This window comes from Amphibalanus amphitrite, unplaced genomic scaffold (genome assembly GCF_019059575.1).
Source record: "Amphibalanus amphitrite isolate SeventyFive unplaced genomic scaffold, NRLGWU_Aamphi_draft 000025F_arrow, whole genome shotgun sequence".
NCBI lineage: Eukaryota > Metazoa > Arthropoda > Thecostraca > Balanomorpha > Balanidae > Amphibalanus > Amphibalanus amphitrite.
In genome coordinates this window covers 928,321-1,198,342 of record NW_024881521.1, presented here as the reverse complement: position 1 = coordinate 1,198,342, position 270,022 = coordinate 928,321, and the positions used below count along the sequence as shown (strand labels likewise).

At 51.4% G+C, this 270,022-nt stretch overlaps 10 protein-coding genes across 17 annotated transcripts; 4 read left to right on the top strand and 6 right to left on the bottom strand.

The window, feature by feature from the left end:
• Positions 1-11,417: 11,417 nt before the first annotated feature.
• Positions 11,418-62,396, bottom strand: LOC122394627 (tetraspanin-9-like). Its single transcript, XM_043391630.1, has 8 exons — positions 62,293-62,396; positions 61,710-62,000; positions 59,598-59,676; positions 22,339-22,530; positions 20,987-21,160; positions 17,847-17,958; positions 16,354-16,478; positions 11,418-12,948 (listed from the first exon to the last, which is right to left on the bottom strand). The coding sequence occupies exons 1-8, from the start codon at positions 62,394-62,396 to the stop codon at positions 12,853-12,855; spliced, it is 1,173 nt and encodes a 390-aa protein (XP_043247565.1). The 3' UTR covers positions 11,418-12,852.
• LOC122394079 lies at positions 48,702-56,436 on the top strand. Its single transcript, XM_043390664.1, has 2 exons — positions 48,702-53,338; positions 56,025-56,436. The coding sequence occupies exons 1-2, from the start codon at positions 50,803-50,805 to the stop codon at positions 56,099-56,101; spliced, it is 2,613 nt and encodes an 870-aa protein (XP_043246599.1). The 5' UTR covers positions 48,702-50,802; the 3' UTR covers positions 56,102-56,436.
• Positions 62,397-75,510: 13,114 nt separating the features above from the next.
• Positions 75,511-130,468, bottom strand: LOC122394054 (kinesin-like protein KIF21A). Of its 4 annotated transcripts, XM_043390615.1 has the most exons (29): positions 130,351-130,468; positions 129,906-129,956; positions 101,381-101,603; positions 97,373-97,606; positions 96,913-97,137; positions 94,949-95,140; positions 94,529-94,637; positions 93,984-94,186; positions 90,285-90,474; positions 89,709-89,873; positions 89,133-89,423; positions 88,107-88,295; positions 87,567-87,629; positions 86,352-86,546; positions 85,769-85,974; positions 85,380-85,493; positions 84,976-85,099; positions 84,543-84,672; positions 84,059-84,260; positions 83,626-83,790; positions 82,802-83,280; positions 82,298-82,417; positions 81,346-81,454; positions 80,823-80,970; positions 80,017-80,200; positions 79,566-79,727; positions 78,647-78,938; positions 78,118-78,317; positions 75,511-75,939 (listed from the first exon to the last, which is right to left on the bottom strand). In XM_043390615.1, exons 2-29 carry the CDS (start codon positions 129,941-129,943, stop codon positions 75,876-75,878), a joined length of 5,016 nt encoding a protein of 1,671 aa, XP_043246550.1. In that variant the 5' UTR covers positions 129,944-129,956; positions 130,351-130,468; the 3' UTR covers positions 75,511-75,875. The 4 variants fall into 4 exon arrangements, with proteins under 4 accessions (XP_043246550.1, XP_043246554.1, XP_043246563.1 ...); XM_043390619.1 differs by lacking the exon at positions 89,133-89,423; XM_043390628.1 differs by lacking the exons at positions 96,913-97,137; positions 97,373-97,606; positions 101,381-101,603; positions 129,906-129,956; positions 130,351-130,468 and adding an exon at positions 95,693-95,959.
• On the top strand, positions 130,427-145,076 carry LOC122394073 (aldehyde dehydrogenase family 16 member A1-like). Its single transcript, XM_043390652.1, has 12 exons — positions 130,427-130,713; positions 137,678-137,907; positions 138,205-138,383; positions 138,711-138,867; positions 139,222-139,382; positions 139,805-139,902; positions 140,272-140,469; positions 141,260-141,493; positions 141,754-141,975; positions 142,282-142,617; positions 142,859-143,113; positions 143,617-145,076. The coding sequence occupies exons 1-12, from the start codon at positions 130,552-130,554 to the stop codon at positions 143,917-143,919; spliced, it is 2,535 nt and encodes an 844-aa protein (XP_043246587.1). The 5' UTR covers positions 130,427-130,551; the 3' UTR covers positions 143,920-145,076.
• Positions 145,077-146,075: 999 nt separating this feature from the next.
• Positions 146,076-159,409, bottom strand: LOC122394616 (transient receptor potential cation channel subfamily A member 1-like). The gene is made up of 23 exons (XM_043391609.1): positions 159,383-159,409; positions 158,667-158,858; positions 157,657-157,816; positions 157,427-157,517; positions 156,304-156,499; positions 155,826-156,026; positions 155,321-155,446; positions 154,976-155,086; positions 154,262-154,459; positions 153,872-154,047; positions 153,043-153,322; positions 152,595-152,767; positions 151,981-152,122; positions 151,298-151,405; positions 149,753-150,013; positions 149,264-149,390; positions 148,832-148,982; positions 148,449-148,575; positions 148,089-148,186; positions 147,299-147,313; positions 147,022-147,187; positions 146,616-146,817; positions 146,076-146,332 (listed from the first exon to the last, which is right to left on the bottom strand). Exons 1-23 carry the CDS (start codon positions 159,407-159,409, stop codon positions 146,076-146,078), a joined length of 3,585 nt encoding a protein of 1,194 aa, XP_043247544.1.
• A 5,558-nt stretch (positions 159,410-164,967) lies between these two features.
• Positions 164,968-201,784, top strand: LOC122394025 (protein MON2 homolog). 2 transcript variants are annotated; one of them, XM_043390566.1, is made up of 33 exons: positions 164,968-165,009; positions 178,919-179,055; positions 180,894-181,025; positions 181,417-181,599; positions 182,121-182,255; positions 183,859-183,960; positions 184,304-184,429; positions 184,803-185,000; positions 185,352-185,528; positions 185,725-185,800; positions 185,961-186,114; positions 186,469-186,660; positions 186,934-187,182; positions 188,454-188,743; positions 189,034-189,161; positions 189,997-190,281; positions 190,533-190,745; positions 191,945-192,120; positions 192,366-192,528; positions 192,724-192,868; positions 193,197-193,318; positions 194,942-195,073; positions 195,400-195,534; positions 195,801-195,929; positions 196,201-196,340; positions 196,555-196,717; positions 197,048-197,188; positions 197,504-197,635; positions 199,159-199,343; positions 199,584-199,768; positions 200,000-200,216; positions 200,489-200,586; positions 200,747-201,784. In XM_043390566.1, exons 2-33 carry the CDS (start codon positions 178,951-178,953, stop codon positions 200,923-200,925), a joined length of 5,187 nt encoding a protein of 1,728 aa, XP_043246501.1. In that variant the 5' UTR covers positions 164,968-165,009; positions 178,919-178,950; the 3' UTR covers positions 200,926-201,784. The 2 variants fall into 2 exon arrangements, with proteins under 2 accessions (XP_043246501.1, XP_043246510.1); XM_043390575.1 differs by having other exon boundaries at positions 164,972-165,009; positions 200,504-200,586.
• Positions 201,522-208,583, bottom strand: LOC122394035 (protein MCM10 homolog). 3 transcript variants are annotated; one of them, XM_043390606.1, is made up of 14 exons: positions 208,482-208,583; positions 208,121-208,154; positions 206,615-207,515; positions 206,120-206,282; positions 205,583-205,734; positions 205,213-205,311; positions 204,905-205,019; positions 204,402-204,578; positions 204,028-204,140; positions 203,548-203,827; positions 203,139-203,301; positions 202,616-202,827; positions 202,148-202,339; positions 201,522-201,911 (listed from the first exon to the last, which is right to left on the bottom strand). In XM_043390606.1, the coding sequence occupies exons 1-14, from the start codon at positions 208,482-208,484 to the stop codon at positions 201,804-201,806; spliced, it is 2,712 nt and encodes a 903-aa protein (XP_043246541.1). In that variant the 5' UTR covers positions 208,485-208,583; the 3' UTR covers positions 201,522-201,803. The 3 variants fall into 3 exon arrangements, with proteins under 3 accessions (XP_043246541.1, XP_043246522.1, XP_043246529.1); XM_043390587.1 differs by having other exon boundaries at positions 208,487-208,569; XM_043390594.1 differs by having other exon boundaries at positions 208,502-208,569.
• A 355-nt stretch (positions 208,584-208,938) lies between these two features.
• On the bottom strand, positions 208,939-218,798 carry LOC122394017. Its single transcript, XM_043390554.1, has 6 exons — positions 218,477-218,798; positions 214,206-214,484; positions 212,414-213,700; positions 211,060-211,227; positions 210,472-210,657; positions 208,939-210,123 (listed from the first exon to the last, which is right to left on the bottom strand). Exons 2-6 carry the CDS (start codon positions 214,264-214,266, stop codon positions 210,074-210,076), a joined length of 1,752 nt encoding a protein of 583 aa, XP_043246489.1. The 5' UTR covers positions 214,267-214,484; positions 218,477-218,798; the 3' UTR covers positions 208,939-210,073.
• A 79-nt stretch (positions 218,799-218,877) lies between these two features.
• LOC122394003 (endosome/lysosome-associated apoptosis and autophagy regulator family member 2-like) lies at positions 218,878-237,434 on the top strand. 2 transcript variants are annotated; one of them, XM_043390535.1, is made up of 18 exons: positions 218,878-219,282; positions 219,602-219,725; positions 222,784-222,985; positions 224,117-224,264; positions 224,875-225,064; positions 226,343-226,578; positions 228,320-228,455; positions 231,194-231,343; positions 231,675-231,892; positions 233,083-233,334; positions 233,587-233,825; positions 234,040-234,187; positions 234,503-234,711; positions 234,878-235,063; positions 235,171-235,306; positions 235,526-235,647; positions 235,797-235,938; positions 236,215-237,434. In XM_043390535.1, exons 1-18 carry the CDS (start codon positions 219,199-219,201, stop codon positions 236,266-236,268), a joined length of 2,976 nt encoding a protein of 991 aa, XP_043246470.1. In that variant the 5' UTR covers positions 218,878-219,198; the 3' UTR covers positions 236,269-237,434. The 2 variants fall into 2 exon arrangements, with proteins under 2 accessions (XP_043246470.1, XP_043246464.1); XM_043390529.1 differs by having other exon boundaries at positions 218,892-219,282; positions 236,762-237,434.
• Positions 234,979-239,330, bottom strand: LOC122394013. Its single transcript, XM_043390542.1, has 3 exons — positions 239,155-239,330; positions 237,675-238,769; positions 234,979-235,046 (listed from the first exon to the last, which is right to left on the bottom strand). Coding segments are annotated over exons 1-2 (969 nt in total). The 5' UTR covers positions 239,157-239,330; the 3' UTR covers positions 234,979-235,046; positions 237,675-237,802.
• Positions 239,331-270,022: the final 30,692 nt, after the last annotated feature.

Below are 270,022 nucleotides of genomic sequence, written 5' to 3'. Positions count from 1 at the left end.
CTTGACTTATTATTTTCCACAGATCAAGGTGGCAGATCAAGGTGGCAAATCTCACCCCTGCGCTTGACATAAGTTCGCCGATCCGTTCAGAACAGACTAACAAGTAACCCATGCAAGGCCTTCAGGCACACGTGAATAATTAAAGAAGCCGTGGTGACTTCAAAAGTTTTCATTTCCATGTGGGCAGCTTCCGTTAGGATATTCCACCTCTACAGATCGCCAACGCGTGGCGCATTAAGATGATGCAATCGCAAAGACCCTAATTAGGCTGAGATATTATAGAGTATTGGGAGCATTCCGATACTGAAAAAGGCATCGAACTGACATCGAAAATAATTAAACGGAGTAGATTACGATTTTACCATTTGATGGCCTATCTTGAGCTGGCCAATAAGCTCAAAGTTACGGAGGACTGATATCGGAGGACAATGGTTAATCTTTTCTGTAAATTAAAAAAAGGTGCGACCAAATTTAGTGTGTCCTCCCACACACGAGAGGTTGTCTACAATTGATGCTTTACGATCCATACAGATGTAAAGATTATGCGTGTTTTTCTGCCGACACAAAGTTTATCGCTTTAGAACTCCAGGAAATCCACAGACATTTCGCGACAGAGATCGATAGGGACACATGGCTCCCCATCAACATAAGGCCCTCTGATAACGCACGAACAACTCGTGAGGCTAAGTAGACACATGGGCCTCTGGCGATACATAGGCCGTTGGCCTTACTCTGGGTGAGGCGCTTTCGTTCGATTCGACTCTGTATCCCGATCCAGTAGGTACCGGGTGTGCCTCTGTTAGCATCAACTTACAGTGCCCCCTGCGATACGGCACTTACCTCACTACGGTATCACTCACCCGCCGTAAGTGCTCAGCTGTATTGCGGCCGGCCTAACTAACCCGCAGTCGGCAGTACTCAGTTGTATTGCAGCACAGTCTAACTAGCTCGTAGCACTCGGCTGTATCGCGACACAGTCTAACCCGCAGTAATACTCGGCTGTATTGCGACACAGTCTAACTAGCCCGCAGTACTCAACTGCATTGCGGCACAGTATAACCCACAGTACTTAGCTGTATTGCGGCACAGTCTAACCCGCAGTACTCAACTGTATTGCAGCACAGTATAACCCACAGTAGTCAGCAGTATTGCGGCACAGTCTAATTAGCTCACAGTACTCGGCTGTATTGCGGTACAGTCTAACCCGTAGTACTCGGCTGTATTGCGACACAGTCTAACTAGCCCGCAGTACTCGGCTGTATTACGGCACAGTCTAACCCGCAGTACTCGGTTGTATTGCGACACAGTCTAACTAGCCCGCAGTACTCGGCTGCATTGCGGCACAGTATAACCCACAGTACGTACTTAGCTGTATTGCGGCACAGTCTAACCCGCAGTACTCAACTGTATTGCAGCACAGTGTAACCCACAGAAGTCAGCTGTATTGCGGCACAGTGTACCCCGCAGTACTCAGCTATATTGCGGCACAGTCTATCCCACAGCACTTAGCTGTATTGCGGCACAGTCTACCCCGCAGTACTCAGCTGTATTGCAGCATAGTATAACCCACAGTAGTCAGCTGTATTGCGGCACAGTCTACCCCGCAGTACTCAGCTGTATTGCGGCACAGTCTATCCCACAGCACTTAGCTGTATTGCGGCACAGTCTACCCCGCAGTACTCAGCTGTATTACGGCACAGTCTAACCCGCAGTACTCAGCTGTATTACGGCACAGTCTAACCCGCAGTACGTAGTCTACATTGCGGCACAGTCTAACCCGCAGCACTCAGCTTTGCTGTGTTACAGTCTACCCCGCAGTAGTACCGTATCGGAACTTCCTGCACACTGCACAGTTTATCCGCCTACATTCCAAACTATGCATGCCTACATTATCCTACGTTCACGTGACGTCACTCGTGATTCTCTGCGGAGTTAGATAAACTGACGGAGCATGTTTGGCCAGACTAGTTGGCCAGCTGCGCATTCGCTCTAGCGGAAGTATGCAACTATTTTTACAGGCGCGTCTGCTGCCGGAAGGGAGCAGAGATCACTCAGTCCGACACTGCGCCGTGATCCCAGTCTGTCAAACTGTCCGCAAGTTTTATCCCTCCAGTATTCATTTGACTGTGATTAGTTGAAATTCGTAGAACGTCCCCTTCTAGAGTGCAGTTTACTGGTTCACAGCGAATGTTCGTCAGGCCTTCGAACAGAATTTGTATCCTAGGAATCATTCTATATGAACGCAAGCCCTCGGTCCACCAGACGGACGGACAGAGTCTGGTCAGAAGTTCCCAGTGGTAGTGACGCCTCACTGACTTTCAGTGCGAGACAACAAAACTTGTCGAGCTCGGTTGCGGTGGAACCCGGTTGAGGGAAGTTGTGAACCCGGTGTACTGAACCTGAACACTCGATTGCTCCCATTGTTAGCAGAACAAACCCAAACCAGATAAAATGCTAACTACTCTAGGAGATCCGGCCCTTCCGGACTGTTTGGTCGTTTCTGGGTGTAACCTGAGGCGCGTTGATGGTAACTTGATGTTCTCCAGGGCCAAGCACAGAAATAATCAATAGCGAGTCAAAATGTTCAATGACACATGAGCTCAGTTTTGCAACATTCTGTCACTTTTGATTAAATGGCCCAATGGAAGAGGAAATCCAACAAGTATGTAAGAGATGATTATCCTCGCCAAAAACAACCCGAAACTCCCTCCCACAAAGCAACAACCACTGCGCACGACCTCTCGTTCCTTTCCTACCCATGAACAGATCCATCGCGGCGGTAATGGCGGTGACGGAGCCAAATGTCGCCGCCGCGGCCGGCGCCCGTCGTTTGTCGGGTCGCGGTCAGCCGCAGAGGACAGGCCGGCGGGCCCTACCAGCGGCCACAATCTCAGCCTGATAGCGCACCCCCCGGACCGCGCCTGCCGGTGACGGACGCACGACCAGCCGGGTGAGCGATGACCGTCACGGCGGCACGCGCGGGGGAGGCGGCACTGGTCGACAGTCACATGTGTGCATGATACTATTTGATTAGTAATGGAAGACGTTGACAAATGCTTTTCATTGGAGGTTTACTTCACGAGTATGTATGTGCGTGCGTGCCTGTAAGTACGAATGACGTGTCGATCCTCGACTCCAATTCCATGGACATACGACTGAAAGTTACGAAATTCCAAGCCATTAGAATGTACTAACGATTAGCGAACACGAGACACCAGCATCATTTCATTCTGACGTTTGCCTTGACATTCCCCAAAATCGTCAAACTTACACATCAGCAGGTGAATAATTTACTGTGCAGATATTCCAAATTCATGCCATTCAACGGTGCTTCCCTGAATATTTCAGCCTTGATCATTTTCCGTTCCCGGCGACCCCGGTGCAGTGGTGACCGATCCGTCACATCTGCATTAGGGCAGGTCCTGGTCAACAAATCGTCAGATAGCCATCAGCTCGGGTCGGCCCGACAGCCAGCGTAATAGGCCACACCACTATATGGCACAGACCGAATGCGGGGCTGCACCTGTGATATAACTGACGGCGTAAGGCGTTTGCAGCAAAATCAGGTTGGGATGGCTTCGAACAACGAACAAATCTGGTCAGAGTGCTGCTGCACATATCGATAAGCGGAGCTGCAACGATGCAATAAAATGTATTGCTAATGTGTGTATATCTCATTTTGCTCAAATAATCGGATAGTTCAATCGTTCTGCTCTCCTAAATCTACATTCCTCAAAGCAACTGATCGATTTCTTCACAAGACTCTCCTCAGTCCTCTTTAAGTAATTTGTGTCTTAACGTCATTGAGGACATCGGTAACGGCTGTGGCCACCCGCGGCCGCCGAGCCATTCGGCGGTATTGGTCGTCTACCGCGTAACAAACGACCGAACGTGAAGAGCGGCCGGCCACCGAGGAATATTTAACAGCTCGATTAGTGCTGACAATGGGTCACGCCCTTGCACAGCGCCCCGAACAGCCACGGGTAATGGTGTGTTCGATCGTGAGGCGTGTAGGGGCGGTCACCGCGGTCACGGCCGCGCCTCTCAGTCACCAGCGCCACCGGTTGTAAGCAGAGAGGCCAGTGACGCGCCCGAGGTGTAATCAGCGCAGCAACATCGATAGCCATGATCGACGCCGGTTTTATCGCCGACAAAGCTGACGTCACTGACAAGCGGCTGTTGGATAAACGAGCAAAATTAAACGCTCGTCGGTAAACGTCGGGACCGGCAATCTGAGCGTCCCAGAAATGCAGCTGGCTGATAAAAAATGTGTATGGCATCAAACGAGCGGCATCCGTATGTTTTTTGTTTGATTTGTATGATTACATAATTCTTAGAGAAAATGTACTAAAATCGTATTAATAATTATCTTCAACCACATTTAGGAGCCAATCAATCGTAGTGTACTCATTTGTAAATGCTAACAGTTTCGGATCATCTTGATTCATTCTCGAAGCTGCGAGGAACACATAAAAAGAACTATAAAAAACTGTCATTGAAACTGTCATTGACCTTCTTACGCACACATCTTACGCACATCATTTTTTTTTATATTTTTTTCATCATTTTTTATAACTATACAAAATAAATTTTTCTTTAGGTATTTTTCTTACGCACACATCATATAAGCCGCAAAAACACTGCAATATTTTCGTACTTTTTAGCCCCTGTCTTCTGTACCACACCGTGTAAGTGTGGCACATCTAGACAACACTTGACCACATTTGCAGATATTTTGAAAACCAAAATAAGCACCTCCCTGGTTGACGCACGCACTAGGACAAACATGCCCAAGAGGTGTTCTAAACACTACACAACCGCCGTAACCATTTGTCTTGGACTGTTTTCGAAAACATGGACTGTTCTTGTTCTGCTGACGCTCTTCATTGATCTTCTGCTAGTGCTTTCTCTCGGACAAATGAGTGATGCAAAAGAATATAAGAACGTCTATATAATCGTCTAAAGGATTTCTGGGAACTTTCGTTACTGTGGGGTAGACTAGCAAGCGCCTGATATTTTCCCCTTCATACGAGGCTTCGTTATGGCATTATCATATGTATTACACACAGGCATACGTAAACGCCATTACATGCAGCTACCTCAGGACAATTTCACCATCGTCGGTAAATGCACTTCATCTATTGCTGAAATACTTGCAAAAAAAAAAAACGAGAGCATTCTTCGAATGCGCCTTAGATAATCAAAGATGTTTAATGGCATAGCGCAAGAGACTCAAATATGATCCCTTGGAAAAGATGACCGTTCAATACGGGTCAATTTTATGAGCCCTTAAATTGACTGAAATTAAATCGTTTTGCCTAGTTTGGACAGTAACTCTGCATTTCTTTATGAAGAAGTCATACAATTGATGTGAATTCTGCCAATTTTTGAACGCGTTCTACCACGTTAGAATGATATGGGCATGGCCACGCTTCATTACCAGCACTTCCAGAGTTTTCGTTTTAACTCCAAGCAAAGTATTCTTCTTATATACCCAGCCATACATGATCGATCAGCCGATTACTGCGTGGAGAAAATTCTTACGAACTCTGACTGCTGCTAAAAGAATCAACATGCATTCATGTACATTATAATGCACGTTCAGCGTACATATCGCAATGGTAGCACCATTGTACCGGTTAAGGTTGAAATTATTCTTCGATTTTCAGCAAAGTTGAGAAAGTACTTTGAATAAGCTATCGAGAATCTGAGATTTAATTTTTGATGGGTGGGTAGCTGAAATTGTGACGTTTAACCAGATCCTGCATGGCTTTCCGTTAATAAAACATGAAATGTTTTCAATGAACTCTAAAGCAAATGAACTTTTGCTTTATTTAAACACTTGTAACAGGCAACTGCAATGCATGGACCCGAGTGATGGATCTATAAGCTCGGTGGATCTCAAGGCAAACGACGAGCTAGGATCTATGATTCCGTTGGTTCTCACGTTGAAAAAAAGGTATCGCTTGTCCAGAGGCACGTGAGCCAATTAACTATCCTCGCTAGGAACCATACGAATTACCCTAAAAGTGAGTCAAGCCAGATTATGGGCACCACTCAGAAACAATCAGAATCTACGCAATCTACGCAAAGGCAATACACACTTCTTAACAAGTGTACGGCATAGCAAACGTAGGCATTGCTGAAATTTATCTAAGGCATCTGCATTCCATCAACTCACTATATCTGGCACGCCAGAGCACGAAGTCGCCACGCTCCAGCGCCTTGGCTCCAGCAAGCCGAGGAACGGAAATGTCGGGAGGGCCGGAGCGCTCTGCGGTGACCAATCTCTGTATCTGCTGGCGCTGCTCCTCACCATAATCACATCAATCACCTAATTGCTGCATCGTTGCTGCATCGTTGCTGCGTTGAAAAAAGTTAGAGCTAATAACGTGATATTTTTTTTCTCAAATAAATTTATGCAGTCTCTCAGCCCTGCACAAATGCTTAGCACCTACACTTTTTCCTGCGCGGTTGTGTCAGGTCACCGAATAATCGCTACCCGGCTGGCATTGTGCCAACTCTACGGCGTACGTTGGAACAAAAGAAGCTTGGCAACAGGTAAAACTGAGACAAGGAAGGAAATGCGTCGATAAGGAGATGCTGAAGTGTGCCTAAGCATCCATACCACGAACTTATAATATTCACTACATCAATTAATACGCAATTATTACGAATTGAAACGGGAACGCTTCATCCTGATGTAAATTTCGTTACATTTTTTGTTATTTATAACCATAATAATAAACTCATTTGATAAAGTGGTGCATTCACTCTTTTTTATGTCTCGATGACTGCATATGCGTAAAACGGTAGATACCAGACATTTTTAGACCCAATAATACGGCACAGTGGCGTATCCAGGGGGGAGGCCAAGAGGCCATGGCCTCCCCCTTTGGGATCAGACATGCAAGTGGGCCCTTTGGGTCACTTGAGTGCAGTGACGTACCCAAGGGGGCCACGGGTGCCCCTGAGGTCCAAGGATAACTCAGGGGAACCAGCGTGACGAAGGCGTTATGGGTCTCCCTGCCTTAATTCCAGTACTACAGAATGTCTTTTACTCGAAAAAAAAAACAATATCAAAGAGCGATATCTATCACAGTCACAAACACAGAGGGCCCCTAACTACCTGAGAGCCCTGGGTACCTGAGGGGCCCCCTGGTTACCTGAGGAGCCCTGGTTATCTGACGAGCCCCTAGTTACCTGAGGGGCCCCTGATTATCTGAGGGGCCCCTGGTTGTCCGAGAGGTTCCTGGTTGTCTAAGGGACCCCTGGCTACAGGGGCCCCTGGTCACCTGAGGGGTCCCTGGTTATCTGAAGGGCCCTGGTTACCTGAGGGCCCCTGGTCACGGGACCCCTGTTTACCTGAGGGGCCCCTGGTTACCTGAGGGACCCCTGGTTATCTGAAGGACTCCTGGTAAAGGACCCCTGGTTACGATGGCCCCTGGTTACCTGAGGGTCCCCTGGTTACCCGAGGGGCCTCCGGTTACCTGAGGGACCTCTGGTTATCTGAGTGGCCCCTAGTTACCCAAGGGGCCCCTCATCCCCTGGATGGCCCCTGGCCAGTCATCTGAAGAAGCCCTGGTCACCTGAAGGGCCCATGCTTACCCGGGGAGTACCTGGTTATCTGAAGGGATTCTGCAGTCACATGAAGGCCCTTAGTTGCCCGTGGAGTCCCTGGTATAACCGGCCTTTGATTATCAGAGGGTCTCCTGGTCACGGTAACCTGGTGGGCCCCTGATCAATTGAAAAGCCTCTGCAGTCACCTGAGAGGCCCCTGATTGCCTTAACGGCCCCTGATCACTTGGATTCAATGGCATAGCCAGGGGGCGAGGGACACGTGTCCGTTATGTGGTTTAGGGTCCCCTCGGGCCCGAGGGGCCCTACGGTGCCAATTGGCATCAGAGGGTCCGCGCTGGCCACGCTTCAACTGGAAAGGAGTGAAAGGACACCACGGGGCTTTTGAGAACACGTCATGGGCTCTTATGTAGCCACACTTATCTCCAGAAGGGCCCCACCCGAGGTTCTGAAGGACCTTGCCGGTCTCTGAGGGCCCTTGCCGACCAATGAGGGATCAGCTCACAGCTGTAAGGGCCCCACACCTGTTTGTTATTCCCCCACGGCCCACACCAGTATTTCTGAGGGCCCTTACAATGGCGACTGGGAGGGCCCTCACCGGTCACCGCCACCTCTAAGGGTCCCACACCAGCGCCTCTTAACGGCCTACATCGGCGGCTCTGAAGGCCCGCTCACCGGCGCCTCCGAGGGCCCTATACCAGCGCATCTAACGGCCACTTACCAGCGACTCTGAGGGCCTCTTACCGGCATCTCTGAGGTTCCCTTGCCGGCCTATGAAGGGCCACTAGTAACTTTCAGGGTCCCATACATGCCTATGACAGCCCCTACCAACGTCTCTAAGCCCTAACTCCTAAGGCCCCCACAACGCCGCCTGTGTGGACCCCACACCAGCGCATCTGACGGCATTTCATAGACACGTCTGAGGGACCAACACCGGTGACTCTGAGCGGCTCGCTCGCTTCGTTTCTTCAGTGGCAAAGAACCGCACCTGTACGTGGGTTAAGTATGCTACCACTGGGGCCCCTAAGGTCAATCAATCAATCAATCACATGTATTTGAACATCCAGACGCATGTATGAATTAGTACAAAAGCACTTACGTGCTTAAGTCGAGGTACATCATTCACACTGGTCCATGATAATTGACAACAAACACCCCACATCACACATCACTTTCATCAGGTAAGGGTGGGGCCCCCTTGAGCAGGTTTGGCCTCCCCTTTTCAAGATCCTGGATACGCCACTGATACGGCAGCATTGTAAATGTTGTTGTTTTTCTTTTTGCCTTTCATTGTGTGCTGTGCACGGACCACAAGTGTACATTTTGCGGGGCCTTATAACACGCACAATGTGTGGGCGTTCCTCGGCAACTCGCAGACCGTCACCGAGCACTACAGCCGTACCCCGATCGCCGCTCACTAACAAATGGAACGATCAACTCATCTCGATAGTGTCTCACCGAGTAAGACAGGCCGTGTCGGAGGGACACGATTGATGGCCGCAGCTCGGTAATGTCGTTCTCCTACGCGGTGATACCGGCCAGGCTGTGCTGCATTGTAGGTATTACCGGACGAGAAAAGGAGATAGAGAGAGAGAGAGAGAGAGAGAGAGAGAGAGAGAGAGAGAGAGAGAGAGAGAGAGAGAGAGAGAGAGAGAGAGAGAGAGAGAGAGAGAGAGAGAGAGAGAGAGAGAGAGAGAGAAAGAGAGAGAGAGAGAGAGAGGGAAAGAGACGAAGGTGTTAGAACCTGGAGAAGATGTTCATCCAGTTGGTCGGAAATGAACAACGGGTCTCCTCCTGGCTCTCTCTCTCTCTCTCTCTCTCTCTCTCTCTCTCTCTCTCTCTCTCTCTCTCTCTCTCTCTCTCTCTCTCTCTCTTGCCGACCATCAACGATATCCGGCGATGCTGAACCAATCCGTATATCCATCTGCATTGTGTGCAGACACCGGTTTTGGCTGACCGCAGAAGGAGCCATTTCAGCCCACCAGGACGACCATGAGGCCCCGGCCAGATGCCTTCTGATGAGCTCAATGGCGTGTCTGTATCTTCACCTGCGTCTGGTGCAGCTCACTTTATGATATGGCTGATCGATTACCAGGTGGGTTGGTATAAAGTGACTGAAATAGAAACCGGGTGCGCGACGGCTCCTTGGTACTTTCTTCCGCTTACAATAGAATCAAACTTATTGAAACGCATACGAGCAAGCTCAGTATAGTAACGATAAAATTGATTTGCGTCCACATTTAGATCAGGCAAATTAGTGTAAATGTAGTCAGGTACAAATTTATCGAATACGAAGTACGAGTATATCCTTTGCAAATTTGAAAAGTTGAATGTGCTTCTGTCTCATGGATCAGCGCGATGCATTGTCAGAGTAGAGTCGATAAAATATATATTCCCCAAAGCCAGACTGTTAATCTCACCTCTCCGGTATGTGGGAATAAGACATTTTTAGAAAGGACTTTCCTTGCAGGGATCGATAGTTCTTCATCATCAGAACTTGGTGGAACGATCTTTAAAACTTTCCCATAAAGAAAGCCTCTTTGCCATGGCGTAAGTGAAAGGTACTTTTAGCCGTCGACTGGGCGAGCTTTCAGCTCAGGCACATCGACTGTCAGTAATTGCTATTTAGATGACCTGTAGTTACTGTTGTTCTTTCATTACAGGGTGCTGGTCGTTTCGACTCAATGGCGAACGTTTGGCGCTCGCGTACGTCTGGTAATTTGGGTTCAAAGCGAAAGGCTCTGCAGTGGTAGACTCCTTGACTGACCCTTTGTTTGAAATTCTGCCATGCTGGATAAATAATCATAGCTGAAAGAAAGGACATTTTGCCGATATGGGAAGCACACGTTCCAGACTTGCAGTGATTTATGTAACATATGGAAGTAGGTTTCACGAGATGGTGCGTTTAAATATAGCACGAACGCTTCAGGTGCAAGTGCAGAGCCTTTCAGTACCCTCGAGATATTTGTGGCCGGGTGTTTCATTTGACATTCATTTATGATTCCCGTTCTGAAGTTCGTATACGCCTTCGGTGTCATTTAAGAGCATTTTAATCACAATATGTAACCTTTTAGCCATATGCGGTGTATTTCAATGCAAATATCTCGATAGGTCGCGTTACAAATGGCCTCGCCAAAGAACATAAACGCTATCGAGATGCCTTCTCAACGAGCATTTTGGGTCGGCACAGTAAAATCGTAGGGCGGGCCATTCGACAAAGCCACGTCATTGTTCTGCGACCGCTGCGGCGCTGGGGGGGGGGGGAGGGGGGGCGGACGGAGCGACAGCGGACCGGCGGCGTCGGCGGACCGGCGCTTACAGTCGCAGTCCAGTCCAGCCCCGCGGACCCAGCGCCAACAGTCGCAGCCCAGTCCAGCCCCGCGGACCGAGCGCCAACAGTCGCAGTCCAGTCCAGTCCCGCCCCGCGGACTGAGCGCCAACAGTCGCAGTCCAGTCCAGCCCCGCGGACCGAGGGCCAACAGTCGCAGTCCAGTCCAGCCAGCCCCGCGGACCGGCGCCAACAGTCGCAGTCCAGCCCCGCCGAGACCGCACGCCGAGATTCAAACGAGACCATGGCTCGTATGGATGACCGCACTCGAGGCCAACGAGCCACTCGCTCCAACAAAGCAAGATTAATGGCTCGCATTCAGCCAGAGCCATTCACGGCTTGCTTTCCGCGGCACGGTCCTTTCCGCTGGAAAATTAAAAACTTATCATGACGAGAGATAAATCACATCTTTTTGTTCGTGCATGCGTTAACATGCATGAAAGGTTGGGCTATCTTCATAGCTCCGTGAATATTTATTTATTTATTACATCCTTCTTAAAAAGGCAGACAGTAAACGGTGAGTCGAATGCATGTATTCGTTGTGCAGGTGACCGTCTCACACAGACATGCTCAGTTGCTGACTGAACAAACGTTCCTCGGCGGCCGCGTGCGGGAGATTCCATCCAGTCAACATCTTCATACAAACACCACACTGGGCCGGGGTACTACCAGACACACACCCGCGTGCGAGAGACAGACACCAGACACGGGTGTTTTGCAGCTATAATTCTCTCCGCCCCACGCGCACTGCAGGGGAAAGCGCCACTGTGGTTGCGAGAGGCTACATGATTAAGTACACTATGCCGATATTGCATATCGGACAATCTATGAGCCAGCCAAGTAATAACTTATCACAGCTAGGCCGATAATCATGTTGAACATGTTCAGTCAGAGCATTTACAAACAACGAACGATGTCGCGTCACAAGTGAGTTACGATATAGGGCATACGTGGTGCATGTACGGAGAATGGATGGCACTTGGTTTGGCCGCTTCTTTTCGCTTCTTGTGGCCGCTTATTCATCACACGAGGGTATAGCGAGTTTGGATAGATGATAATCAACAACGATTAAACCATACAATAGCTGGAATGTTACCAAACAAAGTTGGTTTTTAGGTCCCAGTTTGCGTTGGCAGTATCGACAAAATAAAACAAAAGAACGGGTTTCACAGTTTGAACGTTTTACTACGGGTTGGACAGAAGGCATTTACAATCGAATTGATTAGACAAGCACACAGGGTTTAGCCCCTTCCAAGAGTACATAACAACGCCAATTGGTGATAAATGCATGTTCAAATACGGGCGTGTTGGCTTCGCTTCGCCAAAGAGCGGAATTAACCCATAATTAGCATAACTACTGTATAAATATGAACAGCGTACATACTGGATTACTCACGGCTGAAGCACTGTCAGAGTTCGATGATTATTGTAATGGCAAAATGTTCATTATACACAGCTGACGTCATATAACTCACAACTGCACATTCCTATATTCAGCCAAAAGCACGATGTTCCGCATATCTCCAGCCAGTGCCTACCCATAATAAGCCAAAGGAGCTCTACACACCAACTTCTTGGCTACTTAACAACTCGTCGATAACATCAAACATTTCCAGCTGCTGACTTGTCCACGGCCTCATCGGAACCGTCACATGCGCTATAAACCGCCGTGGAAGGCGCTGGACAAGTGGACAACCAGTCTCGATCAGCCGTCTAGCGACACACCGCCACTTCCAAGGCAGCGATTTATCCGCTTCTTCAGTTCAAAGCAGGAATGGCTCTCGCATGTCACCTTTGGCCGCTGTGACAGCCTGTCGAGCTCCTTGGACTCGACGCATCCCGTGGTAACATTCGGCGCTGGACCTGACCAGGCAGTGCTACCTAGCGGACGGTTTTTGTACTGCAGTTATCAGCGACGGCCGCTAGAGGGCCGTCTCCAGTGGTCGTCAGGAGGTCGGCTGGTAGGACCGGTACGTGTAGAAGCGTTTCCGCTTGTGACCGAGCGTGCAGTAGAGCATCATCGAAGAGACCATGCCGAAGAGCTGCAAGGAGAGGAGAGATACAGTATGTTACGGTAAAACAACGGGCAGTGGCAGTTGGCACGACTGACGTGCACTGGCGGATCCAGGGGGGGGGGGGGGGGGCCACCGGGGCCATGGCCCCCCCCCCCCAAAAGCCTGAAAGGGGGGCCAACATATCTTTTGGCCCCCCCAAAACGCTTGGAGAAAAATTAATGTGAGAAGGTTGCGTAGTAGATACCTACTAGAATCAGCAGCGTGATTCAATAGCGTAGAGAAAGTCAGGGGCGCGGGAACTACTTTCAGACTGGGGGAGCACACCATAATAGAGATCAACCTAGGGTCCCCCCAAATCTAGTTTTCTCACCGGTTTTAGGCCACTTATTTTTCATCCCTTGGCTTTTTCAACAAAAAAAGAAAAACACTTGCAAAAAAGGACCGGGGCCAGGGGGCCACCGGGGCCATGGGCCCAAAAAGCCTGAAAGAGGGGGCCAACATATCTTTTGGCCCCCCAAAACGCTTGAAGAAAAATTAATGTGAGAAGGTTGTGTAGTAGATACTTACTAGAATCAGCAGCGTGATTCAATAGCGTAGAGAAACCCAGGGGCGCGGGAACTACTTTTAGACGGGGGGGGGGGGGAGGTCACACCATGATAGAGATCAACCTAGGATCCCCCAAATATAGTTTTCTCGCCGGTTTTAGGTCACTTATTTTTCATCCCTTGGCTTTTTCAACAAAAAAAAAGAAAACATTTGCGAAAAGGAGCGGTATTCTGTCTGAAAGTTGTGGGGGCACCGCCCGCACGGCCCCAGAGTTGGGGGGGGGGGGGGGGCAAGCTGCCACCACTGCCCCCTCCCCCGGTTCCCGCGCCTATGGAGAAAATACCGGGTTTACTAGCTTCCTTCATAAAGTGTCGTCATGTCTTATCGTCACCCGAGAAGGTCTTATTGCATAAATATCGATTGAGCTGTCAAGTTAACAAACTTGCTGTGGCAGCCTGACCTGACATGACCCGGCAACTTTTCATTCACGGAATATGCGCAATAAATTTTTTAGGAAAACTCACTGAGTTTTCGTTGAAAAAAAAACTTGTTTTGTTTCGTAATTGTACAAGAAGCATATGAGGGACCTTTTTGTCCCTTCCTGCGAAACGGTAAAAGACTTATTTCGGTCACAGCTCAGGCCAATCTCTAAGGGTCAGTCGGGTCACTTGTTTCTTAAAAGGGTCCTTACGGCATCCAAGGACCAATTCCGGCTTTTGAGTGCGCCACATCAGAATTTGATGCTACGACAGATGTCGAAATCTGAATATATGTTACAGGCCGTATGAAAATTCGGTCCGTTTGCAAACGGCCTGGCCCAGTCAGGCCATATGAAACTACCTGAAAACACCGGCCGTTTGCAAACTATGACCTAAAATATCAGACCGTTTGAAAACGACCTAGTTAGTTTCGGCCTAGCGGATCCAGGGGGCCCACGGGGTCATGCCCCCAAGCCTGAAAGGGGAACAACATATATTTTGTGTCCCCAAAAACACTTAAGAAAAATGAATGTGAGAAGGGCGTAGTAGGTAGAGAGAAAATACCGTATCATTAAAAATCTGTGAGCTTGATAAAAGTGTTGGTCTTGTCTTCACCCAAGAAGTTCTTATTGCACACTTTAACCATGGATGAAAGAACCTTCATCCCCTGGTTCTCCTTCATCCATGCTTTAACTCTCGATCGACGTGTGAAGTTATCGTGTAAGGTATCATGAAGCCGATCGCGACGAAACTTTGGTACCCTCATGGTGACAAAGTCTGAAAATTTCATGACCCTGACCCAAGTGAACTTTGACTTGTGGCCTATTTCTCGAGACTGTTTGGCCATGTTGGAGGCCATGTTTGGCCGGAATAGCGATTCGGCGTATGTCGGCTCACATTATCCGCGCTTTTATAGTCTTTTCGTGGTTTAAAACGCTCAAACATGTGATATGATGTTGCTCCCACACATTAGGGCGGATGCCAATGTCACCTTACGGTCAAGTCAGGTCATTGACCTTTGATGACCTCGGTGCACTTTTCCGAGTTTAACATGTTTCTAGGATAGTTTCGTTTAGCTGATTTTGAATTTAGCATTTTGCAGCCATTTGAACATTTACGAAGTAGTTTTGATGCCTTCGTATCATGTTACGTAGCTGCCAGTGGTAGTGGACACCTGCTATACGGACGCCCATAAGTACTCCTACTGGCTGATCTGACCTGACCTGCCCCGACATGGTCTAAACGCATGAAGACATTATCTATGATCCAAACTAACATGAAATTTGTGATCAGCACAAAAAAAAAACGTATTACAGCCTTACTTTAGGAGGTTCTGACAGGTCCTGATTTTCCCGTCTTTTGGGTCTGTGACCTGACCTGGGCGGTGTTTCACGGCACGCTGCCAGCCGCTGCCAGCGCTGATGGCACTTTTGGTTTCAATGGAGACATCAACAAGCCTATACCCACAACACTACCGAAGGCTGACCTTAGCTCGCGGAATGCGCTGTCAGCGGCTGTCAGCACGACCGTGAAACACCGCCCTGGAAGGTCAACCAATGACCAAGGACCTTAAAATCGGGTATCATCGGCTTCGTCTCGTCACTCACGGGCAACACGCCTGTTTTTTTTTTTCCGCGAGCTCTAGCTTAATCAGGGGCCGAACGGCAGGGGGTCCAACCGACACCTCCCAGCCCGCGAAGGCTGCGCCACGCACCGACCCGGAGCGGGCTAATTGGTCGACAAAAGCAATTTGAAGTGTTTTCAAAGTAATATTTAGGCTCGGGTTGGGTGGGCTACCATTTCTATTTTTTTATTTTTAGTTTAAAAAAATATATCGTTTCAGGGCTGTGACGAAAAAATAAGTGGCCTAAATCCGATGAGAAAACAGGATTTGGGGGTACCCTAGGTTTGGTTACTTGCAGGAGTTGCCCCCCCCCCCAAACGCAAGTCTGGATCCGCCAGTGCTGACGTGAACGGTACCTACATAGATGAGGGAGTTGACTGATAGGTAGGACGTAGGTACACTAGTCCACTTCTGAAATGGTCACTATATGATGAGCATCTATGGGCTGTTAAGTTAACTGTCAAGCTAAACTATAACTTTTTAAGATGATTTTCTGCGCTCGTGTCGTGCCCATTCCATTTGTCTGTCTGAAAGATGATAATGTCCATAAGCTGCTGAGCGACCCCAGCACCACCTACAGACTCCGGGCGGCAGCCCCTAAGCAAAGAGTGGCACTGAGCAAGCACCATTCTGCATGCCCTAACAGAGTTGACTCATTTATAGGGTCACTGCCAAAGAAGCACTTGACAGCTGACCTTGACAATCATGTGGAATTATTATTAGGCATGCAGTCAAGCCCAGCCTTGGCATGGTGCATTCGACCCCGATCAAAACGGCCTTTACCTGTATGAAGGCGAGCACCAGAGCAGCTATGCCTAGCACATGGAGCCGCTCCAGGAACCAGATGTTGATCATTTCGTAGCAGCCGGCTCTGTGCCAGTGACTCGGGAGGCCGCTCCGTCCACAGTCTGAGGGTCAAACAGGTGTGTCACGTGACTTACAGGAGAGCCCCGCACGGTGCATGAGCTGAGGAGTGGTGACATCACGTGACGGCCGTACCGCGAGCACATTGTCATGCAGAATAGATTGTCATGCAGGGCTGATCACGACTTTCAAAGTCACGACACGGTACCGCAGCAAAAGTGGTTTCCAAAGATGCTAAACGATGAAGGTAAACATCACGACAAAGGTGCGGCAGCAAGGGACGCTGGAAGGGCTCTAGGCAAGATTTATAATGTGGTCAATATCGAATAGTTTAAAATCTACTTTGCAGCACTTATGGCTACCGCATTCGTAAAAATAATCGCAAGCTTTGCATTTCGCTCTTACGGAGTTTAATTAAAAATGTCATGGGATTGGTGAGCAATGCTGGTGATTAAAGTTATTCTCACGATCTGTCGCGATTGACGACAAATGACGGCCGAAATCACTATCTTCGGATAAACGTGAACGATCTTAGAAGATTGCTGCTTTTGTAGCACATTATCAGCATGCATGCTGACATTCCTCAGAAAAAAATTACCTTCTCTCAATATTGCAGCTATTCTCACAATGTGTCTGATTGCCAAACAATATAACCGCCCCCAATTCAATAAAGCACTTCAGTCTGCCAGTCAGCCTACAGCCAATGACGTTAACAATAGCTGCACTCTACAGCTACCCGCTGCGTCTGCGCCCTTCTCTCGCCGTCGGAACGTAGCCAGTCCACAGGGAGAGGGCCGCAAAAACCAGCGTGCACGGTCACAAATCGACCGAGGATGACTTGCGAGGGTGGTGAGACGCTCTAGAGGCACTCGGGGTACCTGAAGATGCTCTCAACGGTCGCGGGGCGGCTTCAGCGGTTAAAGAGCGGCTCTGAGAGAGGGGGAGGGGACGGTTGGGTGCTGTGATGGAGCAGCAGCTCACTAGAGCGCGGTGGAGCGGTGGGTATAGGGCAAAAACACGACAATTATACGCAGGTTTGAGACGGACACACGCAGAGGAGACGATCTGTGCGGGACAGCGAGCAGGCGGGGCGGAAAGGAAAAGGTAGTGCGAAGAGACATCACAGGAGCTGCGAGACGGCAAGGAATGCAGTCAGCGGGAGTCTGAGCGGGAAGACGGGCCCCGTCAGGGTGCAGTAGCCTGCACAGTGCACACGGAGCATTGTTTTCATCCAGGCAGCAAACAACATGAGTCGACACTTTGGAAGGCTATCGCGGTCCGTAGAAATGCCACGACGAAAGGTGTGTACGCTCGGTCAGCTGGTGCGTTCCAGGGCTCCGGCATTGTATCTCGGTGTCAGCTATCACTGGCTGCGCACAGGACACACGGCACGTATAGCACGCGCTGCTTACCGGTGGTATTTTTCACCCAGGGCAGGCAGCACGAGTCCGGCACGATGGACTCGTCTGGCCAGGCGCTGATCGAGTACCAGTCCTTGTACGACTGCACGCCGCAGCAGTCGAACTGAAACGCAGCGCACAAATCCTTGTGAGACAATGTATATGAATCGGCAGTCAGACAGAAACACAGGCAGACATATATCCCTGTGAGAGTTGGCAAAACAGCAGTGAAACAAGACTACTGACGTAGATGTTCATACGACACCGAACGGCAGCAGTGGCGCGGAAATAAATCGTACAACATAAATCAAGGCTTAGCAGTAATTCATTTTCGTAGCATACGTTATTCGCTCTCTTCAAGTCTACTATTTAAGCCGCGTGAGCTTTACAGCATACAGATGAAACTTAAAACGACACCTCGGGGTGTTCCGAGCATTTCAGACACACCTAATCCAAACTATAGTGACAAGATTTGTGACGCACGACTGCTAAGCCCGCCTCAGAGACGGCCGGCGGGCAGGAGACACCCACACGGTTCGATCGATTCCCGATATATCGGCCGCCAATATCCGGGGGCGGGGATCTGTTGAACCGGGGCGTGCCCGGCGATGGATGGCTCATTAGCATGGACGCCGAGCGGCCGACCGGCTGGACGGGACCGGTCAGATATAGGCGGAATCCGCCCATCGGTCAGCACAGGCGTGGAACTGGGGGCGACCGGTCGCCGAGTCGAGTCGCGGTCGTGGCTGGCTCGGTACCGTCTAGCCTTATCAAGTTCGACGGCAGCGTCAGGCCAGGGTTTATAAATCAGCGAGCCTTGACCACGAGCTGATCCTGCTTTTAACCTCTGTGACTCAGCCCTATGCAACTATACCAGACAGACAGCAATTTTAATTAAAAATTTTAATGACCAGTTGGCCAGCTAACAGGAATGGAATGCTACTAAACATAGCCATAAAATGTGCCAAGCTGTACCTTGAAGTCCGCCCGTATTTGTCTAATTGTTTGTCTGTTCGTGTGCCTGCATCCGTCAGCGGAATTTTAGCTGAGTGGCAGCGGTCGGTCGGACGAGCGAACAAATAACAACAGTCACGTATAGGACGCTGGTCACAGCAGGCGGAGACCGGCCCCAGAGAGATCACACGATCAGCGGAATAGCACTGATGTCATCCCATTAAATTTACGACCATTTGATGATGAAAATGCCGTCTGGTTGTTGAAACTGTCAGCCAGCTGTCGCAGAGGCTATTCTTGACAATGCAGAATGACAGCCACCTCAGCAGCAAGTTATGCACCCATCGACAGCTGATTGATTAATTCATAGTTTCCACAGCCAGTCATTCGGCGCATTTATAAAACCTGACGTAGGAATCGCTACTGATTTTTTCGCCATCGGCTTGCGTGTGCAGGGAACAAAAAAGATGCATTAGTAAATCCCAACACTTTCCCGGACAACCACAGATGGTCTTCTGACCTCTAGTGGCCCTAAATAGCCTGACCGTACCTGATGACCCCGGGCGGTCCTCTGTGACCTCTCGTAACCTCTGCAAACCAGAACTGTCCCCGATGACCGCAGCTGACCAGCTGTGACGAGCTGTGACCTCTAGTGACCCCTATACACCTAACTGTCCCTGCTGACCCTAGATGACCTACTGTGACCTTTAGTGACCTCTGTATACCATAACTGTCCCTGATGGCCCCAGACGACCAACTGTAACCTCTCGTGACCCCTACCCACCCCAAATGTCCCTGCTGACCCTAGATGACCAACTGTAACCTCTAGTGACCTCTACAAACCTTAACTGTCCCTGATTACCCCAGGTTGTCCCTTATGACCTCTCGTGACCCCTACTGACCCCAACTGTCCCTGCTGACCCCAAGTGGTCCCCCGTGACCTCTAGTGACCCCTACACACCCCAACTGTCCATGAAACTGTCCATGATGACCCCGGGTGGTTCTCCGTGACCGCCGTCGGACAGCGCTAACACATGTTTTCCGAACACGCCGCGCCGCTCCACGCCGCGTTTACGGAAACGACGAACCGACCGCCGCCGGCCTGGCATTTATAAATATTTGATTGGCCGCCGAGGTAGGCTGCCGTTCCGCGGCACCTGCGGGGCACGTGATGAGTTCGTGGCGCCCTCCGCCCTACACCTACGCCCGCCTGGTGACCGTTGGGCCGCCACGCCGCACCGGTCACCGATCAGACACGTTCAGGGCCACACCGACCGGACCTGCAGCCTGATCTCCGGGCCAGGGCTGTTTATTTGGACTGGCAATTGCAGCTGTGACGTCACACATGGATGTCCTTGTGCAGACAGCTGATGACGGCTGGGATTAGTGTGAGAGGGGCGATCGGCTGATTGAGAGGCGGAGTGACTGATGACCAGGAGAGACATCCGGGATGGAGCCGCCCTGCCGCCCAAGGTGAAAAATGTACCCTCCAGTCCCATCATTAATGAACCACTAAATCAATTATTAAACATTCAAGGAATGGCTACGATAAATCTATTAGTTATTGCGATGGCATGTTATATGAATCTTTGTATAGGTTAAGTAATTAACGTATAATAAACACATGCCTATCTGAGACCATAGCACGAAGCCCTCTTATTTTTCTGTAAGAATATCACTTTATAATTTATATTTTTTGTCCCTCTATAAATGACAACGAAATCAGCAATCATATTGGGCGCTGCCGGTCTGCAGTAAAAGAAACCTGCTCCCGCCTACACGTCCACCGTTTGAACCACAGGTGTTGATCATCGTGCTCTGATCAATGTTTCACAGCTCCAGCTGATCACCGGTACACGACTTTCCGTTTAGGACGATTTACGGCGGCGGCTCAGGCGCGGGATTAACGTAGTGCCCGTGATAGTTCAGTGCGCACCTAACTGATGAATGTGGGTCCGCTACGGCCTCGGTATTTATGGGAACTGAACTGACCGAATTCCACATCAGATATAGCGGAGTTGCCGTGTGAAAGGCCATGACGTGCACGCAAATACCCCCATTTCTGCTAGAATGAGGTGAGAAAATGCATAAAGTGCACACTCGACTATGCACATACGTCGGTAGGCATTTGACGGCAGTAAATTATGCGATTTGTATTCACCGTTTGCCATTGGAATACGAATGAAGGTGTCTCTCACCTCCTGCTGGATGTGGTCCCAGGTGACGGCCAGGCTGTTGGAGCGGTTATAGTGCTGCCGGACGCCGGCGTTCAGCTCCGAGACCAGCGTCTCGCCCAGCTCTATTTTGAAGATGAAGCAGAGCACCATCACTATGAGCTCCAGCAGAAACGCGAACGCCACACAGCTGAAATACTGAAACGGAGAGGGGCTTTGGTCAGGACTGCCTACACAGTCGGGACAAGCAAAAACGTGGAATGGTGCAAGCCAGATACAGTGCACAAAACTATCGCAGCGGGTTTATTTGGGGACAGGCAGGTGCAAGCCAGATACAATATAGGTAGGAGCATAGCTGTAGCTGTACGTTTTATTAATTAAGCTCTTGAACTAACTACCCAAACTCCAAGGATGGATAACTGCCTAGCATGACGTCTTCATAATGTACGTTTTAAATGAGATATGCTCATACGAATTGAATATGATTGCCATTTAAAAGACCTGTCGGTCATAACTGGCTAATTTGAATTGAAATGAGAAGCATTGCGGGATATTTAATTATCTGCATGCCTCGCTTGGACAATTACAGCAAGAGTATCCGTACGGTTAAACCGGCATAACTCATCTGAATGTCCAGAAAAATACGCCGCATTAATGAGTTATTTCATAAGAATGTCGCGAGCTGATTGATTTAGACGGCAGCCGGACGGTCCATTAACAGAGATCGCTTTATCTGCCGTCGAAGGCTGTGTAATCTAACAGAGTGCCCTTATCCCGGGCTGGGTTTTATAGTCCCCACCGGCCACAGAAGCTGTTTTATCAGTGCACCATTAAAGGTTCGTCTGATAGGCAGGCACGCGGGTTTTTGTGTCCGTTGGCTTCATTTTTTACTCGAATGCATCATAACCGCCAAACAAAAACTAAAAAGGGAAATACAGAAGAGCAACATTAGATTTGTGCAAAACTTACAAGACTATAGTAATAAAAATGTCCAGCATTTCACTGATCAGTGAACAACGCTAGGATTTTATCTAACACATAGTATACCATTTCTTCAAGTCGGAGAAGTTTAATTTGGATACACATCGTTTAAGTACACAATAAATCTTAATGTTGGGGATTAATGAAAAACAAGCTATTAAATTTAAAACGTTAAGTCTCAGACCTTCGTTCCAACAACAATTGAGACTGTATGTGCCCATACTGCGAATTTACGACTTGGCCTACAATGGGTCGCTGCATTCTGCATGTTACAATTACTACCATAAACAACGAACAATGCACAATTATGCTGCACCCAAATGAAGTTACTACGCTGGCTGGACCACCCCTGTGCCACCCCTGCACAGTGACACCCACTCGGTCCTGGTCCGTACCGTCATCAGCAGGCAGCGGTTCTGGAAGCAGGCGCCGCAGCAGCCGAAGAAGGCGATGACGGCAGCGATGACGCCGGCGGTGATACACAGGCCGTCAACACTCAGGCCCTGGTAGTTGGAGAGCAGAGAGCTGTAGCCGCCGTGGGCGAACCGCAGCCACAGACCCACGCCCAGCAGGCCGCAGCCGCACAGCTGAAAGGAGGAAAAGGTCAGGTCAGGTCAAACTGCGGCCATGGAATAGATAGTTGATAGTCTAATTTATACCGTAGGTTAGCTTGGTCTGGTGAGCTATTACAAAGAGAGCATATTTATTCGTGGATAGGGTTCACTTATATACAGAAGTAGCGTAATTTAGGTAAACCATCAGAGTTAAATAATCACCGCAAAGCGCATTATTTTGCCGAGTTGCCTTGTTTGTTTATCTTACAAATGAGACTATCTGTCAGTCAAGCGCAAATCGCAACGTCCAGGACCACCAAAGGGGTTCTGCGCAAGGGGTAACACTGTTCACGGGACAGTCCCGTGTGAATGATGGTGGCTACATCATGATGATGAACAATGCACCGTCAGTCGGTCCACTGTCCATCGGCTGACGCAATGTAAAGCTGAGCCTTCCAGGGCCCCAATGTTTACAGTCAGCGGGACCTTGTTCCTGGAGCTGATCGTCTGACGAGCACTGGAACACAGTGCATGCACATTGCAGATTACTGCATGCAAGAGTAGTGTGAGAGAGCGCGTGTGTGTGGGACTTCAAACTCCACCGTTATCGCACCAGTTCTACGAGTTGCATGCCGCGGGTCTGTTGGCAATTTAATAATGGTCTCTAGTCTGCGTGACCCAGTGCTCGGCTGAGAAATCCCCACACTGAAAAAAATTTTTACTCACTTTTCTGAGTAATGACTGAGTTGCCATTTTGTCCAATGGTAAAACTCACTCTAAATCCGCGTACTCAGGTAAAACTCAGGGCGGAACGCAGGTAAAACTCGGGCAAAACTCATTGCAAGTGAGTAGCATGTGAGTAACAAAGTGAGTTGCCATTTTGTCCGATGGTAAAACTCAGATAAAACTCAGTAAGTACTCATGCGTAACTCATGTCCTACTCAGACAACTCAGGCCAAACTCAGGTATTAGTAAGTCATTACTCATGAAAAACTAGGAAGTAACTCACATGTAACTCAGCTGGTACTAATGTATAACTCAGGTGGTAGTACGGCCATAACTCAGTTGGAACTCATCGGTTATTCAGTGAAAACTAGGGCTGTACTCAGGACGTACTCACGTCGATAACTCATACGATACTCGGGTGTTACTCAGGCGCCGCCTGAAACGGCTGATCTGATTCGTTTTATATTGGCTCAAGCCAATGTATAGGCTCGCCGCCCATGATAACAGCTGCCGCATCAGCATTATGCAATATGCATGCATGATGCTGATACAACAGCCACTACCAGGCAGCTAGTCTATATATTGGGATTGGCCAATATATAACGAATCATTGCCCAAAACCAGCATACATATCTGTATTATACCATGCCCGACCAACGTCTAGTCTTGCACTATTCGCCCCAGCCCTTACAAGAAATACATGTTTGTAGAAACGGTCGCATTGCGCTGTATTTCAATTCTGACCCACGCCAAACTGCGTCGGGGGGGGGGGGGGATCGACTCCACGTCAGCTCGTCAGCTCAGCTTCACTCTTTTGCCAGCTTCTCGACCTCAGTCTTCGCGGCTACAGGTGGCTGGCGCTCAGCATTGAATGGTGCGTGGAGCACATGGATACACACAAACCACAGCGTGTTTCGCACTTTGTGCGCCGTTTGTTGACTGAGCACAAAGTGCGCCGTCGCCCACAGCAAAAGACTCCCTTCCAAACCATGGATCCCCACAAGACTTCCGTTCGCTCCACGATGAGGCGGCACCGTTCGTTTTCTTCGGACTTGTTATGATAGGGGTGATCCAAATTTTCGTCACCCGTGTACGCCACCACTGACGCCTTCTCCGCCAAGATGCAGAGGAGGCTCAATGGGCCGTTCCCTGAAAACACAATAAAAAAGTCATTTTCTTTTGCCAGTAAGAGAAACGGAAGTTATAGGGCATGCAAGGTGATTGAAATATCAAAAGTTATCAAGTTACTTCAGCTCAAAATTAATGTTAAACCGCGCCGTGCTGGTGCTCTGAGTTTACCGTGATGTACTGGGGGAGGGGGTCGTCTTAACGTCCCCTCTTCTAACTCGGCTGTTGGGGTTGGGCCACGTAGCGACACGCCGTAACCGGCTTTCGAAAAAGCATTAAAGATATTTAAGGAAATACTTGGGTAATTTTAAGGTCAAGTCAAGTGCCAGGTCACCAGAGGTCAGAAAAGGCCAAATTTTGCTTACTTCAATATTTTCGAAAAACTGGTGCTTAACTCGGAACCAAAAGAGCTGCCCGCGGAAAAATGCAGTCAAAAGCCCTTTCGACTTTTTTTTTTGCTGGCGTTTGATCTCAGATTTGACCTCAGGTCAACAATTAAGCCTCCAGAGAGCAAAAACTCTAAAAAAGCCGTTTTTACCAAAATGTTTTCTGTAATACTTTCCACTCAAGAGTCACGACATTTATTTTGCCGTTAGCATAGTGTTCCTCTCGTCGGGACGAATGAACTATAATTAGACCTTGAAAGGCCATATTTAAAACTTGACCTTAGGTTGACCTGACCAGGTCATGTTGCATATCAGTCGATCCAAACCGTCAAGCTGAACACATATGAGGTGTTTTATTGCACTAGCAAATATATTTTATACATGCCGTAGGTTGATACTTGAGACATGGTGATGGGACAGTATCAAAAACGCTATACAATGAAATCCGTTCGATATTTTTTTGACATTTTACCTCAAACTGGTGTGAAATCGAGCGGTGAATTCCCTGAGCGAAAATGACAAAAATATCGAACGGTTTCCATGGCACGTTGCGAACGGTGCGATCGTCAGCGACCATTGAAATTTTTCCGATGTTAAGTCATTTGACGTGACCTGACCTTGAACGACCTGGGTCTAAAATTTCTTCATATGCAGAAACAAATGTATGAGCAGGTGTGCCGAAAATGGTGGCGCTGCACGCCGCCGTTCTTAGATATTCGCGAAAAACCTGAGGGGGCGGGGTGGGGGGCGTAAAACGCCACCCAGCACAGCGCGGGTCAAGGTCGGATGGTCACCTTAACCCGGCACCGCCTGGGCTATTTCCGTACCCACATCAGCCTGGGGGGGGGGGGTCGGATCCGACCCCCCCCCCTGTTATCTCGAGAACCAATGGTCGTATCGAGCCCCGCGAGGCGGCGTTCGAAAGGTCTCTTCGAGACCTTCCCAAAGCGCTCTTAAGATTTTAAGATTGAGGTCAACTTTCGGGTCAAGGTCAGGTCAAAGGTCAAATTCAGGGGGTTTGCATGATTAGGCTTATGGACAGCGGAATCGATAGCTGATGCTCGAAACTCACCACAAATGACCTCAAAGACCTAGTGAAGGTACCATGTGCGTATAGGGGTCATACTAAGTACGGGTCAGGTCAGGTCAGGTCACGAAAGGTCACGGTTTTCACTTTCTGCTACATGGGCGTGCGACACATGTTTTATGGCTTATTTTTCACGCCAAATCCGATGGTAATGGTTATATGTGACCCCAATTCACTGTGCTGGTGATAAGTGTGCATTGAAAGCATAAAAAATCGTTTATACCATACATAACTAAACGAGGGCTAAGAAAAAAAGTCAATTTTTTAACTTTTTATTTTTGACATAAAAATGCACTTTTCTAGACGAGCTTTGTCCCAGGAATCTAGTGGTGCCATTTGTTTTCTCATGCGATGTTCAGAAGTGCCTCTAATTCGCGAAAATGCTTATGACGTCACCATGCCCTATGCATGTTGGAGCTATTTTTTACAATTTGGGGGTCAAAAATCAAGATAGAAAGTTGAAATTTGGGACATCTAATGTTCTAATAGAGCTCTTTAACATATATTCCGGTTTTTTGGAAATTCTCAAAATTTTGGATTTTATTAGCTGTTTTCCAAAAAATATAGTTTTTTGAATTTTTAGGGGTGAAAAACGCATTTTATGGAAAATCCGAGATAGCCATTTTAAAGAACTTGTTGAGCTGCGTCTTTTCATGTCCTTAATTTGCAATTTGCTTAAAACCTCGATTTCTGGCGATTTTTTAAACATTTACCATTTTTTGGCTGAAAACGCCATGTAGTTACATCACTAAAATCGATATATCTCAGAAATTTTTGAATTTTTTTTTTCTTGAAAATTGCACAGGAGACGTCAAATTGATGGGGGAGAAGGTATGCAAAGTTTCAAGTTGATAAAATTATTTCAAGTGTGGTCGCTGAACGTCTTAAGTCTGTTGCGACGTTACTTGTAAGTCCCGACCAGACTGCTTATTTGAAAGGCAGGTTTATTGGGGAAAATACCAGGTTACTGTACGACATTATTCATCACTTTAGTGTCCAAGGACTCGATGGAGCTGTTCTGGCGATTGATTTCGAAGACGCATTTAATTCTCTGAATTGGCAATATACCAGATGTGTGTTAGAATTAATGGGATTTGGAAATAATTTTATGGACCTATTTGAGATGTTGTACACTAATAAAAACAACTATTCAAGGATTATCCTCAATGGATATCTAGGAGAAAAAATCACGCATAGTCGCGGCTTTCGTCAAGGTGACCCTGCATCTGGTTTGATATTTATTTTAGCGGTAGAAATCCTAGCGAATTTCCTCAGAAAGACGCCATTTAGAGGCATTAAGCTACCAAGCGGATGTGAAGCTAAAATTTCACAGTACGCAGATGACACCATTATATTTTTGGAAGGTAGGAACCCCGATATACGTATAGTGATGCAACAACTTGGAGAGTACAGTAAGTTCTCTGGTTTGAAACCTAATATCAACAAATGTAAATGCATGTGGCTGGGGCCACCAAAAAAACCTGTATGCGAGAGTCTCCCCATCACATGGGTGAAGGAACTAAAAGTTTTGGGCATTATTTTTAGTGCGGATCCAGATGAGGTAGAAGAGTTAAACTTCCCGGAGAAAATTAAGAGCATGCAGGCATTATTAGACTATTGGCGAATTCGGAATCTTTCTCTCTTAGGTAGAGTGACAGTAATCAAGACTCTTGCCATATCAAAATTAGTTCATTTATTTTGTTCACTTCCAACCCCACGTGTGGATACCATGAACAAAATAAAGAGCATGTTGTTCAAGTTTTTGTGGAACGGAAAAAATGATAAGATACGAAGGACAAAAATTTGTCAATCATATCAGAATGATGGAATAAAGATGATAGACATTGACATATTTGTAGCCTCACTGAAGTGTTCCTGGATAAAGCGTCTGCAGGACAATAGTGCTGTTGACAGAAGGTGGGCAATAGGAAGCAGAATTAGTTTGAAGCAGCATAGTGATAACTTATCTTGGTATGGTGCATCAATGCTTAAAAGTCTGGCAAACAAAATCGAAAATAAATTTTGGGTTGATGTTTTACAAGCATGGGCGAGATTTGTAGAAAACTATGAACACAAACCGGAGAGTGTAGCAAGTGAAATGATCTGGTGTAATGATATATTAAGGTTTAAGTGCTCAACTAATAGGAACTGGAAGTCAAGAGGACTATTTTTTGTGAGTGATTTGCTTAAAGGCAATAGCCTGCTGTCAAAATCGGAGATTGAGAGAAAGTTTGAGGTCCGCGTAAATTTCATAGAGTATAACTCAATCAGGGTAAAAATGAGGACGGTACTTGACATGATCGAAAATGCTAAAGATGAAAATCCCCTGCCAGCGATACCGCCAAGGACGTAGGGGAGAGAGGTCATATTGCGCCACCTTAAGGATATCGGCCTATTGCGGCTGAAGTTGACCAGCTGTCATGCTTGATGATATCTCAAATTGTACCTCAGTTATTTTGGCATAAAATTACAACTCCTAATTTGTATCACACCCATAAAAATTAACAAGAGAAAAGTTTTCCGACACACCTGCAAAGGGCGCATTTACGGACTACCCCATCAAAAAGCGCCCATGCCTCTCATGTAAAAGCGCCCTATTAAAAACAACGGTTTGCCACCTAACTAAGTAGCCTATTTGAACGTGTCAGCCCATTAACCATTTATGCTGTGAAGGCTAAGGTAATGGTAAGGTGAGCGTTCTAATAATCAAAGTGTTCAATGAAATGTGTCCCAACCACCAGATGCTGTTTCTCTGGGTTGAAGAATAGGGCGCAAATAGGGTGGGCGCAATTACGAATGGAACACATTTTTTCATGAGCTTCAAATATGGCGAGGACAGCGAAGCCACGGTGGTGATAAACTTTCAAAACTACCATTAAACGAGCAATTAACAATGATTATTAGTTGAATCACTATCTCTAAGATAAACCATGACACCAGCAAAGGTCGAAATAGACTGGTTCGCGTAAGAAAATAGAGGAAATCACAAAAAATGGTCTGCGAGAAAGCTGAGACACCTCTCCTGCCCCCGTGGACCGGAATAAGAGCGAGTTATTGGTGGTGAAGTAAATGCACACATTCGAGCATTCATTCGAATCGAAATTTGGACAGGAGGAAGGTGTGGCGCATTTAAGAACATGGCGCAATATGACCTCTCTCCCCTACTTAGTTTTACATTCAGAAAAGCTTAGTCAAGTGGTAAGCCAACGATTATTGGAAAAGTTAAATAGAAAAAATGATGACATCCGGGATAAAATAAAAGAGAAATGGCTGCGTGAAAACCAGCTGTATCGGAGAGGGACATTGATCGCAATCAAGCAGGTTAGTCAGTCCTCTTGGCTACAGTCCTTTTACTATAGGATTGTCAATCGTATTTTGCCAACTAATACTTTCTTGTTGAGAGCTGGTTTGGTAGTGTCGAGTAAGTGCACATTCTGTGACTCTGCTGAGGAAACGTTGGATCATTTGTTCAGGAGTTGCGAGAAGGTGCAGTCGTTTCATTTAGCCGTGCAAGCCCTTCTGAGACAAAACTATTCTTTTTCGGTCTCAACGCAACAAATTAGCAATGTGTTTCTAGACCCGGATGAAAGAAAAATTATAGGCCTCATTGCAATGCTAGCAATGCAGTGCATCTGGTTCGCCAGAATGGACAATACTGAGCCAGAGGCGAGGCGCTTCGAAAACACCCTAAAAAGCCATTACATGATTGAAAAATACGTCGGCATTATGAATGGTTCGCATGAGAAATGGCACTTAAAGTGGGACGGTTTGCATGGGATGGGGGGCGGGGCGGCTCGGACCACATACGCTCTTACGCAATCATAAACATTTACACACATGCACACACACAGCACGCCCACACATAAACGGTCATGCAAGAATACATATATAACATTACAGACACATATACGCACACCCTCGGAAACAAGACATGTGTCGCCATGTGCGGCGAAAGCCCCCGCCCCTAACCCATCCGGGCCAACCCGTGCCTAGCCTCCCATCATATGACGGGAGGCTGGGCCGCCGGCCCGCCGCGCGCCCCGCCAAACCGGCTCGACTGGTGGGCGGGTCGCGTGGCGAGTCGGCGGGCAGGGGCGTCGCCTCGCGAGATGGCAGCATAGGGCGCGAGGCGGCGCGGGCGGGGGCCAGCGGCCCGTTTGGAGCACCGGGGAGGCTTACGGCCTCCCCGGGGCCGGGGCGATAACAGGCATGTGCCGCCCCGGCTTAGCCAGGCGAGCAGAACCGGCACGGTGCCCTTAGTGGGGTGTTGAGGCTGCGGGGTGTGCCCGTGTGGTGTGATAGTTGTGGGGTGCGTGGGGGTGTGGTGAGGTTGATGTAATGATGTGATGATTGGTCTTATGTCTGGATACTGTGTTTTGAATATGCAATAAATTGATTGTGAAAAAAAAGTTTCAAGTTGATAGCTCAAGCGGTTCATGAGTTATTCAAGAAAAACGGAGGGGGGGTCGGATCCGACCCCCCCCCCAGGCGGTCGCGGGTTAACAGTCGGGTTTTAGTCTCGCAAAACACTTCCATGGGCGTCCAATATTAAAATCAGCTTGAAACAATCACATAAAATGTGTTATACTTAACAGTAATGGAAATAAGTATGTCACGTCCAAACGCGTCTCGCCGCGGTATCTAATAATCTAATATGTAAGGAAGGTTGAAAATGCTCGCTGAAATCGAATAGTGTACGAAAATATGTGTGTAGGCATTAAAAAAAACAGTCGGAAAAAATAATAACAGTGGAAAAATAATAAGCACAAACGAGACAAAATAATCTTAAACGGTTCAGCGAGCGGAATTAAGACCATGGGCTCCACCACCGGGGGGGGGGAAGGGTACGGGGGACGTGTCCCCCAATATTTTACATTTTTAACATTGTGCCTATGGATGCTGCATGGAAAGGATCGACTTCAAACAACCTTCGCCCCCCCCCCCCCCCCCCAAAAAAAAAAATCGGGTCGTGACGGAGTTCTTGTTTAAAGAAGTAAAAAGGGTCAAATGAACGTTCTTTTAGGATAAGGACAACATTATCCCACAAACATGTTTTTTTTAACCCTCGCATGTGTAGGGGGGGGGGTCGGATGGACCCCCTTTCCCCATGGTTTTTCGCGAATAACTCGCGTAAAAAGCGGCTGATCGCGACGAAACTTTCAGTACCATCGCATTGATCAATTTTACACCTACCCTGAAACTTTCATGACCCTGACCCAAATGACCTTTGACCTGTGACCTCTTTTCCGAGACCATGTTTGGCCGGAATCGCGATTCGGAGTATGTCGGCTCGCATTAGCCGCGCGTTTGCAAGCTTTTCGTGGTTTCAAACGTTCAAACATGTGATTTGATGTTGCTCCCATGCATTAGGGTGGGTGTCAAGGTCACCTGAAGGTCAGGTCAGGTCATTGACCTTTGGTGACCTCGGGTGACCTCGGTTCACTTTTTCGAGTTTTACATGTTTCTAGGCTAGTTTTTGGAGCTGAATTCGAATTTAACAACCATTTGAACATTTACGAAGTAGTTTTGTTGCCTTCGTAACATGTTACGAAGCTGTCAGAGGCGGTTGACACGTACTACGAATACCCGTCACGACGCCTACTGATTGACCTGACCTGACCTGACCCGACCTGGTCTAAATGCTTAAAGACATCATCTGTGATCAAAACTAACACGATATTCGTGATCAGTACCCCGAAAAACCCCTTAGCAGCCACACTTTACGACTTTCTAATAGGTCCCGATTTTCCCGACTTTGGGTCATTGACCTGACCTGGAAGGTCAACCAATGACCTAGGACCTGAAAATTGGGTATCATCGGCTTCCTCTCGTCACGGGCAACACGCTCGTTTTTTCCGCGAAGCTCTAGCTCGATCAGGGGCCAAACGGCAAGGGGGGGTCCAACCGACCCCCCCCCCCCCCTACACATTAGAAGCTGGAAAACGCCGCACACATGCAAGGGTTAAATTTAAATATAACATAACTCACCTCTTCTTTTTCGAACTATGCCGGGTAGGTATCCCTCAGTTTCTCGATCGATCTGCTCCGCCGTTCACGGTTGGCACCGACCTCCTGACGCCGGCGGGGAATGTCTGCTGGTCCATCAGTTCACCTCCCTGTTCTCCGCGGCGCATGCGATTGATAAAAGCTTCATCGACAATCACCGAGCTCTTCACAGATAACTTACTCGTCCCATCCTTCGCTGCACGCCTTCCCCGCTCCTGCACTCTCCCGCACAATTTCACAATAGCCTCAACAATTCAACGTGAACTACGCGAGTCACCGCGCCACAACGGACTGAAGCGCGCGCCGCGGTTTTCGAACGCAACGGCTATAATACTCATCACGCGAACTCACGCATCACGCAGGAAACTCACCCTGCCGCGCATGCGCGCATCTTCAAGCCGGGGGTACCTCACGCACAACTGCACGTGAATTCGCGAGAACTCATGCATTGCGCAGGAAACTAGATTTGCCCAAGCAAAACTCATTTCCGACTCAGTTCGAATTCACGAAACTAAGCACTCAGAACTCACGCATAACGAAGTCACCCTGGTGATGTGAGTTAGATCAGCCAATAAGTGAGCACCACTATCGTATTCACTGAGTTTCTTCATGAGTTATTACTGAGTAATGCCTGGCCTGAGTAAAAAATTTTTTCAGTGCACGAGTCACACCACTAAAGGAATGATCCAAACATGGCTTGAGCCGCTGGAAATAGGATAGGACTGCTGAGCGTTTTGAAAGCTGGTTAAGCTTGATAGAATGAAGCGACGGCAAAACCGGTTCTTTAGAGCGTACGCAACACTGGCGGTCCCAGGGGGGGGGGGCACGGGGGCCATGGCCCCCCCTTTGGTGCTGAAAGGTGGGGCCATACTATCTTTTGGCCCCACCTTTCAGATCGAACAAAAGTCCTAGAAAAGCTTTTCGTATGTTTCATTTTCTTTCTTGCGCCATCAAAGGACGTAAATTTCACCCATGAGTGGGCTCAGTTTCGCATTCTGTCAATTTGGCGGTCAGCGTCGCTGGCACCGGTTCACGAGTATGGCCGGATCTTATATGGAATATCAGCGTGGGTTTACTTGAGGCTCTCGTAGGCCCAGCAATGGCTGGCATGAGACCCTCTTCGGCAGTGGTGGGTGGGCCCTGCTAAAGGAGATTGGCTCTACGACACTAAAGTAAGACCTCATGGGTTGGTGCTGTGTACCTCAGAAGCCCGGTGGTGACGCCGTATGCCGGCTTGGTTTCTTAAGGATTAGCGTGGGAACTTCGGGGCCTGCATAGAGTTTGCATGAGCTAGTATGTTATCTCAGAGGCATATGTGTGTAATGTGTACACAGTGGCGGTCGCGGGGGGGGGGGGCATCAGGGCCATGCCCCCCAAAGGTCAATAAAGGGGGCCATCATATCATTTGCCGGTTGCCCCCCCCCCCCCCTCAAACAACCAATGGGCCCCATATAGGTGTATGGGGCCCTGGCAATTATTCGATCGTCACGAGGCTAAAAAAAACCACGCCCAGCTATTAATATAGCTCCCACACCGGTCTTTGAGCGTCCTACACTGACCTCTGAGGGAACTTCAGTGGTTGTCAAGCGCCCACGTTGGCCGCTAAGAGCCTACATCAACCTCTGAGACCCCACATCTGGCCTATGAGGGCCCCTGACCGGCCTCAGGGGTCCCAACCGGCGTCTGAGGGTCTCACACCGGTCTCTGGTGGCCTTATTTCTGTCTGTGGTGTCCCAAGACGAACCTTTAGGTGCCAATGAGGGCCCCGCACTGGCTGCTGAAGACCCGACGCCGGCCTCTAAGGGCCTGCATTGGCCTCTGAGGAGGGCCCATCTTGGCCTTTGAGGGCCCTCTGCTGGCCTCTGGGGTCCAACGACGGCTCATGCCGGTCTTTTAGGGCCCCACGCTGACCTCTGAAGGCCCATGTTGGCCTGTAATGACCCACATTAGCCTCTGAGAGCCCAACTCGGTCACTGATTGTCTCAAACTACTGGCCTTTGTAGTTTGCAGGCCCTGTACTGGTCTCTGAGGGCCCTAAACTGGCCTCTACGTGAAAAGATACATGGGTGGGTTTCTGAAGATCAGAGGGCTCACGGCTCACGCAGTCTCCGGCACAGCCTTACGTTGGTCCTGATCGAAATTACTTTACGTCCTGATGGTCCCGCGCAGATTCCCTCATATTTCGACGTCGGGACCCCATGAGCCGGTGTGGGTCCTGGGGCTGGCAGAGACTGATGAAGTCCTTAGGGCTCAGGGCCAGTCTTTTTAGCAGTAAGACTAGGCAGGTTGAGTGAGCCCCAATAGAGCCGTTGCGAAGCCCCGCAGGAGTCGCGCGCGGCCCTCAGATGCCAATTTTGAAAGCTCGGAACCTGTGGGGGGTCTCCAGAGGTCGGTTTACCTACTCTCTCCCGCCGCCACACAACTAGGTATGTTACCTATATGGGTAGGTAAATGTCATAGTCTGAAAATGCTCTCTGGGTTTCACATGCTTGTTCAAAGCAAGAGGTATCTGTACTTTTCCGAATTGTTTTATAGTGGTAAGGTCATGAATCCGCGTGCCTGACCTTCCAGTATAACTTTGCTACACCGATCCGTCGTCATGGTGCAGTGGGCCGACCGGTGGAAGCACCGTGGGACGGGAAATGGAACTGGTGATTTTGCCTTAAATTGAGCTTAAAGATTTCACGCAAGAATCAGATGGATGAAGCATAACTCATAAGTAATGCCAACTGCGCAGTGCGCGGCACCTCGTGACGTAAAAAATTAGCCGATCACCAAAAATCACATCACATCAAAAATCACCCCCCCCCCCTCCCGGTGACGGATAAATGTTATGTCCCGCGAGTGTGACTTTGGCCCCCCCTTTTGCTAGCGGCTGCGACCGCCAGTGGTACGCAAAGACAATTTCGGCCTACAATGCGTAGCACCATACCTGCAACCTTCTTTGTAAGTTGCACCCGTGGACTACCCATGTAGAATCATATGACAACTTGTTAGCAACGGTGCCACTTGTACAAGACGCACGTGAGTAGATGACACGCAAGATTGTCTGCGATCCACCCGTCCACACGCCATAATTCTGCAGCTGAGCCGGTGCAACCAAGGTGCAACGTTTTAGGGCCTTGGGTGCAACAACCCAAAATCTGGCAGCTGCTGCATGTAAAAAAATGTCGCGGCTGATTGGGATTCCTTATTCGGCATTAGTTCTCCATGTAGGCGGACACCCAAATGACATGCATTTCACATTGCATGCGGACTGCAGGCGGTCGCCTAGCCTCGTTTCACAGTGACAGGAACGTACCCCAGCCTTGTCCGTTGAACCCTGCGAATCGTCCCATCATCGGACTGTCTGAGGGCCTCGATGGTGCCACTCCAAATATGCACCGGCGACCATGAAGTGCCGATCTGGCGCCGATTTCATGTCATTCGGCCGCACGGCGGGCGGCTCCAGCTTTCCCAGCAATGGAGATCGTCTGACCGGTGGTCATTGCGGCGGTCAAGTGGTCAGACGGGAGAGGGAAGCGGTGGGTCACCGGCTGTCGGAACCCACCGTTCCACCGTATCCGCCCCTCGCATTCCTCGGCAAGCAGACGGATCAGGTGACGGAGGGAGGCAACACAACGTGTGTCGCGGGGGGCTGGTCGCTGGCCAGTAGCCACCCGACGTACTGCGTGTGTCGGACTGTGATAGACTGTCAACTGGACAGTTGACAGGGGAGGTAACCTGTCACACCAGACGCTGACATCTGTGAGATGGGTCGGCGCGCATGGCACGCGGCAGGGGCATTTGAGGTGAAGGTCCGTCAACAAGACAGGTGCCAAAGCGGAAAGATCTAACGAGACAGTATAGTTACATGTGACATTGCGACAGGTCGCCAATCGGAAAATACTGAAGAATGACAAGCCGTCGAACTATGTTACTTTGCATTCCTACTCCATAGTTGAGCTAACAAGGCCGTAAATGAACAGAGCTTAAAACATTGCACGTTCTACAAATGCATGAAAACGTGATGTGCCATCGTCTGAAGGAGCGTGCGTGAACACTGCAGTCTTCAACTGTGTCAATGGTAGTGGGACAGGTCACCAATATAAGCGCAAGTGATCCGGTGAAATACTCATATCTTTCTAGCAGAGGTTTATTTGCCATTGGGTCTACAGTGCAGGGATGCATCTATCTCGCACTGCGATTCCTCATGGACCACTCGTGGAAGCTCTTGTATCTTCCACTCGGAGCCATGAAGAATCCTCTATAACCCATTCAGACCGATCGGAGCCTCCCCTTACAGTGTGGTGGTGATTGTGGTAACCTGCGGTAGGGGAGGTCTGATACCATTACAGACCAAAGGTAGGGAGGGGCTCCCTGCAAGTGCACACGATCAGCCTGGCGCCACCACCACCGACGGCTCGCAGTTCTGCCATTTGATCCGCCGACCTGGGGAAAGTGATCGCCCCGCGCCGGGTCGAGTTGTAACTAAAGCCGCGGTGTTGAATTCAGTCCCACTGACGCCATCGCCGGCCGACACGGCTGAAATGGCAGTCGGCATTGGTCGTGAGTGTCGTCAGGTAACGGTGTCAGTGATATGTCAAAGTCACGGGATTGAGCTTCGCGGTGCCGTATTGGTGTCGTAAAACTCCCGAGAAAACTATTCGAAGCGGTACGTTGCTGGAAAAGTATATAAGATACTGAAGATACCGTCCAGTGATCGAACCATGCCCTGCAATACTTTTCTCCGTCGTCGAGGAGACGGTGGCTTGCATTTGGACGTTTTACTGGCATTCTTCCAAGGACACAACACGCACAGACTGCAGGTATCGAACAGATCTTGCTGTGATAATGACGCAGCATGACAAAATACATCAAACTTCTGAACTAAGCCATGGCAACTTCAAACGTCCCATGCTATAGAGCAAGCCGCCTCTCGGTGTGCTCTGGAGAACCCCCCCCCCCCCCCCCCCACTGCCTTCTGATAGATGCGATGATGTGTTGTCTGCTGTTCGTGCTGCAGTTAAGTGGTGGGGAGGGGTGCTGTTGAGTGGGGAGCTGACTGCCCTTCTCTCGGCAGTCGGCTCAGACAATGGCGCCGATGACCGGGCAATGATGTGGTGTCTCCAACAGATCCGGGAGGCGCGGTCAGTGGTCGTAGGCAGCGGTCACAGGGGTGGAATAACTGTCCCGTGGCCCGTAGTCATTGGTCAGTGGTTTTAACGGTCAAACATGGTGACAGTTAGTCAGTGGTCCTTGGTCAGTGCTGAGTGTCGGTCAGTGAATCAGTTGCTAGTACCCTGTGGTCAGTGGTCACTGGGAATATCAATCATAGAATTTCATTGCTTACAGCGGTCCCCGACCCCGTCGTAAGCGATCATGCGCCTGCACTCTGCAATTTTTGCAGTGGTCGGTGCCTGGTGGATAATCTGTTACTGATCGGGAACAATTGATCATTGATCACTAATGACGTCCGATATACTCCGAACGTGCTGATCAGATCTAAAACCGAATCTCAACCCTCGAATATCAAACCGACAGCCGATAGCCATGCCTGCACGGCCACCGCCACTGTATGTATACCTGACTAGGCAGACCACTCCGTGACCGGGTCGTATCAACCAATCCATGTCTGTTTCCCCGTCTGCAAGGCCGGCGGAGAGCCCCCGAGACATGGTTCTCCTCACCGCACTGCTGGCACAGAGCCCACAGATCTGATGGAGGGGATATCTGACGGACAGTGACTTATACCCGACCCGCACAGCCCCAGCCGCGGCAGTATATCGTGAATTAATGAATTCATGTGGTGTACCTCCACCGGCGTTGCATGTCTCCTGCAATCTGTAATGACGGGTGTAATAATATCAGCCGACCTCCCGCGGACGATAGCGGTTTTAAATGGAAGCGTTTAAGCCTGCATTTCATATCTCCGCGGACGGCTGTCTCTCAGGATGACACAGCAGTGCTATTTCGGTGTGGCTGCTACCCGGTTCGCAGAGGGCAATCAGCTGTAACGGGGTCAGGGTGGTAAGGGACGCTCAACTTTCGGCGGCCGGGACATCCTTCCTGGTGGCAGAGAGGCAGAGGGCCGGAGGTCGGCCTTGTGGCCGCTCCTTGCTCTGTACGGGGTAGAGCGGTGAGGTCGCGCGCTGCAGGGAGCAGCTTCTCAGCCACCTCTCTCCACCCGTAACCCGTCTGTCATGCAGCGGTGCTGCTGCAGGTGACAGTTGTCACAGCGTACTGTCACCTTCAGGACAGCCGCTGCGGCTCGGCGGCTGTCGCTACACCTTCCCTCAGGTGACAGGTGACAGTCCAGCGCGCTGTCACCTTCAGGACAGTTGCTGCGGCTCGGCGGCTGTCGCTACTCGCAACACCTCCCTCAGGTGACAGGTGAAGGTGACAGGTGATAACCCAACCCAGCCACTGGGTGTGTGCACCAATCACCACGCCGTGCACAGCCGTACCTGCGAACAATCATTTGCAACAAATCGCTGCCACGTCCGCTGACCTCACCGCACCGATCATCGGCCAGTCGACACTCGATGTGCTTCCGAGTGCATATCTGGGTCAGGGGGCGACATACGAGTGGTCTGTCGTACCGCCCCCATGTTCGAGACCGCCAGTAAACAAACTGGTCAGGTGCGGGACAGGCGACCCACCGTCCACGGGCGGGGCGGGGGCGGGGGCGGCAGCGCGTGCCAGGTAGGCCGCCGGGTGTGACACCGACAGGACATGTGCGTCTCCGCTGGGCCGGCACGAGCGCTGCAAAAACGCTGCTCCCGCGCCGCGTCCAAACAAACACGGGGTCGTGCCGATCTACCGTCGTCGCCGGCGACTGGGGGGGGGGGGGGGTCCTGACCCACGGCAGTCGGTGCTACTATAAAGTCGGGGTAGCAACAACACCCTCAATGTAGCGACACAGGGTAGGGCCACAGTATGCAGACGTGCGCTTATAGTCGGTTTTATCATCGGCACTGGAGCTCTGCTAGCCGTCGTCAACCGGCAGCAAGGCTGGTGTGATGTTTGGAGCGGAGCGCTCTGCCTTTTGTAACACGCCCGGTGGTGAAGCGTGCGCCGTGCAGCCATGCCTGCGGTCGGAGCATTGCATGGCGTCTGGTCAGCACCGAAGGTGTAAAATCGACTGTTTTCCGTTTGAGGTACGATTGCTGAATGCTGCCAGGAATACATGCGCCGTGTCGTGACCAGAATTCAAATTTGCACGATTTGCTTGACGAGCTCGGTCAATGCGATGATTTAAATTAGTGAAACAGGCATTGGTATGCAGTATTCATTACATGCAATGCAACGTACTTGACAATGCAAAGTTGCCGCGCCAGGAGGGTTTTCAATAGATATAGCCTGTAGCAAGTTCTCCACCCAGCATTAACCAGGGGCGGCACTTTGCCGGTAACATCAAACGCCATAGACAGGCGCTGTCGATGCGTGCGGACCGTGTTCGCAGCTCATAGAAGCTGCCCCGGTTTCGTGAACGGACCATTTATACGGCACGGCTACACTCGGAACCGCCCACCGTGCGATGACGTGGGATATTTAATAAGTCAACGAACTGGAAGAGCACTCTCATCAGTGGCAAATCATACCAACAGTCGCACTGAACGAACCCCGCTGTGCAGCGCGGGCCCCACAATTTGCATCGGATAGAAAGGCGGCCTCTGTTGCAGTGGGCAACAAGACGGAAGGGTGGTTCTGCACGTCGGGCATGCGCTCCTTGAGTTGGCCCATGGCCCCTCGGTGGGTTTGACGGACCACATGTCATTCACCTGTACCGACCAAGTGTCACGTGTCATATATGTCAGGTGTTGAACGGCGCAGGAGGTGAGGCCTCCCATGGAGGGCCTCAGCCCACCCCGCACCCGCAGGCCACGGTCGCTGTCAATGCTGCAGTGATAAATAGCTTCAGCGTCGAAGGTCGAGAGTTGGCGCCGGGCACCCTGCACCGACCCCGGGCGCTAGACAAGATCCCAGACATCAGACATCGTCCTAGACAGTATTACAAGGTCCCAGACAGCATACAAGGCCCAACGGACAGACTCAACTCAGAGACCCCGACCCAGCCGCTTCGGTCTCATCCATTATCACAGCATGGCAGCAGTCCAAGCAAAACAAATGGATTGCGGCTAATTTTTCACGGTGTTGCGCTAATAGTCTCCCGGTGAGGAGCCGGTCTCTCGTGGCGGCTCAGTCGCTGGGGATCCGTGACCGGTCCGAGGTGGTCGCGGCGGGTGGCGCCCGCTCTGTACGAGGCGTGACAGTGTGAGAACCGATAGAGATCCACCGATCACCATCCGAGTTCTTCTGTCACAGCCGAGCCGATCGGCCCAGTCAATCAGTTATTATCCGCCCAGAACTGGGAACGGCGCGGGGCGGCGATCGGGTCTGCGCCGCGCGACGTGGGTGGCGCGGCCGTGACGATCAGCGGCGCTTTGTTGCCGGCCTTGTCATGCAGATGGGTGTGTGCCGACAGGCTGTGTATGGTGCGCCGATGATTCGGCGGTGTACCATACCGATGTCTTGATTCGGCCGGCCCGTCAGCCGGTCTCTTGGTTCTGATTTATCGCTTTTGTGGTCGGTCGCTGAGCTGGAGGGTGATGTCATAAACTGAGGGAACTTCCAGGCATGTGAGAAGGTGGAATGCCCTTCGTAAAGGAATTAATTCTAACCAAGAAAGGTGCTGCGGCTGCATGGCCGACCTAATATATCAAACAATTTATATTGTAAGCGCACCCATATAGACCTGGCTGGCACTGACATTAGTATAAATCTATGTTTACATTTGCATTAATGAGCGTGCTATCACCGTTTCAGAGCCTGTACATTACAGGGCTACCATGCCTGCATTAGGTACTGCCTCGCACGGCTGTCGGCTCGGATTTAGATCTCGCTGCTAGGAAAACACTGGCCTCCTGGCGCCTGCCTGCTCATTAATGCTCCGACGAGACGCCCCATAAATTCATCTATCAAAGCGGCGTAGCCGACCGGTGCCGAACCGCCGCTGCCTTTGTCCACGGGCAGTGCGCTAACCGGGCTTCTCCGCGGTAATGAATTCACACTGGCCGATCGGCGGGACTGGGGTGGGGCGCATCACCACCGCCCTGTCCGACCCACGCGCGTCAGTCGGCGTCTGGGCGTAAAATCGCAGGTGCGGCGCCTGCTGAGACGTGGGCAGGAGCCGGGGAGGTCGGGGAGTCTTGGGATCGACCGCGTGGGCAGCGCATGGTGACTGGTCCCACAGTCACGTCCGGAATAGCACAGAGGAGATAAAGGTGGTCATTTGTCTCTGCTTAGTTACCAGATGTGTTGAGAGAAATACCACGATCGTAACGGAGCACATGACTTGTGTATTATTTATCTACTCAATCGGACATTGATTTACAAGGCTACCGACTTGCAGGCTTTCAGTAGGTAGCTGTTTGATGCATGTGAGTTGTTTTACGAAATATGAGCTCAGCGTTATCAGTAATTGAGTGTGCCGCTGGTTTTTGCCGACTGTTTTCACCGCTGCTGTGGAACTCGGCGGCTGCGTCGGCCGGCTGCGGCACCTCTGATGGATCGCTGTTTGGTGTTTGGTGTTTGTGGTTCATTACAGTCGCCGCTCACCACGCATCCTCACCCCTCCCCTCCCCTCCCATCCTTCGCACTTCCCCTCCCCACCGTATCCCACGTCCCCGCGGGTCAACAAGCGCGCCTCTCCGACTCCGCCCACCACTCAGACAATGAACTTCTCCCCCGCCTCTCTTCCTCTCTCCTTCTCTCCTCCCCGCTCTCTCATCCGGCAGCAGCACTCTGCGGTATCGCCTGCTCCCGCCCCTACATCTGTATGCAAATATGTGCACTGTTAGCATCAAACGCCGCCGAGACCGCCCCAGAAACATAAGACAAAGAAGGCTTCATCGTCGCCGCAAACAACGCCGCTGATAATACATTCCGCCGCCTCGCCCTCATTGCCTCGTTGGCCATCGCCCATCGCCCATCGGCCAGCGTTACCGTCCACCGCCCTGCCGTTCCTCCCTGCGGCTGCTACCGCCCACAGGGACACCAGAAACAGAACCCCTGTTCACTTCAGCCCTTGTTACCATTACGGTCTGACCCCTGCCCCGTCTGAAGGAACCCAGCCCCAGTAATGACACGACTTCCATTACCGCACAAATGACGCCGAACACAGCTCCGAACCAATATTATCCGGGCATTTTTCCTCGGCGGGGTGTCAGCAGAATGGAAAGAACATAAATCATGTCCGACTAATTGACAGAGGAACCATTAGGAGGTGATCAGAAGATGGGTTTCGGAGTGAGGCAGCCGACGGCCGCATGGTGTCAGCACTAGATGATATTCTCGATACTGTTCCTCTCATAACCTATCGTTGTGCCTTAAAAGTGAGGAAAATGCTCTATGAGACTGCTACCATTGTGTTTCCACAATATTTCATATTCCGCAGCACGCTCTTTTCAGGTCGAAGGCTCTCAGGGTCTTATCAACATATATACGGCACTGGGTACGGGGACAGATGCCGAGGAATGCCTGTCGGTTATCACCTGTTGTCGTCCTCTACCACCCACTGTGAGTGCTGTCGTGGCTACCGTTCATCCAGCTCAGACACTGTATAGATCTCTGCACCTGTCCCCGAGCATTTATCTCTGCACCTCTGGCCTGTCGCAGCCGCGGGTGTCCGTGTGTGTTCGCGTCGGTCCGACCAGAGCCGCCGCTGTGCCGCCCGCACCACGCTGAGGTTCCCACCCTCGGCCCCGGCGCTCTCTGTGTCGCCTTCAGCCGTGCGTGGCGGTTCGTCTGGCCCAGGTGGCGTTATCGGTACGTGATCTCAGCCCCCCGCGGCGGGGGAGGACCCTCATCCCGTCCCGTCCGGCCCGTACTGTCCAGCTCCACTGTTTTACGGCCCGGGTCTGAGTCGGGGCGGTCCCCGTACCGTCCCAGGCAGTTACGGGCGGCGGAATAAAGGGCCGACCTACTCTGCAGAACAGCTCTCCCGGAGACGCCCTCAGTTATCTCCACAGTTTCAACCGGCGGGATTTGTCAGCTCGGAATGGAGAGCCCACTTACACCGGGCACCACGAAACGGTGTTTGCGTACAAAAAAAAAAAAAAACGGTCACATGCTGTCGTACGCAGGCATGTATTTTTTATACCGCCTAAATACAATCACATGTGCGTTATGGGTAAGTGCTTCAAAAAAAAAAAAAACAGAACAAAAAATACATACGCTCATTTACAACACCAACGGTTCTTGCGTGCTGACTTTCCTCCAATGAATGCCTCCGACGTCTTCGGTTCGAGCGGTTAAAATATTCATGAAATCGCTTATTTGTTCCATGGGATGGGTCTATTCAATTTCAGACCCACACGCCCCACGCACTGATAGATGGGTAGGTACAGGTATGAAGTTAATTTGACGCGATAGCAATAGGTTAGGTATATCATCATCCGAGCTGCTGGATCAGCGAAATTATCATCAATTCGTTTGCATCATGCAAACGCCTCATACAAAAGACATACCTACCTATGTGTATCTATAAAGTCTTTCTACCGCTGCTATAATTAATCGCTGAATAATATTTATGTACATACTGTACAAAAATACAGCCCTATCTTTTTTGGCCTCAGCAATACCATTGTGTCCCGTTTAAGGTGACTTAAAACAAGAAATAAAAAAGCATTTATGACTAATCACTGTCCGCAAGAAAATACTTAAAAACATGTGAAATGCTGGTAAGCTATCAAATGATTGTTCAGCAACGTTTTATTGCGGTTCATGTGAAAGTGCTGGTCGATTTGAGTGGTTTTAAACCACAATGCCGTCAGTTTCTTCCAAGGCTGCATTGTTCAACGCAAATAAAAATGTGCACGTGGTTTGCGGTGCACAATGCACACATGCGATGCATAGTTAGTCACCACATTTTACACCGAGTGACATTGAATATATAAACAGAGAGGGAGAGCCGGTAAATTTGAATCGATTAATGTGCGCCATTACCTCCCCGTATCAATGTCAAGCATTTCGGTGTAATGTCCTGTGTAAGGTAGCTACTGTTAATGTATGAGGTAGCATTAAAATTGTAAACTAAACGGACTACCTTGGAGCGAAGCAGCGTCGGGTCAGAGCCTCGCTGACGTGTCGCTCATTAACACATGGTTGTCCTGGCCCCGCGAAACAGGTCCGTCTCATTTACGTGCCCATCTGATTGGGTCGTCTTCTGGTGGATAGATAAAAACGGACAGGTGCTCGGGGAATCCAGGCGAGATGGCCGAACTCCGCCGTCTGGAATGACACAGGGTGACTGATGGGCGTCGACATCGGGCTCTGATGGGCCAGCCCGCGGTATCGGAGAGGGGGAGCGCCTCTCGCTGCGGTCCAGCCACCCTCTCAAAACGACACCCCAACACAAACAAATCACCGTCCGTCGGCGCCCCATCTGCAGTTGATGCCGGTGTATTGACGTCTGAGGAGTGTTGCAGACCGCTCGACAGAGCCGGAAGCGGGGGCGTGCAGGCTGCACCCTCCCCCTCCCCCGCCCTCCGGCTCAGGGCCGTGCCGTGCCGTGCCATATGTCGGTCTGACGTGCCGACAGCACGTGTTGGCACGTGCCGGTGATAGCGGCGCTGACGTACGGCCTACCACCGATGGCACGGACCGGACACGCGTCAGATGCCAGGGGCTGCCGATTGATGGAGGTGGGCGGACTGAGAGACTGCAGGGCCTCAGTAGGTCAAGGCGCCAACGTCAACAGACTAACACACGGCACTAAGCAATAGGAATTACAGATTGGAACTTTGACTCAGCATATACTTTCAGTTCCAGTTTGACATTACGACACGTAAAAAATATTTCTTGATGGCTAGCATGTGTTGGCTCGCTTCCAGTTCTCATGCGTCTGAAGGTCCTTCCAGCGCCAGGCTTTCACTCGAAACAGAAGTGGTAAAATGTTCATTCACGCGATATTGCTAAACATGCTAGATTGCCCTCCTGGTACTAAAGTTGCATGATAGAATGGTGACCGCTCTGACTCAGTCTCTAACAGCTGCACAAACTGCAAAACGGACAGTGTTGCCGGTGCAGTAACAGAAGGCTCAAGGTAGCGACTTTCGAGAGACGTGAGAGGAGCGAATAAAGTCTGGGTCGCTCGGCTACTTACACGGCCAGATGGTATCTCCTGCACCGCACTGCAGCTGGGAGATTAACTGCATGTCCGACCGTTTTCCCGGAAAATTGTGCACCTTTCGTCGGCAGCTTGTGATTACGTCTAGTTTGTTGTTTCTTTCGTGTGATATTTATCAATGTTTCTCGGCACTTTAACTCTCTGATATGGACGAACTTCGTCAACCTGCTTTCCTTTAACGCAGAGTCTTGTTGCGTCCGGTCTGAATTGTTCTCGCGCCACCTTTTCATGCGCGGATAATCATACTTCAGAGCTTGTATACGATATTTTATGGAGTCTAATTGCAGTGAGCGGTCTGCAGATCTCACATCAAAAAGGGAAAGCTCCGATCAGCTCGGGTCACAGCGAGGCTCTCCATCTTCAGTCTAGTTACATGAGGGTTCAGCAATGTGGGCCTTTGGGCCACAGAGCCGGGCTAAGATCTCTCGCTGATTGTAGCTGTGCTAACAGCCCCGTGTGGCGCAATGTGCAGTGAAAGGAGAGTTGAGTTAGGGCAAAATATATAGGGGTGGTGGAGGTCAGGCTGGACCTCCGAGATCGCGGTGCTAAGATTGCATTGGTAACGTACTTAGGTCATAGTTCACAGTTTAAATTGTCATTTGTCAATTTCGTGTCTCATTAAACACGGCATTAGGCGAAATGAAGGCTTGTTACAGAGTAGGACTATTAAAAGCACATATCGCTGTCTTGGCAGCAAAAGTTCCATATGAAATATCCTATATACCATACATAGACGTGCGACAGGTGACTCGTGTCACGGTACCGCCTTGGTATTAAATCCTCCCATCTGCAGCCGGTCCGGTCGGGTCACCGTCGTCCAGTCCCGTGTGAGCTGACGGTGACCCGTGCGAACTCAGACTCGACCCGAGCCATCTTCTCCCGCAATAAATCATCTCTAATTGGCAGGCCGCAGTCCGTAATCAATTGTTGGCGGCTCAGCTACGAGCGGAGAATTGAAAGGGCCGCCTGTACGGTAGCCGGTCATTGGTATGCTGATGGCCTCTCCGCCGCCGACTGAACAGTCACATCTGCGTGCTCTATGTCGGGACATTCGGCGCAGCGCGTTTTTGCTCTGAAATACGAGCCGGCGTTGATGCAATCAGACGGAAGTATGCGAGACACTCGGCGCCGAATAGATACTAGACAGTTGTTTTACAGAATCGAACCTGTCGTCGAGGACGGGTTATTGAGATATGTGGCCAGTTTATCATTCTGCCGCTCGCTTCAATGCGCAGAAATGAGACGGCGCTCGATGGTGGTGGGAAACATTGTCAATAAATTAGTGGCGACGACCTGTGAACTCGGATGACCAGCCGTTGCAGTTCGTCGGACTGCAGTGTTGATACTCCGTCGGGAATTACCACTGATAAACACCGAGAACTCGGACGTTTTCGCCGTAAACAGAACGTCACTGTCTCGTGTTGCAACATTATGCTGATTCGCAGTGCCCTCTGAGGTCAAGAGAGAGTCCTGGAAGAGCCAGGGTCATGCGATGCACATATCATCGGCAATGCATGTCGCTGTGAAGCAGACTGTATTCATCACACCACAGAACAAGGAGGGTGGCTGGGTCTTGTTTGACCTGGAGGATGAGGCGTTGGCGTCCCATGTCTACCTCCGGCTGACTGTAACCACAGCCTCTCCCGACGCTTTCTCAGGCTGTGGACCGCACAGCCCTGTAATAATCACCATCCGCGCTAACGGAGCCACAGATAATTCGGTTGTGACCAGCGGGTGTTTGTTTAGGACAGATCCAGTTATACTCTAGCGCTGTTCTGTTCGCACGCTCATCCTCTGCTCTGTCCTAGAGATTCGGCCGTTGTCTCAATGTCACCATACGAGTCACATCCAGTTTGCAGGGACAACAGACGGAGCCTGACAGCTCCCACCTCTGACGTCCAGCTACTGTAGCCTGCCTGCTCAAGCGGAACAATGCGTGCAGAGCTCTAAAACGGTGACACTTGGACGCCGTCGACCGTTTGAGGCAGCGACAATGGTGACATCACGGCACTACCAGGCATCCGAGACGCTTTGTTGGCTGCAAAACTGAAAAGGATTGGGCACGTTCGATCGCTTGCCCAACTCGAGTCTGTTGAGATGAGCTCACCTAATCCGCCACCGCGGGCTCAAAGACTGTTTTATCTGCTGCCGCTGAAAAGGTGCGAGGAGCGGAGCGAGAAAAATCGATTCTCAGAGGTCACAGGTCTAGCGGTCTGCTAGCTGCCGCCGGGCAAAGCTCCGGGAACGTGGGCGGAGGCGGAGCACATCTTCCCATTCCGAGTAACGGCAGACCATCCGCATCAGACACTGAAAAAAAAGTTCACGAAGGTTTTCCTTGCTTTGGCTTTGCCAAAATCAAGACAAACGCAGAACGTATACAAGCCTAAGTCACAGCCAGTGCATTAGAAGATCGTAGTTAGTTTTTACTTTGCTTCTGGATTTCGTCCATCTTGTAGTGCAATAGTGCCGGGTTTGTTTTCGGATAATTGCTAATGACTTCGTAAAGCAGCATTATTCAAGCATTCATTATGACCTCATTGCACGTGCAGTTCTGGCAGCTACCTTCGTCATACGGCGGCCGCGCGACTAGCGTCTCCCGTCAGTTCTGAAATTGAATTCCCCGCCGACGTGCGCGTGCGCAATATCCGCCATCATCGTTTTTTGTCCTTTCGCTTCGCGGTCGCCGTGCGAGGTGCACGTGGGTTGGTGAGCAGGCTGGCGTTTGGCAATTTATAACAGGTACCTATACACGGATATCCGAGGCTGCGAGACCGGTGGGAGAACAACTATCAAGGTACGTTCGCTTCATTGCTTGCCCATCATGCGTTTAAGTAATCTGAAGAGACCTGTCTTGACCAGTCACAAGACGAGGCCCCGATACACTGCCGGATTCAGCCACGAATTTGTCGCCGAGGCCCGAATCACATCGCAGCAAAATTCGGTGATAAGATCGCCATGCCTCCCCTTAGCTTCGTCTCATCCTCCGCCCCCTTTCAGCGACCAGCGTCCCCCTTTCTCGTTCTCCTCTCTGTCTCCCTTCTCTATCTCCGTCTCCATCTCCATCTCCACCAGCGTCTTTGTCTTCATCACCGTCCTTGTCTCCGTCTCCCTCTCTCTCTCTCTCTCTCTCTCTCTCTCTCTCTCTCTCTCTCTCTCTCTCTGTCTCTCTCTCTCTCTCTCTCTCTCTCTCTCTCTCTCTCTCTCTCTCTCTCTCTCTCTCTCTCTCTCTCTCTCTCTCTCTCTCTCTCTCTCTCTCTCTCTCTCTCTCTCTCTCTCTCTCTCTCTCTCTCTCTCTCTCTCTCTCTCTCTCTCTCTCTCTCTCTCTCTCTCTCTCTCTCTCTCTCTCTCTCTCTCTCTCTCTCTCTCTCTCTCTCTCTCTCTCTCTCTCTCTCTCTCTCTCTCTCTCTCTCTCTCTCTCTCTCTCTCTCTCTCTCTCTCTCTCTCTCTCTCTCTCTCTCTCTCTCTCTCTCTCTCTCTCTCTCTCTCTCTCTCTCTCTCTCTCTCTCTCTCTCTCTCTCTCTCTCTCTCTCTCTCTCTCTCTCTCTCTCTCTCTCTCTCTCTCTCTCTCTCTCTCTCTCTCTCTCTCTCTCTCTCTCTCTCTCTCTCTCTCTCTCTCTCTCTCTCTCTCTCTCTCTCTCTCTCTCTCTCTCTCTCTCTCTCTCTCTCTCTCTCTCTCTCTCTCTGTCTTTCTCTTCTCTTTCTTTTATTTAGTTGTGATTTAGCTGTCCTGTCTGTGTCGGCCGTCCCACGTGCCCTTTCCATTTGCAGTTTTCCCTAAATATGTTTAATGCATGTCTCTTTTCAAATTTCAGATAGCGTCCCGAAGGCCATCGCCTGGACATTGGGCGACGCCCTGGATATATTCCTCAACGATGGCGATGGTCCTGGTGCTGTCGTGGCCGGCGGCACTGTCTTCATCGATGGAGTAGAGCCTAGAGGTGGCGGAAGTGACAGCGAAGGACACTCTCCTGGCGTATGGTTCGTGGCCCTCTTCGTCTTCTCTCTCAAATACCCCACGGGCTCTCGGTCCACCTGGCGCTATCTGTCGTATCATGTCTTGGGCGTCGGAAGCGCCCAAAGACAGAGTCAGACAGCGCTTCCACCGCTTCCATGGTGAAGTCATGAAGCACATGCTGTTTCTCGCCGTGAGCGTGGCCCTGAAGGGTGGCGCCGGTGCGGCGGCCCGGTAAAGTACGGGTAGCCGCCGGAGTGGCGTTGTTTGCAGCTAGTCAAGAGACCGCGTTTCTTTCTTCTGGCATACAGCCAGACCGCGTAACATGGAAGGCATGATGTGGAAAACTGGTGTGATAATATTTCCTGTCATTCGTGTGTAATGAGTTCATGGAAAACTACGCTCGGAAATGTTATTTAGCGTTTTTTTTTTAATAAATGATCTGGAAATCAAACTTATCTTTTTAAGCTTTGGTTGAGAGGCGCAACGGAATACCGTAGGTACCTATGGGTGGGGGGGGGGGGTGAGGGAAGGGGGTTAGTACCAGGCTAGTGAATACCTGGTATTTGGGTTGGTAAGCTCGCTGTATTGACTTGGTACAGATATTGTACATCATAGTATAAACCTTGCACAGACATGATAGTGGGTTAGTTGCAGAATGCGCAACTGTTAGTTGTACCTTTGGTGGCATTGCGAAGTGTATGCTAAGCATTGGTTATTCTATTGTTTTCCAGTTGTTTCCCTTTGGTTCCTGTAATGCCTAGCACTAGTATACGCGTTGTCGTCGCTTGGTTACTGAGTGCTCGCTGGTTTTGGGTTGGTTAAATGACAAATATTTTGGAACGCAAAGTTTTCCCTTGACATGACTTCGTTTATTAGGTCGTAGTTAGTCAATATTTTTTTCAGTGGACACCTCAACATCGCAAATGAGCGAGTTCACGACCTCATGCTTGCTCATGCACGTCAAATCAGATCACCGCTTTTACGCGTGAAGGCGGCCTCTAGCACGGCGTCTCACCGCAGCACCGCAAAGAGCGCCAATCAAATCAGGCTGAATGGAGCGAGATTGTGACGCATTAGGGTCGTTACGGGCACCTCTGACCCCGGGCGGTACGGCACGGCTGTTTTCCCATTGTCAGACAGTGTAATCCATGTGATAGACGCGCTGAACGACAACCACTGCATGAGAGGCAGAGGAAGTTCATGGGTCACTGCGCGAAAACTAGGAAAGAGAAAGTAGTCGCCCATACTATTTGGCTAGCAAGAGAGAAACGGTTAAACGTTACACAGGCCGACTTTACAGCTTCCACCGTGTGTGCATCAAGGCCTAGCCATAAACGTAGAATAGAAAATGCTGGTAGAAAGCTAGGAGGTCACGCAATTAAGGCTTCATTGCAATCCAATTAGCGAAGTGTCGCGATTCCCCCTCCCCGCCTCGGCTGAGCGGGCCACGTAACTCCATATGCCGTGAGTACCCCTCCCCCTGCCTGACACCTGAGCGGGCCGCCGCGGTCGTCGCATGGAAAGTTACCGGGTGTGTGGACTGTAAAACTGATAATGATTGGCTGTTTTCGACCAATGGTTTGGGCTGTCTGTCTACTTTTATTTGGCAGCAATGTGGAAGCCTGCACTGAACGACCGTTTTTTCCAATACAGTTCACTACCAGAGGTCCACCCGTTTGTACCGCCGACCGACCGAATCAGCGTTCGTAACCACCATTAATCACATAAGGTCCTCCGGGCCGGATGGCTGATCCTTTTCAGTCATTTGTTTTTGCTTTTGATTTCGTTTGTGAGAGTCGATACCGTCAAGATTTTGAAGTGCTGTGCTTGTGCGTGATATATCAAGATGGAGGAGGAGCTGAAAATCAGGAGCCGTCTGAGAGGTAAAGCCACCCGTCTGAGTAATGATTTGAGAGAGTACCGAACGTCTCCCAGTGTTGATCAGGATGATCTTGCATATAAGATCCATGTGCTGGAGAAAGTCAGGACTGAGTTGAAGGAGGTACAGGTCATGTTGGATAAAGCAGAGCTGTTTGACGATTCCAACCACGATGATGTCATGTCTGAGGAGCTGTTCAAAGCTTCACGTCTGCTCAGTCGCCTCGAATCTGCCTCAGATAACCCCAGCCCGGCAGATAGGGGTTTTGATGACCAGCAGTTCGACCTGCGCTCGTCGTTGGTGGTCAAGCTGCCTACCTTCGAAGGCGACCTGCTGAAGTGGGCGGAGTTTTGGGAGCTGTTTAAGGTGTCCGTCCACTCCAACAAAAGGTATGCTGACGTGCAAAAGTTTGTACTGCTTAAGTCTCTGCTGGGAAACGTGCCGAAACAGGTCATAGAGGGTATACCCGTGTCGGAAGAGGGATATCGTGCGGCTGTGGATGTTTTGATACGTCGTTATGCCAGAGATGATGTGAGGCGGGACATGCTGTTGAAGCAGCTCCTTGAGCTGCCTGGTGTGTCCAAACATGATGACTTGAACGCTCTGCACCGCCTGATTGACCAACTGACCGCTCGTGTACGAGGCCTGGAGGCTCTCGGGGTGACTTCTGACACTTTCTCCAGCATCCTCTTGCCAGTGGTCAAGGAGAAGCTGCCGGAAGCGTGGCGCCTCGAGTGGGCGCGCGCTCAGACGGCATCGGCGGCGGACTTCAGCGCCTTTCTCGACTTTCTGCAGCGGGAGATGGAGGTCCGCGAGCAGGCTGCAGCAGGACCAGCCAAGACGGCAGCTGATTCACCCAGACCCTCCGGCTACACTGCGGTGAGTGGCCTGGCAGCCAGCCGGGTGATGTCCCCGGCGAGAGCGCAGGGTCTGAAAGCCACCAGATCAGCAGCGCGCGCCGGTGATTGGTTGTGTGTGGCCTGTGGGAGAGCTAAGCATGGCCTTGCTTCCTGTCATGCGTACCGAGCTCAAGATGTTGACACCCGTTGGGAGATCGTTAGAGCTGCCGGTGTGTGTTACCGCTGTTTGGGTCCTCACTTCGCTCGTGACTGCCGGAGCTCGGACTGTCCACGGTGTGGTGGCCCTCACCACTCCAGCCTTCACAGCTTCAGCACCACTGAGGTGCCCCCGCGACCAGCAGCTCAGTTCGTCGGCCGAGCCGAGCCGTCTCCAGGAGCTGACGGACGGCTAAGACCGCCACCTGCAGACCGCCGAGGTGGCCACCAGCCAGCGCACCCAGCACCACCACCACCACCTGTCGGTCAGCAGTCACAGCGCACAGGTTGGTCACCCACCGCTTCCCGCCAAATCGTTGCGACTGCTCAGTCCGGGACTGACGCACTCGTAGGACATGACTCTGTACAAGCGAACGAGCCTGGACGTGTTGGACACGCTATCCCTCCATGTGCGTCTGCAAATGTGGTGCTCGCCACCTCTGCCACCCAGTCGCCTGCCGATGCTGATGTGATGACCGACGCCCTCTGTCTGCCTGATGACCAGGAGACTCAGACAGCTACCGACCGTCCTGACGCCAGTGGAGGTGTCTGCTTCACCCAGACTGCGCTGGTGGAGGTGACTGGACCCCGCGGCACCTGCATGCTCAGGGTTCTGATAGACGGAGGCTCAGACTCGTCCTACATCCGTACCTCGGCCGCTGATCTGCTCGGTCTTCCCACGGTGGGGAGCGGCACCTTCGCCTGCATGGGCTTCCAAGAGCGCGGTGAGGAGCCCCGAGTCTACGAAAAGGTGAGGGTGGCTATGAGGAGTCGTCACGGTGGGGAGGAGCACCTGTTCGACCTGTGGAAAACCGACCGTCTGTGCTCACTGCCAACCCCTGCCCGACCACCTGCCGTGACCTATCAACCGCACCTCCTGCTCGCCGATGACTACCACGGTGGACCTGTGGATATTCTGATCGGTGTTGACCAGATGTATAAGGTGCTGATGTGGAAGCAGATCCCACTGACTGACCGCCTGCGGGCTGTGGAGACCGTATTTGGGTACGTTCTTCATGGCAGAGACGATGCACCAGTCGCCCCTCCCGCAGCGAAGTACGTGCTCCGCTGCAGTCGTCTCCAGATCGACTGCAACAGGCTCTGGAGTATGGAGGCTCTGGGGATTCAAGTTGAAGATGAAGAGCGGAAGCAGCCACCGGAACCGACGTGGAACTCGAAGGAGAACAGGTACGAGATGGGCCTGTTGTGGGCGTCCGACGAGCGTCCCATCACCAACCTCACGTCCACAGCGGCACGCACCGGGCGCATGGAGCAGCGCCTGGCACCAGCCCAGCGCCGGGAGTACAGCGAGCACCTGACCGAGCTGCAGCGAGTCGGCGTGATCGAGACGCCGCCAGACGACGACCGCAGCGGCTTCTACCTACCACACAGAGGCATCTGGCGTAATGGGAAGCTGAGAGTTGTGTACGACGGTTCTGCCAGGGACGCAGCCGGGCGCAGTCTCAACTCCTACCTCGACGCCGGGGAGAACCTGCTGCGCCGCCTGCCAGTGGTGTTGCTGAACTTCAGGCGGGACGTGGTGGCGGCACAGGCTGACATCAGATCGGCCTTTCACCAGGTCTCCGTCTCCGAGGTGGACAGGAAGTATCTGCAGTTTCTGTGGGCCGACCAGCGCCTGCGCTTCAGACGCGTTCCGTTCGGACTCACCTGTTCTCCTTACATGTTACTGCAGACGATCACCACCCACCTGGCCCAGTACCGTACCACAGATCCGCTGCTTTGTGCGAAGCTGGAAGCAGGACTGTATATGGACGATGTGTGCATCTCTTTCGCCTGCAGGGACGAAGCTGACTCGAGCATGAAGAGGACGGCAGAAATCTTCTCGGATGCCGGGATGGACGTCCACAAGCTGCGCATCTCCGGAGACGACACCGGTGCGGCAGCTCCAGTCCTGGGCCTGCGATGGTGCACCAGCTCCGATCGCCTCGCCGTGCGTGTGCCTGCTCTGCCAGTCATCACCACCAAGCGCCAGCTGCTATCGACTCTGTGTAAGCCGTTTGACCCACTTGGCGTGCTGTCACCGTGGCTGGTTACCGGCAGAGCTCTGTTTCAGAAGACCTGGACGCAGCAGCCTCCCCTTGGCTGGGACGAGGAGCTGAGCCCTGACCTGAGAAAGGAGCTGACCGCCTGGTGTGTAGGGGCCGATGACCTTGATGTGTGGTTTCCTCGCACTGTGAAGATATCTGCTGACGTGACATATCACGTGTTCTGCGACGCCTCGAAGCTGGCGTACTGCTGTGCCATCTATGCCGTGTGTGACGGTGATGTCCGTTTGTTGATCGCCAAGTCTCGTCTCGCACCTGCAGCCCCTGCCCTCAGCGTGCCGCGCCTGGAGCTGATGGCGGCTCTCATCGGCTGTCGTCTCATGGACCTCGTCAGAAGTGCGCTGGACCTCACCGAGCCAAGAGTCGTCTACTGGACGGACGCCATGGATGTGCTCTTCTGGTTGGATCAGCGCCGCACCATGAAGGTATTCGTCCAGAACCGCGTGACCTCCATCCTTCAGTTGACTAGCCGAGACCAGTGGCGTCATGTTCGTGGGCAAGATAACCCGGCGGACCTCGGGACGCGCGGCCTGTCCCTGTCCGAGTTGACTGTGTGTGATGTTTGGTGGCGCGGACCCGACTTCCTCAGGTCTGCGTCTGCTGGACCGCCGCTGCAGCTGCCTGCTGTAGACACCGATCTGCAGCCGTCTTCGGATGCAACCGTGGAGCTGAAACGGGAAAGAGTCGACAAGAAGGTGAGCCTGCTAGCAAGACAGTGTGAGGAGAATGTACCATTCGACGTGACGACCTGCTCTCGTCTCTCACAGGCTGTTGACCGACTGGCGTGGATGCGCCGGTTTGTCTACAACTGTCGCCTGCCGACGCGGGAGCGGATGACCGGACCACTCACACCCGAGGAGAGGAAAAGGAGTCTGAGCTATTGGATCAGAGCTGCTCAGCACCGTACGTACCAGAGAGAGATTGATGCTGTGCGCACTGACCAGTTGCTTCCAACAGGATCACCCCTGGCGAAGCTTCACCCGCAGCTGGATGACGATGGAGTGCTGGAGGCGACTCTCAGGACTGGCGAGCGGCCGGTGCCGATCCTGCCTGACCTCAGCCACATCACGACTCTGATCGTCGACGAAGCGCATCGTAGATGCTTTCATCAGGGAACGCGCGTCACTCTGGCTGTGCTCACAGCCGAGTATGCGGTGAGACGACGGACTGTCCGCCGCGCTGTCGATTCATGCCGCCGATGTAGGCGATACCGTGGTTTACCCTACAGATCGCCAGAGGGCGCTCTGCCGAGCTTCCGGACCCAGCCAGCACGCCCATTCGCCAAGGTCGGCGTGGATTACTTCGGCCCGCTGTTTGTCGACAACAGCGCCACCAAGGTATGGGCGTTGCTCGTTACCTGTGCCACCTCTCGTGCCGTGCACCTTGAGCTGGTTCGTTCCCAGGCGACTGCCGATCTCGTTCTGGCGCTGAGGAGATTCTTCGCGCTTCGAGGAACGCCAGCCGTCGTCTACAGCGACAACGCCAGAACCTTCCGTGCACTGTTAGGTCATCTGCCAAGGTGCGTTACGTGGCGCTTCATCCCGGAGGCCGCTCCCTGGTGGGGCGGGTTCTGGGAGAGAATGGTGGGCGTAACCAAGAAGGCCCTGCGAGTCACTCTGCATTTGTGCCACCTGACTTTCGATGAACTGTCTGCAACACTCTACGAGCTCTCATTTTTTATCAATCTGCGTCCACTCACCCTGGGTGATGGGGAAGACCTACTGACCCCTGCCCACCTACTGTTCGGGGTAACCACCATAGACGGTGTTCTGTGCCCGACGCTGAAAGAGTCCTCTATCAGCAGGGCCTGGCGGCACCAGAAACGGATGTGTAACCAGCTGACCCGGCGTTGGTGCGCCGAGTATCTCAGCGCCCTGCGCTGCTGGAGCACGTCACCTCGCGGTCGGCCGAATCGCACGCCTCACGTCGGTGACGTCGTCCTCGTGCACGGCGAGGGACCGCGCGGCCGGTGGCCGGCAGCTCGGGTGGAGAGACTGCTGGCCGGGCCGGACGGCCACGCGAGAGCCGCCGTCATCCACTTGCGTGGGCGGATGACGCGCCGCCCGATCAGCCGGCTTTTCTTGCTGGAGGCGGCAGCCTGAGCCGCACCTGTGTGATATCTGTCGCCGCGAAGTGCTGCTCTGATCTATGTGCGTCGCGTTTAGTTTCTTTGTGATGTCTGATGCGCTAGACGTTTGGTTTTCGAAATCTATCTCGATTTCGAGTGGGGAGTATGTCGCGATTCCCCCTCCCCGCCTCGGCTGAGCGGGCCACGTAACTCCATATGCCGTGAGTACCCCTCCCCCTGCCTGACACCTGAGCGGGCCGCCGCGGTCGTCGCATGGAAAGTTACCGGGTGTGTGGACTGTAAAACTGATAATGATTGGCTGTTTTCGACCAATGGTTTGGGCTGTCTGTCTACTTTTATTTGGCAGCAATGTGGAAGCCTGCACTGAACGACCGTTTTTTCCAATACAGTTCACTACCAGAGGTCCACCCGTTTGTACCGCCGACCGACCGAATCAGCGTTCGTAACCACCATTAATCACACGAAGTGTTTTCGTAGGTAGCTAGCGCAGTCTTGCCCCTTTCGCCGCAATGAGCTGTTATACCAGCTGAACTTGACTGATAGAGTGATTGGAAGGGCCTAGAGCCATTTTTTCCTTAAGAGTTCATTGCGCTGTTTCATTTTGAACACAGGAGCAGCAAAACATAAATTCTTTGTTGCTGCACCAAGTCAATAGAGTGAATAGAAGCCCCTGAGCTCGTGCTGGCCACTTCAGCAGTCTGCAGCAAAAACCGACCGCTGGAGCTCGAACGTCAACATGGGACGCGATCAAACAAAATAAACGAACGGCAAAAGGCAGCACCAGGCTGAGACGTCAGACAGGTAAAAAGGACCAAATCCAAGGCTAAGCTCGGCAAAAAGACTTCAGGTAGGTCATCGAAACAGCGATTTAAATTAGAAATCACTTGGTTGGATGATTCGCTGTTCAGCTTTTTAACGTCATATGAAGGTCACATAAAAACTAAATAAAAAGATATCGAATGAAAATTATTATCAAACGCTTCTGACCTCTGTGTACCGGTCTATGTACCTGCATTGGAATACAGAGGGCACGCAACAACAAATAATATAAGTACAAATTCATTAAGATAGCTTTAACTTGCACAATAAAATAAAAAGCAGTTACCAAGAAGAACAAAAAATATCGTCGACACGGTACAAAGTCACTAGCAGCGTAGGTTTGCTGATCGAACCTGCAATGACACAGCTGCCGGCCGGTCCAGTGACAAAGCCGTCTGTTCAGAAAGTCATGAGCTGCTCTGCTGCCATCCACCGCGGTCGTCGCTGGTGGCTGGATATGGCGCGACCCGGCCCGACCCACCGGCTGGACCACATTCCAATGGAAGAGGGAAGACTGGCCGTGTACGGTCAGCGAATGGTAGCATCACTGATCGCTGACTATTGAACAACAACAATGTTGATGTGGTGTATGTCTAAATAAATGAATACATAAATAAAATAAGTAAATAAGTAAGTTAACCACTGGCGATTAACCATTAAACACGAACCAAGATTACGGACCAATGACCGTTCAACGGTCACAGATGACCAATGACAATGACCAATGACAAATGACTACCACTAGTGACCACTGACGTTAATTAGCTGATAACACGCGACCAACAGGTGACCGGTCAGATCCATGACCGTCCCGTGGAAACCGGACACCACCTGGGCACGGGACAGCTTATCGTTAATTGGGCGACACGGTTCAATGATACGATCCGGTGTTCGGTGGCAAGAGTGCATGGGCACTGACAGAGGTCGAGAAAAGGTGGCCCCGAGGTGACCTCTACTGCTTAGGGATGGGGTGACCCTGGGTGAACTCTGGCTGCTGCAGAGGGGTAAGTGACCCCGGGATGACCTCTGCTGCTTGGGTGGCAGCCTGAGTGTTTCTGGGTCACTAGAGGTCACTTCAATAACCACTGCAACGCGAGCTCATCAAGCAGAGATGATTGTCAAAATGCCAGAGTAACCGCAACCATGCATGCAATTGAGACAGGCGAGACTGAGAGCAGTTATATCTCTCGGACAGTATAATCATCTTCCAGGTGCTCATTTAGACAGCGACTGGTTACACTTGTGAACTGTAGAAGCTATGTGGGACAACTGTATCTTCGTTCGAATCCGCCCTTACGACTTCAGAGACACTTCGGTGTGATAAATGAACTTCTTGGGGTTCAACATGCACTCGCCACTTATGCCGTCTGCTGCGACATTCGAGCCCTAAACTATGCACAGTCGTGCACCAGCGCACCACCTATCACCAGTCATGCAGGACGTTCTACTGACCGTGCACCAGCTCACAGTCGTGCTGGGACCGTGCTGGGACCGTGCTGGGACTTTGCTCTCGAGCCGTGCACTTAGGCCGTGCACGCCGCCCGCTCCCCTTTCAGTCTGTTAACTGTGCCGTGTGAACCTGTCAAGTCGCACCTTGTCGCTCTCGGAATGCCTCTCTCCTTCCCGCTTATACTGTTAGATCCTCTCCGTCTCGGTCTTGTTTTGTCCCATCCCGTCCGTCCCGTCCCGTTCACAGGCAGATCCAGAGAGCAGCCGATATCGCGGGCCAGCCGGTGGACTGACACCTCCATCAGCCGCGGCGCTAATCCGGCGAGGAGCCTGCGATCGCGGAGCGGCCGGCGAGGCACGCACGCCGCACGAATTTCAATGGCCCTCGGACACCCTCGCCGCCTCCTCTGCTGTCGGACGGCTCCCGCAGAGCCACTGACCAGGAATCCGGTGCCACCACAGAGTGAGCTGCGGGGAGCGAGTCGAGAGGACGCCGAGCGGGTATACCTGCTAACGAGCCTGCCGGGCCCGCGCACCGAGCGGCGAAACGGCGCCGGTTACCAACGGCACGCCCGCGGGCGCAGGAGACCGAGGTAACGAGCGCGCTGACGCAGCGAGGCAGGTCTGCGCGGGGGGCCGGGCACTGGCCATAACCAGCTCCTGACGGATCGCGTACCCGCGGGGAGCCATCAGCGGCGGCGATGGGCGTCAGACGTTGGCGGAGCGTCTGTTGGATACCTGACGGAGTGTCTGAGACCTGGCGAGCTCGGTGCAGTCGGTGGAGATAGCAACAGACGCTGGTCGGGGCCGGCGCGAGCGGAAGACAGCATCGAGCGGCAGGCGGCGAGCGGCGGCGGACCCCCCATGGCGCCCTACAACCGGCCGGCGCCGCGCAGCCCGCATGGCCGCCGCTCCGGGTGGGCCGCGCTCTCTCAGACCGGCCACGGGCGCACCGGAGGCCTGCACGTGGTAACCAATTACTGCGCCGTTTTCCCTAATTTACAGCTGCCGGACCAGCACCTCCGGCCGGCGGGATCCCGCAGTCAAACAAACAATGGACGGCGCTCTGACGGCCCCGTTTCTGGGGCAGCGGCGTGCTAATCAAGCCCCAGACGCATTCCATGGCGAGAACTGGGGAGAGCCGACGCCGCCGCCCCCGGGGCGCTCGGGGCCGCTCGGGCGCATAAAGACGCCCCCAGCGGGGCGCCGACCCGCCGAGGAAGCGACGGGGAGACGGCGGAACATCGGGACAGGGGCGCAGGATGTCAGGTATGGTTTACTCACCCACATTCCGGCGTTGAGCAGGCAAAACGTGTGTCTGACGCAGCCGTAACCGCTGCCGATAGACCTCCGTGGTCTGTGGCTGAAAACGGACCGGTGGCACGGTTAGCACAGGTAACACTGCATTAGAGACTACTGTGAGTGCTGTGTAGAGATGAATGGGAGAGGAGCGGGACGAATCGACGTTTTAAATGAGGGAAGGCCTGGAAAAGAACCAAGTAGGAAGAAGAAACGGAAGTGAACATTATTGTGGAGACACATAAGGGAGCGGGGAAGACAAAAGGTGGTCGGTGCAAAGAAGTCGGTGAACGTCTATGAAACACATTAGCCGTTTTCACGACGGGCTATCCGGCGAGTGCTCCTAATTTGACCAAATCTGCACCTAATCTCTTTTACAGCAAATATCCTGATTTTATGAATTTATTTCAGTGTTTTAATCGATGATACTCTCTGATAATATGATAAAGCATGCATATAAGCAATTAGTGCAACCCTAACTGATAGCTACAAAGAGACACACTGAACCTAATTTGACCAAAGCTTCACCTAATCTGCACCATATGTGCACCAAGTGTGTACCAGATGGCCATCGTGAAAACGGCTAATATCTAACTAAATGAAAAACGTTTAAGTGAAAATCAATCTAACAATTTCATTGAAAAATGGCTATCGGGATGCATGCACACTTCAAATTGTCTGATGTAATATTTAGGCAGGCAGTACCTACAGGCAGTCTAAAACTTGTTTGATCACTAGAGCTTAGGTAGATGGGCAGTAAGGGGTATGCCAGGATATAAGGAAAAACAACTCAACCATACATGGCATGTTTGTCGAAGATCTGATATACCTACCATAGTTACGAACGGTGCTCCAGGCCAAGCATTGGCCGTTTTATAGAGGCACTCCGTTTATCCAGTGTTTCGCGAGGACAAGTAAAAATGCCGTTATGCTAGAAACACGTGTTAGTTGGCGGTATTACTTGAGGAAACTGGGCGTCGAAAAGCACGCCTATAAATTATGCTGTTATCGCGTGTGGCCGCTCGCGAAAATCGGGTGTGCATCAGTAGCCTGTCAGAAAGTTGGGCTGCGATTAAGATTAATTGTCCACGTCTGTGCTACTATCTACGCAACGCACGTTTGGGCAGATAACTTGCAAGGTAGCGCAGATTTTCGCAACGCAAGAGCAAAGATAAGCGATGGATAGACGATATAAAATGCGAGGTCGCTAAGAATGCACGTCATTAAAAAGGTCTGCTTAATGGTTCAATATATTGATTGTCGAACAATGTGACAGCGTTTGAAACGATCTACGCTGGCTATACCTAAGGCATTATGCATTGGCAAGGCACATGGAGAGACAGTTTTAGAATGTTAATTTAAGTATGAAAGTTGTACAAAAGTGTCATCGCGTGTGCTAGAACTTCTTCGCGTTAGATACTGACATTGGCGACTGATTTCCAAACATTGCAAAAGTTATATACATTCTATAATTGCATGCCTGACTGTCGTCATTCGCATGGAAGTGCAGATAATCAGAGGCTGAACATGCGCTGGGTGATGTAGGTAAACGGCTGTCAACGGTAAAGGGTAAACGGTGAGCCTCCAGCCGAATCAAGTAAGGAAAACTGAGGAAGGCCGTTCAAAGTTAGGGTAATACACAGGATTAATAAGCGGTTGCATGGCCGCATCCAAATAATTTATAAGCTTCAGCCAAGGCCGTTGTTAAATAGTCATAGTGAGTGTCAACGCCGCTCTGTAAGATATCTTACTGCGAGGTCAATGCGACATATCTCATTGAATTGAGGTTCTCTTTATAGTTATTTCAATTGCTATTTAAAGTTTCAAAACATACCAGATGCTGATATCCAGAAACATTGCGGAAGCATTTAAAATACAGGGAATCGAGAGCAAAGCTCCGAATAGCTACTTCAGCCTCATAAATCATTCAGAGCAACTAATCTTATTGTAACTCAAACTTCTTACTCAAGCATCTTGCGCTAAAAATGCATATGTCTCATAGCACACTGTCACAAATCACATGGCTCGACATTGTCTGCCCAGTTAGCGCAGTCTCCGGTGCACCGCCCACCGCCACCTGCGGCGGCATTTACTCACCTGTCGCCGTTGGCCAGGTAGATATCCTTGTCATGGCCGAACCCGTTTCCGTTTCCGTTCCCGTTTCCGTTTCCGTTGGCGTAGCCCGAGTGAAGAGGGGAGGTGCTGCGCGGGCTGGGCGCCAGCACCAGCTCCTCCCGGGCCTCCCGGTCCTGGTCGGACGCCGTGGTGACGATGTGGGGCGCCCGAGCGGCGCCCGAGAGCGGAGAGAATAGACGGTGACCCGGGGTCGGGTCGCGCTCCTTTGTAAGCGCACTGGTCAGCAGCGACTGTGGAATCTGGTGTGTGGGTCACGGACCATCACCTGAGCTCGCCAAGCTGGTTTGGGGTGGTTATTTGATCACCAGGTGTTCACTAAAACTGCACCACACCCATTCACCGGTACTCGGTCACAAAACTCACAACACGTGTGCCCTCAGGAATGCTGACGTGTTTCCTCCGGACCACCTCGTCTCTTTAATTCGTCACCACCTCTCTCCCGCCTGAATCACACTTCTTCCAGCTACCGCGTCACTCCTCTCCTCCGCGCGCGCGCGCCGTGTCACCCCACCTCCACGGCCGCTGGATGACGACTGGTCCTCACGTGCCGCTGCCACCGCCGCCGCCGCCGCCCGACTGGCCACCGCTGGCCTCCAGCGACCCGCGCCTAGCGTACCTTTTAGCGTACGCCAGCTCATGCCGCCTCATCAGGGGCCCCCAAACCGGCGGCCGGGGTCCTCAACCCGGCCGGTGCGCCGAAGGTGTTAGCTGGGTCGAGGTGAGGCGGCGGGGTGGGATTGTGTCTACTGCGCCGTGAGGAGGCTGAAAGAGGATTCACTCACGCGAGTACGCGGCTTTTAGTGGAGCTTTAGCTGGCGTAAGGTGAGGTCGGGCTAGAGTGTGGCCCGGATTAGCTGGCGCGTCTATCAGTGTTTCAGTCTCTCTCTCTCTCTCTCTTTCTCTCTCTCTCTCTCTCTCTCTCTCTCTCTCTCTCTCTCTCTCTCTCTCTCTCTCTCTCTCTCTCTCTCTCTCTCTCTCTCTCTCTCTCTCTCTCTCTCTCTCTCTCTCTCTCTCTCTCTCTCTCTCTCTCTCTCTCTCTCTCTCTCTCTCTCTCTCTCTCTCTCTCTCTCTCTCTCTCTCTCTCTCTCTCTCTCCCCCAATAATCAACTTGCTGACGTGACTCTGCACTCACTACAGTCATTGTCCATGTCCCATACAACCTCTGAAGGGGACTCACCTGAGTGTCCCAATCCCCATACCTTTACATTCCATTGCGTCCCCAGAAATACACAGGTGTCAGCAGCGCCGCCGGCGTCCTTAGGGCCGCGGAATTTATCGTCCCGTGCGGCCGTCCCCATGCACTCCGGTCCCCGCGAGCCACCCTGCCCTGTGGGAGATCGGATCAGCACCCCTTGGCGGCACCTTTCCCACGCCTACTCCCTCGGGTCGAGCCGAGCCCGGTCCGACCTGCCTGCCGCAGTACCCTCGGCACCCTCGCCGCCCCGTCGGCATCCCACGTCTCAGCCGGCAGCTAAATAAATTTGGGACGGGCGTAAATTATGTAGCCCGAGTTTTTGCCCCAGGTGTCGACCGGAGGTGCGGGCCAATCCAAACAGTTTCGGTGACTTTAGCCGCTCAGGGGATCCGGCAATTGGGGACAGTTTACGGTTTTGGGGATCGTGCATCACGCGCAGATGTGTGCTGAAAGTCACGGGGCAGACAAATGGACGCACTTTGCACAGCGCCGGCCGTCAGGGACGCACTTTGCACTGGAGCAGAGTCATCGATCTGCTCTGGATCTAATCTGCTGCCGTCACGGCGGTTGGTTCGACACACGGCGCACATTGTCCGTGACTGGCCCAACGGAGTTTTATCGGAACGACGACTCCTCGACGATCGAGCGACGATCGAGCGACGAGCGCACGACAACGCAGCGCGATGGGATCGGCGGCTGCCGGCGCCGGTGGGTCAGGGTGGGCCCGCGATGGGCGCCCGATACGCCCCTGATGACGCGGTCATCACGTCAATCACATGGGCGGTCCGCGCGTCACTCGAGCGGCCCGACAAATCAGCCACCGCCCACCGACCCGGCGACCGGGCGACGCTGGAGTGGACGGATCAGAACCCAAGAACCTATAGGCTTCTCCGGGCAGCAATGAAGCCAAATGAGGCCGTCAACGTGTGTATTATTGCCCACTTAGCTGCCAGTGATGGAAACTCTCGGAAATAAATTTCAAATGTGCCTTGAAGTCTTGTTTTCGGAACAGCTGTTCGATTGCAAACCATCTAAGTCATTCATTTGAGCAGAAATAATTTGCAATGAGGAAAAACTATGCTTTCAGTTTCCTTTGCAGTAAAATACGACAGCGCTGAAGCCATCGCCATCAAGAAGCTCAATTACGTTTGTTATTTGCCTTCCTTTTTCACTCTAGCACTGTTGTCCATTTCCACCGCCCTATAGTGATCGGTCACGGCCAAACCATCCGCCCGCCATTCATTCCACCATGGGCGCGGTCCGAGTCCCGACTCCCGATAGGCCCGTCTCGCGTCTATCGCGCGCACTGTGCACGTTTTTATCGAACACCCGGCACCGACTGCCGTCGCGCGCCTACTGGACCCGATTGAACGGGTTGACAAAAACGGCGCACCAAGACGGTCGGACATCGACACCGAGCGGCGGCGGTGTAATTGGCCGATATAGGAGGTCAGCGGCCGGTCGAGGGCCAGTTTTTGGTCGGGACGTGGGCCACTCTCAGCTGGATTGGGCCGTCCATTTGAGGTGGCGTCGCGTCAGAGTTAATCTTCACGAGCAAACTGCAATGTATCATGATACGAACATTTGTCGTGCATATGTGTGCATTGTTTGTTACTTTTTATTGCCTAGGTAAATATTAATATCAATTGATATCAATCAAATAATAATAATATATATTTAGAACTATACATATATACTTAAATCCTTCCTATATATTATATAATATGCCCGAATGATCGTGCTCGTAGCGTGTCATTCCTTTAAAGGGACCCTCCCACCTTCAAAAAAGTTAATGAATTGGCATGAAAGTGATGTCGCTCGGCTCAGAAAGAGCAAAAACGAATATCTACCAGATTTCATCGAAAAATATTCACCTGTTTTCAAGATATTAGACTTTTACTTTTGTTTACTTTTTGGGATCTCCGCTGTTCCTAGCGACTTTATTTGAAAGTGCGGCATTTGTTGCGCGCAAAGCAGCATATACCACCGCGTGCTACAAAACGTTTTAGTCAAACATTTAACGGACGTTCGAAAGCCTGATGACGTCATCAGATTCCCGTAATGGTTAAGAGATAGGGACCACGCTGGTCCCACCTTGCAAGTAAAGGGAAGAAATTTCTTGAACACCATAAAGCTGCGGGGGTTGCGACCAGGATAAATGGTGGTTTCTGAGCCTGGCCGCAAACTTGGCTATCTCAACTCAAAACTAATGTTAAGGTGGGAGGGTCCCTTTAAACATAACGCTGTGTCTACTGAAATGTGCAAGGTGCATTCGCGAGTCAATTTCTTGCAATGCGGAACAAACAATATCTCGTCGTGTACAGCGGCACAGCATTTCCGGGAAAACGGTGCACCGTCGTGCACCAGCTGCCGAATGACAATGAGTCAAAGGTTGACGATTACAACTTTGGTGTTCGCGTGTTAACCAGGAGAAATGTGCTCATGGAACAAGAATGAGGAAGGCGGACAGCCGTCCGTGACAAAATAAATGCCTGCTAATGACCACTGGCCAGTAGACAGTGGACTGGACGATACACTTGGTTGTCTGCAACCGAATTAGGCTGTGATACTGATACGAAAAGTCGTAACTTTTATGTGTCGACTTTCCTTCAAGATCGGTATGTGTAACAATAGTTACGGTGGCAATAAAATCATATGTCAATTAGAAATACGGAATACCACACAAACAATACGACCGGCAACAGTTAAGGTAGCATAACCACTAATTTACGAGTTAGTGCCCTAATCATCTCCAGCAAACTGCGAACCTTATTTGTCTGATACTGTTCCTCAGTGCCGCCTACATCGATCAGACATACCTAGGCTATACCTTTACGGCATGCAAATCAGTTTCAGCTCGTTCGACTAGTCATGCCACTGGCCCATCCTATTTCACAATGCAGCTTTGCAGGGGTGGTCGGTGCATTTTTTTATAATAAACACCTGCGCTTTACCTGCACAAAAGGACTGAAAGTTTCACTCAACGCTATATCGGGCTCAGGGCTCGCCCTTGACCTCTTGATGAGCCTACCGCCCACGCTCGGTGACCGAGAGAAACGGTCTCTGCACCTACTGCGACACAGCACGGATGGAGTCTCCCTTACCTGTCTCCGTCACCGTCAATGTCACCGTCTCCGTCAACGTCACCGTCTCCTCCTCTGTCTCCAGTTACATCTCCGTCTTTTTCTCCGTCTCTGTGACTGTCACCGTCTCAGTCTCTTCGTCTCCGTCTCAATCTCTGTTACTGTCTCCGTCTTAGTCTCTCCGTCCATTCCCCGTCTCCGTCGCTGTCTCCGTCGACCGTTCTAGTCTCCGTCCCCGCACCGAAGTGTTTCCGAATTCCGTCTTCTCCGTCTCCGTCTCCGCCTCCGTCTCCGTCCCCGTCTCAGTCTCGACTTCCGTCTCCGTCTCCCTGTTTCCGTCTCCGTCCCCGTCTGACAGTCTCCGTCTCCGCTGGGCGGGGCGGTGTCCCCGGTGACAGGCGAGGTGCTATCGCGCGCCGCACGACAGATCGATTGCTGCGATACGGGGAGAGGGCGGCGACCGACACGGGTAGAGGTGCAGTGACAGAGGGAGGTGGACAGGTAGAGGACGGGAGGAAATGAACAGGCAGAGCTAGATGATGGATGAGGTCCGATAAGCTGAATATATAGAGGAGAACGGGGAGTGCACGTGATTTGCGGCAAGCGATAACCAATAGGGCGAGATTGCACGGAAGGGTTCGTGATTAAAACGAGTCACAAATCATACCTACCTGTTTTAGTGCTCAATCGCCTACCCACCGTGGTGCTGTTTGTTGGATGTATCATTAGCACGGTCATTCACATCAGTCAATGCTGTCGCAAAAGCCATCCCATGACATTGAACATGATACGGCTATTACCTTGAATGTCAAGGCATTTCACAGAATTAATCTCCACGACACGTTATGTAACAAGGTAGGTAATTACTGCTTACAAGCGTCGCAATAACACCCGGCCAGTGAATAGACGACCTCGCGTCAGCAAGAAGAATTTGTCGTACCCAAATACGTTTTCGTCTATCACGACAACACCATCTATGAAACTGACCCATGTGTGTGCTGTGGAGACGTCGGGGCTTTGAATGGATCCATTAGAGTCGGACCTTGTGCGTCCCAGCCTCCCCGCCGCCTCTGCCGCCGCCCGACCGACTGACTGAACACGAACTGCCGGGCGTCTCAGGTGTGCCAAGGTCTCCGTCTGGCGGGTGCCGAGCCCGGAAGGGATCACGTGTCCATGGCGTCGGTGACGCCCAATTCCGGGTCAGCTGGCAGGGGATCCCAACGGACTCAGGTGGCATTGACCTCGTGAGCCGGTGAGAAAGACGAGATAACTGGTTAGACACGTGGCAAACCCGTGACCGTTTAAATGTTCTGTATTTTTCTGGTGACCAGTGAACTTTAGTCTAAGCTCCATGGCACTTGGAGGTCATTATACGCTGCCACTTCAGCCTTGAGGTCGTCTGCCTGTGCCCGGTTCCGGCCACGACCTTCGTGTCCCCTGACCCGTGACGATGAGTCTCCGAATGTGTTGTAGCGGACAAGCCATCTTCTGAGCATCTGCAGTGACTAACGTTAAACCGGCGTCTCATATCCAATCAGTGATGCTCCGTCACATCCTGTGGAGCCCGTCTCCTGTCCACCCTACGCTTAGCTATGCGGTTCGTCCACCGCGGGCACCGCTGTTCAATTCTCGTCCAGTCATCCTGCTCACTAACCCTTCGTTGGGAGTCCGGCACGCACGAGCGCCCCGCCCGCTCGCTGCTTTGTCCCCGTGTTGGTGGGCTGCCGGACACACTGGAAGGCTGCAGGGTGCACGGTGCAGTGCAGGGGTGCACTGCAGGGAGGGCGCGTGCCTCTAACGATGGCCGTCCTCTCCCGGGGAGAAATCAGCAGAGGGGGACGCTGATGAGCTGAACGTTCTGACCAGAGACTCCGGTCAATCTAAGACAGTAATGGGGTGGCGCTAATCACGAGTCCAGACTGCGGTCTGCGGTACGAGCGGCCGGAGGGCGGGTGGTGATCGCGCACAGATAGGCGTGTCAGTGGCTGTTTTATTGGCAGATCGAGACAGCTTGGAAATGACAATGGTCGTGATGAATTAGCAGATAAGAAGAGTGGAACTGACAGCGTGCTATTAAGCTAAAAGGCTACCCAAATGACCTTTTTTACAACACACCGACCATATGTGGTTAAAACATCGACCTGAGTGCCATCTTCGCCCGCTAGTTATGGATTGTTTAGGCAGGTGTTCAGCGCGTTCCATTTCTCCTGACCTCGGCCTGCGCCCAGCCATTGTTCCAGCTAATGAAAGCCCCGCCCCCAGACGCCGTCACCGCCGCTGGCACCGCTCAGCAGACGTGCCGCGCCCTCACGGCCTCACGCACATGCGTGGCCGGCTCGCTCGCGGGCACTTTGTTCGCTGCACGAGCGTTACAACCGCGCAGGAAGCCGAACAATTGCCCTGAGGTAAACATCGTGGGCAGGCATTCAGCTGTGGTCGTCCGGTCGACGACAAACAGCTGCAGCCGTGTTGACTGAGGGAACAACTGAACGGAAACAAAGCGCCTGGAACGCGCTGGACCGGTGGTTTGTGTCGGTGATTGTGTTATGAGTCGGCCGCCGGGCGTTCCGACCATGGACGTTTCCTGACTGAAGCAGCGTCCATGTGTATTTGTCAGCAGTCTGTCCGGGGCAGATAGTCCCCGGATATGTTGTGTCTACGTGTTGAAAGCTGACCGGCTACGACTTGGGGTACGCTCGGAGGTCAGACAGGCATTAGAAGGTCGCGCCGTGACGGGCTCTCACTGATTGTATCAGAGGCATTACCCACAGCCATGGGCCTGATGGAGCACCAGGGGTCCACCGCCGGCCCTAGCCGGCCGCTCATCTGTATGGTAATGGTGCTCAGATCGACCCACGCGCTGTAGTGACGACTCTGCCCCTCTGCGTCGGGGATTTCTCGACCGGTGTCTGTGATGAGATGGGATCTGTGAGGTTTCCTAGTTAGTCGGGAGACGTTATTGTATTGGCATTTGCCATGGTGTTGGACCTCGCATATTATTTCACGTGTTTACCGTTTCCATGGTTACGACTTTGGATTTGTATGAATGAACAGGGTCGATGGATTGATTCTGGCCGGGCTGAGTCCGAACATGTCTGTGCTCCTTCTTTGGTTTATATTGTGAACCGCCAATACACGTAGCCGGTTCCATGTGGCATTTCTCAACACCAAGAAGACCTAACATGGCGCGGTCGGTAAGCTGAGCCAAGACTCCCGACCACAAATCAAGAACGACATCGGCATCACCTACCTCTCTACGACGGCCGACACTTCATCGCCGTGAGTTACACATTGACATTCACTGCGGTCGTGGCCAGCGGAAGTTCAATCGTGAGGTGAAATCGCATGTCTGAATTTGTAATGCCGCATTGTGTACCGTGCTTACTCTCGAAAGGATCGCTAGCGCAGCCGGAACACACTGGAGTTGATATAGCAGACAATATACGCCACTCGGTTACAAGTGCCTCGATGGTCTAGCGATTAGCGTGCCCGGCTTTCACGCGTGGGTACCGAGTTCGAATCTCGGGGAGGCAGGAATTTTTTAGCGTGATGTCTGCAGGAGAAGAATTCGCCGCTGCAATCGCCAGTCTCACCAGCCTGCTGAAGGACCAGGCTGAGGCCGCCAACCAGCGGGAGCAGCGGATGGCCGATCTCGTCACCCAGGCTCTACGAGGCAGACAAGGGAGCGCGTCGGGAGACGGTGACGACTCCCAGACATCGGACACCACGAACAGCAGACCCCGCCTGCCGCCGTCAGCCACTCCAGCGCCGCGTCTGGTCTGTTCGGCCAGCCTCAGAGAGTTCTCGTCATGGCGTGAGAAGTATAAAGGCTACCGTCTTCTCACTGGCCTCGACTCCCTCGACATCCCTGAACAGCGGGCGGCCTTATTAACACTCCTTGACGACGAATGGACGCGTGTAATACGCTACTCGCTGGACGTGACAGACGCCACACCTATCGACACTCTGCTAACAAAGATGGAAAGTCACCTCAGGAGCCAAAGGAACGTCATCGTCGACAGAAAAGAGTTCCATACCAGACAGCAAGCAGACGGCGAGCCATTCGACGAGTATGTAATGGCCTTAAAGGAACTGGCAGAGTTCTGCGACTTCTGCGTCCACTGCGCAGACGACCGGCTCCGAGACAGGATCGTGACGGGCATCAGATGTGAGGAAACAGTGCGACTCCTCCTCGCCGAATCGTCATTGACACTGCAAAAAACGATCGACATCTGTCGGGCAAGAGAAAACGCGACGCAGGACAGTGAAGCGATCCGTGGTAGTCACGCTCGCCCCGTGTCCGCCTACCGGCAGCGACGAAGCCGGGACAGCAGAGCCGGCCGGAGTCACGGTCCAGACGCCCGAGACACGTACCGAGAAGGCCGGTACGGACGGGACGGCCAGGACAACCGGGAGAGAGGCTATGATAACGACCGACGGGACTACCGATCTGCCAGCCGTGGCAGGCGATGCGGCTACTGCGACGGACCATGGCACACCAAGGAGCAGCTAGCCTCCTGCCCTGCCAGAGGCACCACGTGCCGATCATGCGGCATCAAAGGGCACTACACATCCGTCTGCAGGAGATCTAGGCGGAGGCACACGCGGTCAGGCTCTGAAGACAGCCAGACATCTGACGGACCCCACCTGAACGGCGTGCAAATCCTAGGCGTCACAGCAAAGAAAACACCACAAGTCTCCCTCCTGGTTAGTCATCAGCGTGGACAGGGATCACTACTGTGGACGCCAGACACTGGAGCCGAAGTCTCTGTCATCGGCTCCAGAGAAGCAGAGCGGATTGGCATCGACACAGCACATCTGACACAGCCGGCAGACCGGCTCCTGGCCGCTGGAGGACACCAGTTGAAGTGTGCCGGCTCGCTCCAGTGCACACTCACCATGGGACAGCGCCAAACGTCCACCACCGTAACCGTCATACCGGGTCTCCAGGCAGCCCTCCTCTCATGGTACGACGCCATCGCCCTGGGGATAATCTCGCCGGACTTTCCGAAGCAGATCTACGGCATCACGGAAGCAACCGGAACGTCGCCTCCTGCTACCGGGCACACGACAGCAGCGCCGGTAACGGCGCGCTCTCACACGGCGGTGGATGGCGACTCATCTCTCCCCACATGGGATCCAAGGAAAGGTGATCCGACTCCAGCACAGAGGCAGGAGCATCTAGACGCTCTGAAGAAGGCGTTCCCGATGGTGTTCAACACTCAGCCACCACTACGAGAGATGGCAGGCGGCCCAATGCGGATCGAACTAAAGCCAGATGCTCGCCCGTACGCGGTGACAGCCGCCAGAAACATCCCGCACGCATGGAAAGACGACATCAAGCGCCAGCTGGACGATCTGATCGCACAAGACGTCATCATGCCCGTGTCCCACCCGACCGAGTGGTGTCACCCGATGGTTCCGGTACCGAAGCCGCCGACAGACGGAAGCGGCGGCAAGACTTCCGTGCGGATGTGCGTGGATCTGACCAAACTCAACCTCTACGTCCGACGTGGAGCCCATCCTGTCACCACTCCTCACGATGCCGTCACCGGAATCGAGCAAGGCAGCCGATTTTTCACGAAGTTGGACGCGAAGTCAGGGTACTTTCAGATCCCGATCGCAGAGGAGGACCAAGACCTGACGTGTTTTATAACACCCTGGGGGCGCTTCAGGTTCAAGCGCGCCGTCATGGGCCTCTGCACGTCCGGTGACGAGTACGGACGGCGCGGAGACACAGCACTAGCTGGCGTGCCGAGAACGAGCAAGGTGGTAGATGACATCCTGGCATTTGACGACGACTACTCAAACCACCTCCAGCATGTTATCCAGATCCTCCAGCGGTGCGACAGCCACGGAATCACCCTGAACCCGGCGAAGGTGACGTTTGCCGCCGAGACGCTGGACTTCTGCGGATACGTCATCAGTCCTGACGGCTACACGGCAGACCAGCGCAAGGTGCGGGCGATAGCCGACTTCCCGACCCCAGAGAATCTCACCGACCTGAGAAGCTTCATGGGACTAGTGAACCAGCTCGGAGCGTTCTCAACGGACACAGCCAGAACGGCCGAGCCTCTGCGAGACCTGCTAAGACCCCGCAACCACTGGGCATGGACTACAGTACACCAGGCAGCGTTTGAAGCCGTCAAAGCAACGCTCATCGAGCCACCGATCCTGGCTTACTTCGACCCATCGCTGCCAACAACAGTCCACACAGACGCCTCGCGACTCAAAGGTTTGGGCTACGCGCTGCTGCAGCGTCACGGTCAGGACTGGAAGCTAGTGCAGTGTGGCTCCAGATTTCTCACTGACGTCGAGTCACGGTACGCTGTAGTGGAGCTCGAGATGCTGGCAGTAACGTGGGCAGTGCGCAAGTGCCACGTCTACCTGGCCGGGATGCCGGAGTTCAGACTCATCACCGACCACAGACCTCTGGTTCCCATCCTGAACACCAAGTCTCTGCCAGAGATAGAGAACCCAAGGCTCCAGCGACTGCGGGAAAAACTCATGTCCTACAGCTTCACAGCAGTGTGGAAAGCTGGCAAGACGCATCAACTCCCAGACGCACTATCAAGAGCACCGGTGGACCACCCGAGTCCCGAGGACGAAGAAGCAGAGCACGAAGTGGCACACCAGACGCGCAGCGTCCTGCTGGCACACATCAGGAACGGCGAAGACGACGACGGAGAAGGTCCACCATTTCGTGACGTCATTCTAGACAAGATCAGGGAGGCCGCCAGAACGGACGAGACCTACCAAAAGCTGACAGATGTAGTCCTGCACGGGTTTCCTGATCACAAGGCGGACCTCTCCAGCGTGATTCACCCCTACTGGAGCGTCCGCGAGCGACTTTCCGTGGACGACGGACTCCTCGTCTGCGGGGCCAGACTGATCATTCCGCACAGTCTCCGACGAGAAGTGCTGGACCGTCTCCACGACAGCCATCAAGGCGTGGCCCGGACGAAGCGGCGCGCCAGGCAGTCCGTCTTTTGGCCCAACATCTGTCAAGAAATCGACAACCTCGTGACATCATGCCAGCTCTGTCACGAGCGGCTACCCAGCCTTCCGAAGGAGCCGCTCATGACCGACCCTCTGCCGACGAGGGTGTTCCAGTCGGTATCGGCGGATTTCTTCCAGCACGCAGGGAAGACATTCCTCGTGTACGCCGACCGACTCTCTGGCTGGCCAATCGTCGTCTCCTGCAAATGGGAAGCAACATCACGAACTCTCGTCCGCTACCTGCGCGAGATTTTCTCTTCCACAGGCGTGCCAAACATTCTGAGAAGCGACGGAGGGCCACAGTTCTCTGCGCATCACACGAGGGACTTCCTGAAACGCTGGGGGGTCGAGCACGTGCTCTCAAGCCCTCACTATCCACAGTCGAACGGCCACGCCGAGGCCGCAGTCAAGCTCGTCAAACGCCTCCTGCAGAAGACGTCGGTGGCTGGGAACACGGACTGTGACGAGTTCGCTCGAGGCATCCTGGAGATCAGAAATACACCTGGGGCAGACGGACGCTCTCCCGCCCAAATTCTGTATGGGCATCCAGTGCGGTCGGCAGTCCCGATGCATCGTCGAGCCTTCGACAAAGTCTGGCAGAAGGCCGCAGAAGACTGCGACCGAAAGGGAGAGGAGAGACAGAAGAAAGCGGAAGAAGCGTACAACGAGCGAGCCAAGCCATTGCGGCCACTGCGCATCGGCGCGCACGTCTCCGTCCAGGACTCGACCACGGGCCTGTGGGACAAGATGGGACTCGTGGTGGGCATCGGACGCCGCCGAGACTACCTCGTCAAGACGCCGAGCGGCCGTATCTTGTGGCGTAACAGGAGGTTCATCCGCCCCTACCGCCCAATCATCGCAACACGAGGAGGTCTGGCCCGCAGAGACAACAAGGACGGGACGCCCGCCCCAACTCGAAAGACGGTGCGGTTCTCGGAGATGCCGCCGGAGACAATGGCACCGCGGCGCACCGGCCGACGGCGTCAGCCCCCGGGGAGGTTACAGGTCGACCCGGAGCTGAAGACCTACCGGTCGACCCGGGGGGAGATGTGAGGTTTCCTAGTTAGTCGGGAGACGTTATTGTATTGGCATTTGCCATGGTGTTGGACCTCGCATATTATTTCACGTGTTTACCGTTTCCATGGTTACGACTTTGGATTTGTATGAATGAACAGGGTCGATGGATTGATTCTGGCCGGGCTGAGTCCGAACATGTCTGTGCTCCTTCTTTGGTTTATATTGTGAACCGCCAATACACGTAGCCGGTTCCATGTGGCATTTCTCAGCACCAAGAAGACCTAACAGGATCGGGTGTCATCTGTTCCTCAGGGCGGCCACAAATGTCCGCCGTCTCAGATGGAACAGGCGGACCAGCACAGGTTGAACCGTTTACGACGGTCACCGAGATCCAGATCAACTGTGACGGATGAGGGCTGGCTGGCGCCGGCAAGTATTACCGGACGAGCTTCGCTATGGAGAAATTAAGCTATGGGCGATTTAAAAAACTTCTCTTCTAGTTACCCGCTCGAACTCACTTGCTACCATAAATTTTCTGTATGATTTTGGTCTGAATTCATTCAATTCAATCAACTGTCCCGAAATTTTGTCTGAAGTCGTTCCATTTTCCGCTCCTTTATCTAATCGAAAAACCATCAAATCTCTGTTCCTCTCAACTGTCTCAGCGTGAAGCCATCAGAAGTGACATAGCGTCTCTGTCTCTCCCGCTACCTCGGAGTGACGCGTCGGAGTGACGTCCTCTGGCGGACCGAGTGACGGACCAATTACCGGCGATGACAGTCGCACCACTGGGGATCGCTGATGATCGGAAAATGGCGACAGTTGAGGGCGGGGACAGGGCACTGGGTCGGAGGACTTTGTTTGTGGATGTCCGTCCCCATCTGAAGGAGGCAGATTTAGAGAAACCCGGTAATGTTTTGGGTATGACGGTGACGGTGGCAATTTATTTTACGGATAAACGGGATATGAGGTGAAACAGAATATTGGACTAAAATGCTGTTGCTCATGTCACGTAAAAACATCACCCTTCCAAAGGAATGGAATGCACGAAGATTTTGTGTACGGCAGGAGTGGGCGTGCGTCCCCTTGGGTCACGCGTAAATCTCTCCACGCGTGACCCAAGTGACCGCCACCATACAGTCCCGGGCACAATTACTGTACGTTCAAATAAGGGTTAATACTGTCGAACTGTATTTAAGCTGTCAAACATATGACTTATGTGCATCAGAGTTGTTAAATTGCTCGGGCGATGAAGGCTAAATGATCGTTACGCATCCCTGCATTTTGCTATTACGGTAGTAATTAGGCTAGCAGAGTGCTTCGCAGTTCGTACTCAAGACTCTGATGCAAAAACGTAGGAGGCCGAAGATATGTCACGATATATTTGAGCCCGGGCCGGCATCGTTGCTCAGAAAGGAGAACCACACTCCTCATGCATTGGTCTACAACGCAGATTTTTAAAAACAAACAAGTCTAATCAGATCGTTTATTTCTGAATAGAAAACAAGCAACGACAATAAAACGACTCAACAAAAATGGAATGTTGACATCAGGGTTACTGCGCACACGTTAAAAAATAAGTTAATCTGCATTCTACTGCCGTTAGGAAAACCGCCATCATCATCACAGCCGAATCTTGTTAGCGGGTTGACATTCGACACTCGATCGACTTTCATCACGGCCATGCACACAACTCACACTAACTTCCCATCCAACATAATCGCATCACTGTCGACTCCGATCGGCCACCGCCGCCGACGCGCGCGCCATCTCTGGGCGGAGCCGGTAACTAGCGCCGCTATAAATGACGCTGACGTCGTTTGTACTGACTGGCTACGCAGGATCGCCGTCGGCATCCGGCGAGTTTCTGAGCCGCCACAGGCCGACCGTGTGGTCACTGTGCAGAGCGCGGGCAGGCAGGGTCACACAAAGGTCACACAGAGGTCAGCCGGGGTCAGTGGAGGGCACAGAGCGTGCGGGTCAGTCGACATGCACTGGCAGTGCAGTCATGGGGCGCAGCCGGTGCAGAGCTGTAAAATGGTACACGAGATACGGGGCGAATGACAAGTTCATGCATAAAAAAGGTTGTCAACAATCAGTGAAATGCTTCAAACAGACAAATCACAGGACAAATTGCGAACGATGTATGCAATCAAATGCTTATGCTGTAACGAGTAACGTTGTAAACCGAGCCCTCTCCGATATAACTGGAGTGTCGGTGCTCGCCAAGGGTTTATAACACGTAACAACCAATCAAGCAGCACAAATTAACGCAAACAAGGACAACACATACCAACCAACATTGAACAAGCTAGGACCACATAAAGCGGGCAAGATAAGGCTGGTCGGCAGGTGCATCAGATGATCAGGGCAGCCAGTGGTCAGATCCGGGCAGGTCGGTTTGTTTGTTTGTTTTGTTTTGTAAGGTTAGGCCCTTTCGGTCGACAAGACCATTGCAGAGCCGGAAGGATGATAGGAATTAGGGGGAGACATTGGTCTGGGCAGGCACCCTAGTGAGTCGCCGGGGCTGAGCCCGTCCAGAGGACAGGCCACCCAGCCCCAAGGCACTCACTGCACCCGGCTACGGGGTGCGCTCCCTCAGGAGCAGCGGTGCCGCTCCAAGGGAGCAGCCCGCATGAGATAAAATTGCCTGTCCAGCCCGGAGGGGGGTTGCAGCTTGTAGGAGAAGGATTTCAGTATCCTGAGGATAGAAGCACGGATAGGTGGGCAGGTCGGGGTGGTTTCAGCCGTGTGTCTAGGTATGGTCGACAAAGCTAGGACGGGTCGGGGTCGTGCTCGGTCTGGTGCTGGTGACGCGCGGCGGCACAGTGGCGCCACACGGCGGCGGCGGCGTAAGCTGCGACTGCCAGCGCGGCCAGCAGGAGGAGGGCGCGCGGCGGCGGCCGGAGGGGCTATACGGCCAGCGAGAACACGCGGCCCGTAGACCGCGTCATGGCGGAGCAGAGGTGGGCGGGCACGGCGCCGGTGGCCAGCCGCCACAGCGACACCTCGCCGCCGCTGTCACACCGGAGAGGGGAGGAGTCAGAGAGGGGAGGGTGGGAGCACGGCGCCGGCGGCCAGCCGCCACAGCGACACCTCGCCCCCGCTGTGGGGTCAGCAGGGGAGAGGGTTAGACGGGGAGGGGAGGGTGGGGAGCACGGCTCCGGCGGCCAGCCGCCACAGCGATACCTCGCCGCCGCTGTGGGGTCGGGAGGGGAGGAGTCAGAGAGGGGAAGGGAGGGTGGGGGGTACGGCTCCGGCGGCCAGCCGCCACAGCGACACCTCGCCGCCGCTGTCACACCGGAGAGGGGAGGAGTCAGAGAGGGGAGGGTGGGAGCACGGCGCCGGCGGCCAGCCGCCACAGCGACACCTCGCCGCCGCTGTAGGGTCCATAGGGGAGGAGTCAGAGAGGGAGAGGAGCCTTCACTTGACTGGAGGGTCGCACAAGCACTGAAGAGTCGGTAGTGACTGCCCAAGGCCCACTGGCACTCTGAAGAGGAGCCTCAGCCTGCTGCCAGTCCCTATTGCCCGTCAGACACACACCTGTCACCAGCGTTAGTGTAGTTACTACAGTGGACACTGCCCGGGACAACTCAACTGACTGGAGCATACAGTTACAAAATGACAAAGGGGAGAGCGTCAGTCACACAGTTCTATGGGCACAGTCGCGCTATCAGTAAGAGACGATCAGTCACAGGTACTATGCTCGTAATTGACAGACAGTCGGTTACCATACAGTCTACGGTTATACGCGGCTGTCTGCACACTAAAGTAGCACTGACATGATAATTAGTTATAACACAGAGCAGCAGCGCACAAACATAATCCCGTTAGCACACACTGGAACCGACCGCTCATAACACACTGAAAGTGAACATAGGGAGCCGTCAGAAAACAACTGCAACAGCATCAGCATTCCAGAGTTTATCGATCTGCTACATTTACAGCCTACTGTAAAATTCAGTCAGGGAGAGTCAGCTGCTTCTATTTACTTCCATACCCGTACATCATCACCAATCACTCCCCCACCCCACCATCCACCAACGCCCCAAAACTTCCACTCCGTCATACTCACTTGGCGGCCGTGAAGACGTGCGACTGGTTGGCGGCAATGGCATTGATCTGCGAGTTGTGAGCCTTCAGCTCGCCGAGGGGCTGACACCCGTCCACACTCCACAGTTTGACCACGCCGCCACGGCATCCGGAGAGGAGCGCCTGGCCGCCCGGCGCCAGACTCAGGCCGCAGATCCAGTCACGGTGCGCGTTACTGACGCTCTGATGAGAGGGAGGAGAGGGTCAGGTACAGATCCAGTCCCGGTTCGCGTTACTGACGCTCTGAGGAGTGGGATGTTATAGCTTAGATTTATCGAGAGAAATCAGTGGATAAAGCCACAATTAATAATTATTTTAACAAAGAAGCTTTTGAAGTTTGATAGTTTCCGGAATCATTCATTACTTTGAGGTAAAAGGTGAATAATCACGCAGACGCAACACAGGAATAAATATACTCCCCACTCAAATATTTTTCTGTCTCTGACGCACGTCGATACTAACGTTAAACGCCTTCCACACCGGTTACTCGTGCCGCGCTGTACAGTCCCTACCTGGAGCAGCGTCTGTCGCCGCAGGTCCCACTGTTTGATGCACGCGTCTCGGGACCCGGAGAAGAGGGTGTCGCCGTCGGCCACCACCAGGCACTGGATGCCGTCATAGTGCGGCGGGTCCAGGCTCAGACTCTGCTGGACGATGCCGTTTGTGTCGTCGGGCACCTCGAAGCCCTTGATGTAGTGGTCCTTGGATCCGGTGAGGACGAGGTCTCCGCCGCGCCGCCGGTCCACGGCCAGACACATGATGGCCGCCTGGTGGCCGCCGCTCAGCTTACCCACGCTGTGGAACCTGCCGGAGAAATAGATGAAGAGGTTAGGAACACGTCTGGAACCTAGGGAGTTAGGTAGCGAAGTTATTCATACAGCCGGAAACAGCACAGCTGCAGCCGACTACCCGAGTGCAGGCGGAACAAATGCACATTAAAGACCCTCCGATTCCAATACTGTGCCGAGTTACATCCCTCCATTGTCAGAGTGAAAGTACAGCTACTTACTTTAGGACCCAAAAGCCCCACTAACACCAAGATCCCCCACTTCACTCTCATTCACTACTTTCCCGACATCCCTTCCTAGTCCGACTCGCTTCCTGGAATCCCCACTCCCCATATTCCCTGACTCACTTCCTGATCCCCCAACTGATTCTCTTCCAACTCACTTTTTAAGGTCCCACATTCCCCTCCGACTCACTTTCTGAGGTCCCATGACCCACATTCCCTCCAACTCACTTTCTGAGGTCCCATGACCCACATTCCCTCCAACTCACTTTCTGAGGTCCCATGACCCACATTCCCTCCAACTCACTTTCTGAGGTCCCATGACCCACATCCCCTCCGACTCACTTTCTGAGGTCCCATGACCCACATCCCCTCCAACTCACTTTCTGAGGTCCCACTACCCACAGCCCCATCCGACTCACTTTCTGAGGTCCCACATCCTGACCGTGCTCTGGCTGGCCGTGTACAGCGCCAGGCCGCTGCCGCTCACACACACGTCGTTGATCTGTGACTCTCCCTGAGGCATCTGCAGCGTTCGGGACGGCGTGGAGACGGCCACAGTCGCAGAGGTGAGGCCCGAGGAGCTGTAATGAACCGACAGGGTATGGTGAGTGATCGGGGAACTGAACTGAACCGACGCGGCACAAAGGCGAGAGCCGACGAGCTGCAATGAACCGACACTCGACTATGATAAACGGTCAAAAGACTGACGAACAGACGAATATGGAAAAAGAAGTTTTATTGCATCCAAGTAATACAAAATGAGGCTGGCTTTCTGGAGAAACACTAAGCAAATAATAACGGTCACGTAAAAAAAACACGCACCATCATATTGTCTTCAAAGTTCAAGGCGCAAATATTTTGACCACTCACCTGAGCGTTTTGATGCACTGTGCGCCGCCCTGCCGTAGGTCCCAGACCTTGACAAAGGCGGATGACACACTGAAGGCCATCTGGGCGGCCTCCGAGTACCGGACACACACCACGTTATTGGGGTGGCCCGTGAGGAGCTGCACTTGGCGGCCGGTGGCCAGGTCCCACACCTTCACCGTACGGTCTGTAACGGAGGCAATGTTAGAGAGTGTACCAGCGACAGTCTAGGTCCCACACCTTCACCGTACGGTCTGTAACGGACATACTGTCAGAGGGTGTACCAACGACCCCAGACCATACACCTTCACCGTACGATATGTAACGGAGGTAATGTCAGAGAGTGTATTACTGACCCCAGGTCCCACACCTTCACCGTCCGGTCTGTAACGGGACACATTGTTAGAGGGTGTACCAACGACCCCAGGTCCTACACCTTCACCGTCCGGTCTGTAACAGATATATTGTCAGAGGGTGTACTAACGACCCCAGGTCCCACACCTTCACCGTCCGGTCTGTAACGGAGATATTGTCAGAGAGTGTATTACTGACCCCAGGTCCCACACCTTCACCGTACGTCTGTCGGTGTCGGTGTCGGTGTCGGTGTCGGTTCACGGCAGTCTGTCCCGTCTGTAACGGGACAGACTGCCAAAGAGTGCACTAACGACCCCAAGCTCGTAATGACTTAAAATTGCCAGAGACGGTAAGTAACTGACCATCCAAAAACAGTTCCCCATCTACATACAGTCTTTCAGGGTGTCCCGATTCATTCATTCCCAGGCCTCCCGCCGTATCTACCACTCGCTCACCTTTTGATCCAGACAGCATCATGTCATCGGTGGCACACACTGACAACACCGCCTTGGTGTGTCCCTCGGCCACGTGAGAGCAGACGAGCGGGGCGCGGCCGGCCCGGCCCTGGTATGGCGTGATGACGCCCACCTCGTGAGACTCCTCCTGGGGACGAACGTAGTAGTGAGACGTACGATTCCGTCAAGGACTGGACACGGTAGTGAGAACCCGAGTGATCGTCCAGCATACTAGGGGGTGGGTACCGTAATTGGCCGCAAAGGATCAGTTTAATCCTGTCGTCCGTCTGGGACAAAGCGATACGCAACAACCAACGATATTCAGAAGCGACGACATACAGACAGTAGGCAGACATCGACAAGAACATAAATTCCGAACTACAGTAACTTAGTCACATATCTCGTATTAATTCCGCGCAAAGCAAAAGAGCACCATCCTCCCCAAGCCACTGTCAGCTACCTGACCCTCTCATTCTTCAGTATAAGTTAGCTGCATCCGTCAGAAGCAGCCCCTGTCAGTTACCTGTGCCGGTCCTGTGGAGGTGAGCCGGTGGAACACGTTCTCCTCGCGGGACGCCTGACGGCGGTACGAGGCCGGGGAGCCGGGCGGGGTCACAGCGCTGGTCTCAGAACTGCGGGCGGGAAGGGTTGGGTTACACAATACACATCTGACGGCGGTACGAGGCCGGAGACCCGGGAGGTGTCACAGCGCTGGTCTCAGAACTGCGGGCGGGAAGGGTTGGGTTACACAATACACATCTGACGGCGGTACGAGGCCGGGGAGCCGGGCGGGGTCACAGCGCTGGTCTCAGAGCTGGGGACGGGAAGGGTTGGGTTACACATCTGACGGCGGTACGAGGCCGGGGAGCCGGGAGGTGTCACAGCGCTGGTTTCAGAGCTGGGGGCGAGACAGGGAGGGTCAGAATTACAAACCGAAGAGCCGGGAGGGGTAATGCCACTCGTCTACGAGCTGGGGGCAGGGCGGGTCCGGACAGAATAATCAAATACAGGGAGGGGCCACATCGCAGCTGTTCCCAGAGCTGGGGACCTGACGGATCAAGTTTAGTCTGATCAGCAGCAGTGCTAGGATACCACCGAACATTAACTGAGCGTGTTGGTTGGAAATAAAGTCAGCGTTTATCACTTATTTCATATTAAAGAAAACAAATTACAGCCGACACCCGGTGGAAAAAATGAGACAGCCCAGCCCAGCCAAGTAAAATTAAGTGACTGCCGTGACTGATAGCGCCCACCAAACTTTAATCAAATACAGTGAACTATTTTAATACGACTTTCTATCAAAGTGATTGGTACGTAAAATCTATGCCTTGACATTAAACTGAGTTGACCTCGAAACTCAGCAATTTCAGTCAAATCCATCAGCCCCTTATCCCAGCCAATATAGCAGATGACACCTGGAATGGACCACCGTTAAGGCGCACTGCCTCCCCGTCCCTCCCACAGATAATACTCACGGTCTGAAGGTGTTGTTAGTAATGGTCACATGGCGTCGCGCCAGCCGCGGCGACAGCGAGTCCTTGTACGCTCGCCGACCGAGCAGCGGAGAGGGGCGCGGGTCGGGGCGGCCAAATGTCCTGTCACATACAGGGGGAGAGCCCCAACCCCGCTACAAATCCCGTACACCGCACACCGCGCCGGGGTAGGGTCACAGAACGGAGGGGGAGTTATAAACAGGTGGTTAGGGGCGTTAGAGGGGCTAAAATGACGGCAAAGCGGCAAAAGATGAGCGATCAAAAGAATCACGGTTATTGTGTGTAAATCTAGGAGGCCAAAAAAGTCCCGAGTTTTATTAGACCTCTTGGTGAGACACTATTCTTAGTAGAAAATACCTGAGAATGGCACAAAATATTTGCATATCAGTATTGAGAACACACAACTGTATTAAACATTGAACACACGTCAGTTCAGTTAACTGGGGAGTGGACATGGATTGAGAAAGGACCTTATCTTCCACCCACCTGCTCGATCCGGACACCGTGTCATTTCCGGACACCGTGTGACTCAGAGACCGTGAGAAGACGGGCGGGGCGGCCGGCGGCTGCGGCAGAGACCGGGTGAACGCCGGCGGTACGGCTGTCTGCGCGGGCGGGGGCGGCATGGCCAGCCGCCCGTCAGCGTCCCCGCCGCCACTGGATCGTCCCCCGCGGCCCTCCTGAGCCGCCGGAGAGCCGGCAGGGGACGGGTCGCCGCTGCCGCCGCCGTTCGAGTACAGCAGCTCCTGGGTGGTGGTGGTTTTTCGCCGGGCCTTGTCACGGGCCGGAGCGGGCGCGGCCCAGGCCGGCGGCTGGTCGGCGGCCTCCCCGTCCGAGACGGAGCCGTCACTGGGCTCCTGCTGCCCGGCCTCGGCGATCAGGGAGAGAACGGTGGCGTCCAGGCCGCCCTCCTCGGTCAGCAGGTGCTGCAGCAGCTGCTGCTGAACGATGCCCGTCTGCTCCATCTGACGACCGAGGGAGAGATAGCGTCACACTCCATACAGCCATCCCTGACATCTATTGAACGATACCCGTCTGCTTCATCTGTGCCGAACTGGAAGAGAGAGTCATGCCACAAGCACCACAAATGTATCAGCATTTTTAGCAGAGATCGCTATTCAACATCCTTCTTTTTTCATTCAGGGCCATGCATAAATGCCAGTTAACTCACCAGTCATTTGGGCTGAAGATTGGGATTTGACATCAACCTGTCGACTGAGCATCCCCCCCAACCACCTACAGTTTTTGCTATCGTGCGACTCCAGGTTAACCTTCCTGTGCTAGAGTGCGAGTTGTCGCTATTTTCTCACCTGTTCCATTTTGACCTCGGTATCTTTGGCGGTGGCCTCGTGCTGCGCGGCCACGCAGCTCTGGTGGATGGTCATCGAGATGAGCTTCTCCAGGAGGTACTCCATCTCCTCCTGGTCCTGCATGTTACGAACCAGCTGGGCAGGGTCCTGGATCGGCAGGTCCTCCTGAAGATGACAGGTCACAGGACAGATGTCAGGGGCGTATACCGTTAGGTCGCTGTCCTCTTGACCTTGTCACGGTGGCTGCAGCTGGCTGTGCAGCTGACAACCTAAATTGGGATGTTCAGATAAGGTGCTGCAATTGACAGGATATGCAACAGATTTATGCATATGACTACATAAATATGTTATCGTTTTATTACTAAGCAATTCGGGGCCGTGAGGCACCACAGAAGAAAACAAGTGTCAAACTCTCACGACTGGTCGCACTCGCCTTGGACTCCTCCATGGCCATGATGCCCGTCTGGCACTCGTTGATGCTGTCGTTGATGTAGTCCATGTTGGCGCGGATGCCCTCGATGGTCTCCTCGAGCTCCAGCATCTGTTGCTGCGTGCAGCCGGCCAGCAGCACCTTATCGCGCTGCTTCATCACCCGCGCCAGGCGACGGCGCAGGGACTCGCGCTCCTTCAGGTGCCTGTGCGAACGACGGACGGGCGGACGGACACAGTGTCATGGAACCGAGCTATTGCCTATGAAAATAAGTATAAACACTTTTATTCTTGCGTATTTAAGCACGAAACGACTACTACGATAGAAAAGCTAGGGCAAGTTCTAAAGTTCATTACCTAAGAGTTACAACCCTGACCTACAAAGAGTTGTAATGTAATCTACATGTAGTTGCGATCTAAATTTTCTCCCTAGCCTCGACTCGGGTCAATCTCACAGACGATTCCCAGAGTATCAGAGTGCTACTGACCGTTCCATCTCCCTCTCCATGCTGGCCACGGCCTGTTTGTTCAGCGCCAGCTGGTTGATGGTCTTTTCCAGCGACTGCCACTTCTTCTTGGCGGCGGCCGGCGAGAACGGCTTGGTCGTGTCGGCGCTGCCTGAGGAAGATAATAGCGGATACTGAGACACGCTCTATTTGCTGATGGGCTTGATTAAGTGACATGTTCTGACAGAAAAGAAACCGAGGTGTTATGAGAACTTGCCTCTAAGAGGATCAGCAGATGTTACGTCAGCCACTATCTTTTCATTTTAAGTGTTTTGATCCTATTGTCCGCATTAAAACGCTCAAACAAATGGAACTGAACTGGAATTCCGTGAAATAACATAAAGCAAAGTTCTGGATGCCAGCACAACTGACATCACGCACTGGAAAGCGCGGTACTCAGTGCCCCGCCACACACCTTTGAGCCTGAGCCTGTTTCGGGTGCGCTGGGGCTTCCCGAGTCTGCGGAGCGCCACAATCTCCTCCTGCTTCCGCTTCAGTACCGCGTCCTTCATCCTCTTCTCCGCCTCCAGAGACTTGATCTGACGAGACAGACACGGGAAGATGGTGAGACAGGTGGCGAGAATGGCGGTCAGATGTGGTCAGGGAGACGACTGACTGCTGCAGAGGATTGAACTTAACATTATGATAGAGGACAGTTACAAGTCACGGCGATGGAAAGAAGTACGAGCGAAATAGGCAGTAAAGGCTACGGCGTAATAATATGAAAAGACTCTAGTTGATAAGCTTCGATTCTGCAACGTTACACTGCACTCCAGACTAATTCCAATTCACAGGAAAACAGTCATGCGGTAGTCTCACCGTGTTTTCGTGTTTCCTGTGCTCCTTTTTCAGCTGCGACATGGCCCTGTGGTGTTGCAGGTCCATCTGTTTCATCTTGTTGGCGTCGTCTTTCATTCGCTGCATCAGCTTCACCTGAGAGCGAGAGTGGGAAAGGGTAAGAATGAAGGTGGATTATATTCTAATATTCGGCAAACGTAGAAAAGTGGCGCAGCTCTATTCAGAGGCCGTCGACTTTGGCGGCGGGTCAACACCACTACATCAAAAGAAAGACACATCAACTCGGGTTACGTTACCAAATATTGTCTACAAACCGTATTTTTTTAATCAAATATTGTGCAAGTGTACATGGAATAAACTGCCCCGTCCATAAAATCCGTAACTCGCGAAGTCTACAAACTAAAACCCACCTTCGTCTTCTTCATTTCAGTCACCTCGCTCTTGAGCGTTTTGACCTGCCGCTCGTACTGTCCCTGCGAGCGGACCAGTTTGGCGTGCTCGCGTTTGGCCGACTGCAGCTTCTTCATCTCCCGCTCCATCTCGGAGAGTCGCTTCTCATAGTCGTCCTTCACCTTACGGACCTCGTCTGAGGAGCCGCCGGAGCGACGGCCGGACGCTGCGGCAGAGGGGGACAGGTGAGGGCGTGGGTGGGGGTGTTACATGAGAATGGACGTTGGTTTCAAATACAACGGTTCCAGATTAGCTGAGGATGATGCCACTATTGTACGCACAAGAAACCAAAACGATAAGTTTGAGTAAGCCACTTTTCGTCAACTTCAAAAGATCCTAGATGAGATAGCCGTCGCAGGTTGTGCGCCAAAATTATAGCCACACCCATTAGCTGAAATCCAGTGAGCGAAAATTCCACACACAACAAAACATAAAGCCACAGATCCGCAACATACTGCCTTTTTCACATACCTCTATCATCATTTTACTGCATCAAAACCTTAATCCATCGCACCCCGTCATTATTAACCGACCCTCACTCACTGATGTTGGAGATGACCTTATCGCGCTCCTGCTCTGTCGCTCGTATCCTCCCGCTCAGCTGGGACAGTTTCTCCTCGTAGTGCTGCCTCATGGTGTCCATGCGCCGCTGGGACCGCTCCAGTTCCTCGATCAGCCGCTGTTTGACTGTGATCTCCGAGGTGAGTTCGGCCAGCTGCTCGTTATAGTCCTCGTTTTCTGCGGGGGTAGAGGGAGGGGTTAGAGGGGATTTGGTGGAAGGAGGAGGAGCAGAGGGACGAGAATATAGGGGATGTCGAAATATACATATAGTCGAGTTACACAATATAACTGAGAGATAAACAAAGCGATTTATCGTTCGTTCGTTCGTTCGTTCGAAGCGATCGTTCGACATATGAGTTTACCCGTCGGGCACGTTTATCTGAAACTTCGTTATACCAGGCAACCTAACTTACAGTTCAGCCTCCAACAAAGCATGCAATACTGCAACAAAAATAAAACAAGAATGTAAGACAAGCCTTGTACTTGCAGTCCCTTCCAAGATAACGGTTGGAAGTTCGCTAAAACAACGATGAACTTTACTATCCATATGCATGCGCCGTATCACAAGAAAGCACATTTATATTCAGGGTATATTATTAGCATTTAGATCATCAGATAGGGAGCAGGAATACGGGTCAGTTTCCTGGTTTATTAGGCCCATTCCCCGTTACCAGCCACCGATAACCTGTCATGCATGGTCCACCAATCACCATCATAGCTCCTGGTCTTTGAGCACCACCACTGCTCTCCCAAAAGCTCCACTTATTCCGACCACACCCGGTCCGTGGCCACTAACAATTCAGCTGGCACGTTCTGTGGCCATCAGCCATGATTGGATAATCCCTCAGCGCCGCCCGGGCCCCCGTCAGCGGCCGGTCGGGCGGCGCCGGGGGCGGCCCACCGTCCGTGGTACGGGCCCATAACTACGGGACGACGCGAGGCGCCCGCTCTCTACACTACCGCGGTGTTGGAGGGACTGCAAGGAATACAGACACCGGTAGGCTGGGATTACATTTACGCTTCCTTTATGCTCATTGCTCACTCCTTTAACAAATTTCTGTACCCACCAAACTCCTATATCTACTCGCTCAATAATTAACTACTTCTGTGTCTACCTTATGTCTTCTTCCCTGACTCCTACCCGAGTAAACCACCTGACGCCCAGTGACGGTGGATATCATCTGCGCTCGGTTATACCTTTGTCGTCGCTGCCGCGTCCGTCCACCGAGCCTTCTGGCTCCGAGTCGGCTCGGTCCGAGTCTGGGAACACGGGTGGCGTTAGTAACTGGCCGGCGGACACCGAGGACACGGCCCCAGGACACGGGCCACGGGGACGGGTGGCTAGCGGACATGACGGACTGAGTGGCCGCGCACCGCGTGCTGTTAGCGGGAGGATCCCATATTTACACAAATATTAATCATCACCAAACGGCCGGCTTGTTATGGGACTCATTTATACACGCACTGGTAAACAGTGTCATGTTAAACTGGATCACATTGGTACAATGAAAAATGTGAGAGCGAAACTTTTAGTTAATAAATCATACGACAAAGCTCAGTCACAACATTAACGCCGCTTCCCATAGCGTGAAACATTTACAGGATAATAACATCAACGCTCCATTACCGACTGTTAACGTGTAGTTAGTCACACCTGTTAATCACAGTAAAATGACGTCCAACCACCAAACACCCTCCCTAGTGCCTTCCTTTGCCGCTCGTCACTCCCCTTCATACCTTTATCGTTCTCGTCCCCACTGTCGCTCGACTGTTCAGTCTCTCTGTCGGCCGAGGATCGACCTCCCTCGCTGGAGGACCGTCTCAGGCCGCTCTTGGTTCGTGCTCGCTCCAGGTCACGGCGGGCTTCCTCAATAAGCTCGGTGACACTGCCAGAGTCGACCTCCACCAGGGAGAGCTGCACGTCGCCTGGGGGTCAACACGGGGTCAGACGGGGTCAGTAGGGTCAATGAGGGTCAGCAGAGGTCAGTAGGGGTCGTGGGTCAACAGGTTCACCATAGGTCAGCGTATGCAGGAAACATGAGAGTCAGAGCTCGGTCGAGTTTGTAAGTCGAGTTCCAAGGTCAGGGAAGACCAGGAGGTATCACCGGAGGCACGTTATTGGGTCAGTTTTGACGATTTGTCGGAATTGCGATGGAAGCTAAAACATCTAAACCAATACAAATGACAGAAACAGCAACATCCGGTTTGACCGGATCATCCAGCAGGTTACAGGCGCTAATTGAAAGTAGCGGATTACTGAAACGGCGTGCACAGTTGAGCTGCTGCAGCTCAGATCACACACGTAATCCGGTGGCTCTGACTCGTGTTTCGTAAGAGCGACCACAGATAACACTCGCACGATGTGCGGTAGCCAGCAGTCGCAGAATAATTACATAGTTCGCGTTCACAAGTACTAATTGTTAATGAGAAACTTTGAAGCTGCTACTCTGAGCAGCTGCTGATAAAAGAGTCTCGGGATCACTCAACGAGCTGGAAAGAAATTGAGTAATTGCTACGAGTTAAGCTCAATGTAAGGCGCTCTAACAGTTAACGGCCATGCCTTGTAGTGAAGACACTGCCCGAAAACAATGCAATGGATAATTGTCTAGAGGAGGCGATGCAAAACTCAAAATCATCGGTCGTTATAACTGGCAACAAGATACCTTCAGGGATTGCAAAAAAAAAAAAAAAAACTGAGAAGGCAAGATCATAAGAGAGCGGGAAAGATTAACGGGAGGACAGAGATCACGAAGATAGACTAACCGATGTCGACAACCTCATTCGACGCGCCCCGAGGATCAGACGAGGACGAAGGACAGGAGCCGCCGCTCGCTCCTCCGCAGTCCAACTCTCCCCCAGTGGTCCCACCGTGCCCCGCGGCGGCGGCAGCGGCGGCGGTGGAAGCAGGACTGGGCGGGGAGGATACGGCGTGTACGGTGAACGTCCGGTCCAGGATGGCAGGAGCGAGCCCCTCAAACCGGCGCACCATGGTCCGCACCATACCCTCGGCAGTCACAACTTCAGAAGTGACGACCTCAGAGGTCACGGGATCGGCTGAGGGAGGAAAAGGGGAAAGGATGAGGATAGGGAGGTGAGATAAGTGGGGAAACGATTCTTGGAGTAGTAGAACACATCAAAAATAGGACATAACTTAGTGTTAGCATTTTATTAAATGTTAGGGAGCCGGTAGGTCTCATATATAAAAAATGAGCTAGCCTAGGACACGCGGAACACGCTAATACTGAAGCTTCAATAGATTTGTTATCACATACACACTTGTTAATGATCTAGTGCCAGCCTGACGAATGCCCCTCGTCAAAGCGGTGCACCGCATCTAACCTGTGCCCGGGTGGCGGGGGCTGGTGCTGAGTCGCGACAGGTTCCTGTTGACACCCCGCTTCCTGAGCTGCTCGCAGGTACTCTCTGACTCCATCAGCCGGGCACGGAGCTCCTCGATCTCCTGCAGGTACCGCGATACCAGCTCGCTGACATCCCCGCTGGGGTCTGTGGGACGGACAATGGTTACAGAAAGTCAGACATGGTCGGGCTGGGTCGTGTCACCACGCAGGGACGTTGTGATGACGTCTCTGAAAATCAAGATGAGAAAATCGAGTTACATCATCAGATGAACCGCAGATTAAGTTCCCGGCGTTACAGTTGACCTTATCAACGAGCAGACCCGTGAAGAAATCGAACATTGATCGAATTGAACAGAATGGGATCTGATGGAACTTGGCTGATACGAAACAGATTTATAAAAAAAAAACTAAACGGCCAAATTCCGTTGTTGAGAGAAATGCACAACAATCATGGCTGTATAATGTTAAATTGTGCGTTTTCGCTTTTCATTTGGCCACCAAAACATGAAAATGTGACTAAAAAGTGCGTTCCATTCCTCGTTCCCTATCCACTCACCAGCGCCGATCCACTCTCCGGCGGCCTTCTCTGCCAGCAGCTGGGTGTTGCGCGCCGTCAGCGCCGTGATCGTCTCCTGGATGGCCTTGATTCGCGTCCGCAGGTTGGCGTTCTCCGTCTGCAGCATGTTGTTTTCGTGGTACATGTCGTTGATGGCCTCCGTGCCGTCCTCGGTCACCACCCGCTTACCCTGGAGGAGAGTGAAGGTGGGCTTTAGATAACGGCCTCATGTCAGGAGATCGAGCACTTAAAACAAAGGCAGTTAAACGAAGGGAAGACAAAACAGGACGGAACGGACCAGCTGTGTTATAAATAACATTTAGCTGGAAACTCCAATTCAATGGACAGGTCAGCGGCTCATCAAATAACAGCCATCAGAAAATATTAACATATAAGTCGTTTCCGAATTCTGGAGGGATTCTAAAATGTTCAAAACTTATGACAAAGTGATCATAGCAGACGCTCACCTAGCCTCTACTCCATCAACTCCTAGCCTGTCTGTACTGAATACAGGGAGAGGTACTGTGCTGCCGTGAAAAGGAAAAGAAGCGTAACTCGCTTTTGACGATTTTTCAGGAGAGCGATTTTTCTGTTTTACCTTTTATTATCGTCGGTTCTTAAATAAGCAAAAAAAAATTGGTGTCAAACTGTTCGCAATACTGCACTGAACCTAACAGTGTTAATATTTTTTACGTGGCATATAAGATATTGCTAAAAAATGGTGTAAGGTGTTTTTGCTTTTCACTCGATGCTCAAATTGCAGCGAGGCATGTAGGGAAGAAAAGCGTAACTACATTCACTCAAGTCCGGCAACCGTATGTGCAGCGCGCGGCTCCATAGCGAAATGCAAAAGAAGCGTAACTACGTAGTTACGCTTCTTTTGCTTGCGAGCTCTTATGGTATCGGCAAAATTGCGGTGTTTCAAATACGCCAGGACGAAGACGTCTTTTCTCCATTTCGGATGCCTAGATGCCTTTCAAAATAGCTCACGACTTTTCATGCTTAGACTTCATGCTTCATGCTTAGCAATCGCGGCCGTCAGGTCGCCACCTTCGGTACTGGCAGGTCAGACAGGCTGGACGGCCGTGGGGTCTCCTATACCGGTGCTAGCAGGCCGGACGGCCGTGGGGTCGCCTATACCGGTGCTAGCAGGCCGGACGGCCGTGGGGTCGCCTATACCGGTGCTAGCAGGCCGGACGGCCGTAGGGTCGCCCCTGTCGGAGCTGGCAAGTATGTAGGGCAGGTCGAGCGGCCGCCTCCTTCGGTGCTGGCAGGTCGGGCAAGCTGGGCGGCCATATGGTCAGCTCTGCCGGTGCTGGCGGGTCGGGCGGCCGTGGGGTCGCCTCCGCCGGTGCTGCAAGGCCAAGTGGCCGTGGGGTCGCCTCCTTCGGTGCTGGCAGGTCAGGCTTCCTTGGGGTTGCCCCTGTCGGTGCTGGGAGGTCGGGCAGGCCGGGCGGCCACGCTGTCGGCTGTCGCCCATGTTGGTGCTGGGAGGTCGGGAAGCCTGGCGGCCTTCGGGTCGCCTCTTCTGGTGCTGGCAGGTCGGGCAAGCCGGGCGGCCGTGGGGTCACCTCTGCCGATGCTGGCGGGTCAGGCGGCCGTGGGGTCGTCTTTGCCGGTGCTGGCAGGCCGGGCGGGCGTGGACTCAACTCTGCCGGTGCTGGCAGGTCGGGCGACCATGGGGTCGCCTCATTTCGTGCTGGCAGGCCGGGTGGCCACGTTTTCGCCTCTGTCAGTTCTGACAGTCCGAGCGGCCGCGGGTTTTCATCTGTCTGTGCTGGCAGGCCGGGCGGCCGTGGTGCCGTTGGGTAGCCTCTGCCGTTGCTGGCAGGCCGGGCAGCCGTGGGGTCGCCTCTGCCGGTGCTGGCAGGTCGGGCAAGCCGGGCGGCCGTGGGGTCACCTCTGTCGGTGCTGGCGGGTCGGGCAAGCCGGGCGCCGTGGGGTCACCTCTGCCGGTGCTGCAAGGCCAAGTAGCCGTGGGATCGCCTCCTTCGGTGCTGGCAGGTCGGGCGGTCTTGGGGTCGCCCCTGTCAGTTCTGGCAGTCCTGGTGGCCGGGGGATTTCATCTGTCGGTGCTGGCAGGCCGGATAGGCCGTGCGGCCGTGGGGTCGCCTCCTTCGGTGCTGGCAGGTCAGGCTCCCTTGGGGTCGCCCCTGTCGGTGCTGGGAGGTCGGGCAGGCCGGGCGGCCACGTTGTCGGCTGTCGCCCATGTTGGTGCTGGGAGGTCGGGAAGCCTGGCGGCCTTTGGGTCGCTTCTTCTGGTGCTGGCAGGTCGGGCAAGCCGGGCGGCCGTGGGGTCACCTCTGCCGATGCTGGCGGGTCAGGCGGCCGTGGGGTCGTCTTTGCCGGTGCTGGCAGGCCGGGCGGGCGTGGGGCCGTTGGGTCGCCTATGCCGGTGCTGGCAGGTCGGGCGGCCTTGGGGTCGCCCCTGTCGGTGCTGGCAGGTCAGGAGGCCTTGGGGTCGCCCCTGTCGGTGCTGGCAGGTCAGGAGGCCTTGGGGTCTCGTCCCTGTCGGTGCTGGCAGGTCAAGAGGCCTTGGAGTCTCGCCCCTGTCGGTGCTGGCAGGTCGGGCAAGCCGGGCGGCCGTGGGGTCACCTCCGCCGATGCTGCAAGACCGGGTGGCCCTGGGGTCGCCTCCTTCGGTGCTGGCAGGTCGGGCGGCCTTGGGGTCGCCCCTGTCGGGGCTGGCAGACCGGGCAAGCCGGGCGGCCATATGGTCAGCTCTGCCGGTGCTGGCTGGCCGGGCGGCCATGTGGGGTTGGATGTCGAAATGCAGGTGGGAAGATCCCGCCCCTGATCGTCCTATTTCACCAGAACTCGCTCGACTCTACTCCTGATTTCACATTTTCCTTTAGCTGCACGTGGACCTTTGTTCCGTATTTTTTTTATCGTTTCAGTTCTAAACCTCTTCAGAGACCAAGTCTGCTCCTAAACCGCAATTTGCACACGCTTCTGATAGAGTTCACAGCGAGCATGCACCACAATCAATAAAGTAAACTATTTGATATCGCTCGTGTGGCCTTGGTCCAGGGTATGGCGTGGCACCCCATACCTATACCTACTATTTCAAGTTGGTGGTTTTGAACTTTGGTTGCTTTTATCTTATAGTTTTCCTCCATTCAAACGCCCGGATACCTACTAGAAGATATTGGTGAAACATAGAAAGGCGGCAAACGCAAGCAAGAAGGGCTTAATATATTTTTAATGCTAATTTTCCTGGCAAAATTAAACTTCTACCAAGTGTTATGCACTCACCTGAAAGGCAAAAAAAGCGCAAGTGCGTAAAAGTCAGCGCGGTGATAAGCAAGAAAAGCGCAATTACTTAGTTGCGCTTTTCTTGCCTATCACATCGTCCTGACCGCTGCAGATACGCTTTTTTAATTGCTGCGTTTGTAGTTATGCTTTTTTTTGCTTGCGGTCAGGGAGGATGAAAAACATTTACGCTTTTCTCGAAAAAGAAAATTTGATATAACTCGAACAATTATACGAATTTCGAAAAACGGTTTTGCAGAAAGATGCAGATTGCTATTCTCTATCTAATGGTATCAAAATCTCAAAATCGAAAAAATGCGAGTTACGCTTTTCTTGGTTGTCACGGCAGTGTGGGGTATCAGTGTACTCCATCAATTATCACCGACCTGTACTGAATACAAGCCAAAGTACAGCGGTCGAATACAGGGTACTCCATCATTTTCTAACCTGTCTGTACTCCATGAGCTCGAGTTGCAGCTGCTGGATCTCCTGCCGCAGCAGTGAGATGGTGCGCGACGTCTTGTCCTGGTTGATAGTCACCCGGTTCTTGATGTTGCGCGCCCGGTTGGCGTACTTCAGCGTGTTGAGCGTCTCCATGAAGTCGGCGTCAGAGGGCGACACGCAGGCTATCATCACTGTCCGACTGTTACCTGTAGGGGCGAAGGGGAGAGGTGTGTCAGTAAGCAGAGGCGACTGTAGGCATAAAGCCGGGAGCGATGGAAGGACGAGTTCTAGCATCTGAACTGGCTGTTGCTCATGCCATGGTGGTGGGAGAAAGAGTATTGGGTCAGCGAAGGTGATTGCTCCCAGTCGAAGTCACGGTGGAATAATCGATTTGCCAGGCGCTGAGCTATCGGACCAGCTGCGACCGCACACATCTTCACGGTCACACAGCAGCCAGACACCGGCTCCGAAGGACTTCGACGGACTCGGGCCACCCCGCGGCCACAGGGTTGACGACTCTTACATACATGTTCTCAGCATCGACTCACCTCCGAGTGAGTCCTGCAGCAGCCGAGTCAGCTTGGAGTCCCGGTACGGCACGTGGGAGATCTTGCGTGTTTCATCACCCAGTGCAGAGATGACGTTACCCAGCGCCAGCTGAGGGGCGGAAGTGACGGGATGATAAATTTCGAGTGAGCCGGGAAATACAGTAAAATAAAGTCGGCTATCAGGGGTATAATACGGCTGACTGTTTAATAATCGAAACGAAACTTAATCTTCCGATGCAGTTAGTAGCAAACAAAAGAATGAAACACAAACGAAACCAAGGTGGTTATGCCAACAGCTTTTCCCGCTATAAAAACTGGATGGCCAAGTCCAGAAATCGGACTCCCGAAAATTTAATGTACTGCGTCTGCATGCCTCAGCCATCTTACAACCAGGTTCTTACGCTATCTGCATCAGCTCACCAGTCCGCAGTTGATGGAGATGCCCTCCTTGGCTCTGTCTCCGGTGGCTCCTGTCCTCTTCAGTCGCTCCGAGCCGGCCAGGTCGACAAAGTGGAACTTTGCCGAGAGCGTCTCGAACTCGGCGGGCTGCTCCTGTTCGCCTCCCTCGCTGCTGCTGATGCCGTCAGCCGACTCCGTCTCACCGGCAAAACCCTGGGGTCAGAGGTCAGGTCAGGTCAGGTCAGATTGGGTTGGGTCGGGCGCTGATACCACCACCGACCTCGTCTCACCGGAGAAACCCTATGAAGACAAGAAACGTCAGATTCATTTCAGATTGTGCAAAAATGTTAAATGTCAGGTCGCTAAGGTAGACAGACAAAAATGAGATCGGCTCTTCACTCGGGTCAAGCCGAACAATCCTTAGGCCTTGACACCAGTCGCGTGCATCACATGCCGGTGCAACAATATTCCGACTATGCATTTTGATGAGGAATAACGATGGATAAATCAATCGTGTTACATCGTTGATCATTAAAATATAAAATAGGCATCATTAAAACTAGCAATGGTCGACGAGATATCTTGCGAGAAATGTGCGATGGCATTCTGTAGCGAAGCTCAAGTGTTTGGAGTCCAATGAGATGAATGAAATGAGATGAATGAAATTTTTGTGAAGTGGACGCTAGAGCACTGAGCAAAACAAAGTCATTGAGGCGAATTAGCGCACACAGACACACCATGATATCAATTCGTGAAAATGCTTACCGTGATCGCGTACGTGTGCACGCGACAGTCTGGTATGTTGAGCGTGTTGATTTGCGCGCGAGATGAGAGGCCTAGGCTAGATAGCGTCGTCCCCATATTTTAGGCGATTCTGATATCGACTCGAAGTGACAAAGATCAAATTTCAATGACCTATATGCTCCACTCAATGTGTACACACCACTTCAAATACTACGTCACGGAGAGCAACAAGCTCATTCTGATCTCATCTACGCCAATCTTGCGTTGATCTTGCGTCCGTCAATCAACGAGAAATAATAACAAATATGGCGCCAATGCGTCTCTTGACCTTGAAAAACGGCAAAACAACGCGCGCCACTAAATAAAATGAGTTAGCACTAAAAAATAGCGATGTCACTAAATTTACAAAAATGCATACCTATTTCCACCAGAATCTAAGTTATAGTTAGGTACAGCCCTCTGCAAACTGCGTGGTAGGTATTCTTTTTTGGACAAAACTAAAAATAACGCGAATACTATGCTATCGGTCACTCAGAAATCGTAAAAGCAAGACGCGCGAGACTTCGTACCCTAGATTGGCATTACCATCGTATTCATTTTCCATCCAGTCTGGCAACAAAACCGAAAAGTGTATATTTGCCCCCAAAACAAACTTTTGCATTTTGTTGCCACACATGGCGTATACATTGTTTAGTGATAGACCCAATCGAAGGAGTGGAGCGTGGCGCATTTATTTGCAGTCAGTTCCGACCGAATGATAACATAGCTTTTGAGTTATTACCAGTTTTCTCGAAAAAAGAATACCTACCACGCAGTCTGCTGAGGGCTGTACAAGTTAAGACCTAAATAATGCACAAATAATGTCATTAGGTATAAAGTAAGCTGACCAATCATAGCTTTGGTTTACTACATACCTCATCCGTTCGTTTTTAGGCTGCGACTGATGAAAGCTCTAAATGTGGGATTCCGCCCGATCCTATCCTTTGCTCTTGTCGATTACATTGCTGAGACTTGGGCTTAGCCGAAAAAGAACTCAGACAGAATTGTGGCAGAAATGGTGTGACTCGGTCGCTGTTATTTGGAAAGCCCCATACCACAGGTCAGCTTGTCAGTGGTTTCAGCGCCTGCCAAAACTGAAAACTGTTCTGACTGCCGGCAACGTTTTGAGCTCCCGCCCTAGCCCTTTTATTCCGTACCCCCCCCCCTTCCCCGTTCGCCCGCTAGGTTCTCAGTATACTCACGCTGTCTGCTCGTGCCACGCGCATCTGTTTGATGATGAGCGTGAAGATGGCGTGGCTGCGACTGCTCTGGACGTTCATCTGGGTGCTGGCCGTGGTGCGACTGAGCGCGCCCACGCGCAGACACTTGAGACAATCCTCTGCCGAGGTGACCGCGCGGCAGGTCACCCCCATCGTGTAGATGCCGCCGCCGGCGTCCTCGTGGATGCGAATCGCAGACTTCCGACCCTGGGGGATAGAGGACGGCCGATTAGCTCGCACTCAAAAAATATTGCTCTTGAGATAAGTAGCCAAATAAACCAAACTGATCGACTAAAAATATCAAAATTCATACATTAGTTGCCTTCAGCGTTCCAATTACAAGCGGAGATCCGCGGGGATGCTGATCTCCCCTGAACTCCGCTACCCTCCCCTGCCCTTCACTAAGCTGACCCCCGCGTCCCTCCACCGCCCTCACACTCACCCTGTTCACACCAGACTGGTCCAGCAGGTCGATCACCTCCTCGTTGTACAGCTCCATGAACTGGGCGCTGATCTTGAAGTCGGCCGCCGGTTGACCGGCCCTCCGCGCCGCCTCCTGTCTCTCCTGGATGCCCCTGAAGAGGTGGTCGACCGCCCGAGGGATGATACCGGCCGACTCCGGTCCGGCGTCCATCTCGAAACCGGTACCCATCGTGTATGTTTTACCGGAGCCCGTCTGGGGGAGAAGAGAAGGAGGTTACTTCTCGTCTTTCAGGAAGGGCATTCCCATGTTGCCGCTCGGTAAATTCATTTTACTACTCCTACAGAAGATCGCTTCACCCCGTCCCGCCAACGAGCAGCACACCTGCCGTCGCGTCGTGGCCGCTACGTTCCCTGCACCACTCGCCACCCATCCCCTTCCCATTCCGACCCTGGAAGGCCCCGACCGATCTCAGTCCTGACTCCCATCCATCATAAGCCCCGGTCGGGCTGTCACCACGGGAGTGCCACCGTATGGCGCACAAGGCGTGGAGTCGTCCCAACTCCCAGGAAACTGCGTAAAGACGGGTTCCGGTGCCCAAGTGAGGTAGCGTGGAGCGCATACCAAGTCAAAAGTCAGCGCTAGAGCGTCAGCGAAGAAAACTGGACAGGGCGGCCGCGGCGATATGTCGGGACCGGAAGACAGAACAGGCTGGTGACGTCTGTGAAACGTAAAAGGAGAGAGACACGCACATGGAGTCCACCGGCGAGGCTATCGTGGTATCTCAAACGTCAGGGATGGGACTGGAATTCGGACCGAAACCACTGAGCAGGCTGCGGTCGACCTTTGAAAAAACAGCCCCGAACTTTACCGAACAAAGTTCGCCGATCTCTAAAAGTCAGCGAGTTTTGTCGGTTCTACCGAGCTCTGGCCGAGCACCCACAAGAAAAACATACAGACTCGACGCATATCCAGACGATTGTATACTAGAATATCTGACGTAATACGCCACACGCATTAAACCGAGCCGAGCCACATGCATACATTCAGTCCGGGCTAGCCACTATGAACATAATGACCCCATACGCACAAACGGTTGCTGAAGAGCCGCAGTGACTAAAAGCAAGAGGGTCCTGCAGCATATCAGTCTGTCACCGGTAGCAACTCATTACACTCCGACCTGAGATATGGCGTGGCCACGCTATGGCCTCGGCTATGAACCGCCACACTGACACGCCAGTCGAGGTCACAGCGGTCTCACACTGTGGAGCTCACAGAAGTCACACGCCCCAGGGGTCACAACGGTCGCCGGTTACACTTGCGGTCGGATGAAGGATGCTTCCGGTACAAAATGCGTAATACTAGTACAATGGCACCCCTCTATTGTTTGGCTTGTCAGTACTAAGTTCAAAATCATAAACGCATATTGACTATTAAGTCAACAGTGTTGTAAATTTTTAGGTAAATGCAGTGATTGTTAATGTTAAGTCTCATTATCAAATCATAGCGTGATTTAGTGTGGAAATTGGCTATAAAGTTCAGCTCAGGAAGTTGCGTCAGCGTGCTTATGAAACGGTTAAACCATCGCAGCGTCTCAAATCCGCATGCATCACACGCACATCAGTAAAATCACGCAAGCCTTGGCGTCACTCCTCGATAAATGAAATTAGGTAAATGTTCGCTTTCCTTTCCCTCCTAGGGCCTGCCATTTTCTCCCTAACTCTGTGAATAGATCCCAGCTGTACCCCCAGTAACGGTTTTGGACCTGACAATGGGCCGGTCCTGTCCGCTCCCAGACCCAGTGCCGATAGCTGCGTCCCGGCCTCCCCACGCCATGCCGGATGGACGGGAGGGCAGACCAAATACAGCGGCGGCGTCCGGCAGCCCGGGGCGCCGTCCCCGACGCACAATGGAATCAGGCCCGGCCTCGGTCCGTGGAGGGACGACGCTCCAGGGTCCAGACAGTACAGCCGTCGCACACAGCTGACTGCTGGGTCTGTAGGAACTATTAGGGTATGGCCCAGCGCAACAGAGAACAACACCGTGAGGCTAGTTAGACAAAACAACAATAGTCTGCGGAGTCGCTGCAACGGCACAGTACTCCACTATATGCAGAGATCAAAGGGCAGAAACCAAAACAGGAACCCGCTAACCACAAAGTGTCTCTGCCACCGCATTGCAGACAAAACTGATCTCTGCCGACACGGGCCAACAGTGGGCCACTTCACCGAATTGCTACCGTCGTTCTTTTGTCGAGTCCGCAGCGTGATGCGGCAGACATGAAACAGAGCAGCCGACACAAAACATCAATTCGGCGTGACCTGCTTTGATGTTGCCGCCAGCGCGAGAACGGGCAGAGATAGATACCGTCCCACATCCCAGAATTAACCGGCACCAGACACGCTGCGGTAGCAGTAGTTGAAGAGGGCCTCAGAGACGTCAGATGGGTCATCTGGGAGATTTACAGACAACCGAAAATGTAGAGGCTGAGCAGTGAGCACGACAGACATGAATATGAATGCTTGCAGCCCGGCTCTCAGCATAAAGGGCTGGCTCTCGCGGATCGGTGTTGCGGACACGCGATATGCAATTCAGAGCAGAGCTCCACTTGGCCAGACCCAACAACCTGTCTGATGTAATTCAGTCACGGCCAAATTCGTTCGGCTGCCTGGCCGTCAAGATAGAAACCTACATAACAATTAACAGGAGGGCGCATGCTGTGCCGTGAGAGCAAGAAACCTCACCATGGGATCTAACGTCATATTCGCACCTTCTATTGTCTAGCAGACACTTCGGTAATGTGTCTTCTCTTTTTACCCTTCCACACCTTTCGGCCTTGAGACTCGCGACAAAAACCGCCGGTAATAACGGTTAGCTCGACCTCGGTGTCGCCCCCCCCCCCCCCCACGTCCCCTCGATGACTCCCTGACTGTGTTGTTTTCCAGACTGGAGGCCGACGTTGACCGCCCACACGGCATCGTCTCACATCAGACCGAGGGGCGGGTCCGTACTCCGGCTCAGCCCCCGGGTGAGACTACCCGACCACTGGATAAACAACTCGCTCAGGGCGAAGCGGGGAGAGATGGAAATCACCGGGCCGAATCACCGGGTAATTACCCTCCTGCCGCTGCGGTGATATGTGGATATTTATCAATGTCCAGCGGTATCTATATTCGGGCACACCCCTATGGATCAAGTATTCAGTAGCTAGGGGCGGTCCGCAGCCGGTAACGAGCTGCCGGATACAATAGTCTCGGCAGTTTGCGCCGCCGACAAGAATGGCCACTCAACAATGCTCCACCTTTGAGGGCACATGGGACATTGTTAAAGCGGCACTAACTTCTGAATTTAACAAGGGCCACTGGCTGCCAGCGTCACAGGTAAAGGCGGCTGTGCCACCAGGCTGCGACATTTATTGAACGAGGCTCAGCTGAATGTTCAGCGCGACCGACTCCATACAGCGGTTAGAAGAATATGAAGACCAGTGAAGCATTCGAGCGTCGTTTTCTGGGGATGGCGTAGGAGACGATTGCCCAGAGAAAAATATATCAAATGAGACGGAACAGTGTTTCGGGTTTGTCCGAGCATCGTCTGAAATGGGAAGCTACGAAGTCTACGAATGGTCTGGAATTCAGCAGCTGCAGTGTGTCTCTGGATATGAAAAATGTAGCAGGAGCTTATAAAACTATCCAAAACTGAGAAGAAAATTGCCTGTTTGGCATTAAACTAGCATTGCAGAGGAATACTAAGTTGACATCTGCCACGCGTACCCATTCACTAGGTCTTGATAGAAGAACGTGACTCCCTTCACATCGATCTAGCCGAATCGGAAATAACAGGTGATTGCTATTCGTCTCGCGCAGTGCGCACAGCACAAATATTTAAACGTCAGCGTTAGTATCACGAGTAAACTGTGCCCCGCACCTGGCGCGGACGCCTGCCAATAACATCTCAATCACTAGGGCGTAGTCTTAAGGTCCTCAGCACTCACAACATTCAACACTCAATCCTCAATACTTTGCTACTCACCTGTCCATAGGCCAGAATGGTGGCGTTGTATCCGTCCAGACATCCCTCGATGAGCTGCTGCGTGCACTGGCTGTAGATGTGCTCCTGCTCCGAGTCCATGTCGAACATATAGTCGTAGGTGAAGGCCTTGTCGGAGCCCAGCCACACCTGCGGCTCGCCGGGGGTGACCGAGGTACACACCCGACACATGTCGATCTTCTCGCGCGAGATCAGCGGCCGGATCCTGCCGGAGACGGAGGGGGAGGGAGGTCAGAACAGGCAGGTTATTTGAGTGATGCAGACAGTCTCACAGACAGATCATAGACAGATCACATAGACAGACATAGACAGATCGCAATTCAAAATTATGCTTCTCTGTCTGCTCCCGTCCGGAAGTAGTCAGATTCAGGTGTGTATCAAGAGTCTCATGTGAGCACATTTATAGCTAATACAGTATAAGTACCAGTAGGGATTAAGCTATTAAAAACCATACCAATCATCAAATAATCATGTCCTTGTCTTTCGAAATGGAATCTCTTCATAAATCCTAATGAGTGATTGCTTTATTTATCTCTCAGACTCGAGACGTACCAGAATTGATTTATTATATCGCCTCCAAAATCAGTCAGTAGACAGTAAGGTCTCGCAAAACACTGCCCTTGTCAATCAGCCGAGGAGCTTTACACCCACGATAGCGGTTTTATGACAGATATTAGTGCGTGTCAAATTGTCAATCATCCAGAGTGGCTAGTAGAGAGATTACACTTAACAGGCTTTGAGGGTTCAGAAGCATCTCAGTGGGAAGAGGGCGAGTTTATTCACCAATAATTGATTGGAATCGGCAAACACTGCGGAGATGGGCTCTTACACGATAGGCACTGGACAGGGGCACCACCCTATAATCCGGCTTAACCAATAACCGAAAGCCATTAGGATAATATGCTGGCTGTGACGATGCCACGATAAACGCGCGTTCATACACAATCTGAACGGCTCTCTCGCCCACAAGGGTATAGGCTCTGCTCCGATAGTTTTTGACTGTGCGATCAAACTCAGTCGGGATTAGGAGTAATCCCTCGAACACACCCATTCACAGGTTCACTCTGGTATGCGTCGCAGAGCCTCAGTCACGTGCCCCTAGTCCAGCCGAGGACAGTGCCCCTTCCTCTGTGGGAGGACAGGCCGTGGGAGGACGAGGAACGGCGCCAGTTCCTCGCAGCGTGCCGAGGACAATGAGAGGAGCGGCGCGAACATGGGGAGCTCGTTAAAGCGCCGCCTCTGCAGCTCGGACTTACAATATCGCTAATGTCGCCTCTCTGCTGAGTGCTGAGTTTGTCAGTCCTCTCACTGCCGCTCTACATAATTTCCCAGGGAGATTAGGCATAAATTAGCATTTCAGAACCCTTCCTTCACTGAAATAATAATGTCAACATACGAGTGCTAGGCATTTTGCAGCCTGCATTTACGTCATGTTGACTGTTTTACATGAAAAGTCGTACGCAAATAAGCATGGAAAATGCTGCTTCTATTTAGGACGGCTGGTTGGAATATTTATTTACAACCATAGCTGTGATAAATAATCAGTACGTACTACGTTCACAACAAAGATGACTGTGCATTATTCCAACGAGGAGCTTCAATGCTTATGGATGAAAACCTGGACTCGATGGCAGTTGCGTCACTGGTGACTGAAAGCGCAGCTGGTCCTATAACCGTGGCGGTAAGACTTCATCCTATCCGCTGTAGTTATGACGAATGTCGGCCGGCGGCCGCTGGATTGGGACAGGCTCCCGCCGCACGTGGCCCCAATCCGGGCTGGCACGCGCCGCCTCTCCCGTCTCAGTCCGGAGCGTCACCAGCTGGTAATCTGACCTGCGCGCCGGGTCACCGCCCGCCCGCGGGTGGAGTCTATCGGCAGCCCGCCTGCGGCCGGCCGGGCCCTCCACCCACCCACCGGCCTCCAGATGGCCCCCGGTGTCGCAACGGGGCGTCAGCGCGTCTCGGAGCGACCCGATAGCATCAGCGGCGCTGGTCGTCGACAGTGATGACAAATGTCAGCTCACGCGGCCGCTGGCTCGGCTCCCCGGAAGCGCCGTCCCCTCCCGGAGCTACACAGGCCGGCATTATGCGGCCGGCTGTACTGAGAGACATTTATCAGATGGAGATGCCTCCAGTAGCTGCGTGTCTGCACGCTCCCGCCAGCCACCCGGATATCGGAGGGTTACCAGGGCAGCTGGGTGGATATCGGCCTCGGGGGTCCATTTAGATTGGTGAAACATTCATGAACTGTGTGACCGCAAACGGCTCCTGTCAGGGCAGCACCTGGGACGAGGACGTGTGTCCCACTACAAGGTCAGCCGGCGCGTGGCAGCGGGCGACACCGACCACAGATCGAGTGTCGCGTGCCCGTACCCGCTCCTCCTCCCCAGCCCCCAGCCGGGCGCAGAGGCCATACGACGCTCACCCCCAGGGAGGGGTGCGGATCAGGTGTCATAGGTCGGGTCGGTGCCGCCGAGCAGCGGCAGGTGACAGGCGACAGGCGGCTCTGCACTCGGCACGATAGAGACGTAAGCAAATCGCAATGCAGTGAATCGCACTAGTTTTAGACAAAGCGTCGGCACACATGCACTTCAATTTCAAACCAAGTGGTCTTCTAAATGGCTAAGCAAGAGCAACTAAAAATGCAAATAAAAAAATAATGGGCGGTTCTGCTGGAACTGCATGACATTCTGTGTTAAAAATTCGCTTTCACTGAAAGCCTTTTATAGCTGACCGTTTTAATTATCACCGCTTTTAAATGTACTGACCCAAGCGCAATTCGCAACGACTCTCCGGCAACACAGCTGGCGCCGTCACAGTGCTAATGGCATTGCCGAGTGGCAGTCCGGCTGCTAAGGTCACTGTGGCGACAGGCCGGCGCCGGGCCGTCTGGAGCCAGCCGCGGCTCTGACCAGTGACTAACTCTGTCGACCATTCCTGAGAGAGCCTGGGGCTTCAGCCAGCAGCGGGCGGGGATAGACGTCAGAAGTCGGCCGCCGCTCGGGTCAGCTTTACCGACCGGCGACCATTTCTGAAAGAGCCCCAGCCGCGACGGAGATCGGCTGTCCACAATCAAATCCACCGGGACAGGAGCCGCGCTGTCTGCGGTAACTCGGTAAGGTCACAATGTCCACCGCTGTCCTCAGAGACCCAACTCGTACGGAGACGCTGACAGCCGGTGGAAAGGTCTGTTCCAGCCGGCGGTAACACAGCACACACCTGCCGTCAATGGAGACGGTCTGCTTTTTGTTGGTGACGATGGAGTCCGTTAGATTCCAACACAACGTGGAACGGAACGCCCAAGAGGCCGTAAGCGACTAGACGGCAGCGGTACTACAGCTGCGACGTCTATCAGATCGGAGACAAAGGATTATCTTCTCAAGCCGGGGATCATCTGTCTGCTTCTTTTTCTGAGGCTACATCGCACACGTTGTTTTAGCTCTAGCCCGTTACATTCTGATATCGTCATTGTTTCTGGTGTTACCCCATCTCCCTGGTATATGACGGCAGCGCGGGCTAATATCATCGCCCCCCCCCCCTCCCCATTCATTAGCCGAATGCAGCAAGTCTTCGGCAGCTACCAGCCCACTGCCCTGACCTTCTGACCACCACCACACACCCATCACCCTTCCGCGGTCACCATGTGCGACTGGACACGGCGTTACGGCACCGGCTGGCGATGATATGCAGCCATACATGGCACAGTGCTCATACATGTGTCGAGCAGCACTGAAGCCGTGTCTCCAGTCTGTCATACCGCTGCTCGAAGGGAGCTGGTGCGGGAAAGGCTAAACGAACATCTGTCCGTGGTCGTCTCTCTGCTCTTCGTGTTTTAAATCGCGGCTGAGTGAAATTAATAGGATGAGGTGTGATGTGATTTAATGAAATCACTGTGAAGGTTTTAACTCAAGCCGGTTAGCGGTTAGCCCCTTGCTACCACGCTTACTTTATCGTTCAAGAAATCACTTTCATTACCGTTATCACTAAGCCCACGCCCAAAACTGTGCGACGTTGCCGGTAGCTACCAGGGACTCCACCTATGACGACCGTTCTGTTTTTCACGGCACGAGGATGAGGTCGCTGTCTGACAGACCGTCCATTCAGTTTCCTGCACAGCCCGGCCGATCACCTGTGAGTTGGGAGCCGGTCCATTGAGCCGACCCGGTGCAGTGACTGCCACAGTCGAACCCCGCCGACCGGATGCCTGCTGCCTACCGAGCGGCAGACCCGTGCCAAAAACCGGTTCGAAGGCAGCCGACGGTGATGCTACGGATGGCACTCTCACTGAATGGCCGGTTTTTGCTTTCAACGCCGTCACGGTGCGGTTGCAGGACGGTGGTTTAAACTGCACGTGTTGGCTTACAGTAAACTTGATACGGTCATAGCGAGCATCGCTAAGCATGGACATCAAATCTGCCTACTGGCATCGATGCATTAGCATGTCCCACAATAGAACCGATTAACGTTACAATGACACACATCCAGCGACTGGCCCACGGAGCACTCACTGGCCAAGGCCAGACTCGCCCACACCAGGCGGATTAACGTCCGCGGTGATCCAAAGTCCCAGTAAATGACTGCACCGTCAGACGTCGTTAATCCGCATCACTAACAAACGTGCTCATGACAGCTGAGATACTGCCCCGTCAGCGCCCGGCGCCGTCGTATATGCAATAGCGACCACCTGTGTTAGTTAGTTGTTCCCATTTTATTACGGAGCGTGCGTGACCGGCCCCTGGGTGGCGCCTATTTGTGACAATGGCTACCGAAACCTGGAGCGCGACACGGTAACCTGGGAGCGGGCTGAGAGACCACCCAGTAGGCAGGGCGGTGGGTCAGCGGCGTCTAACAGCGGCCCGCGGCGGCCCACACACCCCGCCGCCCAGGGTGGCACAAACGCCGTCCGAGGAATTAATGATCAGACGGTCAAGGCAACTAATCATTGCCAGGCCATCTGCACTGATCGCGCTGTGTCACTGCGCACCTCCCCTGGTAATATTCCGAGAAATGAGTGCTACAAATTACAATCAACGCGGTGACGGCGGATTCCAAGAGAGAAACACTGAATCCACTTACAGATGAAACGGCACTAAATCTGGTAGGCACCGGCATCCCGGAAAGCGAGCGCTTCCCCTGAACCTTGAACGAGTTCGAGGCATCATAAAACTTTCAGAGCGAGCAACAGGCCGACATTCCTGAAAGTCACGGATTTAAGCGGTACCACCCAGTCTAATCCGTAAGGCGGGCAGCACGTGCAGTGCAGAGTGCACAAGTGCCCTCAAACAGCCACGGAAAGGCGCAGCTGGCAACAAACGCCGGCACGCGTGGTTATTTCACTCTCTGGAAACCACGCGAACATTCTTGTGGCGCCCAGGGCTAACTCGAGTGGAAAATCCGTCATATTTATTCAATTTTACACAAGTACCGTCAATGTACCGGAACGGTGCATGGAAACGATAGACACGGCCGTGATTAATCCGGCACTAAAGAGACCCTTCTGCCACAGTCACACATTGGATGGTGCAGCTGACAGGCCGCCGCTGTTCGGTCGGTCGGTCGGCCGGTCGGGGGTCGACAAACGGTTGGCGGATCGATGGCTCGATCCTCTCCGGAGGGTCGCACAAAAGAACAGCGGTGCGACAGAGCTGGCTAGCGAGCCGAGATGGAGCTGCGTTCGACAGACAGGGACACGATAGTCACGGAATAGGGGTTTAGTGAACAGAGGCACTAAATAAAAACGGAAACAGCAGCACGATTCACGTCTGAGACATGACTGACGACGTTGTGAGGTGGCAGGAAAAGTGCTAAACAAAGGCAGGTATGTGACGAAATTCCACCGCTTGATAACACCAGGAAAGGGCAAACACGGTTTATGCTTGTTATAACACGGCGACGGACTACATAGTTCAGCAGCAACTCCAGCAGAATCACGGACTCAATAAGAAGTTCAAACGATGTCAGGTCGAGCCAGAGACCGCCGAGCATATGTGAGAAGCATTGAACCCCAGACATGATACACTGGGGACTGGGTAAGAGAAAACGTTAAAGGGAAAAAATGAAAATTGATAGTATTTCAGGAATCACGAATATAAGGGTGTGTGCATAGCAGGGCTGCGGAGTCGGAGTCGGAGTCGGAGTCGGTCGGAGTCGACAGTTGTGACCGGAGTCGGAGTCGGAGTCGGAGTCGATATTGGAAACCCCAGCCGGAGTCGGAGTCGGAGTCACCGAAAATCTGTCGACTCCGCAGCCCTGCCAGGTGTGCGGAGTCGGAGTCGGGAGTTGGAGTCGATCGGAGTCGACATTTCTGCCCGGAGTCGGAGTCGGAGTCGGAGTTGGTTTTTGAAAGCCGGAGTCGGAGTCGGAGTCAGAGTCGTCGTAAATCCATCGACTCCGCAGCCCTACTGCATAGTGCATACTGATCTTTGGCGAGGCGTAAATAAAACGGACACAATTTTAAATGAGAAGTGACAGGCAGCTGTATGAGTTATTAGATGAAGATAGGAGTGAATGAATGAATGAATGGCTCAAGGAATGAATGAATGAATAAAATCGAGAGTGAGCGTCGACGAAATGGAAATGGAAGAAAGAGCAGCCGGTGCGAGCGGCGCACTGAGCGAAAGCGAGAGCGGCAGAAAATTTATACACGAGCTGCCCGGGACTGAACAAACACCTGGCTGGCCAGACCCCGGGAAACGCTGCCATTTACATTCTGTAATGCGGCGCTCACCGCGCTGCACTCAGTACACAACAACAGGCAGCTCCAATCGGCCTGCAGACGGCCCGGCAGCTCTGCGCAGCGCCAGCCAGGCACAATCGCGCTCCACTCCACGGATGGCTGCCGGGCGCTGATGCAAAACAGACGTACAAGAGTGGCCGTCCAGGACCGGCGGACGCGATAGGGACGGATGGACGACAGGCGTGGACACCTGGCGTGATACAGGGGCAGGCTCCGGAGGGACCCTGTCAGGGTGCGTCCGACAGCAGCTGACGCTAACGGTGCCTCACAATGACGAGACCCAGATAGGTCTCTATAATGATGCAGCTACCAGTGAAGAAGAAAACGTCGAGAGAAGACGCTCTTGTACTTGATCTCCAGGACCAACGAACAACGAGGTGTGCACGGATAGTGTGTATGCCAGCCTTCAAAACTGCTTTTTAGAATTGAGATGCTCTGGGCAAGCTCTTAAAGCCGATGATAGCTGATCAGTGATCGCATGTGCCTAGAAGCGTTCCGTGTGTAGCGCCAGGTGGCCTTCAGTGGCTACTGTGGATCCCGCTGGCCCCAGGTGCGCCCAGATGTTCTCAGATGGCCTCCTGTTCCCCTAACAGGCCCCAGATGGCCCCGGAGGCCGCCCCGCCTCCCTGTCGCCCCGATATCAGACGTAGGACGGTAGGCTGCCCCTGTGAATATTGATCGGTGTGGCGTCTCAACGGAGCTGGTTCCTGTAAAGAGAGCCGGCGGCGACCACCGGCAGCTCTGCTTCTTCGCCGCGGCTGCCGCCGTCAGACCGTGATAACAATTATCAGCCGGGAACGCCCCGGGGCGCCGGCGGAGTGGAATGGAATGGAATGGAATGGACGGAGATCGTCTGGATAGGCGGTGAACGGCAAGCAGGCGGCAGAGGTGACAATCCTCAAAGATGGGGAAAGTCAGCTATCCGGGGAACGGCAGAACTTAATTGTAGAGAGCTGCAGTTTGTCCTAAAGTTAGGCGGCGCGGGCAAAGCGGCAGGAGCCATGAGCTGAACACCGAACAAGACGACACGACGCAAGCGGAAGACAATCATAGGTGGCCAACAACATGCTAAATGACGTGGGCTAAAATCGAGGGTTTGACGCAGCCGTGAAAATATCATATCCCGCGAGTTGCTGGGGGGGGGGCGTTAAACGCCCCCACTTTTTTCGCCGGGCCATAGCATAAAAACGGCGCGCCGCAGGCGCGCCAAATTTTGGGTACCTCTAGGGAATTGATCTAAGGTTATTGTGACAAAGTTTCAAAAAAATCGGTCGGAAATTTTTTGAGATATCGAGGTTTTAGTGACGTCATGATTTCTGAGTTTTCGACCAAAAACGGCATATGTTCAAAAAATCATATAAAATCACAGAATAGACGTATAGACATGCCGTAAACGCCATTAGACTGCCAATACCATGAACAATCAAATGGCTATCTCCGATTATTGATTATCGTTCCGAATTTTCCAAAATCTTGAACTGAATCTTGGCAATTTCTCGTGACTACTTCACGACCATGATACATGAATTTCTTAAATTGAACTTTTTGAGCCAACCACGTACACATATGATAAAATGAATGTCACCATCGTGTTCTACGCTCCAAATTACCCATCAAACATGTGTCACATGCTGCGAATATCAGTTTTGATTTTCGGGGATATGTGCCTACCCGGTTGACCTGACCTTGACCCTGACCTATGCTTGACTGACCCCTACATGGAGCTGACACTCTTGTAGGCCTTGCATGATGGATTGTGCACCGTTTTGACAGAGTTTATGACGAGAGGCGCCCATTGCGAAGCCCTGAAGTCCATGCTACTGAAAGCCCGATTTCAGGTGTTTGACCTGACCTTGACCTGACCTGTGACCTCAAAATTCAACTTAAAAGTACTCATCTGAAGCGTCTCGTCGCGTTCTTTCGTTTGCCGCCTCGTGCGTTTCGCTGCGCCTATTGGTTCTCGAGTTATCGGCTGGGGCGTTTAACGCCCCCCCCCCCCCAAGCAAACGGTGGGTGGCGACTGGCGAAATACCCCAGCAACTGCCGGGATATCAGCGACAATAAATCAAAGGATAGATACAGCCGGTGCTGCTCTAAATCAATGGGAGGGGAAGGAGCGGTGGTCCACATTAAAAGGTCTGCAATCGTAATCAAACAGTACAACACATTGTCGAGTGCTCACTATCTTATATAGTAGGGCGTGGCAGCCCGAAGTTCCGATAAACGTATCGCAACCTTTTCATCCCACCCTTGACTGCAGCCTTTGGCCACGTCTGGGTGCTCATTGAGAATAGATAGGCTGTGAAGTGAACGTAGCCGCTCATCATTTACAGATGAACTATGTCCACTGCCGTCGGTGGGGCGCTGAGGGGAGGGGAGGGGGAGCTCCACCCGACTCCCCGCCGCAGTGCGACACTCAAGCTCGATGGGGTAGACTCCGCACTAACTAACCCCGCCCTCCGGTACTCCATTCAGCACACTCGTCACGAACTCTGCTGGCTTGGTCAGTTGGAAGGCTCCTCCCACCTCTCCATCATATTCACGACTCTCGTCGTGACAGCTCTACGCTCTTCACACGCACTTGCTTCTCCCCTACCCACCCTTCTGTCCTCTTCCTCCTAGGAGTTTCACCATCTTCCCACTCTTCCCCTAACACTTCAACCCAAGGTGCTCACTAGAACCAACAGAAGCGCTCACCGCTGGGTCATCTGAACCCCCCCCCCCCCTCCTCCAACAGGATCAGATGTCACCTCACGGACAGCCAGTGACCCTGACACGGGCCGCAGGAAGGACACTCCTCGCTCCTGTCCACATCCACACCTGACGGCTGACAGTTGACACCACCAGCGACCTCAGGCACTGGACAAGCAGCCGTGACTGTTCAGTGTTCTGTGTGCCCACCCGGCACTTGACCCCAGAGCCGGTGGGTTTACCGAGCTGGCCGTGACGGCCGGCGGGTCCGTCGAATGTCGACAGTCGACACACCTGTTATTTGACACCGTCGTCGTACGATACTGCTGTGCAGCCGGCAGCGTGTCAACGCCAGCCCGCAAAAGGCCGAGGACTGCGGAACAAAACAACGAGGACGGCATTTTGCAAAAGCGGGAGTAAACCTACCAGCCAATTCACTGCTTGAAGCTAGGCATGCTACGATCATTGACAAGTCGATTAAAGGGACTATCCCACCTTCTAAAATGTTGTTAAAACCAGTTAAATTGTGCCCGACTTTATAGATTGGATGACCAGGAACACGCTTCTGGCATTCATTTTTCATTAAACATCTTAGGCTTCCCATATTCCAAACACAAACTTTCAAATATGTGACGTCACAGCCCAAAATTACCTCCTTCCCCAGGCCACATTACTGTCATAAAGCTGATTCTTTTTACTCTGTAGGCACCACTACAAAGTTCAGACCAAGTTTTAAGTGATTTTTCAACGAACAAACCCATTTAAATCAGAATGACTAAGCGAGGTGACGTCACACTAACGGTCGCTCCATGTTGAATATAGGGCCTTGTACAAGGCCCATTTTCAAATGAAGGGAACGAATTTCTTCAACACCAAGAGGCCGCGGGGGTTGCAACCTAGATAGATAGTGGTTTCTGAACCTCGCCGCAAACTTGGCTATCTCAACTCAAACCCCATGTTAAAGGTGGGATAGTCCCTTTAATTACCGAGTCTCAACAAAGCCTTTTAATTCCTGTCTCCCCATAGCTGGCTGGCTGGCCCACTCTGCACCCTAGGCTATCCCTCGTATGCCCCCTCCTCTAGCCTGCCGTTCATCAGCGAACACTGGCCACTTGCCCACCGACACCTCCCTCCCGTCTCGTGGTGACGAGTCCGCGACACGCACACTCGGCGGCACGCACAGCGTCGGAACGCAGCCGGCTGGCGCTGCGCCACCGGCCAGCTGACGGGGTCACTGCCCTGCCGACCGGCGACGGACAACCTGCCCCTCCCGGCAGTGGGCGGTGGAGGGGGGATGGACGCGCCGCTCCGCCAGCACGACTGATGAGGGAGCTCATTAGCCGGCGAACAGGCAGACTGACGGATGGGACGGCAGTGGGAGGCGGCAGAGAGGCGGCAGCGTCGCCTCTTTCCGGCCACTCGTTCTCAGCCACCTGTCATGTGACAGACTATCACCTATCATATCGCACATCACCTGCCATGCGAGTGTCACCCCTCGACCACCATGGACGGTTCTCACCGCATGTCAACACCCATGTCAACACTGCCATGATATCGTATGCATGGCATTCAGGGCACACAGTCGCATGATAGCTATCCTGATTCCTGGTGCTTCATGAATGCGAAATGTAGGTCGGTGATTTTGTCTACCCCTTGTAACCATGACACACCTCAGAGGAAGTCACTTTTGCGAGCAGTGGAGGTCGAGAGGCGCTCAGAGTGGATTATGAATGAAAAGCGGAGCCTCGCTCATTCGTAGTCAGGATGCAGCTTCACGGATTCGTCGCACCAAACGGCGACAACAAGCTTGGATCGAGTTAGCTCTACACCGCACAGAATTGCAAATTGCTTGCAGCTCAAAGGATTGAGGGTTTCACACTGCAGGCAGTTTCAATATATGTTGACGACTGAGGCCTATTCCTACAAATGTCGCACGAATGGTATCAATCAAATGCAATTTTCAACCAAAGGAATTCAGCCGAGTGGGCTAAATTGGTTGAACCAAATAAAGCAGAGGATATGTTATTAAAGTTACGACCAGTGTCCAGTATTGTAGCGAGTTCGGGCTCTTCGGAAATGTGACCCATAGGCTACATTCTAACTTACAGTCAATTGGTCACGCTATTGCTCATTGTTCGGGTCATACAAGTCATGTTCGGGTTCTGTGTGAAGTTAAACCACTTTAAGCTTCACTTCATCACCAGTCGCCTTCCGTGGACGTCACGAACACGACACACCACAGCGGGTGGTCCCATAGAGACGGAGTCCGGTAAAAACACAAACACCCTGAATGACGGCGGCGGGACGGCGGAACACTGATCCATTGCGTCATATTACCCCTTTTTACCGACGATACTCAGCCGTTTTTGTCCATAACGGCGACCGCAGCCCCTGAGTGGCTGGGATCGTTGAGAGGGAAGCACTCGGCCGATGTTGACCGCAGGGCATACAGAACGACGTCCTACCTTGGAGCACAAAGTGACAGCTCTCCGTCTCAGCTGGAGCGAACAGTGGCAGCCGATAGAAGCTCAGGTAGAAGATGAACATACGGAGTAAGAGTACAGATTACCTATACGTTAGCCAACGAAGGAGATAGGCAGTCGCATGCCGAAGTCACTTATGCACTACCCAGTCTACAGAGCCAGACAGTCACAACAGCTCACACCTCTCGTGACAAGTCGTGACCGAGCGTGACAGGACACGGACAGCACGTAACGTAACGCCGCTAGCCGCATGACGCCCCTGACCGTGACCACTGTCGGCACGTGCTGCTACTGCCGCTGTGCTAACGAGCGTCCAGACTCGGACAGCCCCACAGGCCGGCGGCGATCCCCGGCACAGTACAGGCACCGCCACAGGAGCGCCGAATTGATATGCAGCCGATACCTGCCGCGGTGCCGCCGACACCAGCGCGGCGTCTCAGGCAAGGTCAACACAGTGTCTGAGTTGCATTCTGCAACCTCCGCCACGACACTCGCAGGGCCCGGTAAACTGCTGCGGTCTTTGATCGTGTATTAACCCAACTACACTTCATTGAGGCCGTATCTTAGCATACTCCGGTCTCGTAAATGTTCAGCCAACAGTAACGGGCTCGTAACTCGACGCCGCAGCGCTGTTGAACTCAAATTATGACTCCTCTTTAGCTGGCCGACTGTGGTCACTAGCGGTGGTCGGCAGCTTGGTTCCACCCGATTGGGGGAGCGCGGGTAGGAACTCCGGCCGGTGCGGTGGGTCTGTCGGGGGCTATTACTCCAGTGAAGAGCGGCCCGAGGATGGGAGGGTCATCGTCCGCCGTCGGAGCACCCCCTCCCTTCGTGGCGGTCCGATGGGCAGGTAATTGCCGGATGTGTACCGCCGTGCGCGCGCAGGGGACTCGGGTAGGGGAATCGGGCCGGGACTACCACTGCGGGAAGGTGGCCACGGACACTATCCCTCACACAGCCCCGGCACGACACGGCGGCCTCTGACAGGCTGGTGCGAACGATAGTTCCGGCCAGACGCCTGCCCCATAAATCTACAGGAGACTTCGACAGGATCGACTTTATCAAGATGAGGCATATTAGAACACACGCTGTAAACACATGTGTTTGAAAAGGAGATACACGTATTTGACTCTTCAGACCATGCTAAGCCTCAGTGTCCAGATCTGACGCAAGTGGACGAAAATGGGAGAACAACTCGTTACCAAAGTTCACGTTGCAAGCTTCATGCTGGCTGCACAGCGCACAATAACCGACGGAAACACAATGTTTCCGACTCCTCTATTTGCAATGCACATTTGCACAATTTACAGCGCCACGTCTGAAATCACACCAGCGTGACGTGTTCCAGCGCCGCCTGACAATGAACACTGTGACAGCAGGTGTAGGAGCGATATAAGATTCCTGTGTAACATGTCACTCTGTGTACCTACATTACAAATCTGAAGAAAGTGACTAGACTTGCCGTCATCCATTGGCGCCAAGCTGATGTCATGTCACATGTGTGCACTATGTAGACTTTAGAAGGAGCAGTAACGCCATTGAAAACGTTAGCTGAGCGTGAGCGATTGCCGTTCCGGCTCTATAGTAGCAGGTGACGGCGGCAGCGGCAGACCGCGCCCCACACGCACTCCCGCCGACCGACCGGAGGACTTTCACCGTCGGGCGCGGCGTGCCCTTGACCGTCCGGCTACGGGTCAGCCCGGAGCACGGTCAATCGTCCCTCCACCGCCCTGAGACGGCACCGCCCAGTTCCCGGCAGCAGCGAGCGCCGGTCAGCGCCGTCCACCGCCCATCAGTCGGCCAGAGTAGGGCTCAAGTGGCCGCCCTTATCGTGATCTAGAGTGCTGATCGATGTCAAACAACTCTGAGTGGAGCAATTGCAATTGAACGGGTTAAAGCCCTCACAAGCTCACACTAGTGACATTGGAATGGTCGTGGCATGAGATGAAATCCAGGATCGAACAAATCACAGCAAAACGACCGTCATCACATCGAAACTACCATGGAGCTGAAATGACTTCCATTGGATGACAGTCCCCTCAGCCTGGTCAAATATATACCCACGGAGCGCCAAGCCATCACACCACTTCAGCCTTCATAGTAGTCCACAAGCCGGAGCAAAGCCAGCGACTCTCACAAATGCGATTATAAATACCTGGCTCGCGGCATCAAAAGCTGGCATATTCGGTGATTTTGAGCCCAACACTCGCCCATCAGCCGTCAATGCGCAGTGGCATAATGAGAAAACCGCTTGATCAAATTGTATAATTTGACTCAAATATTATAGTACTTTTATGGACCATGGATTAGGTAACCAGCGCTGACCACATAAAATCAGCAGGTGGAGATATCGTCTTGACTACTGAACAATCTCAAACCCGATGATTGAATAATCTCGGTCCAGCCATCTGACTTATCTCGGCCAGCTTCGAGCACAATGGGTCGCTATCTGACCGGTTTACGTTCCCAGCGTAGTAGCATTCTCTGGCTGGCCCGCCCCGCCGCTGGGAGGCCGACCAGCTCAGGGCGAGGAGCGTGGCATGTCGACGCTCTAACCATTCGGTGCCAGGACCGGTCCATCGCTACTGGCTCGTCCACCTGGCGTCTCAGGATCCCATGGCGACTGTCGGGGAGCCAACAGACGGATGTGGCCATCACAACGTTTTCCCTTCAGTATGATATAACACCGAGTTCTTCAGTATTACTACAGAACTCCTCACTGCAGCCTGTGACCTTTCATGCTATCCTCAGAGGCGGAATGTCGCGAGTCATTCCGCTTGTACTGTCAGACACGCACCTGGGACCAAGTGCGGTCGAGTGAGCAGAGCACCACCGTCGGTCGACCGGGCTCCAAAATGGCCTGGGGTGGCGGCCGGAGAGCTAGGACGGGTGCGGAGAGCTCAGGCGAGGACCGGAGAGCCCAGGCGAGGACCGGAGAGCACGAGCGCCGCGCTGCACTGGCCGGAGAGTAGGTGAGGCGACAGAGCTGGGCAAACGGACGTGACTGGAACTGCGGGGCCTTGGCAAAGGCCGGACGAACGTGTCGATTAAAGCGGCCAGCTGGGCCAACTGCGCCCCGGCCTCCACTACTGCCTCTCACGTCCACAATGTCCACACACGCCCCCATGCCCACGTCCACAGTCCACAGTAAGTCATCCACGTCCACATACAGCCGCACGTCCACCGCCCACTGACCCAGGCTGAGCCTGCCGGCCGGCCTGACCAGTGACCAGGCCATGGCCAGGGTCCCGCTGGAGATCGTGTCCAGTTCCCAAACAGAGCTAATCACCCCTTTATCCGCGCACTAACCGGCTGTCCAGTAACTAATGCGACCGGCGCCGGCGGGGACGGCAATGGTCAGCGAACAATGGCCGGGCTCTTATACCTGGCTGGCGGCGGTCACGCAGTCCAGAGGGAGGGATGGAGAGAGAGAGAGAGAGACCGGGCGCCAGAATTGTCGACTGGCGTGATGATAACGATATTTGCATGGGGCTAACAGCTTCAACAGAGCCCAGTCATTGTCAGAAAATGCAGCCCGTCAGCCGGTGGCTATATTCCGAATGGGATGTCTCACTGGTGTCTCGCTTGTCCCACGTTTGCAATAAGTAAGCCTCCCGTCTGTTTCCGAGAGCCGGTATGTTGCCGTGTCTGCCAATCCCCTGCGACGGCGGATCACCCCTCTCGGAGGCGACTCTCCCGCGGCAGGGGTGACCTCCGCCCTCCTCCGCCGTCAGGTCGTGTCACTCCACCCAGTCAACCCTCCTGACCTGCACCGTCGGACGACGACGCCCACCACTTCAGACGCCATCCGCGGCGGTGGGAACTCAGATAATGCCGTTGTCGTGCCGGTGCGTGGTGGTGCATGGCATGTCATTACCCAATAACCATGGGAACGATGGGCTAACTGCTTAGCCTGTCTGGAGATATGTCCTGCAGGTGATTTGGTCCTACCGTCCTACCTATCTGCAGCGAGCTGAGCCCGCCCTGCGGCGCTTTACATGACAGTAAGACCCAAGGCTATAGAACTCCAGGTAAGGACACCAGCCGTTTGACCTTGAACGCCGCCGGCCGGCCGATGACGTCATTGGAGGCAAGCCGGCTCGGTGGACACATCAAACGAATGCATAACGGAGGGGTGTTGGAACGTTGCGGGAGCCAAGCGGGAGCCGGGAAGAGATTTTAATGCGGTTGCATACCACCATTGTTATGTTGATTGATCTACAGACAGCATTCTTATAACTCTCGATGCCTCCTAGGCCTTGATGGTGCGTACATTAGTAGAACGATCACCCTGACCGACGTCCGTGGTCGAAGCTGTCTATGCACCTAGGGACGCTAAGACGGGTGCAATAACGGCGACCCGATCCGGTCTCTGGCGAATCTGTAGGGGTCGTTAGGACCCAGGCCGAATCTAATAGTTTATTTTTAAGGAGACGGGGTGGGTGAATGACCGGGATAACATCGTCGATGGTTGTTGACAGCCAACACAAGCTGTACTGGGCGGATAACCATCAGAGATAATGCCTGAACATAGGCAAGCATAGTTGGTCTGTCATTTTGTTGAGGAATAGGGGCACCGCAGGAGCTGTTGTTTAACCATCGGTCCCGGGAAACTCCGGGGAGCTGCAGTACCCGGCAGCGATTTCGGACGGTGCCCCGGTTGTAGGGGAACGGAAGACAATAGCCTCAAATGCCTTCCCCTGGATCCGTCAGTGGGCTGCCCCACTCCCAGCTTTACTAAAAACGTCTTCAAATCCCATCAGACACCCGATGATAATGTGAATTCAAATCCGATAGCTCATCTCTGTCTGCCCGCCTAAATATACTATACACCGCACGGAGCCCGGCCCCGTCGGAGTCCTGAGCCGACCCGACCGTGACATTTTCGGCTTTCCCCATCCCAAGCTCGATTAGAACCCCACCCGATTGCTGATGTTGATTCAAATTCAATACCTCGTCTATGCCTGCCCGCCAAAAACCCTTTCCTCGCACACCGTACAGCGCCCGACCCCGCCAGAAGTATCCTAGCGCGCTGAGTAGTTGCCTCCAGCCGCGTCATCGCAAGGCCCCGCGAGGCGCATAAATGAATACATTGCGCGAATAGCCGTGTCGCCCCCCTGGTAAGACCACCATTCGCCGTCCGCCGTCCGCATCATCCGTCGTCCAACGTCTACAGACCAACGTCTACCTACACTCTACACTCTACACTACAATCCACTGTCCACTATACCTATCTACCGTCCCGCTGTTCACATGGGCTAGATCTCAGAGCTAGCCGCAAAACTACTGTGCTCAGCGCAGCATCCATCTCCCTCCCATTAGTCCCATACTCTCCCGATCCATCCGGGCCCCATCCATCTGTACGACTCTGTGGTTCTGCGGTTTGTGGTTCTGCGCTTTGTGTGTTGTGGTTTTGCGTCGGCACGACGTACGGCTCTGCCCGATCCGGCGCGTGTTGAGCTGGTGACCCGGGGTGCAGTGGGGGCGGACCGGATCTCAACAGCTCCAAACAGCAACGGCGCCGCAAGCTGAGGTGCGGCGCGGGCAGGCGAGGAGGTGTGCACTGTGCAGTCCGATGACACGACAGACAGGAGAGACGCCCACGGCCACGGTGTATCAGACGGCGCCGCGCAGAAACCGAGAGATGTTGTGGCAGTCGGTGGCAGAGTTACTGTCGATATGTCGCCACAAATCAGATAGGTATCCGCCCAATGACGGTTAGTTACAGCCTCAATATGTGAGTGATACACAATCCTTGGGTCTGTGACAAACACGATCGTTATTTACACATGCTATTATTTTCCTGAGCAGAGAAACGAAGACTGAAAGGCGCGGTCAAGCTGCCTATTACCGTATCAAAGTACAGTTAGTTCAGTTAGCTCTAGTTTATCATTGGTTTTAACCATTTGGGCTGCAGGCTGTTGGACCAAATGTGTGAACATTTCCCGCTGCCGTCAGTGGCCAAAAATATCACGTGACACAGCGGTCGTTAGTATAATTCATCGGGTGCCTTCTCATGCAGAATAGCTGGTTTTACCAGCCCAAGCGGATAGTTATCGTTTATTGCCTTAAAATGACTGGTTTGATGGGCGTCAGAAGCGGGACCACGACTTGAATAACCACGATAGTGGCGAACCAAACTTGATGTTTCCTCGCTTTAACTGGGTCGACGGCACGGTTATCCACGCAGGATCGACACAGCTGAGGCATGCCACAGATAACAAATGATGAAAGAGTACACGGTCCATTAAAGTGTCATGCGGACATGGCATGTTGACTAATTAAACGCGTAAGCGCCGCCATAGATCAACGCCATCCGCTCTACACGCCAAGGTTCCGGGCGCTTCAAAGGCGGCTATCGGGCATCCATCGAACGCCAATCTGATTGAACGTGACGCGAAGCAGACTATGCCCTAATCTGCAGCCGAAACAATCGCTCGGCACACGCCACGGCTGGGCCTGAAGGACGGCCAAAGACGCCATACCGTGCGGTTTTCGGCAGTGTTTTTGTGTGGTTGGCAATGCTTCCGACGGAAATCGAGCCAGGAAAGCTCATGTGATGCCCGCGGTATAGTGGGCACTGCAGCGGCAAGGCATGTTTCCTTTCCAGTGCTTTCGGATTGAGCTTGATAAGCGTATTCCAGATAACGCCAATAGAACAATGGACGAGCAGTCCACTGCTTATTGCTTATCATGCAAAAGGCATTGCATCGCGCTATTCATTTGTTGGAACATTAATTGGCAGTAACAGGTCTAAACGAACCATCCAGCTATCAAAGCATCAACTAAAGTTAGGCCTCTATTGGGAGCCCCTGTTGGGAGTGGTTTATTTCTCACACCTCTAACGAAGGTCACCGGGGCCAGGGTGGGATATTTCTGGTGATCCGGAAACAGTCCCGGAAGGAACTATTGGCGTCCTTCCCAGCGTTTGCTCTCACTGAGGCGCAGAGGTTAGGGGTTAAGTGCGGCGCCGTCACCTTTAGAGACACGCTACAGCGAGGTTCACACTGCAGCGGTGACTGCAAGAGACGGCGGCGGCGGCAATGTCAGAGGTCAGCAGTCGGCACTGGGTCACTGACCCTGACCCAGTGCCGCCGACCCGGACACACCGTACACAGGGTGCGTGACAAATCACGCCCAGTCACGGCCCGGTCACGCGCTCTCACGCACGCAGAGTTGGCGTAACGCAGCCACTTAGATGGAGCCACGCACGAGCTGACGAAAGCAGGCCGTTAGTCAGTGTATTTATTCAGGTGCCCCAAATATTCACAGGTGCTTATGTGGTGGTATTCAGTGGTATGTCACCGCCACAAACAACCAATCAATCGACAAAGAGACGGCATTTTCGATTGGCCAAGATGAAGTTGTGACATTCAAAGCCAGATCACTCGAAGGCTCTGATCGAGGGAAGCAGCTCTAACGCATTCACATACTTTCCACCGCTGTACGTTCGCGGAACTAAGCATTGCACCAGGTAGCTCAGTGGCGGGTAAAGGGCGTATATGGTGCATTTCTGTAAAATTTATGTAATGCATTTCTGGAAAACGTGTTTCTTTAGATTTCAATAAAACGCATCTTGACTGCTCGTCTCCGAGCCCAATATATCGCAAAGAAACGATGTCACAAGGAAAATATTAAATAAGGAACGTCATTTATCTCCTACCAAAATCAATCTATTTCCCGTCAAATCCAATTCCATCACCCCATGCGTCGCAGCGGCGATTTAATTTTCCTCCTCTTCTCGGATGTTTATCGAACACGGTTCGTCGATTTCGATCTTGCGCCGCGCATCAAAACAGTCTGGTTGTGAGCGGGGAGCGGGGTCGATGGAGAGGTTGAAAGGTCTGCTCACACTGGGGAAGATATATTGGCAGCATTATCTGGCCGTAGGAGCGCCTAGCCGGCGTGATTTATGTCTGTACGGTACACGGTAGCGATCGTAGCCTGTGTGTGCCGCTCGCCAAGGACAATTCAGAAGGCCGCTGACAGACTGGAAGGAAAGGAAAAACGCGTGAGACTTCGCCTGGTCCCTGGGATCCTCGTCACGAACTGAGAAGCATCGATCAGTGGTTATTTCCAGTATTCACCACATCGTGAGAGAATGTCACCGATGTTGAACTTTGTCAGTGAAGTCATAGTTGTCTCGAAGACGACAGCTGCAACACCGCAGCTCAGCCATTGCTATCAGAAGTCGTCACAGCTACCACAAACACTATGGCAGCTGGAGCCTGCTGGAGCCCCATAGCTGCCATGACACCACAGCCGCCACCTGTCATGAAGCCTCACCAGCCACGCGCCCCGTGCCCATCACCTACGCCGCGGCGGTCATAAAACCTTCACTACCATCACCGCTGCCAACGCTCTCCGATATTAAATTTGGCATGGCGCTCCGCCCACCGCGAGCTGCACATAGCACCCGCAGGGGGCCAGTCGGTTCCACCAACCTTTTATCGCACCTTTTACACTGCCACTGTCCCACACTGCCCCATATTCACAGGCCACCGGGGACATGACATTCCCCAGTGCTACTGAGGACCGACCAGTGGTGACAAGAGCTCCCCGAACCTGACCTAAAATCGGCCCCAACGCGACGTTCGACGTCGTAGGGTGGCGACACGCCGTCTGGGAGACCGCTCATCGGTCGGTCATCAGAGGCTGTCAGCTCAGACAAGCCGCTAATAGCTCTCCGCACAGCCTGTCGGTGGGTCGGATCGGCCAGCCACCGATCGTGGCCAGATTTGCGCCGAAGTGTCTGGAAGATGGATACGGCGCCGTATGTCTGATGATTGGCCATGCGTGGTGGTGTACTTTGTGCTGGAGAGATAGCTTCCGGACATAGGAGGCATCACCCGAGCTAACAGCTCATCCATTAGGAGGAAACAATTGGTGTGTCAACATACAGACAGGCAGTCAGCCGGGTGAAATGATGTTTCTGAGCACCTAGTGGTTAGCCGCACTTAACGTCTCGAACACATCGCTGTGAATGGTTCAAGTCCACCTCAGGTGCTCAGACATGCACCTTGAGCCACAAATATAGGCCACGATGTGTTTCACCACTGGGCAGGACTCGTGCCCCAAACGGCCGTCTGTCTGCCTGTAACACGGGTTAATTTGGCGGCGGCCACTCCCCACACACGCGGGCCGGCGATTGTATCGGAGCCCCTGCAGCTAAGAGCGGCCTGCGGGCGGCAGCGGCGGCGGCGGCGAAGGGCGGTTGGTGGGTGGCTGGTGGGATCCTCCGACCCACAGAGCCGGTCCGTGTCGTGTCTACCGCTGTTAGGACCGTCCGAGTCACCCCCGCCGCCGGCACGACACTGGACAGGGCTGACCAGTGCAGTGACTGGTGACCACCCGGCAGCGCTCACAGAAGCTGGAGATGAGTGGAGCGCATCCGTATGCCAAGTCACGAACTTTAAGTGATGATGATCGGGGGCTACAGGAGCCGCGGCTGCCAGGGTGCTACAGCAGCAGTTCCATCACGATCTCCAGTTCGTCAGATCACGAGTCAAGACTCAATAAGGGCACAACGTGACGGACGATAACTCTCCGACATTCTCATCCCGAAGTTTCAGCTCGGTTAGCAAAACCATTCGCCGCTTCCCAACACTCGTGAGGGGGAAATGTTTCACCAGTGCCTACTTCATATTGTGACGGCATATCAAACCGTTGTGACATTTGACAGTTAACATTGATGTCAACATGACCCATAAAAATCAGGGACAGAAAGGACAGACTTCCTCGCCCTTGAAAAAGCCCGCCGAAGAGTGTCTACTGCTGAGTCACCATGGCGGTCATTGTGACCTTAACACCCCCAAACCCGGGTCCAAAGTTAATTACCCGATTCCCATGAGGTGATTTCCGAACGCCTACAATGCCGATCACCCTGACCCTGACCGATACACGGTTCGAACAGAGACGGAGCGGTCCGGCCGACCCCGGGTCACTGGGTGCGCTCAGACCGGCACAATTGGTGACCGAGGTCAGCGGGTCACCATGGGTCACAGTCTGTCACCATCAGAGTGTCACGCTCAGCTGACGCTCGAAAAATCATCGCGGCTTCACCACCAGGGCCACCCAGAGGGTTTCCTGTCTGATGGAAGGAAGCCTTTCTCGTTTCGCGTTTGTTTCCGTAATTACGCTGGTCTAGTGGAGTCGGTTGCCGTGCAGCCATATATCCTCGTCTCCACTCTAGTCAGCAGTGACGACTCCACTCGACAGTGAGCTCCTAATGCACACCATGACTGGCTGAGACGCTGATGTTGATTTAACGACGCCCACAGAGCCACGAGACGTGACGGGTCCTCCAAATGACGAGCGAAGTGGGTGGGTCGCAGATAGCCGATGAGACAAGCCACAGAAATCACTTTCTTTTGTCTTTGTCCTTGGTCGAGCCACCTGTTGTTAAAATTAGAACGGCATGGTTCCCTGACGGCTCGCCAGTTTCGGATTCATATCCGATGCGCCAATGAACGCTGTGCCTTTTTGCCAATGGACTAAAGAATAGCTCTTATCATTCCCAGTTGCACGGTACCAAGCATACCACCGCCAGCCCCGGCACGTGTCGGCCGTCTGCAGCACATCTCCCACAGCCGGTGTTCCTCCTCTCCTGGCCTTCACCGTGACCCGGCCGCACCTGCAGCAATAAAATCAGACCGTTTCCCGGTTCCCGGCAGCCGCTCCCAGGCAATCAGACGGACGTGACCCGGCCCGTCACCTGAGCCAACACGCACAAGGTCATGGGACCGGGTGCGGCATCCGCAGACCTCCTTTATTCACTTCGCAGCAACCCACGGCCCCACTTCTACCGCTGCCGCCGCCACCGCTTCCTTGCAGTCAAGGTTCATCACAAATAGCCGTCGTCTGGCAGTCTCGGGACGCAGAACTATGCTAATGGCCGTCGCGGTCAGTCTGCGACGACTGGAAACCAGGTTAGATAAACGCAGCGTGGGACAGTTTGCTCTGCGGAAACACGCACGGTGGACGCACGCCGGACGCATGGCGGACGCTACCACTGCTCCCACCTGTATAGCCACAGGGCTCGGCACCAAACGCGGCGGTCCAAGCCAAACAGGTCGGCAATTAGCGCCAGCGCGGGGGCGAGTGTTGGCAGAGGGCGGCGTCGGGCTCTGTGAAGTTCCGGCAGCAGTCATCCGTTACTGTCCAACGCAGGAGACAGGTGGGAGCCAGAGGAGGAGAGAGGACTGGAGAAAGAGATAGGGGAGAGGAAAGGAGGAGAAAGACGGGCTCGATCAGGCAGGTGATGGAACCGAGACCGATGAGCTTCAATTGATTGGCCTCGGAAGTCGTCAGACGTCGGGAAAAGTTCTGCCGTCGAAATGGCACTTTACCGGCATGGATATATCAACTGGATGTCTCCGAGTGTCTGAATAGATCACCCAGCCGCCCGCCAGAGGTGGCTCGGAAACCGTCGCAGTGGCAGATAGATCGAACGGCGATGGTTCTCAGACGAAGGGCAGATGGTTTTCAGACGACGGACCCTGCCTCTCAGTCGGTCCGAGTAGATCACTCAGACGGCGACCACAAATGGCTCAGACGGATGACAGCCGGTTTCGAGAGGCGGCGTTTCGGAGGGGTTGGTAAACCAGTCAACACTTCACAACTCTGATGGCAGAGTGGGATCCAGCCTGTCTGCAACACATACGGTTTAAATGCCAGTCGACGCTTCAGCACGTGCCGAAAGCACAGCACCTGCCTGAGAAGTAACCCGCATAACTTACCACTATCGGCACTGACAGATGGATATCAGACTGAATACAAGCTCCAGTTGTCTTCCAGAGAACGCTACACACCCAACGTTCATACCGAGCTGTATAACAGAATAGCAAAGCCTTAGTTCTGTCTGTTTCACACCGTACAATATTCAGAGCGGCTCCACTCGACTAGCAGTTCTAGCAGAATAGGGTGAGCTCCGCTGGTTTCCGCCGATACTGTCAGCGATAAGCTACCACGGCGCCGCAGCTGCGAGCTCGCTTTGCGTAATCAGCTGTGCAGGCTGCACATCGCAGGGATACCAGGAGCGTGCGACATTTCGGCGGGGATCGGGGAGATCTCGCCAGCGATTGGACTTGGACTTTGGAGTCTATCTGCAAAATTGGGACACAGGGCACGTCGGCATTATACGAACTCAGCGTGTCTGTTGGAGGCTGTAAATATCAATAGATCCAATTGAGCAAGCGGCGGTTACTGCCATGACAGTAACATACCTATTACAATGCTCACATGTCACAATAATGTATTATGGCTCTTTCAGCAAGAAATGTCTAGCATCCATGGTCGATGAAGCAATCTGAGCCCGGACCCCACTGACACAGAACGCCCACTACGCCGCAGAATATCACGCAAATCGCGATAATGTTCGGCCATTCCGCGCCCGCCCGCAATTACGATTCGTTCTGGACTCTCTATGGGACTATAAATGGAGCCATATGCACCGACTCGACTAACTACTGTGACCGAGGGCGCCCACACTCGGAATAAGAGCGGGATCCCTCCGACCTGACCTCTGGGTGAGGTTCCGCCGCTTCACCAATCCGACCATCGAACTTGGTCTGATCACTCTAGCATCCTGACCATCTGGAGCCGACGATCAAAGCATCATCAACTTACGGCTGGTTCAGAGTGTAAGGCGTGGTGCTGCTCTGCCTCGGTGCGGTCGTACCTCTGTTTCAATGTGGTGGTCGTTCGGCCTCAGCCCAGCCGTCGTTTAATCTCAGATTGCACATCACTCAAACGCCGTTCGGATGGGGGTAATTGTCCGAATTCGAACACACATCGATCGGCCCGGCGTCTCCTGCGCCGGAACCGTCGCTCTGGCGAGTCCCACCAGCTGCAGGGACGTGTGGGTACGACACTCGACGATCGCTCATCGGTGCCTGACGTACGTACCGGCACCGTGCGACGCTGCACTTTCGCCGCGGTGGCAGGTCGTTTCTCAGAGTCCAATCGAGAGGCGGACAGACCAGCTGGCGAGGTGGAATTGGTGCAGCAGATAGCGCTGGTGTAGCGCCTCCCCTCCCCGTCCCCTGCGCGGCAGGTAGTCGGGATCGGTCGTATGGAGCGCAATGGCGACTTGCGCGGGTCGGAGGGAACGGTGTGGTCGACTTACGGTTGACACAGCCTATTCAGGACACAGCTGGTAGTTGTTGATGCGGCGGACAAAAGTGGATATTGATCCCACTTAGTGTGCTATCGGTATATCTGCAAAGATGCAGTGCAAACGACTCGTATTTCAGCGAGTTTAGCTTAAAACATAATGCTTTGAAATACAAAATGCATCAGCATGACAATATTTTCCATCACACTTTTGAAACCCCCTACGAGCGTGTACACGTGTTATCCATTTTACCAACCTATCCTGTCCACTACCCATCCGCTCTTTCCTATCATTCCCCAGTCCCATCCCGTCCCGTCCCGCGATCGGCGTTGTGTTCAGTCGTGGGACGAACAGACAGACGCTGCTCCAGCCGAGCGGAGCGGAGCGGAGGGCTGTATCCGGCGGAGAGTCACACACACCAGCACACAAAGGACGCCGGCCGGAGACGGGCGGCAGCTGGGTGACGGTTAGAGGGCACGGGTGCACAGCGGGACGTCAGTTCTAAGAGCACTGGTGGCGGCGGTCTAGGAACTCAGAAGCACATGGACTAAGATTTGTGATAGAGACACATAGATTAGAAGAGAACAAAGATGTGAGAAGGAAAATCTAATTCCTATAGGTAGGTTCAGTTATCAACACTGTCCAAGACTGTCTGCCAGGGTTGAAATAAATAAGTCCCTTCAGTTTGGCAGTCGTGAGGTGCCATCCACATGTGGGATTTCAGGCCGCCACTCGGGGGCCTTTAGCTCCAAGAACCATCCACCCCAACCATCCAACCTTCCCATTTGAGATCCGACGCCACTGCACCGTCCATATCGACGGGCGGGCAGACGGACCAAGTGTTTCCAATTTTTCCTGTTCTCGGCTCGCCTGCTATTAGCGGCACGCGAGCCACGTCAACTGGTCGAGTAAGGAGAGGGCGCGGACAGCGGGGCCAAAGCGACTGCAGCGGGGGCAGGCGGTCACCAGCGCACGTGAGGGCCATGAGGGGGCTGCCGGTCAGGCACAAGTGCCGCCCTCCCGATTTGGAAGGTTTTATCGCCGACAACGACCCCGCACGGGTAAACCGCGGCGTGCCGGAATGTCAGTGCCTGGAATCAGCCTCTGGTAGGTGCCAGCCGGCGCGGCGGCGATGCAGCGGCGATTTACCAGCCCGGCTGTGACCGGAATGTCCTCACCGAGCCGATCGAACGGTGGGCTAATTAATGTTGCACGCGGTACCGACCCCAAACGGCACTGGTGAGGGAGCCAGACGAGCAGCCATGGCAGGATACAGCCACTTGAGCTAGACCCCTTGGGTATTCTCCCCAAAAAGGAGCATAACCAAGAGGAAATATAAAAATGGACGAAGGCAAATATGAAAAGAAAAATCCTATGGGGGCAACGAAACTCGATAGGTACACAGCTGTTTCACAATATGCACTCAATGCCAAACTACATTTCGAACAAAACGTTTCGAACAAAAATTGACAGAAATCGATTTCTGAACAACAAAAGTCACATTTCAAAACAGACAATCCGTAATAGGAAGCTTGCAGTACTGAGTGCCAGTAGACAGGAAACATGTCCTGGGGAGGTGGGTAGGGATAGACTAAGGGAGGCGACGTGGGTGCTGCTGGTCAGCAGCCAAAACAGAACCCTAGGGGAGGCGGAGCAGATCCACCGGTCGCAGAAAATACAGACGGCAGACAGGGCAGAACCCTAGGGGAGGCAGAGTGCCGGCAGACAGCCAGGCAGCCGCAGCGCGCGATTCGGTCTCGCTGGGGGGGATCGATAGCCGGCTGCCAGCCCGCCCCACGCCGCAGGGGACGCCGCTGGAACCCAGACAGGGGCGGTGGCACGCGACTACCAGACCGGCACTCCAGAGCAGCTCCGTCCGCCCGAAACCAGCAGCAGAGAACGGCGCAGCGACGCCGGGGGGAAGCCAGGTTTGGGGGCTGTGCAAGATTGTGAACTTCACGACTGGTTGACCGCATTTGACCGTCAGAGACGCTGCTGCTGGTATCCAGCACTCAGCAGCATCCATCAATTTGGCAACCGGCAAAACTGGATCCGGTATAACTTACATTCATGAATTAATCATAGTTTAAATACCAATGAATCCAAACCTTTAAGGACAAAGATGCCTAAAACGTCCAAGTTTTTAGCTCACAAATGCCTACCATGCTGGTAATGGTAATGATGAGGTAAATGCGTTGTTAAGATTTCAACGAAATTCGAGATACGCGATCAGCATAACATAGCATCAATTTCAACAGCCAACAGTATGCCTAATGCCTATGTTGGCAGTCGTTGCTAATGTATGCTAACAAATAGGTAGGTACTGAGCAAACTTGTCCACTATGCAATTGCATATTGCATACTGCATACTAAGTCACGCGAGCCAGACGCTTGGTCTGAGGCGCGTTTCGAGCGGTAAATGAGCGGCTCTAATCCAATAAACGCCGGACAGCAGACCGTCACCCCAGCCGCCAGTCTGTCAGCCAGCAGCCGCCCCATTGGCGCACCTTCCGTCCCACACCCGTGCCAAACTGGTTCTGCAGTGCCGTGTGTGTCCAACGCCCCCAGACAGGCCTAGCCCAGGTGGTAGCTGGAATTACTTATAGGTATCTTGGCTGGAAGCGGGCAGCACCGTGGCATGCCGTGGGCTACGGTCGGGCTCGTCGAGTAGGTAGCCATACATACTGCCGCCGCCTAATATATCATGACGGTGACATAGAACGACTGCAGTGTCCGCACCATCTTCGGACAGCCCACGAGAACGGTAGGCTTCCGATAACTGCGGGACGCGGGTGCATGACAATGGGCGCTAGCAGGCCACCTGTGATTAAAAAAGATTGAAAACAACGCCTGGCAAGGTATGAATTTACACATGCCCCGCATTGTTGATAAAGAGATAGATGAAAATACCAAGAACACGATGAGCTACTTCAAAACTATAACCAGAGACCACCGGACTCTCAGCGACATTTTGAGCTTCCAAGGAGCAGGTCACTAGGCCCTGCTACCTACCTAATCAAGCAGAATCGATCGAGCATAGGTAACTATCTGCAAATAACCGTATTGCCAATATCTCCATAGCTCAAAGTGTTTCGACTTTCGTTCAATGACTTTCGTACCTAAACTCATTGATTGATTGATTGATTGATTGATTGATTGATTGATTGATTCATTCATTCATGTTTCGTGGATGCACCGAATGACGCAAGATGACGACACAAGCGTTGAGAGTTGAGACCCATTGATGGAGTTCAAACGGTGCAGGGAACAGTTAATCTTCCATGTTTAATTTTCGGTCCCATTCCCAGTTTTCTATGATGAGCTGGAAAGCACTGGACAGTGGGCAGGCAATGCTTAGATTTCCTAAGGCTCTAAATGGCACTTGCTATGGAGCTTGTCCATTTCACCCTGTTCAAACATGTCTCCGGAATGAAGATGGACCCTTGCCCTCCCGCTGGACCAGTGACCGGTCACCGGACTGACCTGACCGCGACACGGACGCTGGACTCGCCGTCTGCCATGGCGCTGACTTATCTGAAATCAGGGGTAAATGTCATCAACTATACCAACAAAACAGAGAACTATATATCAAATGATTTATGTGTCGAACTTCGAAGCAGTTTGGGTTAAATCAAAGACTTCATATTGAGTCAACCGTATTGACAAAGGCCTACCATAAACGCTGAATGAGAGCAATTGACATGCCTAAATTAGTTTGCATAATTATGCAAAGAGGATAGGTAAGGACAAATTAAACACAATACATACCATACATAACTACATGGGCAAAACAAAGGCACTTATGAGCACACTTATAATTTTGAGAATCCTGATTGAATTTACCTACTTTGTCTGAATTTGAATTATTGCGCGTGACAAGCATTCTGACACTGTCATACTTTAAAGCAAATCTAACGCTTATACTTACAGTAAACTCAAATCGAAGCGTTTCTGATTCAATATCACAACTCCAAAGGAAACACGCGAGCATAAACAGCCATCACTTGCAGCGACAGCCTGCGACACGCACCCCACTCCGCGTCCGATCTCAAACTGGCATTTGGAAGCCCAGTGGTTGTGTTTGTAATAAGCTACCATATCTGCTCAGTCTCAAGTTGGTCTCAAGGTCATGAAGGAAATTTCTTCCAGGGACGTATTTTCTCCTTTGCACGTTTGTAAGTACGCGAAGATGGCTGGTGCGGTGCAAAAGGGTCCGAAAGGGACGAAAATCGCAGAGCTGTTTGAATCCATGGAGTATGGACCTGCTCCAGAGTCTGACAAAACTGCCCAGGTATGTGTTCATGTGTTGAAAGTTATATTACAACTTGCATAGCCCAAATGAGAAGGGGGCGTAGCCCGGGATGTCATGCGCACGATTTGCCGCATTTTATTTTCGTTAGGTTTTATATTGTTTATTGCATTTTTCTGTCTCACAAAATGATTAGGCTAAGCGTAAATGAACCTTTTCTGATTTAAAATGACTTCCCTTGTCAATTGATAGTTGTCAACTGGAGCTGGTATGCATCACAGCAGTGGTTCGGAAAACTTATTTTTACATTGTTTTCTGCATGGTTGGTGAACCTTGAGACCTGCTTTTAGGCCAGTTGATAACTGCAGCTAGAAATTTTCATGCTGTAAGTGTAAGATGGGATGTAAATTTTGCTATTTGTGTGCATATCAAGGGGCAATACAGTCTATGTATGGTCGGTGGTACGAAAGTTTGTTTTCAATTTTAGGTAGCAAGATTTAAACATTTTATCAAAGTGTTTTACATATGAAAGTTGAATTGTAAAATTAACTCAAAAGTCCTTTATTTACATTTATGATTGTCACATGTGTGCCAACTGCCATACTTGTAGACCAGAGTCCCCAGTCAAATGTGGACCTCACAACTGATTGGAAGCTGCTGGAGGTTTGCTGAGAGCTTTCTGAGGCTTACCTACTGGTAACTGGAGGCACTGGAATGCTGACTGGAGAATTCTGAGGGCTGTTCACGGGCCCTGTGTGCGGTCGGACCGCACACAGCCTCGAAGCTCCGCCCACTTCGTCCCTAGACCCTACGTCAGCCTTCCGTCACCGCACACAGCGATCGCTGTGGCCGGTCGGGACTGGCCACAGCGGACCGTCCACCGCACGCAGCCGTGACCAGTGGCGTATCCAAGGGGGGACCCTGGGGGTCCTAGGATCCCCCCTGGAGCCTAGAAAAAAAGTTTTTTTTATAACACGGAAAAAATTGAAATGACTTCAAGGGCCCTTTTGACCACTTCCCATTTTATTCGCTAAAAGAAAAAGTATTGTAGAACTCTTTTGAGGATTGTTAGAGGACACATTTAGGCCAATGAGGGACCTTGTGAAGTATACAGAGGGTCCTCTCAGGTACACAGAGGGCCCTTTCAGGCACACAGAGGGCCCTCTCAGGCACACAGGGGCCCCTCTCAGGCACACAAAGGCCCTCTGAGACACACAAAGGGCCCTCTCACACAGACGGTCCTATGAGACTCACAGAGGGCCCTTCCAGGCACACAGAGGGCCCTCTCAGGCACACAGAGGGCCCTCTCAGGTACACAGAGGGCCCTCTCAGGCACACAGAGGGCCCTCTCAGGCACACATAGGGCCCTCTCAGGCACACATAGGGCCCTCTCAGGCACACAGAGGGCCCTCTCAGGTACATAGAGGTCCCTCTCAGGCACACAGAGGGCCCTCTCAGGCTCACAGAGGGCCCTCTCAGGCACACAGAGGGTCCTCTCAGGCACACAGAGGGCCCTCTAGGGCTCACAGAGGGCCCTCTCAGGCACACATAGGGCCTTCTCAGGCACACAGAGGGCCCTCTCAGGCAAACAGATGGCCCTCTCAGGTACACAGAGGGCCCTTTCAGGCACATAGAGGGCGCTCTCAGGTACACAGAGGATCCTCTTAGACACAAAGAGGGCCCTCTCAGGCAAACAGAGGGCCCTCTCAGGTACACAGAGTGCCCTTTCAGGCACACAGAGGGCCCTCTCAGGCTAACAGAGGGCCCTCTCAGGCACACAGAGGGCCCTCTCAGGCACACAGAGGGCCCTCTCAGGTACACAGAGGGCCCTTTCAGGCACACAGAGGGCCCTCTCAGGCTCACAGAGGGCCCTCTCAGGCACACATAGGGCCTCTCAGGCACACAGAGGGCCCTCTCAGGCACACATAGGGCTCTCTCAGGCACACAGAGGGTTCTCTGAGACACACAGAGGGTCCTTTCAGGCAAACAGAGGGCCGTCTCAGGTACACAGAGGGCCCTCTCAGGCACACATAGGGCCCTCTCAGGCACACAGAGGGCCCTCGCAGGCAAACAGAGGGCCCTCGCAGGCAAACAGAGGGCCCTCGCAGGCAAACAGAGGGCCCTCTCAGGTACACAGAGGGCCCTTTCAGGCACACAGAGGACCCTTTCAGGCAAATCGAGGGCCGTCTCAGGTACACAGAGGACCCTTTCAGGCACACAGAGGGCCCTCTCAAACACATAGAGGGCCCTCTCAGGTAATCAGGGGGGCCTCCCAGGCACACAAAGGGCCCTCTAAGACCAGCAGAGGGCCCCTTAAGACGAACAGAAGGCCCTCTGAGGTACGAGGGTCAATGTCAGGCCACAAGGTACCCTATGAGGCCACCAGACGGCCCTCTTAGATCAAAGATGGTCCCTGGAGGTCACCAAAGGGCCCTCTGAGGTGAACAAAGGGCCCTCTGAGATCGAAGAGATCAAAGAGATCAAAGAGGGCTCTCTAAGGCGAATGGAGGGCCTTCAATGGTCACAAAGTGGCCTCTGAGGCCACTGGAGGGCCTTCTGAGGTGATATGAGGCTATGTCAGACCACCATGAGCCCTATGAGGTCATCAGGCCCTCTGAGATCCAAAAGGGTCCTTGGAAGTCATCGGAGGACCCCTTAAGGCTCATTGAGGCGAACAAAGGCCAGAGGGCCCCCTTAGACACCACAAAGAAGTAAAAAAGATCCCTCTGAGGTCAAAGACAGCTCTCTGAGATGTAATAGGGCCATTTGAGGCCTCCGAGGGCCCTCTGATGCCACAGAGAGGCACCCTCTGTTGCCAAAATAGGGTCCTCTGAAGTCTAAATCCACCAGAGGGCCCTCTGAGGCGAACAGAGGGCCCTAACATCCACCTCAAGGAGGGCCCTCTGAAAATCAACTGGCCTTCGGAGTCAGTGTCCCAAAATCGTATTTTGGCTTGGGTGTCAGAGGGGGAAAAGGTCACCCAAAAGAGGGATAAGAGTGGACAATTGTCAGTCACAGGGCAGTCGGAGCCCTCTGAGAAGGCCACTTGAGCCTTACAACAGAGGGCCCTCTGAGGTGATATGAAGGCTATGTCAGGCCACTATGGGCTCTATGAGGTCATCAGGCACTCTGAGGAAAAAGCTGGCCCTCTGAGGCGAACAGAGGGCCCTTGGACAATCAGAGGACTTTTTAGGTCAACTAGGGGTCTTATGAGGCCAGCAAAGGACCCTTTGGGACACAAACAGGGCCTCTCAGGCACCCGGAGGGACCTCTTTTCTAAGGCAAACAGGGGGTCACCTTAGATGATATGAGGGCTATTTTAGGCCACTAGGGGCCTCATGTATTAGACCAACATACGGTCATTTGAAGTAAAAGAGAACCTTTTGAGGTAAAAAAGGCCCCTGGAGAGAAAACAGAGGGACCTTTCAGGTACCCAGAAGGTCCATGGAGGCCACTAGAGGACCCTTTGAGGCCAGTGATGGTCTTCAGAGGCCATCAGAGGGTCCCTCTGAGGGTAACAGAGGGTCCTTAAGACGACCAGAGGCCCTCCGTGAAAATGCGGGCGTCACAAGGCCCGGTTTGCATCAAAGGTTAGGTAGCTATGCCCAGTTTTGGCTCTCTGTTGCCTGCCGACGTGTTCCGAGCTGTCGCAAAAAAACGATGTGGTGGCACCCACGCCCCCCCCCCCCCCGCCCGGCCAGGGTCCTTCTAACCAGGGATACGGAGGCGTGGAAATTTCAGACGGCTCCGGCTCCGGAGAAAAAAAACGGCTTTGGCTCCGGCTCCGGCTCCGGCTTCAACTCAAGTACTCAGTTCATCCTTTATACAAATAAATACGGGTGGAAAAGAAAAGATGAAGGATTGGTTCGCGTTGTTTCTGTATTTGCATACCAAGGCTATTTTGAATACCACATATTTTACTGCCTTGCAGGTACTGTGAAACCGAGCTAGGTCAATAATGTTTTCCTCTTAAAAAAAAAAAAAAACAGCTGGAGTCGCCGCCTTTTTTACCGCTCCGGCTCCGGCTCCGGGCTATATTGTTTCACGGCTCCTGCTCCGGCTCCGGCTCCAGGCAAAATATGCCGGCACCGGCGGCTCCTCCGGCTCCAGCTCCGGCTCCGCACCCCTGCATCTATAACTCGGTTTCTGAGCCACGTACCAACACGCCTAAGGCAGTGGTGTTCGAAGGGACGCAAGCAAACAATAATGACGAAATTACGCCTGTCACTTTTGAGATCAGTTCAAAATTCAGTTCACACAGGTCATCCAAGGTTAAATTTCGCCAATTTTCAGGTCCAATTTCGACAATTTTCAACAAACCACCGCATGATTCGGAAATGAATAGAACTACAGTACCGTGGAAAAGCGTAGTTAATAGCTCTTTTAACACCCCTTTCGCCGTTTCCATCCTCAGGACATTCAAATCCTTCTCCTCCATGCCGCAACCCCTGATCCGGGCTGGACCTGGACGGGCAACTTTATTCCATGCGGGCGGCTCCTATTGGAGCGCACTGCAGCTCCTAAGGAAGCACACTCGTAACCGGGTGCAGTGAGCACTTGGGAGGCTGGTCGGCCTGTCCTGTTGGACAGGCTCAGCCCCAGTGAGTCACCAAGGTACCCGCCCAGACCAATGTCTCCCTCAATTCCTATCATCCCTCCGGCCCTGAAATGGTCTCGTCAGACCGAAAGCCGAAAGGGCCTGGGTCCAACCCAACAAAACAAACAAAGCCCTTTTAACGCTCTTTCTGTAAACTGTGCTCAGATTTGACCTAAGCCTGTTAATTGTACACTTTTTATATCGGAACATTTTCATGTTTCTGCAGCTTTGTAGGCCTGATAGCTCTTCCTGCGAAACCTTTTTTGGGTCGAAAATGGCAGAACATGACGTCATTCTGACGTATTTGCGGCCAACCTATCATAGCCTCTGGAAAAAGGTCACAATGTGTAAAATGGATGCCCAGAGAGGTCCTGAAAGTTTGGTGGCGATATCTGCAGTCATTTAGGAGATAGCTACGGAAGAGGACAGGGCACGGTTCGTCGGAAGGTCATCTCAGGCTCAAAAGAAACGGTATATACCATTCGAAAGCTGACGGTAAGCTGAATCCAAAAATGTATTTTTTATCAAAATCGATCGATGGCCTTTTTTGAAAATTGCGTTTTTGTAAAAACTTTATAATCTTTTATTCAACGGGCTGTCCCGGACATTCTTGAAAACATAAACATGTATTTTTGAGTTCCAGTGAAAGCTGAACGCCAAAAGAACAATATTTAGCGAAGCAATATTTCCAAACATTAATATGCGTCTCCCACAGCCGATAATAAGGCGCAATCACACATCTCAGTGTCACGATGGACCAAAGTCAGCCACACAGAAGCGTGAAATGACCCTTATCGACTCGCAGACCCGGCGCTCTCGGCCCGCCTGACCGACCACGGAAAGAACGTTCGGCTCTCGTTCTACTAAACAAATGTAATATTTGCCACTTTAACTGTCCACATCGCTATTAAAGTTACTCAGGATACCTGTGAAGAAAATTCATTGTTCTGCTTGATTTACAACATGCTTTAATTTACATTTTTCTTATACATGTTTTGTTCCATCCAGCTGCGATCAGTGCCCGCGCAGGGGAAGTGAGCGGGGTTTCACTGTCAGAGGCTGTACTGGTGACAGCTGCTCGGCCGTGCGACCGGTCAAAGGTTACCCTGCCCCGCCGGGCGCTACCCCCACTCCACCCGAGCTGAGGCCGGTGCAGCCTCTGACATTTCAGCGCGGCCAATTTTCCTTATATGGGCATGATACCAAGCTCAATTGAGCAAAGTAGACATGAACAGATGCAAATTAATGCATGATGTGAAGATGACAGAACAATGAATTTTCTTCACAGGTATCCTGAATAGCTTTAATAGCGATGTGGATAGTTAAACTGACAACTTTGACATTTGTTTAGTAGAACGAGAGCCGAACGTTCTTTCCGTGGCCGGTCAGGCGGGCCGAGAGCGCCGGGTCTGCGAGTCGATAAGGGTCATTCCACGCTTCTGTGTGGCTGACTTTGGTCCATCGTGACACTGAGCTGTGTGATTGCGCCTTATTTTCGGCTGTGGGAGACGCATATTAATGTTTGGAAATATTGCTTCGCTAAATATTGTTCTTTTGGCGTTCAGCTTTCACTGGAACTCAAAAATACATCTTCATGTTTTCAAGAATGTCCGGAACAGCCCGTTGAATAAAAGATTATTAAGTTTTTAGAAAAACGCAATTTTCAAAAAAGGCCATCGATCGATTTTGATAAAAAATACATTTTGGGATTCAGCTCACCGTAAGCTTTCGAATGGTATATATCGTTTCTTTTGAGCCTGAGATGACCTTCCGACGAACCGTGAGGGGGCCGTTTCGCCCCTCCCCCCCCCCTACGGGGCGTGGGCTAACGCCCTTTCAACTCAGGCTTCAAGGGCCCTTTTGCCACTTAGGGGCCCTTTCAACCCAGTCAGTCAAGGGCCCTTTTGACTGCGGACCCCCCTTGAGAGAAATCCTAGATACGCCACTGGCCGTGACGTCAGAGCCGCCTACCCATCCCCTACCCCCACGCCTGCTGGACGCACCGCACACACCGCACGCAGCAGTGTGCGGTGCCCGTGAACACCCCTTTGGAGTTTTCTGGAGGTGCTGGAACAGCCCCTTGATGATCAGAGTTAAATGGTGGAATTATTTTTTAAAGTTGTTGCTGAATCCTCAAAAATGCATAAAGATTCAAACACATCTTTCTAATCAAAGTGAAATAATTTGATGCAAGAATTGACAAATGTTTTGGGTTTTGACTTTTGACAATTATTGCAATTATGACATTTATTGGCAAAAAAAAAACAGCAGCTGGCACCAGCACCAATACTACCTACTTCTTGCCATGTCAGATGAAACAAGTCTTTCCACACTGCCACCAATTATCAGTTGACTAGACTGCAAACACAGTCATACAGCTAATGTCTATTGGCCATTATTCTCTGGCAGGCATGGCTGGATGACCACAGCCGTAAGCTGGGACACTTCATCAACAATGAGTGGGTGACGCCCGAGAACAGGAAATGGTACGAGACGCGCAACCCGTGCACGGGCCAGGTGCTGGCCGCCACTGTACAGGGCACTGAGGAAGATGTCAACGTGGCCGTGGCAGCCGCCAGGAAGGCGTTCGGCTCGTGGGGTCAGCTGAGCGGACATGCACGAGCGAGACACATTTACAGGTGAATGGGAGGGTGGGGAGATTGGATGAGCTTGGTGGTCTTACAAAAAGTTGTCAAGGCATGACGATGTTGAAGTTGAAGCTGTCCATAGAAAGAGGCCCCTTTCAAAGGGCCTGTGACTTCCTCGCTTTCACTTTTACTTTGCCTCCACCTCCACGATATTCCACGATATTTCTTGGAATTTGTTTCCGTAGCCGTATTGCTGCCAAGCAAGGAGCCATCCCTTTAACCACATCCACTTCTTTGTATTCTTGCTCTGAAGTACTTTGGTTCACCCCACCTCTTTCATTTCCGCAGCATCGCGCGCCACCTGCAGAAGCACGCCCGTCTAATGGCGGTGATCGCCTCCATGGATAACGGCAAGACGATCCGTGAGACGCGTGACTGTGATGTACCGATCGTGATCCGCCACCTGTACCACCACGCCGGCTGGGCGCAGCTGGCGGACACCGAGATGGCCAACTGGAAACCGCTCGGTACGATGGGAGAGAGGGGACTGGTGGGGAGGTGTGGGGTTCATTGGTTGTTTGTGTTATACTAGGAATTTGTTTGTTGAAATGTGGTATTAGATTTTTATTTTCCGGACGTTGCTTGAACATACAAAGAGAGTAAAATTTATGAATTGCGTTTTCTAACGGAGGTCGTATTATTATCGCGATAAATTGACAGGATATTTGCAAGCACACGATAATACTTTATATTACGCTATGTTATGACTGGGTGATCACACTCCAGCTCAAGTCTAACCAAATCATTCCGCTGCTGATGATACCGGCACTGTCTGACCGCCTGCCGTACCACAGGCGTTGTGGGTGCCATCGTGCCGTGGAACTTCCCTCTGATGCTGCTGGCCTGGAAGGTGTGCCCCGCACTGGCCATGGGCAACACGGTGGTCCTGAAGCCGGCCACCTACACCCGACTGTCGGCGCTGCTCTTTGCCGAGATCTGCGCCGAGGCTGGGTGAGTGCAGGAACGGTTGGCCAGAAGGTGATGGGGCCTAGTGACTAGATGGATGTCTTGAAATAGACTTTTGTTGGGATTGCAGAACCTTTTGTTGAGGCGCTGATATATTCTGATAAATGTCGATAGGTGAATCCATTATGTGGTAATGAGTAGTGAGTGCAGTCAGCTGTTCTCTGTGGTCTGTTTGCGTATGTGTTCAGAATAGCACTTTTGATGCACATTTTTTGGGCATTCATTTTGTACAAAGTGATCGATTATTTCAAGTGCTTTGCTTAATGTGACCCTCAATGGTGGATGGATGTTCTCACCATTCCATACCTCAGCATGTCCTAAGTCAGTCTCTCCTCGTAGGCTCCCTGCAGGCGTATTTAACGTGGTGACCGGTCCCGGCTCGATGGGCGAGAAGCTGGCCACGCACCCAGACGTGGACAAGGTGGGGTTCACCGGCTCCACAGAGATCGGACAGCGACTGCGCCGGGCCACCGCCGGCATGGGAAAGAAACTCTCACTCGGTGAGTCGGCCGGTGTTTGCAGAATACCCAGTATGAGACTGTCTTAGAAAGGCCGAGTGTGAGGCAAGCTGATGCGTTTTTCAGTTTCATTAGAGACATTTACATTAATTTCGTAATCAATCTATCGTATGGGTTTCGTTCAGCTTTCTTTCGCTAATCTTATATCGAGACGCGCGCCATGTGATCTTAAATGTGAAATCAACTGGCTAGCTGGTAATTAGGACCGATAGTGAACCGCGAACTTAAGGGATAGCAGATAGCCAAGTCCAGCAGGTGTGGTAATGTCTTCATTTACTCGTAAATGCCAGAGCCAGGCCTCGATACCACCGTCAGAACCACGGACACCCTGTCTATGTTCCCAGAGCTGTACCCTAACACCACTTCCATAACCACTGACATCCTCTCGCTCTCATTGTCTGCAGAGCTGGGCGGCAAGAGTCCGGTGGTGGTGTATGACTCGGCCGACCTGGACTCGGCCGTCGAGGGCGTCGTGGACGCGATCTGGTTTAATCAGGGGCAGGTCAGTGAACGGTCCAGATCCGCTTTATTCGATGGCTATTTTCGGCGTGCTAGATATCTCGGTGCTCGGCGGCAGGAGGTCATCGAGGGATGATTGCCGAATAGATAAGGTGGTTCTACTTTTAATCACTTGTTGCCTAATCAAGTGCTGGTGTCAGCACCCCGTCCTACCTCCCCACACGTCCTGACCACACCATTCGCTGGCGATCGCGCAGCGATCGTGCGCGATCGCCCTAGTTTCCTTCCGGGCTTACAGTGGCGCCCCCTGCCCTGCTTCTCTACACCGGCCAACGTCGGCAGTTGGCACCCTCCTTGTTACCTCCCTCGCCTCTCTGACTGACCGTGTTGCCCCCCGTCCCACCGCCCTCAGGTGTGCTCTGCCGGCTCCAAGCTGCTGGTGCAGGAGCGTGTCTTTGAGCCGATGATGGCTAAACTGCGGGCTCGGATGGAGAAGCTCCGGCTGGGTGACTCTCTGGACAAGGCACTGGATATGGGCGCTATCGTGGATGAGAGCCAGCGGCGCAGTGTGAAAGAGTATGTGGACAGCGCTAAAGAGGAGGGTGCGGAGGTGAGAACGACCGAGAACTACACGTGTTCTGTGAGCAATCATGCAGTGCGAGCTTTGTGCAGATTAGCTACAGCCCACGAGGTCTTAATTTTGTATGTGACGGCAGGTGCGTTTTCGAGTTGGTACTGTTGCGTGTTTTATCGCTGAGTTAACGAGGTGTCGCCAGAATCGCCGGCTTGCGTAAGTGTGACGCAGTGTGTCCAGAATTGTAATGAAGCGGGGAAATCCACCCATAATGAAAAGTATAATCACATCCTAAAAATATAAATAAAAACATCCACACGGCATCCACGACTTATAATAACAACCTCGAACCCAAACGTCTAGGAGCAAGAGAAACACAAACCTCGCAAACTCTCACAACACGCCAAGATAACCATTCGAATAACCAAAATGTTCAAATATATGACCTGACTTAAAAACCTCATTTATCATCCCAAATATCCGAATGCCTTCATAGTTTTATCTATTTATAGTCACCGTGGTTCTCCCAGTATTTAATAATTCTGCATCATTTTCTCGTGACACATATAAAAACAGTGCTTAAAAAGGGTCAAAGTCAAGTTTTATGAAGATAACGACATCCTTTCCAGACTTTTTTTCTACATCCTCCCCCTAACGTAAAATGAATTTAGCCACACTGGTGTGACGACCCTTTTCGTGATATGACCCATGTCTGTTTAAATCTCCCGGTTTCAGTTTCATCCCCTAGACCCTCCTGTCCCATGGATTGTCCGTAGTTGCCACACCACTCATCGGCCTCCTCTAACCCCTCTCCCCCATTCACCAGGTGTTCCAGGTGGGCGCTCCGGCCGGCTGTTTCTACCCGCCCACACTGATCACCAACGTGCAGACCAGCTCTCGGGTGGTGGTGGACGAGATCTTCGGGCCCGTGCTGGTCGCCCTGCCCTTCCGCACCGCCAAGGAGGCGCTGGCGCTGGCCAATAACACCATCTACGGCCTGGGAGGCAGCGTCTGGACCGAGAAACTGCCGCTCGCCCTGGAGACAGCCAAACACATCAAGGTGAGAGGCGATTCATGAGCAGCTGTTTTCGGAAGGAGCTAATCTTTTTGGAAATGCCTACGTTTTCTCATATTGTATGGATGCTCTTGACAGTTGAAAACTACAGCTAGCAGCCTTCGGCCATTTTGGTCATAGATAAAAATGGGTGTTTGTTTTATCTATGTCAGCTGCTGGCTTATTGATTTTCCGTGGCTTAGAGGTCATTTGTTTACTTCCGGTGATTCCCTCGCATCCTCTAACTCCCCTCGCCTCTTCTCCAGGCGGGCTCTGTCTGGATCAACTGCCACAACATGTTCGACGCTGCGACCGGTTTCGGCGGCTACCGTCAGTCGGGGTACGGCCGGGACGGCGGCAAGGAGGGTCTCTACGAGTACGTGAAGCCGCGCTGGATGGGCGACACCAAACAGCCGGCCACCGAGGTCGACATGAAGGAGTTCGGCGCGCGCGACCAGCCCAGCCGGCCAGACATCGGCGCGGCCGCGGTGAGACAGGCGGTGATGGTCAAGAGAGTGGGAAGGCTGATGTGAGATTGTATGCTCAGACTTCGTGTTTTGTGCACTGGATTTGCATAATAGGTACGGTTATGTTTTGATTGCTTACGAGCTGAACGCTCTACGCACTGCTCTACGATTTATCATGTCATATAGTATACCTCTATTCTGTCAAGGTTGTTAATCACTTGAGAGGACGCTTTGTTCAAGATTGTTCAGATCCAGTTTGCCCAATATTCATTGTGACTCTAATGACACCTACAAGACCCTCTTTATCTCCTTTTCTGTGTCCGTCAGGTGGTGCCGGAGATATCCGCGGGCGTGCCGCGCGTGGACCGCACCTACAAACTGTTCTACGGCGGCGCGCAGAAGCGCCCTGACGGCAACTACAGTCGCGTCGTGCTGTCCGCCGACGGCTCGCCGGTCGCTCAGGTGGCCGAGTCTAACCGCAAGGACGTCAGGAACGCCGTGGAGGCGGCGCACAAGGGCCAGCCGGGCTGGGCCAAACGGTCAGGCCACCAGCGGGCACAGATACTGTACTACCTGGCCGAGAATCTGGAGCTGCGCAGGGAGGAGTTTGTGAACACGCTGGTGCAGAGCGTCGGCGGCAGCCGCGAGGCGGCTGAGAAGGAGGTGAGGACGCCGTGGATGGGTGTGACGGGACAATGCACTTGAAATTTCCTACTTGTTACATTTGCTACTGACACATACAGCACGGCCGTACAATCTGCCACTTTTCTTTATTTCATTTTCTCGTCACCCGCTTCACGGATCCCGCAACTGGAAGCAGTGCCGAGTTTGAGTGCTCCAGACTCCGCCCCCGCACTACCAAACTATTCGCCGGCCACTAACTTGTTTCTCCCCTCCCCGTCAGGTGGACGCCTCAGTGGCCCGCCTATTCCACTGGGCGGCTCTGTCGGACAAGTTCGGCGGCGCCGTTCAGGAGACGCAGCTGTACGGCACGGTGCTGCGTCTACACGAGCCGGTGGGCGTGGTGGCCGCCCTGGCCCCGGACACCGCTCCCCTGCTGGCCGCTGTATCTCTGATCGCACCGCTGATCGCCCGAGGGAACGCGGTGATCCTGGTGCCGAGCGAGCGGCGCCCCCTGCCGGCGCTCGATCTCTATCAGGTGAGTCAGTAACCGGGTGACGAGGCTCGGGAGGGTTGTGAAAGTACAGAGCTATTGACGGCTATTAATGGGAGTCGTTCCGTTGGGTGCTTGGTTTGAAGAGGCATCCATTGGAGGATTAGGTAGCGTGGCTTCCATTGTTTGTATGCTGATGAGGCATTGTGTAAATTGGGATCCGGCGAATTATTGCGTTATTAGTATTCCTTTGCATGATCGATGTGATGAACTGTCGATGAGTATACTGCGCTCGTTTGTTACTGGCAGCTCACTATTTCCATTGTGTGGCGTATCGGTCGATCCATGGCGTGCTATTGAATTACCCGTCCGACGGTCTTGTTATGCATTACACAATTCTTTTCTCGTACCGTACCCGTCATCACTACCACCCGTCTTCTGTCTTTCCTGTCCGTCTGTGAGTCTTGCAAATTACACCTAATATCTCACATATTTGTTTCCCGCATCGCACACCTTACCACCCACTGATCTCCCCTCATCACCGCCAGATCCTGGAGACGTCGGACGTGCCGGCCGGCGTGGTCTCCCTGCTGACGGGCAGTCGTGACCACCTGGCGCGTCATCTATCCGAACACCAAGACATCCAGAGCGTGTGGTGTCTGGCGGAGAGCGCCGCCGCCAGCCGCTTCGTCGAGCACACCTCGGCTGTCAACGTGAAACGTACGTGGGTGGACTGGGGGCGCGGCCGCGACTGGTTCGATGGTTTGCAGGGACAGGGAGAGGAGTTTCTCTATCACGCTACTCAGTGTAAGAGCGTGTGGCTGACCATGGGAGATATATTCGCCAACTGAGAGATGGGAGGATGAGAGGGAAGGAGAGAGGAGGTAGAGGAGGAAGGGCAGGAATGAGGGAGAGACGGAGAGCGGGGCTGGATGAAGAGAGTAAGGTGAACAGATAGAAGAGATAGGGGTACGAATGTCTGGAGAGCAGCTGATGAGAAGAGGAAGATTGGTGGAAGGCTGGAGGAGCTATGGCTAGAAAGATCAAACGGGATTATCTCGATGCTCAAGTAGAGCTTGACGGAAGAAAAAGACTTATCGACTGAATCAAACTGCGGGTAGCGAACGTTGCAGGGATCGGGAACATGGCTGATATAGGGAGATATAAATAGGATAGTTAAGCTGCCTATGCACAGAGAATTCGCGGTGGATAGGATCGCGGTGGGTAGTTTCGGGCTGGGTTAACTAGTGGGTAGGAGATAGCCGCTAACGTACACTGCGTGGGGCTGTGCTTGCCGCTGTGGCTGCTATGTATCCGCGGGTTGTAGTGTATTCTCCGTAATGCCATTCCAGCCAGAAGGGGCGATCATTTGCGTGTCGGCGAGAGGTCTAGTGCCAAATGCACGGGAAAGCTTCATACGTAGACTGTCGTAGACATATCTATCATTGTATACTATGAGTGCAATTTTTATACTTGTTTTGGCGTACTCGGCAAGCTTGCTAGCCAGCACTTTTTTAAGCATTTTGTAAGAGAAGCCAGTTTTTTTTTTTTGCTGCCAGAAAATGGAAGAGCTAGCGAACTGTTGCGCGGTGATAGTTGTAGTGCAATAGCTGCGGCATTTATTGTAACCCCTCAGGTTTCTTTGTGCAATTGTAACTCAACGGAAAATGGTATCTACAGTCTGTGCAATAGTGCGAGAAAATAAGTGCCATTGGTTGAACCTTTTTGTTCCCTTTGATTTTGTTCAATCGATTGTGTATCGTCGAGATGCAACGGGCTCCAGGGACCAGTCGGGCATAAATTCCAACGAAGAGTGTTTTCACAATTGTTCTGTCGATGTGGAGGTCAATGGTTGCTGTTACTAACATCTCTAAGCTTCTGACAAAGCTTGGTTATTGGTGCGTATTTTTGAAAAGTGGTCTTTGTTAACCTCTGCGAGGCACTGTTGCGTAGTTTTCGCTATTGTAACTGTGAGCAATGATTAATAAACAGACAAGTCGGGGCAAAACTGTATTGTGCCAGTCCATCGGATCATCATTATCACTATCTCGGTAATGAATAATTATTAAAACATAGCAAATATATCAAACAATACTAGACGAACATGAAGCTAAGCAATTCGTTGCACAATGGTTGTGTTGCATGACAAATCGACATAAACGTTAACGACGGTGCGCTATTAGATCTAGTACACTCCGTCATTGAACATACAGAATTGCATGATTGTTTCATACATACCAGACCCGCTGGACAATTCTGCTCTGCTACCCTGCCCTTTGTCTGTGACCGACAACTCTCGAGCGACTTGCACCTCGTTTCCCGATATTATTTCGTTTCCCACTCCTCACTTACATATAACTAATCTCGTTTCTCGAGCACGCTACATCAACACAGCGAACAACAAATACAGCCACAAGTCACGATGAACCATCAAAATCACAAATTACCATAATATGTGCAACGTCTGTTACAATATGCCAGCGATGCGTGATGTGAACGACGTGTCCGCGGCTTCACGATAAGTACCCAAGCTACTAGCTCGCGATTGTTGTGTATCTCGAACGTGATGAAACAGTGAAGCTGCCGTGCGTTGGGGCGCACTAATAACCAAACACGAACACGTACAACAAATAAAGCCGCCACTGCGCTGTTTGGGATAAATTGGGACCACTTAGCGTCTGTCAGCGTCTCCATTGTGTGGTCACTACGCACCACAGAGGCCAGCTTTGCAGAAAGGCGTGACATTTGTTTGCTGGCGAACCTAACCTTACAAAACTAACAGACGCATGGCAAACAACTTACACAAGAGGCGTGTGTCTGTAAGGACGACTAGTCTGGCTGGCGTTGGGCGAGTTGCGATGACGTATTCCGCCGTTCTTTGATGACGTGGCCTGCTCGGTGAGTCGTGATGGTGTTTACCGCCGCTTGGTGACTTGCGACGGCGTCTCTCACCGCTCGGCTCTCCGCCGTCGCCGGTTGTCTGATGTATCTGCGGACGCTGGTAACCCTAATCAGCCGGCGGCGCCGGGGTGCTGCGTGCGCTGATGGTGGCTGCCGGGCTGTTCCTGCCGCCCGGCTCCAGGGCGTCTCCCTCGTCCTCGTCCCGTGCCTCTGTACCGGCCAGGTCCAGCTGGGCGGCCACCTGGCGCATCAGGTGGTGCACCGAGTCGAGCACGGTGGTCGCCTCCTTGAGCCGCTGCTTCAGCTTGGCGAGATCCTCCTGCTGGCGGTACTCGTCGTCCTCCACGGCCGCCTCCAGGTGGTCTGGAAGAGGACACGGTGAATATACATTGCAAAGGTTGAAAGTTAGTTTTGGCTTTGAACAGACTCCGGTGACTCCAGGAAAGCGACAGACGATATGAAGGAATGGCACAGTTCTACATAAAGAATCAGACTGGGACTAAATTCAAGACCGCTCGAGATTGTAGTTAAGTATCCAATAGCGCTGGAGTAACAATCTAACCACTAAGATCTTATTTGCTGAGATTTAAACTATGCGACTCGACACTCTGCATGAAGCGTCTAGCTTAAGGTCTCTGCGTCTCACCGAAGGTGCCGGTGTTGACGGTGTCGTGGCTAGGCGTCAGCAGCTCCATCACAAAGTGGAACACCTTGTGGCACGCAGAGAGCGGCCCGCCGCGGCTAGCCACCGCCAATGTGACGTTCGGGTACTCCACCATCTGTGTGCGCCGCACGCGCGCCAGGAACGCGTCCGGTAGCTTCCTCTCCAGCGCCGTGTGAAGGTCCACCTGGTGGGGTCGGTAAGATCACGGGTCAGTTGCGTGGTTATTTGGTCACGTGGGTCATATTGAGGGGAAGAGAAGGAGTCGTTTATCTTGAAGCGGCAATGGTCATCAGAAAGATACAATGGCAGTGTCCTGTGTCCATTATCAAATTCGACAGTTTATAAGTATTCATGCTTACCTGCATACCTGCATGCTCGCCATGCTTACCTGCATTGCGAGCCGTTTGAGTGCGGCGTTTTTGCGGACCGTCTCGATGTCCCCGACGGCCAGACCGACCAACAGGTTCATCAGCAGGATGGGCATCATCACCATAAACACGATGACTAGCAGGAAGGCCGTGTTGGCGAACGGCAGGAACCGACGGCCCAGAACCCTGCCGAGAACAGCGAGCGATGTTAGCGGTGGCCGAACTGTGGCGACTTCGATCCCCGAGTATCGCGTGATTGGGGGAGCAATACCGATCCATCGGCAATTTCCGATCCGCTTGGTGATGTGGTATCTACTTTTAGCCTTTATCGCAACACGAATCAGCACTTAGTTTCTAAGTTATGTATATTATCCCGTAACTATGTCGTTGCCGGTCGTGAAAATAGCGTTATCGTTTTACGCAGAGAGCGAATTTTCAGACATGGAGCACAAATCGCGGCGGCTGGAAACTGGTGATATGCGGCACAGCATGATTCAGGCGCCCGCTTAGCGAGACATCTAGTGGATGAGTTGGAACTATCCGTTGCGCACAGGATATACGGGAATCGGAGGTATCAGCTTATAAAAGCGACGGGAATCGGACTGTGATTATTGAAAGACATTGGCACGTCAGCTTGAGGGATCAAATAGCTGATGCTTTTTATAAGGACAGTGAGTTGGACGGATTATTTCATAAATATGCAAGATATTACAACAAAAATTACCCGACGTTTCGTTTATTTTAACTTTTTCAAGGGTAATGACCCAGTTGGACGGATGATTTAAATTTGTGTTCGAACGTATTGATTGCACTAGCTACCAAAGTCTAGGAAGCAGCCTATCAGACACACCATAGGTTTAATGAAGCCGTATACGCTAAAAATAAAAATAAACGGAAGAAGGGTACTTGAATAAACCCGTATCGGAATAAATACAACTCAGACCCCGCCCCGAGTCCGAATCTGGCCGGCCCCTATCGGTCTACTAACGTGGGCGAGGCTCGCGCCCCGCGGCGCCCGGTGCCTGTGTTGGCGGTATGGGTCGGCATTGTGGTGCTGAAGGTCCCGTTCTGCGGCTCTGCCAGCCACGGGTATACGTAGACGGAGAGAAAGTCGATCTCGCCCAGCATCATGTTGAAGGTGCGAGACAGCGCCACGGGCACGCTGCTGAACTCCGGGTGGTTGCCCTGAAACAATGGAAAGGGAGGCGGAGGACGGTATATCAGTGCTGAACAAACGACGGTATCAGTGTGTACTAAGACTGCTGACATTTTTTATTGTGATTTATTTAAAAAAGGGCATTGCAGTGAGTAATACGAATATGAAGAAGAAAACAATTCTTTCTCGCGAGTGAGTAAGACTTCAACTTTCAAGTATGATTTGTGTTCAGCGTATCGAGACGATAAATGATCAGTGAAGACAAGTGTAAATAAATGGTTGGACGCTCACCTGAGACATGAGTATGTAGAAGGCGAGTCCAAATGCGATGATGAGGACGGAAAAGATGACGAGAACCCGCAGCAGCGTCTTCTGAATCTCCACAAACATCACGACGTATATGCCCACCGACTCGAAACTGGAAACGAAACGAACGTTCGTCAGTTCTCGTTGCGCAAAAACAGACTTAAAAAATGCGTAGTGTAGAAGTGGAACCGATAATCTCACCCCACCCTACGTAAAACGGATCAGCTCAACAACTCAGGTAGTTTCACGGATGAGCTCACCTTCTCAGGTAGAGGAGCATGTTGAACCAGGCGAGGAACACGGCGATGGCTCACCTTCTCAGGTAGAGGAGCATGTTGAACCAGGCGAGGAACACGGCGATGGCTCACCTTCTCAGGTAGAGGAGCATGTTGAACCAGGCGAGGAACACGGCGATGGCGGCGGCGATGACGTACACGTGGTGTACGACGGGGTGGAAGACGGGAGTGACGCTGAACAGGGCCGACATGTACAGCGACAGCTCCAGGTAGTTCTCAAAGTCTGAACGACAACGGACGCAGCGGGCAGGTCACACCCTGTGCTTCATTCGAATGAGAGCGTTCGGGAATTTGGGATATGGTCGCCAACGACGCCAAGTAAACATACAGTCGCTTATAAACGACCATGCATTGGCCCGTTTGATCGTTTCGTGTCATTAGAATATTTCTCGTCGTCAGCTGATCTCAGAACATTATAGGATGCCATTTTAGCATAGTTCAAAGCAAGCACTGTGTTTGAGAATGTTACTATATGTATTTTGAAAATGATTGCTTAATGCTTACCGATGAGAAAGGCCCAGCCTTGGTTCCACATTTGCATCATTTTCTTTAGCACGTTCAGGACTCCAAAAATTATAACAGCGATCATTGTTATTTGCTCCGTAATCGATGACCCGTTTGTCACCCAATCCTGAAAGAAGCGGTAGCATTATCGCGCCGATTAACTTCATTTGCAGCAGGTATAAAGGGCAAATTAATCAGTACAATGCAGGCTTCACGATACCCTATTTTACATGTTAACACATGCACACGATGGAAATTCGACATGTACATTCTGGCTTTTGAGTAAAAGGACTTTCTGAATGAAATCCATTCGTTTCTTCTCGTTCCTTTTACGCTTGATTTGCAGAACCTAACACTGAGAAGTTTTGGCGGCCCACGTGTTATTTTCTACAGCCCAGCTCTGAAGAGTTCACATAGCCCACCTTTGAAGTTATTTCATTCTACTTCTGAGGAGTTCTATGAGTCCACCTTTGAGTTCTATCAGCCCACCTCTGAGGAGTTTTCGCAGCCCTGCTGTAGGCCGTCCGACTCCTCCCAGCTGACATATCCGTCCGTCTGCAGCAGCGCTGGACAGTGCTGCACCAGACGCAGCAGGTGCACCCCGTGCGCCGTCACCAGGGCCACAAACACTGCGTACAGCAGCATCGACAACATGTGGCAGATCCGGCCGTACGCCTGCCACTTCATGGCCAGGTACTTTTGCGTCAGCGGGTGCATCAGCAGCTCTATGCGGCCGTGACGCACCATGTGCTGCAGCAGAGGGACGGGGTCGGTCGGGGCCGTCACCGCAAGAAAAATTATTTGCGTCGATGTGATAGAAAATTACAATTGGACATTTAACCCTATTAGTGGCAGGCTCCTGGCTACCCCATATTAGTGGCAGGGGGGGGGCTGTTTACGACCCCCCCTTGATATCTCGAGATCTAACGGGCCGATTTTCAAAATTCAAACGGCATTCGATGTGGCTCAACGAGATCTACATTTCTAAAAAAAGTAAAATTAAAAAATGTCAATAGGGGGGTAGAGGGGGGTAAAAACGGGCAAATTGCAGATACATTTTAGACTGTTTATCACGGCCAGGTTTCTGAACCAATCTTAACGCAACTTTTGCCGATCGATAGAAAATGAACCAGGAATTCACATGGATCCTAAAAATATGCATTTTCAAAAATCATAGGCGGATACAGATCATTGAGATTGGGGGTACACAAAAAGTATAGTAAATAAGGTTTTTGTTGGTACTGTTTCTAAAAAGGGTGGCAATGGTCTTGTTATGTTACAATTTTCTTATGAGAGAACGACTAAAAATGTATTGGTCATGCATAGGCGGTGTCAGGGCACCTATGTTGGGAGGTAAAAAATAACCCCCCTTTTTGGACGCCTGGATCCGCCTATTATAGCAAAAACGTGTCAAAAGAGGATGCACAATAACTTTGTATATGTTATCACATGATACCTTTCATTCACTGTTCGTAAAACTGGTGCAGCATCGTGATCTTCGCCCAAATGACTCGCTTCACGAATAGGACCCCCCAATTCTCAGTGCTCTGGAGCCGCCCCTGGTAAAGTTATGAACTTGAAATTTTCAGGGAATGTGCCCAATTTAGTTTTAGGAAAAGTCAGAAAATTTCAGCATCGTAGCTTCAGCGGTTTCGGAGGTATTCCCGAAAAACCTGAGGGGTGGATAAAAACAACCCCCCCCCCCCCTGCCACTAATAGGGTTAAAGGCCGAGTGGGATTGAAAGTTTGATTGGCGCCAATAGGTAACTATTGGTAAATTTTTATCGACGTCGGTCCCATGCGAGATCATGTTTGTCAATTAAATATTACGCATGATTTTGCTATAGAAATAACGTTTCGGCACTGGTCTGAATGACAATATTTTCAGTCCCGTTTTCACACAGTCGGAGAAAATAGCTACATGTTACATAGCTACATTTGTATATTTCATGTTTAGTGTTGCGCTGCAAAATAGCGTGACAGCATGTACCTATGCTCTGCCTCTGACATGCTTTTACACTGCCGGGTGCTTACGTTGACTGCAGTGAGTGGCCGAGGCTTCCACCTGTTATCCCCGCGGGATTTTCGGATGGCCGTCACCTGCCTGTCGTTCGGCTCAAACAAGCTCAGGTCGTATGTTATCTGGTGGAAAATGACAAAGGGGGAGAGGGAGATATGTTGATTAAATTACCGTCCGAATAATGCCTTGCTGAATCGCGTGACTGGCTCGTATAGCACGCGGCTCGAACGTTCCAGAAAATCCAGCTAGGCGATCAGACATTAAACGGTCGTCCATTGCCCATATTGTCGGGCCTCGTAATAGGTAATCGACAACGTTTTGACATTGAATTGAATTTCTGGGATTGCTAACTGCCGAGCGGGATTGTAAGGCCACTAATGCGGTGCGGATCATTGGGTTCCGCGAAATTGAATGGTGGTCAATTTTCGAGACACACGCGATGGTCAGACGTATTATGTGACATTGTCTGCCTTTGTGTAAAATGGTATTGTTATAGGCATATTCTATAGCGCATCGATACGCTTACTGAAACAAATTATTCACATTATAAAGTAGGCACTATAGAGCTGACGAGAATTACTTATCGTGTCCAAAAGTAATTGACGAGCATCATGCTCCACTATTCTATTCAATCGCTTTGTGCTTTAGCTATAGCATTCAGCTGTACCGTTATAACATTTTCCCCAAATCACCTCACCGTGAATTTTTCGTCATTTCGTTTGCAGTTGGAGAAGACGATGTGCTTGTCCATGATGGTCTTCATGATGTTGGGCATGACGTCGATCAGGGCGGCCACGATGTATTTGTTCTTACCCTGTGTGTCGGCCAGTAGCGCGGTGCTGCCGGCACAAGGACCGGGTGCAGGACTGTTAAAACGGGCCTCCGGGGTATAAGTAGAACCAATTATGTTTATTTGAGTGGTGACAATGAACCTGACCATTGCTTTTATTGTAACGGTGTAATTACGTGAACGGCATTCCGTTATATTTTGATGGTCTGCATTTTAGACTCGGTGCCTAATGAATTAAAATATTTGCAATTGGTAATTAGCTAAATGACGGAATGTTTCGCTAATTGCATCGACGGCGGACATTTAATAATGGTTTACTGACACGGTAATATTCAGGTGTATTTTTTTTACGTAACATCAAAACGTCTAAAAACGACACAATCATTGTATAAGCCCTTAATGGCGCTCCGTAATATTGATTGCAACTGTTAGATACCTACTCGTACGTTTATGGGCGCAAATTGACCTTGTAGTCGGTGCGCCCCAAAGCCCCAATAAACAAACAAATATTCGTACGTTACCTCGCAGTGGGGGTGGTGAGCAGCACCCTCGCCGTCTCGGTCAGCTTGTGTTTGATGCAGATGTCCAGTGCCGTGTATCCGGACCCGTTGGCCGCTATCTCACACCCCATGGAGAGCAGAAGGCCGGCCGCTGAGGGACGGTTGGCCAGGCAGGCCAGGTGCAGCGCGGTGTTCTGAGGGACGCGGTGATGGGAGTCAGATGTGAGGTCAGGCCTGGGGTATGTGATCTGATGGGATACTGCTCTGAGATGGGACTCGGATCAGCTCCGTACGTGAGATAACGATATATGTAGACGGGACAGGTCTGATCAGATGCCTTCACTTTCATTTCTCACAAAGGTGTATCAGTGACCATCAACATTCTAATCATTATTTACGCTCAAAATCAAGGTGCGCACACGAGCTGTACAAGCGCCTGGGATCTGTTGCCTGGGGCATGGTCGCTCACCCCTGCCTTGTCGCGCTGGTCGAGCAGCTGACTGTGCGTGCCCAGCAACAGGTTCATCGTCTGCGTAAAGCCGCGCCTCGTGGCCAGGTGCAGGGGTGTCAGACCCTCGAAGTCGCGGTTCAGCAGGGCGCCCTTGCCGATCAGCAGCTGCACTACGCGCAGGTGACCGTTCTGGCTGGCGATGTGCAGGGGTGTGCGACCAGAGCTGTCGATGCCGTTCATGATCTGCTGGCCCTTGGTAGAGCTAAGCAAACACTCGACCGTATAGTAGCGCCCGAATCTGCGGAATACTTATCAGAGTTGCAACCATATTTATACTTTTTTCTAATATTTATCAATAAACACTGAATCGCACATTCCAAATGTGGTTGAAGAAAATGATGAGAATGGACCAGTGTGATAAAGATTCTACCTGAGGTGACCTAGACAAATAGCATGTTACGCTTGTCCAGTCACAACAGGTCACAACATGCCTGCTGCATGTCACCGCCGATCGTGACGGGCGCTAATTCAACTGACACATGTTACGTAACGGCTGGCGCAATGATCCATCTATCTTCCGCCCACTGGGCCAATAACCAGCAAATGGTGCGTGAATGACCCCATTCCGACTATATTTCACATGGTGTTGCACAAATTGGTTCATTTGTGCGGTAAGACCGGTCGCTCAGTCAAGCCCCATCAGCTCGGTTTACAGACAGAGTTGACCGATTGAGCCGATCGTCTGGAGCGGTGGAGGGGGGATAAGTCGGGTTACGTCAGCCCGGTTACAGACGGGGTGGACTGATGGCCCGGTATTCAGGGGGGGGGGAGGGGTCGGGCCACTGACCGGGCCGCGCAGTGGAGCGGACTCTCGTTACTGGCGTTCTTGATATCGGTGCAGGCGCCCTGTTCGATCAGCTCTCTCAGACTGGCCAGGTGGCCGTCCCGAGCGGCGAAATGGAGCGGCGTGTAGCCGCGGCCGTCCTGACGGTTCAGCATGGCCGCCACGGACGCCATGCTCTCCTGTAAATAGACGTGAACATGCCTGTCGCTTGTTCATGTCCGTCACACAAACGCTGCATAATATTATCGGTATAGCTGGCTAAAAAAGTTTGGCGAATTGTTCCTCGATTTAGGAATATATGATGCTTGTTTATCAACATGTTTTTGTTCGAGCTACCTCAACAATGCCTCCAACGATGATAATATCGGCTTATCTATTTTTATCGCCACTCACCAGTTTGCAGTCCATCAGTTGTCCCAGTCTGCCGCCGTTCAGGACGATGTAGTGTACCATGTTCCTGCCCCGTTTGTCGATGGGATCCAGGGCGGACCCGAGGCTCACCAGGGTGGTAACGGCGCTCCACGAGGAGCGAGACGCGGCCAGCAGGAGCGGGGTTCGTTCCTCGCTGTCCACAGCTGACAGGTCCGCACCCTGACAGAGAGGACACGTTGGGGGAGCACGAATAAGCTATACGAAGGAAGTCAGGTCAACAGATCTCTAATAGAGCGCTCCCTAATAGAGTGGACGGGGAAGCACGCACGACAGGCGGGACTGCGCTGGTCGAGGAGGCACGGTAATGGGTGTGTCCCATTCATCCGATAGGCGACAAGGATGATGCAGCAAAATGGAATAAAACTGAATGTAGTGCATGTTTCCGTATAGCACAGAGTTCAACGCGAAGTGAAACAATGCAGAAAACGATAAGAGCAAACAGCGGGGAGCCACAACAGACGGATGAGTGCGACTATAGACTGCGCCGCATTACACGCGTGTCGTGCGGTACAGTATACCTAGCCAGTGGCTAGTCTTCACCGCGCTGCGCTGCACGCTCCTATTTCTGTCGTGCAAGTACTTAGTGTGAACTGTGAATGTATTGCGACCGTTTCTTATACCATTTAAAAATGCCACTGATTGTGAGTGCCACATTATCTGGTGTGGTTGGCCTACCTTTGAGTGAAGGAATTCGACCAGCGCGCTGTGGTCAAACTTGGCGGCGCAATGTAGCGGAGTCATGTCGGCGGAGTCCCGCATATCCAGAACGGCCATCGCGTCCTTCGACTGTGACAGAGAAAACGATACGAAATATCAGGTCTTATGCTTGGAGATGTACGAATCGTTCGATCTTTTTTGCCCTCATTTGTTCTCAAAGAAAGGAGCTATCGGCCAGCTAATGATGTGACTGGATTAGATATATTTAATTTTGATTATGATTAAGTCGATCATCATGGCTTTAAACGATTTCGCCCGACTTTTTCGCGTCTCTTCTTCAGAGTTGAAATAATGAAGCCGCACCTGTGTTCGGAGCATGAGCTGGGTGATCTCCATGGATCCCTGGACGCAGGCCAGGTGGACGGGCGTCGAGAGGTCGCTCTGGGTATTGGTGATGTCTGCGCCCCGCTGAAGGCACAGCTCCACCATCTGTGGATAAGAGGAAACACATGAATGGAGGCATTAGACGCATGCCAGCTTTTGCCTGAAATAATGCAAACTGCTGGAGCGAGCATATGATCGTCAACTAAAGATCTAAATAGGGATGTTCTAATCATGATGTTATAAATAGGGAGCACAGCAATCGTCATCCATAGGCATTTTTACTCCCTGAATGGCAATGTACCGGAATCGGATCAATCCGTAGAAAACAAAGCATGGCAAATAATGGCATCTCTGTCAACGGGCACTAAAACTCAACGAGCCTGAGAGATTAACGACTAAAAAACACTAACACACTAACGCTTGCGACCAGTAAAAATAGTCGATTTTCCTCGGAATCGGAATGATACGAATTACGAATGCTGACCTTCACATCTCCGGAGTGGACGGCCAGATGCAGCGGCAGGTTTCCCTCGGAGTCGGGATTCTGCATCAGCGAGCGTCCTGTCCGCGCCGCCCACCGAGTCAGCACCAACATGGTGTCAAAGCTGGCCCGCCGAGCCGCCTCGTGAACCGGGCTGAAGCCGTTCTTACAGAACCGGTCCGGCAGCATCTGGAACTCCTCCAGCTGACCGAAATAGAAAGAAATGATAAATACGGTGTTAACTTATTGTTTTACATTCATAAACATTTTATTTTACTAGAGACATCCGTCACACAAATCTTTAAGAAAATCAAACAGGCGACTATATTCACAAACGACGAAAGCTGCAATGAACGCCTTATTTTTTTCATTTAAGTGTTAAGCGAACAGGATCGATGGCCATTTCAACGTGTCCGGCTCCTTGTTCTAAATCCTGTTTTGCTTCCTCCTTCTCCCCTTGTAACACCGTCTCAGTTCTCACCAGTATTTCGGCGCACTGGGCGTGATTGCGCACGGCCGCCACGTGTAGGGCGTCTCTGCCGTGCTCGGTGAGCTGCTCGGCTCGCACCAGCCGCCGGTGTTGCGCCAGCAGACGCAGTGACTGAGGTCGGTCCAGCCACACCGCCAGGTGGAATGGGGAGCGCAGCGAGGCGTCCAGGCAGTCTGTGGCGGCGCCCCTGCCACACACAGACTCAATGACGTCAGTGGTCCGGACAGTCTGTGACGGCGCCCTTGCCGCACACAGACTCAATGACGTCAGCGGTCCGGACAGTCTGTGACGGCGCCCCTGCCGCACACAGACTCAATGACGTCAGCGGTTCAGACTTCAGACAGTCTGTAACGGCGCCCCTGCCGCATACAGACTAATGACGTCAGTGGTTCAGTCTGTGACGGCGCCCCGGCCGGACACAGACTTATGACGTCAGCGCTTCAGTCTCGCCGTCAGTTGTCTTCAGATCACAGACAGACAAACAGACAGACAGACAGACAGACAGATAACATAACCATTCGTCTAAGAGGATAGGTCCGACTTCCGACAATGCGCTTACGACTAAGATTTATGGTACCCTAAAACGATGATATATTGCACCGAAAAGCGTCAAGGTTATGCAGAGTCAAATATAACTGATGGACTTTCGTTATTTGGTGTCACGATGCGTGAAATGAAGCACGAGATCAGGGCAGTATTTCTTGGCACGCCGCTATAGTGCGCTACGCTGCGCTACAGTATTGGTGCGGCGCTTGCGACGAACTCGCCGTGACCCTTCAGTATTGCGAGCGCCCGAGTTTGTGGATGTTTCCATGAAAACCCAATATACACCGGCCACCGCTACACGTAGCGCGCTGTAGCGCATGTTGAATGTCAAGGCCCCAGCTCAACTAAGCCTAGGGTAACACCAGATAAAACCCCTGGCTTACTTTGGCTGCATCCGGAGTAAACATGCTTGGTTTACTTGGTTTCGATGCAGGCAATGCATGCGGAGCCATTCGCTATGAATCATATTTGTATGTATCATGGAAAGCACTAGGCAGTAGGTAGTTATACATTCGTTATGTTCCAGCACATTTCGTTGACAATAAAAGGCTCGAAATTTCAATCATACCATTCCAGTAGACATTTGATTGCTTCCAGACTGGAGCTCTCAACGGCAGCGTGCAGAGGGGTCTGGCCATCGTTGTCAGTGATGTTGATGTCTGAAACGAAAGACAATCGCAAAAATATAAATTTGCGAACAAAGCTATATGTAATTACGTCATATCGATTACGATCAATCATAAAATTGACCGGTAAAAATTGATGAAAGTAAAACATAATAAGACAGTTTAATGTTACCTCCTCCAGCCAGCACAATGTATTTGATGATCTCGACTTTGTCGGCGGCTGCGGCGTAGTGGGCGCAGGTGCGACCCCGCTGCGCGTCCCTGAACACCAGGCAGCTGGGGTCCTCCGAATGGAGCTCCTGGAACCGCTTCAGATTGCCCGCCGCGGCGCACTGCAGACAATAATGCAGCGCTGGTCAAGTACACTCAGTCGGCTGTGCTACTGCTGTGCGCGCATGGTTGCATCCAAACACCCAGTTTGGAATAAGTCATGTGGCAGTACCTTTCAGCGTAACCAGACCACCTTTCATTGAATGGCATTATTTCCCTAAATAAAGTATTAATGTATTGATTTTATAGTTGTCTTATTATGAGCGAATCATAGATACTCCAACGATCTAAATGTGTTATTTATTTGTTGTCTAGTCATCATAAATGTGTTATACAATGGAACTCGTCGATCATGTTACTGAATAATACGTACTTTACGTTTATGAGTACAATTATATGATGACTTGATACACGTATATGGCAATTGTGTCGTACTTAAGTTATTGCAATGCTTTTAATCGGTCGTGCCTTATAACGTTTTACCGAAATAAAGGGATATGGCAGTTATTCTCCAAAAATTCCCCGAAACTACTGTAAGATGGACGAGACGTCAACCGTCCTGTAATGACTGGCGTGGATTACACAGGCCAGCACGGCGGGCCGAGCCGATGGCGCATACTGTGCCGCATAACAACTAAGTACGGCGGGACAGTATACCCCTCCAGGCAGGCGACTCTCCGCTTGGCCGATTGATGAAATGTGCGGACTTTCGCTGCTCGTCTCGCTTGTCAGAGAAGCTTTCTCTGATTTTTTTTTAATTTTGTGAAGAACCCACAGTAAATTGTGACTTGTGAGGCATTGAAGGCCCCGCAAAGCCCGGAACAACGATGGGAAAATTACGCAGCGAAAATCCGAGTTTTTCCTTATGCCTGTTCGGAACTCCACCCCTGCAGTCCCATTCGATATACTCACCCTAAGGATTCGGTACGGACTCTTGGCCACCAGGCAGAGCTGTTCGGTGCCGTCGGGCGGCGGCGGCGCGACCGGCTGGACGGCGGCGCTCTTGGGGGCGCTCAGGCGGACCCGGGTGCGCCATTTCCTGACCACGGTGGCCACCGAAGGGCTGAGCATAGGCACCGGGACCGGCCCCGGACCCGACTCCAGCTGCTGGTCCGGGCAGGTGTTACAGCAGCGAAACAGACACTCAAGTCGTGTTCCATTGCGAGGACACACCTACAATCATGAACGTTAATGAACGATCACGTCCAAAAGTCAAGCTATAGCTTGACTTTTGGACCGTGGACGCCATTTTTTTACGATATGCAGAAGGAAGATGCAGCGACCAATAAGAATCAAACCTTTTCATTAATAGTTTTAAGGGAGACATTTTTCTTTACATTTTTGTCATGATTTATGTTCATTGATGCGTCAAATAGCTGCTACAATGCATAAAAGTATTCACAAATACGGTAATTTAATCGTCGTTCCACATTTTCACATCAGCAATTGTTGATACATGGCCCGCAGGACCGTTCGCCGTCTCCGGTTTCTGTATGCCCACTCACGCGGCGTTTACTCACGGGAAGCTGTATGGGCTGTGCCCACATGCCATTGGCAGTTGTCCTTTGGACGCTCCCCAGATGCGGCGGCTCGTCTGCCTCCCGACCGCCGCGGGCTACCCTCCTCACGTGACCCGCCAGACGGCCCCAGGGCATGGCTGCCGCGGCCCGGCCTCCGTGGGACGGTAAACTGGGGACCAGGGGGACGACACTGGTTAGGGGTGCTTTGATAAATGCGCTGTTCTAATCTAGTTTATAGAACCTTCATGGTTTATAGAAGAAAAAAAGCATTACCAACAATATAGCTAGACTAGTTGTACACCTACCTACTTCTAAGTTTTTTTATATCAATAGGCCTATGGCCAGGTAAATTTATTGGACCTCTCCAAAATAGTTTAAACGGGAGGAAATCACTCGCATTCTTTAATGACATTATTCAAATCATGACCTTTACCTCGGGTTAAAATTTGTTGTTGACTTCTTAATGTCTAGGCAGCGTTCGCTCGACGCGTCTGAACACCAGAATCACGACACCGGTAAAATGAATGTTATATCAAAGTTATTTTTTTACAATCTTTGCCCTCTGGAGGCCGTTGGCCATAGCCTAAGTTTGAGAACACACCAGCAAAATGACATTAAAAGATCCATCGAATGTTTATCTGTGCGATGCTCTAGCCCCAATTTTGATGTCATAGGCCTTATCTTTCTCTACTTCGTCTACACCTGTCTCACAACCTTTTTAGCTATGTGACTGCATCCGTAAGTGGGCTCTTTGTGCCTGTGGGTGTCTTGGTGATAATAAACAAATAAACAACCTGTTTATTTCCTGCGTTTTTGGAAGCACTTCATCGTCCATTCCATCCTAGGTAATCTTACCGATCGTTTAAATTATTGCCCTTTCTCTATTGAAGTACCTGCCTTCGCCAAACTTGTTGGAACAGTTTACAGTGGCATAGCAGCAGCTTGACATCTGCGTGCCTGGCAACCATCAATTTTCCTCATTTCAGCACGGTTTTCGCTCTCGTCTCTCCACAGAAACCGCTCTCGCCACCGTATCCGATCACATCGTCTCTGCCACCGACCGTCAGGCACCCATCTTTCTCTGTCTCCTTGATCTTTCCAAATGCTTTGATGTCATCGACCATTCAACGTTCCACAAGTGTACAAACTTCAAACATATTCTAACGATCCGGCCTGGTTCTCCTCTTACCTCGGTGACGACACATATACAGTCTGAACAGCTGTCGCGCGAGCAAACCGAGTCCTCTCCGATCCTTACCCAATCCTATCGGCGTGTTCCGAGGATCCTCGTGGGCCTGCTCCTGTTCCAGATTTCTGCCATTGACCTCCCATTTTTCGCACCTGGGGCGCACGTGCTACAATACGTGATGATACCAAAATTTTACTTTCTGGGGAAAAGGACTCCCCTCCTCGCCTCGACCTCGCTGTTGCTATCTCTTAGGTCATTTTACTCATATCATGACCGATCATTTACCATTGAAAGGTATTTTCAAGTCGACCAACCCTGGTGGTCGTCTAACCAGGTGGTTCTGAAATTAACAGAGTACGATTTTGATGTCACTTATGTCCCAGCAAAGTTAAATGTCAAAGCAGATGTCTTGTCTCGTATCAAAATTGATTCACAAACCAAGACAGACTTTCTTGGTCATGTCGCGGCAAATGCCATAGAAAAAGAGAGTCTAGACAAGATAGGGAATTGGGGCCTCCATCGGGAAGTGGGAGGCCATAATTTCCTTCTCCACACTGTCACATGGGACAATTTCCGGATTCATTTGATGTTTGTTAACAAACCAGCTTCTTCATCGTATTCGGCTCTCGTCTTAACTTCGGTGGCTTGGGTCTCATCTCGATTCGGACCCATGAGGACACGATCCGTGACGGTTTAACAGTGAGCCTTCGGCGTCATTTTCGACAAACACCTCACCTGAGACCCTTACGCATCGGCTCTCGTCTAAAAATGCAACGGTATCCTCGCCGACCTGTCCCGCGTGCGTCACCACATCCCTAGTGAACTCCTGCCAACCTAGCGCCTTGGTCCTCTCGCACGTTTGCTACTGTCTACATATAGCAGGCGTCGGAAACGAGTCGGACAAAAATATACAACGTCGGCGAACAGCTATAAACTTTGCGCTGCAGTGCTATATTCGGCCAACGAAAATTCGACGACATATCGGATGTGCGGGAAGAACTCACGGCTGGCCTGCCGCCCGTCAGTTGCACGAAGTCAACTTCTGCCACAAAACTCGCTGCAGAGTACTGAAGACTGTTTCCTATGGAAACCCACCCAGCTCTTTCCTGCGTTCCCGCCCAGCCCACTGGGACACTGATCTGACTCTTCCCGGCGTGAGGACAAAGGCGGGGAGACGGTTTCTCGCCTGCCGCATTGCCCAGCTACACAACTGCCTATACCCCGGCATTATTTCATGAACCTCTCTTAGGTATGTTCTAAACATTCAATCTTTGAGTTGTTGGCCTTTGATGAGGTCTCTTGATCTCACTTTTGACCTGACCTAAAACAAATTTAAATATTTTCATGATTTTACGCCTATTTCAATGCCGCCTATATGTGGAGCGTTTCACTGCTTGGCCGAAGATGAGTGAGAAAGGGGCATCCACGCTCCCCCTCGCCTTGATTTGTCACGAGCTGCACTGCATTGCCCTGGCGCAGGTCAGCTTGGTATCTGAGATGCATTGATTATGAATTAAATGTCTTAAAAGTATATCGCAAATTTAATCCTATTACCTAGATCAAAATCCCCAAACACATTAAAACCAACTAGAAGGGAAATTTACAGTCCCACTTAATTAATTACGTCTAATATCATCACTTTCGCCACCATAACGTCACCTCAGCGACCCCGACTAACTCACCTGGTCCCAGTCGGCGAGTGGAGTCCGAGCGTCCTTCCGGCGGGCTGCCGACACACTGTCTGATCATAAGCGTCCGCACCTCGGCGGGAGAGCCGACCGTGAGCGGTGCGCTAACTGACGGCGCACACGCCGCCCGGCGCCTCATCGGAACGGCCGGCTCCATCGGAACGGCCGGCTCCATCGGAGCGGCCGTCTCCATCGCCCATAGGAACGGCCAGCTCTATCGGACGACCGACTCCATTGGCCCGTCTCCATCGGAACGGCTCGGCTGGATGTGTGATGCCGGTCGTCTGTAGGTGATATGACACTCGTACAGTGGACTGGCTCAGGGGTATGTGTTTAGTTTTACTTCGTTCAGGATCAGACTGCCAATTACGTTGACTTGTCAAGCCGCTCTGATACTTACGAGTATATGGTAATGCTCAAAATGTTGGGCTTTATTGACCCTGGCGTGTTTTCTCGGCATTTAAGCGTATTCGTTTCGCTGATAGACTTATTTACAAATTAAAGTTAAACGTCTAATCTCAGTGTTTCAGTAGTAGTAAACTATCGTTGGTAGCTATACGCTCCAAGGTACCGCAGTACCTACTCCATAAACAAGACGTCCTCCGTGACGGAATTTTTAAGTGGGGATATGCACTGCAGTATATATTATTCACTGCAGGCCTCTCCTCGCGCGTCTCGGACGGGGCTGGCTCGCGGTCGAATAGTTGGTGGGAGAAGTCGCGCGCGACAGTTTGTGGTCAGTGAGTGGAGTAAGAATGCACCTAGCATGTAAGCTAACCGCTTATAAAATCCTGTTTTATGCAGTTATTCGTAACACCTCTCATGACGACATGAACAAACCAGGACTCTAGCCACTGGAATCACATATTTTTATTTTGTGCTTCGGTAGAAGCACTGACGGATCCATAAAGGCAGTCTTGGACGGTGCGGGACGGGCATACCCCCAAAAAGTGTCTAAATGGGATAACACGAAAGGTTGGTTCCTATCATACTATGTCGTTGCTAAACGAGGCTCATGTCTAGGACACGCCTACAACTATAATAACAGTGTGTGCCGCACCGTCTGCCACCCAGTGCAGTGCACTACAATCGATCGGTTCTGGTTCCAGTGGGATGCTGCGCACTTTGAACCATGTGGTGGGTTGCGGTCCCATCGGGCTGTGTCAGTTCTCAGGCTCTTTATCAACTAATTCCGGTTATAAACGGTGAACCACGCGAGATTTAGCGTTTCCGTCAAATATCGCCATATTATATTCCCGGCTCTCCGCAGTAGTGCAAGATTTAGAAAACGCTATTATTCCGAATAACATAGGGCCAAAACATAAAAACAGACTGCGAGTTGCGACAGTTAAAGAATAGACGCGCAACTAAAATTTGGACAAGAATACCCACTGTGGGGGGATGCAACCCCCCAGCCAAATAACAGGAGCAGTCACCTACCTCGGACGCTGCCAGCCTCGAAGAGCCCCGAAAGACTTGTTTCTTTTGTTTTGTTGGGTTAGGCCCTTTCGGTCTGACAAGACCATATCAGAGCCGGAAGGATGATAGGAATTAGGGGGAGACATTGGTTGGTCTGGGCAGACACCCTAAAGAGTCGCCGGAGCTGAGCCCGTCCGAATGGACAGGCCGACCAGCCCTCCAAGCGCTCTCTGCACCCGGCTACGGGGTGCGCTCCCTCACGGGAGCAGCAGTGCCGCTTCAGGGAGCAGCCTGCATGAGATAAAGGTGCCTGCCCAGCCCGGAGTGGGGGTTGCGGCGTGGAGGAGAAGGATTTCAGTATCCTGAGGATGGAACTTGGAAGGGACGGAACGGAGGGACCCGATGGCCGATAGACGGCGAGCGCTACGTTTTAAGCGGTCCGAGGCGAAAGCATGTGACATAGCCGGCCCGGGGTAGCGGCCGGCCCCGTCCCATGACGGCTGCCCCTGGGTCCTAGGCAGCGCTGACATTACATAAATAATCGGATTTCGATTTCTTACGCCTTACGCACTGTTGTGCAGTTAAACCAATTTTTCCTGATAAAAGAATAAAGATATTTAGTTTTCTTTTATTTTCGGAAAAAAGTGAAATTGCGTCTATTTTGGGGCAACAGGGGGGGGGGGGGGGTCATGTCATTTTCTCCAAATGCCCCGTCCCCCGGATCCGCCACATGGGTGGGGAAGAGATAATGGAATAAATTGTTACATTTTGCATTTCGGCTAGAATCGGAATCAGCATTCGGACTCGGATGTCCACTAATCTGCTAACTAGAGAACGAACGCGGAGTACGGACTCTGCCTCTGGGCTCTGACTTCGACCATCCGTGGTTCGTTTACAGCTAGAAGTAACACCTTGTTTTTAGCTGAAACTCAGCTACAAGTGAAAAATGGTAAAATATTATGATTTAAAATAGAAAGTTATTATAAGAAATTGTGAGAATAATGCTGTTCATGAAGAATGCGCTTGTTGATGTCCTCTAAAACGTAGGTCTGGCAGACTTACAATTTGGTGGCGGCAAGTTTTTGTGATAGTTGAAGGAATGGGAGCTTTTCTCTCCAGATGCAATCTTTTCTCTGCCCTACTTTGCAAATGTATCTTAATTCTGGAGTGAAACACACTTGATAAGGATTTTTGAAAGCAAAATCAGATTCATTTATTCTTTCTGACAACTATTTCACTGTACATAAGAATAATACAGCAAATAAACGCTTTCATTAGACGAAAAGTTTTTTAGCTTCCGAAAAACTCTGCCACGAATAAAATATGGCAGCAATGCGCCACATCTGTCCCACGAGATGTAAACAACCGGAGCCGGAGCGCTACCAACCAAGGCAGCGCTCACACACACTATGCACACTATCTGCTGCAAGGGCGTATAGGTAGGGTGTTTTAGTAATTAGTCATGTAATTATTTTGGGATGAATGTTTGGTTGTTGCCTTTAAATTATCACAAACAACACCTAAGAATAATTCAGTGACACTCTGCCTAATCTGGTTAGGCTGCAACTGAATGCCAGTGCTGGCGATTACAGCAGTCAAATTTTTACCTACCTGTACCCAAGGCTATATAAACCAGGTAGAACGCTCCGGGAAAAAAGTTGGAAACAATAAATTAGTTGCGGCATTCCCTGATGACGCGAATGTGGGTCAGCGGCCGGCGGCCGGCGGCCGCTAACACTGTATGAGGATGAATGCACGGAACTTTTGCTTGTTGGAGACTGCGCTAGGCAGATAAATGTTAATGTTAGGATATGTTTCGAAAGTAAATTGAACGACGCTTCGAACGCCGTCAATGAATTTGCGATACGACGACTATTTGTTTAGTTAGAGCCGGCGAACTTTTACCTTCCGACCGCGCGGGGAGGCGATACGGTGCCACACTGACGGTTTTTACGATAACTCAAAATTATTTTGAGCTAAAGAGCTCAAATTTGACATGTACAATCTTTTGATCAAGCTGGATCTTCTGGTACAAGTCGCATATTTAAGGTACGTCAGGTTGTTGACCTATGTTGTCGCTCGTGAGCGTCTACACAGTCCAAAAGCAACGCAATTTCTAGACACTCAGTGCCAAGAAATCCTTCACAGAAAGATGACACTTGGCAGAAAGAAGAGCTGTCAGTTTCTTACCGTTCGTATGTGTCGTGTTTTCACAAGAGTTTAGTAAGGTCAGGTTCCTCACGTGACCTCCCCTCATAACTCAATAGGTTTACTATCATAGAAGCGTTTATCAATCGCCGGAAATCTTAGCCAATCCCACTGGACACTGGATCTATACCCACATGGGGCCCTCCTGACTGGCCACTCCCTCTGAAATCCACAATAACATTGGGCTGCGGCCACGGTTATGTATTAATGCTTTTCACTAACAGAAATACAACAATTTCAACCAGCACAGTGCACGCCGCCACAACAGTCCGGACTCCGACCCACGTCCCTGATATCGACTAGCACCCGGCCGGATGCACATACGCGGAGCCAATCAGTCTGAATGTGACCTGCAGCTTACAATTGCTGTGTCGCATGGCGCATGGCACAGGACGATTCCTAGCAGCTGTCGGGTGGAGTGGAGAAACAGCACGTTGCGACACACCGCGCCGGCGACAGCGCTCAGCAGGCCTGGTTGGAGGCTGGAGCCGGAGGTAAGGGCGGACACAGGCACAGACATTGCAGGACAAATAACAGGATGTCAGTTAGGGATATAATTCAAGACGAATGATTCAAGACGGCCTGAAATAATGCAAATTTTGCTCACTTGGATACCAACTTCAAACTTGACGTTTATAGCACCACGGAAACAATGGGCGCACAGGAAAGAAACAAAAGATGGGGTGTTTCTAACGCAAGGAAGTAAATAGAGGTTGCATATGATGGAACAGCCCGAAGTGCAGACAAGCACATATTTTTGGTAATAGCTATCAGCCTATCAGCTGTCCTACTACTCTTCTCCCTTCATCAACTACTGGACACATCTGAAGCATCATATATAGGTAGCACCAATGTCCATAACAAATGCTTGGAAGTAGTTTTATGAAGCCAAGGGAAATACATGCTAACATGCATGTAAACAATGCATGTAAACTGTAAACATCATGCATGTAAACTCAAAATTACACAGGCATGACAAAGGAAGCTTATGTAAAGAGAGTAGTTAGCAAAAGCATTTCATAGTTAAAATAATTAAAAACTGCACACAGGGCAAACATAAAAAGCAGTAAGTGTCAAGTGTGCACTGTGCTGTTCTGTTATGCTAAGAAATAGTTCAAAACAAAATACATCTTTTCATGTTTACTGGTTGTTCTTCTATGCCACTTCACCCATATCTTGATTACAGATGGGCTGTTACTGTAGGCTGATGAAGTGACACTTGGTTGCCTTTGTGCGAGTTTCAGTTGCAGCCTCCTAGTTACTGCACTGGAAAGCAGATGAATGCCTCTGAAAGATAGGAATATAGGCAAAGTTAGCTGTAGTAGTGTCAATGATAATAGACATGACATTTTTGTCCTTTGACATACATTTGTTGAGGTAAAAAAAAGGTACAAAATAAATTGGTTTGTTTCAAGACACGCTCACTGCACAAAGCCGCACAGACATTACACAGGCATATGAAATTGGTACACATTAAACTTGATGATTAAAAAGGTCAAAACTAGCAATAGTAATTGAAGTAAAAGTTACAATCACAATCATTTCATTTAAAATGACTTGACATAAGTCACAAGACGCAACGCTCCTCCTATTCACTAAAGAAAAGTTTTTATGCTTTCATTATCCTCCACATATCAACCAGCTTGATACCAGGCTGTGCAATAGTGGGTACATAACCCCATGTTGCCATTTTATTAGAGCAAGTGGGGTTACAACAACAATGCTAATGTCAAACCCACATCTGCAACCCGTACTGCAGTTTCAATCACCTTACAAGCACACCTTCTGGCAGTTTGATAGGCAGAATGGTCATTACTACCTTCTCCTCATATTCAACACATATTCCCTTTATACAGATACAGTTAAGACCTGTTTATGGCAAGCATTTTCGAGAAAAGATAGGATAAGAGTCCAAGACAAAGGTCGAGAGAAACAACACCAACATAAAACACCGACTATGTAGCACTAATACTGTCAAATTCATAAAAATATATACATGAGTCGATCAGAAATTCACTGTAGATTTCGAAAATGGTGTCAAATGCCACTCAAATACCCCCATTCGCAAATACGAAGCAATAAAACACTGACCTTCAGTTCCTCGTGCCATTCTCCATAGGCCACTGTGTATTAAATAACGCGTTCACTGATCGCAAAAAATGAGACCCACATATGACGCGTTTGCTACCAGCCAATCAGCGCTCGAGATGCCGAGCGTTGATTGGTGCAGAGGGCCGTCGTTAGCAGTCCATTACATGTCGTTTTCCTTGAACATGTGCGTGAGCGCTGATGCTGCTCACGGGCTGTTGCCATTTTTCCAGGGGGGTTCGCTCCATGTAACGGAAGTTGGCACAGATTCAGCACAGATTCAGCACAGCACAGATTCGGTAGGGGGAAAAAAGGCCCCGGTAGAGGGAAACCTTTATGACCCGTTTTCCCCTAGAAATGACGTCACAAAGAGGTAAAAATGGGTATCAATCGAAAGCTCTCGTTTACCCAGACACAGTCCTGCAGGAAAATTCCACTTTTTCCCCATAGGAAAGTTTTTACGGGAAAATCAAAATTTTGGGTCAATGGGGGGTCCCCCCCGATTTCGTTCAAAATCGGCACACAGGTGCCCCACCACCAGCCGAGAAACTTTCCCCAAAACGGTCCCCGTTGCATTGACGTTTAAGGCCCTTAAAGCCCCGTAAACTCGTAAAAAATCCGTAAATTCGCCCTTGTACGGCCAAAAACGGGGCGCTAAAGTAAAAATGGGTATCAATCGAAAGCTCTCGTTTACCCAGACACAGTCCTGCAGGAAAATTCCACTTTTTCCCCATAGGAAAGTTTTTACGGGAAAATCAAAATTTCGGGTCAATGGGGGGTCCCCCCCGATTTCGTTCAAAATCGGCACACAGGTGCCCCACCACCAGCCGAGAAACTTTCCCCAAAACGGTCCCCGTTGCATTGACGTTTAAGGCCCTTAAAGCCCCGTAAACTCGTAAAAAATCCGTAAATTCGCCCTTGTACGGCCAAAAACGGGGCGCTAGGGTAAAAATGGGTATCAATCGAAAGCTCTCGTTTACCCAGACACAGTCCTGCAGGAAAATTCCACTTTTTCCCCATAGGAAAGTTTTTACGGGAAAATCAAAATTTCGGGTCAATGGGGGGTCTCCCCCGATTTCGTTCAAAATCGGCACACAGGTGCCCCACCACCAGCCGAGAAACTTTCCCCAAAACGGTCCCCGTTGCATTGACGTTTAAGGCCCTTAAAGCCCCGTAAACTCGTAAAAAATCCGTAAATTCGCCCTTGTACGGCCAAAAACGGGGCGCTAAAGTAAAAATGGGTATCAATCGAAAGCTCTCGTTTACCCAGACACAGTCCTGCAGGAAAATTCCACTTTTTCCCCATAGGAAAGTTTTTACGGGAAAATCAAAATTTCGGGTCAATGTAGGGTCCCCCCCGATTTCGTTCAAAATCGGCACACAGGTGCCCCACCACCAGCCGAGAAACTTTCCCCAAAACGGTCCCCGTTGCATTGACGTTTAAGGCCCTTAAAGCCCCGTAAACTCGTAAAAAATCCGTAAATTCGCCCTTGTACGGCCAAAAACGGGGCGCTAGGGTAAAAATGGGTATCAATCGAAAGCTCTCGTTTACCCAGACACAGTCCTGCAGGAAAATTCCACTTTTTCCCCATAGGAAAGTTTTTACGGGAAAATCAAAATTTCGGGTCAATGGGGGGTCCCCCCCGATTTCGTTCAAAATCGGCACACAGGTGCCCCACCACCAGCCGAGAAACTTTCCCCAAAACGGTCCCCGTTGCATTGACGTTTAAGGCCCGTAAAGCCCCCTAGACTCGTAAAATATCCGTAAAATCGCCTTTGTACGGACAAAAAAGTGGTGCTATGGTAAAAATGGGTATCAATCGAAAGCTCTCGTTTACCCAGACACAGTCCTGCAGGAAAATTCCACTTTTTCCCCATAGGAAAGTTTTTACGGGAAAATCAAAATTTTGGGTCAATGGGGGGTCCCCCCGATTTCGTTCAAAATCGGCACACAGGTGCCCCACCACCAGCCGAGAAACTTTCCCCAAAACGGTCCCCGTTGCATTGACGTTTAAGGCCCTTAAAGCCCCGTAAACTCGTAAAAAATCCGTAAATTCGCCCTTGTACGGCCAAAAACGGGGCGCTAGGGTAAAAATGGGTATCAATCGAAAGCTCTCGTTTACCCAGACACAGTCCTGCAGGAAAATTCCACTTTTTCCCCATAGGAAAGTTTTTTACGGGAAAATCAAAATTTCGGGTCAATGGGGGGTCCCCCCCGATTTCGTTCAAAATCGGCACACAGGTGCCCCACCACCAGCCGAGAAACTTTCCCCAAAACAGTCCCCGTTGCATTGACGTTTAAGGCCCGTAAAGCCCCCTAGACTCGTAAAATATCCGTAAAATCGCCTTTGTACGGACAAAAAAGTGGTGCTATGGTAAAAATGGGTATCAATCGAAAGCTCTCGTTTACCCAGACACAGTCCTGCAGGAAAATTCCACTTTTTTTCCCATAGGAAAGTTTTTACGGGAAAATCAAAATTTTGGGTCAATGGGGGGTCCCCCCCGATTTCGTTCAAAATCGGCACACAGGTGCCCCACCACCAGCCGAGAAACTTTCCCCAAAACGGTCCCCGTTGCATTGACGTTTAAGGCCCTTAAAGCCCCGTAAACTCGTAAAAAATCCGTAAATTCGCCCTTGTACGGCCAAAAACGGGGCGCTAGGGTAAAAATGGGTATCAATCGAAAGCTCTCGTTTACCCAGACACAGTCCTGCAGGAAAATTCCACTTTTTCCCCATAGGAAAGTTTTTACGGGAAAATCAAAATTTCGGGTCAATGGGGGGTCCCCCCGATTTCGTTCAAAATCAGCACACAGGTGCCCCACCACCAGCCGAGAAACTTTCCCCAAAACGGTCCCCGTTGCATTGACGTTTAAGGCCCGTAAAGCCCCCCTAGACTCGTAAAATATCCGTAAAATCGCCTTTGTACGGACAAAAAAGTGGTGCTATGGTAAAAATGGGTATCAATCGAAAGCTCTCGTTTACCCAGACACAGTCCTGCAGGAAAATTCCACTTTTTTCCCATAGGAAAGTTTTTACGGGAAAATCAAAATTTTGGGTCAATGGGGGGTCCCCCCGATTTCGTTCAAAATCGGCACACAGGTGCCCCACCACCAGCCGAGAAACTTTCCCCAAAACGGTCCCCGTTGCATTGACGTTTAAGGCCCTTAAAGCCCCGTAAACTCGTAAAAAATCCGTAAATTCGCCCTTGTACGGCCAAAAACGGGGCGCTAGGGTAAAAATGGGTATCAATCGAAAGCTCTCGTTTACCCAGACACAGTCCTGCAGGAAAATTCCACTTTTTCCCCATAGGAAAGTTTTTATTTTCCCGTAAAAACTTTCCTATGGGGAAAAAGTGAAATTTTCCTGCAGGACTGTGTCTGGGTAAACGAGAGCTTTCGATTGATACCCATTTTTACCATAGCACCACTTTTTTGTCCGTACAAAGGCGATTTTACGGATATTTTACGAGTCTAGGGGGCTTTACGGGCCTTAAACGTCAATGCAACGGGGACCGTTTTGGGGAAAGTTTCTCGGCTGGTGGTGGGGCACCTGTGTGCCGATTTAAAACGAAATCGGGGGGGACCCCCCATTGACCCGAAATTTTGATTTTCCCTTAAAAACTTTCCTATGGGGAAAAAGTGGAATTTTCCTGCAGGACTGTGTCTGGGTAAACGAGAGCTTTCGATTGATACCCATTTTTACCCTAGCGCCCCGTTTTTGGCCGTACAAGGGCGAATTTACGGATTTTTTACGAGTTTACGGGGCTTTAAGGGCCTTAAACGTCAATGCAACGGGGACCGTTTTGGGGAAAATTTCTCGGCTGGTGGTGGGGCACCTGTGTGCCGATTTTGAACGAAATCGGGGGGGACCCCCCATTGACCCGAAATTTTGATTTTCCCGTAAAAACTTTCCTATGGGGAAAAAGTGGAATTTTCCTGCAAGACTGTGTCTGGGTAAACAAGAGCTTTCGATTGATACCCATTTTTACCCTAGCGCCCCGTTTTTGGCCGTACAAGGGCGAATTTACGGATTTTTTACGAGTTTACGGGGCTTTAAGGGCCTTAAACGTCAATGCAACGGGGACCGTTTTGGGGAAAGTTTCTCGGCTGGTGGTGGGGCACCTGTGTGCCGATTTTGAACGAAATCGGGGGGGACCCCCCATTGACCCAAAATTTTGATTTTCCCGTAAAAACTTTCCTATGGGAAAAAAGTGGAATTTTCCTAAGGGACTGTGTCTGGGTAAACGAGAGCTTTCGATTGATACCCATTTTTACCATAGCACCACTTTTTTGTCCGTACAAAGGCGATTTTACGGATATTTTACGAGTCTAGGGGGCTTTACGGGCCTTAAACGTCAATGCAACGGGGACCGTTTTGGGGAAAGTTTCTCGGCTGGTGGTGGGGCACCTGTGTGCCGATTTTGAACGAAATCGGGGGGGACCCCCATTGACCCAAAATTTTGATTTTCCCGTAAAAACTTTCCTATGGGGAAAAAGTGGAATTTTCCTGCAGGACTGTGTCTGGGTAAACGAGAGCTTTCGATTGATACCCATTTTCACCATAGCGCCCCGTTTTTGGCCGTACAAGGGCGAATTTACGGATTTTTTACGAGTTTACGGGGCTTTAAGGGCCTTAAACGTCAATGCAACGGGGACCGTTTTGGGGAAAGTTTCTCGGCTGGTGGTGGGGCACCTGTGTGCCGATTTTGAACGAAATCGGGGGGGACCCCCCATTGACCCAAAATTTTGATTTTCCCGTAAAAACTTTCCTATGGGAAAAAGTGGAATTTTCCTGCAGGACTGTGTCTGGGTAAACGAGAGCTTTCGATTGATACCCATTTTTACCATAGCACCACTTTTTTGTCCGTACAAAGGCGATTTTACGGATATTTTACGAGTCTAGGGGGCTTTACGGGCCTTAAACGTCAATGCAACGGGGACCGTTTTGGGGAAAGTTTCTCGGCTGGTGGTGGGGCACCTGTGTGCCGATTTTGAACGAAATCGGGGGGGACCCCCCATTGACCCAAAATTTTGATTTTCCCGTAAAAAACTTTCCTATGGGGAAAAAGTGGAATTTTCCTGCAGGACTGTGTCTGGGTAAACGAGAGCTTTCGATTGATACCCATTTTAACCATAGCGCCCCGTTTTTGGCCGTACAAGGGCGAATTTACGGATTTTTTACGAGTTTACGGGGCTTTAAGGGCCTTAAACGTCAATGCAACGGGGACCGTTTTGGGGAAAGTTTCTCGGCTGGTGGTGGGGCACCTGTGTGCCGATTTTGAACGAAATCGGGGGGGACCCCCCATTGACCCAAAATTTTGATTTTCCCGTAAAAACTTTCCTATGGGGAAAAAGTGGAATTTTCCTGCAGGACTGTGTCTGGGTAAACGAGAGCTTTCGATTGATACCCATTTTAACCATAGCGCCCCGTTTTTGGCCGTACAAGGGCGAATTTACGGATTTTTTACGAGTTTACGGGGCTTTAAGGGCCTTAAACGTCAATGCAACGGGGACCGTTTTGGGGAAAGTTTCTCGGCTGGTGGTGGGGCACCTGTGTGCCGATTTTGAACGAAATCGGGGGGGACCCCCCATTGACCCAAAATTTTGATTTTCCCGTAAAAACTTTCCTATGGGAAAAAAGTGGAATTTTCCTGCAGGACTGTGTCTGGGTAAACGAGAGCTTTCGATTGATACCCATTTTTACCATAGCACCACTTTTTTGTCCGTACAAAGGCGATTTTACGGATATTTTACGAGTCTAGGGGGCTTTACGGGCCTTAAACGTCAATGCAACGGGGACCGTTTTGGGGAAAGTTTCTCGGCTGGTGGTGGGACACCTGTGTGCCGATTTTGAACGAAATCGGGGGGGACCCCCCCATTGACCCAAAATTTTGATTTTCCCTTAAAAACTTTCCTATGGGGAAAAAGTGGAATTTTCCTGCAGGACTGTGTCTGGGTAAACGAGAGCTTTCGATTGATACCCATTTTCACCATAGCGCCCCGTTTTTGGCCGTACAAGGGCGAATTTACGGATTTTTTACGAGTTTACGGGGCTTTAAGGGCCTTAAACGTCAATGCAACGGGGACCGTTTTAGGGAAAGTTTCTCGGCTGGTGGTGGGGCACCTGTGTGCCGATTTTGAACGAAATCGGGGGGGACCCCCCATTGACCCAAAATTTTGATTTTCCCGTAAAAACTTTCCTATGGGAAAAAAGTGGAATTTTCCTGCAGGACTGTGTCTGGGTAAACGAGAGCTTTCGATTGATACCCATTTTTACCATAGCACCACTTTTTTGTCCGTACAAAGGCGATTTTACGGATATTTTACGAGTCTAGGGGGCTTTACGGGCCTTAAACGTCAATGCAACGGGGACCGTTTTGGGGAAAGTTTCTCGGCTGGTGGTGGGGCACCTGTGTGCCGATTTTGAACGAAATCGGGGGGACCCCCCATTGACCCAAAATTTTGATTTTCCCGTAAAAACTTTCCTATGGGGAAAAAGTGGAATTTTCCTGCAGGACTGTGTCTGGGTAAACGAGAGCTTTCGATTGATACCCATTTTAACCATAGCGCCCCGTTTTTGGCCGTACAAGGGCGAATTTACGGATTTTTTACGAGTTTACGGGGCTTTAAGGGCCTTAAACGTCAATGCAACGGGGACCGTTTTGGGGAAAGTTTCTCGGCTGGTGGTGGGGCACCTGTGTGCCGATTTTGAACGAAATCGGGGGGACCCCCCATTGACCCAAAATTTTGATTTTCCTGTAAAAACTTTCCTATGGGAAAAAAGTGGAATTTTCCTGCAGGACTGTGTCTGGGTAAACGAGAGCTTTCGATTGATACCCATTTTTACCATAGCACCACTTTTTTGTCCGTACAAAGGCGATTTTACGGATATTTTACGAGTCTAGGGGGCTTTACGGGCCTTAAACGTCAATGCAACGGGGACCGTTTTGGGGAAAGTTTCTCGGCTGGTGGTGGGGCACCTGTGTGCCGATTTTGAACGAAATCGGGGGGGGACCCCCCATTGACCCAAAATTTTGATTTTCCCGTAAAAACTTTCCTATGGGGAAAAAGTGGAATTTTCCTGCAGGACTGTGTCTGGGTAAACGAGAGCTTTCGATTTATACCCATTTTCACCATAGCGCCCCGTTTTTGGCCGTACAAGGGCGAATTTACGGATTTTTTACGAGTTTACGGGGCTTTAAGGGCCTTAAACGTCAATGCAACGGGGACCGTTTTGGGGAAAGTTTCTCGGCTGGTGGTGGGGCACCTGTGTGCCGATTTTGAACGAAATCGGGGGGGACCCCCCATTGACCCAAAATTTTGATTTTCCCGTAAAAACTTTCCTATGGGAAAAAAGTGGAATTTTCCTGCAGGACTGTGTCTGGGTAAACGAGAGCTTTCGATTGATACCCATTTTTACCATAGCACCACTTTTTTGTCCGTACAAAGGCGATTTTACGGATATTTTACGAGTCTAGGGGGCTTTACGGGCCTTAAACGTCAATGCAACGGGGACCGTTTTGGGGAAAGTTTCTCGGCTGGTGGTGGGGCACCTGTGTGCCGATTTTGAACGAAATCGGGGGGGACCCCCCATTGACCCAAAATTTTGATTTTCCCGTAAAAACTTTCCTATGGGGAAAAAGTGGAATTTTCCTGCAGGACTGTGTCTGGGTAAACGAGAGCTTTCGATTGATACCCATTTTCACCATAGCGCCCCGTTTTTGGCCGTACAAGGGCGAATTTACGGATTTTTTACGAGTTTACGGGGCTTTAAGGGCCTTAAACGTCAATGCAACGGGGACCGTTTTGGGGAAAGTTTCTCGGCTGGTGGTGGGGCACCTGTGTGCCGATTTTGAACGAAATCGGGGGGGACCCCCCATTGACCCAAAATTTTGATTTTCCCGTAAAAACTTTCCTATGGGAAAAAAGCGGAATTTTCCTGCGGGACTGTGTCTGGGTAAACGAGAGCTTTCGATTGATACCCATTTTTACCTCTTTGTGACGTCATTTCTAGGGGAAAACGGGTCATAAAGGTTTCCCTCTACCGGGGCCTTTTTTCCCCCTACCGAATCTGTGCTGTGCTGAATCTGTGCTGAATCTGTGCCAACTTCCGTTACATGTTCGCTCCCGTGCCTTCAGCATTACGAAAAATGGCAACAGCCCGTGAGCAGCATCAGCGCTCACGCACATGTTCAAGGAAAACAACGTGTAATTAGCTGCTGACGACGGCCCTCTCCACCAATCAGCGCTCGGTAACTCGAGCGCTGATTGGCTGGTAGCAAACGCGTCATATGTGGGTCTCATTTTTTTGCTATCAGTGAACGCGTTATTTAATACACAGTGGCCTATGGAGAATGGCACGCGGAATTGAAGGTCAGTGTTTTATTGCTTCCTACATGCGAATGGGGGTGTTTGAGTGGCATTTGACACCATTTTCGAAATCTACAGTGAATTTCTGATCGACTCATGTATATATTTTTATGAATTTGACAGCATTAGTGCTACATAGTCGGTGTTTTATGTTGGTGTTGTTTCTCTCGACCTTTGTCTTGGACTTTTATCATATCTTTTCTCGAAAATGCTTGCCATAACCAAGTCTAAACTGTATCTGTATAAAGGGAATATGTGTTGAATATGAGGGGAAAGTAGTAATGACCATTCTGCCTTTCAAACTGCCAGAACAAGAAGGTGTGCTTGTAAGGTGATTGAAACTGCAGTACGGGTTGCAGATGTGGGTTTGACATTAGCATTGTTGTTGTAACCCCACTTGCTCTAATAAAATGGCAACATGGGGTTATGTACACACTATTGCACAGACTGGTATCAAGTTGGTTGATATGTGGAGGATAATGAAAGCATAAAAGAATAGGAGCGTTGCGTCTTGTGACTTATGTCAAGTCATTTTAAATCAAATGATTGTGATTGTAACTTTTACTTCAATTATTATTGCAAGTTTTGACCCTTTTAATCATCAAATTTTATGTGTACCAATTTCATATGCCTGTGTAATGTCTGTGCGGCTTTGTGCAGTGCGCGTGTCTTGAAACAAACCAATTTATTTTGTACCTTTTTGTACTTCAACAAATGTATGTCAAAGGACAAAAATGTCATGTCTATTATCATTGACACTACTACAGCTAACCCTGCCTGTATTCCTATCTTTCAGAGGCATTCAATTCAATCTGCTTTCCAGTGCAGTACCAAGGAGGCTGCAACTGAAACTCGCACAAAGGCAATCAAGTGTCACTTCATCAGCCTACAGTAACAGCCCATCTGTAATCAAGATATGGATGAAGGGGCATAGAAGAACAACCAGTTGAAACATGAAAAGATTGTATTTTGTTTTGGATTATTTCTTAGCATAACAGATCAGTATTCAGTACACTTGCTGCTTTTTATGTTTGCCCTGTGTGCAGTTTTGAATAATTTTAACCATGAGATGCTTTTGTCAACTATTCTCTTTACATAAGCTTCCTTTGTCATGCATGTGTAATTTTGAGTTTACATGCATGATGTAGGCACATTTCCCTTGGCTTCATAGAAGTTAAAACTACTTGCAAGCTTTGGTTATGGACATTGGTGCTATATATGATGCTTCAAATGTGTCCAGTAGTTGATGAAGGGAGAAGAGGAGTAGGACAGCTGATAGCTATTACCAAAAGTATGTGCTTGTCTGCACTTCGGGCTATTTTACTTCCTCGAGTTAAAAAACCCTCATCTTTTGTTTCTTTCCTGTGTGCCCATCGTTTCCATGGTGCTATACATAAACGTCAAGTTTGAAGTTGGTATCCAAGTGAGCAAAATGTTATTATTTCAGTCCGTCTTGAATCATTCGTCTTGAATTATATCCCTAACTGACATCCTGTTATTTGTCCTGCAATGTCTGTGCCTGTGTCCGCCCTTACCTCCGGCTCCAGCCTCCAACCAGCCCTGCTGAGCTCTGTCGCCGGCGCGGTGTGTCGCAACGTGCTGTTTCTCACTCCAGCCGACAGCTGCTAGGAATCGTCCTGTGCCATGCGCCATGCGACACAGCAATTGTAAGCTGCAGGTCACATTCGGACTGATTGGCTCCGCGTATGTGCATCCGGCCGGGAGCTAGTCGATATCAGGGACGTGGGTCGGACTGTTGTGGCGGCGTGCACTGTGCTGGTTGAAGTTGTATTTCTGTTAGTGAAAAGCATTAATACATAACCGTGGCCGCAGCCCAATGTTATTGTGGATTTCAGAGAGAGTGGCCAGTCAGGAGGGCCCCATGTGGGTATGGATCCAGTGTCCAGTGGGATTGGCTAAGATTTCCGGCGATTGATAAACGCTTCTATGATAGTAAACCTATTGAGTTATGAGGGGAGGTCACGTCACACGTGACGGACCTGACCTTACTAAACTCTTGTGAAAACACGACACATACGAACGGTAAGAAACCGACAACTCTTCTTTCTGCCAAGTGTCATCTTTCTGTGAAGGATTTCTTGGCACTGAGTGTTCAGAAATTGCGTTGTTTTTGGACTGTGCAGAGGCTCACGAGCGACAACATAGGTCAACAACCTGACCTACCTTAAATATGCGACTTGTACCATAAGATCCAGCTTGATCAAAAGATAGAACATGTCAAATTTCATCTCTGTATCTCAAAACAATTTTGAGCTATCGTAAAAACCGCCAGTGTGGCACCGTATCGCCTCCGCGCGCGGTCGGAAGGTAAAAGTTCGCCGGCTCTAACTAAACAAATAGTCGTCGTATCGCAAATTCATTGACGGCGTTCTAAGCGTCGTTCAATTTACTTTCGAAACATATCCTAACATTACCATTTAACTGCCTAGTGCAATCACCAACAAGCAAAAGTTCCGCGCATCCCTCCTCATACAGTGTTAGCGGCGGCCGGCCGCCGGCCGCTGACCCACATTCGCGTCATCAGGGAATGCCGCAACTAATTTATTGTTTCCAACTTTTTTCCCGGAGCGTTCTACCTGGTTTATATAGCCTTGGCCTGTACCCTCATTTTTCTAATTGTCGTTATTATCTGCCTACTTGCCTACTTACACTGCTTTTCAGCTCTGAAATATTAATTAAATGTGTTGATTATAATGGCTGCAAGAAGCGAAAGCCAGAAGAAATTTCTTGAAAATGTTCAAATAGATCTTAGGAACTTATCACAGGAGGCTAAGAAGAAATATCCTCAATTAAAAGATGTAAGTACCTACCGGGGTCAGTAGGCGGAACTATGGTCAAGCGTACCCATTTTCGGGAACGCATTTTCGTTCCCATGTTTGGGAACGATAAACCCAAATATGGGAACGCCATGTAGGCATTATTTAAAACAAGAAAAAGAACCGTTAAATGACGTCCAAAAAATATAAAACGATCGTGAACCGCCTGATATTTGTCTCAATATTGTTGGGAAAGAGTTTGATATTGTAAGGCCCATCGTAGTTTCAAATCGTTCCCCTATTTCTAAAGCAGTCCATCATCCGGGCCGCGAGCCCAAATTTGGGAACGCTCTCGTACACTGGCGCTGCAAGCGTTCCTTATTATGGGAACGGCGTACCCAAAATTGGGAACGATTTCACCGACGCCTTTCAGGGGCTCTTTTCATTAACAAGCATCACGTCCAACGCCGCAAATTATTGTTAACGCAACAATCATCAGATGACCTTTCCGGCAAGACCGTCGCATGTTTCGCCCGGTCTTCTGCGCTTTTATTCCCGTCGATCTCGCAGCGGGCACGCCCCCCTCTGCAGGATTACGTAATTCACAACGCTCAGCGATGTTCAACAAGGTCTTCCATACCTATATCCACCGTCCGCGCTGAGGGTGGAGACATGTCAAGCACCTGTCTGTTTATCACCGATAGTTGACGAGTACAAGGAAGTATCCAAAAATGGGAACGCTGAATATGTTACACCCTCAAAACACCTAGTCCCAATGAAAATCTAGTTTTTTCCTTTCTTGATGAGTGTAAGTGGCAAAAGGCCTGGTAGGATGGGCACGAGGAATTATCGAAATCAGCATAAAAATTATAAATAAGCCACACAGAGCGAGCTATATAAGAGAAATTCCCCCAAAACGATCACGCTTAGAAACACGGAAGACAAAAACCACGCTCATGACGCTCCTTATAAAACAACTCTAAACAGCTAGCATCCAAATAAAATATGTCTTTCCGGGATGATAAAATACAGCTGGATAATTTTCAACCGCTTAAACTGAGTTTACAACAGTAGCTCGGTAAATTCACTCACGTTCCACGCGGTCGTCCGCCCCGACACAAAAGTCAACAATATTACCTCGGGACCGTCCGCGTCTTCGCTTGCATTTGTCAGCATCTGGTGTCGATAGTATGAAAGTTCATAACCAGGCGAAAATTATTATACTTTACCTCAAACTAAAAAATGCTTCATTTTCCTTAAAATTGCATGTTAAATGTCGTATAACCCATATTTCCACCATTCTGTCATTTTCAAAAAATCATTAAAAATATCATTCCACGGTCAATTTCCTTGTTCCACGGTCAGATTAAAGATAACTTTATGGAGATTTAGTAGATACTTAAATCAGCGTGCACTTTTTTGAGACGTGATGCACTTTTGAGTTTTAGTGGGAGAACGGCCGAAAAATTGCCTTCCGTTCTCATAAATGGGAACGCCCGTTCCCATATTTGGGAACTCCGTTCCCAAAAATGGGAACGTTCCTATATTTGGGTACTCATGACCATAGTTCCGCCTACTGGGGTATTTTACATGTTTTGGACATTAATTGTGCTGATATTGATGCTCAAATCATGCTCTTAATCTTTAAAGCAATTTGTTCTCTATGTAAATCAAAATGGTAATAATAATGTGACATGATTTCTGATTTTTCAATTATTTTTATTTCACCATAAACTTGAGATACAAGTGCATGAAAAACAGGAAAAGGTGATTTTGTTTATTTGACTGTTAGATTGAATTAATATGGAGATTTTCTGACACCTGTCTTTACTTTCTACCTTTTTTCTTCTCAATAGTGACCATTCTCCTTTGACCCCCAGGCATGTGAGGAGGCAATAGTGAAAGTCAGAGGTGGACTGGCAAACCCTGACGTCACCCTCCCGCACATCAGTGCCCACATCCTCTACCCACTTGTACAGGGCTGCGAGACAAAGGAGCCAAAAATTGCAAAGGTTTGTTGACATCAGCCATATGACTTGAGCCCTCAGAGTTTATTTTCACTAATAATTTTCACATACTGTTTAAAGAGGAATGTGTCATGTATGTCTTTCAGCTGAAGTGCAGGGTGATTGAATTTTTTTATTTAGATCTTTTTATTTCATTTACGTTTACCATGTTGAAATCAATTAGTTAGTTACCTGTTGCTTTGTTATCACACATTTGTTCCTCAAATAAAATATCAAATTATCAGCAAAATTATTTGCGTGCAATGTTCTGATGGTTGGAGCACTTATCACTATAGCCCCCCCCCCCCCACACACACACATGCTAACATTCAAATCAATCCCCATCAAGCCTTTGTAATCTCATTGTGTGACAATCTCTTCCCACTGTCTCCTGCAGCAATGTCTGGGCACGATCCAGCGGCTGATCCTGCAGCAGGCCGTGGACACCAAGGGTGCCGGCTACATCACAGAGACCGTCTGGGGCCTAATGCGCTCCAACATCGAGGAGGTGAAGCTCCTTCAGACGGTGGCACTGCTGCTTACAACAAATGCTGTCGCACAGGGTGACACGCTGGCCAAGGTCAGTAGGCTGCAGGAGCGGTTATCGTAAGTGGGATACATACGTGTACGGCAAATGGCGAGTGGTGTTTTGTTGGCGAGAGCGTCGCGGGACGGTGGCCAGGCCAGTCATATGTGTTTGGGGAAATCTAACATGCTACTAAATGTATCCAAAGGTACGGCTCTCGCGAGATTAAGCGGTAGGTTTTGCACTTTTACATTTCTGGTTATATCTCAGAAACTAATCGATCTACGATGAAGCCATTTTACACGATCATGGCCGGCTTGTGAACCAACAAGTCGATCACATCGTCAACGCTTAAAAGCTTAAAAGCTTAAAACGACGAAGATATAGCCTGAAGTACACTAAATTCTCTAGGTGCAAAACCTACCGCTAAAACCCGCGAGACCTGTACCTATTTATCCTATTATTCGTCTCATCATCGCCACACTTGTGGGCCTCTCGCGCACATTTGCCGTTCTGTCTGCTCAGTGTCGTCAGTAGGTCGAATTGTCATTATTTACCGGAATATCTGCCCGCAGAGTTTGGCGCTGTGTTTCCGGCTGTGCTTCTGTAAGGACTCGACTGTGATGAACACGGCCGGTGCCACGGTCCGCCAGCTGGTGTCGCTCGTGTTCGAGCGAGTCCTCACTGAAGATAGCAGGGACCCGCCAAAGGTGAGTCCTCACAGAATCCCCGCTGGGTCCCCACCGAGTCATCGCTGAGTCTGCACTGAGTCCTCGCTGAATCCTCGTCGAGGGCAGCAGGGATCTGCCAAAGGTGAGTGCTTAACGATGCTCACAGACTCCTCGCTGAGCTCTGGCCGAGCACAGAATTGATCCGCCAAAGGCGAGTCCTCATTTAAGTCCTCGCGGAGGACAGCAGCAGAGATCCTTCATTGATGAGTTGTTACCAAAGACTCGGAAATTTTTTCTTATCAGCATTTGCGAATGGGGTATAATGGATGATGGCGATGCATTGGCGAATCGTCGTCAATGTGTGTTTGAGGTACGTGTTGGGCGTATTAGGCATCTCAAGAAAGACAACAAAGGCGAATGCGGTAAACATAAAGCTTGCGTCACTCAGGAATCGCCATGTTGATATCGTAATTGTCGGTTACGATGTTTACGGTTCGGTATTTTGTGGCTTGTAGCGTATTTCTGTTTAGGTTGTCGATTGTTGTAATAGTACAGCATTGTGTAAATATTTTGTCGATCGCTCAAATTTGATTGATTTATCTACATATCTACTTTTTTCAAGTAATTTCGTTCGTACGAGCTTAGTTCCAGTCTCGGTCTCTATCACCTGGCAGATAAATTCTGAATTCAGAGCCCAGTGTCGGGTAGCGTGTTTGCGTAGTCGGACAATGGGTATGATCCGCTCAGTTGTTACGAGGCCCTAAAACTACTGTAACCAGGCGGGCGCCGAGGCGGTTTGAACCGGTTCGTCGGCCGGCAACTGTCAGTCGGCTTAGTTACTGGGACTCGTGTTCCTTATTATCCTATTTGGGGATGATCTCAGAAAAATGATCCATTTACCAATTCATTGCAGTCACGATCAATCTGGGCATCATCGAAATCAAGTTAAGGTATTTAATCAAAATCAACTATATTTTCAATTGACCATAGTTGATTTCCATGCATGTCAACTCTCGAGCTGATTTTTCGCTGAACTCCGCTGGGAGCTAAATGCATGCGAGGCCTTGAGCAGCTCGACACCTCCAAATAGATGTTTCACCATTAAGGTCACCTGTGAACCCCCAGACGTCGTAAAATGCTGCTTGGCCCGAGTTTGGCTGACTGTCGAGTGTCGCAGTACCGGAGGTCTGTTGCCCCAGCTGGCAGCTGATTTTAAACGGATCGATATGTTTACGTCGGTACACCTGGGGTCTTTGTTTAAATAATGAAGAGATGCCTCAAGAGGCCGATAAGTGTAACACTCTGAAAGGAAACTTTGCAATTGGTTCAAGAGCCGGCTTGGCTGGAATATATTTTAGTACCTGCACGTACCCGTTCTTTGTTGTTGCTAACTTTTTCGAATTGTTTCAATTATTGCAAACGATGCGTAAGTTCTTATGTTGCATTTATTTGAGCGAGTTATATATGTAAAAGCTTACGTTCCTACGCTCTCTTCGGGTAAGGTCCATGAGCTCCCGACCCAACACATGTACCTTAGTCTACAATTACATAGCAGTAGCACCCATATCACGTAGTACAGGTCGCGCACCGTCCCGTGCCTGGCTCTAACCGTGTGCCTCCTCCCCTCCACCGTTCGTTACAGACGTCAGGTGAGCCGTCCGACATGGAGCATCTGAAGACAGCCAGCGGATCGCCGCCCAACACACTGAAACCGGCCGCTGCCGACGCCTACCTGCTCTTCCAGGTAACACGGGGAGACGGGAGAGTGTTCTGGATGGGGTGGAGACGTTGTGTGTGGGGGAGGGGGTAGGCTTTGAGGGATGTCGCGGAGAGAATATGAACTAACTATGGAAGGGACATGATTTTGTTCGACATTATTCGGGACGTGGGACACTGGACACATTTAGTGATCATAGGTAATGGTGCTGGCAGGATGTTACTTCTACCCTATAGCTACTGGTTGATGCAAGGTGACGGGTTTTGATACTGCAGCTGTGCGCGGACACCGCGTCTAGTGTGATCACGATTTGTTAGATGGTTGAATGGCCGACCGCTACAACTCCTGACGTTTGCCGATCCCTGCACAGGACCTTGTCCAGCTGGTGAACGGCGAGCAGCCGTTCTGGCTGGCGGGACTCACTGAGATGACGCGCACATTCGGCCTGGAGCTGATCGAGTCCATACTCTCCTCATTCCCGGGCATCTTCTACAAGGTCAGTCAGCGCTTAATGCGTTAGTCACGTCTGGAAGCTGGAAATTGTGATAAGACTGAACCTGTGGACTCGAGTGCAAATCATCAATGGATGTGCTTTATGCGTGCATTGCATCACGATCAAGTGGATTGTTTGTGTGTGTGTTTTTACCGAACTGTTCGTCAATTTCTATTTTTTATGAAAACTTCGCTATCATTGTTCGCATTTACATCTGCGAACCAACCGAGTAATTAATATAGGCCTTATTATATACGAAAATGTCATTACTCCCCACGACCATAAGAAAGCGACATCTTAAAATTCTCCCTAACTGCCTGTTCCTCGTATCACCGATGACCGTTACGCTGACCCCCTTCCCCTCCCTCGCCGGCAGCACCCGGAGTTCACGTTTCTGCTGAAGGAGCGCGTGTGTGCCATGGTGATCCGTCTGTTCTCACCAAACCTGAAACACCGCGGCGCGGCGCCGCCCCACGGCACTCCGCCCAGTCCGCAGGACAAGCCCTACTTCCCCATCAGTATGAGGCTGCTCAGAGTCGTGGCCGTGCTCATCATGAAGTTCTACCCGCTGCTGGTGAGTACTGATGGGGAGGTTGGATTCCAATGGGATGAATAAGCTGGCTTATGGTGTTGTTTTGTTAGCTACATTTGTCGCTCAAACATTTACATGTAGACTGTAAGAGATGAATTCAATGTGCCCTAAGCAATATCCAACTGCTGGGTAGCTGGTTTCTTTTCTCTGATTCATTAACTGGACTGGGTTCATTCAGCGGTGTGACGTGAGCTCCACTCTAGGACAGTTTACATATAGTGATGTCGACGGCCTGCGCCACACTGAACCCTGCTTCAGGTTCGTTCCAGGTTTCCTGGCCTCTTCGACGCAATGGTCTCGTCCTCAGTTAACCTCACCACCCCTGGCCCTCAGGTGACCGAGTGTGAGATCTTTCTGTCGTTGGTGGTGCGGCTGCTGGAGCCCGACAAGCCCGTCTGGCAGCGCGCCGTCGCCCTCGAGGTGATCCACAAGCTGTCCGTCAGGGAGGACATCCTCACCAGCTTCTGCACCAGCTACGACATGAAGCCGCACTCCACCAAAATCGTGCAGGTCAGACGAACGTTGCAAATAAAATAAAGTTTATTCTGAAATGTTGCTTTTGCTTGTAATTTTGGTGCCGTGACATCTCAACCAAATATTCTTTAAGTACGGTGGCTTTCCGAATATCAACATGTTTTGGGATGATGCCTCTTTGGCAACCGCCATGTGGTGCCTTAACTCGCCGATTCTACTGCCCCTTTCACAGGACATTGTCAACAGTCTGGGCGCGTACGTGCAGAGTCTGTTCGTTCGCGACTCGGCTGGAGCGTTCTCTTCGTCCGGTGAGTGCCGTGGCAAATGTCGGCAACAGGGCGTTCTTGGTGGAACTGATGCGGGGTTATCAGCTGAGTACAGATATGTGTCAGAAATCAGACGATGAGAGTTCAGCGATGTTCCAGGGCCACCTCTCCACCCATTGACCCTCCCTCCCTGCCTCCGCAGTGGCCGGCTCGGCAGTGACCCAGGGCCACCCGCCGTCGCTGCTGGCCGGTATGCCGGTCGGGCCCGGCGTCACGCCCCAGCCGGCCTTCTACTACCGAGGAGTGTGGATCCCGCTGGCCGTGTCCTTCCCGCCCGGAGCCACCAAGGCCACATAGTGAGTGAGGCACTGGCGAAGAAGGGCTGTAATGGAGGGATAGGGACGGAGATGGATGTTATGCTGAATGCTATGCCGATATAGGAATCAGTGGACTACGGTTGGAGGTGTTTTGTTAGTCAGCGAGAAACCATGTAATTTTGTAATCGATGCGTATTAATTTGTCTGTCTTGTGACTTTTCCTCGTCGAATATTATTTTATTTCCAATTTCAATAGACTACTAGATTTTCAGCTGGCTAGGGGACGTGGTATGTTTTATTGCGATCGGACTTTTTGTGGTCCCATTCTCAGCTTGTCCGCTGCCGTAAGGTATTACCCCCATCCGTTCCATCATCTATCACCGTCTCCCCCAGCCTGGAGATGCTGGACAAGGTGGAGCCTCCGTCGGTAGTGGAAGGTTACGGAGCCTCCGTGGCGTACACGTGTCTGATCGAGATCGTGCGCTCCCTGACTCTGATCACGGACCGGGCGCTGCCGCCGGAGCCGACCGCCGAGTCCGCCACCGCTGCTGATGGGGCCAATGGGGCCTCTCAGAAGACTGACAGGTCAGTCAGATGGGATAAAGAGGCGACTGATGGTGGAGTTCTCAAACACAGCATTGCTGGTTGTGCTGAAATTATTCAGCAACGACCTTTCGCTTTAATTAAATTCGTATTGGTCGAAATTGGGAACTAGAACAATTTTGCTGTTATTGAATTTTGCAATCATACATAAGAGACTTTTGTTGATATAGTTATGACACTTTGTTGATAGAACCATTTGTTGATCGGTCTCGGTTTTTCACCTCCGTTTTTCAAAGCTGTGTTCCTGGTTCACAGTAAATCAGCAGCGGAGCCGGAGCCTGCCAGCTCCTCTCCCGATACCTCGCCAGCGGCGGCCGACTTGCCATCCACCCCCGCCGCCGCTGCGTCCGCCGAGGGGTCTCCTACTACAGAGGGTCAGGAGGCGGCGGCTCCTCAGGAGAAGGAGCAGGAGACCGCCGACTCGGGCCGCCAGCTCAGCTGCCAGCTGGTCAACTCCAGCTGGTGTGGACTGCTGGCGGCCCTGTCAGTGCTGCTCGAGGCCAGGTGAGATTATGCGAGTGTTGCATGAGTATGAATAGATCCACTTTACCAAATGTGACATCACAAACCCTGGCTTTGAGCTTACTCACAGTTGATCGTTCTAGTGTTCTTATATCTCAGCACATTTTTTAAAATCAGCACATGACGTCCCACTCCCCTGTTGTAGACCGTGATGATTAGGCTGTCTGCTCCCGAATTCCACCTCTTTCCTTGCTAGTTGCTACTTATACGAACTCGTTTACAGGGTGGACCAAAAAGGATGGAAACATTTTGCAAGTCGCATAAAACATGTATTATTGCATGCATGTGACTGGAAATGGTACCAAACGAGAGCACATTTCGTGGAAATTCATAACGGCATCACTCTCATCTGCTTTCTCTCGTTTTCAGTCTCTCACAGCAAATGTTCGAAGAGACCGCCTTCGCGAGACAGGCACAGAGTGGCCGGTCTGGTGGCTGACGCGATAGCCCGACGACACGTCATGTTCGCTGGTATGGCTCACACAGTCTTGGTGATCGCTCTCTTCAGGTCACAGAGACCTTCCTTGTAGACCTGGCCCTTTAGATGAGATGATAAAGAAGTCACTGCACAGCAGCAAGGTTACCGAAATGGTGTGCCCTCAGCGGAAAAGGAATCGTGGGTCCACTTTGGTTCGAGGAAGGGAGCGGCGACACCGTGACCGTCAATCAGCAGCGCATACCAGGCGGCGCTGAGGAAGTTCTGAGAGCGAGTCTAAACGAAGCATGGCAGCCTCATCATAGACCTTATGTGGTTCCAGCAAGACGGTGCGCCTCCTCACATCGTAAAAACAACGCTCAAGTGCATCGAAAACCACTTCAGTGACCGGCTGATATCCCGCGGTGCCAGTCGGAACTGGCCTACCTGCTCATCCGACCTGACCCCTAAAGATATTTTACTGTGGGGTCATCTCAAGGGCCAGGTCTACAAGGAAGGTCCAGAAGGCCTCTGAACTGAAGAGAGCGATCAGCAAGGCTGTGTGAGCCATACAAGCGGGCTATCGTGTCAGCAGCCAGGCTGGTCGCTCTGTGCCTGTCTCGCGAAGGTGGTCACTTCGAACATCTGCTGTGAGAGACTGAAAACGAGAGAAAGCATATGAGAGTGATGCCATTATGAATTTCCACGAAATGTACTCTTGTTTGGTATCATTCCCAGTCACATGCATGCAATGATGCATGTTTTATACGGGTTTAAAATGTTTCAATCCTTTTTGGTCCACCCTGTACGTGCCTGACCAGGATCCCCGTCCCCTCAGCACGGACGAGTCGGCCACAGAGGCGATCCTGAAGGCGATGCAGTCTCTGGCGCAGCTCTCGGGCCGTCTGGAGCTGACCACGCCGCGCGACGCCTTCATCACAGCCGCCTGCAAGGCCTCTCTGCCGCCGCACTACACACTCACCGTGCTGAACCCGCAGAGGTCGCCGACGCACGGCCCGTCGGCGCCCGCGCCCGCCGCGGCCGCCGCCGCCGCCGCGCCTGACGGCCTCTCGCGGCAGCAGGTGGTGGCGGTGGGCACCGCGCTGCCGACCGCCTCACTACCCGCCGGTAAAGAGAGGGGAGGGAGAGGGTAGTGTAAGATAGGGTGGATTTGTTACTGGTTATTTATCGTTACAATGTCTTCTGAAAGAACTGTGAATGGAAAATGAGCCGTTGAAAAATTTTTATGACGTTTTTTCATGAGCTTTTGGTGAAAGGCTTGATTGTTTTCATATGGACCAGTCTTTGCACATCGGGATTAATCTAATGCGACTTGGCCATTTCTGTTCGTCTTCATCCCTCGCCCATGTGCTGATGTCCCCTGCTCTAACCACCGTGCCTCCCCTCCCTTTCCGCAGCCGCGCACCAGGGTCCAGTGATGCTGACGGCCAAGAACCTGCAGTGTATGCGGGCGATCCTGGCGCTGGCACACTGCCACGGCGCCGTACTGGGCACCGCCTGGCACCTCGTACTCACCACACTGCAGGTAATGATTGGCAGAAATGGGCGCAAAATGACCTCGTAGTTGGCGCGCCCCTAACCCCCAACAAACAAACAATGATTGGCAGAAAGTGGATTGGTTCTAGAGTTTCTTGGCGTAAATTTATTTTAAAATGCCAATTCGTCCTCTTAAAGGGACCCTCCCACCTTCAAAAAAGTTTATGAATTGGCATGAAAGTTATGTCGCTCGGTTCAGAAAGAGCGAAAACGAATATCTACCAAATTTCACCGAAAAATATTTACCGGTTTTCAAGATATTAGACTTTTACTTTTGTTTACTTTTCGGGATCTCTGCTGTTCCTAGCGACTTTATTTGGAAGCAATAGTTTGGCAGCTGAAAGTGCGGCTCTTGTTGCGCGCAAAGCAGCATATACCACCGCGTGCTACAAAACGTTTTAGTCAAACATTTTAAAATCGTTAGATATCTGCGCTGACGTCACACATTCAGAGGGGTATTCCTATGCATTAGCCCCTCTGAATCAAAATGCTGCAATTTTGAAATTCAATATTTCCGATTTAAGGCATTTCTCGATGTTGTGAGTGCCGAAACCGGTAATTGTGAGCCAGGGACCCCATTTTGGCTATCTCAACTCAATTCTAATGCTAAGGTGGGAGGGTCCCTGCGCTGTGCTTGACCCAGTGAATAATAACAAGGCTGCTTGTCATTCTTTTTTGGCTCAGGATACGTCAACAGTTTGACTGTTACCTAGATATGCCTGTCTCACAACTTTTACCATCAGTGGCATGAGTCTTCCCTCGTGTGTACGTATATGCCATCGCCCGATAAGTTCCGTCACTCTAACCTTTCTCCCTTTCCCCAGCACCTGGTGTGGATCCTGGGTCTGAAGCCGGCGACGGGCGGCTCTCTGAAGGCGGCCGCCCGGCCGGTGGGCAGCGGTGGCGGCGGCGGCGCGGCCGGCGGCGGCTCGGGCGCCGACGCCGCCGTCCTGACCACGGCCGTGCTGGCCGACCTGCCCGTGCTGTCCGCCATGCTGTCACGACTGTTTGAGAGCAGCCGGTACCTGGATGAAGTGGCGCTGCATCATCTGATTGACGCGCTCAATCAGCTGAATCACGAGTCGATGGAGCTCGCCTTCTCCAACCGGGTCAGTGAATTGTACCGACATTGGATTAGGAGTGGGGCGGCGGGAGGATTGATGATCGGGGCGTTATGCCATATTTTGACACGGAGTGAAAGCACGAGCATTGTAAAACGTTAAAATGAGATTGATCATCTATAAGAATTTCACGATAATGCTGCTTTTTGTTTGCATGCGAGCGATTTCTCGTTTTTCATAGGTCGTAACAATTTAGAACACCAACTCTGACACCCATCCACCCTTCTCCCTACGCCCAGGAGCCGTCTCTGTTCGCCGTGGCCAAGCTCCTGGAGACGGGTCTGGTGAACCTGGACCGAGTGGAGGTGTTCTGGCGGCCCCTCACCTCGCATCTGCTCGACGCCTGCCAGCACCCTCATCTGCGCATGCGCGAGTGGGGCGCCGAGGCGGTGACCACACTGACACGGGCAGCGCTGCAGCATACCTACCCGACGCCGCTCAAAGACAACCAGGTACCGAGGGGCGGGGGTGATGGTGTTCGGGCTGGTGCAGTCGAGTCAGTCAGTCGAGCTGTAGCTGTCTCTGCATCATAAGGGAGCTTTGCATATGATTAACATATTTAACACGCGCAGTGGAAGGGGGGGGGGGCGGATTTCGCCCACCCCTCCTGTTTTTCGCCAATAACTCGCGTCGCAAACATAATATTATTGTGAAATTTCGGCTACCTGCCCAGAATTGAATTGCAGATCTTCTCGTGCAAGAAATAAGAAAATCGGTTCACAACTTTTCTAGTAATAGCGGTCTAAAGTCAAACATCCTGCCGCCGCGGCGGCGCGGCGGCGCGGCGGCCGGCGCTAGCCGTTACGCGCCGCCTGAATTGTAGACTGTGCCGGGGCGGGACGGTTCCTACTTTACATTGCGCTCCTTACCGCTGATTATATTAGATTCGCGTCAAATTCGGTGAGGAGACTGAGAAATGTACAGGCAATCCTATGGTCAAAGAATTTTGAAAATCGGCCGGTAATAATTTGAGTTATGAGTGTGTAAACACAAAATTGTGATTGCCGCGTTTCCCGCGTCGGCCGATCCCGCTTCAGCCGGCGACATCTTACCCTTAGCAGGCTTCTAAATGCCATATTTATTGTTGGATTATCTAGAAATTCACCATACATACTCACAAACGGTTGTTCTTTCGTATAGTGAAAGAAAAAAGAAAATCGGCCGGTAATTTTTTGAGTTATCGGCGTGTAAACGCAAAAAAGTCGCTAATATGGCAGATTTGACCACATTTGACCTCATTTGACCTTGAAGATATTGACCTAGGGTCATGAAATTCACACACAACAGGCCCCCATGGCCCCCACCTACCCTCCAAATTTCGTCTTTCTAGCTTCAGTGGGAGCTGAGATCTTAGGGGGGGCGACATCCGCCCCCCCCCTTCCACTGGGCGTAGTACTCGCAACCCTTCCACTGCGCGTGTTAAGCATATTTTCATAATGCTAAATTATGTTATCGTTAATATTTTTAGCGCCGGTAGTGCCTTGACTTTTAGATGGTCCTTGAATGTTATGTCCATAAGAGTTTCTATGACCTCACTCTTGTTTCTTGTTTCCTCTGAGGCGATCAAATTGCGAACCATGTCCTGCTAACTCTTGCCAGCGTGTCCCCTGACCCAAAAAGGACGAATTTACACTTTCGTTCACCGTTTCAGCGCCTGCAGACGCTGCTGCTGACGCCACTGCAGGAGCTGTCTGCCGTACCGCAGGCTGACATCCGTCAGAGACAGCTCGAGTGTACGCTGCAGGTCCTACAGAGCTGCGGCGAGCGGCTCTCGCACGGCTGGCCGCTGGTGCTCACCATCATCGGAGCGGTCAACGAAAGGCACACGTGAGTGGGGACTTCGGGACGGTCGCGTGACAGGTACAATTGCATTTAAGGGAAAATACTACTTCAGTCTGACTGCAGGCTAGTGTGAGTGACGTTGAATGACGGGCTGCCGTGCTACATTGTTCTCTGCTCATTTTCAATGAACAGCTGGCGCAGTTGGCGTTCCAGTATCTGCAGCTACTGTCATGGCCCTTGCCCTGTAATCGAGGTCGGATTTAGCTGTTGACAGTCCTTCCTATCCACAGTGAGCAGCTGGTTCGTCTGGCGTTCCAGTGTCTGCAGCTAGTGGTCACCGACTTCCTCCCGGTGATGCCCTGGAGCTGCCTGCCTCCCTGCGTCGATACGGTGGCCAAGTTCGGATCGCAGACGCAGGAGCTCAACATCTCGCTCACCGCCATCGGACTCATGGTTCGTGCGGACTCGCTCGCGCAAATACTACGTATTGATGCATTTTCCCACTGGCAACTAACATACGTAGCTTCGATAGTGCTGTATGGTAAACACAAACATTGACCAATGAAATGTAAGTAATTGCTTTACCAGCTTTCATCTCCTAGCGTCAGACTGTCTGCCTGTCTGAACCGTGCTGTTCGTTTATTTCAGTGGAACATCTCGGACTACTTTTTCCAAAGCCAGGACAAGCTGCGCAGCTGCCTGACGGCCGAGGCCGGCGTGTTTCCAGAGTTTCCCGGCGTCCAGAACATGCCGCCGTTCGACCGGCTCTGGATGTGTCTGTTCGCCAGGCTAGGTGAGGAAACTGGGATGAGAGGAGTTGACACTGCGTGCTGCAGTCGCAGTGCTTTGCATTAGGAGAAGCACATATTAGAACGGACTGATAACGGCGAGAGACTGCTATGATTCTGGTGATCTGTTAATGACAGCTCTGTATAATAGAGCAGCTCGTAATGTGGGCTTTAAGTAGGTTTTGTTATAAGTGAACTGGTGCGTCCCTTATTAGGTACTTATAACCTACGTCACCGCAGTCAGCGTTTCAACTTCGTTACGTTTCCAGCCTGACGACTCAGCTGTTGACCTTTTTTACCGTTGTAACTCACTATTGCTCCATTGACCGCCAGGTGACCTGTGCGTAGACAGCCGACCGGCGGTCCGTAAATCAGCCGGCCAGACCCTCTTCTCTACCATCGCGGCGCATGGGTCGCTGCTGCAGCACAGCACCTGGCAGGCTGTTCTCTGGCAGGTGAGTGAAAGACCCACGCAGTGACCATATCAGTGGTGGGGGCGACGACCGATTCGAGCATGGTTTTTTATCGTATTCTGCTGAAATTAAACGCTCATGACTGGTGCATTACAGGGTGTCCCATAAGTTCGTTCTCACCTTATATTTGCATGTAAAACAGAGTACATTGCGAATTGGTATGTTTATGACCCCTCAATGCGCTCCCCATTTCATAGGCAAACACATGAATACATGCTGCGGCATGCCAACCGGCATGTTTGGCAGCATAGCAGGCTTGAAGTTAGCCCAGACTGACTTGACATGCGCCGTGAGCTCCTCGAGGCTGGAACAGCGCTTGGCTTCGACGAGCCTCAATTTCAATATTCCCGAAACATTTTTATGAAATTTGGATCCGATGAGTTGCCTGGGATGTGATCTTGCCACAGACGCCTATCACAGTCTCCTGGCACTGCTTTTAAGCTTTGCTTGACCTGTGCACTGATGCACTGCCTTCCTTGAAGATGGGCCTACGACCTCCCGGATGCCATTTTCTCCTCCAAAAATGTGTTCATATTTGCGGTTCGAGTTAAGTTAGAAGGCTGAAACTCCTCCTAGATCTTCTTAGAGAAGCCTTCTGCATCCCAACACTGTTTCTGGATTATCAATCGCAACCTGATCAGCGTCTGGACGCATATTACCCCACATTACCGTGACCCTGGCCTTTTGCATAGGAATAAAGCGGGATGACACGAAGGCCTTTTCCGTCGCCCATATGGGACAGTTTTGGGGTTTGGACGGGTGTTTTATCTCAAACACGGACTAGGTAGTCCAGATGACCACATTGATGTCATCGGCCCTCCAGTGTTTTTAGCCTCAGGCATAACGAAACACATGTTTAGTCATTTTAAGACATTTTCGACTGTTTGGCGTCCTCTGTTAAGCAAAGCTAAAGTCACCTTAAGTTATGTACCCGGAAAGAACACTCTTAGACAGCTGGTAATCCATCCTGAAAAGCCTGCTTACCAACTTTCTAACGCTAAGACCTTTTTGACGGCCACTTTGGCGCCACGCAGTTTTAGCCACATGGCTCACTCCTGAGAGCTGACAAAAAGAGCATAAAGTTGCAGCGTCTGACTCCAAACAAATCATCGGCGTAACTTGCTGGCTGTGCGTCCAGTTAGCGACAGACATTGGCTACAGACTGGATGGCCTCAATCACCCTTAACCGTCGCGAATGGCCCACGTGCGGACTAAATACCGAGACGTACCCGTATCGGAGACCTCTATGTTGCGGCGTAAGCCGTCTCCACAGGAAGTGAGCTCTCTAGCAAAAAATATTTTGTCTAGACGAACTAGATACCGTGGAGCATATTCACAGTTGCCATGGCAGCCCCAAAAGCTCAGTTACAAAATAAGTTAAGCGTGGCCTTAGATAAGAGAGCCTCTAAAAGAAAAAAATAGGTGAGAAGGAACTTATGGGACACCCTGTACTCTTGATTTTTTTTCTGCTACGCGTCTTTTGTGTTCATCAACTGTCATCGGCCTTGTCTGCCTCAGCTGTCCAGTTTCCATATATTGATGCGTTTGACTTTCCTCCCGTCACCTGCAGCTTACCAATGGGTTGTGTGTTCCCTCTACCTGCAGGTGCTGTTCCCGCTGTTGGACAAGGTGCGGACGCTCTCCGGCTCTGCCAGCACAGAGAAGGACGACACGGGCGGCAACATCCTCATCCACCACTCGAGGAACACGGCCCACAAACAGTGGGCGGAGACTCAGGTACGGGTTATTGGGACACCGAGCAAAGAAAATGTTCAGCTACTCGAGTCTTATTTTGTGTTTGACAGTCGGCCACATATTTTCATGCTTTCATATATCGAAAATCCCGGCGATAGAGTGTATAGAGCCTCTTGCGTATTTGTGTCTTGCGTATTTGTGTTTCCAAGAAAACGTCATACAAGCGGCGTTTGTGTGGGGGAGCTCATGCCGTTTACCGTTCTCTTATTTAACGATAGTGCACCATTTATTCTGAGTGTCACTTCTCTCATGTTTGAACGCTGATTGTTGTTTGAACAAGCACACCATCACCATTCCGTCTCACGCAGGTGTTGACGCTGTCTGGCGTGGCTCGGGTGTTCCACTCGAAGCGCTCGATCCTCTGTTCGCTGGCCGACTACCAGCGAGCCTGGGCGCTGCTCCTAGAGTTCATACAGAACGCCGCGCTCAATGAGAATAACGAGGTAAGTCAATTCGAAACACGGCCAAACAACTATGCTCTGGGGCTTGGGATTGGGAGTTATGGAGCGGCGGAAGGACTACCCATCTGTGTTGTATGTGTGAGATAGCCATGTAAAGACTTACGTCAGCCATGAACAGTGGGTATGCAACAGGTCCGATTAAAGCTTCCCGTTTTTGTCGTTGAAATTCCTCAACTTCCGGTGTTGTAATCTGGCGCATGTCCCTCCCCTTTGAGCAAAATTAATCATGGTTTCTCTGCGCTCGATAGGTGTCCCTGGCGGCGCTCAAGTCGTTCCAGGAGATCATGTCATCCAGTAAGGGCGGCTCGGCTGAGGGCACCGGGTCACCGTCATCGGCTCAGGATGACGCTCAGGTCAACTGGAGCGCTGCCTGGCGGGTGAGTGCACGGCTGGTCGAGACCTTAAAGTAAATCATCAGCTGTAATTCTCCTACGGGGTGTACTAACGAGCCGGTTGAACGGTCTGATTCGTTTGGCGGCGTTGTTTTCTGTGTTGTTGTTAGCGAGACGGTTGCTGTCTGCTGACAATGTTGAGCAATTCAATAGACTCTGGCGATCATTTCCGTGTGTGTTGTTGATCGATGTCTCATCCCTGTGTCAGCGACGTTTCTGTCTGTGCACTTTTGTAATGTCTTTCTCTGGTCCGCAGGTGTGGCACAGTATCGGCTCGGGCGTGACGGAGCCGCCGCCGCCGGGCGGACCCACCGCTGACGTGTTCGTGCCGTCCCAGCCGTTCCTCACGGCCCTGGTGCAGATCTTCCCCGGAATGTTCCAGCACATCAAATACAGGTCGGTGTGCGTTGGCATAGTCTAGACTAGCTTCTAGAAGACTCGCATGATCGGTTAGAAACACATTCTTGGATCCTGAGTTTGAGTAGAAATGAACAATTATCATTTAATAACGTACGTAGTCCACTCGCCTTCAGAATACGAACGTTACTTCTTCATATGAATAATATTATATGCGCCCACTGTTTACATGCCGTTTCTGCTTGCGTTCCAGGTTCCGTGCGGAGGACTTCTCCACGCTGTGCTCGATCCTGGAGCGGGCGGTGGCCGTGCCGGTCCACGGAGAGGTGTCACCCTTCATCCTGCCCTCGCTCACCGAGGTGGTTCTTACCAAACTGCAGGAGGCCGTGCTCGCCTGTCTCGACACCGTCGAAAAGGTGCGTGCCGCTGTGGCTAGACTGTCTGCCGTGGTCTGCCGGTGTAGTAGGATGGATCAAATATGTGCAGATGGTGCCCGCTAATCATACATCTGCAATCTGTATGTTTTACATAAGTATTGCGTGCTTTTTCTCCGCAGTAAATGCATCTTCCACTTTCCAGACTAGCTGGTAATGTATTAGTTGATTCAGTAGAATCGCCTGAGTCAGAATAGGGCTTTACTTAACCTGATCCGTCTGTGAACATACGTCACCGTGCGACACACAGCGGCCTGTCACCTAAGCTGGTGGTGTGGACCCTGACTCTGACCTGACCCGGCTCGTCCACAGGGTGCACTATCCGACACGGAGCCGGTGAACCAGCTGATCCCGGCGCTGTTTGACCAGCTGCTGACTTTCTCGCGGTATGGCTGTCAGGCCCCGTCCTATGGCGACGTACCGACGCGGCCACAGGGCAACTCGTCCAATAAGGTAGGTACGGGATCGGGCGAAATGTTTGGGAACGGGGGTGTGCGTACGGACTGCGAGAAATTCATCGACTGAGGTACTCGCAACGTGATCATCAAAATCAGTACAAAAGCTGATTTTGACTGAACATTGCCAGCCTGCTGCTTAGTTTTCAGGTCTCCGAATGTTGCATTAGTTTGTTGTTTCTGTTCGAGCGTGATTCTGCATTCGAGCTTTCTCATTTGCTTTGACCTTTTCCCGTACGATGGGCTGGCTGATCTGTCCTTTCGATTAGTTGTGATCGAGGATGACTTTTGAGCCTCTTACTTCCCTTCCCAGACGACCGACTGGGTGGCGATGAACTATGTGCCTTTCGCCGAGACCACGCTGCGCCGGGCCACGGCGCTCTACAAGACTACGGCACGCAGATCGGATGTCATCGAGACCAGGGTGCTGGAGAAAATCATACAGGTAACCAACATCACACTATGAGGCGGCGGTGATAGCGAAAGTGTATTATATGCGGCTTTTAACCCGCGACCTGGACGGGGGGGGGGCTATTTTTTGCCCCCCCCCCTCCAGACTTTTCGATATATCTCCAGAACCGCTGAGCCGATCGTCACCAAACTTTCAGTACCCTCCCGGACATCAATTTTACACATTGTGACCAAAAATTTTCCAAAGGCTATGATAGGTTGGCCGGAAATGACGTCAGAGTGACGCCATGTTCTGCCGTTTTTGACCTAAAAAAGGGTTTCGCGGGAAGAGCTGTCAGGCCTATAGCTTTGCAAATACAGAAAAATGATAACGACATAAAAGCTGTAGAATTGACAGGGCTACAAAACTGCCATCTCGGATTTTTGAAATTTTTGGATTTTGACCACCAAAAATCAAAAAATGATTTTTTTTGATATAATAATCGAAAAATCCAAAAAGTTTTTTGAATTTCGCAAAAACCAGAATATATGTGATAGTCCTTACCGCCTTCTATCCACATACCAAATTTGAGATTGATACCTCTTTTTTTGGCGAAGTTATAGCGAAAAAACTGTTCAAAATTGATGACGTCAAATTTTCAAACTCAATTTTTAGCAATTCTAGACCCCGTAGCGCAAAACAAAGACCACCATTAGACTCCCCGTGACGAGCTGCATCGAATCAATACCCATTTTATGCAAAACTATCAACTTTAAAATTTGACCTTTTTTGGCCTGACCTTGACCTGACCTTGACCTGAAATTCACCAGAAAGTGACCTAAGCCGTACCTGATAGTCTTATAACCAACACCATTGAGTTGGAAATGAAAAATTGGCCATAAAACATGCATCACACAACCTTAGTAAAGTTGGGCTCATGTGACCTGACCTGTGACCCTTGGTGACCTGACCTGTGACCTGACCTGGTATTGTCAGTGACCTCTAATAGCAACATATCTACTAGGCAACTGACGCCCTATCGCTGATTCTCGACAAAATGCGTTTTCCTCGGTGTTATAGCGCATTCCCTAGAAGACCCGTGAACGGTGAAACATTTCATCTTTGACCTGACCTGTGACGTCATCGGTGACCCCGAGGTCAATAAAATTTGGTTTCCTTCGACAAATTTGACAGGCCTTTCGAACGCCGTTTGAATTTTGCGGATCCGTCCAGTAGTTTCGGAGATACGAGGGGGGGGGGGCAAAAAATAGCCCCCCCCCCCACCAGGTCGCGTTATAAACAGACCCCACCAGGGCGCGGGTTAAAGGTCTGAGCCATTAACTTAAGGTAGATCACCATATTACAGGAATTTGCGGTTAGATATGGCAGTTCAAATGATTATATCACATGTGACGCGTAATTTTTGTCCTTTTGCTCTCTATTGCACCATGTGATTCAAATCATGGTGTGTCTCAACTTGCTGTTCCTACCGTAGGAGACTGCCACCCCCTCCCCCTTGGCCCTCACCGACTTAGACCCGCAATCTCCTTCACCCCGCTTCTGCCCCTCCGTGTCAGATGCTGGAGCTGCCGCTGTCGCTCAAGTACGCGTGTCCAGCGCCGACCACGTGGCGTCTGGCCGTCTCCTGTCTGCTGGACGTACTGAAGGAGGGTCTGGTGACGGCCCGGCAGCACCGGCAACACAGTGCCAACGTGTGGCCGCGGCTGGCCGCCTGCCTGGAGGCGTTCCTCTTCTCGCAGAGGTGGGTACGGCTGACCCGGCTGACCGCGGGGTCGCTGGTCGGACTGCGCGTGGGGTGATTTATATAACTTCCGTTAGGTTTCATTGCTTGTCTTCTGTCTTATCAGTCCCTATTGTTCCATTTGTGATCTCAGTTCGACTTCTTGTGTCCTATGTCTCATACATGTATCCTATGTATCCGCTCTTATAGCCGGTTTGTACGAACCTTTTGTGACACGAATATGGCCCGCGTGACCGCCAGTGAGCCACCGGCCTCGCTGAGCGCCGAGGAGCAGCAGGCAGACGAGGCTCTCGACTGCGCCGTGGTCCGTATGCTGCGGGACGACGTACTACCGTTCGCCGCCGTGGTGCCCAACCAGTTCCTGGTGTCTGTCATGGCGCTACTCAACAGGGGATCGCTGCACTCGGCGCAGCACGAGAACCTCGGTAAGTGAAGCACGGGAAAGGGCGAGGATTTGAGGCGCTGGACGAGTCGGACGAGTGACAAGCCGTAATTACTTGTTTGAATGATGTGGGTCGACATGGTTATGTAGGCTAGGACCGAACAAGGGATAGCCAAAAAGAGCGACTACTGCATAATTAAACATACGGCAGACAAAATACGCGAAGAGCTGCGTCTGATAACGGCCGGCTAACCTCTCTTCCCTCTCTCCACAGAAAACGGCACCAGCCGTCTGCGGGAGGAGTTTGCCAACGCGTGTTTCGAGACGCTGCTGCAGTTCTCGCTGCAGGCGGGCCCGGCGGCGGCGCGTGCGTCTGCGGACGGCGGGATCACAGCCCAGCTGGCCGTCACCGCGCTCGTACACAGGTTCAGGGAGGTGCTGGTCGGCTTCGTGGAGGACGGCAAGCTGGCCGGAAAGTGTCCCCTGCCCAGGTCAGTCCCGGATCGGGATGATGTGTGACTGTGCTCGACGTAGATTTGGTTGCGCTCGACATTTTTTATTAGGAAGTCACGCCCTGTAGTGCGCGAGAATTAAACATGACTAAGCCTTCGACTCGAGGACTATTTTGAAAATGGACACGAAGGTCAGGGATTCGCAACCGTATATTAAGGCAGAACATACAGTGTCGGTAGCGCTTTTACATTAAGTCATGATCTGTTATCTGTTGAGCTTTCTGCAGTACGAACTGACTGACTGGCTGCAGTGACCATTTTTCCAGACACCGCATGGCCGAGATATCGTTTGTCCTCCGTGCCATTACGTCGCTACTGTCTTCGTTGAAGAAGGCTGACCCCGAGAAAGGTGAGCCGTGGAGGAGCGACAGAGTGGCGATGCGTTCTGTTATGACATGGGTCGAGCTTTGGTATGACTGGGCGGTAGTTCTGAAGTTGTGCATCAGGGACCTGACATTCCCGATCTATAAATGAATCATCAGCTGACGCCGACCTACCCCGTCCCACAGTGGACCACCTGACGTGGCAGCAGCTGGTGGAGCTCTACCCTCCGCTGGTGAGCTGCACACTGCTGGCCTCGGAGCAGGTGGGCCGGCCACTGCACGACGCGCTCCTGCAGTACGCCGACCTCCTGCGACCTCCCCCCGACCGGCCGGGCTCCGCTGCCGGACAGAACGGAACCTCGTAACGACTACGGACAGACTAGTGTACTGTGGGGTCATCGCACGCCGCGGTCTAGAACTGTGTAGACAGGGTCGCGTCCGTCCGTCCGTCGGGGCGGGCTGGTCGGCCTACCCGGCTGGAGTCTGCCGAGCGTGGGGCGACCGCCGCGGACCCCCACACAGGTGATATGTAGCTGCTGTTCTGTTGTTGGCGGCCTGGCCGAGTTTGTTTATTTTTCTGTGCTTTTTGTGTGGTCGGGTTGATCTGACTGGAGAGTATCAGGTACTTGTATCGAGTGCATGGGGCGGGGAGCGAGTCATTCCATAGGGTGAGACGGTAGACGTGTATGTGTGTTCGGGCGGCTAGATATTGCGTTATTAGTGTTCAGCCGGGCCGGGCGCCGGTCCGCGGTGCTAGCTAGAGCTGGCGATCTGCGGCGACACGCTGGTGAATTCACATGCGGTGGATCTGGTGACAAATACCCGACGGTTCCGTAAACTCTATGTTATGTGCAACTTCTGAACTTCTCCAGCCTTCCGTTCAGTCTCACTTCTCCGTTCGTTACCGTTTAAATCCTCCACCAAACTGTGAGCTGTGGTCCGTCCTTCCCAAGACAGCACATCCCATATTGTCCATTTATTCGCCTATCTAAGCCGCCGCGCGGGGTCCATTCGCCGGCTCGTATTCAGGTCTCGGCAACCGGTACAATAACGCACTCCGGTCGCCGACTGACTGACTGCGAGCGCCGACAGTTGTATATCAGGGCAGCGTCCAAATAGAGCGGGGTCGGGCGCCGCGACGGGAAACATACATAATCACATGCAAGTGCGACGTTGATAGCGATGATGGTAGCGTGAATATGCGAATACACGCGTTGTACACGAGACTGGGTGTGAGATCGCCTCAGAACTCGAGGTTGATGTTGTGCTCCTTGACATGCGAGTTTATGGAGAAGGCCTCGTTGCCTCGGATGGAGAGGATCTCGCTCTCCAATTTCGGACCGGTCCGCTCCTGTGGAGGAAAATCAAACAGGTCAGGATATGACGACACCGTGAATGTCGGGACATGCATTGACAAACAGCGACTGAAACTGACACCAAAACGAAAAGAGACGTACTAATTTACTTTTCGAGAGCTGTAACGAGTGTCAGTCACACGCGTCAATATCGTCATTTGAAACAAGCGAATCGAAACCACATCGCATCATCGCATCATCGCAGATAGGCTAGCTACCCGCTGGACCTGACCTTGCCCATGGGCGCCTTCTGCCAGCTCTCCCCGCCGCAGTTCTGGCACGGCAGTCGCGGCAGCTTGTCCAGGCTGATGGTGCGGCTCTTGCAGTTGTTGCAGCTGAAGAACCTCTTCACGGCGTCCAGCAGGATGGTGGTGTGGCCCTCGGACTTGCACAGGTCGGAGGCCGACAGCGCCCGGTACTTGCACTGAAGGCAAGATTAGAAAAAAACACGTTAGGAATGGTGTTTACTTGTTTAGGCTCCAACGCACAGATTCAGATACATTAGGGGACGGGATAATGACTGGGTTGCGTAAGCAAGAATAATATCAGCGATTATCAACGCGACATCAGACATGCTGCCGTCAAACGCGTGTCGTGATGTGAAAGGACGAAAGTAAGCAGCATATAAGGATTCAACTCGAAGTCAGGCCAAATCCATAACATCCACTAACACCCACCACCACCGTCAGCGCGTGCTGACCTTTTTACAGTAGACGGCCTTGGTCTTGACCTCCCAGGTGGTGAGCATCTTGTTCTCGACCAGCTCCTTCTTCTCCAGTGCCTGGAAGTAGTGCTCCTGACCCTCGGTCAGCTCGGCCTCCAGCGCGGCTGCGTGAGAGGAGCGTGCCTCCAGCACCGCCCGGAACGCCGGGTCGTCGGCGAGCCGGCTCCGCTTGGCCGCCGGGCCCGGGTCTGACGGAGGGTGGGTCACAATACGTAAGGGGTCAAAGTCGGGAAAAGGTCAGAGGAGGTGTCATCTAAGATACGTTTTGAGAAATCGGTAAAAACAAAGTCTGAACAGAATTTCGAGGGGAACGTTTTTTCCATCGGTTTGGAATGACGACGTTCCATCGGTTTGGTACATTATGATGATAAATGGAAATTGGAAATGATACGAATACAGTATCAAGCCACAAAAACGAGCCCAAAACATCTAAAGGCGACCCTCGCCAACACACCTTTTACCTCTACCCTCCCCCATCTCTATTCTTTACCACTCTCACCTGCTCCGCGCAGTGCCGGTACACCAGGAATGTTCTCATCAGCCTCCCGCTCCAGCCGCTTTTTGACGAGCTCCCGGCGCTGGTCTGAGGGCCGCGACCGCACCGCGTTCGGGTCCGTCTTCTTCAGCGGACCGGACTTCTTCAGCAGCGCCAACGCGCGAGCCTGGAGAGCAAAAACAAAGGAGGCCAGGTAGTGAAACATCCGCAGTATAAGCCTGAAGCCAATAAGACTGGCATACTGGATAGGTTACGGCATGTGCGAGCGTCTCATTTCATCCTTCCTTTTCCTCTTCTTCAGACCAGATTCGTTGGAACATCAAGAAGCAGCACTGAGTGACTAAGATTAGTCTGTCGGGGGGACCACCCGTTTCCTTCGCTCTCCAGCGCCCCGCCCGGTCTCCGTTCGCACCTTAGCGGCGGATCCGGCGACAGCTCTCTGCTGCGGGCTGACGTCCAGATCGACCGTCTGTCCGGGCGTCACGTGGCGCGCCAGCCGCGGCGCCGCCAGCGCTTTCTCGGCGACCCGCCGTCGCGCAGCCTCCTCCCTCAGCATGGCGGCGGGGTCGGCAGCCGTACGGCGCGCCGGCCGAGGCTCGGCCAGGTCCGTGGAGGTCGACTCAGTGGAGTCTTTGGTCAGGTGGCGGAGCAGGTTACGAGCGCCGGCACATGGCTTCAGCAGGAGCTCACCCCTGGAGGAGAGAGGAACAGCGGTCACCGGATGATTGCCATGTTATAAGAGAAGGGGAGAGAGAACTGCGATCAGATCATATTGACCCATGACCATTAACTAAGCCCATACTCTTAATTTTCCGGTGACTCTTCCAATAAATATACCCAAAAATCAAGCCTTGCATCACGACTGGTGGATACACTGATGCATCGCTCTTACATTTCCATACTGTCCTCTGCGACGTTGGCAATGGCTTTGGCCTCCGCTTGGGAAATGTGCTTCAGGCCTGCCGTGTCCAGCTTTTTCTTCTTAGTGTTCAGAGTATCCTCACACTGCGGAACGAACGAGAGGGCGGTCAGAATGGGTCCGTGAGGTGACAATCTGGGTGTGGTGAACGTCACGGGCATGAGAAACTGTCACGCGAACGATATGGATTAGTGTTTTCCGGTCCCACCGTCAGCTCGTCTTCTGACAGTAGCCCGCTCCCTTCCCTCGCTCTCAAGCAAATGTCTCCGTCAACCAGTAGTCCTTAGCCGCTCCCTCCCCAGCTATTCACTGTCTCAACCTCCTGAGCCCTCTGTAGTTTGATTTACCTGTTTTTGTAGCCGGAGGCTGGTGAGTCGCTCTCTGTCTTTGAGTTTCTGAGCGGCCGTCTCTGAATCTCGCCGCGCCAGAGCGCCGCCGGAAAAGGCGCCCTCGTGGAGAATCTGGCCGCCCGCGCCGCCGACGCCCCCTCCCAGAGGCTTCTTGGGCGCCACACTGCTCACACCCTGCACAGTGATCGAGGGACATGAGTCCTGGGATTGGTGGAAGGATACGACAGCCAGTGGACAGCGGAGACAGAATGGCAGTAGATGAACGAGGAGTCCAAATGGTTAGCGGATACAAAAACGATTCACACACCGAATGATTGCAAGACCAGTGAAATTAATCGTTATCAAACAGCAATCTAAGGAAACAAAACCAGGCTTATAAACATTTAACACTCAAAAATATTCAACGCTGCTCAGGTAGCCATTCAAGCAAAACAATATTCAACGCTGTTCAGGTAGCTATTCAAGCAGCTCTGAGTGCTGAAGGAAGTGGCTGCGCTCACCTGAAGTTCGCCTCGCTTTGATCCGGTCTTTTTGTACTCGGCAGTCATATGGAATACACACACGGGACAGTGACGCTTGTTGATGAAACTCAGACAGATACGGCCGTTCTTACACCTGGGAAGTTGTGAATATCAGTCAGCATCGTGCGAAGGGCAAGTTTCCGATAACGTACTTTCCATGGTTCAACTTTAGGACAAATAATTTTTTTTTTAATAAAAACAAAACAATGAACAGTAACTATCTTCTGAAGAAGAATGCGGGTTCTACTACTGATCCGAACGAGTTTTGATTCGCCGTCAGTTCTTACTTTGCCTTACAGAAGTCCAGATCGGGCGATGTGCCCAGCATAATACAGTGTTTCCCTGAGACGACTGAGATCGTGATGCCTGTGCTGCCAGACATCTCCCTGAAAAACAAAAAGTGGAACGGTGATGTTGCTGATTTGCTTGCGAATCAAACAGCTGATACAGAATATGGTAACGGCAACTTTGAACTAGGAGCCAACCGTAACTTCTCAAACTTTCGAAACGTGTGCCTTCTCGTAGATAATCGTACAGTTAATGGACCAGCCGTTTGTCATGCTATCGAAATTATCGGCTCTCTGAATGGTGTCTCATCCCAGAATCCCTTATCCCTGCGTCTGAGGTTACCTAATTGCCCTTCCAAAAGTCACTTACTTGTCCTTCATGACCTTGCTGTTGGCGAGTGCCACCACTGTTCCTACGGTGGTTTTCCATAGGGCCGAGTGGGCCTCGCCAAACAGCATCACTTTGACCGGCTTCTGAACGTCCACCAGATCGGTCAGCGTCCACGACGAGTAGGCCGAACCCTGCGGACCCAGGCAGCGGGCAATGATGAAATGAAAATGTGCGTAAAATCACGCACAGAACACATAGAGTAAGGTGTACTAAAATAATGCTAAGTCATAAGCACAAACTCAATTACATGCATTGACTCCCATGGTTACGACCTGAGGAAAAGCGAACCCACTTTGCATCACTTACACATCACGTATTTTATTGCAAATAATCATGACTGCAATCATGGTCCAGACTGCGGGCGCGCCAGCCGGCTGGTCCAGACTTGATCCAACCAATTCTAACACATCCTCATTCATCCTCAGGTCAGAGTCTGACCTCACATAGTAGTTTTTGCCTTTGTACGACAGCATTCATCCGTCAGTTCTCCAGTGTATCCGCCCGTCGCGCGCCTACCTTCTGTGAGGTTCTCGGGTCGGACTTGCGCGCGATGACGCCGATGGTGACCCAGTCACCAGGGATGCCGTCTGCTCGCACGTTGTTCTCCAGCTGACTGACGCGGATCAGACGCTTCCCCTGGAGACAGTCGCGCAGCTCGATACTGGTGAGGCGAGGATTTCTGCCGACGGAGGGAGAGAGAGAGAGACGAGGTCAGTGGCAGACGGCACAACTTTGATAGAATGGGCATTGAAGCAAAAGCTGCGGTCTTGTAAAACTTTTCAAATGCATCGCAAACCGTAGGAAAAGTCGTACGAATAAATAGTAACAAATAGAACACCCGACGCAACCCTGTAAAGATCACATTTATCATTGAAATAAGACATTTCTATTATGAGTACATTAAACGTTTTTTTCTGAGCTCTGACTTTAGGATGATGAGCTCAAAGCCTCCCATAATTCACTTGACAGTCTATCCACACACAACACACCCCCTTCCCCTCCCCCACTCACATGACACTGATTTTGGCGAACGAGTCGATCATGATCTCCTCATGCGGCTGCTCGGGCACCGCCGGCCGGCCTCCGTCCGCTTTCTTGGCCGCCGTTTTGGGTTTCAGCGCCCGCTGTGCGGCCCGGTTCACGTGCTCTGCGCGCTCCTGAAGCCGGTCGCGGCCGGTACCCGAGGCGGACGCGTGGGCGATCCGTTTGACGGTGCGTCCGAACTCGTTGTAGCGCTGCTCGAACGGCTGCCGGTTGTCCTCATCCTCGCTGGAGTCGGTGTCACCGCCGTGCACCTCCGAGGCGGGCCGCCGCAGCATGGCTCGCACCCGCTGCTCGAGCGAGGTGCGCTGAGAGGGCGGCAGCTCGGCAGGAACCACAGTCGATGGGACGATGCCGGTGGTGTCCAGGAATCGCGATTTGTTCGGAGTTGGAGGTTTCTTGATTTTGCTAACGACATCCTGTAGGGATTTCGGAGATTGTTTGGATTGTTTCTTCTGTTTTAGCTTTGCAAGTTTTGCTTCCAGCGCGAGGATCTCTGATTCATCAGGATCGTCAGGATCATCATCTTCAGCTGGGGCTGTCGACGGAAGCCTGGGAGTCTCCTCATCTGACAGGGCCAGATCAGATGCCACAGTCTGTGACGCCCTGTCTGGCTCACCAGAATAAGCTGCACTGATGTTAGACTGTGGAGGTGTGGAACTGCTCCCACCCTTCAGATTGGTAAATCCAGTAGTGGTGTTTGATGTTGAAGCTACAGGACTACTGGGTTTCTGAGAAACGTCCTTGGTCTGCTGGCTATTAGAGGAAGTTGATTTTGAACCACCTTCATCCCCTCCAGAAGCATCCACCATGGCAAACAGCTCATCATCATCTTCATCAAGCAGAGCTGCAAGATCCTCCAGATCCAAATCTGCAAACAATATATTTAGTTATGCCCATTATGAAACATCTTTGTATAGCTACAACCTGCATAAGTGCATAGCTACAGGGGCATCTATCACGGAAAATATTCAGCCAGTTGGAAATACAACCTCACCTCAATTTTAACCTCTCAATGTTTGAAAGCAAATGCATCCCTCTCCAGTCTCCAGCTTTAACCTACATATTACATATGTCCATGATGAGCTGTTTTCAAATAGAGTAAGTAACATTTTTAGAAAACAGCAATTTCAAGATTGATTTTATTTCAAGGTTTATGAAAAATGATTATTTCTCCTGACCATACACTTTTAATGGTGATTAATTCTTCCTTTCGGAACCTTGTCAGATTAGATTAGGTTTTGTTATTTCTGCTTGTAGTATACCTGACTTTTTAGAAGTAAATTAATATATGAACAATTTCCTAGGTTGATATATGGTTTGTCAGTACATGCTGTGGTTTTTATTTGATTTTGAGCCTATGATGCAAAATGATTTCACCCTTTTAATTGCCTGCTTCACATTTCATAGTTCCAATGCATTTGAAAAAGTGTTTAACTATGGTCTCTTAAAACATGCATTAAAATTCATACTTACTTTCATCTTCCATGCCTGCGGGATCTGATTCAGCCTGTAAAACGAGGGAATGGTGTCAACATCAGTCAAAGCCGTCACAGCCAAAGCTGCTGAGGAAATAAGACACTGTGGCAAGGCGGTAGCTTACTGGAAGATTTCTGAGCATGGTGGCAATTTAACTGAAATATTCAGAGGTCTCGACGTTGACCGATTTTTACCTATGGGGCATTACACCGGACATCCAAAGGCAAGAGTAGCAGTGCAGTTGATTCAGTCAGCAGCATAACACCGTTTATCTCTTTCAAATGACTTTTGAACTGTGTAAATGGATATAATTCTGATAGGATATTGATAGTAGTGCTTAGTTCTGAGCAAAAATTACCATACTTATATCAAATCTGCCTTTTATTGCACCGTCCAACTCCCACGACACAGAGAGAAATTGAATGCCCGCCTGCGCCACTTTCTGTAATCTCGCGCCAAAAGCCCCCTAAAATCTTATTGAAAGAAGCGGCCAGCAATTTAATTTTATTAATGAATAGGCCATATAAAAGCCGATAGAGCTGTTATTTTCGTTATTTCACACAACGCTTACGGCTGTCGGCTCAAGATAGATATCGACATCGTCATCGAACTGCATGAATGAAATCGAACCTGTTAGTAATAGACTTGGACATTTCACAATTTGTGAACCCAAAACGCAGCTACGACACAGTAATGGATCACAAGCCACCCCAATGCATGAGTTACTTCCGTAGACGGGTCCCTTGCTGTTATTAGACCGACATGCAGTTATACGGTACGGCCTTGATCATCTCGTGGTGCAACAAGCAGTCCCATAGCTCCTTGGCACGTGTATTACGAAAGGCAGGAGGCAATAATTACACTTTTCATTCCAGTCGACTTCTGCACGGTCAATGGCAATTGGTACACACAACACATAAACGATAAAACCGCACTCTGCAAGTCATATGGTTCGTATTTCACTGTTATCCTGGAGGAATACCTTTGCGTAACAAGGGCACCTGAACTTTTTATACAATTAAATGATAAAACGTCACACCTGTTACTTTACCGCCCCAAAACAACGTCCTCGTAACATAAAACAGTAACGAAACACACAAAGCAGATAACTGAAAACACAACACAGCTGGCACCAGACTGGCTCAGTTAAGTGGCTACTGAAGAATAGCGCCTAAATCTCGTCGGATATAAGCCAATCGGTCATTCACTCCTAGCTCAATGTCACAAACTTAATTGACCGTTTATAATTCACGTGCTCCGGCATGACAATTCGCGTCGAATGGACGGTTCACAAAGTGCATTCATTCATGGCATTATGCTTCGCCAAATTCACGATACGCTGCGGCTTAGATCGAAATCGTTGGAATCCGCGGTGCAAGATGTTCTTCACCAATCAGTTCTCACCTCTCAATCTTAAGTTTTTTTTTTCGATTGACGCACCGGACCGAGTGGGCAGGCACACGGACGGATTTATCGACACTGAGCAGCTGCCAAGCATTCGATTGTCATGAAAACTCGAAACTTACACCTGCACACAATGCACACCTTCACAGCTTGGACCCTCAGAGGCGTATCCTTTTAACCAGGCACAATGGTGGAGGGGAAGCAATCTGAAGGCCGACTGACAGCGTCATTGTTTTTATTGCCTCACGTTCCCGCAGTCATTCAGCTTCTTACATTGTCCAGAGTACTTTTGCTGACGAGCATTTGGTCGCTCTGTTGAAACTGGTGTAGCTTTTTGGCTGGATTTATGGTGGCTCTTCATCGACGAGGATCATCCCCCCTTGGTCGACATTGTCTTGATAAGGTCTCGGGCACCGCGTCACCACTGGCCCCCTTTGGTGTAGCACAGGCGGGCACAGGAGCTGCACCAACCACCTCCTAGTGAGAACGGCGCACCAGGCCACCAGCTGCTGAGTCTGGTGCAGCAGAGCCGACCTCAGCGCCGCATCACCACCGGTTCGGCCGTGTGTCGTTCGTGGTCCCGTTCAGCATCGCTCCTGTAGATCGGAAAAACGGGTTGGAACAGCGATAACATACGCAACATTTGCTTGTCAGCGAATCACTGCATTTAGCGGCGACAAAACTGATAAGATCGATATATAATTATAAATATTCCTTTTCCGTAATATCAGTCGCCATTCTTTCGCCAATCGACTTTATCTCCTGATATAGTCTGACACACTCCGTAGCGCATATTTCCGATCAAAAGGAAGAGATAATTAGATCTTCTCCAACCACATTCCACACAAGCCATCTCCGTTTCCGGGGCCAACCTACTACTCCCCCCCCCCCCCTCCCACGGCCCACACCATTCAAACATATCATATCAAACACATCCCACTAACCGTCACTGAGGTGCTGTCTCCGTTTCCCTGTGCCTCTCCGATAGGGCGCCAGAGCTCGACAGCAGTGGTAGAGCGACAGATAGAGTGCCGCGCACACGGCAGAGAGGATGGAGCCGGCACAGAGCACCACGAACGGGGAGAAGAGCGGCAGAACGTACCGGACCACACCGGCGCCGACACCGCGACCTGGGGTCAGGGGTCAGAGGTGAACGGGTCATACAGTGACCTGAGGTCAGGGGTCACCGGGTCAGAGGTGAACGGGTCACGCTGCGAACTTAGCACGGGCCACAAGGAGGGGTCAAAAGTGAACGGATCAAACGATTTCAGACTATCATACACTTTGCAGTGACATTTGAAAAAGAGCGGGTAGGTGAAAAGCTGAAGATACGCCGTAGCCCAAATTACATCTGACAGACTCGACCATATAAACTGACCAGTGTACACTGTAAGCAGTATTAAGTATCTGTAAACATCTGCAGTATTAAGTATCTGTAATCATTGCGTTGCTACTACACATGTAAATAATTACAAGTGACGTGGTGAGTGACAATTAGAAATATCTCCCTGACCCCGCCGTCCCTCACTCACCGACGCCGAAGTGCGCCACAGTAACGGCAGCCTGCAGTGTGGCCTCGACCACCGGCCGGCCGTGCAGCGAGCTCAGCTGAACGGCCGACAGCCACGCCAGGTGTACGGTAAACATCTCCAACGACTCGGCCACCAGCAGCAGCCACGCGCTGACGATGTACGCGTAACCTGGCAACGTAAAGTACGGTTAATATCTCCAACGACTCGACCACCAGCAGCAGCCACGCGCTGACAATATACGCGTAACCTGGCAACACACAGTACGGTTAACATCTCTAACGACTCGGCCACCAGCAGCAGCCACGCGCTGACAATATACGCGTAACCTGGCAAAAAAAGAGTACGCTGTACGGTAAACAATCGGATCAGCCACCAGCAGTAGCCAGTAGCAGCATGACGCACTATCAATGCATGCGGTCGCGCATCCTGGCAAGATGTATGCAAACGACTTGGTTGCCAACAGCAGCGAAATACCGGACATAGCAGGCGCAACGAGAAAACGGAGAACAATCACCCATTGTTGACAGATGCATATTTAAACGAATGAATGCATCCCATCCCTTGATCAATTTTGAATAGAATCAACTCAATGACAATAGCTGAATCGTTTGCCTTCACCGTGGCGGGAGAAAGAAGAAACCGCTCCAATAACAAGCAGAACAATATAATTGACACAGCTGGGGACCGAATGCAAAACCAACCGGTCCTGAATTCGGATATGATCCGGATGATCAGTTTCAGTTCGGCCCTCTATAGGACGACCATGGGAGCGGTATGGTCTAACGGGCTCGGTTCCGCCTCATTCCGACCTCCACGTGCCGTGAATAGACAGCGAGCCGGCCGCCGGGCGCCGGTAATAGATAGTGCGCCGCATTCACGGCATTGATTGGAGCGGGACGGGCGGCTATTCCGACCGCACTGCCGGCCTCTGTCTATTGTGTTGGATCTTATTAACATGACAGTAGGTCGGATGTATCGCGGGCGTGATGAAACGGCTGGTAAATTTAAATCAGAGCGGTTCGGATCTGTCAGCGCTTTATACTGGAGCTGTACGGAGCATGCCGTCTAATGGTAGTAAGAGAAGCGCTAATATCGTTACATTACCGGCTACTGAATTCGCTGATATTGCATGAAGCTGTCGCTGTGCAAATGCGGTACGAGCGACTTTAGCGGGCGTCATTTGGGGCGAGCGTCATTTGAGCGAACCTGCAAATGGGCTATGACAGAAGTCGAGATTTTACCCGAATTATATATGAGCTATCGAATTATCTGGGCATCAGAGGTAGAATTAACTGGATTTTACGACAAGTATCGGTTTAGCCAGTCTGTCCTCGCCCCATTGTTTTCTACTTACTGACGTATCTGACGATGTAGACGATGAAGGCCACCATGAAGACGTGGTGATGCCCGCAGTAGGCAATCAGAGCCTCCGCCTTCGCCATGAGCGGTATCAGGAGCAGCGCACCAGCAGTGGTTCCCAGACCAGTCTGCAGATGTGAGCCACCCATACCGCTCGCGTGTCCCGCCAGGAACGTCTCCAGGAAGCCCCAGAGAGCTCCCAGCACCGCCAGCGCGCAGAGCACGCCGAAAAACTCAGCAGCGCAGACGGAGCGCGCCAGACGACGGCTGTACTCTCGCGAGTCGTGTGCCACGCCCGGGCGAACGGTGACGAGTGCTGCTAGGGTCAGCGCGGCCAGTAGAAGAGCCGCGTAGGCGCAGAGGCCGGGACGGAGGTCGGGTGAGCCATCCGCGGTCCGCTGGGTGTCCAACAGGTAGCCGGTGAGCGGAGCGGTGATGGCCAGCCCCAGCAGCCCCCAGAGCGCCTCCCGGCCGTGGTCAGAGCCGTGCCGCCGGCGGAGCAGCAGTGTGGTGGCCGAGACTAGCACCAGAGCCAGTGAGAGGAACGACTCAGCGGCGGCGCGCAGACCAAAGTACAGCCAAAAAGTCATCTGGGGGTCACCCAGCACGGCGCGGCACTGGTCGTCACGGAACAGCGGGGCACCACTCAGCTGCTGTAGGTCACAGTGCAGCGCGCAGCCCGTCTGACGACCGCAGGCTAGGCTGCGGTGGCGCCGCTCGCCGCGACTGAACTCGATCAATGGATACTGACAGTCCTGTGTATCCTGGCTGTTTTCACCAGCCGGTAATACCGTCAGTGAGGCGTTTACCAGGATACCGGCGCCGTCCGACACTACCTCACACTGCGTGGGCTCACTGGTGCCTTCCAGACAGAGGTGTGGTGGCACAGACGGCGGCTCGGTGTCCTCCTCGCACCGGTACCGACACCCGTGGATGTAGTACGCCCGCTCAGTCCTGTCTCCATCCACACACGCTGGTCCACACCGCTCCACATGAATCTCCGTCCCGTCCGGGGCACAGCGCAGCTCCAGGGCGGCGGGTCGCGCCGGCAGTCTCTGCACGGGCGGCACCAGCAGCAGGCAGGGGTAGGCGGCGGCGGCGACCAGCAGAGCCAGCACCAGCAGCGGGCGGTAGTTGCCCATCCTGTCGGCCAGCACAGCGCCCAGCAGCGGGCCGACGCCGCAGGCCAGCGGCGCCACGAACTCCACCCAGCTCCGCTCGTCGGCCGTCAGGCCCAGGCTGGCCATGTGCAGCGAGAGAAACGGCACCACGCACCCGATGGCTGTGAACAGAGAGTTAACGACAGTCAGACCCAGGCTGGCCATGTGCAGCGAGAGAAACGGCACCACGCAGCCGATGACTGTGCAGATAGAAAACGAGAGGGCAGTCAGACTTAGGCGGTCGGGGTGAGCAGACGGGAACGGTGGTGTGTACCCGATGGGGTGCAAACGGATATTCGGCGATGGTCGGAGTTGGACAGAACGGCAGATCCAAGTAAAGACATTGGAATGGGCAATTTTAAGAAAGTTTATGGACAGAAAAGCGAAAGTGACGGCTTTAAAAAGATAGGGCGTTAAACCGTCCATGAGACGGTTCGGTAGGAAATCGCACCAAGGACCGATACCACGGTGCGAACCAAAGCAATTTTGGCATTCATCCCGAAAAGGTGAGCAGGGATGGAAGCAATGAGTTGTCTTTCTAGAAAAAAAAAAAACATTTCCAAAGAAATCTTGGACACACGGCACAATTCGTTCAGGTTGGTCAGATTAATCGCTCAAACAACTTACCTCCATAAAAGGCGAAGAGCATCACCCGGAGGGGCACCAGCGATGTATTGCAGGAGGCCATGGCGTCTCCTCCTGTCAATACTTCACACACCGCTCTGTTTTCTTATTCTTCCCTCACTGTCCGACACTTCTCACTCCTGCCACCGCTCTCCCGTCGACGGGACGCAGCCGTCGCCACAGCCGTCCGGCCGGTCGGGCGGCCGGCACACTTGTGCGTCCCCCGTCCCCGTCCCGTCCCGTCCCGGGGAGTGGCCGGCGACCGGCCGATCTGGGACGCACCTGTGAACAGAGCGGCGGGCCGGCCACTGTCGGCACTGCACGCGGCGCGACACACACACATCGATCACCAGGTGTCCGGCAGCGACTCTCCCGGCCGCCGGTGGGGCTTCGGGGGCTCCGTCTGAGCTGCAGTCTGACAGGCGGCTCCCCGGGACGGCCTGCAACCTTGGCCCCCGGCTCCCGACTGGCGCCGCTCGGAGCTGGCAGCCGGCCCCGGTATACATGACGGACCCGATGCCAAACATTGCCGGCGGCTTGTTTAGCAATGTGGAGATAAATCAGACGATGCCGGCCCTAACAGCATACTAAGCTGCATCAAGCAGCATCAACATAAATAATATCGCTCTTCAATTTCGCTTTTCAGTCTCCGAAAGGCGAATGAGTACTTTGAGTAATGACATAGACGATGCCATACTTTCAACTTACTATGAAAAAATTCAAAACCTATTGCAGGAAATGCACACCAATCACGTACCAACCCTAGTAAACAAAACAATGGTTATTGTGTTGCAAAACAAAGGAATCTGTCACTGATTACCATTTAAATCGCATGCAATCATCTCTCCAGTGCCACGCCCAGCACCATCGCCAGAGGAACTAATTCATCTCCCCGACCACTGACAGCCAAACGACGGAACGAATCACCTCAGACGTCACCGGATAGCAGCCAACGACAGATTACTCGGACAGCTGTTGACAGACGGCCGATGGGCCCGGCACGAGGATGACAGACAGCTGACGTCAACTGACACGCGTTTGTGAGACGAGATGGACGACAGACGACTGAGTAACGATCGCTCAGGAGCTCGTGAGAGGAGACGACAGAGTGGCTCATGGGTGACGATCGACATCGACGACTAACGATCTGGGATCGTCGATAGCACGCCGTCGACGGCCCACCTGCCATCAGAGAAGGCCCCACACGCCTGCGGCCTGCGATTGGAAGATCCCAGTGCCAAACTGACGGCAAGCTAAGTGCTAACGGCCGGTGACTGAGGTGTGGCAAGGGCACCGCCAGGGAGGGAATGAGGGAGGAGTGGATGGCATTGGAGGTCAAATTCCGAGCAAGAGAAGGCAGAAGCGACACCTGGAGGTCTGATTCGGGGAGTGGTCAGACCCAACGAAATCCCGTATAAACTATCAAAATTTAGTAATAAATAGTTCGTTGCAAGTACGAAGAAGAAAGACAAGGACCAAATATGATTCCTACCATGGTTTGTTTGACCGTGCAGTCAAAATCAGTAGGCCCTTTTCTAGCAGCAAAGGTGCAGTAATCTAGCGGCCTTGAGCTTTTATTCGCCCTAGGCCCGGCACGCAGCTTGCATGAACTCAATGCAATCAGCCCTCAAAACTATTTGAGTGGTCACATGACTAGTGACTTGCGCTCTATGTATGTGACAAATGGCGAGTGCGTCTACTGAATGGCCACGCTTCCAATGTCGAATTGCCTGGACAAATCCACCGGGAGCACGCCCTCATAATGCATGGCAATCACTCGAGGCCATGGTGACCTCGTCTCCCCTCCTTATCCCCTCCTCCCCGACCTCCGACGGAATTCCATTGCAATGTCCCTCTCCCCCTCCCCCTCCCGAGACCTCGACGCACAATGGGTGACGGGAGCGCGCCACCCAGTCCAGTTGGCCCGTGGCCCTGCGTTCCTCTCCTCTGTGACTCGGTGCAGCCAACAGTTGATCGTCAAATCCGTGCCAAATCGGAATACCACGGGATTGACCCTGACGACCGGAATAGGACACGTTGATCAGATGATGAAGGGAGTGGAAGGCTGGTCTGCTGTGAGAAAGTCCCAGCCTTCTGTCCAACTGTATAACGAGGATGTGACGGCTGAGACAGGATAGACGGTTCCCTCCGTCATAACGATAGGACCGTCGTACCTTACAGTGACTCAAACCGGTCAAACGGCCACAGAGCAAAGTAAACGTCGCCGAAATCTGACACCGGTTCCTATTGATTGGAGAAGCACTATGAGTGTGGTACAGCTATTTATTAGGATTTTCTGTGAGCTTTCAGAATGTATTCGTGGTCCAGACGTGACATAAGCTGGTCTAAGAGGATTAGGCTGTCTGTCACACGGAATCGGGAGGGGAAAGTCAGGACGTTATATGACGACGCTGCAAAACTGGGCCCGAATCGACGGGGATTGGGCCGTCGGTACGGCAATAAGTAACCGTCCAACGACGGAGCCACACCGGAGACTCAACAGTTGCAATTATTCGGAAGAGTCTTAAAATATGTACATCTGAGGCCAGTTTTACCAACAGAAAAATCGCCGCCTGCCGGAATTTTTTGTCTAAAGACCGCTTCACATACAGAACGTAAATGCGATGGGCACGTAAGCGGATAGGGCTTTACCGTTTATGCTCTGTAAGTGAAGCAATCTTTAGGCAAAAAAAATCCGGCAGGCGGCTATTTTTCTGTTGGTAAAACTGGCCTCAGGTCTAGTCACCATCGAGGACATCAATAGGAAGGATAGCCCGCCCTCTGACGCCCCACCCCAGCGGTAAAACTCTCCCCTCAGATCCACATGCAGCACACGGCGTCTTACAGCACACTGCACACTGGCCCGATAGCCACGCTGGCTGGCCGACGGGAACGGGCGGATGTGGGGACGGGTAGGGGAGATGGAACGCGTGTCGGCCGTGTCCCTCTGACAATCGCCGGCGAATTAATTGGCGACATGCCATCCACCCTGTCTGTTTGTCGGCGTTTCCTGCCGGCGCAGAACAATGGGCTCGATCGCGAACATACAGTCAGGCAGAGCGCAGGGCGGGACCGGGACATCACGGTTTCACGGATAGGCGGACGAACGGATGGGGGCGGATGGGGAGACGGAAATTTACGAACGAACGGGACAAGATTCAAGGAATAATGATTGAGGTCCCTGAATGAATAAGCCAATGATGGGGAAAAGATCTGAGGAGGGACGAAAATCAATGGAACACATTGAAGAATAAGCGAACCGAACGGTAAAACGAGCAAACCAACGAATGAACGACCAACCGAATGAAGGAATCAGTGAACAAACGATTCACAAAGACAGCATGAAAGATTTTCGTGCAAATGGAAGGATGGAGAAATAGTGATCTGCTCATAAAACCGAAATTCCTCTCAGACAAACCTCAGAGCGATTCTGAGGCAACATAAAAACAAGAAGTTACAATATTAAATCACAGCTGACTCCAGAGACTGGCTAGGTGGCGCGGCGGACGCTCACACGCGTCAGGAGATGTCAGCACAATAGCGAAACAGCTCCCTCGACCGACGCCCAACACGCTTGGTTTGTTTGCAAAATGATCTATGAACTTAAAAAAAAAACATGAAAATTCACCAGCTTATTCAAGTCAAGCACCTCACATGCTACCCCAGTGCCACTCATTTCTTCAGGGCTCATGTTATGGATTGAGTCCTAGTCCTAGGCTCTACATAGTGTTGCATGGTAAGAACGTTTACATAGCCTTGGTAAGAACCAAGGCAAGAAGAACCATTAGACCCCCTAGTCCTACCCATAAATTTTGTAGTGACGCCGGAGGTCAAGCCTCATAAGATGACAGGTCGCTGAAGCATGAATCAATGATAACTACAAAGAATTGTGCATGAAATGGTCGCAATCATTTTGATACATACGATAGATAAGGGCCGTAAACGATAAGCAGGCATGGGATCAGTAGCGGCGAAACACCGGGGGGGGGGGGGGGGGCACTGCCGACTTTTGGTGCCATTCTTTCCATGCAACGCCCATAGGGCTAATGTTAAAATGCCAAAATCGAAGGGGGCACGGTGCCCAGGTGCCCTCCCCGTTCCGCCGCCTATGCATGGGATCGGCGATGCGGTTGATGTCTTGGTCCTTGGACGATGGAAATTGCTTTGAAGGTCAATGGCCATGAACACAGCAGATATTTTACTCTATGGCCGTGACTGTGAGGTAATGATTTCAATTGAGAAAAAGGCATTAAAAGGCCGGGACAGGCGCTTACCGTCGGTCGTAAAGATGGATGAGTATGAAAATTAGCTGAACACCCAACTATATCCAACTTCAAGAAAATCACCAATTACATTCGCAGTTTCAAAGTGCTTCACATGCCTTTTTAGTTTGATCTCATACGTCAAGATAGCAATCTCCTCTCCAGCAACTATATCTTAAAGTAAAGCGTGGCATTGGTACCATAAAACGCAAACAATATGGATATTGGATAAGCTTATAAAAAACGAAAATCTAAAATGATATATCGTCCATGAACGAGAGAATCCAAGGACTTGGCCCAAACTTGACCCGGGACAGCCACGTGTTGATCATACGCCGGGCCAACGCCAGGCGCCGACGACGGTCAGTTGCCATAGTAACGGCACATGGTCACGTGACGACGCTTTGCGCCGAGACCAAATCGGATCGATGGCCGCGCGCTGGAGCCGTGGTGCGCTGCGCGTGTTGGTCATATTCGGGCAGATGGTGAAGTATTACAGCCGACTTGTGTGAGGGAAGGTGGTGCTTGTTCGCCTGGTGAATCTACACGGTGAAGCGACCACCCGAAGCATAAAAATCGCCGCTGACCACCGACGGAAGGAAAGCACGCTGTGTTGAAAAGTGCAAGCACGACAACGTGGTTTGTAAACAATCGAGAAAGTATTTGAGAAAAAAAACTTCGCCGAAATGCTTACGGCAAATCAGTGACCTCATATTACTCACATTTTTCAAACAATGGCGGTTGCGGTGGCACTGGCAGGCCTGGTGACCGTGCTCGTCCAAGGAGCAGTCTCCGATTCATCCACCTGCAACAATCAGGTTGGTTTGTCATTTATATATTACCCCAATCCAGTATCCACCACCTATAATTACGCATTGGGTGCGATGCACATAGACTTCGCACGAGAACGACTAACGAGTAAATGTCGGTCGGAGATGGAATAGCTGCATTATGCATAGCATGGAAAGAATAGTAGAAATGCTATGACAAGCAAAAGGTCACGAGAGGACTAATGCTATAAGACCATGCTATAGTGAGAGCGAGAGCCTAGAAGTAGGAGAATCGGTTCGCTGCTGATAATTATGCTGCTGGTCTGCTTATAGTCCTAACATCACCACTGTATGTGCTTCATTTCAGACGGGTTTTCGGTATCAGTTCACCGAGTGTGATGAGTCCGGTGGTCGGTGGCGAGTGTCTGTCCCCTCGGCGACCGCGTGCTTCAACAGTCCGCCGCCGCCGCCTACCCGGGTCAGCGACTGCAGTAAGTCACACTTTGATCCAATCCATCTGTGTTCTGGTTCAAGTTACCCGGGTCAGGTCAGCGACTGCAGTAAGTCACACTTTGATCCGTCATATGTGTTTCCATCCAGGTCACTCGGGTTAGCGACTGCAGTGTCACTCTTTCATCTGTGTCAGTGTCGCTTAAGATCACTCTGGGTATCAACTGGTTTATGTCCCTCTGAGTGCTCTGACACACCTTTACATACGTACCGGCTTCAGCTCAGATTATGCGGTCAGCGAAGTACAGGTTCACAGTGTACAGGTTCGCCTACATGCGCTGGTTCAAACAAACAAACGGCTGAACGGTCGACGGTCCAGGTCATCTGGGCCAGCGACTACAGCAGGTAATCCCTCTAATCTGCATTCATGAAGCGGCGCTGACTCAGGTCAACATGGTCAACGACTTATCGGCCCGAGTTCACCGGTCGGCAAGAAGTCCCTCTGATTGGCCCGGATGTTCGGGTCCAGCCTAAAACACACGGGCGCGATTCGCACCTCGGGAGATGCGACAGCAGATGCGAACTGCGGAATGAGCATTATTCCTGTTACAAAGGTGACGAGAGTGACGGTACAGCTCTTGCGAGATTAAGCGGTAGGTTTTGCACTTTTACATTTCCGGTTATATCTCCGATACTAATCGATCTACGATGAAGCCATTTTCCACGATCATGTCCGGCTTGTGAACGAACAAGTCGATCGCATCTTCAACACTTAAAAGACGACGAAGATATAGCCTGAAGTACACTAAATTTTCTAGGTGCAAAACCTACCGCTAAAACCCGCGAGACCTGTACCTTATTGAACGTGATTATAGGTCATTGCTCGTCAGATCGGTTTTGCAGGCTGTGCGAGGCTTTATGACTGTCAGCTTTCCTCCCATTAGGCATTAGTTATATTCCTGTCGACACAATGAATGTTTGAAGCCGATTGTCTGTCATACTAATATTCGGCTTACCCGCTGTCAGAAGTAGAAGATCCGTTAATTTAGTAAAATAAAATTCAAGAACATCTGTAGTGAAGAGTCCCATAATGCTGGAACAGTTGTCTCTTAGAGCACCATTAGAGCGTCACATTAGCCCAAAACTACCCGTTTCTGCGAGCGGCACTGGCTGTATGTTCCAGCCCGCCCCCGCGGGGTCAGCTAGCCGCCGCGCCGGTCAAACGAGCCGGCTCGTTTGGATCAAAGTGGTCCATTTGGGCGCCCAACGCGGTTAGTTAGCGGGCCTGCCGGGCGGACAGAGCCCCCGCTGGGTAATTTGTCCGCCGCTGGAACCAGCTGCTCGGCTGTCTGCAGTGTGGGCTGCCGGTGCCGGCTGGGTCGGGCAGGTGGGTCAGGGTGTACCGGCGGGTCAGCCGACCCGTATAGCCTCCCCCGACCCCGCTGGTAGCAGCACGGCGCTGCGCCCGGTGCGGGCCCGGCCCGATCAATGTACCGGCTGAACCGGGTCGGTGGCGGTGCTCGAGCGGCGCGCACGGCGCATCCCCGCACCTTATCAAAACCTCCCCGCCTCTCTCAGCCTCCGTCCAGCAGAGATTCCATTCCGGCTGCGTTGGGAAACGACACGGGGAGGCGGTGGAATATATGTAAACGAAGCCGAGATGTGTGTGACAGAGACGTGTCCGTATTGAGGTACAGAGACTGAGAGACATTTCCGAGTGGTGGAGCAGAGACGAGGCAGAGAGGTGTTGACTAATGGGCTAGTGCCGTGTTCGCTTGGTTCTCCGGGTTGCTCATAAGATGCGACCGAGCGCGTTACCAGAGCCGTCTGCTGGTAAGGCTTCCATTCCCGACGCTAATTGGAAGAACGCTAAAACAAGGAGGCCGGCATCCGGGATGCCCCTCTCAGCGGAGATGTCTCAAAGTGTGGAGTCAGGTGGCAGACTTGTAATTGGTTTACAGTCATTGATAGCATTGCCGAGATGACCTGTCAGCCGCACGCTTTATTGTGTCCGGGCGAAAAGTTACCGCCGGCAGACTTCTGGTCGTGAGCCGGGCTCATCCATTTCGAGCCCCGCCGTCTGGCTTTGGGTCGCCTCTGGGCGCGACGAATATAGACCGTGTTTGAGATCACATCCTCAGCCCCGGACTGCCGCTGTCACGGCCGGCAAAGTTGGTCGTATCGCCGCAACCATGGGCCATTTCACCGCGCGCCTGACAGTGACGCCGGGCCGAGAGTCTGCGGCGCCACTGGGTATCGACCCCGGCGGACTGCCAGACGACCGTCCCGGGATGCATTTTTAACCCGCCACGTCCAGGTGTGGTGGGGAGGGATAATTTAAGACTGTTGAATAGTGGCAGCCAAGGTGTGGAGGCGTCATACTATTAGTCGATGACAGCAAGAACCAAGAAACATGTGCTTTTTACTGAAAACATTAACCTGGCCTCCTTGCTTTTCTTTTATAATTGTTTCAGTCATTAAATTGGCAATACCAGCACTTAAAGATTTCATTGGAATTTTCAACTAGAGTACTTCAGTCAGTACTCAGTTAACACCACCTTTTAAAATTCCCTCTGCAAAACCTTAAGCTACATAAAGCGAAAACGTTATTTGCATCGGAGAACGTTTTCTGCATTACATTCCGGTGCGACCTTCTAGTACATATGTACGTAAAGGTGGTATACTGAGGTGGTGCGCCGAGCCAATAATGGCGCCCACGCTGGCACGGCATTCATGCATGCTAACGCGTCCGCTGCACACGAGACTTGGACCATTGGTGACTGATGAAGCTGACGTGACTGGCGTGTCTTACGGCGGTAATTTGGGTCGGACGTGGGCCATGGGACCGGCGAATATATTCAGTAGACAACCTACATGAGACATGTCATACAAAAATGTGTCACCAATCACCATATATTTGAACTGATGCTTGATCATTTAGGCCTGAACAGTGAACTGTCGAGCGTTCTGGCCGATGTCTAAGACGATGAACACAGTGCGGCTTCAAACTCCCAAAAATATTCGACCTCCGCTGAAGCTGACAACAGCCATGATACACCATTATTAACTACTAACTCCTATCTCCTTTCGCACCGACAGCGCCGTCCTGCAAGCCGGGTCGCTTCTTCAACCTGACCTCGCTGAGCTGCAGCAAGTGTCCGGCGGGCTCGTACTCGCTGGGCGGAGGTCAGGTGTTTGACGAGTGGGCCAAGGTGCCCAACGGCTTCCAAGTGGTCACCGAGCCCTTCAAGACGTCCTTCCTCAACGTGAAGCGACTCGGTGCCGACATCAACTGCGACGAGTCAGTATACCCGGGGTGGTGGGGAAGAGAAGGGGTTGCACGCTACGCTATGTAATATAATTTAGGAGAGTATCATTGAAGGTCTACATTCGATATATTCAAAGCCCATTGTGCCACTCCACCCGATGTAAATAAACGCTTGTGGGTGCATTTACAGTGCACAATCTCGCAGCACACTAATTTCACATAAGCTGTCACTGCCCCTAATGTGCTCGTTTTCATGGGTTTCCATCGTTCCCATGAACTGAATGTGGTGCTATATTGATTCTAACGGACAGTGCATATAGAACCATATCTAATAAGGTTATCGATTTGACGCCAGCCCACTGCGCTCGCCCGTCCAACCTATCATTTGCCCCGTGCCCTTCCGTCTGGCCATTTATTTCGCCCGTCCGTCTGTTTGTCCTTTTTCTTTTCTTCTGTCCGTACATTTGTCAGTTCTTTTCATTTCATCCGTTTGTATGTTTCCCGTCCGTCTTCACTCGCCCACTCTGTCCGTCCGTACATCCCGTCCACTCTGTTCTCCCGTCCGTCTGTCCGTCTGTCCGTCCGTACATTCTGTCCACGTGCCTGCCGGTACCCGTGTCAGTCAATGTCCGGAGCGTCCGGGGTCACCTGTTTACGAGACCCGGGGCGGCGCAGAACCCACGGATCGATGATGGGACGGCGTGAGACGATGTAAAAACGCGCCTGTTTACATCTCTGTGGTAGACTGACAGAGACGAGCTCGCATCTCTTCAGCGGTGGCTGCAACGCGTAGTGTGTCGTCGATGCTTGTGTCTTAGAAGGTTGTTTCCCTTTAACTTTCTATAGTTTCAAAGAAAACGTTCCTTGCATCTCCATAAACAAGATCAAAGGAATTGCGTGCGCGCAAGCATTCTCATTCCTTTGCTTTGTTATATCAGGAGCCAATATCGCCTGAGAGGTTCGCGTGTTCGCTGAGGTCACGAACGCTTTCAACTTAATGGTTTAGCCATCGGGTGCCCTGTACGCTATTGTCACGTCTGTAGTGTCGTGTTATTCGGCCTGAACCTACAGTCTCGAGATCCTCTTGGGTCTGTCTGCCTGTGCCCCAGTCGATATGCTCGCTATGTTTCACCTAAACCACCTGGTGTGTGTCTGGCGTTGCAGTTTCGGCTGGCAGCCGCGCGGCGAGGTGCTCTCGTCGGCCGGCGGGCCCTGCTCCTCCGCCCTGGTGTACGCCGTCCATCTTGTGGAGCACGGCAAACTCATGTTCGAGTATCAGAACACCAACCCGGACGTACTCTTCAAGTTTCTGGTACGCACACAAACGAATGAGAAATTGTAACGTTGTAGCAATTCAAGGAAATTAACGTAGGAGCTTGAAGTTATTCACCCACTTGGATTGGATTGAACCGCGTGGTAGCTCAACAAGAGTTGCTTTGCTTGATGAATTACAATGTGAAAGCAAAACCAACACCCATTTCGTGAGAATTATACTCGGCACCTGTTGCTGTTAGCTCCCTTTCAAACAGTTCTGTGAAGCTGGGTGACAATGAGTCGCCGCTATAGCGTCGCCTACCCAACGTCAACACACGGCGACCAGCGTTCGCGACTGAATAAACTGCTAACACGGTGTGTCAAAGCACCTACATCGTGGCGCCCACGGCGGCATTCCCCGACAGTTAATGGGACTGGCGGCATTTATGGCTGTCAAACGTGGTAATCGTGTGTTTATCACAGCGTTCTGTGATAAGCGCGGTTCAAATAATCACAATCACCCACACGATACCGTATCTTTTAAACGATGACGGGTATTTTTGATGTGATGTAAAACACACTGATGGTGGAACGTGCCTGCTCTTCTGATAGCCCGCTCCTGCTATGCGTCGACCCCGTCTGACCGGCCCCACTCGGACCACCTTCAGCCGCAGGACGACCAGTGCCAGCAACTGGTCGGTCTCGAGGACAGCACGTGGCCGGCACTCACCAAGGAGGGCGAGTGGAAGAACATCACCGTGCCGCTCAAGAAGGGCCTCAACGTGCTCCACTGGAAAACCATCGGCATGGACCTGCACACCGGCAAGGCGGTGCTCATCAAGCGGATTGAGATCAGCGGTGAGTCCATGTTGGTCAACTATCTCATGTAATGTCCGATACGCCGATGGCCTTACGGACATCCAGCTAGCTTCCAGTCTCGGGCGGCGGGCCGCTGTTTTCGATATCTCCATATGCGGAAGAATTACGACAGTCTCGGTTCTCCAGAAGCAGTTCTGAAGGACTGAGACGTTTTATTGTAGGTTTCATGTAGCTACCCATGAGTGCCGGACGGCAGCGGCGTATGTACCACCGTTTCCGCACGGCCTGGTAATCTGATTACCGCAGCCCGGCCGGCGCCTCTCCAGACCCAGACGTTGGCGGTGGCGGGCAGCCGGCCTCCCTGTCAGCGCCCTGATCGATACGGCGCCCCCTGCTCCAGGGGCTCCGAGGGGAGGGGAGCGATGGATCAGCGGGGAGTCGAGTGGGGTCCGCCAGGTACCCAGGGAGCCGCCGCCACCATTATTACCCGCTTTGCATACAGACTGCTCGATAATGGCGATTGATTTTTGGACCTTCGGTTTTTGAAGATCAAATAACTTATTTTTAATACATATAATGCATGCATCGTCCTAAGGCAGAAGGTAGCCTAGTGTAGACGTATTTGATGTCCCGGTCCAGCTCGCCATTCCAGGCCATTCCAGACAGGTTCCCACACATTACACTGAGGTCTGGGCATTACCCTTCCCTGCTATCACCCGGAGACCAGCCGGTGGAGAGGGCTTCGATAGGCACCTACTAACGGAGTGTCCCGCATACTCCCATACTCCCGCACCCGAGGCCGGCTCTGGGGTTTTACGCCAGCGCTCCGTGAAATCTTCCAGGAGCCGGCCAATAAAATCACGGAGTTTCTCCGAGGAGTGGGGCGCGTCGAACCCCCCGTCGACGTGCTCCCGCGGCGGGCCCCCTAGGGGTCCCGCCGCGTGGCGTGCAAGAAGAGAGAGAGAGAGAGAGAGAGAGAGAGAGAGAGAGAGAGAGAGAGAGAGAGAGAGAGAGAGAGAGAGAGAGAGAGAGAGAGAGAGAGAGAGAGAGAGAGAGAGAGAGAGAGAGAGAGAGGGCTTCGATCCCGACGATCTAAGCCCCGGCACGTGCCGTCTGGGAGACGCCGAGCTCCCTCGCCCTGAGTGGCTGATAGATCCGCCGCCCAGCCACTCGATCAATTGTCTGACCGCCATAGGGCCCTAGCAAAGCCGCGGCCTCACCTCCCAGCCCGGCTGAGCCACTGCCACCTCCGACCGAAGTCGTTATGTCTCCGGCTGAACCCTCGCAGCCCATTTGACCGTTTCCCGGTGTCTCCAGGAGTGGCATACACCTCTTCCTGCACGCCGTGCAAGGCGGGAACGTACAGTCACAGCGCACAGAGCCGCTGTCGCCGCTGTGCGGTCAACACGCACTCTCAGCGCGGCGCCTCGCAGTGCCAGCCGTGCAACAAGAAGACAGAGTACGCGCCGCGCGGCTCGCCCAAGTGCTACAAGCGCCAGCCATGCTCGTCAGCCGACTACTACGAACTGCACTCGCCCTGTGTCCTGAACAAGGTGGGTGTCGCAAACGGGTGGGCGACTGGAGCATAGCTGACGGTGTGGAGTGCATTTGACGCCCAATAAATAACATGCCCAATACTGGTAATTGAACTGAAGGCGGTTAATTTTCCCTAATTGATCTGGACTGGTAGCAGATTGCTCGCATCAACTGGCCCGTCATTTCCAAGAACCGCTGTGCATTAATTTGAAGCCGTTCCTGATGCCCCACCGGGAGCCATGAGTTCCCAGCGTCCCATTCCGAGCTGACAGGATGACATCCCTGTGGGAGGTACGGCGCGACATTTACCGACAATGGACCGCTAATGGCGGCGACAGGTGTCTAACGGTGGACGTGTGAGCAATGAGGTGTCGGATGGGCCGCGACAGCCCGTAGGCCGAAGGGATAAGGGCGAGATGCGACGCGGCATTAACCCGCGCCCTGATGGGGGGGGGCCATTTTGGCCCCCCCCCCTGTGGTTTTTCTTAAATAGCGAGAAAACGGCGGCGCGCAGCGCCGCCAAATTTTGGGTACCTTACCGGGCATCAATTTGACACCTTCACACAAAATTTCAAGTCACAGGTCACCTCAGGTCAGGAGTTATTGAGGTCAAACTGAGGTCATGTTCGAGCAAAAATGAGCAAAAAACATGACATCTTGAAACGCTCACCAATTCTACAGTTAACAAGCAATTTTAAAGTTCTTTACGTGGTTGTGTAGAGAAAAGACGGCGCTACAAAACTGCTATCTCGGATTTTCGAAATTTTGGGATTTTGACCCCCAAAAATCAAAAAAATTGATTTTTTTAGAAAAACTCAAAAAATTTCCATAAAAATTTCGAATTTCGAAAAAACCGGAATATATGTGATAGTCCCTGCGCTCTTCGATATACATACTAAATTTTAGATCGATACCTCTTTTTTTGGCCAAGTTATAGCGAAAAAACTGTTAAAATTGATGACGTCAAATTTTTGAACTCAATTTTTAGCAATTCTAGACCTCGTAGCGCAAAACGGAGACCACCATTGAACTCCCCGTGACGAGCTGCATCGAATCAATACCCATTTTATGCAAAAATATCAACTTTAAAATTTGACCTAATTTGACCTGACCTTGACCTGACCTTGACCTGACCTTGATCAAAACGTGACCTAAGCTGGCCCTAAAGTCTGTCTGACCCACATAATCGCATTTGTCATGTAAAATGAACCATAAAACATGTATCACACGACACTTTCATATTGTGACCCCCCAGTGACCTGACCTCTGTGACCTGACCTGGTATCAGTGACCTCAAATAGCAAAATATGTGTTTGAAGAACATTTCTCCATCGATGATTTTCAATGAAATGCATTTTACTCGATTTTACAACGCATTTCTTGAAATGCCTGTAAACGGTGAAAATTCAACCTTTGACCTGACCTGTGACGTCATCGGTTTGACCGAGGTCAATGAAATTGGGTCAAAAGGTAGTTCCCCGCTGGGGCTATCCAACACCGTTTACCGCTTGTCGCTATGTTGCGTGGTTCTCGAGATCTGAGGGGGGGGGGGGGCCAAAATGGCCCCCCATCAGACCGCGTTGCTCGGCAGACCCCATCTGGGCGCGGGTTAACGAGCAATCGCTGTGAGAGGAGACTTGCCTAACGACAAATGTGTGGGGATCCCATGCCGGCGATTCAGGCCAACACAGTCCCACGGGTGTATCCTTCAGCACTGAGCTAGTACTGAGAGCCTGTAACCCGGACGGTCCGTTGCAGACCCGACTGGAGTACCACTGGGTGGAGCCCAAGATATGCCGCGAGGACCTGCCCGGGGCCGAGACCCTGCCGCCGTCCGGGAGCGAGAAGCCGTGTCCGCCCTGCAGCCCGGGCATGCAGCACGGGGACAGCCTCAGTGAGTACAGAACCTACTTACAGATGGCAATGCCGTCTGTACATTGAGACTTTGTGAGGGGAGGGGGGGGGGGGGTGAGCCAGGACTTAGAAAAACGATATATGAAGTCATGCAGCATAACTTTACATATAACCTCCTCCGATCACGCTTAAAAAGTTAAAAACAAAACTTCAAATTGAATCGTACCATGTGGAAGCCACTTAAACAGCTGATAAACATTGATGTTTTTTTTAAATTTCCTACCTCAATTTATTTTCGGACTATCCGCGACCATATAGCATGGATATTCTGCTTGGGCCAGTGTAGTAATTAAGATCTTCGGCTCTCTCGCATCATAGAAGTTGGAGCGACTGACACCGAGTTGCGCTCATACCGCAATTTAGTCACACACGCGAGACAGTCTTATGGCTCGACACAGGGGCTCTGCCATAAAAAGGTCACCGGACGACAGTGCTATAGTGCTCGCGGATGTAATCGAGTGATATGTTGCCGGCCCAGGTCACGGTGCTGGGCACATATGAGTAGGTAGCACAGTGCGGATTTTCTGGCGTCCCAGGCCGAAAGGCATACAAGATCGATGGGGAATGGGCAGACTGGTGCGACGAAAATGTGGTAATATCCGCGATATGGCGGCTCGCATGAGGTCGAGTAAATTTTGCCACCAGTTTTGATTGAGTGCTCTAAACTGGCAGAAGAGTATTGAACGAACTTTTGGAGGCTGTGGCAGGTATGCACTGTTACCCGAGGAGCCTGCAAGATGGTGTAAACGGCAATGTGGGGTTGGGTCGCAGGCTGAAATCAATACGACATACAGCTGGTGTGTAGGTACTTTCGCTTGCAGTTCAGTACTGTCACAGTGTTGCTACCACTCAGCAGCTAGTGCTTCCCTTCCACTAAGCACTCATGGATATGTCAGTATTAAACGGATGTTTTATATTTTATATTTATAACGTCACCCATGAGGAATTGTCGATGTTGCGAGACATCACCGGCTGTAGCCATGACGCATGTTTTTCTTACGCAAATACACACGCTATGCTTGCATTTTTTTAAAAGAACGAGCAGTGAACAATGACCAATGGTATGTAGATCATTGCGCTGACCTGACATACGACCTACTCTTTTTGGGCCTCATAAAAAGTGAAGCCGCGGATTTGTACGCCGGACCAGTGACCAGTAACCAGCCTCGTATAGCGATCAGTCATCATTGATAAGGTCTTCTAACCTTAACGCCTGTCCCTCGTGACTCTCAGAGAGTACGGTCCCCGATTTGATGACGGCAACAAGTGAATCGGGAGTTTTTATGCACAACCATTCCGAGACCTACACATATAAATAACCAGCACACACCAACATGCTGTGCTCGCATGGGCTATTGACTCGCCCCAGCCCCAGACGCTATCGACCATGGGCACGCACCGCGCTGGTCAGTGGCCACACCGTACGCAATATGGGGCCGGCCGGGCCGGACCGCGACACTGACGGCGGCGGTCGTCAGACGGTCCCGGAGGCCGGGCTGGATCGATCGGCCCGCGGCGGCACAACACACGCGCACCGCCGGGCGTGGGGACACGCCGGGACGGCTCCCCTCCACTGGGTCACTGAGGTGTGCGGACCGCCCCGTGGCGAAGGGTCTAATGGATGGAGAGACTAGAATAAAGAACGGCTTTCAGAGTATCCATCACAGTCTGTGCATCGTTGGCGGGAAGTTTGAAAAGGCATTAAATGACAGCCAAGTTTCTGGGCATGCGGCTCGACGGAAGTGTGCTGTGATATTGGTCGACTTTGCGGCACTTTTCAGGCGTCTCCAGAGTTCCTTAACTTTCTTAGGCTTTCTGGGAAGCTGTAAGTAAGCCGGATGCTTATGGTCAGTGGTGCTGACTGAGCCAATATGAGGTGTCGGCAAAAACTGGCGTTTGTTTGCGCCGACTGGTTATTGGCCGGAGTGTTGGCCTGGCGACTGGCGACTGGCTGTCTGGCGAGCTAAGACCCTACAGTCCGTCACTGTGTCAAACTAATCCCGCTTCACGACAGAGGGCACTTGAGCGACGACAGGCATGGTAACGCTGAATCAGCAGTCAGGCGATCTAAGGTCATGAATGTCTGCGGTACTGAGAGTCTGATGGAATTTAGAACGCGGCTTTGATGTTAGCTGATAGCTCTTGATGATGTTTTAATTAGGTAGGCATTTCACTGATCAATTTAATAGCAATTGAGCGCGCTCTGCGCCCGGCGTCCACTACCATCGCTCGCGTTGTTCACCTGGCATATAGGTTGTACCGCCGGACGCCACAGCCCGGCGGGTCAGCCTACCCTTCAGTGAGTCTGTCGACAAGGTATCAGCTCCAGCACGCAAACGCGATGAAATGGATTGTTGCTTGGTTAAAACTTAAAAATGATTGCCCGGTAGCTGTTTTTGAGGTTGCCGCTTTGAAATATATAAGTTTATCCAACCAACCGCCACTCAGTATTTTGAGCCAGCCGAGAACTGCCAAAGATGTTATGTGTAGTTTCACCACATCAATACCGTGTTACCAGTCAGGTTACGACCATTAAACTGAATTTGTGTCTTCACACACCAAAGCACATCAAAGTGGGGTTGTGGGCGTCCGAACTACATCGATTATCGGTGCCTCGTCACGCCTAAATATCTCCACAGTTATTGACCCGCTGCCACTGGAGCTTCCCTCGCCTGCCACACTGCCAGATCTGACCACGTTTCTGCCCTGCTCCCTCAGAGTGCGAGTTCTGCGGCCGGGGCGCGTTCAGCGACGGTACTGCCCGCTGTCAGGCGTGCCCTCCCAACACGGCACCCGACTACGGCTACCACCTGACATCGTGGAGCTCACTGCCGCCAGACGTCACAGCCACCTGCATGAGCTTCGACAGTACGGACCGGGGAGGGACGGTGGCCGGGTATCTGGGATGGTGGTCGCATGTTTCAGGATTAATTCAAGCCTGGTCTATGTAGCAGGTAGCTGTTTCTTGCAAAGAAGCCGATGGGGTATTTTGGTTTTTGATTCCATTATACAGATTACAAACCATCAAGGAATTTTTGTATTTTAACTTCTGTTAGTCAGTCACTAATAAATAGGTACAGCTTGTTTTTATCTGCTCAGGTGTTGCATTCCGTCTTGAGAGTCCGTGCATGGAGGATGGGGAGCCTCCGCAGTCCCATGTGAAGTGTTTCTATTCTAACCCGCCTCCCCGCGCGGGCAGATGTGGGCTGCAGCAGCAGCAAGAGCTGGCAGGCGGCCGGCGACCACGTGCACTCGGGCCGCGGCCAGGCGGACGGCGTGTACCTGGTTTTGTCGCTGGTGGTGGCTGGGTTCCGCTCGGCCGGCGGCGTGCAGAACGGCGCCGCCAGGCAGGTCGGAGACGTCAGCTTCAGCTTCGAGGTCGACTGCAAGAGGGACTGCGAGTTCGCCTTCATGCAGGTGAGCCTGTGAACGGGGAGAAGTATGGAGTCAGCTGCTGGAGTGCTGACCACGATCTACATCAGACTATCTTTACCACGACCTTCGAAGTGCAATCATCGGGGAATACAGTAATATATTTCTACGAATGAAGCTGATGATTAAACGTACGGAATAAGACAAAAGCAGCATCTATTTCTGCATCAAGGGGAATATTCTTAACTTATATTTATGCACGACTTCAGCCAGTAATTTCCACATGAAAAACGTACAATTAAGGTCCATTATTTCATTCAACGTCATTTGTCACACGCCTGTTATCAGTTCACGTTTGGTATCGCGACAGCCAGCGTATATTTTTCACAGGTTTATGCTCGGTTTTAGTCTGTGACGTTTGGACAACAGACAGCCCCGATCCGGTGACCTTTGACTCTGAATGTCAGCAGTTTAGTATGCGGCCATGGCCCGTATGACGCGCGGCAGCCGGCACCATCCAGTCGCCGCGGCGCCAAACAGCACGTCATTGTTATTGTAGGTCAGCAGGCTCGTTACCATGACTCCCCACCGAAAGAGGGGGCTGACAGCCAGCACATCGCCCAGTGTACCGCTGCGTCCCCTTCCCTCCCTGTCACACACATACACTACACTTACATGCTATACGGCCCCAGTTATGGAGAATAGCAAACGTACTGCTAGCCTCTGTGGTCCCGCCGACTTAACCACTTTTGATGTTGGGAAGGGGATATTGGCAGCGTCGAGTTTCAACGGCCACCATCGCTCTGGTTATCATTCCCTGCGGCGTTGGTGAACTCCCCAGTGTCCACTAGCCTGTTGTCCAGTGTTTGGCGGCCAGGTACTGAAGTGTGTGCCCGTCGACATTATTGGTCGCCGGCGGCGTACCCCCCCCCCCCCCCATGAGATTGCAGTGAACCGATAGCCCCGTCCCCTCCGGCGTGTGAGCCGTCCGTCCACAGTGCAGGTATTATTGGTTTAGAGCCATAATGGCGGCCACAGTCAGCGCCAATGTTAGTTGGCTTGGCTAGCGATATTGCGTTATTGAGCTATAAGTGCAACAGTATATCTGTCCTCTTCAATTGGCGTTAATTGATGCTCAAGGGAATTAATAATGCTTACGTTGGTGAAGCGTGTGACGGTGCATCTGTTACAAGGCACATATTATCTACTTAACCACCTTTTCCCGCACCTCCCAGTCGACTGAGGACACGCAGCTGTCGGTGGTGAAGTCATGGACGGGCCGTCAGGAGCGGCAGCGGTTCACCTACCCCATCACCCACAACACGAGCTACACGTTCAGCTGGGTGTTCCAGAAGATGGGCTGGGACGAGGCGATGACCGTGCTGTCCAGCAGCCGGCTGTATGACCGCGACATGGTGCGCATCTACAGCATCAACGTGACCAACACCATCGACGGCGGCGCCGCCTCCTGCCTGCCCTGCCCACAGGTCAGTGGAAAAACGGACTGGTGCTTGCGGAATCTCAACCACGTTTGCTAGTTCTTATTATGTGAATAACTGGTGTAAGCCATTTGGGTTTTACCAGCGCCCGAGCTATGGATTCGACAAAGGAATAGAAGAGTGGTTAAGGCAGAATTTCGGGCGGGTTGTAATACTTTGCTGCCTTTTAGTGCCATATGGACAGCTTACGTCTGCCCTGTCTGCCTGTCCTGACACCCCCGTCCCTTTACCGTGTTTCAGGGCACCAAGGACCAGTCGTGCGTGCCGTGTCCGCCGGGCCACTACGTGGAGGCGGCCGGCGGCGGCTCGCGGTGTGTCCGCTGTCCGCCGGACACCGTGGTGATGGGGCCGCTGAGCTACGGGCGCGACTCGTGCCAGCCCTGCGGACCGGGCCTCTCCAGCTCCGACGGAGAGCGCTGCACCACCAGCTGCAAGGCCAACGTCAGCAGCCGCGTGTTCGACTTCTCCAGACTCAACAAGTGAGGCGACGGCCAGAGCTAGTGCAGTCATGGTCGTCATGGAAGTCGTTAGTTGTTACACAGTTTGAAAGTGAGTGACAGCAGTCATGCTTCAGGACGTAATTTGAGGTGTAATTAAGGAGCAGGTTTAAAATATTCATAAGAATGGAGCGGCACATATTGTGGTAGCTGACTTTGTGACGAGTTCTAACGACCATGTCCACTTCATCGGCAGACCGTTCCCGATAGAGGGCAGCACGCTGTTCACGGCGTCAGGCACCCAGTACTTCCACCTGTTCAACATGAGCCTCTGCGGCGGTGCGCAGGCCACCTGCAAGAACAACGTCTCCTACCACGACGACGGCGTCGACCGCGCTGTGGTTGTAAGTACGGGATATTTTGAGGCATGATACTTTGGCCGATCTGCGTACTCGTCATGAATTCAGCAAATCACACAGCAAAATGCATCTGTTATATGCGGTGTGATCGAAGCGGTAACAGTCGGCCGTAATGGAACATAACGCTCGAATACACGCGTTAAACTCGCACATCTGGCCTTCGCCTTACTGCGCAAATGGTTTCACAGCTGGATGTCACTGCCCAAACCAGCCTTATCCCAACGCCGCGCCGGACTATCATTGGTGTCGCAGTGCCGGCTCGCACTCCCGTAACACCCGGCGCCTGTTCGTACGCGGCAGGCGGAGTCGTTCCTGTGCCGCAGCACGGTGGTGCCGGCTCACGGCGAGGACGGCTCGCGCCAGTCGTACTCTGTCCAGTCGGTCAGTCTGGCCGACCATCTACTGGGTGTCACCGAAGAGCTTCAACTGGGCGACGCAGAGGTCTACCCAGAGTTCAGGCCCAAAAGCACAGACTCGCTCGACCTACATCTCTTCTTCACGTCGCCATTGTGAGTAGAATGTCTCTTTGGCTGGGAGAAATAGTGCCTAGGGTGTTTCGAGGTCGGAAGAATATGGCTAGTATAGACTGTAAATATGTATGTAACTGTTCAAAGTTTATGCTGTCGAGCCTTAGTATGCTCAGTACTCACCTTAGCGCCTTCTGCACCCCGTCAGCTCGACCCGGGCGTGTCCCAATGGCCGATCGGCCACGGTGACGGTGCGGTACAACCCAGAGCGGCCCGGCAACGGCACCGTGCTGCTGCCGTCGCGCTGTCCGGACGGCACCTGTGACGGCTGCATCTTCCACTTCCTCTGGGAGACGGCGCTCGCCGGACCCGCCTGCCTGGAGACAGACTACGTGTGAGTCGGCGGTGATGGTTATATAACTTGGGGGACTTCAGAGTGACTGTTCTAATGCATGGTGTTGTTAAATTTTGTACTGAGTGAGACCATACCGTGACCGGCAGTGTGGTGAAAGGAGAATGCGAGGGCGGGCAGCAGGAGCTGCACTACCTGCCACCAAAGAACTGCATCGCGCCACAGACCCTGTCCGAACAGACCAGGAAGGTCGCCTGCAAGACCCACTTGCCTTTCACCATACAGGTACGGGGCAAATTATAGGCAATTTTGGTTACGGGTGAGTCGCATGGCCACAAGTTCCCTATCAATGTTGGTGATATCTCTCCTGGCATCAGGCATAGTGACAGACTGTGCTGTTCACCAAAATGTGACAAACTGGCGGGCGGCTGTACTACACCAAAGGCATTTACGACGTAACACGACCATCAGTAGCTCTTACCCACCGATTCCGTTCTTTTCCAGGTGACAATAGTGGGAGCAGTGTCGTTCGCGCTGTGCTTCTTCCTCTTGCTCTGCCACTTCTACAAGAAGAACCAGAACCTCGAGTATAAATATATGAAGCTCGTCAAGTCGGCCGGGAGCAAGTGAGTATTTTATTCCTGATCAATCACAGTTATGTGGCTAGGTTAGATCGGTGCTTTGACTAGCCTCCGCCAAGGAGGCACTGAACTTATTCAGTTGCCTCCCTCTGCCCTCGGGACACGGACGCTAACGTGCCGCCCTCTGCGCCCAGGGACCAGGACGGTAACATGGTGCTGCCCTCTGCCGAGTCGTGTGCGCTGGACGAGGGTGAGGAGGACGACGTCCAGATCCACCAGGGACGCACCACCTCCGGCGGCCTCTTCAGCCGCATCAAACATCTCGCCAACGACAAGGTGAGACAGCGAGCTGGCTAGTCTTGGCTACCAATTTCAGCATGCGTGACAACCAAGTCATTGGGCGACATCTGAGCCGCTGGGTCCAGATGTTCACCTTAACTGTCCTCAACTACCTCTGTTTTCAAGTACGATCGACAATAAACATACAAAACGAAATTACGTTGAGCCACTAATTATGCTGACGTTACGCTGACAACCGCCAGTTCCCACGTTCTTCGGACCGCCCACCAGCGGGTTACTCTGTCCACTGACTGGCCCGCCCTCCGTTCTCAGGTGAGGAACCCGCTGGAAGTGATGCAGCTGGCAGAGCATCAGCCGCTCACCTAAGCACTGCCCACGCGCCAGGCATGGACTAGGACACCACCATCGCATAGTGGTGGGCGTTGACCGTAATACCGAGCAGCTATAGTTGGCGGTACGCCTCAAAGAGAGAAGAATACGACTAGCTGTGACGGACTACTATAGGAAACGGCCCCTAGTCCGAGTGCAGCTTCCTCGAGAAGTTTCATCCACAGGTTTTCGATGACAACTAACCGATGCTTGAGCGACATGGTCAAGTTGGCGCCACGAAAGCGCCAAACAACGGCCACCGGCGCCGCAGTTTTGCGATCCCGCGGGCTTCACGGACACTTCAGCCCCATCATTTGTGTGGCTCATTCGGAAATCGGCCCTTCAGTGCAGGGGGAAATCCCGCCGCACAAAGTACATTGAGTGGGTTATTTTGGCGCATGAGACTGACTTCGAACTGTGGAAAGTTGGTGAGCATGTAGTCAAACCGACTCTTCCCAGAGTGGTCATGATTGTCAGTTCGGAATTTCAGAGACGGCGATTTGATGTTGGACGTCGGCCGCGAGCCGGAGTCTCAGCGGGTACGTTACCCGAGTTACACGGACAACAGGGTGGCGGTCGGTCGTATCAGTGTCACAGCAGACACAACTCGGTGTGGTGTGCGCTTCTCGGTCGTTGTTCTTCAGTGACACGCGGTATATCCGGACAGAGGCCGACAGCGGGTGATAGGCGTCTGGCCTGGCCGGTAACTTGTCACCGCGTGTCGTGCGCGGGAACTTTGTGAGTGGATGTGTGCAATGTATGTGCTTGGTGTTGGTCTGAGGATCATGCTGTCGCATTATGTAACCTGCTATGAGGGCAGGAACCTACCGAAGAAACGCACCGATCGACTCCGGGAACTGCTTATGCATGTCAGACCGTGGAGCTGAATGTAATTCTCTATTTGAACGGTGTGCGTGTATGTATACTGTATGCATACTGTGTACTCTGTATGTATTAGAAGTCGCGGAGAGCATATTTTGCCAACTTGCACGGTGGTGCATTTTGAACCCTAAATGTGATTTGTACTGCGTGCTTTTAGTTTTCCCTAAAGGTGTGTTGGTAGACTGAGTCAAAATTGCTTAGTCAAAGATCAATCGTGTATCCATTGATCCCAACGACTGTGATGCAGGGTGTCTGACATATAAATACATAAAAGGATGTTCTATGTTGAACGTTACTCCATGACAGGCTACCTATCTATATCTTTGAAAATAAAAATCTGTTAGGAATTAATCTTTTGGGACTAGATGCCATGAAGGGCATTCTGAATCATATCAAAGGCATGACAAAGAGCATCTTACTAGCATCATGCAGCATTCGTTCAAACGCATGTTCACACAGAAAAATACCGTTTCTTGTCAGTTGCATACCGGTATGATGTGATCATCAAACACGACACTCACCTGGTCCTGGTGGCATTGGTGTGACAGCAGCTGGGCTCCTCCGGTCCAGGTAGTCAGAACTGATCAGCGATTTGGTCAGAAACCGTGACTAGTCTCCCGCGATCAGTGTAAGTCTCTCACACAGTCTATCACAGTGCCTCCACAGACTCCAGTTCATCCACGGGGTCCTTCAGTTGGAACCGGGGCAGCTGGGTGGTGATTCTCACGCAGTCGGACCGGTTAACGTCCCCTCTCTGGAGGAGTACGGCGCGCAGCTTCCGTCTGACACGGCCGGAGGGGTCACACTCGGCAGCCCTCGATAGCAGCGCGGTGTGGGGACCGCTGCTGTACTCTCCGTCCTCTCCCGCGGTGGTCAGCCGGTCACAAGCAGCCTCCACTGCCGTCACCAGCCCTGGCCGGGCCAGCAGAGTCCGCAGCTCCGGCTCAGACAGCCGCTCCATCCATCCGACGTCCTCCACAGCCGCCAGCTGCCGCTCCAGCGCGCCGTCTACAGCGGCTAGCACCGCTCCTCCGTCAGTGGGGGCAGCCTTCAGCGCCAGGGCCGCCATCCGCGCCCCGTCCGGACCGGTGACCAGTTCGGTGGCCTTCTCAGTCAGCCAGTGGGCCGGCCGGCCAGCCATCGCGCCCTCCAGCAGGTAGCGCCGGAACGCCAGCGCCTGCATCCGGCGGCGGCCGCCGGCGCGCCGCAGCGCCGCTGTCAGCGCGCAGTACGCCTGCTTCTGAGCCGCCTGCCCAGCGAGCACAGAGTCCAGCTGGCCAGCGCGCCGCAGTTCGGCCAGCGCCCGGCGCAGCGCGGCGTCCCCCGCACGGCCGTTCTGCAGCAGCCGAGACAGCAGCTCGCGGCGCGACCGCCGCAGCAGCGCCACGTTCAGGTCACACCGGGCCCCGCCGGCCGCTGTGGTCACAAACCGGCGCAGCACCGGCTCAGCGGGTGTGCCGTCAGCAGCAGCTGTGGCCTGCTCGCAGTAGTCAGCCCATCGGAGCGCTGCACCAAGGTCCGGCTCTGTCCAGGGCGCGCCGGCCTCGGCCCGTGGCAGCAGGTGCAGCAGGAAGTATCGAATGTTGTCCAACACTGCGCGGCTCCCCATTGCTAGCCTGAAAGCATATCGACAGATGTTAACAGATGTAAAGAGATGTAATTGTAGCATTTGTATGGAGAAGTGACTAGATGCAAAATCATTTGTTTCCAGATGCTTATGAAAATGGCCTAGCAGTGGGTGCATCCGTCCATGCAAGCGTTAAATCATGACTTATAAATACTGGCAAAATTGAATGAAATTGGACAACAATGAACAAACAGTTACTTCATTTTACAATTATGTTTGCAAACACTCAAACCATAAGTTTGTTGCCTTCCAGCTTCAAAATGTCATTTGTAGCAAAAGAATACAATTGATTTTTACATTGTTGATTGAGTCAATTCAAATTCTTTAGACCCTCGACCAAGGACATATAAACCACCTCCTCCTATGAACCTTACATATTCCTATGAACCTTGGCGATACTTCAGTTTTTTACATTGAGGTAGCACAATTTTGATGATGCTTCACTGTTTCTCCTTGGTCAATTACATAAAAAACAGCTTCAAAACACTTTGATTCGCAACATTTACCGAAATATAATAAAGAAACCACCCTATCGTCAGCACGCTACGTCTGCCACGACGCAAAATGGCGACGCTGTTTTGCCTCTGATGCGCCAGATATGTAACCTTAAGTAATTGGATATGACTACTAAATACAATATGCCGATAATAGACTATTTTCCTCCTAGGGGACACTGGGAAATCGGGGTTTTCGGGTGAAGGTGATTGAGAAACGTGTTTGCTAGCGACGCGAACCAATGATGTGGCCTTGGCCACAAATAGGGGATATCTTAGGTAAGGGTAAATGGAAAAATGTTAGGTTAAAGAGTTCTGGAATTGTCTCCAGGCCGGCCGAAGGCCGGCCTGGAGCCTATTCCAGAACTCTTTAACCTAACATTTTTCCATTTACCCTTACCTAAGATATACTCCTTTTCGTCCCTAGCGCACAAACCCCTGGAAACGTGGTAGGTTAGGTTAGGTTAGGTTAGGTTAGGTTAGGTTAGGTTAGGTTAGGTTAGGTTAGGTTAGGTTAGGTTAGGTTAGGTTAGGTAAGGTTAGGTTAGGTTAGGTTAGGTTAGGTTAGGTTAGGTTAGGTTAGGTTAGGTTAGATTTGGTTTGAATCTAACCCCCCCTCCCCCACCCAAAAACCCCGATTTCCCAGTGTCCCCTAGGATGAAAATAGTTCTTGTTTCAGGATATTGTATTTAGTAGTCGCATCCAATTCTTTTAAATTACATATCTGGCGCATCAGAGGCAAAACAATGTCGCCATTTTGCGTCTCTGCCACTGAACTCTATAATGTGGAATGCGCATCGGCCACCAGATGGTGTCCAACGGTGCCGCCATGTTGCGCAGACCAGGAAGCGGCCGCCGCCTGTGTTGGGGAATAGGGAATTCGGGACCTCGATTTACGTTTGCGGTCGCTGCATCCGTTACGTTCAAGCTATGTGGACACGGAACCCGGCATCTTACGCAGAATTGAGTGGAGAATAAGATGAAATCCTAAAAACTTCTCAGATACAAGGAACTAATACGTTAAGCCCTTATAAGTGAATGGGGAAATATGAAAATTGCTATTTTGGCGCCGAGAATGATCTGAAACTATCTCAAGCATATAAAATCATGATTTCATGCACTCCTTGCAAGGTTCTATGCTTCATATTTGCATTGTTGCCCTTGCGTGACGTCATTATCATCCGTCATATGTGACGTCACAAGGGTCACAGTTTTTCTTCAATAACTCCCGATCAAATTGAGCTAGCGAGTCGGGAAAGCCACCAATGGACTCAGGAAGACCTGCCGAATCGAATGATATGCGACATGACCTCTTTCGACCAACTTCGTGACCTGGGGGTGCTGACCTGACCTTGACCTGAGGTCAACACCCTAAGTTGACCTGACCCGAACAAAAAGTATATCACTCGATGCGCCTGAGCTAGCTGAACACGATGATGCCAAAATCGCGGCTCTACGGCCATTTTTGGCGAAGTTATTTACCAAAAACCGAACCCGTGCCTTAGATCACTTGACCTGACCTCAGAGGTCACCGGTTGACCCGGGACCTTTACAGTGGGTCCCTACCAGTCACTCTGCATTATTCTTTGTCGCAAACGACCAATTTACCGCTTAATTCTAGTTTAATTAGCGGCGCATTAGCGAGGTGGGTTCAATCAACCCCCTCGGCCGGGGCAAATCTAGGTCCGGCGAGTGAATTTGAGGAATTCTGAAGATACGATCGTGTTCCCCACTCAATTCTGCGTAAGATGCCGGGTTCCGTATCTACGTAACTTGAACGTAACGGATGCGGCGGCCGCAAACGTAAATCGAGGTCCCGAATTCCCTATTCCTCAACACAGGCGGCAGCTGTTTCTTGGTCTGCGCAATATGGCCGCCACCGTTAGACACTACGGCCAATAGGGTTCAAGCGGCATTGCTCCCCTGTGGTCTCTGCAGTGTGTGCGTAGCGCATCAAAGGTGGGGTGATTTCTTTATTATATTTCGGTAAGTGGTGCGAACTTAAGTGTTTTGAAACTGTTTTTGATGTAATTGGCCATCGAGAAGGAGAAACGATCATCAAAATTGTGTTTCTTTAATGTAAAAAACTGAAGTTTTACCTGAACCTTGCATCAACCTTGCAATTCTGTGCATTCAATGCACAGAATTTGAATTGCGGGCCAAACACTTACACAGCTCACAAAAATGCGGTTTTGATTTGAAAAAGCAGTGCCTAATTTTCAACGCGTTGTGCCTTGCACACTAGCTAGCGGTGCAATTTTTGGTCTTAGGTAGTAGAAGATAAAAAATAGCGAAATCCACAGGCAACAACATATATGGAAATAAGATGTTTTTTCGTATATAAGAACACAGCCCAAATAAACGCATTCCCCAGGGTATATAGAACAACATTCCCGTAGCACCACTGAACTCTATCGTAGCACTGATACTTTTTGAGAATATTTTCGTATGGTGAGCGCCATTCTCGTCATTCCTATTTTCTATTCAATTACCTGCTGCTAATGAAGGTAAGCATTAATTTGACAAGTGAACGCGCGCCATTTACTGTCCGCAAGCGTTGTATGGCTTTTTAGAACATTAACTATCACGCTGACATCTATATCGAAGTGGAAGAAAGCTGTGGTTGCTTATTTTTCCGCTAGAGTGGATTCAACATAGTTCAGCATCGTCAGCATCCAGGGAGGTTTTTGTTTTTTGCATGGTTTTTTGCTGCTTGCGAGCCGCGACAAATGGCCACAAGACACAAATCCTTGCATTTGGGCCCGGTTATCCATGGAGTTCGATCGCCTATGTTTTAGCAATGGGCTCTGAAAGCTTGAGGAACTGGGCACGGGCAGTGCGTCGGTGCGCGCGGTGGGCAGTGGCGGCAGTGGGCACCGGCGCAAGACTCATACAGCACCAGCAGAGCCAAGGGCGGAGCGAAGGTGCGTACCGTTTTAGTTTACTTGGCATATAGTTAGGGGTGTAATTTTATATCTCTTTGTGGGGGCAGATGCACCCACAATCCTAAATTGTGCCCCCACAATGATAAAAATGCACCCACAAGTCTTTTACAAGCGTCCTTTCGAGAGCACGGCGCCCATGCGCGTTCTCCTGACCGACTCACGTTCCTGGATAATATAGTGTTTTGATCACTCGGCGCCCTTCTGGGAGAATGGCGCCCTTTTGACAGCACCGCGCCGTTCTCATGGTCTAGCGGGGCCCTCCTGACCGTCTCCGATCTCGCGCCCTTAGGTCTCTATCCACCGTGCATCCCTCGGCTGTTCGGTGCCCTTCTTGTTCTGGCCTCTCAGCGCCCCTGGACCGGCTGGACTGGACCACATCGTGTTTTCAATCAGGCGCCCATTTTATGGTCTCACGGCGCCCTCGTAACCGCCTGGCGCCCCTACGTCCCCACCAACTTAGGATTACTGACTGTCCGACGCCCTTCTGGCGTCTCTAGCGCCCCTGAACCACATAGCGTTTTTAATCACTCGGCGCCCTTCTATAGGAGAATGGCACCCTTACCATGGTCTCACGGCGCCCTCGTAACCGTCTGGCGCCCAAAAATTTGGCGCCCCTCCTACTGGGCGGCGTCCCTCTACATTTTTTTTACGCCCTTCCGGTCACTTTACATACAGTTCTTAGCAGTGTATTTGCTTAGTCAGACATATCAATTGAAGCGTCCTTCGGCTAGTAAAGTTTCAAATTCGTTGTTAATTTAGGCTCCTACATAAAGAATATCCATTGCGCCCCCAAACGGCCTGGCGCCCCTACAGCTGGGCACCCACAATCATTTTAGGAAAATTACACCCCTGCATATAGTTATAGGTTATAGCCAAGACTGGGTAAAACTAAACCGTCTTTGGTTTCAGACTTCTCGTCGAGAACTCTGGACCGACCTTCATAGTGGAATGCAGGCGCGGATACAAGGGGGGGGCCATGGGGGCCATGGCCCCCCCTTGGCCGATTTTTTTCAAAAATAAAATAAAAAGTTAAAAAGTTAAAAAGCCGAAAAGGGGGCCTCCTGAAAATAAATTGGCCGAAATCCGATGAGTTTTTTTTTAACCTACCCACTTAGTTATTTCTTAGAAGACTAGCTGAGAAGACTTCTTTGTTAGAAGATTGGTAAAGCTTTTCACAACTTGGAGGTCTCTTATACTCACAGAGATGACCACTTTTACAGGGCCTCCTAACCTGCACAGAGGGCCTCCAAGCCTGCACAGATGTTGAGATGTTGCCTGAACAGCTAGATAAGCTCAATAGACGCAGTTTTTTTTTGGGGGGGGGCCCAACAAGTGGGAAGATGGGGCCTCCAACAGGTGGGATTATGGGGGGGGGGCCTCCTGGTTTCTAATGGCCCCTCCCTTGGAGATTTTCTGGATCCGCCCCTGGTGGAATGGGACCTCGTGGTGCCGAGACGAAACCTTGCACCGTCGCAAGTGGCACTGGCAAGCACGTTTCAACCTATGATCTAGAAGATATGAACTTTACTAAATCATGAAGATACTAACGTATGGATGCATAGCATATTGTATGGTAAGTACAAATGTCTGTCTAATATTAATGGGGGGAAACCCACAGCGCTGTGAAAATAATTCCCATACGTATACCTATGAAGCGCTAAGCGAAAAAATGCGAATCGCTGGCACATGTTTCCCATTTCGGAATGACATTTGACCCGACATTTTGATTAGTGAATTGTGTTGAGCAATTCGATACCAGGAGACACTTTTTTTAGAAACCAGCTTCCCGATCTTTCAAAGTTGTGCCGGCATTTTTGCGGGTCACGCTGAGGATATGAAGTCAATGCTCGGAGTCGTTTCCAATCAGTGGAGGATCCAGGATTTCGTCAAGGGGGGGGGGCTTACGGTATTATGGTGCCCCTGGCATTTGGTGTCCCCCCCCCCTAAAAAATCCACGGATTTCGGCCACTTTCTTTTCGGGATGGTGCCCCCTCAGACCCGGGGAGAGTGCTCCTTCAGACCTTGGATTTCGGAATGGTGCCCCTGGAAACTTGGAATGGTGCCCCCGGAGACCTCGGAATGGTGCTCCCGGAGACAGACTTTGGGATGGTGTCTGCCCTCAGACCTCGGGATGGTGCCCCCGGACCCTCGAGATGGTGTCCCCTGCGACCTTGGGATGGTGTTCACGGAGAACTCGGGATAGTGCCCCCCGGAGAACTCGAGATGGTGCCCCCGCGGACCTGGGATGGAAATAGCCCCACCCGAGGAGAGGGACAGAAATAGGCCTCCGGGAGATCCCGAAAACGGTACCCTATTCCGATAGACCTTCTGGATGGTGCCCCCTTAGGAGACCTCTGGGTTGAAGCTCCCGTCGGTGACCGCCGTGATGAATTAAAAAAAAAAAAAAAAACTATGTAATGGTGCCCCCGTGAGGCCCAAGCGGGGCATGGCCCCCATTTCCCCCTCTGGATCCGCCATTGGTTCCAATTCTGTACTGTGATCACATTACTAAAAATCGACAACATTTGATCAGTTGCATCTCACTTCCCTCTCTCGAAAGTCACCGGCCTTCTGCGTCCGCCCGGGACTTCTCAACAGCGTGTTGACACTGTCAAAGCGCCCAATCCCGGTGCCCGTGAGACGCCGCCGGGGGGCGTGTTTACCTTTCATCGAGAGGCTGTTTGCGCCGCGGGACTTGTCGCCTACGACGTGCAACACCCATTAACCGGAGAGCTTCGCCGAGCGGGTGGTGGGCCGCCGCGGACACAGCTGCAGAGCAGGCGTAGCAGAGCTGCCGAAGGTGACACGTTCGCGCGTTGCTGTATAAAGACCACCACAGTGAAAAACTCTCTCCCTTTTGTCGGGGCGCAATGTTTTATCTCGCATCCCTCCAGAGTCCAGAAGCTCCCAATTTCCCTCCCTGTGCCGCACGGAGCCGAGATGGGTGGGGTAGGGGCGATGACGGACCACCTTCCGAGCAGATGATCCCTTCTGGCCACTGATGACGGAACCCCTGCCAGCCACAGTCCACTGTCCTCCGCCGGCGGCGGCCGTTCATTTTCATACCGGCCACATAACACTCCATCGGGGCGGCGCGGTAACTCATCCGGCTCGCGCCGGTGACAGCGGCGGCCCATATCAGCGCCAAATCGATCAGTAATGCGTCGGAGGACGGCGGGAGGGCCGCGCTGCACCGGCTGCCGTGCTCGACGGTCGACCGTTTACGGCCATGGAGACGGGTTTACGTGCGCCGTCGGCCGGCCGGCCGGCTGTGAAATGAGGCGAACTTTACGACCGGAGAATACGCCGTCTGTCGGCCTGGTGACGGCCGCCGGTGGTCGTCTCAATCCGTCGTATCAATCATGCCTCTTGCATGTGCCACTGTGGACGGCTTCTGAGGGCTCGGTGACGGCGGCGGTCAGAGGCTTTGCCCCCCTCCCACGGCCGCCGGGCGCCGGGGACGCTGACTGACCTCTGACCGCGCCGCCGTGCCGCGGAGGGCCACCTCGTTCGGCGCGGCGCTAAGTGCGCCGAGCGGCGGCCTCTCCGTCGCCGGCGACCCGCTCCATTCGGAGCTCGATTGCGTGCTCTATCATAGCTATCTGGATGTGGGAATGGTTCCTTCTTTTGTGCTCGGTAATAGACGGAGATGGATGCCGGTCGTAAGGCTCGGCTGGCCGACCCGGGCGGAGCGGGCGCCCCTAAATGGCGCCATAGCCGACCCACTCGCCGCGAGAAGAGCACACAGACACGCGCGATTCTCCCATCCGGCGCTGTGCGTGAGAGAAGTCTGTGGAGATGGCTGCAACAGAAACATCCTCTCTCTTCCGCATGCGAATATTTCATTAGAGGAATTATCGTGTGAATTTAGCCAGACGATGAAGCGAATCATCGGGCTTCAGGCCGAGGAACGACCATTGGTGAGCGTAAAGGATCTTTTAGCTCGGTCTTCTATCTCTATTATGCAGACAAAACTTTGCCGTCCACAACCACGTTTCCACTGGATTCCATCATAACATCAGCTCTCAATGTTTGAGTGTCTCTGTTGTGATGACGAGCGACACCAAGCATTACAATGTCACGCACCGCGTGGCAGAAGTCTGCTTATGGTTTCGAGTTCGACGCTAGATGTCACTAGTAGTGGAACGCCTGAAGGTATGCTGTGCCGCACGACTCGCCGTCAGCGGTACAGGTGAGGCGGTGTCGAGGATGACATTGCGAGACATAGATGATAAAGGGCCTTTAGGTACCTATGTTTGCCGCCAATGTTTCGATGTCAATTTTAAAAGAGACTTCACAAGTTTATTGATACCTCTGCATAAGTTTTTGAAATCCACTATGTAAGTTTCTCCCTGAGCCCACCATTTTGCTCCGCGGCAGACGGGTCTTGCACCGAGTCTGTCCAACTCGGAAGCCGTTGCGGTAATCCATCTGCGGGGGGCGTGGCGGCGGCGTGCGATTAATGTTCATACATGCACGGCGCTCCGCGTCTGATCGATGACGGGTTCAGTGTGAGCTCTCCCGGAGCGATTCAATAATGCATCGGCACCCTGATCTCCGCATCGCCAGGGATTGCGGTGGCCGCCGCATGATTTATGGTGTGAACATCGAGCGCTGGTCTACCCGCCAGGTTTGTTCCCTCTGCGCAGCTCTTGTCGGCTTTAGAAAGGGGTGACGCTATCTCAGTTACCCCTTTCGATTCATCACATTTGCTTTATCCGCGACTTGTTTGGATGCTGAGAAATTATGCGCTTGTATTATTTAAATAACTTAATGTTTTCCTTTATGCTTGCTGTTGCCAGCATTTCGCATTAACTTTTTTAAGCATTCACAGGTTTTCGTGACAAGGAAGGCGATTAGGGTAAGGTGCCTAATTAGCGACCCCCTTAATTTGAACCGTCATTGCTCACGCTCTGTGGGTGCCACTGTGTTACTGGCTTGATTTTCGGAGAGATCGTCCATTTTTCTATTAAAATATAGTCATTTTCTGCCCCAATATTCACTAACTTATTTGTAGTGAGCATTTTGGCAAAGTGCAAACCATTGGAAAAAACGCTAATAGGGAACTCTTCCCGATTAGCGACCGGGGAGGGTCGCTAATAAGTCATGGGTTTCCCCATATTAAAAATGGCAAAAAATGCGACGCCTGAAAAGATGAAATATGATCTCAAAAAGGTAACCTATACGCAAAGCACTCAATCACTCGAACAGGAACGTTTATCCAACACATTTACGTAAGTAAAAACTGATCACGTGATGCACCGAAGGCGAAAAGAAGGCGGAAACCCAAATTTTGCGGGCTATCTTGTTTGATATTCGAGGTCTGCGCTGAATTCGGCACCCCTGCAGTCGGTGACGACATTTGGCATCCCCTGCCACACATTGCAAGATTCAGCAACACCTCATTTTCATTTCCCTCTTTTCCCCTTTCTTTCCCTTCTTGAGCTATTTGCGACCATGTCAGACGCAAATAGGAAATATGAGTTGCGACACATTTTTAACCGCCATGCTGTGCACAGTTGAGCGATTCACTATGGGAAAACGGCAATCAATTAAAAAAGGAATGTCGATTCAGAATAAAAAAGGTGCATCATCTTAATGTGCATCGCTTTTCATTAGAGAAGGCCTAAACACACACGTCTTGGATAAGAAACTCGTCATCCTGAAACGTCCCACCAGAAACATCGACGACCGGAAAATAATTTGATTTGATAACCAAAGTTTGGCTGACCTTTTGACGATGTTTTTACCCCGTTTTCTCCTGCCAGTTTTTATGTAGGGAGGTAGGTCGCAAATCGGAAAGGGTCGCTAATTAGGCACCTTACCCTAAATGTGTGAACTTTGATTACACTTCATGCGGTGCCGATTTCCTCTAGGTATTGTGAAATCCCTCGTAATGGTAGTTCCGTGCGAGAGTTGATTTAATTTAATTGTCCTTTCCAAACCCCTACACCCTTCAAACTCACTTCTACAGTTTTCAATCTCCGCTGCATGCACCAAATTAGTGTCGTTTATATCAATCTACCCCACACATCCTCGCCATTCCCTGACTCACGTGCCACTTTGGTAGCATGTGCACCACAATAAGCGCAAACTGCGTCAATCCCCCAGTCATAACTGGGGTGAAAGGACCGCCGACTGCCCGTGCCGCTTCGACTGAAATTTCGCCCCATTAATTGTCGGCCGCAGGCCATTTGCCGCGTGCAGAGCGGGGCCTGGTCCTCTAATCGGCTGACGGCACGCAGACAACATAAAGGCGGGCGCCGCCAGTAGCGAAAATCGACGACAGATGCTTTATCTTGCACCCGGTGCCGTGGCTCGTAGTGCTTAATAGAGCTGTAGTGGCATTTCAGGTCGACCGTTTATGATATGCCCCATTTATTTTGCCGTTCAGTTTCGGTCATTTGTTTAAATAACGATTTTATGTCACCGTGTCTTTTGTCCGTGTTGGGCGTCAGAGTGCAAATGGACGGTGGAATCCGATGAACCTCTGGCACGAGACAGCATCTATTCCGATGAGGTCGATCGCCTTCTTCGTCAAATGCACAATGCTCATTGCACATTCACCAACAATATCGTGCTCAATGGAATTCAGGCCAGTGTTTCTGGGAAAAGTCCTGGTGCGCGCCGTAATGTCGATGAACTCAGTGGATTCGTCACGCCGACCGGCACGCTCGGCTTCGGCTGCGTATGTACCGCCAGACCTCGTTCGACCCGATATGGCACGGCTGGTGGCGGCGGCGCTTCGAGGGGACCGACCCGGCGACCCCATTCAATTCAGTCCGCCTGTGCAGACCGTCACTGCCAGCTGTCCGCTCCCAGCAGTGCCGGGCACCGCATTGAGACGGGGCGGCACGAGGCCGGCCGCGTCACTGCCCGGTCTCCGAGGGTTGTCACAGCTCCGCCCGGCTCAGAGGGTCCTGTCTCGGACGGACGACGTCGAACGGACCCTCCCGGTGACTCAGCTTCCTTCCGCTCCTTTCTGACACGTCACCGTTGAGCTCCTCGCCGTCGCCACCGCCGCCGTCGTCGCTGTCGTCGTCGTCGCCGTCGTTGGCGGCGGAGGGGCGCAGTCATGTGTACTCTGTCGACGGGCGTGCCGCGGCGGCGCCGCTGACAGCTGACACCCGTCATCCGTCACCGGCCGCGGATCTCTCGGTCATGTCATCCGTCAGGGCACACAGCGGACGAGGGTGAGCCGGTGGATGGGAGCGAGCCTGCCGTGCCGCCGCCATCGGTGCATTATGGTCGAGCAGCCCACTTACGGCCCCTCATCGGTCATGTCCGGAAGACATATGGTGGGCGGGAGGCGACAGACATCTCCTTTCCCAGCTTCACTTAACCGGCTTTGTCGTGTCGGGCTGCGTCTCGATAACTTGAAAACATGGCAGCGATCGCGCTCTCAGGCAGGCGTGATAAATGACGTGACATCGATTCTCAGAGGAACCCCACACTCGCGGCAGCTAAAATGATGCCGACGTTTTGGTAGATTTCCCGATAAACCCGGCTCCTGTTAGACACGTCGCCAGCTTGCTCTCACCCTCTTACCTTTCATGTTCGTCGGTTCGTGGGACAGGGGGAACTGTGAGTGGCCTCATACATGGCGTGTGTAGTGTGGCTGGGGAGCCGGTGCGCCTCTCGTGCGCACAAAGACGCGCCCTCGACTCCCGATGGGCTGATAGGAACGTGTCACAGCCCGAATGAGCAGCGCGGAGGCTCGTAGACGAGATGTCAAGTCACTCGAGCGCTTGACTTCTTCGATTGTCAGTCTCGGCGCGACACCTTCCGTGATGGTTGGGCTGTTTTGAGTCTCGTGCTCTTTTGCTCATTCCTGCTCTACCAATTTTGCTTAGTTCATAGCTCCATGCTTTGTTTGCTCAATTGAATTTTCTGTCTGTTGATTTTTTTCTATTCCAGCTCTTTCTTTACTGCTTAACTAGTCCTCTTTCATGCTACTTGGTGCTATTGTTTAGCTCGCTGTTTCTTTTTCTATTTTTCGGTACCCTCTTTCCACTCTATTCAGTTTATGTCACATTTTTATCCAGTGTTCTCCCATCTTTCGGACTCACCCTCGCTGTAATTCCGATTTCGCTGCTCCCCCACCAGTTTCTGTCCCTTTTCGCCCGCTCCCGCCCTGTTTCTGTTCCACCCTCAGCCGGCCGGTAGGGTGTGAATCGGCCGCCCAGCGCTCCCCACCGCCGCCGTCGGGTCGAATAAATCCCTCGGGCGACGGTAGTTTCCAATATTGGCGGTGTTACTTCGGGCGGCGGTCAGTTTTCAATAAGGTGGCTGGCGGGCGTGGACCGCGCGGGGCCAGGCCGGTTTGAGTCGGGGCAGGAGCGGTCGATCTAACCGTGAACGTGTCGGAGGTAGCAGCGTTCCACGTTAGTACGGCGAACAAAGGTATAGTGCAGCTGACTTGTGCTCAGCTGGGGCGCTGCAGAATGTGAGCACTTCGAATTAGAATGGAAATGTTATACATCTGTGTCTGGCTAGTGCACTTATCACCACCCGTTGACTTTCTCATGCATGTCTAATCTATTCGAGCATCATTGTCATATCGTTTCATGGCGCACATTAACATGCACATGGACATGCCTTGAATTGATGCAGGACATAACCAAAGGAAAGCTATTTCCGACGTGCATCGAACGTCAGGCGTGGCCATATGAATACGGAACCTTGTCCACCTGGAACCGATGTTATCAGCTGGTTCGATATTTTATCGAGCTCGGACCATCAACTTGAGGTCACGGGAGAGGTATGATATGAAAGTATTTGTTTCTGAGTTCGTTCAAAACATAGTTTTGTGTTATTCCATCTTCTTGGCTGGTTTAGTGTTGTGCTGTTTTAGAGTCATATTTTTTTATATCTACATGGTTTAGTGTTGTTCTGGCCATAGGATTAACTGACGTAGGTCGGCCATAAAGATTGGATGTTATGACTGCGACTCAGGCCGTCGTTTTAATCAGTAGGTACCTGCCCATTGAGTGATGTAGCCCGTGTAGACCTCGCCATACAATGCAACACTAATTACTGTGGCATATATGCACAGCGGCGGCGCGTTCTGGGCACTGTTTGATGTGACGCTCGCCTATATTCAAGTGGCAATGTGTTTATCCAGCACGGTTCCGTCTTGTGACGACGGGAGGCACGTGCCTCCGAGCGGAGACGCGGACCGGCCGACCGGACCCGGTGGGTGAACGGGCGGCATTCAGCGGGGACCGTCCGCCGGGACCTGTGAAGGAGCACTCCAGCCGGCTTTGATGTCGGATCGATGCGGCTATTGATGGTTTAATTACAACCTCCGGTACTGAAACCGCCACGGCAGCCGAATGGAAATGGCCCAGATGCTGAAAATTGTGATTGGAACCACGCGCTGCAGGAAGTGCGTACCGTTATGGTATCACTATGGGAGAATCGTGGATTGGTTTTGTGGCCATTACTCATAGTGATACACGTTTTCTGGATAACCAGATATTGATAATCGTCATCATTCTAAATGACGTTTTATATACCTATGGCAATAGGTTTCTGCAGGATATAGACAACCGCTCTATAATGGAAAGATATATATGTAAGATATATGTGCTTTACTTTACTGTTAACCCGCGCCCCGTTGGGCTCTGCCGAGCAACGCGCGCTGTTGGGGGGGGGGGGCTATTTTGCCCCCCCCCCCCTAAGATCTCGAGAACCACGCAACCTGGCGACAAGCGGCAAACGGTGTTGGATAGCCCTATCCGGGAACTACCTTGTGACCCAATTTTATTGAACTAGGTCAAACCGATGACGTCACAGGTCAGGTCAAAGGTCCAATTTTCACCGTTTACAGGCATTTCAAGAAATGCGTTGTAAGATCGAGTAAAATGTATTTCATTGAAAATCATGGATGGGGAAATGTTCTTCAAACACATATTTTGCTATTTGAGGTCACTGATACCAGGTCAGGTCACAGAGGTCAGGTCACTGGGGGGTCACAATATGAAAGTGTCGTGTGATACATGTTTTATGGTCCATTTTACATGACAAATGTGATTATGTGGGTCAGGCAGCCTTTGGGGCCAACTTAGGTCACGTTTTGGTCAAGGTCAGGTCAAGGTCAGGCCAAGGTCAGGTCAAATTAGGTCAAATTTCAAAGTTAATATTTTTGCATAAAATGGGTATCGAATCGATGCAGCTCGTCACGGGGAGTTCAACGGTGGTCTTTGTTTTGCCGTACGTAGTCTACTGGTCTAGAATCGCTAAAAATTGAGTTAAAAAATTTGACGTCATCATTTTTGAACAGTTTTTTCGCTATAACTTGGCCAAAAAACGAGATATCGATCTGAAATTTGGTATGTATACCTATAGAAGAGCGCAGGGACTATAACATTTATTCCGGGTTTTTTCGAAATTCGGGAAATTTTTGGATTTTTTTAGCTTTTCTAAAAAAAGATCAATTTTTTTTTTTAATTTTTGGGGTCAAAAACCCAAAATTTTGAAAATCCGAGATGGCAGTTTTGTAGCACCGCTTTTTGTCTACTAGACCATATAAAGAACTTTGAAATTGCTTGATAACTGTAGATTTGGTGAGCGTTTCAAGATTGTATGTTTTTGCTCATTTTTGCTCGAACATGACCTCAGTTTGACCTCAATAACTCCTGACCTAAGGTGACCTAAGACTTGACATTTGGTGTGAAGGTGTCAAATTGATGCCCGGGAAGGTACTGAAAATTTGGCGGCGCTGCGCGCAGCCGTTTTCTTGCTATTCAGGAAAAACCACAGGGGGGGGGGCCAAAATGCCCCCCCCCCCAACGGGGCGAGGGTTAATGTACATTTACCGCATACCGCATCTTGTGGATGGGCACAATATAAAAATGTGAACATACTTTTTAGCTATTTAAAGGGACCCTCCCACCTTAACATTAGATTTGAGTTGAGATAGCCAAAATGGGGTCCCTGGCTCACAATTACCTACCAGTTTCGGCACTCACAACATCGAGAAATGCCTTAAATCGGAAATATTGAATTTCAAAATTGCAGCATTTTGATTCAGAGGGGCTAATGCAAAGGAATAGGTACCCCTCTGAATGTGTGACGTCAACGCAGATATCTAACGATTTTTAAATGTTTGACTAAAACGTTTTGTAGCACGCGGTGGTATACGCTGCTTTGCGCGCAACAAGTGCCGCACTTTCAGCTGCCAAACTATTGCTTCCAAATAAAGTCGCTAGGAACAGCGGAGATCCCAAAAAGTAAACAAAAATAAAAGTATAGTATCTTGAAAACCGGTGAATATTTTTCGGTGAAATTTGGTAGATATTCGTTTTCGCTCTTTCTGAACCGAGCGACATCACTTTCATGCCAATTCATAAACTTTTTTGAAGGTGGGAGGGTCCCTTTAACCTGCAGACAAACCACAGGTTCTGTTGTCTGGCAGCTGTAAGTCACGCTTCACTGCTCCAATAAGCTAGCTCCCCCTGAGAACTGCGTCGGGCGAAATCTGTTGAATATTACATGCGGTATTGTGTTTCTACCGGCACCAGACAGTCTCCCACAGCTCCGGACTACCCACCACACACCGTCTCCCGTGCCTCGTCCGTACACCCTCCACTGACAGCGAAATGCTTTTATTTCCGGACAATGCGCCTAGCCATTGTGAGGAGTTGTGTGCTGTCGGCCGGGAGGGGCAGCGTACAAAGACTGAATCGCCACCGAACAGTGCGCCATTTCTGCCGCTGCCTAACGAGAGGCGATCGGCCGGCGCGCCAGAACAGGCGCCACTTTTGCCGCCGCTGGGCTGTCGGGCAGATGATTAGCCTGAGCGGGGGCGGCCGCTGGGTCTGGCAGAGCTGTGGAACGTCAGTGATGTCATGTTGAACGCATTTGATCAGTGGTCATGTCTATCATCGTGGCCGGACACCCATATCGATATGTCCGAGGAAAGAGGATCGATAGGTCCTCTCTCCTATTAGGCGGACAGAGGTAAAAAATGTGGCGGATGCAGGCACCACAGCCATTTCTTTCGCCCCCTGTCCGTCTGACTCTGTTGCGCATGCACTATATCTGTCTTTTTGTCCGCCTTCCTGTCCGCCTCTGTCTGTCTGTCTGTCTGTCTGTCTGTCGGTGTCCGACGCCAGTAATTGGCCTGATGAGCACGGTCGATTTGGCCGGCGGCGCCTCCAGCCGACGGAGAGTGGCACGGACACGCCGCCTCTGGTTCCGACACTAATGGCGTTAGCGGTGATAAACGGATCGTTTCGCGCGTTGAGGTAGTCTGCACGGACGCTAAATCCGGTTAGATGGCAGCTCCCGATCCCTGGCACATCGACTGGACCCTCTGCTGTTCCCAACGCGGAAGTAGTCGATACTAGGGGATCTTCGATGGGTCTTATTGATGGTGAACACAACCATATTGCTGGCACTATGGTGTAAAGAAGCAACTGAAGGTCTCTGCGCTCCTGCTGTTGTCCAAGCTGAGCCTACTTTGCTACTTTGTGCAGCCTTCCTTTTTACTTTTTATTGATAGACTAACTCATTTTAAAATATTTGCCTGCTTTAATTTTTCCCCTTAAAGTTTCAGCGAATTCTGACTGTTGCTTTGTCTTTTCTTGGCGTTCCAATTGCCTGGTCTTCAGCTTCTCTGTAAGCATACCCTTGATGTTCCCTAGACTAAATCTGTCCTATAACTTAGCAGCTAATGTTCGCTGATCACCAATTAGACAGCTGTGAGCTGTATGTCACTAATAAATGGACGTAATTGAGCGACTCCCCTAGAAAGCCATATCGTCGCGGCGGTGCTCCCCTCGGTGCCGATTCTGAGATTTCTGTGAGGGACCACTGCCTGGGGTTGTGCCGATGCGGTCTGAATCAGCTTCAATAGTCTGCTCTTTCACGAAAATGCCCCCAATTCTCGGGACGTTTGAGAGCGCTCCGTCTTCCGATTGTCGAGTTCTAACTTTTGCAATTCGTTTATCCTGGCAGAGGCCGTTCTGGACGTCTGAAGCCCCGCTATTAGACGTCGTATGGCACGGGGCATAAAGCCCATTATTCGTCAAAGCGGCAAGGGGCACGAAAATCTCGAGCCTTTGTCCTCATCCGGGTGATGCAGAGGGTCTTTTCTCTTCCGCTCCCGACAGGGACATCTGAAGAGGGACCAGGCTTGGGTCGGCGCTTCTCGGTGGCTGACCACAATAATTCTTTCAGGACACCATCATTTACTTCTCATGAGCGATCAGAGCGTCACTTGGCTCCATCTATTACAAGATAGCGTGTAGAACTATGCTGCAGCGCTAGCGTTTCCAAAAGGTGCAAGTAAATTCTTACATAAAATGCTGACATGCATGATGCACATCCTGTTGGAGAATTTCGGAGGCTTTATGATGTACTGCTGCATTTTTGTATATGTTCACTCAAAATGTTTTATTCGATTCATTTTATTCGGAGCCTACTGTTTGGGTTTTACCCGCATAACCCATATTGGCATAACCCATATTGGCATAGTTTAATTGTAACATTTATCTCGCATAAAGTGATGGGTAATAGGTATACATTTTCCTATATACCTGTATTACCTTTAAGATTTACCAGTTTTTCTAATTCCTTACCTTGGAATTATCCATGCTCTGCTTATTACCCATGTTCACTCATAGTCTGGTAGTGCTGACTGCGCCTAACACTAGTTCAACATTTTGCAAACCTATGTGACGTTATTGTGAGACTTGTCATGCTCAACTCGTGAAAGGCGTCGAAGTGGCACTCAGACCTGATTTAGGGGAGAGCGGGGTCAATTGTAACAATTTTTGCATTTTGTCATCTGGTGCAAACACGTTTGCAGTTATAAAACTCTTTCTTTTATTTTCAGAAACTATGATGTTTTGTCTTTAAAATGCAGTTAAAACATTTCCGAAATAACTTATTTTTTGGGTCAAAATTGTTGTCCGAAAAAGTCAATTCATCTGTTACAATTCACCCCAGATACGGGGTCAAAAGTAACACCACCCGGGGACAATTGTAACATGCTAATTTACAGGCTACAGCAACACAATTTTTCCCCAAAACTTTGATTTAACAAAAGTATTGAACACTTGTTCATCTTCCCAGACTTGGTAGTGACGGTTCTTCTCAGGAAAAAAGGCTTAAAACCTCGCACTTATACAGGGGTTGGATGGACCTCCTCTCCCTCGGTTTTTCGCAAATAAATCGCGTAAAAAGCTGCCGATTGCGACAAAACTTACAGTTCTCTTAATTCTAGCAATGTTTCATCTCCCTTGAAAATTTGATGACTTTGACATAATGGCACTGACCTACAACCTGTTACATTTGACCCCTGCAAAAATGTTACAATTGTCCCCGTCGCGCCTTGACATATTTTAGACGAAACTGGCGCAAAAAGATGTTGCATGTACAACATTTAATGCTTTCAATTTATGGACAACAAGCCTGCCAACGCTTACACAAAGTCTGAAGTCGATAGCTTTTCAATGGCGGGAATGAGCTAATCAAATATAACGGTATAAAAATTTACAAATTGCACTCAAAAACACATTACTGTGCACAGCCATCGACATACCCGGCACTTTCGCTTCAAACTCCGTTGGGAAAGGCAGTATAGAATTACGCATTTTCGGTCTTAACATCAGCTCATTCTATTGGTAAGTTTATGAATTATTAACACTGTTACAATTGCCCCGTGTTACATTTGACCCCGCTCTCCCCTACTCCATTCCGTTTCGTTCACTGCAAGGAACATTGCATGACCCTGCATACTGTATCGCTTGAGTTAGAGATGTCTTTAATATTATGCGTCCGGTTTAAAAATCATACGCGCATGTCGGAGTGCATTTTCCTCGGCAAATTGGCAGCCACGACCCACTTATTTCGACAGCCGTGCATGCCAAGTGTGCGTTAGACCGCGTAAATTCGACATTGGTTAATTACTGTTTGAGGCTACATTGCAGTTACTTCAGACTCATGTATGGCTACTGCATTTTACTTTTCAGCGAGTGGGTACTGAATTCTGCGACACATCCACTGTCCGTGTTGTAGATGTTGTATTAGGTATAACTTTAAATGCGATAAACCATGCTCATCTAAAGCTATATAAACAATATAAATATAAGGCCAGTCTGTTTCCTCGCTTCTACCTTGTTGCTCTCCCTTGTGCCTGATGAAAGCATTCTCTCTGGGGTAGGTGCGTCCCTCCCCCGCTCTGTTGAGGGTCCGAGGCGGCGGCTGTGTCCACCCCCAGTCCCCGTTAGCGGTAAATGACAGGGCGGTGCGTGGACCTCTGAATGAGCTCGTCAGCGTACCCCTGTGAGTCTCGTTGGCTGCCCAGTCACTGGGTGGCCGCTGGACGGCGTCAGTACCAAATGTCCCGTTCCCACTGGTCAGACGGCACGCGGAGGTACTGGACAGACCCGCGGCTATTGTTGAGTCCCGACAGGATGGCGACGCACCGTGTGACCGAGGGTTTTGTTCGTGAAGGGTAGCCCGGTTACGGCGATATTCTGTCAGAAGGCTAGGTGTTATTGTTTTTTGAGGGACATCTGGAAGGACAAAGGTGGTGTGTTGGCATTCATGCTGGTTATGGGCTGCATCGTGGCTGCATTGCTACACAATACATATGCTCAGAAAATAATATAGAGAAGTGAAAATGGTTGAGTAATTGGATCGAACCCTGAGCATCACTTGTTTGCTATGAACGGAAATCGAGCACATTTCTTATGGAGCTTGACAATGGAAATGGGCCACGGAAATTGGCTCATGCATTCGATAGGGCTTCTTTTTGCTTTCAATGTCTAGTAATTCGACGAAGTTCAATAGCATGAATGCCTTTGACCATCTCTGCATATTCCGGGCACAGTTTGGTGGCTCATGAGCGAACTCATTCATTGGACACTGGGACGAAACAGTGACTCAAGTGATTATAGGCTTCATCAGCTCTCTCAATCATCGTCCACAAGTAGCTGCGCATATTCCTCTCAATATTCTGAGATTCCCTGCCAGGAAATCACGACGGCGAGTGCCGGTCGCAAACACCCCAGCATTCCCCGCCGCTGCCGTGCTCAGGCGCGTCGCTGTCGTCGTCACCGTCGTCGCTACCGTCGCCCGTCGCCCTCTGCGGCGACAGCCAATCAGCGGACATCAAACGGGAGCGCGGCACGCGCGTCGGTCGCCCGGCGGGGGGCAGATTGCCCGGTGACGACGGCTCACGGGCCGACGGGCCCGGCGTCTGAACCGTCCAGATGGGATCCGAAAAGTGGCGATAGACTCCACCGCCGCGGGCGAGAGAGACGGGAGCGTCGGGGGAAGGATTGGTCTGTCCGAGACGGATTCTGATTCAGGGAGAGTCAAACATGGCTTATTTCTTATAGATTGGTTGGAGGAGCGTTGTGTCAAATTTGCTTCTCGGACATAGTTACACTTGCGGACATCAGGGGCTTACATATATGCCCCCGCAAAGTCCAAAATTTTAAGGTCTTCCGTTTTACTGACATGGAAAAGAAGCTTGTCAATGTTATATAGAAAATGGTGAGGTCGATGACAGTGATTATAGTAACTACATTCAGCTGGAATTACATATTATGTGGACCAAGTGCTAGCAGGAGCACCCACACTCTTTTCATTCGGCCAGAACACAAGGCCATGTCTCCTACCCGAGCATGCGGTAGTAGGTACCTATATATTGCTTTTGAGCCACTCTGAACGCGCTCAATCTCCATTTTCATTTAAATGTTGGAGCGTAAATAAAGAATATCAAACATCGAGTGCTAATAGCAATTTGCTCGAGTGGGACATCAATAGTTTTACATCCTCAACATGGAATGAGGTCGTTTGATGAATGTTAACATGTTTGCAAAGAGTTGGAACGAAGTGATTTAGTGGTTCTCGTGGTGACGGATGTGGGGTGGCGCGATGGGGCGCATTCATCAGACCACTTTCAACGCTGGGGGCTCCGGTATTGGAATGACTCTGCGTGAAGCTAACAACAAACTCCCTTACCCCCAATAGATTAGATAGCTTTCGCAAAGTGGAAGCGTTAGCGAAATGTGTGCAAACTCAACCGCTCAATGAACCCGTCCCCAGCTAGGTCCAGTTAATAGTTAACCCCAGTTAGGCCTGCATGTAAGGCTTCTTGAGAACCCAGTGCGTCGGAATATTATGGATGTGTATTGACTATGTGACTATACAGTCACAGGCGTTTTCTGTAAAAAATCCTGAAAGTGGGCCTATACGAGGATCTGCGAGTATGTAATATTTAGGGGCTTAAAATGACATGAAAACGGTGACGCGCAGTACAAACATGATTTCACATCAATGCACATGCACATAATTTGGTATGGTGCAGCAATGGTTTTAGGGTTGTACCTATAGTAGAACAATTCAGTGTAGTCAAACTGGTGCACGACACTAACATAACTGGTTCCGTGCAGTGCTACACAACTGGTTCAACACTAATCTAGCTGGTGCAACACTAACCAGGCAAACTGATGCGCTCCACCTGGCACGGCGTCGTTTCGGCACAAAACGACAGTTTCACGCGGCCCCAAATCGAAACCGATTTCGGTTTACGGTTGGGAATGGACGCCTGTTCCGGTGCCATTGATCCAGCATGGTGCGGACTCTGTTGACACCGCGCCGGTGACATATTGTCCGATTGATTTCGGGCGATTTCCATCAATATTTAATGAGTCAGTATTGTGGAAGAGAATGAGGCTGAAATTGGTTATCGGTACGAAACAAAGCGTGCGATTCAGGGCTGAATGGCGTTTCGCCCAATTTATTGAGTTGGTTTGGTGTGAACGGAACGGTTAAAATGCCATCAAAATGCCGTCTGATAACTGTTTTCAGGGCGCCAAACCGCCATTTTTGGCTGCAGCGGGACACGGTTAATGATTCTGGTTTGGTGGTCCCTCATGCTCTAACGTCTAGCACCGCCGTCTAACTATCCAAGTGATGTTGGAAGAGCCGAACTTTCACGCTGCAGGATTCGTCTAGGGGCGATGGTTGTGGCGGCGGCACCGGAATCCTGTCTATCACACGGCGGCTCAGTCTGGCTCCCAGTTCAATCCCTGAGGACGCAGATACTGTATAATGACTCCCTGTGATTCCTGAGGGATGGGACTCCATTTGTGCGCGCGCTCCGGGCGGTGATGGCTGAGACTGCGGAGGGTGGAGCTCATAGAGATGCTCTCCATGACTTTGAAGATTGCATTCTAGCCGTATCCTTGCATCATGCTTTGATTTAGATTGCACGCTTAATTGCCTGGTTTTCCTGGAATGTTTCACTTTTTGTTGCTTTCGCTTGTCCCTATAGTGCCTGAATTTGTAGGCTTCAGATACAGGAATTGTTACATTCGTGCATATCGGGTAAAAATCTGGTATATGCCAGGGGCAAGGAAGCGCTGCTGGACAGGTTTCGAAGAGAAGAGAGATTCGAAAAGAAGAAAGCGAGAGAGAGAGAGAGAGAGAGAGAGAGAGAGAGAGAGAGAGAGAGAGAGAGAGAGAGAGAGAGAGAGAGAGAGAGAGAGAGAGAGAGAGAGAGAAAGAGAGAGAGAGAGAGAGAGAGAGAGAGAGAGAGAGAGAGAGAGAGAGAGAGAGACACGAGATAGTACCTCATGACGGGCGATAATGATATAGATACTGACTGGTAATGGTGCTACCAAACGGGACAGTTGAGCAGCTCGGAGAACATTGTCTCCAGTCTCTCCAGTTCTGAAGGGCAGAGGTGGTGCTCCACATCGCTACATCACTCACTCGAGGATTATCTTAGTGGTGAGTGGTCGTCCGGTAATGGCATGAAGTATGGCTGAACCGGCGGGCTCGTTTACGACAAAGAGCGCTTCAGCAAAGATAACATAGAATGGTGGGACGTTCTTGTGAAAAATTACCTTTTCTCGTAATATGGAGACATTTTTGGATGGTAAATACTAAATGCGAGCACCGGTTCCCATTCCATGCCAGACTATTTTTCTGAGCTTTCATTCGATTACACGTCGTCAGAAGATTAGAGAGTAGGACGAAATAGGCTGCAGTAATCACGCGAGCTATTTTTCGCTGAATGCTTTCTGTGGGTGCCGTTGCAATTACATATTCTGCGTATAATGGCAGGGCCCGTGGGAGATGCGATTCCACAGAAACGTCGTCGGCTTCATATCCGGACCCGTGAAATTCGCGCAAAAACGCTCACAGATAATCTCCACGATTCCCAGCGGAATGGCTGTCATTTTATGATAATCCAATTTGAATTAGTCCAATTTATGTTTAAATGAGTAATCCGGAGGGGTTCTTGAAAAGAGTCATCCGGAGACTTAATTTCAGATGAAGAGGCACATGTGCTCGATGGGATTGTCTCGTCATTTGCAAGGGCTTAGCTCCCTGACAGCGGTGCTGGAGTTTCGTCTTGAGCTCAGCCACACGTCAAACCTAAATTGACGCGTCCTCATCGAACAAGTAATGATTTGCGCTCTGTGTGTTACGATAAACGTTTAGAGGGTTTTCTATGCATTTGTTTTTAAAAAATTATATGATGTAGGTTTGGTTGATGTGTTCTTATTTTCAATATACATTCGTGTGGCTTTATTGAAAAGTTGATTGCTCATCGGAACGTCCGCGTCTACCCAAGCATTCCTGTCGGTTCCACATGATGCACAAGGTAATCAAGAGGGTCATTGATTGGTAACGTGCATCATTGACATCGCCAAGCTTTTTTTCTTTATTTCAAAGTTTCCGTCCGCCCAGACTGCGTGGCGCGGCGGCGGCGATCGCGCAGCTCTCTCGCTCTCTGCGCTCGTTAGTGGTTTCCGTTCTCTCCCCAGCCGGTCGGCGCGAGCCGCCGGGAGCCGCCGCTTTATTTACGAGTTTGTTACTCAGCCGACGGAGGGGAGCGGCTCTGCGAGCACCAGGAAGAGAAGCACAGCGATCCGCCCTCCATCGTTTCACAGTATTTCAAACACGTCGGACCGCGAGCCGTAATTGAAAAATCTCGCGGCCGAAATTAGATTTGCGATGCAAATAGTTGGCCACCGGGGAGGTGGTAGGTGGGGAGCGGTGCCGCCGGTGCCGACGGTGATCACCGCCGTGCCGCTGGGCTCCCATCGGTGCCTCTTTACGGCCGGGGGCGCACCTCGGGCGCCGCGGGGGATCGGGGAGGGGGGGGGCACAGCTGGTCGGCCGGGTCGGTGGCCGGGATGTCTGCTGTCTGTTCAGCTGTCTGCCGTCTGTCTGATCGTGGATACTGGATACCCATCACTTTGACAAATTAGTGGAACAAATGCAAAAGGAAAAGTGTAGCACAGTCAGTAAAAGTGTATAGCATCACCGGCAGTAACGATGGCATCCAAGGGGGGTTAATAACACTTACCCAGCGCTGTTATACCATTTCCGTTTCTTTGTTTTTCGTGCAATTGGCAGAGCTCGGCCTGGGCCGAAATCAATCTCCTGCATCCTGACAACATGACATCGATGAGCCGGCACCGCCATCGGCGAGATATAGGGCCCGGCGCTTGGAAAACAAGAACATCAGTAGCTTCGCGGGCAGATGCTACCCGGCCTATCGCGCCGAAAAGCTGCGGCTTTATCCAGCCGCCGACTTTATATCATCTCCCCATATTGAACGGTGCGTTTACGAGGACATGTTATGTCGAGCTCGACAAAATAATGCTCAGAAATGTGCACGTGTATATTATACGGCCATTGATGCTGGTTGTAAACTGTTTTATTATAGTGGGCTATGACTCGTTGCCACGTAAAGGAACGGTAAAGATATGAATTCTACTGAAAGTAAATTCCCATATTGTAAAAAATGTCTAATTTTTTCTAGCTCGACTACCTTAAAATTTAACGACCAATGTGATTGGGCATTTACTTGTATGGAAAGCGCAAATATTTCAGCTTGTATGCCGTAAAATCTGTTATGAGCACGTTCGGATTGGCTGGAAGCTGGAAGTATTTGCACTTATCAAAAGCGATACACACCTAAGCTCAGTATGCAGAAAACGTAGCATAAATGCCATTAAAGACTGGTTGTTACATGATGAAAATATGCTAGCATTTCATCACGCAGTTAGTTTCATTTAGGTCAAATCATGGGATTCCGTATACCTTATCATTAAATCTTAGAAGCATATTTATTGTTTTGCTTAATATTGGCCCTAATTTGCAATCTGTTTGTTCACATTTTCGTTATGAAAATGTCATCTCCCTCACACTATAACGGCCTGTGACATTCCTTGTATTTTGACGAGATGGTATTCGAGCAAAACAATTTATGATTGCAAGCTACTTAATTTCCAATTAACGGCATTTCAAACTTTGTTACAAATCCCGGCCTTCATTCCCCGCTATATTTCTTGTGTGAAATTTCCAGTATCTTGGTCGAGTATTTAATCCTCCCCGTACGGTAATTAACACAGTAGGCACCCGGGAGTGAAGGCACCACGGTTATAATGTCGAGAGGTGGGGCTGGGGCGTGGACGGGGGGGGGGGGAGCAGGGCACCGCTCGCGTCTGTGACAAAGGATCCTCTTCTCTGAATGGAGAGCACACTTCTGGACACAAGTCTGTCATTACAGTGCTCATCGCCCGCGTACATATCGAAATAAAAATTGCCTTTGTGCGTGGAGGGTGCTCCATGGATTAGAATGCGCCGGGTGGCTTTATGCTGCGGCCAGCAGGTCGTTTGATGTGGGATCGCCGCTCGGTATATATGAATACGGCTCGGGCCGAGGAGTGGGCCGGTCGCGGCCGATGGCGCTCTATTGTCTGTGCCGGTCCGGCCGGGCGCACAGAGACAGAGGACAGAGGAACAGGAACTGGGTGGCCGGCACCGCCACTCGGCACGTGCCGAGCCGCTGAGTAGCCGTACCTGCAGTTCCCGGTGGAGACCTCTGTGAGAGACCGCAGAGTCGGTCTGTGTGATCTGAACTGAGGCCGTTTCCATTATTCCGATGTGTGTTGAGGATGAGACATTTCGACTTCGCGTGGAGCATGGATTTCATTAGGGAAAAAGAGGTGAGTTGGAAATATAAACAAGATATGAACGATTCCAAACCCGGCTCTATGCTCAGGAGCTCGAACATTTTTGCACGAACTAGTTGGCAGTTGAGCTAATATATCCTGATTGATGTACTTATGCAATTGTTGCACTCCAGTGCACTGAAAGAGGTGCAGTGCCAGCTCCATTTCCTTATATTGGTTGTCCACGGTGCCCTTTCCGCCCAAACACACTCGACTGACGTAACGATTACGGCTGTCGCCCGCTGACAAAGTGGCCCTCCGTCTCCGTGTCATTCTGCCTGACATCGCGCTCCGCTGGAGGAGCCGTCGAGAACGTCGAGATGTCGCTCTTTGCTGACATCTCAGGCATCTCGGCAGGCATCCAGACACCGAGCGATACTCATAATGAAAGTGGAGGCGTGCACGCGGCAGTAAGTCCGCTTCCGCGTCCCTAATGGGTCCAATCTGTCTTGATTACATCGCCGAATTTATGACTGAAGCGCCAAGGAAAAATATGGATCTGCTTGAAACGTTCACTGGCTTGGTAGCAAAATGGACAAAACAAAAAAGACAAAACTAAGGCTAAGAGGCTAGGTTACACCAGGGAACACGGTTTCTTTGTGCAAGAAAAGGGATTTTGTATTGAAGTACGAAAGAAACGAGCGTTAGCAAAGTTATTCGGCCTGTGATACAATAAAGTGAAATAATCAGAGGTTCACGGCTAACGCTAGAAAGTAAAATCTGATTTTTATTTGCACAAGTTTATCCAATTAAGAGCAACCCAGGGGGAAGCACTCGCCTTGGCCGTATATGGGCCAGAATGTCTAACGATTTCGGCCATGTTGTGTATACCAAAGTCTTGAAAAGTTGATCGCTGCAATCAAACTGCAAGCATGAAGCAGCAGCACTTTTGAGAAGTGTACCTCTCACTAAACTGCACCTCTGCTACCGTAATGCAATTTATATTGTTGTAGGCGAGCAATGGCATCTTTGAGCATCATCAAAGTAGAAAAGTATGTATAAATAACCTTATGCTCATTCTTTGCACTTTTTTGTTGAAATTGAATAATTAAACAAAATCATTGATATATTTCGGCTTGCGCCATCTTCAGAATGTACAGAAACAATTGTCGACACAAGCAAACAAAATTCGATTCCATCAATCAATAAATCGTGCAGCGCTTCAATCAGCTCCTTGATGAGAGAATAATTTCATATATACATGGCTCTCGAAATAACGATGCGCCGTCCATGATATCTACGATACATGTACAATATACAACACACAAGATCAATATACAATATACAAAATAATAACATAGAATCTGCATGAATCATCACATTGTTTGGCGCAGCCTAAATCAACGGCACAATCAGACAATAGTTGTCACAATCAATTTGTGGATATGTACGATATAGTTATGTGGGGGTGTACGATGGACGCTGCAGAAGTGGCCAGGATGAAGTTTGGGTGTTCAAACATGGTTTTTGGTTCCTTATTTCCACTGATTCGGATATTTTTAAATCAGCGACGTCTTTACACACTCTTTCAATGGAGATTTTGAATGACGATGATGTGATTGTGCATGATGGATGTCTTTGGGTAACGTGATCCCCAAGAGGGGTGTTTTTTGCCTTGTTCTTAGCGTCACGAAAGTGTTCATTGAATCTGTCACGGATGCGCCTTTTTGTTTCGCCAATGTAAATAGTACTTTCATTGTCACAAAGATTACATGTAATTTTGTAGACGGCATTTTTGATGTGACAGCGGCCTGGGAGCCCTGCTTCGCATGTGGCACAGCGTTTGGCACCAGCAGGGCACGGGGGGCTTTCCAGCGCTGACCTCACGATGTGTTTGGCCCCCATCATCATTCACTACACGTCAGCACACCCGATGCAATGCAAACGCTCTGTACTACACTCTCAGCTTCTACGCGCCAAACGACTAGGTTCTGATAGACAAGCACAAGAACGGGGCATGGGACTCATGGAATCACTGTTCAGACACAATGGATACCCGAACAGACTCATTCAAAGCACTAAACACAAAATCATGTATCACAGACAAAGATCAAAAAGACGTAACACTAAGCAACGAGACACCGACACGACTTACATATCTCTCCCCTACATAGACGAGACCCTTGCACGACGAGTCAACGGGGTAGTGCGCTCATGTGGCGTACAGGCACGTATCGCGTGGACCAGTGGGAAAACGGTGGCCAAACACATCGTGAGGTCAGCGCTGGAAAGCCCCCCGTGCCCTGCTGGTGCCAAACGCTGTGCCACATGCGAAGCAGGGCTCCCAGGCCGCTGTCACATCAAAAATGCCGTCTACAAAATTACATGTAATCTTTGTGACAATGAAAGTACTATTTACATTGGCGAAACAAAAAGGCGCATCCGTGACAGATTCAATGAACACTTTCGTGACGCTAAGAACAAGGCAAAAAACACCCCTCTTGGGGATCACGTTACCCAAAGACATCCATCATGCACAATCACATCATCGTCATTCAAAATCTCCATTGAAAGAGTGTGTAAAGACGTCGCTGATTTAAAAATATCCGAATCAGTGGAAATAAGGAACCAAAAACCATGTTTGAACACCCAAACTTCATCCTGGCCACTTCTGCAGCGTCCATCGTACACCCCCACATAACTATATCGTACATATCCACAAATTGATTGTGACAACTACTGTCTGATTGTGCCGTTGATTTAGGCTGCGCCAAACAATGTGATGATTCATGCAGATTCTATGTTATTATTTTGTATATTGTATATTGATCTTGTGTGTTGTATATTGTACATGTATCGTAGATATCATGGACGGCGCATCGTTATTTCGAGAGCCATGTATATATGAAATTATTCTCTCATCAAGGAGCTGATTGAAGCGCTGCACGATTTATTGATTGATGGAATCGAATTTTGTTTGCTTGTGTCGACAATTGTTTCTGTACATTCTGAAGATGGCGCAAGCCGAAATATATCAATGATTTTGTTTAATTATTCAATTTCAACAAAAAAGTGCAAAGAATGAGCATAAGGTTATTTATACATACTTTTCTGCAATTTATATTTCTGGTATACACAACATGGCGGAAATCGATAGACAAAAACAAGCCACCAATGGTCCTTCCAGTATATATTAGAGTTCAGTGGAGCAACCCCTTTTTAGTGAAAATGTGTCCAAAAAGTACGGTTTCCTGTGTGTTGTTCTGCGGAATCCAGGTCACCTCACTTACAGTCGCCTCTCCCATCAGCCGAGTGCCGGGGGGAGAGGCGGGCAGGGGGACAGTGGGTGGGTCGGCGACGGCAGGGGCCCGGTCCAGGCCGCCATCGATCTCTCACGCGGCCGCGGAGATAATGCCGAATAACCCAGCCAGCCGCGGCTCCTGACGTCATTTACATCCCGCGCCCATTACCTCTGTAATAAAAGGCGGTCGTCGCTGGCACCGCACCGACCGGCCGACGGCACAAGAAAAATCCGCCGCCGTCGTCGACAGAGAGGGCTTTACGGCGCCCGCAGAACCGACGACGAGACCCAGACGGGGTGTGAATAAACGACACCGGTGAACGGGAGAGGGCGTGAGGGCGAGAGCTCCTCCGCGCGCGGACGCACCTCCGCTTCCGCTGAATTTGGCCAAAGGAGCCGGAAATCGCTCCGATTTCCCGGGTTTAACCCCGCAAATCTATTGCGCCCGATGAAACCATTCTTTACGGGAATCCGGCCGTAAATTGTGAGACCAGCTGAGCCCGGCGCGGCGGCGCGGGCGCTGTTTGGACGCTGATCGGAATCCGAGAGGGCCGTCTGAGGCATGGCCTATGGGGAGAGGAGGGAGAGCCAGATGACGCCCAGACCAGAGAGCTGTGGTGCACAGCCGGGAGATGGCGTGCAGGTCGGAGGTGCACAACACACCAGATGGCGCTCAGAGGTGACTCGTGAGATAACTTTGGCGTGAGCACAGGACCGCTCAAAACATCCCCAAGATCTAATGTTGGAGTCCCTGCTCTTACTTTTTGTCTCTTGTTTCCTAAAACATTGTGTTGAATAAGTGAACTTTCCCACAAGTGCTGTGACCTGGTGACCTGACCTGGCAATCACTTGCCAATGTAACCCAAGCAAAACAAACAATAAGATCGCCCTCCGGGTTTGACCTATACTGACCGCCGGAGCATCCCTATTCAGGACGATCAGGTAATGAGCCGCCGATCCTGCAGGTTGTCATTTATCGATAGCGCACGGAGCGCAGATGATCGGTGTCTCAGTGTCTCATTATTGCGATCCATCGGATCGTGCCAGGTCGACAAATTTGATTGGGCGCCGAGATTAGTTCTCATCTGCAAGCTATAGTCCTTATTCGAGTCGAATCGAAAGTCCTCGGGTGCAGATACAAACGTTCAGCAGCAATAATCACAAAGGTCTCCTGCTCAGTAGTCAGGGATACTGCCGATCACCACTCGGGCGCTTGTGTTAATTGCTTCACTCCAGCTACATAGGGTCACATCTACCTGGCGCCAACTTCAGAGCCCAAGTGTGACACTGAGGTCCGTCTTTGTTAAACCATCGTGTCCGCCTCGAGCGAACACGAGTGACAGCATTTACACGCCCATCCACTCAGCCTGCGCCGTCCTCAACCCTCCCACCGTAATCAGTAGCCACGCGCCCGGCCGACCCGGCTCGTCCCGTGCCCCTCTGCGCCGACAGCCACGGCCCGGGTGCGTCCCGTGCCCCTCTGCGCTGTCAGCCACGGGGCCGCCCCGTGCCCCTCTGCGCTGTCAGCCACGCGGCCGCCCCGTACCCTCTGCGCTGTCAGCCACGGGCCGCCCCGCTTCACGAGCGCCCGCTGCACATTTATAAGTAATTGGCGCAGGGCTGCGGCGCTAATGAGTTTGGCAGCGGCTTCACACCTGGGTCCCTCTGCTGGTGAGCCGACGGGTGAGCGCAGACCGAGAGCGGTCGATACCGGCCGATTGTCGGCGGCCAGATGGGACGGGAGGAGTGAAACAGGGCCGACAGATCAGAGGGAACAACAACGGGAGGAGTGTGACAAGCACGGGTTAGATGGGTATAACGGGAGGGGTGAGACAGAGCCCCGGTCAGACGGGGCCTGATTAGAGTGGACAGGGTCAAGCAGACGGCTTGAAGCCACTAGCCAGGACTGGAGCGGGAGTGCGAGAGGACAACGGTCGAAAAGGGTTGCAATATAGATACCTATATGCAACGATATGCAACAAGATGTCTGAACAAACGACGATATCTATTCCTGGAAATGCTCAACCAAAAATTGTTTGCATCGAGTGTGTAAGGTTTATCACCATCGTTAACTTAATCGCTCTGTACTTCGCACCCTCTTGCATACAGCTTTTGACATGAATGATAAACTTTGCATGCCTGAAACTGCAAATATTGACCTCTATGCCATCGCTTTATTGTCAACTTTACGGTGTGAATAGACTTTTCCTAAAACCTACTCATCATCGGGCTATTCGATCGTTAGGCTTTTTAACGAGGCCCACCAATGTCTCCCATAATGCCGTTGTTATGGTTGTCTGAATAGCTAACCCCGGGCAGGAGTGGCCGCGGCGTGCCCCAATGTCGATACCGGCTGACTGGACACCTGGGTCCGTTCACATGCTCATCCTATTTCCCAACAGTTTCGCTGCTTGTGTGCAAACGACTCAAGTGCCTTTGTCTACGCGGACCCTTTTTATGGCCCGCGCCCGAGAGACATGCTTTATCTTTTCCGTTCATCGCGCGCATTTAATATCGCCGGTACGGTATATAAAACACTTATCGCCGGCGTCCGAGGGCCCTTG

Excerpts from the sequence above, each read along its gene's own strand:
- LOC122394073 (XM_043390652.1), top strand. The coding sequence starts at position 130,552 with ATGAAGGAAATTTCTTCCAGGGACGTATTTTCTCCTTTGCACGTTTGT. Across the intron at positions 137,908-138,204 it reads CGAGCGAGACACATTTACAG|CATCGCGCGCCACCTGCAGA; the intron begins GTGAATGGGAGG and ends TCATTTCCGCAG. Across the intron at positions 140,470-141,259 it reads CTAAAGAGGAGGGTGCGGAG|GTGTTCCAGGTGGGCGCTCC; the intron begins GTGAGAACGACC and ends CCCATTCACCAG.
- LOC122394627 (XM_043391630.1), bottom strand. The coding sequence starts at position 62,396 with ATGAGGCGGCATGAGCTGGCGTACGCTAAAAGGTACGCTAGGCGCGGG. Across the intron at positions 22,531-59,597 it reads TGCTCAACGCCGGAATGTGG|CTGTGCGGCTGCGGCCTGCT; the intron begins GTGAGTAAACCA and ends TCCTCCTTTCAG. Across the intron at positions 16,479-17,846 it reads CTGGGTGAAAAATACCACCG|ACTGTGGACGGAGCGGCCTC; the intron begins GTAAGCAGCGCG and ends TTTGACCCTCAG.
- LOC122394035 (XM_043390606.1), bottom strand. Across the intron at positions 204,579-204,904 it reads CAAAGCGAGGCGAACTTCAG|GGTGTGAGCAGTGTGGCGCC; the intron begins GTGAGCGCAGCC and ends ATCACTGTGCAG. Across the intron at positions 203,302-203,547 it reads TCGCCGGATCCGCCGCTAAG|GCTCGCGCGTTGGCGCTGCT; the intron begins GTGCGAACGGAG and ends TTTGCTCTCCAG.
- LOC122394003 (XM_043390529.1), top strand. The coding sequence starts at position 219,199 with ATGGCGGTTGCGGTGGCACTGGCAGGCCTGGTGACCGTGCTCGTCCAA. Across the intron at positions 228,456-231,193 it reads GCAGCACGGGGACAGCCTCA|AGTGCGAGTTCTGCGGCCGG; the intron begins GTGAGTACAGAA and ends CTGCTCCCTCAG. Across the intron at positions 235,307-235,525 it reads ACTTGCCTTTCACCATACAG|GTGACAATAGTGGGAGCAGT; the intron begins GTACGGGGCAAA and ends GTTCTTTTCCAG.
- LOC122394025 (XM_043390566.1), top strand. The coding sequence starts at position 178,951 with ATGGCTGCAAGAAGCGAAAGCCAGAAGAAATTTCTTGAAAATGTTCAA. Across the intron at positions 184,430-184,802 it reads TCCCGGGCATCTTCTACAAG|CACCCGGAGTTCACGTTTCT; the intron begins GTCAGTCAGCGC and ends CCTCGCCGGCAG. Across the intron at positions 190,282-190,532 it reads AGCTCGCCTTCTCCAACCGG|GAGCCGTCTCTGTTCGCCGT; the intron begins GTCAGTGAATTG and ends CCCTACGCCCAG.
- LOC122394017 (XM_043390554.1), bottom strand. The coding sequence starts at position 214,266 with ATGGCCTCCTGCAATACATCGCTGGTGCCCCTCCGGGTGATGCTCTTC. Across the intron at positions 210,658-211,059 it reads TGTGGCGCACTTCGGCGTCG|GTCGCGGTGTCGGCGCCGGT; the intron begins GTGAGTGAGGGA and ends CCCTGACCCCAG. Across the intron at positions 210,124-210,471 it reads GAGACAGCACCTCAGTGACG|GAGCGATGCTGAACGGGACC; the intron begins GTTAGTGGGATG and ends TCCGATCTACAG.
- LOC122394079 (XM_043390664.1), top strand. The coding sequence starts at position 50,803 with ATGGAGGAGGAGCTGAAAATCAGGAGCCGTCTGAGAGGTAAAGCCACC. Across the intron at positions 53,339-56,024 it reads CGACGGTTCTGCCAGGGACG|CAGCCGGCTTTTCTTGCTGG; the intron begins CAGCCGGGCGCA and ends GCGCCGCCCGAT.
- LOC122394054 (XM_043390615.1), bottom strand. The coding sequence starts at position 129,943 with ATGGCAGACGGCGAGTCCAGCGTCCGTGTCGCGGTCAG. Across the intron at positions 85,975-86,351 it reads TAAGGTCATCTCCAACATCA|CGTCCGGCCGTCGCTCCGGC; the intron begins GTGAGTGAGGGT and ends CCTCTGCCGCAG. Across the intron at positions 78,318-78,646 it reads GGCGACAGACGCTGCTCCAG|AGCGTCAGTAACGCGCACCG; the intron begins GTAGGGACTGTA and ends CCCTCTCATCAG.
- LOC122394616 (XM_043391609.1), bottom strand. The coding sequence starts at position 159,409 with ATGCCCTGGGGCCGTCTGGCGGGTCAC. Across the intron at positions 155,447-155,825 it reads TCCACTCCGGAGATGTGAAG|ATGGTGGAGCTGTGCCTTCA; the intron begins GTCAGCATTCGT and ends TCTTATCCACAG. Across the intron at positions 154,460-154,975 it reads TCGAATTCCTTCACTCAAAG|GGTGCGGACCTGTCAGCTGT; the intron begins GTAGGCCAACCA and ends CCTCTCTGTCAG.